The sequence below is a fragment of the Muscardinus avellanarius genome (assembly GCF_963383645.1).
Source record: "Muscardinus avellanarius genome assembly, chromosome: 2".
In the NCBI taxonomy this organism is placed as follows: domain Eukaryota; kingdom Metazoa; phylum Chordata; class Mammalia; order Rodentia; family Gliridae; genus Muscardinus; species Muscardinus avellanarius.
In genome coordinates, this window is record NC_137787.1 from 17,556,917 (window position 1) to 17,845,274 (window position 288,358).

Here is a 288,358-nt window from a genome sequence, read left to right on the forward strand (position 1 = left end):
TTTTACAAATGTTTTATGAATGTCTATTCAGAGGAGGCTCTGGGGTGATCTCTGCAGTGGAGTAAAAGATGGAGTCTGGTATGCCACAGAATCCTACCATCTAGTAGAGGTAATAGATGGAGAAAACCAGAAGTCATTTAGGGGAAGGTCTACCGTGCACTAATGGCAGTGTTACCTGAAAAGGAGAGGGGTACATTTGGAAGAGAGTAGAATGTGTCCTTTTAAGAGAGTAGAATATATCCTTATTAGGGAAACCGGTAAAGGAAGAATCCATTGAAGAACTGATTGTACTAAATGACTTTTAAAAAGTAATCTTTCAATAAAGTTGCAAGAGAGAAGAAAAGTTCCTAAGTCAAAGTACAAACAACTGAAAAATAAGTTTTCTGAACATAGCTGGTTTGTGAAAGTACAGAGGCTGAGTTAAACAAAATCATGAGTAATGAAATTTACCTGAAAAGACAATTTGGAGATGGTATTCCTCAAAGTGTAATCTGGGAATATTAGACCACTTTTGAAGTTTAAAAAAAAAAAGTAGACAGATCTCTGGAACTCACTCTAGGTCTCCATTCAGAACCTCTCAAGCTCATTATGCCAGGTGACATTGGAGGACCAGTGGGTATCAATGATAAAAGATAAAAATATCACTTTAGGGAGGAAAGATTCTGGAGTCTAGGAAGGAGACAGAGCTTAGTGAAACAGAGAAGGCTAAGTTGGCTTCAGAAGGCAAGAGACAATAAGGGTTTGGAACTTATATAGAGACCAGAGAAATACAAAGGATCATCCAATTTGGAGAAATGCTTTAGAACTGAGCTCTAACATTGCCTTTCTGAATACACACAAGGTGTTTATATGGAATGTGCAGGGTCTGTTTATCCAAAAATGGTCTATAAAATTGTATACCCTTGACTATGTTGCTATTTTTCATAAAAGTTTCTCAATTGAAAAACCATTGTTGTCTAGGAAAAAGTGTCAGTGACAGAGGTTTGATTAGATAGATGGGGTATGAGGGGATCTGGGATTGGTAAAAAACAATAAATACTTCATTAGTTTTCTGTCTAACTTCTTGGGAGGACAATGATACTAATCTCAAGAAAGGACAATGAGAAGAGGAACTTTACTGGAAAATGTAAAAACTTATCTTTTATACAGAACAAACTTAAGATATTTGCACATCATCATTATAAAGATGTCCCTCAGGCTCACAGAGAGGTCATAGGATAAAATGGCAAATAATAATATTTCATTCAGTACTAAATATTTATTGGGTGCTAAATATTTTATCAAGTGCTTAGTAAGCCCTTTCAATACATTTCTACTTAATCCTCACAACAACCAATTAGCAATTATTATTCCAAATTTATAGAAGAAAACCAAGCTTCAGAATATCAAGTGGCCTTTTTAAGGTCACATGCCTGGTTTATAGCAGCAGTAGAATTCACCCCTCAAAAAGTCTTTCTGACTGATCCCAAAGATTCCATTCTGCCGTGGTTGCCACCTTGGGGACCACCATTGAGAAGTTGATGATCAGGTGCATTTGAGTAAGAGAATAATCGTGTTTGCATGGAGAAAAAATGAAGTGATTAGAGGGCAGGTTTTATCCACACCCTGAAGGACAATTTTCTACTCATTTAAATCAGGAAAGATTCATCTGGTAGAGCAAGTGATGCTAGTGTGACTCAGAATCATCTCAGGTATCCAACTTCTCTTGGGATTCATCTCTGTGCCAAACCTGATGCTCTTTCCTGACACCATTTACTCTGCTCATCTTCTGTTTGGGAAGCTCATTAATTTGATCTGAAGAACAACAGTTAAAACTCACAGCACAGAGCAATAGACATTCAAGTTCACATACCATCAACAGTAAGCGCGTAGTAAATAGAAGCATGTATATATGGAAATGTTGCCTTTTATGTTTATTTCTGCATTTTTTCCACTGGTTTCCATTCCATTAGAGACCTCAGTAGTGTGAGCTCCATTTTTCTATTTTTTTCTCACCCCTTTTGATAGATTGCTTCCTTGGTTTACAGTGAGAATAACTGAGATAAAGCATAGAAAGATTTCATATATTAATTTACTTTATAGCTAACCAGATTGTCTGGGAGCAGCATAAAGGGAATGAGCTTTGGGTAGAAATATGGAAAGCTGAGAGTTGTATTTAAAATGGAAGAGGAAATCACCTTGATTCTCAAGACGGTGATTAGAAGAAGGTTTCATTAGTGGTCAGGAATGATAGTGATATAAAGAGGTAGAGCTGGTAGGAAGACTGCATCGGCATAGGCAGAGTGGACAGAAGCCCATACATGAAGAATACAAAGCAACAAAGAAGGAAGCTCTGAGTTTTTCCTCTCTATCGATTTTTATTTCTCAAAAGAATTATACACTGACATTGCTTTAGTAGAATAAAAAATGGACTAAATCAAGCACTCCATCAAATCAATATCTTTTCATATTTGAAAGAACATATTCTCAGAAATGTCATTTAGTCTCTTACCAGCTTTAAGAAAATGAGATCTGGTTTGTTTTCTCCATGGAAAAGCAACAGGTGCTCCTGCCTAAAGCTAGGAATAACATCCTTCTCTGGGTGATAGCCGACCCACCCAAAGGCCCGGAGTCACCGTCAATGATGCCCTCTCCTCCACTCCTCAGGCTGTCACCAAGCCTTTGAAAGGGCTCTCAGATCTGTTCCTGCTTCCTTCTTCCTCAGCAGTAAGCATGAACACAAGTCCTCATTGCCTCATACCTAGATTCCTCTTATGCCCCAGTCTATACCCTGCTGGAACAATTTTGCATGTCAATGCTTCTATTGCCATGAATTTTCCTTCCAGTAATCTACAATGACTCTACTCCATGCAGTACCAAGCCTATATTCCTCTGTTGCATTTTCAAAAGCCTTCATTCTCTTCCCATTATGCTTCTGAAAACATATTTTGACCCTCCTAGACATAAAATCTATGTTTTACTAGAGAATCCTACCTTCTGTGCCACCAATTTCCTGTCCCCCATCCTACAAGGTCATGCCGACTTTTTATTTACATTGCTCTCCAGATCTGAAGTTCTATCTCCTTTATCCTGACATATTTAAATTATTTCTAAGGCTTAAAAACACAATTAGGCCAGGAATAGTGGCAAACTCCTGTAATTCCAGTACTTAGGAGGCTGGGACAGGAGAATCACCAGTTTGAATCCAGGCTCACACCCTCCCACCCCCACTTTCCCTTTTCCCCCTCCCAGCAATGAGTATCCAGGTTGACCATGCTACATTTATACTTTTATGCATATTCCAATGTAGCTCCTCCATTAATCAACCTCAGCCTTCTTCCTCTCCTACCCTTCCATTCTAGCTTTGCTGAGGTTTTCCCTCCTTTATCTAGAGTCCCTCTGTTATCCCCAATACTCCCTAGTTTGGGCAGATTAGAGAGAACATATGTCCCTTCTCAAGAAAATCTTCAAATTTCAAACAAAAAAAAAATTTTAAGGGATGGGGCATAGCTCAGAGGTAGAATGCTTCTGAGTTCAATGCACAGTACCACAAAACACAAAATATAAAATATAAAATAAAAGAGAAACAGAAAAAGAGCTGAAGGCCTAGCTCAGAGGTGGGACATCCCTAGGTTCAACACACACCCCTCCCACCAATCTAGTTCAAGTGTCACCTTCTCGAGGAAGCATTCTCTAAGCATGCCAGCCTTCACTCTTCTTCTTCCTTTATAAATTAAAACAGCACACTTTGGGTCTATATCCAAAGACCCCTCTCTCTTGGTCAGAAACTCTGCTGCTTCTCTGGATAATTTAGACTTGCCATTCAAACAAATCTTAACCCCCTTAAGGCAATAAAATTGCATATCACTCTTTGAATATAGCCATCCTAGGAAATGACATGTAAGTAGAAACCCAATAAATTATTTTTGCTTAACTCATAATCCACAGATTTATATTTGGGACTAATGCAATTGATTATCCTCAGTCTGCCTAGTCTACCCTGCTAGAAGACTTTCTGAAGCTTTGCATTGAACCAGAAAGAAAGCTTTCCAGGAAAGAAACACTTATGGGTAAGATTTCTGTTCGGTATTCTGGTGCACTCTTAGGACACATCCAAGAAGGCACGCCTTCTTACAGAAATTGCCTTCCCTCCAAATCAACACTGGAGGGAAAGGACAATAAGGTTGAGCTCTCCTGTAACACAAAACAAGGAGGATGCTCGTTGGCCATCCCTTTTGTCTAAAGTTACTTCCCAGGTGTATTCTAAATACCCCTGACCCAGAGCAGCAGTGCATGGAGTAAACACTTGTTCTATGACCAAAAGGGTTGAGCATCTTTTTTCGGTCTTTTGGCAAAGATCAAGTGAAGAAACTGTTATCAGTTTTGATAAATCCTCTCTCTGAGAACAAGATATTAAATGGATTTGGGGGCTAGGAGATGGACTAGGAGCTTGCTACAGCTACTTCATGCATTGTCCTGACATTGCAGTACCTCCAGAAACGGTACACACCTTCCTTTAATGCTAGTCCCCAAAGGCAGATCTCTGTCGTTTCTGCTCTGTTCTTTTCTCCTTAGGGCTTTTTCTCTTTTTCCTTCCCACTTTTGGGGTTTTGTATGCCAATCACGTAACAGCCTCCAGGCCACATTTTTTTCCCCTAAGATGGGTTCTGGCTACTGGTATGCCCATCTGACGTTCAGGCTGGTTGCCCTTTTTTCTTTAAAAGCTTGTAAGGCAGTCCATGCAGTTGCAGGTTCAACACCAGCCTCAGCAACTTATTGAGATCCTATTTCAAAATAAAACACAAAATGGGGCTGGGGGCATAGCACAGAGATTGAATGTCCCTGGGTTCAATCCTCAGTACCACACCAAAAAAAAAAAAAAAAAGAGAGAGAGAGAGAGAAAAAAAAAAAAGAAAAAAAAGAAGTAAAATGATTGAGGAAGAAAAGTTTTCATAAAATCACTAAACTGCTGAGCCATATGATGCCCAAAGAGCTAGAGGCTCAGAAAGGCTGCGGCCTGTGGATGACAATCCTGGCCACCTCAAAGCAGAGCCCCTTTGATATGAGACTTTCACACACTAATTGTGTCTCCATAGCTCTCAAAATGGTGATCCTAGAAGCGAGATTAATATTTGGCTGCAATTGAGAAGTTAAACCTCTTCTTAGCTTTTTCATTTTCTTTTGGAGACTCTTTTTCATTTAAATAAACAAATTAGGCATCCTGAAATTCAAAGGCCTATACAATGAAACAGTCTCTTGTTCATGATGGATTAGTCTGATGTTTAAAAAGAAGGTGAAAAAAAAAAAGTAAAACAAACAGCCACCACTTGTTACATGAGAAATAGATCACAGGTGACGTTGGATTCTATTTCATCTGTGGGAAGTTAAGAAGAAATACATTCACGGAAGAATATGCTTCGCTCTGGGTTTAACTGGTGGGAGGCTTTGAGGCTGTTTCTATATTATTCTTTTGAGAACATGTATACACCCCCCCTGAAATTTTAGCTGCTTAGAATATTTTTCATCTCAAGACTGAAATCGAACTCTGATTCTCAAGAAGAAACCCCACCACAATCTTCATCAGCCTGTTCTCTAAGCCTTTATCCCTGAAAACACAGAGGCAGGACACTGGTTAGCAAAAGGCATTAAGACTCAAGTAACTGTTCCTGTGAGTCCTGGAAATCAGTTGGCCATTAATCCATCATATAGCAAGAATATTCAGGTCTGAGCAGGACAGAGTCTATGGATTACATATGCCCAGGCAATTTTTCTGAAATGTAAAATCTAAAGATTTGTAAGCTTTAGCTCAGGGTGCAGTAGGACTTATGAAATAGGTATACCATGACTTCCAAAGTACAGATATTTATTTTCCCAAATATTTTGATATCATCTAGAGTAGAATATAGCAGTTTTAGTGTTCAGCTGCTGTGATGGTTTTTGAATTAGAATGTCCCCCTAGCCCTCTTAGAAACAAGGTAGCCATGTTGGAAGCAGGACTTGGTTGCTAAGAAGAGGTTTCTGGGGATGTGGCCTTGTGGAGTATGCATTCCTTCTTCCTCCTCCTGCTTGCTCGCTCTTTCTGCTCCCGGCTTCTGAGATGTGAGGAGCAGAGCCTTTGTGCTCTCCCTCTCCCCACCCCCACCACAGGCTGTGAGCTCCGCAAACCCAGCCTAACATGGACTGAGCCTGTAAATCTTTAAAAAACTGTGAGCAAATAAATCTTTCTTTCTCTAGGTTGTGTGGTCAGCCATTTTGGATTATGACAAAGAGAATGTCGACCGAGGCAATGACCCTAAAAGTTAGTGTGCCCCTCTCCATTCAAACTCCTATAGTGATTAGAAGGATGAGCTAAAGAACTAGAGCCATTCCCAAGCAGCCCATCAACTGCCAGAGCCAGCCTTCTGAAGAAAATTTCTAATCGCCTTGGCTCTGCGTGTCACCCCCATCACTCCACTTCTATTGAGTTCAAATTGCATCAAAAGGCATTCAGAACTGGTATGGTTGTGCACAACTGTGATTGCAGCACTTGGGAGGCTGAAACAGAAGGATCACAGGATTGAGGTCAGCCTCGGCAACCTAGCAAAAACCTCAGAAACTTACTGAGACTCTCTTTCAAATTTTAAAAAATAAGGTTGGGGAGTATGTGTGGCTCAGAAGTAAAGTGCCCCTGGGTTTAATTCCCAGTACCACAATTTTTTAAAAAAATGACATCCAGGGACCACAATGATCTAATCTTAAAACAACTTCCCTTATCTTTTAACCTCTAACCCTTAGGATTGAGCCGCATTTCACTACAGCCTGGTCTAGCATCTTGGCCCAGATTTTTATGATCCATGTCTTGACTGACTCTTTTCTTGAGAGTTTTAGATTCTCATTCTGTTGCTATCTTCATAGGTATCAAACCTTTGCTTGGTGTAAAGTGGAAATAACACACATTTTACTCAATATGCTTCAACGAAGGTGATAAAGATGAAAAGCGTTAGTAATGCCGGGTCTAGAAGATGTTCTATGCTGGAAACATTTTTGTCTAGATTTGGACTCAATTTCTGACAAATTGGTCAGGTCTATTTAAGAAAAACTGTCCAGTTGGAGGGATACAGATAAATTTATATGGGAATGTTAGTTTGTCTTGCTAGCAAGATATTTTAGTCTTGGGTTGGGTATTCTTTTGTAACTGAACACTACTCTGTGCATTACGGGACATTTATTTATTTATTTATTTATTTATTTATTTATTTATTTATTGGTGGTACTGGGGTTCCTGGAAACCCTTCTACCTCTGGATTACACTCCCAGATCTATTTTATATTTTTATTTGGAAACAGGGTCTCTTAAACAAGCATGGCTTGGCTTCGAACCTGCGTGATCCTCCTGTCTCCGCCTCCCAAGTGCGGGGCTTACAAGCGTGCGCCACCATGCCTGGCTTCATTATAGGACATTTAGCAGCATCCCAGCCTCTACCCACGAGCATCACCTGAAAGTTGGGACAACCCAAAATGCTTCCAAATATGGCCAAATGTCATTTCCTTTACCCAGAGAAAGAAGCAAGGTCACCCTGTAAAGAAACACTTATGAGGAAAAGGGATGCCAAAGGAGGAGGTCTGTTAGGAAGAGGAAGAGGTTCAGGGGAAGGAGGAGGGTGGGGGAGGTATTGCGAATTGAAACTGATCAAATTGTGTCTTTTTAATGTATGTACAAATAGGCCACAATGAAACCCACCATCCTACAAAATAAATATGCATAAATTAAAAAAAGCTGTACGTTGTTTCAGAGACAGTTTATATCCACATCAGTGTCTTGATATACCATGCATGATTTCCTAAAAGAACACAGTCCCTGCCTCAGGGACATTATGAGATAAGGGACAGATGGTATATTCACAGCTCCCTGTAAAACATGTACAACGCAAATGAATGTGCTAAAGAAGGAGGAACTCAAGGCTCTGGAAGCTCTGAAGCAGCCATCCAGGCGTGGAGGATAGAAGTTGAATTCATTGCAAAGCAAAGCAAGAAACCTCTATCAGTCTCTGTCTAGAGATCAGAAAGGCAGCCCTGGGCACCCGCTGGCTCTCCACTAAAGACAAGCTTCAATATGGTTGCTGCTAAGGGAAGGCTTTGGGGAGAATGAAGAAGTTACATTTCTGCAGAAGAGTTGAACAAAAACAGAGCAGAAAAGAAATGCTCACAAGGATCCAGACTTTACAGGATCCTGTTTTCTTTTTTTCTGTTTTTTGTGTTTTTGTTTGTTTGGTTGGTTGGTTGGATGGTTGCTTAGTTTTTGTGGTGTTGAGGATGGAACCTAGAATCGTTATATCTCTAAGCTACACCCCAGCCTTTTTATGTTTCTGTTTTTTATCTTTGAAATAGGATCTTGTTAATTTTCTGAGAATCTTGCTAAATTGAAAAGGCTGACCTCAAATTTGTGATCCTACCATCTCAGCCTCCCTCCTGAGTACTGGGATTACAGGTGTGCACCACCACACCTAACTTGATTTCTTAACCCTGTTCAAAACCAATTTTTCTGCCCACTCTTATGATCTCTTTTGTAATCCTTTGCTTTGTACTATTTCTCCTTTCTAAGAAATAAGTTTCTATATGCTTGCACGTCAGATGTTTGGAATATTGACACTGCCCCCCACACTCCGTCCACCAAAGCTGGCTGAATCACAGCAAATCCAAATCCCCAGAGAACCCAGGTGGGCCACTGTGGTAGCCTTCCTAATTTTATTTTACTTTATTTGTTTGTGGTACTAGGGATTGAACCCAGAGGCATTCTACCTCCTCGCTACACCCCCAGACCAGTTTATTTTTCTTATTTGGAAACGGCCTTGCTAGGTTGCTGAGAACCTTAGTAAATTGCTGAGGTTTACTACAAACCTGCAATCCTCCTGTCTCAGTCTCCCAAGTATTGGGATTACAGACATGCCCCTTCCTGTCTTATTCCAGGCATGTAAACAATCAGCACTGGACATGCACAGAGGACAATTGGAAACTCACTCCTTGTCTCTAAGAAACAATTTTCAGCGTTGGGGGTCCATGGTACACAAAAGAGTGCTTAATAACCCATCTGGTTGTCAGGGAAGGAATTCAAACACTGGGAGCTGGGAAGAGCATGATATACTGACTGTGCCCAGTCTGGGGCTTTTGAGGTCATTGCTACATGATACCAGCCTTTTATCCCACCCTGCTCAGAGATTGCTGAGAAAGCCAAGCAGGATATAGATGGCGTGATGCAAAACACAATCACTGTAAATATCTCCGTGTGTGTCTTGCTGACAGTGGGAAGTCCAGCTCTGGAAGAAACACTGTCAGCAGTAGCATCTATTTATGTGAAGGATTAAGCTAGAAAACGCTTATTCTTATTGATATTTTTGGTAGTTCTTCCAGAGTTTTGAAATCATTTTCAATATGCTTTTTTTTTTCTGGCTTGGACTTTCTTACTTATAGCTGATTTTAGTTAATGCACCCATAAGGATTCAAATGACCACCAGACACCTCATCCATAAAGAAAATAGGATTTGGGCGGTTAGAAATATTGAGGGAAAAAAGCTCCACAAGGGATGTTAAGAAACCTGGGCTTGAATCTCAGATGTACCCCTCTCGTCGGTTGATCCTGAACAAGTCAGAAATCTTGCTTCTAACCCTCAAGGATTATTCTGATGGTCCTTGTTTTGTTTTGTTTTTTTTAGGATTTTTGTTAGGATATGGTATATAGACATATGTGCAATATTTAGACAGCTTAAAAGAAGAAATAAAAAAAAGAAAGGGAAGGAAGGAAGGAAGGAAGAGAAAGAGACCATAGGGAAGATGGCAGAGTATTCAATATTCTATTTTAATAGCCACTCCAAGTCATATACAGCCATTATGTTTTTGGGAGGTGTTTTTATTCTCGCTGCAAATATTATTCACACTATACTGTGAGAAGGAGAAGACAGAATTTGTGACTTCTGTTTTTGGAGAAAGGGGACACTGAGGATTGAGCCCAGGGGCTTCAGCCTCTGAGCTAGACTCCCAGGCCTATTTTATTTTATTTTTTTATTTGAAAACAGGGTCTTACTAAGTTGCTGACAGTCTCATTATGTTGCTGAGAATGGTCTCAAACCTATGATCTTCCTGTCTCAATCTCTCAAGTCCTGGGGTTACAAATGTGCACCACCCCATCTTCCTGGTACTTCCTTTTGACGTACAGAGAGCTTGGTTAAAAATGTGTCAACCTCCATCTAGGTGTATAGTTGGGCTGATGGATGAAGGGTTACGTGAGACCACCTGGGAGGAGGCGTGCTGTGAGGAAGGACTGATGATTCATGCACTTTCTCTAAAGGGTAAGCAATAGCTACGGAGTTAGGTTCATAACTTCATTGAATTTAACTGAAAGGGTCAGTTGTGAGTCACAGGCTTGTTAAGATGAACCAAAAAAAAAAAAAAAAAAAGGAGCAAGACAGACCTGTTTAAGCCCTAGCTGTTTTTGAGAATAATGACCTGAAAAAAAATTATTTAAATTTTGAGTAAGAAAGTTGGTTAATGATATCTTATTTGCTTATATTAAACTGGAGGCGAGGAACAACTGTGATAAATTGGCTTGTAGCATCCTAACAACTGATTGCTTGTGTGATTGATTGAGTGTTGTGGGGTTTTCATATTTCCTTTTGATAAGTGACAGAGGACATTTTTTTTTCATCTTAGCTTCCCATCAAAAGGATTTCCTACCATCGCGCCAACAGGACCCAGATGTAATTTCACTGATGAGCAAGACATCTCTGCCAACTGAGTGTCTATTGATTAGCATCCGATTTTGTTTGTCAGCAAAAACAAAAACTTATTCTTTAATGGCAGGTTTGCTACATAACCAGCGGTGTCAGTGGAGGAGGAAGGGTATGGACAGAGGGTCTCTTTCAAAAGCTGATAAAAATATTTTTATGTTGGTTAGGACCATTTCTACTCTCAACCACATAAATAGCATTTGTTTCTGTTTGGTTGTTCTTTTTTTGTTTTGTTTTGTTTTGTTTTTGGTACAAGGGATTGAATCCAAGAACCTCTAAGTTCCACCCTCAAGCCTTTTATTTTTTATTTTGAAGCACAGTCTTGCTAGGACGCTGAGGGTCTCACTAAATAGCTGAAGCTGACTGATTCTCTTGTCTCAGACTCCCAAGTGCTGGGATTATAATTATGCATCACCATGCCCAGAAACATTCATAATCTTAAAGCAGAAAATGTCTTACCCTGGAGACAAAGAGAATAGCTGTCCTATCCTGACTATTATTGTTCTCTGGAGTTGGGAAATGTCAAAGCTTGGGATGAGGACATGCTGTCCCTACTATGGAAGCAGTACACGTAGCTCCATGGCTCCATCCCTCCCTGCGGGGCTTAGAAGAGTCATTCACAAGCCAGCCATTTTTACCAGGAGGGAGAAATGATCATGCTTAATGACTGATCACAGCTGTTTGTGAAAGTAGGCCCTACCCCAAAACAGCATGAAAGAGTTTCTGAGTAGATTTGGAATTTTATAAATAGCCATGCACACTGACAGGCTATAGTCACACAACACACTAGCACCTATTGTTTTGCTTTTGCTCTTCTTTTTTCCAGTTAGCAAGAACTTTTTATATATTATTTCATTTTCATTTGATCATGTCTACAATCCTATGAGATAAGGGTTATCGAGATTCTCAATTAGCCTAGGCATGGTGGCACAAGTCTGTAATCCCAGTACTTGAGAAGCTGAGACAGGAGGATTGTAGGATTGAGACCAGCCCTAGAAATTTAACAAGACTCCCAGCAACCTAGAAAGACCCTGTTTCAAAACAAAAAAAAAAGGGGGTTGGGGGTATAGCTTGGAAGTAGAATGCCCGAGTTCAATCCCAATCCCAATAAATAAATAAATAAATAAATAAATAAATAAATAAATCTCAAAGACTTAACCAGTATTATATAACGTGTAAGATATAAATCTAAAGACATACTCATGCCTGTGGCTCCAAGTCCAGTCTTTGCTCTAATGAAGACTTCTGTTGCTAATCACATAAGATTTTCAATAATTTATGAATGCAAATAATTTATCTCTTAGGAGTCATAAGAAAAGAGCACAATAAATCAATGTTAATATTAACCCTAACCCTTATACCTATCAGAAAAAAAAATGATTTGGAAATGAAGTGTCCCCATGAAAACCTCATGTGCTGGCAATGCGAAAATTATCAGAGGTGAAATAATTGAGTCAGGCCTCTAAATTCATCTGTGGGGAAATCCACTTGGATCAACCATTTGAATGGATTTACTGGGTGGTAAACATAGGCTGGCAACGTGTGGCCACAAGAGGTGGGTCACTGGGGCCGAGGCCTTGGGGACTCTCTCTGTCCCTGGTTCCTTCTTCTCTCTCTCTCTGCTTCTGCCTGTTCTGAACAGCTTTCCACCACCACGCCCCGCCACCATCATATTTCTGGCTTGGTGCCAGGCACCTGTGAACTGAACTTCTAGAACAGTTGGCCATATAGCTCTTTTCCTCATTTTAATTGTTCTTGTCTAGTATTTGGGTCACAGTGATGACAAAATTAACTCATTCAGAGGATATATCTGCCATGCTTTTGGAATGAAACCCTGATCTCCTGTTGGTAAGGAGTCTTTACTCTAATGAAGACTTTTGTTGCTAATCACATAAGATTTTCAATAATTTATGAATGCAAATAATTTATCTCTTAGGAGTCATAAGAAAAGAGCACAATAAATCAATGTCAATATTAACCCTAGCCCTTATACCTATCAGAAAAACAATTTGATATTCTTTAGTAACTTGATATTCTCCTTTCACGTTAACCTATGTGTGCTTATGTCATGTGCGAGGAGCAAAAGGCTACACAACATGATTAATTAGTAAAAAGAATTTTTCCAGGAACAACTTATATAAAATGAATTTTTTAAAGTGATTGACCAAAGACCTGTCAAGAGTTCTCACCTAATTCCCTATGTATCAAGAGTGTTTCTGGTCAATTGTGACCCTCAAGACATTAAGAGGTGAGAATTACCTCAAAGTCCTGAAAGAAACTAAGGAATAAAAAGAGCTAAATAAGGAGACTAGCATAAAAAGTACAAGACCAACTGTTCTGGGTAAGCTCAAGATTTTCTGAAAGAGCGCACTAACTCTCCATTGGTTACAAGAATTAAGTTATCTGAAAATGGACAAGCCAGCAACTTTAAGGAAATGATGAGTAGCTAAATGGTATTAATAAAGCAAGATTATGAACCATAGTTCCAAATAGAAAATATTTTGGTAATTGAATTTTTTCTCAAATGGAACTTTAGTTCCATGTGGAAGAATGCAGGAAATTTTCATCTTTGCTCTGTGTATGCCCTGTTCCTATTTCTATGTCTTTCCTAGAATTCTGTTTACTATCCATTAAGCCATCCTCCCCTTAACAAGCTCAGACTTCTCCAAGACACACTCATTCCCTGTAGATCTTGCAAGGCCTTTTAATGAGCTAATGAGCTATTCCACCCCTTGGTATCGTTCCCAAAGAATTAAAGTCAGAATACTATTGTGGTACATGCAGACCCATATTTACAGTGACACAATTCACAATAGCCAATTATGGGATCAACCTAGGTGTCCACCAACATACGAATGGATAAAGAAAATGTTTTCTGTGCATACATGGAGTTTTTCTCAACCATAAGGAAGGACAAAATTATATCATTTGCAGGAAAATGGATGGAACTAGAGAATATTCTGCTAAGTGAAACCAGCCAATTTCAGAAAGTCAGACAGTATGTCCCCACCCTGACATGTGGGAGATAGAAAACAGGAAACAAAAGAAACTTCAGATAAATGAAGAATGAAGAGAGGGAGGGAGGGAGAGAGAGAGAGAGAGAGAGAGAGAGAGAGAGAGAGAGAGGAATAGTGAAAGGGGTTTGGAAAGGGAGGCAAGGAGAGGAAGAGGGAGACTTGAGGAAGGAAGCCGTCCAAATAATGCCCTGTCTATGAAGGCATCACCACCATCTCACTACCCTGTCCTGGAGGGGCCGAGCAGGTGCCATGCAAAGAGGAATCAGCTCAGTGGTGGGCACAGGTATGAATGAATCACCTTGAATCTCACTAGGATACGTTATTTTAAAACAAAATAAAAGCTATTTCCAAAAATTATATTTAATTATAACACATATTTAAATGATGATTAGATTATTTGCTTTCTACTTTTTTATCAAGTATATTTTTTCTCTTTTTAAAGCAACTTCAAATCATTTTTGAAGGAGGCAGAGTATAACCAAGTTAAATAAATGGATATATGTATTCTTTTCAGAAAAAAAGAATCTTAGGGATGTGAAGCTCAAAATATGTAGATTTTGTACAATTATAAAAAGAGTAGGAGGACTTCCGGGAAGATGGCGACTGAGAAAAGCGGGGCTTAAAATCCCCGCTAACAACTAATCTCCATTACCACAAAATCAGCGCCTTTCATAGCCAGAAAACACCATCACCAGAGAAAAAAAAAATCACCAGGCTCCAGAGAGAAAGCAGACTGAGAACAGAGCTAAGAGCCACAGAGGAGATACACCAGCCTCACACCCGAGGCCGCGGCAGCAGCACCATACTGCCGGCGGTAGCGGTGACTTCACTGGACGGCTACAGCAAGCCGAGGTGAGCCGCTGCAGAACAGCCAGGCGGGATTTCTCGCCACAGGTAAAATCTAAAGCTCCCAGTGGCTGAGCTCAGCACACGCTGCAGGGATTCAGAGTGGAAATCAAAACCAAGAAGAAATACGTCAGCCTCAAGGCCAAGGGTGTAGCAGCGGCACCATATTGCCACCAGCGGCAGCAGCAGAGAATTCACCTAATCCAGTACAGCTACATCTGCGTACTCAAGAACAGTGAGTCAAACTGCGGGCCACAGAGGAGAAATCCCAGTACTGTACTCCCTGGGACTTGACCCAGTGGGGGAGGGGTGGTGGCAGAGATATCACACCATAGGAGAACTTGCAACCTGGCACCCCCCGCAGTCTAAAGCAGCCTCTATTGACTCTCTGGGTCAGAGACTCTGTGATACAACCCAGTAAAGGAGTAGTGGGGTCTGAGATACTACAGACTCGAGATCCAGAACACCTTAAGGGAAGTCATAGTGACCCAAGGGAAGAACCCAGAGAAGGCACAAACTTCCGAAATCATGGGAAAGAGGAATAACACTGGAGCAATGAATGCCCACAACCCCACAACATCAAAACCCGATAAAACAGAAAATCAGAGATTTCTAGAAGATCAAATCAGGAAAATAACTGTAGAAATAATAGAGGTGCTTCGAAAAGAACTCAGAGAGAGCCAAAAAGAGATAAAGGATGCAATTAATGAAGTAAAGGCCTCAATTCAAAGCACAAACAACCGATTAGACCACATGGAGAACAGAATCTCACTCTTAGAAGATGATCATTCCAAAAATGAACGCATAGTTTCTAATCTAGGAAAAAATATCCAACAGTAGGAATCTGACATTGAAGAAATATGGGCCCATTTTAAGAGAGCTAACCTAGGAATAATTGGAATAGAGGAGGGAAAAGAAAGTGAAACCAAAGGGATCAACAATCTCTTCAAGGAAGTAATAGCAGAAAATTTTCCAAACATAGAGCAAGAGGTTGATACACAGGTCCAGGAAACTTATAGAACTTTCTTTAGATAGGATCGGAGAAGAGGATCCCCACACCACATAATTGTCAAAATGACCAATGTGGAAGCCAAGCAGAGAATCTTAAAGGCAACAAAAACAAAGGGCCAAGTGACATTCAGAGGCAAACCAATTAGAATCACTCCAGACTTCCCAAACTAAGTCATGAGAGCCAGAAGGGCTTGGAGTAACATATTCCAAACTCTGAAAGAAAACAACTTCTAGCCAAAAATTTCCTACCCAGCAAAACTTTCTATCAAATTAGATGGAGAAATAAGAAGCTTCCATGACAAACAGAAACTGAAGGAATTTATGTCTTCAAAACCAGCACTAGAGAAAATACTCAAAGAGATTAACTACAAAGAAGAAATAGGTAACGCACACCAGAACCAGAGAAACAAGATTTTCCATCCAACAGACAACTAAGATTGGTTATCTGTGGAGATTCATTATTTATGTTAGTCTTTTACCTATCCCTATCTCTAAATTGTATTGTTTGCCTTTATTGTTGTTAATTTTTAGGATTTCTAGTTGGAATATTAATATACCTTCAGATATAGCATTTGGAAATATTTTATCCCATTCTATTAGTAACTTTTAACTCTGTTTACATTGTCTTTGGATATACAATTTTTTTTTTATTTTTTAGGGAGTTTGTATACTCTTCTGTTGCCTGTGCCATTGAAATCATATCCAAGAAATCACTGCCAATTTCAATGTTGTGAGGTTTTATGACCCAGATTTTCTCCTAAAAGTTTATAGTCTTAAGATTTATATTTAGGTCTTTTATCTATTTTGAGTTAATATTTGTATATGGGATTAGGTAAGGGTCCAACTTTATTCTTTTCCATGTAATTATTATGTTTCAACAATATTTAGTTAAAAGATTATTATTTCCACCACCAAATGTTCGTGGAAACCTTGTCAAAAATAACTTGACAATATAGGGAAGAATTTAGCTCTAGGCTTTTATTTAACTCCAATGGTTTATATATCTGCCTTTAGAATAGTACTACACTCTTTCAATTATTGTAGCTTTATATGGTTTGAAATCAGAAAATATATATCTTCTAGCTTTGTTCTTTTTCAAGATCGTATTGGGTATCTAGAGTCCATTTTCCATATTAGGATATATTTTTTTTCTGAAAAATAAATATATAAATATATGATAGTTTCACCTAAAAAAATAGAAAAAAAATATTCTCTGGTAAGAAAGAAAGTAAAAATAAATATTGAAATGTTATCTTTAAGTCATCAAAAGCTTGGTATCAGACAAATGAAACTGTTATGTGAGATTATCATTTTTAATTTTGGATAAATTGCTATAATACTAGATGTCAACCACTAAGCCAAGCATGGGAGGGAGAGATGGGGAGAGAATGGGGTGGGGATCGGGTGGGGGCTGACTGGGCGATGTGTGCATGTATGTCTACAAAAGTTTGTATCCCACTATGATGTATGAATACAGTGCACCAATTAAAAAAAAAAAAAGATTGCAGAAGGAAGCAAACCCAGTGACCATGTCCACAGTGTTCTAGCCCCTGGGCAAAAATTTACTCCATTTCAAAAGCAAATCATTATTCAGTTACACGTTCAAAAATGTTATTGGGGAAAAAAGCAGAAAGATGGAAATGGAGTAGGGAAGGAAGTAGGTTTATATTTTTTTGCTGCTTTGTATTAATTATGCCCAGTAAAAATGTTTTAAGTAAAATCTTACATTTTCCTTCTGTTACTTTGACATTTTAATACAAATTAATACAAATTTAAAAATATGACATTTTTAATACATGGAGGGTTAGAAAAATTAAATCTAATACAGGACACAGTCAAATCATAATAATAAACATGCTGTCTCTGATTCCTTTACAACCATGATATAAGATGGAAGTTCTACATTTTAAAAACCACTTTCCAGGCTGGGTGTGATGGCACACGCTTGTAATCCCAGCATTTGGGAGGCTGGGACAGGAGGATCGCGGTTTACGGCCAGCCTCAGCTACTTAGTGAGGCCCTTTGCAACTCAGTGAGACCCTGTTTCAAATATAAAGACTTAGAAATAAGGCTGGGGTGTAGCTTGGAGATAGAATGCCCCTGGGTTCCATCCCCAGGACAGACAAAATAAATAAATAAAAATAAAAACACTTCCCATACTATTGACTTTTGCTACTGAGGAAGAAGTGACCTCCACTTCCAATTTCAGGAGAGTTATCTAAGCATGATAGCATTTCTTTCCAAAGTTTGAGTGAGTTGCAAGGAGGTGCCGCTTCAACAGGGAGGAGTGACATTTCTCAGAAGTGACCTGTGTTGGAGAGGAGGCTCTTACCTTCAAAGAACTGCTGCAGGGCCTCATTCTCGCCCACCACATTCATGGTGCTGCCAGCCCAGTAACAGTTAATAGTTCCTCGTCCGCGAGGCTGATCAGACCTCAGGAAGTAAGTGCTGTCCTGTGATTCGCAGCCTACGAGTGCTTTTCAAAAATCTTCACTCTCATTTTGCTGGAGAGCAGCATGCCTTCCATCATCCCCTTGTACCCAAAAAGATGGCTATAGCCTCAAAAAACCAGAAGGATATGCAACCGTATAGAGAAAGAAAATAAAAGTCATGAAGAGGGAAGTGGAAAACTCATCTATCCAATGCAGGGAATTGCTTCTAGTTTGCCGTTTGTCTTGTTTAAGGACCTTTGTCCTTAGTGACACATGTAACTACATAAATGGGCAATAAATGCATGGTCTTATCTCTTAAAAAAAAAAAGAGTAGGAGAGCCGGGCGTGGTGGTGCACGCTTGTAATCCCCCCCAGCTTGAGAGGCTGAGACAGGAGGATCGCACAGGTTCGAAGCCAGCCTCAGCTACTTAGTGAGGCTCTCAGCAACTTAGTGAGACCCTGTTTCCAAATAAAATATAAAATGGGTCTGGGAGTATAGCCCGGAGGTAGAAAGCCTCTGGGTTCCACCACCAGTATAACCCCCTCAAAAAAGGTAGATTTTATACAATTATAAAAAGAGTAGGAGAATAAAGATGCATAAGTGAAATAAGTTTTTGATTGTTATTAGTAACTATATTGATGGTGCTAATATATTATTCAGTCTATGTGTGCAGTAGGGAAGAAAGTACATGAGCACTTTGGAATGCTAATTCTAATCATCCTCAGTGTCTTAGAGAACCAGGATATTTGGTACAGAAAAATTGAGACACAGATATCACAGAGAAGAGAGTGAGCCACTTGTCCTGAATTTGAATTACACAGAAATATAAGTATAAACACCTGAGGAAATTTGTCATATATATAAATATATATATATATATATATATATATATATATATATATATACACACACAATATGATTCCAATTTAAAAATACAACAGGATTTTTACAGGAATAGACAAGCTGATTCCAAAAAGAAAATGAATAGTAAAGCAAAATAACTACAATAGGCAAACAATTTAGAAAAAGGAGAAAGTAGAGAACTTTTCCTGTGTGATCTGAAGACTCCCTAGACAACGAGAGTATTCAAACCTGTGTGTAATGACAAAAGGGTACACAAATGAACCAGCAGGATAGAAGGGAAGGTCCACAAATAGACACACACGTCTATGACTTCATTGCTTCTTTTTTGAAGGTAAAAAGATAATTAAACTGGAAAAGGGATACTCTTTTCAGCAAATGCTGCTGAACGACTGGATATCCATATACAAATCTATCCATATCTCACACCTTGAACAAAAAAAATTAATTCCAAAAGGATCCTAGACAGCCCAAACCCTGAAACTCAGAGCTCTAGAAAAAAAGCATGGGAGAAAAATCCTTGCCCTGAAATAGCTACACATCTTCAGAAACAAGTGAGACAGGTGGATTTCAGCCTATTGTGCTTTCCCGGGAATCTTCTGGATGTCTTATCTAGAGGTAGAAGATGATATTTTGGGAGGACCATCTGAGTACTGGAACCACGTGGTCCCAAATGGTTCCAAATTCTCTTCTGCCTTTGTGATCCAGCTGCAGGTGTAAGGCAGGTATTGATCTGGGCCCAGTGGACAGCGTCATGTTATCTTCTCACTTTCCCTGTAATTGCAGATGGCCCTACTGGCCTGCATGATTATTTGGAGCCAGCCTAGTTTTTATCCTGTGAATGAAATGAGAGTGCCTTTCTTGCCCAATGACAAGAGAAATTTGCGATGGTCCCCATGACCATCTCCCTCTCCCGCTGACCATTTGTTTCGCAGTTCTCTCTCCATGGTGTTCTGCAACCGCCGCTCTTTTTTCTTCGCTGTGTACATGTCTCTTTTTTATCTTGGGAGACAGGGCAATTTCTTTGAAATAAGGCCTCCTTTTCTGTTGCAAGTGACCTTGAGACATTCCGCGATCGTTCCCCAGCTGTATTAGTGACTCCAAATTCAATTTCGAGGTTCTTAAAAGCTTTCCTTTGTCCACCTTGTGTCCAGTTGCCTTTGTCTAAGTGTCCTACAAAGCAATTGCTTTGGGATCCTTGTATCCATTTTAGCATGTGTCGCTTATCCAAAGAGAATTGCAGCAAGCGTGGCTTCAATGCCCGGGGCCTGGCAGTGATCCAGGGCGTCATAGTTGGGGCCTCTGTCGTGTCTTAGATGCTGTGAATAGCCAGTAATGAGAAAAGAGGGAAATGTCATGGTAGGGCCTTGGGGTCCAGATCATGCAAATCATTTAACAATATATAGTAGAGACTCAATTACTCACAGCATATAGGACTGAGGGTGCTTTTCTAACAGTAAACCTGAATAATAAGCAATTATAGGCATATTTTAAAATGCAGATGCATGCTTCTGATTGATGGGTGGGACAGTGTTCATGGCGAAGCCATTGAAACATGCTATTTATGGTTGTCATCAATTATATCGGTGTTTGTCAGAGAACAGCCTTCTGAAACTTAGCTTCCTCATTTGTAAAATTTATGTCTAAGGCATCTTTCAGATCAGACCCTCTAAGCCATCTGCCTGGTGAGTATTCAGAAATATTTTTTATTCAGCTGTCCATGATTTCTTGTCTTTTAATCTCATAAATCCTGTTTAAGAAACGGGAAATAGTTTTCCTCTCTAGTGCCCAGGATAATTGAGTGGTCATGGCTGCCTGGGTTGCAAAAGATTCTGAGGCCGTGCTAGGATCACCTATGCACCAACTGGGGAATCGACATCCAGTGTGTCCCAGGGGTGCCGTCGCAGCCTGTGGATTCATCCTGTAGCATGCTCATTTCCAATGTCTGGCCTACATAGCTCTGTTTCTCCCCATGTCTCGCTCTTGGTAGAATTAACACTGTCTAAATAACATGCACCCTCCAGGTGAAAATGCAAAGAAGGGTACAGCCTTCTGTCTCTGTTTGAAAAATTAATAGATCACAATTATAGGAAAAATGGACAGTGAGTAATAGTAGAGTTAGGGTTTGAAAAAAATCAGAGCCTCAAAAAATAAGACACAGTCTATACTGCAAAGTACATGGGTTGGTGCCGTAAGTGGCAGCTCTCAGAATCTCTTCTTGGACATTCATGGCAGAGCAATAAACTCTTCTTCTAACTGCTTGTGTTGTCTTACTATACTGAGAAGGATCACACACGCTTAGTTCCACTATATCCTGGACACAATGAAGGACATTAATAAATGCCATTTTGGATACTGCACGATGTCAGTATTCAAAAGAGATTCATTTATATCACAAGTGAAAGTGTTTTCTCCAATAGCAATTAACAATCTCTTGTATTTGAGCAGGAGATGTCAGCAACTTCATTCATTACTTGAAAATATTTTACTTAATATTGACCAAATATGAACCAGGATTTCTAAGAAGGTATCACTATCATTGACGAGGCAAAATTTTTTTGCTATCTTTTTATACTAACCGTACCATGCTTTCTCTAGTTTTTTTTTTCTTCTCGGTACTTCAAATTTCAAGCAACACGCTCTAAGTTATTAATATATAACTTAATATTATTAATTATTATGTATAACTTAGAGCTTGTTGCTTGAAATTTGAAATATTTATTCTACTAATTACAATGAAGCCCTTTGAATTCAAAAGAGTAAATAAGAAATCAGATGCTTTCCCTAATATGTGAGAGTTAGGGAGAAATGGTCATAGGAGGAACTCTAGATGAAAAAGGAAATCCTATAGAGGAGCAAACAAGGCAACCTAAAGGAGGAGAAAGGAGGGGGGAAGAGGAAAATCTCTAAAACACACAATGTAGTTAAACATATCAAAGTCAACCACTAAGCCGAGCAAGGGAAGGAGGGACGGGGAGGGAATAGGGTGGGAATTGGGTAGGGGTTAAATCAGTGATGTGTACATGTCTGTACACACAAGTTTTTTACCCCAATATGATGTATGAATATAATGCACCAATAAAAATTTTAAAAAAGAGTAACATCCTATATTTACTGTTTTTCATGGTTTTGCCTTACCATTTTGGGTAGCTCAAACCATACATGTATGTGCTTGTGTGCACATGTGTGCGATTCTAGATGTTGGGTGGAGTGATTATAGACATTGCCTAGAAACACTGGTTGAGTGTTTCAAGAACTTTTTTTTTTTTTTTTTTTTTTTGGTGGTACTGGGGTTCCTGGAAGCCCTTCTACCTCCGGGCTACACTCCCAGACCTATTTTTTACATTTTTCATTTTTGGAAACAGGGTCTCCTAAGCCAGCGCGCGCGGCTAGCTTCGAACCTGCGCGATCCTCCTGTCTCTGCTTCCCAAGCGCGGGGATTACAAGCGTGCGCCACCACGCCCGGCCTTCAAGAACTCTTGAAGAACTTGTGTCTTGCCTAAATACTGTTTTTTTTTTTTTTAAGAAAACAGACTCAGAGAGACAATCTCTTTTTTAAGCCTTATAAAAGAAAAGGTAAATTACATAAAGGATCATCTTATGGACAAAAGTAGACCAGCATCTAGAACCAATATATCCTAACTCCTGTAGAGTTTATGTTTCCTCCTCCTTTCTAATTCTGCATCCTTTTTTGTAATTTTTTTAAATTTTTTTTATTTTTTTATTTATTTATTTTATTTTTTTGGTGGTACTGGGGTTCCTGGAAGCCCTTCTACCTCCGGGCTACACTCCCAGACCTATTTTTTATATTTTTGAAACAGGGTCTCTTACGCCAGCGCGGCTGGCTTCGAACCTGTGTGATCCTCCTGTCTCCGCCTCCCAAGCGCGGGGATTACAAGCGTGCACCACTACGCCCAGCTTAATTCTGCATCCTTTTAAAACTAGGAGCTCTATTCCCATTTTTCCTGGAGATGTTTCTATACACCAAAAAGGAGGAGGACTCACAGGGCATCTATCATGAAAATGCCTGGGTCCTAGAAAATGTGAGAGCTACTATTACAAGGAGACATCGTTTTCTTTCCTAATTCCACCAAAGTCAATTTAAAAAAAAAAAAATCAGTTCCGAATCTCACCATCATTTTGCACCCCAGATATCTGACACCTTTGTGGAAAAGATCTCATAAAAAAGGTTTCCCTGTAAGGCTTTTACATGTAGGCAGCCACCATCTTGCCATGAAATTTAGATATAGTGAAAATGAAATGTTACTTCTACGGAAAATTGCCATTTGACATGATATCCTAAATATAACAATTGTATCAGTGAATGGCTTTTTATACTTGGTATATAAAATTCAGAAGTACTGGGTAAGGGCATTAGTGAGTTATTTTTATTTAAACTCTGTATTTTTCCCTAGAGATTTTGCCTTCTGTCAAGATTAAGCTGTTCAGGCCATAATATTTGTTGTGAAATAAATGCCTTTGATCTCACGGATGCCATGGAGACAGGGTGGGAGAGCCCCATTATTCAGAGAGAAAACAAATTTCATGGGCTGCAGGCATATGTTCTGAATGTCAAGGCTGGGTACAGTAATCTGTCTCAGAGCAAAAACCAAAGGTCCTGTGCAGAAATATCTGTTTCCCAAGAGGCAGTTCCTTAAGGAAGAAATGGCAAATTCATGTCCATGTGGTCAAACTGGTTGTCTGGATTCGGGACCCTCCCTGGGGAACAATTGAACATCCACCGCACCCCAAAGTGGCTTTTTAGACATGTCTCTGTGAGTCCAATAGACTCGAGTTCTTTAATACCCAATCTAGAACTTCTTTACCTCTTTCTCCTCAAGCCTGGAGCATAATAAGTATACTCAACAGAAGCATTCAGGGTGAAGCAATTTACAGCCAATAGAATTAAAATTGTAGCAAGTGTCTCTAACTATGGCGACTTTACTCTCACCCATAAGGGGGCATTTGGCAATGTCTAGAGACATGTTTCATGGTCATCACTTGGGGACATGTGTTGTTAATATCTGAGGATGCTGCTAAATATCCTACAAGATGCAAGACATCCCCTACTACAAACAGCTATCTGGTCCTGTGTGTCAATGGTGCTGAGGATGAGAGAGGTTGGCCTAACCTACGAGAGGGAGATGGTCCTTCACCATGGGTTTTGTTTATGCTGGACCCCACTGCATCTGCTTAAACACATGTCCACCTTCTGTTGCTCCACACAGAGGAGGGTGTTACTCTTAACATTGGTGACACCCAGCCCTTTACTCATCGCTTTCTTCTGAGGCTCTGTAGGCCACGAGCTTATGCTCCGTTATTGCCCACCACACGTGTTACCATTCAGGCTTCGGGGAGGCCCGAGGAGGCCGTGTTCAGTCTGAGCCTGACTAGCTCAGTACTGGAGAACCCATCACTTCTCCACACCTAAGACATGGTATAAACCTCTGTCTTGATTCAGAGTTTGGGTGAGGAAAATAAACACTATTTATGAACATAAGCCCCCAGATAGGTAAATTACATAAAGGATCGTCTTATGGACAGAAGTAGACTTGTATCTAGAACCAATATATCCTAACTCCTGTAGAGTTTATGTCCCTCCTCCTTTCTAATTCTGCTTCCTTTTAAAACTAGGAGTTATATTCCCATTTTTCCTGGTGATGTTTCTGTACACCAAAAAGGAGGATACCATGACTGACATTAAGACCCATGAATTAGTTTTGTTGGAAACATCTTGGAATATCTTAACCCCATGGAGTTGTGGACTTCTTCTCAGTGGAGCAGGCCATCCTTGGGTAGATGCAATCATACACCGTGTGTGTGTGTGTGTGCGTGTGTGTGTGTGTGTGTGTGTGTGTGTGTGATTAAAGATTGAACCCAAGGACATTCTATCTTCAATCTACATATCCCCCCTCAGTCCTATTTAGTTATTTTTTTGTTTGTTGTTTTTCATTTGGTGATAGTGGGGTTCCTGGCAACCCTTCTACCTCTGGGTTACACTCTCAGACCTATTTTTATGTTTTTTTTTTTTTTTTTAATTTGGAAACACGGTCTCTTAAGCCAGCGAGGCTGGCTTGGAACCTGCGCGATCCTCCTGTCTCCGCCTTCCAAGTGCAAGCACTACAAAGCGTGCGCCACCACGCCCGACTAGTTTTTGTTTTGAAATGGGGTTTTGCTAAGTTGCTAAGAGTCTTGCTGAGTTGCTGAGGCTGGTCTCAAGCCCGTGGTTCTCCTATCTTAGCCTCCCAAGTACTGGGATTAGAGGTGTGCACCACCTCTAATCTGGATTGCCTGGCTACAATCTTGATAACATGCAAATGGCTCTGGAAGGGGAAAAGGAAGAACTAAGGAAAGAAACAACCCAAATCATGTTGCTCACTTGTATGAAGGCATCCCTCTCAACCTCGCTATTATGTACAGGGAGACATAGATAGTAGGATTGTACCTAGACAGAAACACGCCAAGACTTGTGTACACATTCATTTTTATGACTTTGAATGTCACTGTGATGTATGCTTACAATGCATCAATAAAAATGCTTTTAAAAACTTGAAGAAAAGAAAATGGCTCTAAATTATTCAAAATTATGGGGCTTTAGGGTATGTTTGAAACTATCTTCCATACAACACTGAGATAAAGGTGGACATACAGATGGGAATTACTTTGGGAATATAGGTTCTTTTGTTTTGTTTTGTTTTGTTTTTTGGTACTGGAGATTGAACCCAGAGTCATTCTACCTCTGAGCTACATGCCCAGACCTTTTATTTTATTTTATTTTATTTATTTTGAAACAAGGTCTCACTAAGTTTCAGAGAGGCTTGCTAAATTGCTGAGGCTGGCTTTAAGCCTGTGACCCTCCTGTCTCAGCCTAGGAATGAAGGTTTCTGATTAACTATTGAATCAGGCTTGCTAATGTGGAGATTGTGGCAGATGATGGGTTGCAGATGTGATCTTCTCAGGCTGAACAGATATGAGGGTGACAGAGAGCGTCCCTCTCTTGGGTAAGGTACACAGACAGACCTCCCCACTGAACGGAGAAAGATCATCCTGCCTTTCCATTAGATACTCCAGGTCTGAAGGAAGATCATTTCAAATGACCACTCTTCCATCACGATAAGCCTTAGGGGGGAAAAAAAATCTTCCTAAAATGTATTTACCAAAATGGACAGAGAAGAATGACTGTAGATTTTTATTCTTCGATATTCTGTTGGAAGCCTTTTTGCCCTGGACACATTAGTTTTATTTTTTAGTGTTTTTCCTATAACATTGTTTATATTCGATTCCTAATTAACTTACAAAATATGAGTAAGAATTGGCATTTCTACATAACACTTAAGTTTAGCAAACAGAATATTGATGATTTCTGTTTGCTTATGTTATGATCTTTTAGTGGATGTAGCAGACATCGGTTTTACTCTCTTTGCGGGGTGGAGCGAACTGATACTAAATGTCAAGTTAAAAAAAACTTATTTCAAAAAATGTCTTCTTCCATTCATTACTGTTAGGTTCTTTTACAGCTGCTTTATGGTTTCTTTGGTTGTTAAGATTAATCTGCTCTCATCAACATTCCAAACCTTCAGACACTTAATTCTTCAGTATCTACTTTGTATCACAAATTTTTCTGTCCGTTGCATAACATTCTTTAAATCCAACAGTAACCTCATGAAATGAGTAGTATATCCTAGATTTTACAGAAAAGAAAACATATCAGAAATATCTTGCTTACTTATAATTAGATAACTGCAAAGACCACGTCTAGATTTGATCTAGGCTGTGCTCCTTTGTGATTTCTTGTGCCTCTGGTACATCACATCGCTGTAAATCTTATGGCACCGTGTTCCCTGGTCTTAAAAGCAAGGAAACACTTGGTGATAACTTCCCACAATATAACAGTCAGGAGGAGGTGGGAGAACTTAAGTAGATAATCACAACTCTTCTAACACTGTTAAAATTTGGATTTGAAATGACTTTCAAAGGTTCATGTGTTGAAGGCTTGGTCCCCAGCAGGTGGCGCCATCGCGAAGTGTGGAAACTCCAAGAGATGGGGCCAAGTTGGAAGAGGTGTTTCCCTGGGGTGCACCTTTGAAGGGTGTGTTTTGTCCCTGAGCCCTTCCTATTTCACTCTCTTTTTACTTCCTGGCTGCCATAAAGTGAACAGTTTTGCTCCACCAGACCCTTCCATCATAATATTCTGCCTCACCAAACGCCCAAAGCAATTGGGCCAACAATCATGGATTGAAAGCTCTGCAACCACAACCATGAGCCAAAACACTTTTTCCCTTTACGTTGATGTTCTCAAGCATTTTGTCACAGCAATAGAAAGCTGGCTGACATAGATTCTTTTGGTAATAGTATTTTGTATCTTGACTATGGAGGTGGATATGCAAGTGTATACGTGGATAAAATTATATAGAACTAAACAGTCACCCATACACATGTATACACAACTGAACATGAGAAAATGGGAAAATTTGAGTGTGATCAGGAGATTGGTGATCAGGAGATTGTGTTAACATCAATATTCTGGTTGTGACAATGTCCCATAGTTGATAAGATGTTACCATTGGAGGAAATGGGGTAGAGGTATACCATGGCTTCAATGATGGTCTCTGCTCCAATATTTATATTGAAACCTAGTCTCCAGTGCTACAGTATTAAGAGTTGTGTTCTTACTGGTATGATGAAATCATTAAGGCTGAACCTTCATGAATGGGATTAATACTCTAATAAAAGAGTTTAAGAACAAGTGTGTGCAGCCTCACTGAGAATCTCACTAAGTTGCTAAGGCTGGCCTCAAACTATGTGTGTGTGTGTGTGTGTGTGTGTGTGTGTGTGTGTGTGTATGTGTGTGTGGTACTGGGGTAGAACTCTGGGGCTTTTCTACCTCTGGGCTATACTCTCAGATCTATTTTATACTTTATACTTTATCTGGAAACAGGGTTTCACTAAGTTTCTGAGAGCCTCACTAAGTAGCTGAGGCTGGCTTGGAACCTGTGTGATCCTCCTGTCTCAGCCTCCCAAGAGCTAGGATTACAAGTGTGTGCTACCACATCCGGCTGGCCTCAAACTTTTGATTCTCCTATCTCAGTTTGTACTGGGATTATAGTCATTTGTTACCCTATCTGGTTTTATAAATTTCATTACAAAAATAGTATTAGCCACTGGTTGTAATTTTTCACTCTTTCCTAAGCAATTTTCTATATTATTACAAACCTTTGATATGCATTATCTTTTACTCCATACTATGCTAATAAATGACATTTCCAAACTTAACTTGAGGAATATTGCTTCCAGTTCTGAACTGTTATAAATAATACTTTGACAAATAACCTTGTGCATAAAGCTTTTTGTGTATTAAAGATAATTTTAGGGTCAATTCCCAGAAGCACAATGACTGGGTCAAAGAATATGAATAATTTTATGGCTGATATATGCATATTACCCAATTGCTTAAGAAGCACTGTTGTTCATCTATAAAATTAATTTTCCTTTAAATTAAACTTAATGTTTAAGTACCCTTTATTGTTTTTCTAGTGCATAAATACTACATAGTCATTACTTAAAAGTTAGACAATGAAGTTATGTAATAAAAATAAATTAAAATCACAAGCAATTTCAGTGTTCAGAGATAACCACACAAAATCTCACTGCATAGACTTCTAGATTTTTTTATGCCTATAAGCAATGGAATTATATGATGTATTCATATATATATTGAGTTCTGTAATGTATCACAAAAGAAATACTATAGAGTCTTGTCAATAACAATTTATTTGGGGATCCAGAGGGACATGGAATGACAAGAAAAACTATTGTATCTGCTGGATAATCCCCGCAGAACCAAGGACTTCTGCGATGGAAATTTTATAAGGCCAAATGGAGAAGACTGAAGCCATCTCTTCAGACAAATAACCTAAGTGTGTCTTAGCCATAAGGTCTTAGCCATATTCTTCCTTAAAGAGCAATGAGACTGGGCTCATGTGCTGCCTTCCATATGGAATATTTTTACACAACTTTTGGGTTGAGTTAATCACAAGCCACCTCTAAGGTTGTTGTTCTCTTTTATACCCAGTCTGTATAGAAAATACACACACAAAGAAACATATATATGCATATATATTATATATATAACTATATATCATGCCTTGAACAGAAGCCTTCAGTATTCTATGAAGAGTATAGTATGGCTGGCTTCATTTCTACTAGTTTATTTATTTATTTATTTATTTATTTATTTATTTATTTATTTATTTTTGGTGATACTGAGGGTGAAACCCAGAGGCTTTCTACCTCCGGGCTATACTCCCAGACCTTTTTTGTACTTTATTTGGAAACAGGGTCTCACGAAGTTGCTGAGAGCCTCACTAAGTAGCTGAGGCTGGCTTGGAACCTGTGTGATCCTTCTGTCTCAGCCTCCCAGGCGCGGGGATTACAAGCATGCGCCGCCATGCCCTGCTAGGCAGCTTATAAAGCAAAGATACAATTTAGGTCATTTCAGGATCATTAAAGCATAGAATCAAAGGAACATGTGTGTTCAAAATGTCATTCACATTTGGTACGCTATGGACCATTCAGTTTAAAAGATTTTTGCAATCCACTTTATTCACTAAATACTGAATCTCCAGTTTTAACTGTTAGCACTTCACCATGTAAAGGTGGCAAAAATGATTTAGCCCATCTTCTGTAGCTGGATACCAGGTTGCTTCCGACCTGGGGATATAGTTTTTCAAATGATGAACATAATCTTTGGGGGCAAATTCATTTTGTTGCCCTTGTTTCCAATCCATGTTTGCCCATATCTTTTATTTTAGCCCCTTTAAGTAATTTTATTTTAGGTATATACCTTAATGTATAATATTTTAAGGAGAAAATTTTGACCTATTTGCATTAATTTTAAATTTTAATAACCAAAATTGTGTTGTCAATTTCTCCCCCCCCCCCTCTTTCTGGGGCTTGAACTCAGAGCCTCATGCTAGGCAAGCACTCTACCACTGAACTACATGCCCAACTCACACTGCCAGTTTTCTAGCTTTCCTTTTTGTTGTGGGGTGTGTGTGTGTGTGTGTGTGTGTGTGTGTGTGTGTGCGCGCGCACTTCTTGGTTATTTTTTTCTTTTAATCTCATTTATGTTGCTTGAGTTTTATATGGAAGTAATACAGCTCTGATTTGGAAGTAATACATTCCATTTTTCTGCTAGTTGCTTTTTGTGTGTGATACCGGGGATTGAAACCAGGGGCATTCTACCTTCAAGCTGCACCTCATTCCCAACTTGGAAAGAGAGCCTCACTAAATTGCTGAGAATCTTACTATATTGCTGAGGCCAGCCTCAAAACTGCAATCTTTCTGTCTCAGCCTCCTAAATACCACACACAGCACTAGTTACCTTAAAAGTAAGAAAAAGTTTACCTTTTTCTAAAAAAAAAAGAATCTCCTAATTCTCTTTATAGAAGCTAGACATTTTAGAAGAAGCTCAATCTTTTATCTTCTGAAACTACCTAATATAATTTACAGGAATAAGCTGCTTAAGTATGGTTTATAATGAGTAGACACATGTTATTTCTTCTTGCTTAAGAAAAATCTAAAATTTAAAGAATTTTAACATTTTCATTAAATTCTATAAATATTTTCCAAATATTATTTACATACTAATTATGATTTCTGATTTCATTTCTCTTTAGCATTTTAGGTTTTTATTCTTTAGTGCATTGTTTTAATTGACTCTTTAGCTATATGATTTACCCATTAATGTTGTGAGCATATGAAATATATGCCAGAATATGGGTGTAGTGTAGGAATAGATAAACTAGCCAGATATGCGAGAAGAACCAAGGCAGAAGAAGGTGTAACCAACACACCCCGGTGTAACCAACATGCCTACAGATTAGCCAATGAATGATGATGAACCCACACCCACAGGTCATGGTGTCCAGTGGAAGATGCAGTGGCGCCAATTTAGAGTATATCTGGCCTGGCAAATGGCCATACAAGCAGCTCTGACCCACCGTCTGTGAGGCTGAATGTTGGCTTGGCCAGGGCACTCCCTGGTAGCTGTCAGACTGTTCCTCTAGATGACAATCAGGCTCAACCCCGTCTGATTCCCCGGACCTTGAGCATCTGCACCTCGACCACTGACCACCGCTGACCCTGAACCTAGGTTACCTGCGAGACCCGTCTTACCTCCGGTAACCAAATGCTATCTGGCTAGTGGCTTAATTCGAGAAGATGTGAGTGTTATGAGCATTGCGTGGATTAATAAACCGAGCATTCGTGAAAGACATTAAGTGTAAGCCATCATTCTTGTCGCTGTGTCCATAAGACTCATAACAATATACTTTAATTAGGAAAGATATGAATGCTCTGTGTGCCTACTTGTCTCAGGATGGAATAAATTTCCTGATGTGACCTCCTATGGCCTCGACTGGTTTTCTGCACTAGCCAATCTGCTATTCACTGCTGCCACTTATGAAGATTCAGTAATCATATTTTTATCAAAATACAGCCCTCTTTATTCTTTACTTCACTTTATTCCTCTTAGATTACTCACTATATTATCAATTATATTAGTTATATAGGCATTTAATAATTTCTAATTTTATTTTTTCTTATAAATTGATTCCATATAGAGTATTGATCTCATTCCTCAGATTGGTCTTATTTCAACATTCAGAGTCTTCTCTGATGATTTGGGTTTTTTTCTATAAGAAAGAAAGAGATAAAATAAAGATAGGAATTGAGAGAACAAGAGAGAGAGAGAAGAGAGAGAGAAAGAGAGAGAGAGAGAGAGAAGAGAGAGAGAGAGAGAGAGAGAGAGAGAGAGAGAGAGAGAGAGAGAGAGAGATAAAGAATATATAGGCCCATATGGTTGTAAAGATATACCCAAATCTAGGAGTTTAGGTTTTTTTTTTTTTTCATGAATTCCATAAGGACCCATTTTATAGTCAGTCAGAAAAGGAGTTTGTGTCTGTCCTATGTGCTGTAGTTAGATTTTACATTCTTATTTATTTGTTCCCATGTGCAAATTATTTCCTCAAATCCAAGTTCAAGTCACACATAGGGATTACACAATACCATGGTCAGAGGCATGCCTAATAAGACCTGTGAAAAATGGTTTTTGAATAATTTTGTTTCATCCACCTGGGGCACTCTTCTATTTGCCCCCACACTCTCGTATGTCTGCTTTCTTTATACATAACTCTTATATCTTTATATATTCAGCCCTGTCAACTTTTAAATGAAGAAACAATGAATTTCTTGCCTTGCTATGAAGACCCCTTGTACCTCAAAGCTGAACAATATTTGCCTGAACTTTTCTTTGAGGTTCTAATTGTACATGTCTGTTTAGTCCTTCTGCATGTGACTGTCATAAGTATCATGAGATAAGAGTCCTCTGTGAGTTTCTCTCAGGTGACTAGTCACTTATTCCAATGCTGTATTGAATAGTCCATCATTTACCCATTGGACTCTTATGCTGCCCTGAATGAACATGCTTGACTTCTGTACTGTAGATCTCAATGATAGCTAATACTATCTAGATTGCAATGAGATACTTTGCTAATCCTTGGCCGCTAGCAAACTCTTTAGACTATAGTTGCTTTTAAGGGCGTTGGTAAATTTTCTCTTAAAATATACCTAGACTTTAAGAGAAATTTTTATACAAAGATTCATGTTTACACATAGAATATATCATTATCCATTTAATTTTAAAAGTCATTGTTTATTGTTGATCTGAATTATAATGACCAATTATTGTTGATCTTGGCTGAAATAATTTTTTAGGATACTGGTGAGAATTCCTTGGTGATATACTTTTTGAATTTCTACATATCTAAACATGATCTATTTTTCCCCAACAGGCGAAAGACTATCTTGACTGGTTATGGAAATGTTGCGATTTACAAAGTGTGTGCCCATTATTCGAATGTATTTTTTTGCTTCCATGTTTAAAAAAAAAAAAGAAATCTGATACTTCTCTGATTTTTATAACCATTTCCTTGTTGTTTCTACATTGTTTTTCTGTTTGCAAATTACTCCCCTGAACCAAATATGTCTGACTGCCTCTTCCTATAAATAAAGTTTTATTGAGACACAGATGGCCACTCATTGACGTTTAATCTATGAAGGCTATTACATGCTACAAGGCAGGGTTGAGTAGCTGCAACAGGAACTCTCAGGTTAGCAAAAAATTAAAATAGTTCTTCTGTGTCTTTACTGGATGTTGGCTCGTGTCTGTCCTCACTGAAGCCACAAGAACAATACTTCAGGTAGAGCATTTTAAACTTGATGAAGCAGCAGCAGGAAACACATTTTGGAGCTTGACAACCTTAGAATGGTTCCTCTAATGGCACACCGTGGATGTATCCTCCCACAAATATGGGAGACCAACTTCACAAACACTGCTCTAAAATGAGGATCATATTAAACACCTGATACCAAGATACCCCTGCCACTGACTACAATTCGAACCAACCTGCTGGTGCCAAAGTCATTCTCTCTGAGGCAGGTAGGAGCCAGGGATGGAGAAGAAGATGATCTTTTTTGAATGGTTTTGTAAGTTCCCTAACAAATCCAGCTGTCATATTATTGAAGTTGCTTGTTGCCTGAGAGAACATTTCCTTTCAGGGAGGGCAATCTTGCTATTGGAAGAGGTTTAATTTATAAGCAGTCTAATTTAATTTCCTCTGTTTGGACAGACTGTAATTTGGTGCTGGAGAGAAACCCTTGGAACAGCTTTGTTGTCTTAGCTGACAATTATGAGACTTTAAGTTGTTCCTGTTCACGCGTACATACATGGTAGGTTTCTCTCTCTCCTCTCTCCTTTTTTTAGGTGCTATTTCAAATCAATGCTTGGGTGGTGGCAATTCAGGCAGACAAGGTAGCTCATCTAATTCTACTAACACCAAATTACATTCAGTACAAGAAAGCAGAACCTTTTACATCATAGAATCAAAAAAGTACAACTTCTTTTAAAGGTCCTAATGGGAAAAGGTAACACATTAGGCAGTACCGAGGCACACTTGCGGAGCAATTCATCTCACCAGAAGGAGCGATTGTCCTCAAATGCCAGTGGGTTGAACTCCTATCACCCAGAACCAGACACAGAAAAGATCTGGGCTTTTTAGGATTCTGTCTTTCATCTAAATTTGCTTTCTGTACCATCTACAAGAACTTAAGTTGAAAAAAAAATCACTGAGCAAGCAACACGAGTTTAAGACCATTCTGCAGCTCACTGTTTTCATATGTATCTAGAAATAGTCCTACAGTCATAGCAGGGGAAGAAATTAGACCCATCTGTTTGGGAGACTTGACAAAGCTTCTTTCCCAACACATCACTGAAGCCTTTGCAGAGAGCTCTAAAAAATTAGGTTTCTTAGGGTCAGTTCCGCTCAGACCTTCATTTATTTTATTTAACAAAGACTGACACCATGCTTACCAGATGCTAATGACTGTTCTAAGCACTTTCTAAAGATTAAAATATAGAATTCTCAGACAGGTTATGTAATTCTCACACATACCTATAATCCTAGTACTCAGGATGCTGAGATAGGAGGATTGCAGGTTAGAAAGCAGCCTCAGCAACTTAGTGAGACTTTTAACAACCTAGTGAGACCTCATTCAAAGTAAAAAAAATAAATAAAAAAGATGGGGATGTAACTCAGAAGTGGAATGCCTCTGGGTTCAATGTCCGGTGTCACTTACTCCCCCCCAAAAATTAATTCTCACAACATCCCTATGTGGGCACATATTACTATTAAAGTCTATTTTATAGAGAAAACTGAGGTACAGAAAGGCTAAGTGATTTGCCCAAACCACAAGAACAGAAAAACTCAGGGCTGGAAATTGTGTTTGGCAAACCTGTGGTTTGTACTCAGGCAGCCTGGATCCGAGCCCAAGCTTAAGCACTAAGCTGTTGTACCTTCATGGAGTCTCCACCAGCAACCTTTCGCACCAGAGGGACATGCTTGTCCCATGGCTCCCAAGAAGTATCCTTGGCTTCTCATGAGGTACCAGCAGGAGCTCCCCTACCACCACACTCCTACACCACTGACCATTCCTCCTGATTTCTACTGGAGATTCTTGCATTGTCGAATAACATTTCAGGTGTGTCTTACCAATCTATTTACTCCCTAATTTTTTTCTTTTTTATACTTTTATCGAAGTGTGATAGTGTCGCATCATAATATAAATCATAGTGATAGTGACATACATGCACACAGCACTTGTGGGCTTTCTCAGGCTCCCTCTCCATTCCCATCCCTTCCTCATGCAGGGTATTGAGATTGACATTGGGAATCTCACATATATACATAATGTCGATGGAAATGATACCTTCATTGGTCCTCCCCTCCTTCTTCCCTTCCCCTAAACCACTTTCCTGGCTCCACTGGAGTTTCTCCTTCATTATCTGAAGTCCCTCTGGTGTCCTGATTACTCTATAACTTCCACATATGAGAGAAATCATAGGATCCTTCACTTTCTCTGTCACTATCTTACTTAACATAATAATCATCAGGCTCATCCATTTTCTTGCAAATGACATAATTTTGATACTGAGTAGAATTCCATTGTGTGTACTTCCCATAATTTTCTAATTCATTTACCTGTTGATGGACACCAGGGTTGAATAAAATGTACAAAAATATATATCTTTATTACTCATATATACGGATATATATTGTTATACATATCCATGAATATGGGCAATCTATGAAGTGATATGGGTCTTTCTATAATTTAAAATTATAAAATTTAAAAATTATAAAATTTCTAAAATTAGATTTTCTAATTTTCTTTGCAAAGGCCTTCTTTTTCTTTGTATTTTTTTTATTTTTTCTTATTCATAATATTTTTTTTTGCAGTACTAGAGATTGAATCCCCAGGGGCATTCTACCTCTGAGCTATACTATACCTCCAGCCCTACTTTTTATTCTTTTTTTGATATGGTATCTCACTAAGTTGTGGATGGCCTCACTAGGTACATCTCACTAGAATGGCCTCACTGAGGCTGGCCATGAACCTTCAATCCTCCTGTCTCAGCCTTCCAAGTGCTGGGATTACAAGCATGTGTCACCATTCCAAGCTTTTTTCTTTGTGTTTTACTTTTAGGCACCTTATAGTTTTTACTGCTATTGTGAGTGTTATTTTAAATATCACATTTTTAATTATTTATGCTCATTACATAGTTTTTTTAACAATTTTTATTGAACATAAATAGTATACATTTAAACTATATTTGGTGCCCTCTCCCCCCACCCCCGTTTTTCCTTCCCCCCCTCCCACCAATGGTTGTCCAGGTTAACCATGTCTTATTCATAATTTTACACATGTTCAGATGTAGACCCTCATTAATCAAGATCAGCCTTCCTCCTCTCCTATCTTTCCATTCAAACTTTGCTGGTATTTCCCCTCCATTATCTGGAGTCCCACTGGTATCCTTTGTGTTTCCTAGTTTGGGCATATTAGAGGAAACATATTTTTCTTAAATGTATAACATAACGACTTCCAGTCCATCCGTGTTGTCATACATGGCAGGCTGCCATTCCTTTTTCGTATCTGAGTGGTATTTCATGGAACATATGTACCACATGCTCTGTATCTGTTTAACAGTTCATGAACACTTAGATTTTCTTTATTTCTTGATTGTTGCGACTAGCGCTGCAGTAAACACAGGAGTGAAGCTATCTCATCAACTTACTGGTTTTATTTTATTCGGATATGTGCCCCGTAGTGAGACTGCTATATTCTATGGTAGTTCTATTTTTAAATTTTCAAGAAACCTCTCTGCTGTTTTTCATAATGGCTATGCTAATTTACATTCTCAAGAACAGTAAGCAAGCTACATCCCACAACACTGTGCTTATAAGCACTGGTTAGCATTTGTCTTTTTGAAAACAGTCATCTTTAGCAGAGTAAAGTAACATCTTATTTTGATTTTAAATCAGGTTTTCCTAATGAGCAGTGATGCTGAACATTTTTTTCATATACTTATTGACCATTTCAATGTCTTCTCTTGAAAATATCTTTTTTTTTATTATTCTGAAAAATTCTCACGTCTTATTTCTCTACAATCTCTTCTTTTTGGACCCATAATTAGAGATAGACTAGAAAAGTATATTCTTCAGCCTGAAATCTTGGTGGATGTCATTTTTCCATTTTTCTTTTTGAGCCACTTGAATACACTTTAAAGACTACCAGTGTTCTCTAAAATTAATTTCACTTGGAATGAATTGATAAGATAAAGACAGATGGCAGGATAATAAAATGAGCAAAGGTTATATGCAAAAAAGCACAGAAGAAATATAAATGGACAAATGAATATAAAAATGCTCATTTCCATGAATAAAATAAAAACAAACATTTATATCGTACTTATTACATGTCAGCCTTACTATATACAACCTAAGTACTTTTTATCTTATCTTACTAAATCTTCAGAAATCCTCATTTTACAAGAAAGGGAACTTGCATAAGAGCAAATATCAAGTAGTCCAGCTGGAATTTAATTGCTGGCCTTGACCTGTTTTGTCCAGTATGGTAGCCATGAGATAAAAGTAGCTATTTAAACTTTAATTAAATAAAATTTAAGAATTTGTTTTTCTGGTCAAGCTAGTCACATGTCAATAGTGATGCACAACTTGTGCTTTATCACATTGGAAAGCAACAGATATAGACTGCTTCCACCAGACAGAAAGTTATGAGGGGCAACACCACCCTAAGACCTCTGCTCTCATCCCCAAAGCCATGCCCTCACAAGTATGCTCTTCTTTAGCAGGGAGTGGTGGTGCAAACCTATATAATTTCAGACCACAGGATTGCAGGTTTGAAGCCAGCCTCAGCAACTTAAAGAGGACCTCAGAAATTTAGTGAGCCCCTGAGTCAAAATTTTAAAACTAAAATAAAAAATATTGATAGAGGTGAAACTCAGAGATAGAATGCCCCGGGGTTCAATCCCCAGTACCACACTATAAAAAAAAAAAAAAGGTGTTGCTTTTTGATGAAACCTTTCTTTTCCTTGTCCATTTTAAACTTCGCTCAAAATTTGAGGACCTAAGAAAAATCCTGTTGGCTTAGATAGGCAAACAGTTAAGACTGAAAATGAAATATATAAACACAAAATAAAAAATAAAAATGAAAAGTCTGGCATTTTGAGTTATGATAGAAATGTGGGCAAATAGAAATATTTACAAGCTGCTCAGAAATGTAAATGAGTACATCTACTTTGAGTAAAAATTTGGCAAAATCTGGTAAATTAAAGATGCACATACCCTACAACCCAGTAATTCTACTTCAGGATATAAACTACTTAGAAAAATTCTCACACAGGTAAGATGGGTAAATTTTCACAGAAGAATTGTTTCCAAGAGTGAGAATTGGAAACTACATAAATACTCTAATTTACTTTAATGTACAGAACACGTAAATTATACACATTCAGAAATTTAAGCACTAAAATAAATAAAGTATAAAATAAGCAATTATACAAATTGTCCAGTGAAGTTACAAGATGTATCCGTTTGTATAGCTTAAGTTGTGTGTGTGATGCCCTCCTTGTGTGTCCTTTATATTTTTATATAAATAGATGAAATCATGAACAGTATCTAGTATTGCTTTGTGTGAGAGTGCTTAATAATTTCATCTATTTGTATAAATAATATAAAGGACACACAAGGAGGGCATACAATATCACAGGGAGAGAAAAATAATTGTGGAGTGTGGGTAAAGAGAACTTTAGCTTCTCCCAGTTTGTAATTACTTCTTAAAAATACTGCAGATGGGCTGAGGATCTAAATCAGTGGCAGAGCACTTGAATAGCATGCATGTCCAATCCTCGGCACCATAAATAACAATAGTAATAATAATAATAATAATAATAATAATAATAATAATAATAAAAGATTCAGGGAAGATGGCAGAGTAGAGAGTGCCAGAAATCCCTTTTCACACCAAATAATAAATACACTGGAGAAGGTTTAGATTGTAATTTGTTCATTTTTGGCCAACTTCAGCCAAAGACAAAGAAATAATCCTAAAAGCAAATACATAAGTTACTATTAATATAACTTGGATATTCCACATTTTCTCTTTTTTTTTTTTTCTTCTTTTTGGTACTGGGGATAGAACCAGGGGCATTCTACCTCCGAGCTACATTCTCAGCCCTACTTTTTTAGTCTCTTTATTTTGAAACAGGGTCTCACTGAGTTGCCAGGGCCTCACTAAGTAGCTGAGGCTGGCCGGGAACTGCGATCCTCTGGTCTCAGCCTCCCAAATGCTGGGATTACAAGCGTGTGCCACCATGTCCGACTCTCCACATTTTCTTTTCTATTGAGATGAATACATTAAAATTCTTTATGTTGTTGGACACATAATGTATAAAAATATAGTTTTGTGACATTGATAACTAAAAGAGATGGATTTGGAGCTATAAAGGACCAGAGCTTTTGAATATTATATTATTTGAAAATATATAATACATATATGTGAAGTGAAACTTGACCCAAGTGAAGGGAGAAATGCATGGCACTATAACTTTTTTGGAGAATTTTTATCCCATTCTCAATAGTAGATAAAAAAAACCCACAAAGAATAAGTAATAAAATAGGTGACCTGAACAACTCAAGAATCAAACTAGAACTAGCAGGTGTATACAACACTCTACCCAATAGCTACAGCATGCACACTCTCCTCAAGCACACTCAACATTTTCCAAAGTAGACCATATTATGTTAGGTCACATATTAAGTCCCAGTAGACTTAAAAATATAGACATCATCATACAAAATATCTACTATGACAATAAGATGAAGTTAGAAATCAATAACAGATGTAAAACTTGAAAGGTTCACAAGCTTGTAGAAATTGTATTTAATACTGTGTGTGTGTGTGTGTGTGTGTGTGTGTGTGTGTGTGTGTGTGATACTGGGGATTGAATTCAGGGGTATTCTACTTCTGAGTTACACCTTCAGCCTTATTTTATTTTATGTTTTTATTTTTGAAACAGGGTCTGGCTAGGTTGATGAGAGTCTCACTGGGGCTGTCTTTGAACCTGTGATTCTCCTGTTTCAGCTTCCCAAGTACTGGAATTACAAGCCTGTGTTGCATGAATCACTTGGTGTATTTTCCTCTACATCCCACCCCACCTTTGTCTTGCCTCCCCAGTACATGTAGGGAGATTGGTAATAATACCTTTATATATGGACATAGTTTATTTGAACTACTTTGTTCCTCAGTTCTCTTTTCTCCCCTTCTTTCTTCCCTTCCCCAATTCCTTTGCAGTATTCTCCTGGTCTCTCTCCTCATTTTTCTGAAGACCTTTTTGTTTTCTATTTTCTTTCTGTCAGTCATATGCAAAATAGAAAACCTATTACCTTTGGCTTTCTGAAACTGGTCGACTGACTTTGCATAATATTACCTAGTTTCATCTATTTTTCTGCAAATGACATAATTCAGTTATTTATGGCAGAGTGAAATTCAGAGTGAATTCAGAGTGAAATACATATACCGCATTTTCTTTATACATTTATCTGTGGATGGGCAACTAAGTTGGATTAATAATTTATCTATTGTGAATTAAAGTTCAATAAACATGGGTATCCATGAATCAATATGGGATCCTAACTTTAATTCTTTAGAAAAGATGCCAAGAAATGGTATGGCTGGGTCCCATGGTGGTTTTACTTCTAGTCTTTTGAATAACCTCCATATTGATCTCCATAGTGATTTTACTATTGTACAATCCACCAAAAATGTATAATGATTCCTATTTCCCCACATTCTTGCCAACACTTAGCATTATATTTATGTTCTTGATGGTTTCCATTCTAACTGGCATTAGATGAACTCTTAGTGTAGTTTTGATTCTTATTTCCCTAATTGCTAATGATTTTGAATATTTTTCATTTATTTGTAGGTCATTTGTATTTCTTTTTTTGAGACCCGTCTGTTCAGTTCAATTTCCCTAACTTTTAATTGAATTATTTCTTTTAATGTTTATTATTTTAATATAGATATGAGTCCTCTATCGGAAGAGTAACTGGCAAATATTTTCTCACTCTGCAAACTCTCCTTTAAGTCTCCTGATTGTTTCCTTTGTCATATGAAAGCTTATTCAATTTGAAGCTATCCTGTTTTTTGTTTTTTTTTTTATTCTTGGTTTTACTTCCTGCTTTTGGGGTCATATTTAAAAAGTATCTACCAGTGTCACTGTTGGTGCTATGTTTTCTTCTAGCAATCACAAAATTTTTGGTCTAATTTCTAGGTCTTTAATAAATATTGAATTGACTTTGTGCAGGATGAGAGATAGGGATTCAATTTCTTCCTTCTACATCTAGATGTCCACTTTTCTCAGCACTGTGTTTTGAAGAGGATGTCTTTTCTACAGCATATTTTTGGCACATTTGAAGAAATCAACTGGCTCTAAGTGTAAGGATTTGCCTCTGTATTTTCTATTGAACTCCATGGCTCTTTTATGTCAATAGCATGCTCTTTTTGTTACCATAACACTGTATTATAATTTGAAATCACTACTGTGATACCGTTAGTTTGGTTCTTTCTGCTCAGAATTTCTCTGGCTATTCTTTTATTCTTTGATGTGAATTTTAAGATTCTGGCTTTGTAAAGAACATTAGTGTTTTTATAAGGATTGCATTGGATCTGTAGATCACTTTTGGTAGCATTTTGAAAATATTTACTCTAACCTACCCAAGAAAATGGACAAACTTGTGAAAAAAAGGCAACATATTCTTAGATAACCAGTGGACTGGAAGACTTAATATCATTAAGAAATCAATACTACCCAGATAGTTTACAGATTCAATGTTATCCCCCCTTGATATATCAATGATATTTTATACATAGATAAAAAACTTTACTAAAAATTCTTTTAGATTCTCTTTTTAAAAACAATCCAAAAAAAGAAGAACAAAGTTTTATGACTTACACTTTCTGATTTCAAAAGTTAGTACAAAGCCACATTAGTTAAAACACTGTGCTGCTGGCATGAAAATAAACATATAGGACAGTGATTAGAATACAATGTAGAGCCCAAATAAATCCTCACATTTATGGGCAAATGATTTTTAACAATGGAGTCATTCAATAGGGAAAGGACAATTTTTTCAACAAATGGTGGTGGGAAATATGGATACCCACATGCAAAATAATGAAGTAAGGCTTTTACTTAACACCATATTAAAAAAAAAAAACTCTAAGTGGATTAAGAACTTAAATTTAAGACCTAAAATTATAAAACACTCAGAAAAATATTGAGCAGAACTCCACAACATTAGATTTTTCAGTAACTTCACAGATGTGACAGCAAAGTTGCAGGCAGCAGAAGAAAATATGGACAATCTGGATTTTATGAACATTTAAGTGAAACCACTGAATAAAAAGATGTTATCAATAGAGCAAAAAGGAAACCCACAAAATGGGAGGACATATTTGAAAATCATATATTTGATCAAAATCAGAATCTAGAATACAGAGAAAAATCCTGAAACTGAAAATTACTAGCAAAAATAATCTGATTTAAAAATAAGGCAAAGCTCTTGATCAAACATTTAACCCAAAACACACACCAATGATCAGCATGCATGTGAAAAGATGCATGATGTCAGAAACCGTCAGGAATGTGAGTCAAAACTCAAGCCCACTAGATAAGGGTATTATTAAAATGAAACAGAAGAGATAACAAGTGTGGCAAGAACATAGACACTGAGCCCTTTGCACGCGGCTGGTGTGGCTATAAATGGGTACAAATTCTGTGGGAAATGGCGTGATAGCCTCGCAAACAATCAGATATAGCATTAGCAAAGGATCCAGCGCTTCCATTCCTTCATATCCACTCAAAAGAACTGAAATCGAGGTCTTGAGAGAGTTGCATGGCCGCGTTCAGAGCAGCATTTTCAGAATAGACCGTAGAAGCAATCCAGTTTACTTTGTAGATGAACAGATAGGCAAAATGTGGTCTATGCATCCAGTGAAATATTTTGCAGCCATAAAAGAGAAATATTTAATTCTCTTGCGGGCATGGTGGCTTTATACCTACCTCTGCAATTTAGAAAGGCTCCACTACAAGACCCTGTTTCAAAAGGAAAAATACAAAGAGCTGGTGAGGTAGCTCTGAGATAGACTGCCCATGGGTTCAATTCCCAGTAAAACACACACACACACACACACACACACACACACACACACACACTAATGTGGCATCATTTAGAAGGTGAAAACTGAAATGTGGTCACTCTCCTTTGAGAATACCCAAATAATGGCTAGGGTGTGGTGGCGCACGCTTATAATCCCCATCCGTGGGAGGCTGAGACAGGAGGATTGCACAGGTTCGAAGCCAGCCTCGGCTACTTAGTAAGAATCTCAGCAATTTAGTGAGCCCCTGTTTCCAAATAAAATATAAAAAAAGGAAAATACCCAAATAAGAATGGATGCAGGCTTTTCTAAAATTCTGTGGTGTCCAGCACAAATTATGTTATCTGAACCTCACTTTTTTCTACTACCCATTGTATAGAGTAATGAAACGGACTCTATAAAACCTGCACAATTTGATTACAAAGAGGCCATTTCTCCAGGAAAAGACCCGAGCCTGGGGACCTGGAGAGGCTTCGTGGGGGTACAAGAACACCTCACTTTCTGTGCTTAAGAAGACCCTATCACATCTGGGAAGCCCAGATGTTTCTCACTTTCAACCTGAAAGAACATGGTCTGCGTAGCGTATTTGTTCTCTTATTTTCTAGCTGGCATTTATACCCACATGACTCATTATTTTATTTTTTGATTGACATTACAAATTGTACGTATTTATGAGATAAAATGTGAAGTTTTTGATTCAAGTATGCATTGGGTAGTGATCAACTCAGGGCAATTCACTTACCCATTACCCATTTTCTGGTGATACCTACACTCTAACTCCTTTCTTCTGTGTTAAGATATGGAATGAATTTTTATTGATTATATGCACCCCCCTGTGCTAGAGAACACCAGAAGTTATTCCTCCTGACAGACAACAGTGTGCCTGCTGATGAACCTGGCCCCCTTGCTTCTCGTGGTCTTCTCCCCAGCCTCTGGTAACCACTGTTCTGCTCTCGGTTCCTATGAGATCAACTCTTTTCTATTTCACTGCTAAGTGAGATCATGCAGTGTTTGTCTTTCTGTGCTTGACTTAATTCACGTGCATAATATGCTTCAGTTCCATCCGTATCGTCATAATTGACAGGAATTTGTGTTGTTATATGACTAAAGTTTCATTGTATATATAAAGCATGTTTTCTTTATCCTTTCAATGAATCATCTCATTATTTTTAATGCAAATAAAATTCATTGGCAGTTAGTATCATACAATAGAAGTGTCTAAGAATTCTGGATAGTGGGGTATTAGTTACATTGTTTTTAGATTATTTTGTAATTTAAAATTTTTGCTTCCTCAAAAGAAATGTGAGACAAGTGTAAGACAAATGGGACTCATGAGCCTCAAGGGAGATCAAATAACCCATCCAAAGTCATAAAGCAATTTAGTAGTGAGAGAAATTGGTTCTGCCCCATCTTCATTCCAGCCAGACTAGGAGAAACACCCAAAATGAACAGTATGGATTCCCCCTGCCTTGAGAGCCGGAGATAAAGGAAATAAAATTCCCTGTGGGACTGGAAAGTGATGGGCTCTTTAGGGAGCAGTGCTCACAGTAGGCTGGGCACAGGAACTGCCCATTTAACACTGGTCGACTCTCACTGAACAGGGCCAAATCCCACTGAGCTGAATTGAATTGTTGGTGACGAAGAGAGATGATGCTGGATGTCATGGAAGAAACCGAACCCTTCTCCAGGCCTGATGGAAGCCAGACATCACATAGCTGCAATCTTCCAGCTGTCATGAGTATAACAGTCCTCTTTCTGATCAATGCAGAACAATGGAACTCATAAAAATAAATGATAAAAGCAGAACTAAGATCCTTCGTCACTTGAAACTATATCCCCCCACCCCTCCCATAATAAATTCTTTAAATCTAGGAGCAAATATGTGTCCAAGCCATTGTTATTCTGAGTTCTTTCATTCTGTTCAAAATAAATTGAGAAACATTTTCCTTCTTACACAACACACACACACACACACACACACACCCCTTAGCTAAGTCTTGAATGAGCACCCATAAATCCTCACTTTCATCAGAATCTCCCAGTATTTTCCGGTTTGCCCTTCACTCCCTATGTACATATTTCCTGTAACATGTCACTTTCCCAGGTGACAACCTGCCCTAAAGAGGCCAGTTTCCCACAGCAATATGTCAGAAAAGATATGCTTCCTTCAGTTGCATGCAGCTAAAGTTGGAGTTTTAAACAGTGGGCTTTCCAGTCTATTACATGCTTGCAAACCTTTGTCTTGCTGTCACTTGAGGGGGAAAAAAAAGTATACAAATCAATTGGGCTAGGATTTTCCCCCCTTTGAATTAACTAGAGAAATCTCTCTCTTCTATGTTCCTTTTACTTACAACAACTCGTGGTCTGTTCTAATTTGTCTTAATGCTACTAGACAACTGTATTTTATGGACCTTCAACTTACAGTAGACGCAATGCTTTGGGCTCAAATCAATCACTGCCCTATAAATGAGAACAAACTATGGAACTCATGCTAAAATAGCAAAGCAAATTGTCCCTCCTCTTAATAATGCAGCTGAGCGCGCAGAGCACATAATAGCCCTTAAATTAAGAAATTAGTTACATTTCCTTGATAGTTTGAATTCTTATTAGCACAACTGGTATACTAACTTAGCAGCCTTCTAATTCATAAAATATCATCTAACATAAGATGTCTCTTTTCCCACTAATTTTTCCGTTTTAAAAAAATATTATGATTATTACTTTATTAAATGGCATATGCTATTTATGTAAAAGGAAGTGAAAAGAAAAAGTCTCTGCTATGAGATGGAAAATTGGTAATTATGCTCTGCTAAGCACGTCACGGACACCCAGCTGGCACAATTAAAGAAATAGCTGATCAGTTCCAGTTATTGATTCTGCTAACATGTTTGTTCACGGTTGCTTCTTGTCTAATTAGTTTTTTCTGCTTTCTTAGTCTAAAAGCATACCTTTCAAGATGGGGATATTTTCAGACTTGGTGAACAAGGATGTCTTTGGTTGAGAGAAAGAGAGAGAGAGAGAGAGAGAGAGAGAGAGAGAGAGAGAGAGAGAGAGAGAGAGATTGTGTTTTTTAATGCATTCATTTGCCTATTCATTTACCTATTTAGGAGATGGCCTTTCTTGAAAGCAAGACTTTTCTCTGAGTTCCTTACTGAATTTCCAATCTAGATTTCCCATGCTTCTCTTTCTAAATGGAGACCTCAGTAGCACTGGGACAACCACATTTGAAGTTGCTGTCACCAGAAAATGTCATGGCACCAGGACGATCCCCACAGACTGAGGCAAGCTTTGAAATGCCTAAAAGTGCCCACCACCAGTCTCACTCGGGGCTTGTGAAAAGAAGGCATTCTCTCTTCTGCTGAAAAGAAAAACCTGACTCCGTGTAATTTCCATCTCCAAAATGCTGGGCGTACAAGAAGGGGAAAATAGTTTTGCTACTAACAAAATCAGGTTGAGAATGAAGCATTCATTTCCAGAAAAGAAAGCTCATGGTCACAGCTCTCGCTCTGTTTGAAAAGCAAATGCATCTGGTAAGAAGCCTTTGCCTTTGTAAAAGTGCGCAGAATACAGCTTTAAAACGCAGCAACAGATGCTTGTGCGCAATGGCTGCAGAGAGCCAGTGGCCCAGCATAGCAGTTTACCAATAAAGCTCACCCTGGCTCTGTGGCTGGGCTCAATAGCAATGGCGGCTGTCACAAAGCTCAGGGATGCTGGGACGATGTCAACATTTTAATCACTCCTGTGCAGGCACAGAGTAAATGTTGCTCTTTTTTTTAATACTGCTATTTTTTTTTTCAGTGCAAGATTTAGAAGCAAGGGCATTTGTTTACCTAAGCATTAAAATGACACAGAAAGAAGCTTTGAGCATCCCAAAAGGAATTTCCACTCTCAGTAAAAAAGGATGATATGGATCCACTTTTATCTGGTGTTTTTACTGTTAATTGCTGATTTAGTCGGTCCTGTTGCTATAAACCTTTCAAACCATGGAGGATGAGCCAATTTTCCTTCTTCGACAAAAGAGCATCTTGCAGATTATAATATTCCATTAACTTTACAGTTTTATTCTAGCACCATATCGAGGCATTGGGACACTTTGATTCAAACGATAGAAAATTAATTTTCGCTTTTTTTATTAGACTGGCAATGGAAAACTACTGATGGCATAGCTGCCGTGGCATAAAAATGACACAGAAATTATGAATTTTATTTCCTTCAGGCAAAAGAAAGTGGACAATTAAAAGCTTTAACACTGCCCGTAGCCATTCTAAAAGTCCACAAGAGACTGCAATTTGAAACAAGAAAAAAAATGTAAAAAGTTTTAACCTTTAAAAATTATTTTTTGCTGGCAAACTCATTAAATTTGGATGTAAAAATATAGAGAATAGAAATGAAAATGAATAAATTGGCTCAACAGAAAAGAGTTGCAAGTAAAAGAATCTGTGACAAAGGCAGATGGTAATATAAGACTGTGAATGACTCAAGGGCCAAATCTAGCCCACTACCTACTTTTTTAAATAAAGTTTTATTGGAACACAGCTACATTCATCTGTTTACATACTATCTATGGCTGCTTTTGCACTACAATAGCAGACCTGACCTTTTTCTCTTCTGCTGGGGATTGAACCCAGAGGCATTCCACCTCCAAGGTACAATCCTAGATTTTTTTTTTAACAAGTTCTCACTAAGTTGCTAAAGCTGTCCTTAAACCTGCCATCCTCTTGTCTCAGCCTCCCAAGTACTGAAATTACAGATGTGTACCACCACACCTGGCTCCCAAATCTTTACCACCGGGCTCTTTGTAGAAATCTTTGCCAATCCCTGGTTAAAGCATAAAATATTTAGATATGTTGTCTCTTAATACTACTACTTATAATAAACACAGAATAAAAGATAGGAGCTTTCTTGCTCTTTTCTTTTTACAGGACAAACGCTTATACAAATGTTTCCAAATGTTTAAGAAAATAATATAGATGTAAGGTTCCAGGTCATTACCAAAAGGGAATCTCAAAGATAATAAAAACATAAAAAATTGAAACTCAGGAGCATCCTTGAAGAAATAAATGTACTGGTTTATCCATTTGCTCAGATATTCAGAAAACACTGTAATGAATAGGAGATGCTGTCCCCACATTTTCTCTTCGGCTTACTACCAATCGGTAGTAATTGGTAGTACATTAGTGTCTCCTTCAGTATTTGCTAAAACTTACTCATTTCTCTGCTGGTGACTTCCACAGCTCTTGTCTCCCTGGTTGACCTTGTCTCCAAGATTGACCTTGCTCCCAGCCTGACAGGGCCTTTCATTAGCAGGTACCGGGGATCGATAGTTTCAGTGAACTGTAAAGTCTTTAAGGACAGAGGTGTTTTTTATATTCACCTCTATATCACCAATACTGGATATCACAGCAGGTCTAAAACACAGGCCCCTGGAATTTTTAAATATCCAAGCATGTTCACTTCTCAAAATGCCCCAGCGGCCGCCCTGTTGACTCAAGTAAAGGCTGAAGCCCTTACTGAGACCATACTGTTCCAACAAGGATGGGCTCCTAGTTTCCTCTTAACCTTCATTCCTTGATCTCTCCTTTATCCTCTCCACCGGGGGCACCTGGCCTCCTCATTTGCTGCTACTTGGAGGGAGACCTTTGGGTTCTTATTTCTTCTATCAGTTACATGCCTGGCTTCCCAACTTCAGTTTCTGCAAGTCTCTGCTCAAATGTCAATTTCAGTGTGATTCTTCCTCATACCCTCATCCTCTTGTTAGGTCGCTAGCTAGAAATAAGCAGGAGATAAAAAATGGGACAAGGAGGAGCCCTCCTGAGAAGAGATGGGAGTGCCCGCCCAGCTATATCAGACCAGGGTCCCTTCTCTCTCTCTCTGACTCTGCTCCTGGACTAGCCAGCTTTGTAACTCTCCTGTTGAACCTACCCAGTAAGCGCTTTTATTCCTACCCTATCTGGGTCCCACAATAATATCTTTCTTTTTGGGAGACAAGAGCCGAGGGAAAGTCCAAGCCCCATAACACTCTTATGTTCTTGGTCATTGCATTTGTCACCTTCTAAGATAATATATAGCACAGCTACTTAACTTTCTTGTCTGTATCTCTACACTAGAAGATAAGCGCCACACAAGCAGGGGACGTATTTGTGTCTTTGTGTCTTCTCAGGATGGAGACCAGTGCACTCCATGAGTATTTCCTGAGTGGATTGTTTTCAGAACATGGAAACAAGATACAGACTCAGTGTCACCTTCTTCTTTGGCCTCTTGATGCTCCATTGTGAATATGTACAAACAAAGCTAATTAATACAAGCGAGTTTCTTCTCTCGCCCTTATTGTATGTTCTAGTCCATGGGCTTCATCACGTTTTCCCAGATAAAGAGAAAGCCTTGTCCCATCCCAAACTCCATATGCGGTCATACCCTTGTTTCAATGGACGCCTTAAGTCCACACAGTGCTACTGCCCAGCTGCCTGGAAAGCCACAGGAGCTATGCCACGGGTGATCCGCCTGGCCCAACCCACCACCTACCAGATGGCACCGATCTTCCCGACAGCAAATCTAATATATGTAGAGTCAGAACAGGCCACGGTGCTCTGTGCCTACAGAGGAGAGGACCTCGACAGAGTGATCCTCATTATATGGCCATATGACAGTTCTCTCCCCTGACATATGGGCTGGGAATTGGGACGGCTGTCACCCCTCTTAGCTCCTAAATTGCTAAAGGGCAAAAGAGTGTTTCTTCAGACCAGGTAAAACCTCACAGTAGCTGGCATTACATTTTCTCCCATCGAGTGCTCAGAGCAGAGACACTGATAGACCATAGAAATGAAGAAGCAAAAGAGAAATGAGGCCACAGTGTAGTTATTTGTCTAGAATTATGTCACTGCCCATATAGGTAACAGCCCTAGCAGGAATATGGCCCCTGTGTGCAGGAGGAGCTGTCTTAACAACCTGTACAGAAGAACCAGAGAGACGCAGATGTGATGGATGTACATACATACAGAAAAACTCAGACTGCTTTCATATCCAAATGACTTCATGGTCTTTTCTTGTAACATGCAGTATTCACAAATATTCACATAAAAATGTATTCATTCATTTCTGTAACTTTTTTTTACTTTTATATCAAATGAGTTTGTACATTTCCAGAATCAAATATAAGATGTAGAATTTCCAGAAGGAACTTCGAATCTCTTAGCTTCTAAATAAATTAAAATGCAATTAAGCTAATTTAGTTCTTATTTGTGATTTATTTTTCAACTGGAAACAAAAAATGGCCACATTATTGTGATTCTCGATAGGAAACACACACACACACACACACCACAAAAGTAGAAACACTTAAAAGATCCTGTGAGCTGAGCGTGCTGATGCTTGACTGTAATCCCAGTACTTGGGAGGCTGAGACTAGAGGATCACAGGTTCAAGGCCAGTCTCAGCAACTTAGCAAGAACCTATTTCAAATTTACAAATAAAATAAAATAAAATAAAAAAGACTGGGGGGTAGGTCAAAGGTAGAATGCCCCTGGGTTCAATCTTCAATATCAAAAATAAAAATATAAGATTCTGTGAGCTTACTGTGAGGAATAAAGAGACAAAATCACCCAGTTGGACATCTGTGGTTAACCCTAGTTCCAAGTCTCCAAGTACTGCAAACCCCACAGTTTTCTTTCCTTCCTCGGTTCTTAGATCCTCTCCACTGCTCCCAAATACCCTTCTTTATCAACTTGTCAGTGATGAGGGATGAGACAGAAGGACAAACTGAGGGGACGGGCAGAGCGTGTACTGTTTCCACATGCCAGCCAGAATCCATCCAGCCTCCCTCTCCATCACCACAGCTCCCCTCATTCCAGTCCCTCCTATTTCCCCTGAACCTGTGTCAGTCTCGATGTACCCTCATGTCATACTCCTCTCAGAGTCCCCACCCTGGTCTCTATACTCCCAGCATCCTGACCCAAGACCCGGAACTCCTCTGTCTGCCCACAGGGAACCCACCAGTCCCTTCACATCTACAACTGACACAGTAGTTGAATATCTGAAGAAACTCAGCTGGCATCCCCGTGCCTGCTCCTAAGATCGTGTGTGTGCCTGCTATTCACCTTGGTATAGGGAAAGTGCTTCTCCAAAGAAACATTGTGATGCTTAGTCAGTAAAATTTTCAGTACCATGCCCAGAAAAAGCCTCAGTTTGAGGGATGGGGTTGGAGGAAGAAACAATAATCCCCCCAAACACTACCTTCAGTGTCAAGTTTACTAGGGAAGGAAGGAACCTTGCAACTGTTGCAAACTTTCAAAGTGGTCAATGATAATGATAAATAACCTGGTTGAAAACTGCTAGCCTGAATTTCTCACAAAACTTCCTTCTCCTTTCATGAAGGTTCATTTCTGTCTGTCGAAGACACTTCCACCCGATAGTCAACTAACTGGTCTTCAATACCAATTATAGGTGGAATGTGTTGTCTCACAATTCATACATCCCAGTCCTAGCCCCAGGCTACCCAGAATGGGACTGGCCACATTTGGAGATAGGTCCTTTAAAGAGGAAGTTAAGTTGGAACAAGGTCACTAGGCATAATGGCTTGAAAATAGAATGTCCCCCTCACACTCAAAGACACAGGGCTGCAATGTTGGAAGCAGGGCTCTGTTGTAATCTCAGCAGTGCATGATTCATTGGGTGTTGGCCTAGACTGGCAGTGTGTGGATGGAGAAGGTGGGTCTCTGGGGTTGTAGCCTTGGGGATGATGTATGGCTCCTCTTTCCTTCGCTCTCTCTCTCTCTCTTGATTCCAGCCTCCATGATGTGAAATTGAAGTCCTGTGCACGCTTGCTCTCTCCCCCCTTTTCACCACCATGCCCTTGTATCCACAGTCCCCAGCCTCACATGGACTGAACTCCCAAATCTCCAAGGAAAACTGAGAGTAAATAGATCTCCCTTCCTCTAAGTTACATGGTCAGTCTTCTAGGTTATAAAAGTGAGGATACTAGCTAAGACACTAAGGGTAGCCCCTAATCTGATATGTTTGGTGTCCTTACAGGCAAAGGGATTAGGATACAGACCACACAGAGAGAAGAACGTGTGGAGACATAGAGAGAACATGACATTATGAAGTCAAAGAGAGAGGCTTCAGAAGAAACCAACCCTGCTGACACACCTTGATCTCAGGCTCTGAGCTCCAAAATTTTAAGTACAATTTTTGGTTGTTTAAGCCATCCAGTCTGTTGTTTGTTATAGAAGCTCTAGCAAACTAATATAGCACCCCCAAAGCGTTGTCATTAATGTCTAATGCCAATGAGCACAATTGGTAATCCAAATATCTAATGTTGTTCCAATCTGGAAAACCTAATGCAAGCTCTTATGCAGCAATTTTTTTTTCAGCATGAGAGAAAAAAAAATGACTCTGTGTGTGCATGGTACTAGAGATTGAATGAGAGTGCTTTCTACCACTGATCAACACCCCTGACCCTTTTTATTTCTTATTTTGAAACAGGATTATGCCACTTTGCTGAAGGTATTGCTAAGTTGCTGAAGCTTGTCTTAAACCTGTGATCCTCCTGTCTTAGCCTCTTAGGTACTGAGATTATAGACATGCACCACCATTTCTGACCAAGGAAAAAAATAAAATGCTATCCTTTTTGAAAACTGGTACCTACAAGGGGTATCAAATACTTTCCAGATCCTAGTCTTATAATCTGAAAGAAATCCTCTATAGATACTAGCCTGAGAAAGCTTTGTTCTCTAAGCTTAGGGTTTAGAGGGCTGGCAGGAGAAATGGTGGCAAAGACTGCAATCCATCAGCAATGTTTCTTCTCCTTTTCTTCCACCATAACAGAAGATTTACCCCAGCAGAATTGGGTACCAAATCAAAACCGTATATCTTAATCCCTTACTTAATCCATGAGGCTCTGCATCTAACCAATGGGATGCAAGCAGAAATGTCCAAATTTTAACCATTTCCACAAAGAACAAAAAGCATGCTCCTCTCCATTCTACTCTTGCTTTTGTGTCTGAATACAGAAATAGTGATGAGTCCAACTATTATTATTATTATTAATAATTATTATTATTATTATTATTAGTGATGAGTTCAAGGGCCTTCACGATCTCATATACTGCAAGGAAGGGGCCTCAGACCAACACCGCTGAGCTCCTCCACATCCTTGACTATTTAGAAAGAGAAAATATAAATTTCTCTATTACTTAAGCCTGTAGACTAGACCATATCTTAACTAATATGCACGTGCTATGAGAGAAGAAAATAAAGATGTAGGAAACAGAAAAAGAGTGAAAAGCTTTCCGTGTGCATGATTTACCAGGGCATCGCTTCATCACTTAAAATCAACAGTTCTCTACAAATCAATACAAGAAGATGAAGAATCAAAGAGAAAACTGGATGAAATGCTGGAAAATGTTCTTCACAGGAGAATATATCCATATGGAAACTAAGCTTTCAAGATTTTCAATCTTGTTAGTTGACCACAATATAATTCAATACAAACCCCAAACCAGCAGAGTAGTTAAAATTAAAACCATTGATCGTTAGCCTGGCATGGTGGCACACACCTGTAATCCTAGTACTTGGGAAGCTGAGACAAGAGTATTACAGGTCAGAGACCAGCCTCAGCAGTATAGCAAGACCCTCCACAACCTAGCCACCCCTTGTTTTAAAACTAAACATAAAAAGGGTTGAGGGGAGGCAACCAGGATTTTCTGATGCTGTTTGCTGGTACAAAACTTAATGATACTATATCATGTTTAAAAGTTCTTTAGATCTGGGAGCAGTTGTGCCTACAGACCCAATCCTTGGGAGGCTGAGGCAGGAAGATTACAGATTCAGTATTGTGAGACTGTTTCAAAATAAAATAGAGGACTGGGGGTGTAGTTTCAATCCCCAGTATCACAATAGATAAATATTCTTTGGCAGTGTCTCCTGCAAGAGTTGACCATATCAGAATCTTATGTTACACCAGTTGCAACAACAACAACAAAAATGCTTGTGTGTGTTTCCCAAGAGACATAGTCTAAAATGATCATAACAAGGTTATTCATACTAGCTCTAAACTGAAAACATTCAGAAGTCCATCCATAGCAGAGCAGATGAATAAGTAGATGAATAGATTTGGGAATATCCATACAACAGAAACAATACTAAAAAAAAAAAAAATCACTGCTCTATAAAACAACATGAGTACTATTATGTAATTCAGAGCAACAAAAGTCAGACACAAAAAAAGGAAAGATGCTCCCTGAGCATCGCACCAGGCAGCATATCCAGCCTCACTGAATCCTGGATTCTAGTAAGACCCAGCCAATTCTTTATCGTGCTTTGTCCTTTCCTGATACCAACATACTCATGATTACACTTGCATGAGGACATTCAAGATCTTCAAATCTAGTATAGCCAGATAAAACAGAAGGGCTGGCACATTATCGTAAGGGAGGGGAACTTTATAAGTAGCAAATTCCTAAAAGGCAAGTCAGTGAGTCTTATATTACAGAAAAGAGAAAGAAGTTTTCCAGTTACTGGGTGTGCAGCTGGAACCTGACACTCCAAGGAAGAGCTGTAGTAGTTGACTGGTAGATGACCTAGGCAGAAAGTGTTGGTGATAGGAACAAAGGAACACAAGCAGAAAGAAGCCCTGCTTGGGAAACAAGGTATTGGAGCTGGATGGCTGCGAGTTCCCATTTGGGATCTGGGGATATCTCTCTCTCTCTCTCTCTCTCTCTCTCTCTCTCTCTCTCTCTCTCTCTCTCTCTCTCTCCATCTCTATCTCTCTCCTTTCTCTCTCTCTGTAACCTTGGGCAAATCACTTTACCACTTTACCATTCAAAGTCCCTAACTGCCAAATGGGAGAAGAATGTTTCCATCTTGCAGCAATTTTATTAAAATTAAATGAGACAACAGAGGATTTAGAATGTGCATGGTATGGTTCTCAGTAAATCTGAGCTCCAATCACTTCTGTAATTACTACTAGTTTTTTTATTATCATCATTATCATATGCACAACTTAGCAAGAATATTGCCATTAAGCTATACAATTTATCATAATTCTAACTTCCATGATATATAAAATGTTTGTATGTTTAATACAACTGAGATTTCATGTTTAAAAAGATTAATTAGGCCGGGCGTGGTGGCCCACGCTTGTAATCCTCGCGCTTGGGAGGCAGAGACAGGAGGATCGCGCAGGTTCAAAGCCAGCCGTACGTGCTGGCTTAGGAGACCCTGTTTCCAAATAAAAATGTAAAAATAGGTCTGGGAGTGTAGCCCGGAGGTAGAAGGGCTTCCAGGAACCCCAGTACCACCAAAAAAAAAAAAAAGATTAATTGACTGTAATCCCAGTACTTGGAAGGCTAAGAGAGGAGGATCATAGGTTTGAGACTAGGCACAAAATTTAGTGAGACCCTATTTCGAAATAAAATGAAATAGGGCTGAGGGTGTATCTCAGAGGTATAACACCCCTAGGTTCAATTCTCAGGTTCACACAAAGAAGAAGAAGGAGGAGGAGGAGAAAGAGAAGGAGAAGAGAACAAGGAAGAAGAGGGAACAAGAAGGAGGAGGAGGAAGAGGTGGCGGTGGTTTAATAACTAAGGTATCAGTTTTAATACTTTGACTAAGTTATATGCTGGTTTCTTGATATTCACATAAAGCAAGTGCCCTTTTAAAGGACTCCTGTCCTACTATGCAAATATAAAACAAAACAAAATGAATGCCATTTGGTCTTTGTTACCAGGCCACAGAGTTCTTCAAATGCCCTTCTGTCTGTGAGACTCTGCACGATATAAGCCAATTGAAAAGGAAAACAAGGACAATTATCCAAATAATTCAAAAGGCAAAAAAAAAAAAACTGGCTAGAAATGAATTAAAAGGAAAACTTATTAAGTGATGTTTTCTATAATGGGGCTAAACATGGTGCCGCTCACCTTAATTTCTTACAGTTGTGCCACCTTTTTCTCCCTTCTAATTTTGGCTTTACTTTCTGTTATGAAATGATATTTGGTGTTTGCATAAATAGGTCTCTAAAATATGGAAATCTCATGTATAGACAGGGCTTTATAGAGAAATACCTGTGATGATTCTCACGGGCTAAGATCATTAGAAACAAAACACCCTCTGGCTGGCTACAAACTGTAATTCCTAATTGCCCCCACCCAAAGAAAGGTGCATGCTTTTTATTGCAGTCTGGATTTATAGACTGTTTCGGATTCTCACATTTCTATAGTCATTTGCATAGTACAGAAAACATATTACATAACAAGTCAGTCAAACTAAATTATAGGCAGCTCTTTTCAATCAGACCACTGCAGCTCAGCGCTGCTCAGTTCAGCTCCCTGCCTCCCACTGCTCAGATGTTGCCATGGTGACCAATTTTTGTCATGTACATTCTCAGGTCCCGTGCGGCCCCCTTATTCATAGCACTTTGCCATCACTACAGCGACCGATAGCTGTTATCTTATTAGTCAATCTCCCCTTAGTAATAGAGATCACCTTTAAGCTACCTGGGTGGATTCCTGAAACCTGAATCTGAATGATAGGTTACATAAGTAAGAAAATAACTCAGTACCTAAAATGAGAATGGTGACATGTATAAATAAGACTACTTAAGCCATCCTCAAGCAGGTGCTCTGTACATTTACTCCCTCACGATTTTAGCAGCACTACTACCCAGGTCAATGGAAGAAGGATTTTTGTAACACAAATGGAATCACAAGATGGCAAACCCGATGAGCTGAGTTAGATCCGACCATGCTGCAACCCACTGATCACTACGCTTTGCACTGTTATGACAGCTAAAAAGCACAAATTATCAGTATATTGGAAGAAGAAGCTGAGAGTTATAAAGACAGTCTAATTTATCCATATGCCTAAAAAGTCAATGTCATATGGATAAACTAAATGTCACCTTTTTTTCCTTTTTAAATATTGTAGGCTGCATGTCTTTCGAATTAAAACACAACCTTAAAAAATCACAAGAAACTAGATCAAAGACATAAATAGAACAAAATATGCACAAGAGATCTCATCCAAGATCAAAGATGTGAACGTAATTGCCATGAACAAGAAGTGCAGAGCTCACCAGAACAGAATGTCTCCAGCGCACAGAGAATTCTCCTGCAAGGAAAAAATAAAGAAAGAGAAAAAGAAGAAAAGAAGGGGGAAAAAAAAAAGTCTGGGAAATCAAGCCCTCCACAAAGCAAGCAAAATGTCTTTATTTTCCCTTTTGCAGTAGGCAAAATTTCTATGCCGTTCCATTGAAATGACCAAATATGAGGCCTTGCTCGGCCGCTCTAAGAAGAGAAATACGGCAGAATGTTCCCATCTTGTGTCCTGAGTGTCTTTTATGTCCTTTCTTTTTCTTGCCAGAATCTACCTTCAAAACTTTAACCTATCAAAATGTTTCTCTGTAAATGAATGTGGTTACAGAGAGTTTCAAGAGTGTGAAATATTGAGGTGGCATTTGAGAGAGTAGCTCTGCTTGTTAAAATGAAATAATTAGCATAATGCATATGGAAAAAAAGAAAAAAAAGTAGGGGGGGGTTCCCTTTTATTAAATATTTATCACCGGGTCCCTGAGTGGATGCCACTCAGTGAAGCAGACATTAAAGATAGGACATTGATTGAAGTGAATAAAGTTGTACTTTACCCTAAATAACAATTGTTGGTTTCTTAGGGGTAAAAAGTGTTCTTGGGATTCTCAGGCACTGCTTTTTTACAAGTGCCTTACTTAGTGCATATACGGAAAAAAAAAAATCGTTTTTTTTTTAAATGTGGCTCAGTCTCTGACCTCAGAGAATGTTCAGCCCATTTGAGTCTATGAATCCCTCTCTCCTGCCACTTCTCAGGAGCAGGATGCAAAAGACAGGGAGAGGACATGCCAAACAGAGGAAAACACCTGCGAACAGATGGCCCCGGAATCCGAGCTCATACCTGCAGAAACGGGAGAAAAAGCAAAGTAATAATCCATGGTTCTGTTTAGCCTTTTAGGGGAACACAAGTTTATGGTCCATGAGAAAATTTGATCAGATGTTGACACTGAAGGAAAATTTTCTGAACTTGAGGTTTTAAAGCAAAAACACTTGGGAAATCTAAAGGATGCATTTCCTAATTCTAGTTGGTCTTAAACATGCAGCCTAAAAAATATTTGCTTTTTGACCCTGACAATATAGATATTTTAATTGAAAATGCTATTTAAAAACAGCACATATTTGGAACAATCTATTTCCAGGGAACTCGTTTCTCTAACACATGTACCTGCATTTATCCTGAGACTCTCACCTCTATTGTATTAGTGTAGGGAAGAACCTTTTCATTTCATCTTAGATCCTTGGTGTTAGCTGACTTTTATTTTGACCAAAGGTCTTCACATGTTTAATAAACTAATTTCCTGGGCTCACTTCACCTGAAAGCAAAATGCAAGTTTCACCTCCATGAATCAAGAGCACTATTCAAGGACACTAGATTCCTAACCACAGCAATTTCCATCGCAGTGTGATCGCAGAAGAAAACAACTGCTACGGCTAGTAGAATATGCAAGGGACAATACTGGGAGGGAAGGCGAGAGGCTATAAATAAACCTAGGATGCTATAAATAAACCCTGAGGGACACGGGGCTTGTGCCTCCTTAGAGCTCAGCATTGTGAGACCGATAAATTTGCCCAGAGAAAAGGACGTCATCTCCCAGCGCAATCTCCCTGTGCTATCTGCCTAAAGAATAAACATAGATTGCTGAAAAAGTGATTCCACCTTCTGCAGCTTCTGAAAAAAGGGAAAGAAAAAAAAAATCAGGATAAGAAGAAAAAATGGGCACTATCCCAGAGCCAAGCAAGAACAGTTATAATAGCATTGATCGTAAACACTTCTGAGACCATTTTCTTGAAAAGCCAGTAAAAATAGGTCTGGTTAAAAAAAAAGAATCACATTTTTTTTTTTAGTGATCCTCACAGAATAGTGCATCCCAACCCGGGGTGATGCTCTGCCCCCTAGGTAGCAGACACGTCATAAGTAAGTGTCTGGAGGATATAGGCTTGTTTAGACTGGGTAGGGAGAGTGCTGCTGGCGTCTAGCAGCAGGATGCTGTTCCAATGCACAGGATAAGCCCCCCCCCCAGAAAAAACTCCTCAACACTAAGTGTCAATATTGCCAGAGCTCAGAAACTTTAGAGATTTTGGAGGATTTCTTCAATTATCCTTCCCCTGGGCCTTTAATTTCATGGAAGCTTTTTTTTTTTTTTTTTTCAGTACTGGGGATGAAACCCAAGGACATTCTACCATTGAGCTACACACCTAGCCCTATTTTTATTATTCTTTATTTTGAAACAGGGTCTTATTGAGTCGCAAAGGGACTCACTAAGTATATGAGGCTGGTCGCGAACCACGATCCTCCCGTCTCAGCGTTTCAAATGCTGGGATTACAAGTGTGCGCCATCACACCTGGCTCTCATGGAAGCATATTTACCAAAAGATATTTATATTTTATTTACAGATAATCGAGTATGAAGAAGGGGGAGTAAGGAGGAAACCTGACAAAATCTCACCAGCTGCTATTTGCATGTATGTCACTACCACTATGAACCACATTATGATGTGAGACGCTAATTCACCAGTGAAAGTATAAAAGAGGATAATCAAATCACAACTGCTTAGAAAACGGCCATGTATCTATAGCAATGATGCTTCCAATTCAGGTCTTACAAACCTCAAAGTTTTACAAATACTCAGCTTGATTCGGGGGTCCAGAATTTACTGACTGGGTTTCAGGTCAAGCCTTTAGTGGGATGAAGGAATTCATGCTGTTGGTTTGCTTTTGCACCCTATCATAAATAAGGGTCTCATGCCCAGCAATGGCTTGCCAGCTCTATTGTCCATACACCTACAGTTTCATTTATAGGGGAGCTTTTTGAAAACCATGCATACTACAGGTAGCGCTTTTTACTTTGAAAATTATTTAATTTTTAAAAATTATAGCCTTTACCAAAAAAGAAGTAATTTTCAACCATTTTGTATTCCATATTCTGTTGTAACACAAAGACTGGGGATCTTATCAGAAATTTCAAATATCATTTTTAAATAAGATACTTGCTGTAGTAAGATGATAATTGTCGCGCGCAGTGACGACTCTTACACGATCTTCCTCAAGCAGTTTTATTACCCCAGGTTCTTGTACAGTTACCATTCCTCTTTAATGCTCTCTCAACGCCCTCTCAGGTAAAAACAACATCAGTCTTCTATCCTCTCCCTCATCACTCCACCAACCCTCCTCCGTGGCACTCTACGTCTCTGCTGCAGCACACACCGGTCACAGTGGTGGCTTTGTGAACATGTCCGTCGCAGCTCGGAGCCCAGAGCAGTCCGCCAAGAAACTGCTCTTCCTGTCCACCAACCCTCTTAGCTCCTTCTCCTTCCTCCCGCTAGGGCATGCGCGCTTTTTAACCTTCTCCTGGGCGGGCAGGTGGTAGCACGAGGCGTTACGTCACTAATTATCCGCAAGGCGCCTGATAGGGCTCACTGCGCAGGCTCAGGGCACCGCCAGCCTCGTGAGCCTCGTGACTTGGCTGCAAGCCCAGGCGCCATCTTGAGTCCACGCTGGCAACAAGCCTGGGTGCCACCTCGGTCCTGCCGAGTGGGCCCCAACAGATAATAATAATAATAATAATTAATAATAATATTCTCTTCTCTTGTCTTCTTCATTCATAGAATCCTGCTAGTTCAAGTTTGAATTCTTCATGATTTAGAATTGATAAAGAAGGAGGCCATGGAGTTCAGTTGTGCAATATAATGTGACATCATTTTAGAATATATTAACCTCTTTTTTTTGTGTGGGTCTTGGGGATGGAAGCCAGGGGCATTCGACCTCCAAGCTTCATCCCCTGCCCTATTTTTTTTTTTAATTCTTTATTTTGAAACAGGGTCTCACTAAGTTGCGGAGGGCCTCACTAAGTAGCTGAGGCTGTCTGCAAACTGCAGTCCTCCGGTCTTAGCCTCCCAAATGCTGGGATTACAAGCATGCACAACCACGCCCAGCTTATTACCCTCTTTTAAATGTTGTTTTTCTTTTTTCTTTTTCTATTTTCTGTGTGTATGTGGTGCTGGGAATGGAACCCAGAGGTTTTCTACCTTCGGGCTACACTCCCAGACCTATTTTCTATTTTATTTGGAGACAGGGTCTCACTAAGTTGCTGAGAGCCTCACTAAGTAGCTGAAGCTGGCTTTGAACCTCCTTTCTCAGCCTCCCAAGTAAGTCAGTGAAAGAAGTGCACTAGATACTGCCGTGTCCACAGAAACCAGCCTTGAACCACACACACACTTGGACAAAATCCACTATGCAATACATTAGAAAGTCATTTAGTAACATGCAATGTACTAACTGCAAGCTATTTATCTCTAAGAATTCTGATCAAATCAGATGAGGCATGACTTTCTTTCAAAACTCATCTGTCCTTGAGCTGCCTTAAAACTTTAGGCTATTATTTTTCAGTAAATTTCTATATTCCAAGGGTGTCATGCAGTCATTCAAAAATACATATTGTGTGTCCACTGCCTAATATATATATATATATATATATATATATATATATATATATATTCTGCTTTGCTTCCTTCTGAAAAATATGGGAGTATGATCTAAAAAGAATAAAACATCTAGGACTCTTTAAGTGAGAGTTCCCAAATTCCCTAGACATATGAATTATCTGAATTGTTCAATAAAGAAAAGATTCTATATAGCCCAGCTAATGCTTTTATGAAAGGGGCCTAGAAATCTATCTTTAGAAATAGCATATAGGAATTCACAGGGCTTGGTAATTTGGTAATTATCTCCTGTTCCAAACATTTTGACTATTAACTGATTTGTTATCCAGCCTTCAAACGTTCAGTGCATGCAGACTATGTACAAAGATGTCTGACACATATCGAGCTTGTTTTGTTTTGTTGGTGGTACTAAGGCTTGAACCCAGGGGCATTCTACCTCTGAGCTAGAGCCTCAGCCCTATTTTATTTGAAACAGGGTCTTAGTACATTACCTCACACTGGCTTCAAACCTGTAATCCCCCTGTCTCAGCCTCCCAAATGTCATCCTAAGTTTTTAACACCTCTTGGATATTACAGCTTTCCCCGGTCACACTTAGTATTAATTCCAATAGTCCCTTCACCAAAGTCAAACTTCAACAACAATTGGCTCCATTCAGTCCGTGGACCAGCACCTGTGTTTAGGTGTCCACAGCCCCCTTGGGCTTCTCCCTCCGGTGCTGGTCCAGATCTGTGCCCCTTCCCACCAGCTTTCCCATTTGATTGTTTCCTTATCTCTCCCGCTAACTCAGCGTTCCTCCTGAGACTGGCTGTTTCCAAGAGTTTTTTCACCTTTTATCTGTGCACACAAGTAGTTCTTCCTGGGAATTCTAACAGTGCACTGATAACCATCCAGGTATGTGCCTCGATCCTACCTTCTAAGCCCTATTTATCTGTTACCTGGAGTCTGAGATTGATTTTTTAAAATGAATGCAAGCATTCCAAGAATTTGTGTGGTCTTCAGCTCTCTATGGCTAGTGTCGCCTCAGTCCACGGATATTTACACATTCCCTCGGAATGTTGCACTTGAGTAATCCAAACACATTGCACATACCATCCAGCCTACATGGAACCTGGGAGCATCTGAATGGCACACTGGGGTTTTTGTTGTTGTTGTTTTGTTTTATTTTTTCTATAATTGAGAAGAAAGTTCTCAGGCTCATTCACTGACTTATCTGTAAGTATCTCTCATGTTCTATTTTGACATAGTTCTTGGAACAATTGTTAAGAAAGGAACAGGAAAAGCTGTGTCTAACCAATCTGCTCCTTCCCTCATTACTCACTATAGCAGCTTTTTCTGAACAACAACAACACGAAAACCATTTGCTTCATAAATCAGACCTGTAAAATCTGTCACTGAGCTAAAGTCAGGGAGAAGAAGAAGCTGTAACTTTGGCCTACTATCAATTCATGCTTGCTTAACCTGTGTACCTTATGTGAATTATTATATTGTCAGGCTGCATCTTGCATTTGAGAGATTACTTCATGTTTTGTCAGGAATTCAGGTATCTATTCAAATGACTTCATTCACCAAGAGAATATGTTTTTTCTTTACAAATAATTCTATTTTCATAAAAAATAATTTTTAATTCTAGATTTGTAGGAGAACACGATCACTTTTATTTTATCTCCTGATTCAATTCTTTCAGATTTTCATGAACTGTATCAGTGTCAACTAGGGAAATCCCTCCATGGCCAGCGCAGCTTCCATTGCGCTGTTGAAAGAGGTTAAACTGCCCAAAGGCATAATTTCAAGTCTTAATTGAATGCCAGCAATTCAACCATGAGCGGCATCCCAGAAGAATGGCGGGTCCTCTGCAGGCTTCACACAATGGGAACGCGTGGGTAGATGCCATCTGCAGCTCAGGGGTGGAGGAACAAAAAGACATTTGAGGAAGAGGGACTTTCTTACAGATATGATATAATGGGAAAGATCTGAAAGTCATCCATCATGAAGGTGACACGCATCGCAGCCATAGCAGCCAGAAGCCACGAGATGTCAGTACCGCCCGTGGCGGGTCAGGCCTTCGGGCAGCGGCGCTTTTGTGCATTCGGCCACCTCCCCTTTGTTGCCCACTCTGCTGCGCTGCGGGAGGGGCCCCGGAATGCCTGTGCCCACCCCGCCCCCCCAACATGTGCTCAAGCAGCTTCATTATCGCTCGCCCCGACAGGCACTCCGGACACATCACCGGTGACACGGAGTGACAGTCAGAGCTGAACGAGGATGCCAACGCCACCAGATGTTGCTGGATCTCATAAATTGGGTTGGTGCAACCACACTGTTCCGAGAGGTCAGAACAACAGAACAACGGGGGCCAGAGAGGGCACCTGGCTGCCGCAAGCTCTGGGGTGGACAGCTGCTCTGGGACCCCGAGGATAGGCCAAGGCTTTCGTCCACTCCTCTGGTTTTCCTCCTAGGCCTTTCTTTTAAGTAATTATTTCCAAACGTGGAAGACAGATTGGGTTAAGATGAGCAAGAAAAGAAAAAGTTTTGTATAGGTAGATATAGATATATCGATGTGTATATATATTTATCACAGTGTAATATCAACCTGTTATGTATCAGTGTTATTCACTTGACTTCAAAGTACCTCATGGCATGGGTACATACATATACCTATTTAACATTAGGATGAGTTATAATAAAATTGGCATTATATCTCTATACTTAACCTCTGTGTGCTACTTGTTTCTTATCCCATCTTTTATTGTAATTACAAGACGTCGTGGGCGGAGGTTTCTTTTTGGCCCTCGCAGGAATAATAAAATAGGTACCGGTGGCTTGGTGACTGGCTTGTTTGTTGGTTTGTTTATGCTAACAGAATTTTACTTGTTCCTTTGTCTTTTTGGATATTTCTAAAGGTGATAAGAAAACTGAAGACAAAGAGTGAGAACACCAAGGTCAGAAATTGTTGGCTTGGACCATATTGAAAAAAAATCTAAAGTTAACTAGTGAGATTTTATCACTTGAATTGAGGGTGCAATAGCCTGAAATTCCTGTGCTTGTTCAGAATGAATTTCCAGGTTAACATCCTAAAATATCATGCCAGCAATGCATGTCCCGGGCTTGTTTAGAACCACAGTATAAATAGCCCACCCACAGGCACATCTAAGTACTTTGGTTACTGACTCATGGGAATCCAGAAAATCTACACATAAAGGATATTTCTCCAGAGCAATGACTTGATTGAGTATAAAATTATCAGAACTCTTGCTTCTGAATTAATTGTAATGTTTCGAAATAACCCTATAAGATTACCTGAGAAAAATCCATGTTATTTAAGCATAACATACTATGTTGTGTCTATTGCAATACCCTTTGTATTGTCCACATTGATTTACTTTTTTCTGGATCTCAATTTATTTATTTATTTATTTATTGTTTGTTTGTTTGCTTATTTATTTATTTATTTATTTATTTATTTATTTATGTGGTACTGGGGATCGGACCCAGGAGCATATTCTGCCTCTGAGCGACATCCCCAGCTGTAATTTTTTATTCTCTCTTTTTAAAACAGGGTCACACTAAGTTGCAAGGGGCCTAGATCTCAGTTATCTTTGTTTCTTCTAGAATTTTGTAAATCTTAAGCACACCCATAAAAATGTTAATTTATATTGTGAGTTATTGTGCCCATTTTTTAATATATTGCCCCAAATTCTATGTGTTACTACAATTTTAATATTATATATCCTCAAAAATTGTATGAGGCATTGGTACAATACATATATTGTGTATTTATTACATTTACTAATGGCAGAGATGAATGGCATGGAGGAAATGACAAGCTCTTGTTCTGTTTAATGGAAATTTTATATTTAGTTTTTATTTACAAATCGTGAACCAAAATGTAGGTGGGGGAAGATAATAAAACAAATTTAAGTATATGAGTAATTTTTTTGTGTGTGGTACTAGGGATGGACCCCAGGGACATTTCTACCTCCAAATGACACCCCTAGCCTTATTATTTATTCTTTATTTTGAAACAAGGTCTCACTGAGTTGCAAAGGGCTCACTAAGTAGCTGAGGCTGTCTGAGAACAGCAATCCTCGGGTCTTAGCCTCCAGAATTCTGGGATTACAAGCGTGCACCACCACGCCCGGTTTATATGAGTAATTATTAAAAAGCAAAGTTGCTGTGAAGACACAGTAAAACTGTAACCTGATTCTGAAACTTTAAGTCATACAAAAATATGAACCCAGGGACAATAATGTATTCAATGTATATTTCCTACAAACAGAATTGACATGTTAGAATTAAACTGTAGTTTAAATATTTAGAAGAATTTCTGGTAAGCGATTATATTAAAATAATTCAGTGTGGGTTTTAAACATCTATTCTAGGCCAGGTGTTGTGGCACAGGCCTGTAATCATGGTATTTGGGAGGCTGAGACAGAAGAACCACAGGTTCACAGACAGTGTCAGCATCATAGTGAGACTTTCAGCAACCTAGCAAGACTTTGTTTCATAAACAAAAACAAACAAACAAACAACAACATATATATACATACATATATATATATATATATATATATATATATATATATATAGAGAGAGAGAGAGAGAGAGAGAGAGAGAGAGAGCTGGGGCTGTAGCTTAGAGATAGAAAGCCTTTGGAACAATCAATTACTTCTTAAAAAGAAACCATTAAAAATAATTAAATAAGTATCCATTCCTTCTAAATCAGGCAGTTAAGAGACTGACTTTCTAACTTTAATAAAAAACATTAAATATAAAAATATCTGTTTCTTATAAATCAGGCACTTAGAGAGAGAGTGTTTCTAAGGTTAGTGAGTGAAGTTTCATTTTAACTCACCATGAAAATATATGTGGCAATGTAACTTACACATGAGGCGTATAAACAGTGAGGACGCAGCAGACAGCATGAGAGGTGTAGGCAGCTCCACCTCATCCAAATGGCCTCCTCCGACAGCCTGCTCCTGTGGCATCAACGACTCTTCCGCTTATTACATTATGTGATTTGCTCATTCCTTTGCTCTTCCTCACCCACTCAGAGAGCTTACCTCTGGAAGGACAGGGGCATTGCTGCTTTGTATACTACAGCATTCCTGACCCCTTAACACAGTGCCTGACACGCTATATACATATAAGCAATATACATATATATATATATATATATATGAGTGGATATTTAAATGTATATGGAATGCACCTGTTCTTTTGCAGAAAGAACACCAAGATGTCTTTGCCTATATGTAATTATAACCTTACAATGTCAATTGTAATAAAGAATATTTCACTTAAATTAAATACTTTACATGGAGTATTTTAGTATGTCTGGCACAAATAATCTTTTTTTTTCAGTGAATCATTTTCAGTAAGTACTTTTCTATAAAGTAACTCAAAGGGGAATGTGAAAGAAGGTTATAGATAAAGCATAATAAAAGCTCCTGATTAAAATTTCTGAAATCCTCAAGGAATTATTCCATGAGTCAGGAAATAAAAACCCATAAAATCAGTTAAAGGAAACCCAGTTCAGCACGTTGTATTCAGTACTTCAATTTTCTGAATTTTATATAAAGTTTGTTTGTTTGCCAAAAAGGATGTATTATTTATGCCTCCATTAAATTTGCTGATGGTGAACAACTCTTGTGATGAATGGGGAGATTTTCTTGATCACAGACAGTAGCACACACACCACTTTAAAAGTTTCAGTGAATGTCTGTAATTTTAGTATAACATAATAAATTAACGATAATCGGGAATTTTTATCTACAGTAAGCATTTCTGATTCTAGGCCATTTTAAACACATAGATGGATGGAAATGTTGACGGAAACAGAAAGTAGATTCCATAATGAGAGAGGGTGGCTGTTGAAAAGTCTTTTCTCTAGGGAATGTGAGATTATACTTTGGACAAGCTAAAAATAATGGATGATTTCATGGACTTACAATCTACTTTTCTTCCCAATTGTCTAAGATATCCTCCTTCAGCTGCACTTATGCATGACTACTACAGTTCTCTTGGCTTCTGTATCCAAACTGACTCAGGCAATTGGCAAGAGACCAGTTTTATACAGTCTCACACCCACGGACACTGTGTTTTCTAAAGTGCGCACAATCTCATTCTAGAATTCTCTTTCTGTGGGATGACCAAGGAAGCCTATTTTCTAGCTCTTTTTTTAAAACAAAACTGCATTCTTTGTGGCAAAAATTAATATGCGTATCAATGAGCCAATCATCAAGAAGTATGAAATGCACACAGGAAAAAAAAAAAAAAAAAACAACCTTCCCATATGGGGTTTGGGGATTGTTTTCCCAATTTTGCCAAGAAGCAGATTTATGTTCTCTGTTCTGTTCTTGCTCTTGGGAGTGTCTAGGGAAAGATGATTATAGAGTCAGGCTCATTCCTGGAGTTCTGCCTGCTTGTCCTAAAGGTTCAAAATGGGACCTTGAATTTGTTCCAGGGCCTCTCGGTTGTCTCTCCATGCATCCTGTCTGTCCACCTTTCCTAAAACTTGCTCTATTATTTCATATCTGAAAAAGGCAAATTCTTCCCAACTGACCTTGCCATTTGTGTAGGTGCCCAAATTTTCCTCAAATTGTCAGCGTTGGAGTACTCCAAAATACAAGCCAGCCCTCATCTCCCCATTACCATCCACTTGCTCTAACTTTCAGAAAGCTCTCTTCAACATCTTTGCCCCCACCCCGCACTGCTGACACCCAGGCATGAAGACCTTACTGTCACCTCCTTTCCAGGATCACTGAGTCCGGCTCATCCTCCTAGCCAGCAATTTCTACCAAACCAGCCTCTTGGCCTCTCCTAAAACCGTAGGCCTCCTCCTCCTCCTCACAGGGCTCCCTTCCTTGGTGTTATCACCCGGTTTTCCCTTTTGCTCCTGGAAATATCACCCATTTCCTTCCTCTTTTGCCTTTGTATTTATTTCAAAACTCTGTGCCTTCCTTTGTTTTTTTTTTTTTTAAGTTCTAAACCCTCACACTTCAGATGTCTTATCTATTATTTCTCCTTTTTTGCAATCTTCAAATTTCCACATTCCTAGTCTCTTCCTCTGTCTGTCTGTCTGTCTGTCTGTCTGTCTGTCTGTCTGTCTCTCTCTCTCTCTCTCTCTCTCTCTCTCTCTCTCTCTCTCTCCCACACCCATGCCCAGGGACATTTGGCACCATCTGGAGGCATCATCCCACCGGGAAGTGGCGCTGCTGGCAGCCAATGGTCAGAGGCTAAGGAGACCGCTGAGCCAGTGTCCGTCCATGCACAGAATGATCTGGTCCAAAATGTCAGTAGCATCCAGTCTGAATCGCAGCCTTGATTCAATGGCCACTAACAAGTCCCTGTCTCTGTGCCCTCTCTAGTCCCCTCAGCAGATGTTCCTAGACGTGTTCCAGAGTTCTATTTCTCTCATTTCTCCCATCCCGTTCAGCAACCTGGAGTTCCACTTGGGTTTTTGCTTTGGAAATTTCTGCCCACCGATTATTTACATCATACCTTCTACCACCATTATTACATGCATCCACTTGAAAAGATATGTATTGTTCAACTGATCCTAATAGATCAAAATTCTTTTTCTTCCCATACTTATACTTGCAATACATTAAATTTCCTCACGTCAAAAAATTTCAACAGATTTAGGTGTGGTTGTACACACCTGTAATCCTAGTACTTGAGAGGCTGAGATGGAAGGATCACAGGTTTAAAGCCAACCTCAGCAAGGTAGTAAGACCCTGTTTCAAAATAAAAAATAAAAAAGGCTGGGGATATAGCTCAGAAGTAGGATGCTACTGAGTTCAACCCCCAATATCAAAATAAATAAATAAATAAATAAGGAAGGAAAGAGAGAAAGAAAAATTCAATGACACCTTTTTAGAATCCCCATATTGTATTTTAGGATCCTTAACAGGCCCTTTCCAACACCTTCCTTTTACACCCTACCTGTACCTTCTAACTGAGCCAAGAGGGCCCACCCATCATTCCATTATTTGCTCTAAAGTTGATTGCTTATTAAATAATTTCACTATATTTGTAGTAGTTCTACTAAATAGCAAAATAATTGATTATTTAACCATGAACAAAGATTGCTCCATCTTTTTGAAGGCTCTACTCTTGATGTCTTAAAATACACATCTGAAGATACTGGAGCCAGGCTTGCGGGGCTCAGCTCCCAACCTTGCCACTTCCCATTCTGGGCAAGTATTTTGTTTTCCCATCCAGAAAATGGGGTGATAGTGTTTACCTCCAGTGGTTGCTGGACACCTTAGAATGATTTTCAATAAATAATAAACATGAGATATTTATCCCATTATTTCAAAGAAGAGTGCTACATCATTTTATTTATAAAATCACATTTGTGTATGGGGGGTATTGGGGATTGGACTCAGGGGCCTTCTACCTCCTGTTGCTGAGGCTGTCCTCAAACCCGTGACTGGACTCAAGGGCCTTCTACCCCTGTTGCGAGGCTGCCCTCAAACCTGTGATCTTTCTGTCTCAGCCTCTCAAGTACTGAAATTACAGCCCTGTGCCACTACACCCAGATATAACCTCACATTTGAAAGCCATCTAGTGATGTATAACATAAGTAATACCAATACCATTGTGTCTATTAGTATAGTAACTATAACAATGGGTCTATAACATAAGACATTCTTCAATGCATGTCTAACTGTTTTGTGTTAACATTTTTTTTCAGAGGTGGCTACTGGGGGTTGAACCCAGGAGCATGTTACTTCTGAGCTAAATCCCCAGCCATACAACCAGTCATGCTAGGTGGTTGAGAGTCTTGCTAAGTTCTGAGCCTGACCTCCAACCTACGATCATTCTGTCTCAGCCTCCCAAGTACTGGGATTCCAGGCATGAGATACCACACTAGTCTGAATATTTCTGAGTACATTAGTCACATTTTTCTCTATATGTATTATATTTTTTTTCCTACAAGATTCTGGAAAACGAAACATTCCTATAAGATCCAAGGCCCCAGTACACTCCCTATTCCCACATCACGTTGCCAGGGTTATCAAGTTTCTGAAGTTCAGTATTCAACTTGTTCACTATTAATTACAATGTGGCTCTGATCTACTTGGGGAAATCTGCAAAAAGCAATTAAGAGCAAACCAGAACCGAGAATAAAGGACAGGCTTGCTTTCTCCTTTTTATCTTTTCCCATAGTCCCCGTGTTTTTCACTTGTAGCTCCCCATGGATGGGTTGAGAGGTAGAGCGATTCATAAGTAATTTGTTTTGAAATGGGGGATGAAGAGAAGGGAGGGTATTTCTCCCAGACTCTACCTTTCCTACAGAGTTGCTGTTGCCTTCCTGCTCTCTCCCCCTCTTCCCTGGCTGGTCTGGCTCCCCTGGAGTGATGCTAAGAGCTGGGAAAGCCAGACAGACAGAACAATGTGAATAGGTGACTACAGGACTTTATCATCTGTTGGAGAGGCTAGAGATAACCATTTCAGCTGTAGCTCAAATTCTTCTCTTTTGTGATCTCCTCGGGGCAGTATCACTCTCTCCAACCACCACCCTCTTCAGTGGAGCTGGTAGAACAAGTGGGGATCTGGCTGTAATTACTGCTTAATTCATTTGCATGTGGATGTTCTCATTATAATCTCATTAGGAAGGGGAGGGAGTCTGGTTGCCCGAGCAACCAGGAGTGGGGCAGGTGCAGTTCAGCCTCAACTGGAGTCTCTGCTCTGTTTGGTCAAACTCCACCTGTATTCCTGGCTCTTATCACTCCTCTGGCTGCCAGAATGAAAACATTCCACAGTGTCACCCTCGTTATTTTGGCTGTGTCTCTGGAATTTCTTGGTAACCTGAATGGTTCAGCCTGATTTTACTAATAACCTCTTTTGTTTTAACTAGCCCTGTTTGGGGACTTTAGCTTCTAATCGGTGCCATCCAATATGGTAACCACTTCCCACATGTGGTTATTTAGCACTCAAAATGGGATTCATCTGGGTTGAGATGAACTGGAAATGCAGTGCTCACAAGGGGGCTTCAAAGACTTCCCATGAAACAAAGAGTGTGAAATAGCCCGTTAGGATATTTGAAGTCTATGTTGAAAATTATAATATTTTAGATATATGGGGTTAAAGTACATTATCAATCTCACCTAGTTTATTTTACTGCTTAAAAATGGCTACTAAAACTTTTTAAATTAGATATGGCTTATGTTTACGTTCCATATTATATTTTTACAGCAGTTTTGGCTTAGATAGTGGCTGCCTCTTCTAGATCTTTCCTCTGATCAGCCCTGCCTTTTTAATCCTTATAGTCATTTTCAGTGGCTGTTACCCTGAAACAGAACTTCTGCATCTAATTCTTTATATGATTATCTAGCAATGTTCTTGTTTTGGCATCATTTGGTAATTACTTGTTTGGTTAAAGAATTGGAGTTTCCCACCAACACCAGAATTCCTTCATACGGAAGTGCTGATAGATGATTAACCAGCTCCTTCTCCAGGATCACTACTTAACAGAACAGCAGGTATAGAAATGCTTGAATTCCAAGAAGGGTTTTCCTTATATCAACAAAAAATCTGCTTCCTTACAATGGCCGATGTCAGCAGTAAGGACGCTGCTCTCCTCGCCGCAGTGCTCTGTTGGCTGGAGGAGCGCTGTCATGCTCTGCTAAGCTAAGCTTCTTTTGTTAAACATCCCCTACCTCCGCAACAGTTTGTCCCAAGACACGGCCTCGAGCGTAACCGTCCTGTGGCCTGCCCCCAGGTTTCTGTCATTTGTCAATGTCCCTGTAAAAATGTGGATCCCATTTGGACACCCACTCCAAACGCCATGCACACACTGTGCAGAACACAGGGAGGCCTTTCTTTCTCTTCCTCTGGACACCGGAGTGTGCTTGATTTAGCTTAAAACTCCATTTGTTTATGTCATCTCCTCTACGTTTTTATTGACACATGTTGAGCTTTTCATTCATAAACATATCTTTTGCATACGTTGATATAAAGTCATAGCTTTTTTTATCATCAACTAATACAACTGATATTTGTAAAGTCTAAACCCAGGACATTTATTGCTGTAAATTTTAGATTTGGGCTATATCTCTTGTTCCAGCATACCAAGATCATTTTACATTCTTGCTGTGCAAATGAGCTGCTTCCAGTTAAAAGGAACCTGCTTTGGATATGCTCTCAATCGCTGATAAATGCGTTAAACCGGACAACCATCTTGTCCCTTACAATATGAGAGAGCTGGTCAGCTGCCTTTCAAGAATCAAGGTCCACTATGATGCTATGGGATCTAACTATTCTACCCAAGATAATAGCAGTCAACAACTCTTTCCTGAATGTCTCTTATGTGCAAGACATTTCCTCTGTACCATGCCATGACTTAATTTGGTGAAACAATTCTCATACCTAATAACTACCTCTTCCTTCTCCACATGCTCCCATGTCTCTGCTGGTATGATTAGGACATTCGGCCACAGATCTTCACTAATTTTCCTGGTTGACGATTTCTGAAATCTAGCCTTTTCATTTGTTAAATAGATGCCATTGTCACTTGCAATTTTTTTCATGCACATTTTATTCTCAGAGTGTGTTAAAGACTATCTTCCGTGATTCCACAATTACACCTGTGAAGTTGATTAATTTTCCTGGAAAGAGTTGTGCTGTACCTATTCGCAGTTATTTAAAATGGTCCTCTGGTTTGTATTTACCTCTCATCCTAGAGAAACCTGCTCACTCGTGTGCCTTGGTATCTACCCCAGAACCTGGTTGTTGACTGCTCTAATGTTCAGTCTTTTTTCCTTTCAATGTTCAATCTGTTCCCTTCCCAATTCAAAAGTCCACCACTTCATCTTAGTGAAAAAGAAAAAAAAAATAAAGTTGCAGAGTTCTTCTGCTTGTTTTGTTATTAATATTTTGTTACTAACATTCCTTTTCTGTTATTTATATTAAAGTGTATTTCCCAAACATGATAAAAAAAAACCTGTTCCTCATTCATTTTTCTGAAGGCAATAAGAACACCTAGTTTTGTTTTGTTTTATTTACAGTACTGGGGATAGAACCCAGGGGCATTCTAGCTCCAAGCTACACCCCTATCCCTATGTTTTATTCTTTATTTTGAAACAGGGTCTCACTGAGTTGCAAAGGGCCTTACTAAGTAACTGAGGCTGGCTGCCGACCCATATCCTCCTGTCTCAGCCTCCCAAATGCTGAGATTACAATCATGTGCCACCATGCTAGGGTACAAGTACACCTAATTCTATTTGCATACATTTCACCAAAAAATGAACTAGATTCTAAAAGTTTCTTTCAGTCTCTACACTGAGGTAGAAGATTAGATTATTGGGAGCTTTTTTTCTACTCAGTTTTTCCACCTCTATTAAGTGCTTATAAAAATGTAACTGTGTGCAGTGGCCCATGCATGCAATCCCAGTACCTGGGAGGCTAAGACAAGAGAGTTGCCGACTGGAGGTCAGCCTCAGCAACCTATCAAAGCCTTCAGTAACTTATTGAGACCCTGTTTCAGAATAGAAAATAAAACAAGGCTGGGATATAGATCGGAGATAGAATGTTTCTGGGTTCCATTCCTAATAATAATAATAATAATAATAATAATAATAATATCAACAATATAAAAATGTAATTGTAAAAAATAAAAATTTATACAAGTTATTATCAGATTTGCTACATAAGCAATCCACTAAATTTTTGGTTTAAAAATTATCCACTCATGACACACACGTTTTTTGCAGCTTCTGCAGAAGCATATAGTATTTTAACATTTAGACATTTTGCCAAATGGACTAATATACGGCTGTGAAGATAATTATGCATTTGACCCTACCCAACATATTTATCCTTACCTACAGTCCTTATAAGTGTAGGAACAGTTCTACTTACAGGAACGACCATAGTGTCACAAAATTGAGGACAATAGTTGCGTGCAGTGGTCTCTGGTCACACAGTGAACTCTCTTGTATAATCACAATGCTACAGAGTCTGGGGGGAAGGAGGATTCTAAATAGGTGCTTCGAGGAAGAGGGTGATAAATTGCTGCTACCTATGTTGCCAAAAGGTAAGTGATTATATATAATTGGATGGATCTTGAAAGGTACTGCAAGCTATGAGTTTAGTGTTCTGCATTTATGAATGTTACATCCACACTTAGATCGTATCTACTCGTGTAATGAGCAGGCAAACTGTGAAAGAGTAAATTGACTAATTCAGTCAAAATTATCATATCAATCATTTGGATATTTCAGAGGAAAGTTTTAAGTGCTTGAATTATCAAAATAATCACTTCGTTTCCCCCATTCCCCTTCCTCTGTGCATATGAAGAGATAATCTGGTGACTGTTTCATTCTTTTTAGAAAAAGACAGTCATTTAAAATTGGGAACCACCCAATAGAATCTCTGAAAACCTTTCACAGTTTCGCATCTGGCTTCTTTTGATAAATATTATCTTCTCATTTTTATAGTAATTTCTCCCAAACAAAGCGCATCTTTTTGCAAAGTTATTTGTGAGTCTAATGCAAATTAAAGACTGAAGCATAATATTGTAGACGTTTCCTTACAACGTTGCAAAAACAGGCTTGAATGGAATTGGCTCACACTGGCTCGCTTAACTCAGTTAAAATTGGTAAACATGAAAGAAGCTAGATACTGATGGCAATTTCGCTGGTGTCTCGGATTTACAATAACCTCAAATTATTTTGCTTGATTTGTTTTTCCACCAATAATTTAGTTTAATTTATCACTATACAAAATCTGAATAGGTTATCAAAGATTTGAAATCTATAATTCTTTTAGGAAACCTGTGATTCTGAGATTGTTCTTATTTTTTTTTTTACTCAATAAGATTTTGTCACAACCTCCAAGTGAATTTTCTAATCAAAAGATAGCAAAAGATTGACTAATTAAAATGCGTCCATCTGTTAGTTTGCTAGTTGTCTTGCCCTTTGCAGCATGCAGACCTAAGTGGGTTGTTTTATTTATAAAGACCCTCTAAACTGTGAGAGCTACGAATTCATAAGCTTGCATTCATAGACACAATCAGGGTTGCCATTATAGCAGAAGTTCAATAGACAGAGCATTTTCTGTATTTCTTTAATAGATTTGAGTTTTAAAACAAGTAATTTTGAAAAACCAATCGTTTTATGCGAAAGACAAAATAGGACTCAACTCTTCCTCTCATAAGAAGTTTTACGGAAAATAAGGGATGTATCTACCAATACATAGAGACCTGTTTAATATTCACCTTGTTTATGAATGGTGGATAATTACTTTGAAGTGATTGAATGCGAACCTTTATTTCCCCCCAAGGAAAAATTGTGGAAACTATTAGGATAGGATGATATTATTTTAGAGTTGAAAGGGACCATCAAGAGGATCTAAATTGAAAGCTGAAATGTATGGATATGCAACTGCTTGTCTAACAGCAAACAATTGAGAATTCGAGGTTCTTGCTTTAAAATATGATGATCTCTCACAGTTGAATGTGTCTTTTGGTATGCTGCTGAAATTTGTATGAGTTCTATGCTTTGCTTTGTTATAGTATAAACAGAATACTTTCCCAGAATACTTTCTCTTAATTAAGATTGTCGTCGTATCCCTGACTTGGGGAGAGCAAATATGTATTTCTTTGTAAATGTCAGATAAAGGAAAAAATTTGTATGGCTCATACTTTTTGATAGCTGAACAAAGAAGTCTGTGTGCAACACAGGCACATATTCTACAAAAGATAAAGCTTAACATTTAAAATGTTTAAGTGAGCTGGGCGTGGTGGCACACGCTTGTAATCCCAGCATTTGGGAGGCTGAGATCAGAGGATCGCGGTTCCTGGACAGCCTCAGCTACTTAGTGAGGCCCCCTTGAAATTCAGTGAGATCCGGTTTCAAAATAAAGAATAAAACATAGGGCAGGGGGTATAGCTAGGAGGTAGAATTCCCCTGGGTTCCATCCCCAGACCTGCAAAAAAAAAAATAAATAATAATAATAATAATAACAACAATAACAACAACAACAAAATAAAATAAAATGTTTAAGTGTAAAGCCAGACATTGAAAGCAAATGGCTGACTATCATTACTTACGGCCTCATCAACTGAACAACAAATCACCATACGGTGATATTAAGAACAAGTAATTATTTGTGTCACCTGCGTATTTATAGCTGTACCTAGAGGATCTCACTTGACATCTGTAACAATCCTGTGGTTGGCACTGTTATTCGCCCCATTTTGCTGATGAAAAAAAATGAAGCTCTCACTTGGGGATCCAATGAACTCCTAGAATGAAGAAAATATAAGAAAGTTATCCTGTGTGAGATGAGGAGCAAGGACCACAGAGCTGAGAGGAGGCTGAATCCGGAGGTCCCTTAGGTCCCTTCAAGGTCTCTCCTCTGCTGGGGACTTAAAGCACTCACACGAGTGCGGGTGTCAATCCAGCTACAAATTGCACATCATGGGCAATCAAGGTTATCTCAAAATGGTCAGAAACATCCACATTAAGCTGGGTGGGGTGGCGCATGTCTGTAATCCCAGTATTTGGGAGACTGAGACAGGAGGATCACAGGCTTGAGAACAGCCTTAGCAACACAGCAAGACTCACAGCCACCTATGAGACCCTGTTACAAAACAAACAAACGAATGAATGAGTGGATGAAAGGGCTGGGGTGTAGTTTAGAGGTAGGCCATTCCTGGGTTCAATTGCCATTATCCACCAACCAACAATCACAAACACCAACATTCAATTTGTGTATCGGTCTCTTATGCCATTTTCATAAGAAAATGGATTTTTACACAATACTTAATTCTGACAGCATTTTTATTTTTTGTGTGCTCTTTGATTGGTGCATTACAGTCTCCTCACATCGTAATGTCATTCACAATGATCCTGACGGACACGCACAGCGCACTCGGTGAGCTTCCCCCAGTCTCCCTCTCCGCTTTCCCCGTCCCATGCAGGATGCTGAGATTGCCATTGGTTTTCCCACACAGGTCACACTGTCAATGAAGTGATTCATTGATCCTCCCTCTCCCGCCCCCTCCCCCTAGGCTACCTGCCTGGACCAACTCCACTGGAGTTTCCCCTCCATTATCTGAAGTCCTCTGGCATCCCCATTACTCCCCAGCTTCTGCATTATTAAAAGACCAGCCCTAGAAAAAGTGCAAACTAGTGTAAAAATGTAAAGGCCCTAGTTTGTCCAAACCTCGCACCTTCCAAACAGTGACACTTCCCAGCTTTTTCGTGTAGCTACTTCCAGCTAAACTCTTAGTGTTTACTTTTGGTTTTATTCCTTTCCTCTCTTTGTTGGGGGCAACACCTAGAAGAAAAGGCAAAATGCCTGTGGCTTCTGATGATGCTCTTCAAGTTCCTGAAATCAAAAGTCCACTGCAGAGATAATGGGGGATGTAAGGAGGACTCTGTTTACAGAAGTGGGCACATTTGTCCAATATGGCACGACATAAGGCCGTTCGTTTGGTGAGACAGCAAGCAAGTAATTGTGGGAAAACCTACATTTACTCCCCAAATGGCTATAGTGAAAAATCCCATTAGGAAAGTCAATACAAGTCCTATGCGAGCACAGATTAGAAGTAAGCCTTCCAAAATTTGGGAAATTTTCACCATCAGTTCAATCAGTTTTAACGCTTGGATTAGTGACAACCTGATTGTTTATGAAGACATACCTAGAGAAATACCCCTCCACACACAGTACTATTTCCTTCTGAAAAAATTTATGACTAGTACCTCCCAGAGGAAATATATTCATTGTACATGGAAAAAAAGAAAAAACTATTTCCCATTTTAAAGAAAGAAGAAAGAACAAATTCAGTATAATATGAACTTAAATAATATGTACTTTCAATGGAGAAAATCAATACTTATTTTGAAGTTTAAAGAGGCAATAATATACAGACTGGCCTTTAAGGATTATTATTATTATTTTTTTTAGCCAGGGAGGGTGCCACGTGTTTATAATCCTAGTATTTGGGAAGTTGAGACAAGAGGATTGCAGGTTTAAGGACAGTGTCGGCAATAGCAAAGACTTTCAGGAACCTAGTATGTCCCTTTTTCAAACTAAAAATAAAATAGGGGTGGGGGTATAGTTTAGAGATAGAATACCCCTGGGCTCAATCCCCAGTATTGCACACATTAAAAAATAAGAATTACTTTTTCTTTAACAATAACCATCCTTCTCTTTCCACTATATAAGTTGCTCTTATTCTGAGATAGAAGGCAAGAGGTAATCCTTGGAATGTATATTCTTTGAAAGTAATGAACCTCAATGTCTTTCAAAAAATTATTTCAGGGATTGTGTGAATTCGTGCCTGTGTATGCACAAATCTGTGTGACATTTGTACAGATAATCTCCAGGCACACTTCATTTTGAAACACACCAAACCAACCCAAATTGAATTCTAAAGACCAATATTATTCTTGGCATTATCTTGCTAAGAAGACAATTTCCTAAAATCCCACTTCTATCCATAACCAAGTGTAATTTATTAGGAGTTTCCAGAGCTTTAAAATATTAATTCTGAGTACTGCTTCATCTGTTCTCACCAATTTCATCATTCTGAAAACTAATCAACTGTCAAAAAATTGAACACTAAGTGGTATCAGATTTAAATTATGCATGTATGTTTTATCAGAACATGAAGAGCAAAACATTTGGAATTATAAATAGGTAAATTATCTCTAAAGAAGAATCTGTGTATGTTGAGAAAGATCAGTAATAAGAATTTAATTTTAAAATTTTAAGCTGGGGGTGGTGGCTCACGCTTGTAATCCCAGCATTCTGGAGGCTGAAACAGGAGGATCATGGTTCGTGGACAGCCTCAGCTATTAAGCGAGGCCCTTTGCAATTCAGTGAGACCCTGTTTCAAAATAAATAATAAAAAAAAATAGGGCTGGGGGTGTAGCTCAGAGGAGTGCCCCTGGGTTCCATCTCCAGTACCATAAATTTTTTTTAAAGCATTACTATTTTTGCAACTCTTCTACTATGTGTGTGTACACATAATTTCCCAGAATTCTTTACATTTCTTAGACTTTTTCTCTTTTTATTCTAAGTAAAATAAAAAAAGAAGCATTGTTTTTGCAGATCAACATTGTTCAAGGAGAAAAAAAAATCACAAAATTATGTTCTTGGAAATTATTAGCTTTACTCTCAACAAGTTTAAGGTTCTGGTGAATCAAACATTTGCCAAACATTCTCCATGGATTTGCCAAGCATCTGTGTTAGCATCCCAAATAAGCTCGTGGGCTATAAAATTATTTGCTCAGGTTTCTTGGTTGTTCTCCTGTTTCTGAACATTGCTGTGTGCCTTTTGCTGGGCTAGAGGACAGATCCAGTTATAAGAGACAGGGGCCCCCGGACAGGAAGCCACACCATTAGATATGGAAAGATAGATTATATAATCTAATTTACATATTCACAATGTCTACTTTTGTGCCTCCTTATCTCCAATAAAATAAGCATAGGAACAAAACAAAAACAAAAGGAGGCTAGCTAATGCAAAATGTAACTCCTAATACAGTATCCTGTTAAAATGTTTTAACTGTTAAGGTTAAGTTGCCTTAACTTGAAATAGAGACAAATGTACTTCACATCCAGCAACAGGGTGAAAATTAATCCATCTATTTTGAGAAAACATCAGGATTCCTGGTGATCACAGTGTTCATGTGGAATGCTTCCTTTAAAGGTCCTGCTCAGGAAAACGAAGTCGCGTTTAAAAACCTCAATCACCAGACTGTAGCTGGCACCAAATAAAAACAAAGCAGTTAAGAAAAGGCCTGTGCGCCAAGGCAGGCTCTTCGTTCTTGAGATCACCATCTATTCTGTACTAATGACCTATCTGATTTTTTTTTTTTCAGAGACGTAATCCACTGTACAATAGAGATGTCTCAGGAGTGTGGCCTCATGGTACAGGATGTGATCTACTTCCAATAGGAAGACATTAAATCATACAGGGTGAAAGCCATACAAAATCATAAGCAGAACGTTCCAATTAGCCAAAACAACTGTTCCCGAGTAAATTTAGGAAGAGAGATTTTTACTTACAGATCAGCTAAGAATCAGTGAATCCAAGAAAGGGGAGACTACCTACATCTGGTGGGAGACGGGCTAGGACTGGGCTTGGGCACCAAGCCCTGTTAAAGGACAGAACCACAGAACCTTGCTTTTCTCTGTTGCCCCAGGAGCTTTGGAATGCGGGGCTTCCCAGGGGGAGATTTCACAAGACACTGCTGCTGGGCCGCAGATGTGGGGGTCTGGTGAGTGTGTTTGTATTTTCGCCAGTGTTTGAGAAGCAGTTTCTGAAGGGGCTCTGCGCGAAAGCCCTTCTTGCAGCAGCCCCCCACCCGGCCTTGGAAGAATCCCTTGTATTCCCTCGCCCACTCCTCTCCATCTTAGGATAGTGCCGGCTTCGGCACACAAAGCCTTCATGCAAGGCTGTCACTTGAGTGACAGCAAAAAGGTTTCCGGGAGATGGACAGCTGTGTGTAGGTGGACACGGCACAAAGGGAGGACCCAGCCGATTCAACCAGGAGACAGCGAGGGGAGGGCGCTGGAAATCACACATCTTTCCAGACCTGGAGCTAAACTGTTAACCATGTAATAAAGCTCCTACTTTATGGGTAGGAGCTTTCCAGCTCACTAATCTTATTTTGGATCTAAATCAGGGTTTAAAAACAAGTACCCATGTCTATATATAGCTAGGTACCTATAACACATGTGTTCTTGATGTAAAATGAAACCAGAGATATATTGCTAGAGAAAGTTGTAAGTGGGAGACCCAAAGTGCCCTGAAATTTTCTCCTGCCCCCCCCCCCACAGCTCACCGTCCTTTCTATTGTCCCGGTGATTCCTACATTACAGATTTAGCTCACCGAAAGACTTAATCACTGCGCAGCCTGGTCGCCGCTGAGAAATTACCCAAGTCTTGTCAGTTGCGGCGATAGTGGAAACTGTAAAGATTTGAGATGAGCACACTATGAGACACAGAGAGGAAATGGGGCCGGCTTCTCCGAGCAAGCTGACCATTTAACCAGGACTTGATGAATTTCCAGCTAACGTTCAATTACCTTTGTTCGGCGTCTAATGTAACATAAACAGGCGGTGGACGGTTCAGCGGTGGGACTTGACTCCTGGAGTTAATGTACCTTGGAAACTTCTCACAGTCACCTGCGCCTGCCTTAGTTCAAATTCGTTTTAATTCAAAACTGCAAGAGATAAAAAGTGATAGAAACTTAAATAGTGGGTATTATCTCACATCTTAATCCTGAATGTCCAAGTAAAATGTTCACCTCAGGAAGTAAATCCTGTAGTATTAATAATGTATAAAGACTCTGTTTAGGAGACTTATACCAAACAGGGACAATGCAACCTCCAACAGACTTAATAATGATTAAGGGTGTTCCTTACAAGATACTTTTATACAGAGCTAGGATTTCAACCATACACGGCATGGAGATGTCTTTTTCTGCATGCTGGTGCCTAATTTATTTATTTATTTTTTTATTCTTATTTTTATTGCGAGTCTGGGGATGGAACCCAGGGGCATTCTACCTCCAAGTTACACCCTTTGCCCTATTTTTTATTCTTTATTTGAAACAGGGACTCACTGAGTTGTGGAGGGCCTCGTTAAGTAGCTGAGGCTGTCCAGGAACAGCAATCCTCCTGTCTCAGCCTCCTGAATGCTGGGACTACAAGCGTGCGCCACCACGCCCAGCTAGTGCCTAATTAAAAAAAAAATAGGTGTATTTATTTTAATTTTGACTGCAGAAGGGGCCCATAGAAGTCATTGTGCCTAATATTAAACTCCTTATTCCTTGCCCAGCCGAAGGAGAACCTACATGTGGAGGTGAACTGAAGATAAACAAGTGGGTTGAGTTGCTATACTTTAAATGTCGGGAGTCAAATGATCCGTTACTAACTGAATTTCTTTTTACCTCCCTACTTCAAATAACTCATTGTTTGCCCGAATTAAGCCAGTTTATTTGTGTAGACACAGCCAAGGTCCAAGAAAATGATTCCACAGATCACAACGTATAAGAGGGCTGGTCAGCATACTTTAATATTGTGGGACAGATGTATGTCTACAGAATCACAATTTCAGATGTCTAAGAATTTGTCATCGTCTCTAAATACTATGGGTCCAGAAAATTCCCAGATAATGCCAGTGCTAAGCAAACAATGCTCATAAAATTCTCTCTTGTATTTGTTTTCATAGATACTGGTTTTTATTCAATTGAGTTTAATAAACTTTCATTATTTTACAGGGGAGAAAGAGTAGTATATAATTTAGAAAAAAAATATGGTATGTTTCTAGGAGTTTTCATCAAATCTCTTTACTCTTATTGAATACATGGCCAAAAGACATAACCTTTTGGAAGGAAAAGGCTTTTCTTATTTACTAACTGGCATAAGTAGTTAGGTTGAAGAAATAGAATAAATTAAAAACTACCATTTCCTCTAGAAGTTCCCATATAAAATTTTATCATCTAGCCGGGCATGGTGGCGCACGCTTGTAATCCCCGCACTTGGGAGGCGGAGACAGGAGGATCGCGCAGGTTCGAAGCCAGCCGTGCTGGCTTAAGAGAACCGTTTCCAAATAAAAATATAAAAAAAAAATAGGTCTGGGAGTATAGCCTGGAGGTAGAAGGGTTTCCTGGAACCCCAGTACCACCAAAAAAAAAAAAAATTATCATCTAAATAAGCATTTAAGAGATTTATATTAAACATAAAGAAATATATTATCTGTCACGTAAGACATCTTTAAAATATTAAGAGATCTTTTGAAACTACAAAATAAATGTTTGGGACATAAGAGCTCTATTAATGCTTTTGACTGATGGGGGAAGGGAAATTTGGGTTTCCAAATTTATTTTCTCATTATATAGTAAATCGTAAACTATGCTCGTGATCATGTTACTTTCTTACAAAGCTTTCCTGAAATTACACAATATTTTTCAGATAGGAAAATGTGTGGGGGCCTGTTGTAGTCCTTCCATAAATTGGGTTCCAACCAGATAATTATTTCTCTCTTGAAAGTGGCTTAAAATTGACCCAGTTCTCTGTTATTCACATATATATTATCATTAGTTTTTCACCATAAAACAACTATAATTCCAAGAGCCCTTTTAATAACCATAAATCAACATCGATATTAAATATTAAAGTATTAATAGCTGAAATATTTAACAGCTGTGACTTGTAGTTTTACGTTCGCGTTGTGAGTTAGAATGAGTGAACCCCATGTCATAAGTGGTGTATTAAAAGGTTCCAGGGGGCGTTTTACAGTTTTACACTTCTTTTGTGGCATGGCTTTCTATGCCTAAAAAAATAAAAAGACTTCTGATGCTTAACTCATGTTCACAATGCAGCTCAAAACAGTCTCCTTCAGAAAGGCTCTTTGTCTCTGTAATAAAATGTGGTCCCTAGGGATCTAGATTTGATGCAAGGTTAAGATGGATGTCTTGGCATCTGCCATCACTCTTTCCACCTTCTTCTTGGGCCCCAGATGATCCCTGGGCCCCAGAGACTTCTGATGATTTCTATTTGTCTCCCACATCCCCATGTGGTGGGGGTCACACGTGGTCAAAGTTGAGAAAAAGACCTTTGTCATCTGAACATCAATGTATTTGGAGCCAGGTGTGGAGGGGGATACCTACACGCCCAGTACTTGGGAGACTGACATAGAAGGATTTCACGTTTAAGGCCAGTTTTCAGCAACTTAGCAAGATCCTGTTTAAAAAAAAAATAGAAATGACTGGGGGTGTCTTTCAAAGGTAGAATGCCCCTGGGTGCAATTCTCAGTGCCATAAAAGAAAAAAGGGGGGGGGGGGTTGTGTTTTTTTTTTTTTTTGGTACATAGATGGCACTTGAAAAATGTCTGTTAGAAGGGGTTAAAAGTGAGGGTTATCCCCTCAAGGACTCCAACCTTCCTGCCAGCACTTCTCCATTTCAGTGGCTCAAGAGGCCCTTGCTGTGTTTGGCTCAGGCAACTCCTTGATCCATCAAGACCTGAGCTCCATTGTATCTTTCCTATTCAAGTGTAAAGGGATGATAATAGTCCAGCTTCCCATTTGCATAGGAAACAGCATCAAAGCCTGGATGACACCAAAGGATGGAATCTCTAATTAGGTTCCCTGGGGGCTTCAGGAAGGCCAGCAAATATTGCTTCAGGTTGCTATATTTAAGAAGGTAGTGGGTGGTGGAGATGTTTTCGGACAGAGCTGGAGGTTCCACGAGATGGGGCCTTTGTCACTTAACTATCATCCTTATCACCTGGCTGTGAAACTTTTGGTGATTCCCATCGTGTCCCACTTCATTGTTTTGCAACTATTATATTTGAAGACAAATGGAATTTCTAGATTCAAATTCAATTGAAACATCCAGGAATATAAGCATTGGTTGTACGCTGTCAAAAATCAACAACAAAAGTATTTCCTTTCCCTGCCTACTCTGGGAGTTGATAAGATACTCTCTTCTCCTGAAGCATAGAAGAGGAAACTACTTGGTTTCCTTGCAAAAGGAACATTTAAGCCAAGTAAATGACTTCCCACTTAATGATATTGGTAATTACTAACAAACTACTATTTGAGAGTAATAACTGCTTCCCCCATGTCAAATACTGTACTGTGCTCCAGCCAATTCATTCCATATTTACAAGGATCATAGGACTGCCTGCAACTTACAGATGAAAAAGCCATATTTCAGATTGGTTAAGTAACCTGCTCAAAGATACAGAGCTAAAGTATATTAAGCTGGGGATGTCGGAAGTGAAAAGATAGAGACTCCTGGGAACACTGTGGATACATTTCACTAATGTGAATACTGACCCCCAGGGGGGGCAGGCTAAGCCAGCTAAGAAATCAGCCCTGCTGTCTAGGAAAAGGTGGTGTACAATGGTGTTCTCCTTCCTACCTTCAGCCGTCCACTGAATTCTCTTTGCCCCCAGACTATCACAGCTTATCTGTCTATAGGTCAAGAGCTTTTTTCTCATTACTTTGGTGAAACTGTCCCTCCACTGAGAAGCAAAAACTTGGGAATTCTTGGGGCCATTTAAAAAAATGTCTTTCAGCCCGTACATGGGAGGCTGAGACAGAAAGATGCAAGGTCCATGGCCAGCCTCAGCTAAGGAGTGAGCCCCTTCACAACTCAGTGAGACCTTATTTCAAAATAAAGAGTTAAAAAATACAGCTGGGGGTGTAGCGTGGAAGTAGAATCCCCAGTACTGCAAAACAAACAAATGTCTTTCACAGATTACAAATGCCTTTAAAATTCAACCTGAATTCAACTTTGCATTTACAATGTATTTTGTAGCTTAAGTCTTTGTGGTCTGGCACTGGTGCAAATGTGAAAGTTTTCAAATTATTTAACTCCTCATGAAGCTTATTAGCAGACACATGTCAACATATATCTGCTAATATGGGATTCAGAATACTCCTGAATTCTTACAGCAGTGCAGAGTTTGTTAGACTAAAAAGGATCCATTTCATTCTAAAAGTGGGTGATTTTAGGTTGTTTTTGCAAGTGTGGGATTCTATGCTTATGGCTCCACAATTGGTAGTAAGCCCTCTGAAATATTTCACCACTCCAGGATGTTTTCTGATGGGGGAGGGCGATGCATTGGTGATGGACCAGAGCCACTACCCTTTCTAAACGTTTTGCCCTAATTTTAGAAGGAATCGTGTTTGCTAAATTAGAGCTCTTCCTGTGGGTAGGCAGGGTGGGCACAATTCTCCTGTAGCAGGGTCAGTGGACAGCAGCTAGCTTCTGATATACTGCTCAAAATGCTTTACAGGGGAAGAAGGTACAGTGTAGCCTCCCCTCCCCAGCGAGCATCTCCCACTTCTCCGTTCTCCTGATTATTGGGCTACTTCGAGGCTGAAATTAAAAATAAGCGGGAGACTCAATGAATGTAGGCTAGCAAATGATGTCTTGCTTCAGGCAGCTGTGGTTAGCAAAAAGACTGTTTAATATTCAGCATGCATATGCGGGGGTGGGGGGTTGGGGTTGGTACCATATTTTAGAAATTTGTCTGTTTTTAACCATCGATCTGGACAATCAGTTTTCCATTACAATCATTGATACATGTGACACTCGAGCTCCTGCAGAGAAGCAACCAGCATCTATTGTTTAAAAATGTTTGAAAAGGAATTCGGGTTGCTCTTTTCTCTTTTGAATCTGTATGCCAAATGACAGGGGCCAATACTCATCTTTTTCCCGTAAAACTCAGAAAGGCACATAAAAGAACCTAGAAACGCATTCCTTCAAGGAACTTGGTGCGGTTATTTTAAATAATTTATACACGCATATCCCGTGTGCATAGTCCCCCAACTCTTCATACATGTTTTAAATCGGTAGCTACAATAAAACGAGATCCACGTCCCCAGACCAAGACATTTCAGTAGGTCTGAAGGAGCCAGACTCCAGAAGCCTCGCAAGCTGACCCTGTAGGTCACCGACTTACACGCAGAGACTGCCCAGCAAAAGTTGCCCATGTTGTGAGCCCGGGTCTGAGTTGCAGCTCGGAGCCTTGGGAAAAACACAGCCTGCGGACACCTGGGCTAGCGACGCGCGGGCTGCCCTCTGCTCCACGCCCGCGGCACCGCTTGGGCTTCCTCTGAGATTCCTGGTTTAGGGAGCTCAGCTACTCATGCAACCCCCTCGGAGGTCGACTGTTAAGTTTCTCCTTGAAACGCTTTCCGGAGTCTAGCTTTAGTAATCTAGGTACCGGGAGGCGCGACAGGACCCCCAAGATTTCTGGATTGCCACGCGCTACCGCGCCGCAGCGGCGGCCTTCGCGCACCAGACTGGGTCAGGTTGATAAAAAGGGCTCACCCGCCCGTCCCACCTCTGCGCTCCGCGGCATGTTGCGGTCTTTTGTCCGCTCAGCCTTCCTCCCGGGCCACGCACGTCCGCGTCTGGCCGGCAGGTGGCGCGCTTGGTTCACGGAGAGCCTCTGCCCGGGCTGGAAAGGCGCCGGCACCGCGCGGCGGTCCTCCTCCCGCAAGGATGCTGGCGCTGCCCCGGAGGGTTGCAGAAGGGGTTGGCTTGGGAGAAGGAAGAGAGGCTCGTGGCTAGAAATTGGGTCCCTTCAAACCTCCGGGGAGAATGCTTTGAGTTGCATCTGGGGCTGATTCCCGGGCAGCTGGCTGAGCTGAGGTCGCCGGTTGAAACTCAGGAGGCTGCGCCAGTGACCCAAACCTGGGGGCGGGGGGGGGGGCACAAACCCCGACCCACCGGGGCCAGCGCGCCCCGGGAGTTCGCCAGTGGTGCCAGCGACGCCGGAGCTCGGGTGAGAGCGGGTTTCGTGGGCCGGCCGGGCCGCTCACCAAGGTGTCCTATAGCAGAGAGGACAGTCCCTGCGGGCGCGGAGGAGCGGTCGGGGCGCGGAGCCGAGTCTCGGTTTGCACTCTCATACAGCTGTGGGTTCCCGCACTCTCATCTAACACCCCTTGCTTCTGCGCCCCGCGTCTGCTAGGCTGGGTTCCAGGGAGCCCCTCTTGAAAGCACACAGTGGAAACCCTGTAGTTGTGGCCGTCTTGGGGTGTCGCGGCCGCAGGAGTCCTATCCCAGGCCCCAGGCGAGAGAGTCGGTGAGAACCCGGCCGGGGGGAGGGCGTCCCCGACGCTAGAAAGCTATTCCTTTAGTCTCGCAGACAGTACCTGAGCCCTGCTGCGTGCTGCTGGACTTAGGGACGACGTTGTCCTGGCTTCCTAGGGGAGCCAGAGGGGATACGAGTAATCAAGCTACGAGCCCCCAGCCCCCTAAGCATTTCAAACGTATCAGCGCCATAAGTACACGAAACCAGGCGAGGAAGCCGAGGGTGGCGGTGGCGGGGAGCAGGGCCAGCAAGCAGCCCCAGGTGGTGTTCCCGGGGCGCCGAGCCGACGACCTCCGCAAAGGGGGCGGCAGCTCAGGGGCAGGCCCATTTGGTACTTAATGTCAGTAAGAGCCCTGTTCTCCATCCCAAACCGCCCGTTGAGGGAAGAGAAGGATGCCAACATGTCCACGGGTCCCCCACTGTCAACTCAGCGGCTCGAGGCTCCCTCCCCGTCCAGGGGCGTCGGTGGACCGGACAGGGTCGCTCCGCGGGGGTGGGGACGCGGCGGAGCTCTGGGCTGCAGCCCGGGTGGACCGTGCGCCCCGCCGGGCCTGGGGGCGGGCTGGGCACCCTGGGGGCGGGGCCTGCCAGGCCAGTCTGCACCGTCATTGGCCGAGGGCCCGTGACTGGCGGGTGGGCGTCACGGGCCGGGCCCGCCCTCTTGGCAATGTCTTCAGCCTGCTGCACTCCTAACTTAAGCATTTATTCCACTGGGATAGAAGCGGCAGGAGCAGCGTTGGCACCGGCGAACCATGGCTGGGATTTTCTATTTCGTCCTCTTTTCGTTTCTCTTTGGGATTTGCGACGCTGTCACCGGTTCGAGGGTGTACCCCGCGAACGAAGGTAAGAGCGGGGCGGCTTTTCTGGGGTCGCGGACAGAGAGGGGACGGTTTGCTCGTGAAAAGTCTTCGCGAGCCCGGGGCCGACTGGTGCGCTGGGAGCCTGCAGTGAGCGCCTCGTCCCGCGCTGGGGAAGGGTCCCGGGGCCGGGGGCTCCGCGCAGGGCAGCGGCGAGCCGCCAGGTAGGCTGCTCCGGGCGCAGACCCGCGCCGGCGGCCGGCCTGCCCAAGTTTGTAGCGAAAGGCCAAAGTTTATCAGCATCCCGGGCCAAGGCCCGCTTAAAGCGCCCAGGGGGGTGCACGGGAGCCCCCGCAGGGCTTGGAAAACAGCAAAACAACAACAAAGTCCTTCCCATCGCCATCCCGAGGCGAGGGGGAAACGCAAGCCCGGAGCGCAGGGAGGGCTTAGTGCTCCCAGGATCCTGCGAAAGCCTTCGGAATTGCGGTTTCTGCAAAGTTTCCGGAGCCCTGCGCTCCCCGGGACTCGCTGCCGGCCTCCGCAGCGCGCCGGGCGCCGGTGACCTGATTGCTAGCGCGCGGCCTCGGACCCCTCGCTCTCCGCGGGCCCGCGCCTCGGGGGAGCGATGGGCGGCCTGGGGCGGAGGGCGGGGAGGGGGCCGCTCCACGCAGTACCCTGGGAGCCGGGGGAAGCCGATGGCGAGCCGAACAGCCTGGAGTTTTCGCTCTTTGGTCCTGAGCTAGTTTAGAGGGAACGTGCGCCACCGACGGGACCCGACTGGGTGCTCTCTTGTGTGTGCGTCTATTCGGACATGCTGGGAGGTGTGTGTGTGTGTGTGTGTGTGTGTGTGTGTGTGTGTGTGTGTGTGTGGTTTGGGGATGCAACCATTTAGTTTCCGATGGGTCCAGAAAGGCGAGTTGTGTGCGTTTTGTGTGTGTGTGTGTGTGTGTGTGTGTGTGCGCGTGTGCAAATGCGTGGGTTGCGCGCGTGCCCCGAGTGTGTGTGCGTGTGTCCCAGTGCCTGTTCACGCTCCAACCTGCGTGCATCTAGCCTTGTATCTGTCTCATCGACCCGTCCGCCTCCCCACATTCAGTGATCCGTCCCTGCATCTCTTGGTCTCCCCGGACATCAGTCCTCACATCCCAGAGCAATCTATCACTTTCCCTATTCCGAAGGAGGGAGCCAGAAACCAACTTAGCCTGGCTGGGCAGCCGGTACCCAGAGCTTTCCAGACCCAGGCTCGGAGGGAGTCGCGCATTCACCTGCCTGCAGCCCTGCTGGAGGGAAGGGACGCTCTTGGGCCTCTCAACCCCCCCCCCGCCCCCTTGCGATGCGCCTTTGGGTGCGGGGTCTCCCCGCCGCCGCCCTGCGCGGAATCATGGACCATGCTTTTTCCTGGTTACTTCACACACTTGTTAGGAGGTCGCCTGAGACCTTTCTCTTGCCCCAATCCCAGAGACTGTTTTCATTCTCTTTACCTTTTTTTTTTTTTTTTTTGAAGAAAAACTTGGGAGCTCTAGACATAAAGGCCCCAATGTGGAATCGGAGGGTGATGGTGAATGAAGGGGGGGTCTCCAACCTCCCCCTCCCCCGCTTTCCCTTAAAAATTAATTCACTTTGTTGCTTTTTATTCGCATCACGTTCTTGTCTCCCTTTCCCCCTCCCTTGCTACGCCCTCCCTTTTTTTGTAAATTGGGTCTTATTGTTCTCTTTGTGTCCCTAATCCACCTTACATAAACCCAAATGGATGTAGCGGGCTTTCTCTAGGGACCAAGAAGAGAGAGAGAGGAGGGGGGCGCCAACCGGGCGGGTGCGACATTTTAAAATAATTAACACACCCCAGCATTGGGGGCTCCTCAGAACTATCAGGGAAAAGGGCCCGATTCTTAACTCCCTTAACTTGGGGGTGAAATGGGAGGGGAAGTGGGCAGAATTTGAGAGCCTGGGGGGTTGAGAGTTGGGGTGCGCGCGTGATCAAGGATGGAGGCCTCCCGTTCCCACCCCTCCCCCACTGGAGAGCCTGCCTCCTTGATCGAATTAATAACCCAGTGGTTTCTTTGAGATGGACCTTCGACCCCCAGGCCCGCAGATCGCGATGGGAGGGAGAATTGGGAGAGGTCTGGAATTCATTGCCTGTCTTTCTGGGTCCTCCATACCTCCTCTAGCCCATTCCGGCCTCAGCTGGGCACCGCAACTGCGCAGGCACACTCTCCCATCCCCCTGAGCTGGGAGGCATGCTCCTAGGTGTGTGGTACAGGCAGACCACATCCATAGGCAGCACTGCACACCTAGAATTCAAACCAGAGGCCTCCTCCACTGGAGGATGAATGAGTCTCCGGTTGTCCTCCCAAAGACCTGGGGAAGTGAAAACTAGGGTTCCTTTTTATTCCAATCCTATAGGAGGGCAGGCCCCCTTGGGGCAACTTTGATATTTAAAAAGCAGCGAATACCACTTCCAGAGCCTATTTATTTGGGGGTGGGGGTGTTAGAGGAGAAAGTATTTTTTTTCCATGACCCTTGGAATCCTCTCCTGTAGAATTCACTTGTGACTCTTCACCATCGTGATGAGTTAGGCCCACCGTCATCTGAAACTTACAAAAACAAATACTTCTTGTAGATACCAGACAGAGACGGATGCACATTTTGCCCCTTAGGTTACTGCCCTGCACTGATATATTTGTTTTCTTGAATCAGACTTGAGATTCTCTATTCATCCTTTTTAGAAAATGAATCGGCCGAGACTGGGGATGGAATTTTAAATGCGAAGCAAGTTAAATAAATAAGAACCTGTAGATTTAAAGGAGGGAGAAGATCAAGTGAGGGATGATTATTTACATAAGTGAGACCAAGTTTAGGTTCTGATCAGAGTTGGACAGCATTCCCTGCACACATATGGAACCGCTCACGCAAATGGTTTTTGTATTATTGGCTTTTTGCAATTGGAAATTAATCTATTTTCCTTTGTTTTTTTTTTGTTTTGTTTTGTTTTGTTTTGTTTTGTTTTTTTTTTGCAGTTACTTTATTGGATTCCAGATCGGTTCAGGGAGAACTTGGGTGGATAGCAAGCCCTCTGGAAGGAGGGGTAAGTTCTGAATTGCTCTCTGCTGCAAAGGGTAAAAAAAAGGGGTGATTAGCAACTTTCTGAGAGTCCTAATGGCTTGATTCTTGGTGATTGTGGCGAGGGGTCAGATTTCCTCCGTGGCCTATGAAGTGAATTACGCTTTGTTGGAGAAATCCTATACTCCCTTTGAATGACTCTGTCATGGAAAAACTGGAAACCAAAAGGGCAGAAAGGGGTTTCAAAATTAGGATATCAGTGGAGGCATCGACTTAGGTGCCTATTTAAAACTAAAATACCCACAATAAATACGATCTGGGACCAAATTAGAATTCATGCCTTATTACAGCGATGGCCATGAAGGCCGGACAGGGTTAATTCTAGAGCAATTGTTTCCAGATTAGGAAAATGAATAAATAGGTATATACTAGAGAGAAAATACTTCCAATTGTACCAATGTAAGTGGCAGGGGGGCTCCTTACTTTTCTGTCAGGATCTTACATCAGCTGAAGTCCTGCTTTGCAGCGTGAGAGAAAACTTTGTGAACCTGAGCCCCAAGCATACCACAGTGCAGAATAACCCCAAAGTTGTGCATTGTTAGTGTAAGGTGTGAAAGTTTAAATGTTCGGAATCTCAGTGCTTGGGATGAGGGGAAGCTAGGTGGTAAAGTATGAGAAAAGTAACATTTTTTCTTGAATTTGCTGCTCTCACCATGACTACCCTGGTGGGCAGATTAAGAGAATATTCCTCATCAGTGTGGGCCAATGGTCACACTCCCCCCCACCACACCCCTTTCTTTTAACGGCAGGTCAGAATGAATCAGCTTTGGATATGAATCAGTATTACATATAACTCTGACTTCTGCCACTTTGAAATGTCTCATATTCTTTAAAATTTAAGTAGATCATCCTACCTTCACATGCTTGATAGTCACGGGATTAGAATCAGTGGGAGGGAATGGGGTGGGAATTGGGGAAGGGCTAATTGGGTAATGTGTGACTGTATGCCCCTACCATCTTGTACTCCATTAAGATGTATGACTACAATGCACAATAAAAATTTTTTAAAAAGAGAGAGGAAAAAAAAAAAGAAACAGTGGGAATGGGAGATTAGCAGAAAATTTTCAGGTAAAAATTCTAGCACCTAACCTGGTGTCCCATACCCAACAACTAAATAAGCAATAAAAGACTGAATTAAAGAAAGATTCCTAGAAAGTAGTCATAGAAGTGGAGAATCAAAGCAGGCCCTCCTTGCGGTGCATCTGAAATCAATCCGAGATTGTCTTGTCTTCCTGTCTTTCTGTCTGAACTTGACTGCCTGCCTGCCTGCTTGCCTTTGGTTTAGGCTTTGCAGAAAAATTCTAATCTCCACCTAAAACCATTTTTTAAAGGGAATGGAGAGTGATTGGCAGGCTTCTGGCAGTGTAGACAAGCTGTATCCACTGCTGATTGCAGGCAATTGCCCTCTTGCTTTGAATGTGAAGAAAGGTACAACTTTATCTCTGTGAGAGTCAGCCTCATTGTTAATCCTATACCCTGGAAAGGTCACTGATTCAGGCCCGGCTTTCTCAGGCTGCACCAGGAGCCTTGCTCCGTAGGTTGGAATGTATTAGGAGCTGCTAGGAAAATTGAGTGTGAAAGGAACCCTTACTTGTGTTAATAAATTTAATGAGTCTTACTTTTTTTTTATGGCTGCTCTTAAGTTTGAAGAGGAAATACATTTATGATTTTTAACCTAATGGCTCACTAAATATGCATGTGATTTATATAAAAATAAGATGTGACACATTTGAGTCATGACACATCTATAGTCTATCTAGTTTCTGGAAAGTGTTTATTACAATTTAATATGCTGCAGACTTCTCTCTCTTCTTTCCTCTCTTTTTCTCTTCCTTTATCTCTCACATCCTTCCTTCCTTTCTTCCTTTTCTTCTTTTCCCCTCTGTAGAACTGCTGAAGCAGTATCTGGTCACTTTTTTGTGGACAGAAAACTTCTTTTCATTGTCTTAAAGTTTATTTTTAAAATACTATGCATATCCTATACAAAACACAAAATACTGTGCAATACTATACAACTCAGTACTTTTTGTGCAGTAAAGTAGGCAGTTTTTTTTCCTTTTCATTAATTTTAGGTGTGCAACATTTTAAGTATTATTAGAAGTTAGTAGTGAATTTTGTTTATGTACAGCAGGATTAGTCATTCCAGAAGACAGAACTGCCATTGAGAGATTGTATGTGTCAATTTATAACATTTATTTAATCTCTAGATTTTATCACTGAAGTTTTTTCTCAGGCTTAAAGAGATGAACTGGGTGTCTACAGTCTTTAAAGAGTTCTTTTTAGTTGAGGGTAGAAGACACTTGAGTTTTTTGTTATTCTAAAATCTCTTTTTATGGCTAGACTATTTCTCATCCTTGCTGGAAACTTAGAACAATTGTCAGATAATGACATCTACTTGTTGTTACTGGTATTACTATTATTATTATTATTATTATTATTATTATTATTATTATTATTATTATTAATAGAGAAACCCAACTCTGCAGAACAGGAGAATAAAGGAAGGTGATAGCTTCCTGTGGCAACACTAGCAAAAACCTAATTTCTTAGCAGTTCACCTGAAGGACTGGATGGAGCCACTGCTGCTGGTGTTTAAATGTAAAACTAAGGGAAGGTGCTTCATTGTTCTGGTAAACTGATCAGCCTGTTTAGACAGTTAAGCTCAGGCTGGAAAGTCCATGCTGGACCTGAATTATCCTGTCACATTCCCTGGAAGTTACCGCTCTCTGCTCCCATTTGCACAGAGAAATGCCTTCCCGTTTTCCTTTTGTTCTGAGATGAGAAACGTGCTGAGTGAGTGTTTTTTTTTTTTTTTTGAAGGTGGGGATCTATTTTTGGATTTACATGAATTTCCCCAAATAAGTAAATTACTGGTGATTTATTGCTTACTGGATAAAAAGAAATTTCAATCACCACAGGGCACTTACCCTCCCTGTTCCTACTTTTATAATGGTAGCAGATGAAAGGAATACAGAATTTTATGCATTATGGCCTTTTGCACAGTTACATTGCCATCCATTAATAGCTTCCCTATGCATGGATGGAAAACCTGTTAAAAGGTACATTACGACGATCCCATGGACTTCACTGGATTGAATGGAGCTTTAAGTGGAGATAGTGTAGAATACATGTTTTTTTTTTTTAAAGCTATCTTTATTTCTTCTAATTATATTCATGTGTTAGATACTTAAGCTGATTTATGCCAGATCTATATCAAGGCATTACTGTAGATGTTAATAAAAAATTGGAGGTTGTCTACTAATGTAGTAGCTGTGGGATGGGAGCCCGGACTCTCTTGTTGCTTTTAAGATAATTTTTTAAAGTTGTGGTATGAGTAAAATTAGTCAGAGGGAATTCCTCTGAGTTCAGATCATCCCACCATTAGAAACTTTGTGTTAAGAAGCAGATGGCCAAGAAAACACTTCTGTCCTCCTCTAAGATTCTTGGGCTTTCAGTGGTAAATACCACTCATCATTGTAACTGTCCACTGAAAGCTGAGCATGGGAGTACATTCCTGTAATCTTGGTACATGGGAGGCTGACACAGGAGAATTGCAGGTTCGAGGCCAGCTTCAGCAACCTAGAAAACCTTATTTAAAAAAAAAAAGACTAAAAAAGGGCTGTGAATGTAGCTCAGAGGTAGAATGCCTCTAGCTTCAATCCCCAGTACCACAAAACAAAACAAAACTAATAGACTCTAAATAGGTAGAAAGGAAGCATGTATTTTTTTTTATTATTTATGTGTCTCGTTCAAAAATATGAACTCGAACACACTTTCTAATTGAATGCATGGTCTTGAAAAGTCTTCTGTGATTGTAGTAGCATATTTAAGAAACCCAACTGTAAATTTTACTTGTCTTCCCAGGATTACCGAAACCTGAATGATGGAGTTTTCTTTTCCTTTGAAAGAGTAGTGAGGGTGCCAAAAACAATCAATTGACATTTTTTAGGTATTTGAGAGCAAAGTTCTGACAGGAGCAGCACTAATTAGCTGATAATTGTCTTCCTTTTGGCAAGCTCTGCTCTTCCTGTCCTCAATTTATCCGTCTCTGTTTAGTGGCTGAAACAATATACATACTAGTTCTTTTTTCTATTTTAATTTGTGAGCCAATTTGAAGTGTTACTATTTGAAATTGTAGCTGTTGTCATAGGTAAATATGAGACAGAGCACCACAAAGAACTCACAAGCAATAAACTACCATGGCCTCTGGATTTTAGGCAGAAGAGTGAAACAATTAAAAAAGAAAAAAAAAAAAGAAAATACCTCCTCATTGTGTGACCTCCTATGACATGCTTTATTCCTGAGGATTGGTGCTCAATAGTTTTATCCATTATTATTATTATTATTATTATTATTATTAATTACTACTACTACTACTACTACTACTACTACTACTACTATTGATACTGAAGGCTGAACCCCGAGACATTTTATTTCTGAGCTACACCCCTAGACCTTTTTTGGTTTGGTTGTGATAGAGGATCTCAGTAGGTTTCTGGATGTCCCCCTAAGTTGCTGAGGCTGGCCTCAAGCCTGAGATCTTCACCTCATCCTCCCTAGTATCGGGATTACGGGCGAGTGCCACCATGCCCGCCTTTCCTTCATTATTGAAAGAAAAATAGTCAATGTCCTGTGAGAGTAAGATAGAAATTGATCATGCTCCTCTGATACAGGCTGGTAACTGACACGTGCCCGTTGGCTCTTTACAGTGGGAAGAAGTCAGCATTATGGATGAAAAGAACACGCCGATCCGCACCTACCAGGTGTGCAATGTGATGGAAGCCAGCCAGAATAACTGGCTGCGAACTGATTGGATCACCCGAGAAGGGGCGCAGAGGGTGTACATTGAGATTAAGTTCACCCTGAGGGACTGCAACAGTCTCCCGGGCGTCATGGGGACCTGCAAGGAGACCTTCAATCTGTACTACTACGAATCCGACAACGACAAGGAGCGTTTCATCAGGGAGAGCCAATTTGCTAAGATCGACACCATCGCGGCCGATGAGAGCTTCACCCAAGTGGACATCGGCGACAGGATCATGAAGCTGAACACCGAGATCCGGGATGTAGGGCCCTTGAGCAAAAAGGGATTTTACCTGGCTTTTCAGGATGTGGGCGCCTGCATCGCCCTGGTGTCCGTGCGCGTGTTCTATAAGAAGTGCCCACTCACGGTGCGCAATCTGGCGCAGTTTCCAGACACCATCACGGGGGCCGATACCTCTTCCCTGGTGGAAGTTCGAGGCTCCTGTGTCAACAACTCAGAAGAGAAGGATGTGCCAAAAATGTACTGTGGGGCAGATGGGGAATGGCTGGTACCCATTGGCAACTGCCTGTGTAACGCTGGGCATGAGGAGCAGAGCGGAGAGTGCCAAGGTAAGAGAAGCCATCTTGCACTTTTCATTAGGGCTTAGTGTGTGCAATTAAATCAGAGATGAGACTGAATGGAGTAACGCCAGTAATTAGCAGCCCCGATGGGTCGTGGTGGCACAGAGGGGTCTAATGAGCAAGTGCCACAGCTCCAGGTGGCAAGGCTAAGGCGTCGCTCTAATACTGACAAAAGTTGGCTGCTGCTGTCATCAGCAGAAGGACCAGTACATTTGCTCACAGGCCCTTAGATCTGTATCCGCTGGGTGGGCGCATCCTCTGACGTGTAAATGACCAGGCCGAAGGAAGGGCCTTGATGGATCCTTGCTTAAAGAGGGTGGACCCGTGAGTGAGCCCCAGCGGTCCTGTCTGTAGACTTGGTAAAACACAGTGATGTTGGCAAATTTCTCTCATCGTAAGTGAATGTGAATGCATGGTTTACATGTGAAGCTAGGACTGCACTGTTCCAGTTCCCCGCCGTCGATGAGAGTCAAGTTATGGGAAGAAAGTCCATTTTTTTTCCTGCCTTTTGGACCAGTGGAGAAGGGGCCCAACTTAGCGGAGTCTCAGTGTTTGGAGTATGATGTGTCCACCCATGGATAGGGTTCTCTAAATGAAGTTAATCTTGACAAAAGACTTCTTGATTTCTCTCAGGAGAGTGTAATAGGGTTAGTAAGGGTCTTCTTATTTGATCTGTGTCAGAGGCATAGTGAATTGCAATCTATTTTTGGTTATTGAGTTCTTGAAAATATAATGTATTTTGTATTGTGCCAATGACTAATCATCATATTACCAAGGTGATTTTTTTTCTCACCTAAAGTTCAGTGCATGCCCCTTCTTCTTGCCCTGTCTCCCCTTTCCATAAGAATATTGGGAATTGTGTAAAGGCATTTATTTTATAGTAGTTTTGTGTCTGAAGAAGGATTGAAAGTAATCCATATTTACCCGGATTGCTCGCGCTATATGTGGATTAAGGAGAAGAAAAAAAACAGGTATCGCAAGTGTTTGTCGTTCTTGATATTTATTTTTAGTGGTTTGTCAGTGGTGCCTGTTTTGTGCCCTGTTATGGTTACTGCTAAACAGTTACAGTGTTGCTGTGGTTCCTGTAGAGGACAGCCCACTTATCTCTTCTTCTGGTGACAGTTGAGCTGTAGAGCTGTAGACTGCCTGGCCACATGGTCCATCTGATTTTGGTGATTAAAGAGCCCGAAATAACTGACTGCCAAACAATTTGTCTGGCATCTCAACCATCTTAATGACAAGGTGGGATTAACTATAGGGTGCTGCACTTGAGTGACTGGGAGTCGGCAGTCAGAACCTAAAGAAAACTGCGTTTTTGATGATTTTTGTGTCATAACGTTAGGCGTTTCTCCTTTCACAGGCTGTGCTTTTTCAAGGTGCCATTTCGGATTTGCTATGGTTGTTTCTCTGAATAACTAACAGTGAATGTCCTTTAATAAAAAAAGGACGAATATAATAGAAAAAAGTGGCTATCTCTTAAAAGGGAAAACAAAGCTTGCAAACTTAGAAATTTGCAAGCTGAAATTGAACCTTTTCTATAAGGATTGATTTCTTGCTTTGTTTGTTTGTTTGTTTGCTTGCTTTTGGTTTGGCAAACACACTCACTGTTCTCAAATGAAACCCTGAGTCTATTCCTGGTATTATAAGAGAAGAAATGTGAGTGCATTTTTATTGGCCACTAAACTGCAATGATCAGAGCAGAAACAGTGACGTGAACAGAGCCGTAATACCCCATCACATATTAAGTCCATTATTCTGCCTTTTCAATTTTTTTTAACATAGGACTTGAACATCTTCACACGTCAAGATTCTTATGTGTGTGTTTGTGTGTGTGTGTGTGTGTGTGTGTGTGTGTGCGCGCGCGCGCGCGCGTTTTTTTTTTAAGAAATACTGTCTTCCATTTCCTACTGAAATGTGTACCCTTCAGCATTAGCTCATCTCCCTGGATCTAACGCCATTGATTTTCAATTGCCGTACAGCGCAGTAAGTCATAGGCATGCTACAGCGTGCAACTCTTTGACATCTTTACAACTCAAATTAGGAGGAAAAGAGAAAAAGATGGAGGGGGAAGTGGATGTAAAGACAATTGAACATGTTAGTGGTTTGCTTTATGGAAATGATCTTGGAATTCCTGTCAATCATGTGACCCGTGGAAGGGGCGGGGCTTCCTTTTCTGTGCAAACTGTTTCTTTGACAAGGCCAGCTCTTCAATGGAAGGAGAAGGCTGGTGGAGCCACTGTTGAGCACCTTCAGGGTTTGTGTACATGTGGCCCAGGGGGTTAATATTTTTCTCTCAAAACACTTCTTGCACAAAACCTTGCTCTTGGCTTGTTTGTCTTCATTTCTACCAAGTGAATATCTCTAATGAACTTAGGGGAAAAGGAAAACTTTGAACGACAGGAATTCTTAAATCACTTGAGTGAGACTTTTCAAAGGTCACTCAACACTGAAAAGAGTCCAGGAATAATAAGAGTGACCCTTGACATCATTACTGGTATCAGAGAAGACAAAGCAGAAAGACTGTAAAGACAAGAGGATGCGTTTCCATTTGGTCAGGTAGCATGTGATTTGGGTACATTTCTTAGGTGCTCTGCACCCTGGGCTTTTCATCTGTAAAACAGAATAACAGTTACACTTCACTCCCGAACTTGCTGTGAGCAGTTGGTGATTAAAGTTTGGTAAAAGTCACCTTATAGATCATAAAACGCAAAATAGGTGGTGTAAGTGCAGACATTTCTGATATCACCTGCTCTTCTCAAGGTCATAGCTGTTGACTTTAAGGGTGTTAAGTGGAAATATTAAAGGGAAATCTGAGCTGGGCCTGGTGATGCACACTTGTATCCCAGTACTTGGGAGGCTGAGACAGGAAGGTCGCAGGTTCACGGCCAGCCTCAGCTACTAAGTGAGGTGTAATGCAACTTAGTGAGATCTTGTTTTAAAAATAAAGACTAAAAGCCGAGCATGGTGGTGCACGATTGTAATCCCCGTGCTTAGGAGGCCGAGAGAGGAGGATCGCACAGGTTCGAAGCCAGCAAGTGAGGCTCTCAGCGACTTAGTGAGACCCTGTTTCCAAATAAAATAGAAAATAGGTCTGGGAGTATAGCCCAGAGATAGAAAGCCCCTGGGTTCTACCTCCAGTACCACCAAAAAAGAAAAAAAAAAAAAGAAAAAAAAAGAAAAAGAAATAAAAAGAAAAAATTAAAATAAATAAAAAGAAAAAATTTAAAAAATGAAGGCTAAATTTAGGCCTGGGGATATAGCTTGGATGTAGAATGCCCTTGGGTCCAGTACCAAGAAAAAACAATATACTCTCAGCCATTTTTCAAAGTCAAGGTTCTAGATAGGAAGCATCCCCGTGCCTTTTGCCCTAGAGAAAATAACATCCACTTTCACACCTCATATTGAAAAACATATCCTAAGAATCTCTTTCTTTCTTCCTCTCTCTGTCTCTGGACTCTCCCTTCTTCCCCTCTTCCATAGGAAGGAGAACTTTCCTTTGAAAGAGCGACAATGATCTGGGGGTGGGACAAGAAAAGTAGTGTAAAGGCAGCTTAAGGAGGACTATAAAGGAGTACTGGGCAAGTCTTCACAACTCTGGCAGCAGGATCCTCTCCATTGTCTTTTCAATGCCTCTACTGTGGCAGGACAAATAGAAGAGCAGGTGAAAGGTCATCTGCTTCCTCATCCATCTTCCTTAGGGTCTGGGAGGTCAGAGTGAAGATTGATTAAGATCTTAAATGTTTGACAAAGGATGCTTGGGTAAAAATGGCCAGGGCAGGCAGGGCCTGGGGTGCGCTGTTGTTTGCATCTAACCCTGGTCATCCACCAGAGTCCTCCAGTGTCTTTGGGGACAGAGCGACACTTCTCTTGCCGTTCTTCGACCCAGCAGTACACGCTAATGTGGAGAAGGCCTGAAGAGCTGCCTCCAATGTATCAAGACTGCAGGGAGCTGCCTGGCCTGGCCCCCGAGCAGCTGCAAGTTCATTGTGCCCCTGAATAGAATTTTCTGAAATGATTTGGTTTGGTCTCAGTAGGACAACAATAAGTATTAGCCACTTGTCTGTCCTCTCCAGGAGACTGTGACTGGAGCTTGCGCTTGCCTGGTGATTGGGTGCCAGTCGGTCCAGTCACCGGGCCTGTCACCAGGCCCGTCACACTGTCAAAGCAAAGGAAATCCAACTTACAGACCTCACCCTGCAGCCCGCCCCCAGCGAGAAAGTTTGAGGGGTGTGGAGGCAATTGTGTGCATTACTTCATAAATACTAAACAGAAGAAACCGAGAAGATGCTTTACTAACTTAGTTTTCCCTTAATTAAAAGATAAGAAGCCGGGTGTGGTGATGCACACTTATAATTCCAGTATTTGGGAGGCTGAGGCAGGAGGACCTGGAGCCCTGGATGGTCTTAGCTTAGCGAGGCACTCCCCAACATAGTGAGACCCTGTTTCAAAATTAAAAAATAAATAAAAAATAGGCCTGGGAATGTAGCTCAGAGGCAGAATGCATTTGTGTTCAATCCTCAGTACCCCCCCACAAAATATGTAAATAAATAAATAAACAAATAGGCTGAATAATTAATGGGCAGGGTGGCACATACCTGTAATTCCAGTCATTAGGAGGCTAAGACTAGAGGATCACAGATTCAAGGCCAGCCTTAGCAACTTAGTAAGGTCCTCAGCAACTTAATGATACTCTGTTTCAAAATTAGAAGTAAAATAGATCTGGGGGTATAATTCAGTGGTAACATGTCCCTGGCCTCAGTCTCCAGTACCACACACACAAATGCTACAAGATGAAAGAATAGGTCCACATTTATTCTTTAGAAATATTAATAACCAATGTTTTTAGAGGAAATATGTAAAAATAATACTACTAAAAAGAAAACATTCTTGTAGAACCATTTTTTTAAGGCCAAAGAATCACACCTGTGACAAATGCACTTAAGCGTGACTCAAGACTTGTTAGCATGTATAACTTTTACCATACAGAGGTTATATATAGCTCAGTTGTAGATTGCTTGCTTAGCAGTGCACAAATTCTGGGTTCAAGTCCCCAGCACCAAAAAATATGAAGATAACCACCATAAATTGAGGAGTTATCGAAAATCTTTGCTATATATTGTTACATATATAAAGGTACTCATAACAGCCAAAGGTGTCTTATTAAATGCTCTCTGAAGAAAGAACAAGGTAGAAATGACTTGTTGGCTCTAAAGTATTTTAAAATTTATGCTCTGAAAATAGGGAGAGCTGTGTCCAAAAAAATAAATAAATAAATCATTGCTTTGTTTTTCTAACATGCTATAGAAAGACTGTAAGAGAAAGGAGCGGAAAGGAAGCACTTAAAACGGAGTTCAGAGAGATGCTGTTTATTCTCCTTTCCACTATGAAATGTTTCTTCTACCTTTGAATCCTGTCTTTAAGCATCAATTGCTTGCATCACGGGGCTGCTTTTATCTCTGGCTTTGAAGCCTGACTGTGATCACTAAGAAATGTAATTCTTTATCTAGGAGAGAAGAGCACGGTTTAATTATTGTTCTTTTCCCATTATACTTTTTCCCCCTTTTTTGTGTGACCAGGTTTCTTTTGTGTGGCTCGTGCAACGGTTCATATTTGGGGTTCACCAAAGCATCGCAGAGAAATGATCTCAGTTAGGGATTTTTGAAATAGGGTATTTAAGATTTTGCTGACTTAGTTCAGTCTAACTGAGCTTTCTTGTACCTTTCAAAATTGAATTAAGACATAATTATTCCGTTAATGCTTGCACCTTTAGGAAAAAGCCTGATTAAATGGTCTTTGGGTGACCACTGCGCAGAGCAGAGGTGGCCATGATAGAAGTTTGACTTTCATATAATTGAACTTCACCACTTAATTTTTTTGCATTTAATCAACAAATTTAATGTTACCAAAGCATTGCATGCTTGTCAGAAAAATTTCCAGTACAGAATTGTATAAAGGAAAAAGTGAAGTCTTACCCTCCTACCCACAAGCAAGCACACACACACAACCTGAACACACTCAGTTTTCAACCTCCAACTCCAACTTTTTATGAGTTACCATTCTTCACAATGTATTGATAGCCCATATATACATATATATGTATGTATATATAAGTATTTAAAAAACAATAGGTTGATGCATTTCCTTATCACCTTGTCTTTATGATATTTTACTATCATGAGCATCATTCCACATTAGAACATATAACTTTTCTTTATGTGTGTGTGTACATGTGTATGTGTACACATGTGTGCGTGCACACTCAACCACTAAGGTGTATCCCTAAGCCTTTTTTATTTTCAGATAGGATCTTTCACACAGGTATGCTCTACCACTGAGCTATATCCATAAACATTTTTTATTTTTTTAATTAATTTTTTTTTATTTTGGTGCTACTGGGGATGAAACTCTTCCCAGACCTATTTTTTATATTTTATTTGAAAACAGGGTCTCTTAAGCCAGAGAGGCTGGCTTTGAATCTGCACGGTCCTCCTGTCTCCGCCTCCCAAGCGTGGGGATACAAGCGTGTGCCACCATGCCCGGCTAAACCTTTTTTATTTTTTATTTTCAGGTATGGTCTTTCTAATTTGCTGAGGTTGGCCTCAAAATTATGATCTTCCAATTACTGGGATTTCAGACATTTGCCACTGTACCCAGAAACTTCTCTTTATTTTTTTATTTTACTTTTGTGTATATGTAGTAATCGGATTCTACCTCTGAGCTCCACTCTCAGCCCAATTTTTTATTCTTGATTTTGAAACAGTGTCTCACTAAGTTGTGGAGGACCTCACAAACCTTTGCTAGTTTTTTCGATCCCCCTGTCTCAGCCTCTCAAGTACTGGGTGCTACTATACCTGGTCTTTTTTATTTTTTTACTTTTAAACAAGGATCTACTAAGTTGCTGAGGGTCTAAGTTGCTAATGCTGGACTCCAGCCTATGTTCCTCCCACGTACTGGCACTGCCGGTGTGTGCCAACACGCTGGCTAGCTTTTGTTTATTCTTCATTGATGATTAGTAGTCTCTAGCAAAAATATATATATTACATTCATCTTTCCCTTACTGGTAGATATTTAGGTTTTCTCGGTGTTTTCTGGTAATTTTTATTCTGGGGGGGAGGATCCTGGGGATTGAACCTGGGGCCTCCTGCATACGAGGCAAGTTATCTGCCACTGAGCTACATTCACAGTGGTCCTAGTAATATTTTTAAACAAGCACTTTACTTGGTAACTTCTACTTGCACGTTTTGTTAAGAAATGAAATAATTAAACTTGCCTTGTTAGTTTTCGGGCTTTATCTTGAACAAGTGAGTTTAGTAAACCTTCCCTAGGAGATTGTGAATGAATGAGCCTGGTTAGGTGTCTCCAAACTAGAAACACCATGATGACTGTGGAACATATGGAGCCTTATGAAATGCTCACTGAATTAATGAACAAATAAATAAATGCATAATGAATTCTGGCCTGTTTCATATTAAACATTTATTTGGCGAAGTTACGCTTTATGAAGTTGACATGACATATCAAAATCTTTCCATGTGACTAATGTATTAATAAGGTCCTAGTTTATGATTCCTCCTTCAATTGGATTTTTATTTTAATCATGTTGATGAATCATCCTTCTGCCTGAACATTCCCCAGCGGCTCACGCGTTTAAGACAGAGTTAGTACAGATGGTTAAGAACTGCTTTGGAAGTTTGAGATACGGATTTAGTTTCTACTTGAGCCACTTGACCAGACGTGTGATTGTGGATGCTAACTTGCTTCCCTAACCTTACGTTCACATTGGCGAGTTGCTGATGTTTGATCACGTGCTGTTATGCCTCATGTACTCTCAGAAGCATGTATGTATTAAGGGCTTAGCACAGTGCTAGGTCTTGAGCCACTCAATATGTGAAAATTGCTACTCCAATTGTTTTGTTGTTAGGTAGAAATAAGGCAATAGGAGGAGCTATTTGATGAGTCTCTGTGCAACAGTGGAAGCAGTTCAGTGAGGTTCCCGAGTAGAGGTGTGACTTATACAGGGTAGAGACTGGCCAGCCTTGTTCACATGGGCCAAACCTTCCATTCCCAGGTCACTCTCCTAGTGCCTTGGTTCTGAACCAAGGTCCATCTGGGTCCTTCTGAAAGATCCGTTTGTGTGGCCCTGCAAGGTCAAAACTTTTATAATAACAGTAAGATGCTATTTTTTTTTGAGGTTGTCTGAAGTGTGATTATCTCATTCAATTGAATAGAGAAGCAAATGTAATTATCTAGGTGTCCTCTACTAAGCCAGATGGTGTTCTCATTCTTTTGTTTTGAAATACATAGTTATCTTTTCATTCAAGTTGGCTGTGCCGGGCACGGCGGTGCACGCTTGTAACCCCAGCATTTGGGAGGCTGAGACAGGAGGATCTTGGTTTGGGGACAGCCTTGGCTACTTAGTGAGGTCCTTTTGCAACTCCATGAGACCCTGTTTTTAAATAAAGAATAAAAAATAGGGCTGGGAGTGTAGCTTGGAGATAAAATGCCCCTGGGTTCCATCCCCAGTAGTCCCTCCCCCGAATGAGCTGTTTGTATTAACATGAAATGGGTTTATTGCTATTTTCCAATAAATGAAAAATACTTGTAAATATTCTTGTTTGGTTTTCTAATGGTAAATATCAATAGCTATAACATATAAATTGAACATGTTTGGCATCCTTATTTCTTTTTGGTGAGGGATGCTGGGAGTTGAACCCAGAATCACTCTACCTCTGAACTATACCCCTATCCCTATTTTAATTTTTATTTATTGTAATTAATTTTTTGCAGTACTGGAGATAGAATCCAGGGGTATTCTACCTCCAAGCTATACCCCAGTCCACCCCAGTCCGTCCGTCCGTCCTTCCTTCCTTCCTTTCTTTCTTGATTCTTATTTTAAAACAGGGTCTTGCTAAGTTGCTGAGGCTGACCTTGAACCTGTCATCATCCTGTCTCAGCCTTCTAAGTACTAGGATTACAAGTGTATCCTTGCTTGGTGGTACAGGCTTGTAATCTCAGTTTTTGGGAGGCTGAGACAGGAGGATTGTGGTTCACGAAAAAACTTAGGTACTTAGTGAGGCCCTTTGCAACTCTGAGACTGTTTCAAAATAAAGAAGGAAAAATAGGGCTGGGGGTGAAGCTTGGAGGTAGAACGCCTCTGGGTTCCATCCTCAGACCCAGAAAAATAAAAATAAAAAATGAATAAATGAAAATAAATTTAAAAAAAGCTAAGTGTATGCTATCTCATCTGGGTTCCTCAGTAATTTTTGAAGAGTAGAAAGGGTTCCAATACCACAAAGTTTGAGAACCACTGTGGGAGTCCATCAGTCTTTGCTCCATGGCAGAAACCACAGAACGCACTTCAGCCTTTCTGCAGGCAGAAGTTCAGTGCTTTAGAGACTAAAATGAAATAAGAAAGCCCTGAAAAAATTTTTCATAATCCATGAGATGTGGTAGCTTAGAAGGGTGGCATCTTATTTATTCAGCCCTGTGGCTATTTCTATAAAATTAGGCAGCAATTTATAGCTTTTAGCTTTTCAAAAAACTGGTTATCTGTGTCCAATAACATGGCTCAGTGCTCTCTTTAGTTTTTTATTGTGCCTGTGAGAAGAAATGATTAAAGAAGGCCTCAGCTGTCCCCTGGACCAGAGAGACTGTGTCTTTTTCACCTAGAGCATCAAACCTTTCTCCTTGCATCCTGTTACAGCTGGTACCTCTGAGCTGCTTCAGGGGCAGAGAGCAGGTGAGGTCACTTGGTTCCATGATCCAGAAGGTAATTAGTAGTCCCGTGACTAAATGGACATTCTATGAATATTCAGGGTGTATTTCCACCTTCCTGGGAAACAAACCTGTTGAGGCAGGCGGCTTACAAGTGCATTTGGAGACAGGCGCTTTCCCTGGGTGAATGCAGGTCTTCAGCTGTCTGCCCGCCATTGCCTTTCAGGCAGCAGATTCCTTATTTGCATATTTTGTATGGCCCACATGCAAAACAGCACACCCATTTCCCCCTTGCACAAAGGCTAGGAGGGCTTCCTTTGCAAACTCCAGCCAAAATCGCCTTCTGTTTATGCAGAACCCGATGATTTAGACTCCATGGAAATTAATTCGGTTTTGATTTGAATGCTTCCAGAGATTGGGGGTGGGAGGCCAGGGCCCACTATTTGCACAGGGCCCTTTTGGTGCACACCTCCCCCAGCACAGACTGAGCTGTCACTCCCGCCGCCCTTTGCTCCGTGCAGAGCAGCCCAGGCCCCCACTGCTCATTTCAGTTTGACCTTTGGTGAAGGCACCAGGCCTTGGTTCTGAAGTCCTGGGCTCTTTGGTTTAGTGGCAGCTTCAGCTGGAATCTTGCTGTTCTTTCTGAGGTGGGAGGAGGTGGCACTATTCAGATTATGCTAGGAATGTTCTCCAGTGTCCCAACAAAAGGCTGAAAAAGTTTGTGCAGGAAAAGTAAAGTTCTTTGCAGAAGAATTGTCAGGTCTCAGGAAGTTAAGAAAATAGGTTTTAGGTTGGAATCCCATCAGTTCTTCAATAAACAGAACCGCCGGCTCTTTCAGCTGAGGTTCTGCCGCTGTGAGTGAATATCTTCATCTATCTCGAATGGAAACAGAAATCTCTAATTTTCACTTATATGGCCCCAGATAAAGGCGTATTCTCTGGACTGCACGTGTTTTCGCTTTGGGTTGAGCCTTGTCTTTTGAATTCCCGTCTTCCCTCCTTAAACTGGCCCCAGGTTTCTAAAGGCACTTACCCTTCATCCTTCCTAAAATGGGAACCTGCCTATTTTACCTAACACACTTTCACACTCTGCATGGGCATAGCCCTCTCTTTAGAAAGGCCACCATCGTATAAGCTAAAAGAAGCGGCTTTTTCATGAAACGTTTTTGAAGTTCAATTAGTCTTCAGTGCAAACTAATTTCACAGGGTAGAAAAACGGGCACAGCCAGATGTTGCCATAATTAAGCAGAGGCAGGGTCAGTTAAAACAACATCTAAATGTAGAAGAGCTTTGGCTTAGCTGCACATGGTCTGACAAAGTTTGATGATGCCGTCCAAAGTCCATTTGGGATGGATTATTAGGCTTAAGGAGCCCCAGAATGCTGCGTACATGATACGTTCTCCAGTGTCATTAGTAGATGAGAAAATTCAGCGGCCGATCCCGCTCTTGTCTCTAAGGTGGGATTGAAACCGACCCACACTTCTCAAAGGTGATCTGACTTAACGTCTTCTTAATAAGTTACAGATCTCAAATTGCTCGAAATCCTTAAAACACCATTTGAAGTAAGTCGATTGATAACGATCATTTCCCTGACATGTACAGATATTTCCACAGCAGTACAAAGCTGTGGTACAGTTTCTTAATTACCCAGATAATCCTGTTTGCTTGTATTTTTAAACTATGAAGTGCTGGGTAATTATTCAATTCTTAATAGAAGGCAAATGGCAGTGTAAACAATAATTAGTATGTTAGACAGACTAATGCGCTTCAAAGCAAATTGGATTTTTTTTTTCATACTGTTCAGCATGAAGTCCCATAAAACTAACAATTTAGAAGCAAGGCGAAAAGGGTTCCATTTTGTTCATATTTTATGGCCTTATCTCTTCATGGCCTGTTTTGGTGAATGGCAGTTTGTCCCAATGGAGCAGGCTGCGCCCAAGCCAAATGTTTCTGTCACAGTTGCTTTCCTGCTGTTTGACATTTGGCTGTGTTCTCCCAGGACTCCAGCTTGGGCCTTTGTGTGACTCCAATCCCCGAGGTCAGAGGTTAACAGAATACTGATTTCCTTGCATAATACCATGGCAGGTAAATATGGGCCAACCTCGGGATCAGTTAAGACCCCGCCGGTTAGGAATGCTTTTCTCTTGGGCCTTTGTCCTCTAGACCCTGATTTAAGACATCAAGTTTCCCACTCTTGCTTTCCCCAGTGGACTCTTCATTATAGATGCTGCTTTCTCTTTTGTGTGACTTCTTCCCTTAATAACCATTCACAAGGAACACTGTCTCCCCAGAAACACAGGGCTTGAAAACTAGGAGCCAATCGATGCTTTCATTGAATTCATTTTTACAAACTTAATATGGAAATACTTTTCAATCATTACACACCTAGGTCCTGTAGACTTACCTGAACTGTATGTCACTAATTAAAACAACAACAAAAAAGAAACCTGCTAACAAAGGTACTTTATAACTAAAAACTTTAAAAAATACAGCAATTCCCAACATCACCAGGTTTTTTTTTTTCCCCTTTCAGTTTAGCCTTTATTGTGTTACCAGTTAGAGGTACAGTGAAATAAACAGCTTTATTTTCCACTTTCCTCATTTGTAGAGATGCCCAAGCATTCATTAATATCAGTGTTATTAATCGTTTTAATTATAGCTCCCTTAATTTTTCTCCTAAAGATTAACGTGACTAAGCAGGTTCTACCCTAATTGGTTAGGATGCACACAGGTTTGAGATGTTGAGAATATGCTTCACACTTGCAAATTTCTTATTACTAATCCATAATTTTAGGCTTTCACTTTGTGTTATTAACCATCCGACTTCTATTTGGCCGACCTCTCCCACATTGTACCCGTGAACTTGAGACTTGGATTCATTTGTTTTCTGCTGTAAGTGTTTGAAAAAGACATCTTCACTTTGAAAAACAGTTCCCTTTTGAAGTGTCCAGCCTGGCAGTGACTGAAGCAGTTCTGGGTAAATTAGCATGTTAAAAGAATGGATCAATACTTTTCTGGCTCCTCCACCCTTCCTGCTTTCTTCCAGTGGAGAAGAGTTTTCAAGAATCCTAGGAGGCTCTTGACAGATGTGCCAAGAGGCCTGTGGGTCGCAGAGTAGGGGACATTGACAGCTTGATCTAGCGCCCGCTGGCCCTTTGAAAATGGATGCAAGAGAGAATTGACAGCTTCAGGAAAGCTCTTGCAGTTCATGTAATTATGGAGAGGATTAGAAGAAAAGTGTTGGGAGAGATAAAAGATCAATGCAAGGGCACTAGTTGACTGAACTCACCTTTAGCTGTGAGAGCACTCCGTTTTCTCATGTTTAGCCTATGCTTAGAGAAGAATATTTCATAGATTTGTTTTGCAGAAGGGTCGTGTAAACCTATGTATAAGGGGAAAAAGAGAGAGAGATAAGCAGCCTCTGATTTTGGAGAGTGGACTTGTAAGTAATTAACAGTATAATGCTTCCAGTCCTTAAGATGCCAAGGTGCTAATTAGCTAATGAGAGAAAAATGAGATTTCTTACTCCGGGTTCTTTAGCAAGGTGCTAAGCATAGAAAGTGCAGCCGAAAATAGTATTTGAATATTCAGGTTTCCTTCTAAATCACTTCTTGGAACCGCTTCTCTGTTTATATCCTCGAATTTAAAATTAAGACTGATACAGGGCTACAGTAAAATTATAGAAGCATGTATTTTTTTGCCAGGCATGGTGGCGCACGCTTGTAATCCCCGCGCTTGGGAGGCAGAGACAGGAGGATCGCGCAGGTTCGAAGCCAGCCACGCGCGCTGGCTTAGGAGACCCTGTTTCCAAATAAAAATATAAAATAGGTCTGGGAGGTTGAAGGGCTTCCAAGAACCGCAGTACCACCAAAAAAAAAAAAAAAGCATGTATCTTTTTTAAGCAAAGGAACTCATATCTTGATAGGACAATGAGAATATTATCTTTGCATGAATGAAAAGAAAAGCAATTTTCAAAGATTTGAAATAAACCATGGTGGAGAAGTTGTCCTTCAGGGGGCAAAGTTGGCTACTGTACTGAGCTCAAATAAACTCAACTAACTAAATTAATTCTTCGAGCCTTTGCAAAGGATTCTAAGATCCCATGTCACAAAATGTTGTAGCTGTAAGTATTTCAGGTGCTCTTAAGTGTTTACTGGATATAGCAAGAATCCTGCGCTCTGGTTTTAGCAGTTGGGCTAAAACTTTGTAAAGAGTATTAAAAAATCTTTGCTTTCCTTATCCAAAAGAAACAGAAGTATTTTACTGAAGAAAAGTTGTATCTTTCCTTATAAAAATCACAAAAACTACTCTTTGCAACTTAAAAAAAAAAAAAAAACACCAGATTTGCTGAAGGGAACTCCTCAAGAGGATTGTTGACTTTTACTGAAGATATTGATTAAAAAACAAAAACCCATTGAGTTTTTCCAATATTTTCCATTATATCTTATAGTTGGTTATCAGTGATCTACAGGAAAGCTATTGATTCTTGTATGTTTATCTTACATCCAATCTCTTCATTGAGCTCTTTGGTGAATACTAATATGTTTTCAGTTAATTCTCTAGGGCTTTCTGGAAAGCAATAGTTTTTATTACAAGCAATTATATAGTGGGGATTATTTATTGCCTTGTCCTTTAAAGTTAGACCTCTTATATCTGATTTTTATCATAAAATATTGGTCAGAATTTTCCAACAAATTTTCAGATGTACATTGTGAGCATCCTTATTTATGAATTATTTTAGTGGGTATATAGTTTAATGGTAATATTAGCTCTGTTTTCTTAATGTCAAATATTAACTCTTAAAAACTTCTCAGAAAGAATTAATATTAAATATATTAATTTTTGTTAAATTATTCAAAGTACTTTTAGTTATGTGACTTTTGCAGTTAGTTGTATGTATTAAAACTAATACATTAGTTTTTTTCTGATAATAAGCCATGTACCATCTTTGCATTTATGGAAAAACATTATTGAAGGTTGCAGTGAATTTTAAATAATTGTCTTTTGAATTTCATTTGTTCATTTGAAATGGTGATTAGGCACCAAAGCCTTGGGATAAAAACTAAATTTTAATCTCAGCTTTATGTATTATGGGCTAGTTACTTATGTTTAGTATTTTGCTTTCCGTCTCTGTAAAATAGGAATGCCCTCCATCATGGGTATGCTAGTGTTAACAGGTGATGCATACAAGCCTTACCTGGGAATGATGTGCATGCTCAGTAAATGTAGACACTTTATTTATGTTATTTTGGATCTTTAATAATTATCCACATGATTAGCCTACATATTCTCTCTCTCTCTCTCTCTCCCCATATTTATGCCTTTTCTCTTTCTCAGCTATAAATTATGACACTATAGTCAATTCATAAAATTAAAAGTTTTCTAGTTTTAAAATCAGCATTATGGAAGTTGTTGTGCCATGTGTAAACTATTTCTCTTTTGTACCAGGGTTGGAACCCAGGAATATTCTACCTCCAAGGTATACCCCTAGCCCTACTTTATTTTTATTTTGAAACATAGTTTCACTAAATTGCTGAGACTGGCCTCCAACCTGTGATACTACTGGCTCAGACTCCCAAATACTGGGATTATAGGCATGTACCATCACACCCAGCTGAGAACTATCTTTTCTCTGCAAGATTCTACTATTAATGTTGGCTCTAGAGTGTGCAATTAGTCTTTGGACACTCCTGCATATTTGCTGCACTTCAGTAACAGGTGTAACAGCCACCACCACAAACAAGCTCTGGGACCTAATTCAGTTGCACTGCAAATCTCAGGAATGGATTTTCCAGCCCCAAACAGTAGACATGTTCTCTGACTTTGATGTGGACTAGTCTCAGCCTCTGTCACTTTCATGGTAAAGAGCAGAGATGGTCAAAGTACTTTCTCATTCCTTGAGTAGATCTTACACATAGGAGTTAAATAAGATGGTATTGTTAAAGACAGAGTTCGTTCAGGCATGCTTGAGCTAAGTATGCACCAGGAGCCGGCCACTAGTGAGAATCTAGTTGAGAAATATTATTTAGTATTCCATTAGGGAAAGCTGCTTTTCATTGCTAAGTGAATGTGAACATGGTCATTCTGAGCTGTGGTGCTTTGGCGCTCTCTCTTTCTCTCTCTTTTGGTGGAACTGACGATAGTATTCAGGGACATTCTATCTCCGAGCTACATGCCCAGCCCTGTTTTGTAGTCTTTTATTTTTTTGAAACAGGGTCTCACGGAGTTGCAAAGGGCCTGGCTAAATAGCTGAGGCTGTCCACAAACTGTGATCCTCTGGTCTCTGCCACTCTAATGCTGGAATTTCAAGCATGTACCACCACACTGGGCTCTGCCCTATATTTACTGAGAGAGAGAGGGAGAGAGAAAGAGAGAGGGAGAGAGAGAGAGGGAGAGGGGAGAGAGAGAGAGAGAGAGAGAGAGAGAGAGAGAGAGAGAGAGAGAGAGAAGATATGGAGAGAGAGGAGATATGGAGAGAGAGGAGAGATATGGAGAGAGGAGATATGGAGAGAGAGAAAGTTGGAATGATTGTAGACACATCTACAATCATTTTATTTTTTATTTTTTTGCAGTACTGGGGATTGAATCTAGGGGCATTCTACCTCCGAGCTATGCCCCAAGTCCTATTTTTTACTCTTTATTTTTGAAACAGGACCTCATTAAGTAGCTGAGACTGGCTATGAACCTGCGATCCTCCTGTTTCAGCTTCTCAAGTACTGGAATTACAAGTGTGTGCCACCAGCCTGGCTGAGAGTGACAACTTTGACATAATAATTTATAAATATTTATTATTAGTTTTGAAGATTGACAAGCTTCCTTTTTCATCTAACCGCATAGACAAAGAGATACCTATTGTGTGGGCCACACTAGACAGAAAGAGCAGAGGACAGACCCGGACTTGGTACATGGAAGAACTGTCAACATTTGAGCCAGATGAGTGGAGTGCCAACCTTTTGGGACAGTGCTCTTGTTTTTCTTGTTTTTGTTGACACTGCCATTTGGGGCAGGACCGTTCATCATTGAATAATTCTAAGAGTCATGTCCTGAGAGCATATGTGTCATAAGGGCATTTAATAAATATTCCTAGTGTTCCCTGGTCATGAGAGGCCAACACTTCCCCTCACATCTCCCAGTACTCCAGGACACAAACTTTGCTCAAGAATAAACTTCTAGATTCACCAAACTGCAAGATTCCATACAACCCTAAGATTCTAAGATGGAGGAGGCCCGGGTGCTGTGTTAAGTATTCACCATTTTCGAGAGTAGGACATTGAGGCCTCGGATCTTATGGCACAGAAAAGTGGAGACGTTTTTCCACCAATTTGAGCAAACAACCTCTCTCTAGGAGAGTTTTATTTTCCCCCAATCTAAATGTATATCATTCTGCATTTCCCCAATAATCATGAATTGAAGAAGATGGAAAATGTCTTTTGGAAGAAATTATTATTATCTGGAAGGAGAGCCATCAACCAAGTGCTCCACCAGTGTTAATTGATTTAGTACTGAGGCAGCCTCATGAGGCGGGTCCTTTTTTATACCCTTTTTACGGATGAGAAAACTGAGGCACAGAAAGATGCCTGAGGCCATGTAGACTAGTTGAGACGATTGAATCCAGATAGACTGGCTCAGCCTCCACACTCACCAACTTCCCATGGGCAATAGCTGTTAGAATGAAGCCTCTCCCCAAGTTAACTAGCCAGATAGCATCTGCCTTGCATGATTACAAGGCAAGAAGACTTAAAAATACCTGAATGGACCTGGCAACTCCTGTAATCACAGCTACTTGGGAGGCTGAAGCAGGAGGCCTGCAGCTTTGAGGCCATCCTTGGAAACTTAGTGAGACCCTGTCTCAAAACTTTAAAAAAAGGGCTAAGGATAAAACCTCGGTAGTAGAGCACCCCTGGGGTTAGTTTCCCATATTAAAAACAAAATGCCCAAGTGATAGATAACAGTGCCCTGTATTTACTCCCAAGATTTATCAAATACTCACCTGCCAGTGGATGGCCTCTGTAATTATTTTAAATGGTTTTGCAAAGAGCAAAATGTGTCTTTGCAAGGCAGGAGACCTTGCCAAAAAGTATATTACAGAGAAAAGTATACTTACTGTGGCTCTGTATCACAGCAAGAGGGATAACACATTTCCCTTGATCTCCACTATGTAATTGGGAGTTAATAATAGGAATCCAACTTTCCACAGACAGACACCATCGCATCTTACCAGGGGGATGGCTCACCAAAAGGCAACTTTTTTTTTTTTTTTTTTTTGGTGGTACTGGGGTTCCTGGAAGCCCTTCTACCTCCGGTATACACTCCCACGGGCTACACTCCTAGACCTATTTTTTAACCTTTTTATGTGGAAACAGGGTCTCTTAAGCCAGCGAGGCTGGTTCCGAACCAGCGCGATCCTCCTGTCTCCGCCTCCCAAGCGCGGGGATTACAAGCGTGCGCCACCACGCCTGGCTCAAAAAGCAACTTTTTGATTTCCCAAATGCACACGCAATAAATCTAGCGATATTTAGAAAGAAAATCCATCTAAAAATGTGGGAAATTTTTAATTCACTGTGAATTTGAACTTACTTGTTTAGAATGTTTTATTGGCAATTTATATAGGAATAAAAAGGGGCCATGGAATCATTAGAAAACAGTGTACAATGTAATGAAGAGGAAGGAGGATAAAGGTGGGTGATGAATGGCAAATAGAGGAGTGGGTCCCGTCCCTTGGCAGCCACGCATCCTTTCTACTGTTTTCTGGGGTGTGACCACCCGCAGATTCTGTGGAAATGGCTCCTCAGTGGTTATGCCAGCCCCCAAATTCTTAGAGTCCAGTTTTGTTTCTTGCAGCATAACCCATGAAGGAGGCCACGCAGCATCATTTAGACATGCAAGCTACTTTTCTCTACACAAGGTTTCATTTACAGATCACGATGTGTTTGCCCGGGCTGAGTGGCTCCATCCAGGGGTTTCCTTTACTGTCCTGAGCCAGTGTGAGCACCGGGCCTCTTGTCCTTTCTGAGCCCGGTGCCAGCTGTGGTCCTTTGCTCTCTGTGGCTGGTGGGGGCAGAGCAAACGCCTCTTCCATACTGTGCCTTAAAGCAGTGGAGTAGCTCTTGTTAGCCCTGGGAATTATTCAAGCTGGAAGGACCTTGAGAATCCTTTCACTTTACAGATGAGGAAAGAGGGGTTCATAAGAAACTAATAAGGACCGGTGCCTGAAGTCGGGATTTGTTTTTCTTGTTTTGAGTTTCAGAGTTCATTTTATTCATCTGTGGCTGTGTGGCTTGGTGCTGTAATCTGAACACTCGTTTCCCCCAATTTCGTCCTAACTCCTAAGGAGACAAAATTAGAAGGTAAAACTTTTTGGGCTGTGACCCAGAGCTCGCAAGCCTTCTCTGTCAAGAGGATACAGCGGCTGAGCGTGGCAGCGTGCACCTGGAATCCCAGAACTTGGAAGGCTGAGACAGGATTGCAGGTTCAACACCAGCCTCAGCAGCTTAGTGAGATCCTGTTTCAAAATAAAAAGTAAAATAGAGATAAGGGATATAGCTCAAAAGTAAAATACCCCTGGGTTCAATGCCAGTACCACAAAAACCAAAACAAAACCCCCCAAAACAAAACAAAAAATTGCACAGCGAGAAGTTATTGTCTATGAACCAGAAAGTGGGCCCTCACCACGTACAGAATCTACTTGATATTGAACATTCCAGAATGTATATTACTGTAAAAAATAAGTGTTTTTTGCATATGTACAAGTACAGCAGTCTAAATAGACTAAGGTATATTACAGCTTCTGCGCTGGTGACCAGAACTCTTTCAGGTGTGTGGATGTTGTAGAAATCATTTCATCTTTCTAAATCCTTTTATTTCTTATCTGTGAAATGAAAATGATACTATCTACTTTTAAGCTTACAGTGTAAGACATAGAACTCACCAAGTGTGATGGCTTACACCTGTAATCCCGGTACTGGGGAGGCTGATGCAGGAGAATCTCAGAGTTAGAGCCAAGTAGCACAAAAATAAATGAGCAAGAACTGGTTCAAAAAGAAAAAAGAAAATAAAAGCCAGGCATGGTCTGCACACTTGTAATCTCAGTACTTGAGAGGTTGAAATAGGAGCATCACAGTTTCGTGGCCAACCTTAGCTACTTAGTGAGGCCCTCTACAACTCAGTGAGAACCTGTTTCAAAATAAAGAATCAAAAATAGGGCTGGGGTATAGCTCAGAGGTAGAATGCCCCTGGGTTCAATTCCCAGTACTGAATAAAAAATAAAAAATAAAAAATAAAAATAAAGCTGATGATATAACTCAGAAGTGGAATGATCTTGGGTTCAATCTCCAGTACTACGTGCATGTAAGAAAAGACATGTAATTCATGTACATGTTATATTCACTTATACATTTATTAAATATTTGGTTGAAGAAAATATTTGAGTATTTTATTAATCTCTCAATTGGTGATTTATTTTGACTTTCTAATATTTCCCTAGGCTCTATCCCATATTTCATGGAACTACGATTTTGTCGTATGCATAGCTGGAAAAGATAGAATGCAAAAGTACTTATTGGTGTCTAACTATGGTCTTAAATCATGTTCAAGGGACTGTATGAATCATAAGTTTACTAGATTTAGAGGGCAGTTACCAAAATTCACGTTATTTGTAGAAAGATGTGGACTGTAGGCAAATAGAAAGATGGGCAAAGTCGTCTATAATCACCATGTGATGAGAGCTGTGCTTGCCATTTTGATTTCTGTACTTTCAAACTTTTTTTTTTTTTGATATGCATGTACCCACCAGCGCACACACACCCACACCAAAGTGTCTTTCAAAAAGTGATTATGCTGCATGATCATAGAATTTTTCAGCTGGATGTGGTGGTGCACACCCATGAACCCAGTACTTGGAAGGCTGAGGCAGGACAGCAGGTTCAAGGCCAGCCTCAGCAATTTAGCAAGACTGTTTCAAAGTAAAATAAAATGGAGCTGGCGTATATCTTAGAGGTAGAACACCCCTGCGTTCAGCCTCCTGTACCAGAAAAAGAAAATCTTCCCAGATCAATAAATGTGGCTTCGCAACATCATTTTTTCATGGCTGTGAGCGTCTCCTGCTCAAGTGGATCACATTTTATTCAGCTACTTACTGTCTATTTTTGGACACCGAGGTTATTTTCCTTTGGCACTTTTAATCACATTGCCCTAAATGTCCTCAGCAGGACCTTAAAATCTAGACTTAATTATTTAAAAATAATAATTTGAAATATCGGGTTAAAATGTGCGTTTTCAAAGGCTTTTATCCACACTGAGAAAGGCTCAGTTTTGCAATACAGGCTTACAAACATAATGAGAAATTGCGTCCATACAAGGTCAATATATGTTAATTTCCATGCAACGCTCATTAATGACAAGAACTCCAAAGTGAAGGTAGTTTTACTCATTAGCACTTGCTTGTGAGAAAATTTCTTCTAAGGATTTACTTTCTCAAGGTTTTTTTCTCCTGCCATCAAAGCCTTTCTTTTCATTCTAAAAAAAAAAAAAATCAATTAATTTTTAAGGTTGTTTTAAACAAATGTACGATTCCTCGTCTACCTGTGACAGCTGTCGACAGCTACCTTTTAGTATAAAGGATTACATATATTTTAAGTCACCTCATGTAAGTCATTACCTCTAAATCGACTGTAAGTTTCCCCTCCCACTGCTTCAGGACCATCTTCGCTCCTGAAACCCAGGAAAGGCTGTCTTTCAAAAAGAGCAGTATTCAAGCCCGTTTGATCAGGCTGATCACTTTCATATCATCACTCAGGCAAAGAGTTTTCCACAATGCCTTGAGGGTTTCACCAGCTGGAAAGGAGAATGACTTCATGGGCTAAGTATGGACTTCAAAATATCTACACAGACAGGGACCGGGAGATCAGCTCTCTACAGAGTTGGCTAATTCCCCTTATGGGCTAGATGCATTGAGTGCTGTGTAATCAATTGTTTAGTGACCTTAAAATTCATCTTGTTACACTCTCGGCCTTCTCCACCTTGAACCGGGGCCACCCCAGTGTCTGTAGGAGGGTTCCATGCGCCTTCCGCCTCGGCCCCGCTTACACACGTAGAATCTGAATTACCCAGGGAAGCTCCTTGGCTTCTCCTTTTTACAAGTTAACCTTCCGGCAGGTCATGTTTCCAATTGTGTGGAACCTTACTCCGTTCGGGGTGGCACCTGCCCTTTGCTTTTTTTCTGTCAGTGTAGAGCAGGGCACATGGTTATTAGCAACCTCAGAATCATGGGCTCCCTGGACAAGGAACTCATCAGAGTTCTCTTTTGTTTTGCTTGGAAGGGATACTGGCATCTACCTGCTTTGGAGTGACACTTTCTCATGCATGATTGGCCCAGGAACTCCAACTACTTCCCTCTCTTTCTTTCTGGCTCCATATTCCGCTTCCCCACTGGGTCCAGCACCTCCAGCTCTGGGTGCAACCTGACATCCTCCATAAGTGAGCCCTTTGTCCTTCCTGTCCCTGCTTCTCAATCTCACAGAATCCTGAATTGACTTGCTGATCAGATTTCTGGTAGAGTACTCTTGTGTGTGTATGTATGGTACTGGAGATTGAACCCAGGGTAGTTCTATTTTTGTTTTGAAACAGGATCTCACTAGATCTCTGAGAATCTCACTATGTTGCTGAGTCTGGCCTTGAACCTTTGACACTCCTGTCTCAGCCTCCCAAGTATCGGGATTACAAGCATGCCGTACCAGGTTGGTTGGGCACCTTCTCGTGCCTCCCAAGATACTTCTGTTCTCTGCCCTGAGAGTTTGATGTTTCAAATCAAGACTTTGTGCTCCTCAGCATTTTATACTCTAATTTGGCTTTATGCTGGTTCTTTACGATCCCACCCCCAGGATTCCAGGTACTTCCTATCTTGCTGTATCATTAATGTTTCTCAGAGCCTGGACTGACAGTCCGTAAAAGGTAAGCAGTGAGCACCATGCCATGAACGTCCTGCAGCAAATTAAAAGGGTCATTAGTAAGAGAAACTTCAGTAAGCAGAGACAGACCAGAATAACTGCTCTTGTTCCTTATAATTTTGGAGCATTGTAGTCCAACATTAATTGCCCTACCTACTTCATAGACCCCGCAAGACCCTCTTGGCTACTTCCTGGGGCTCGTGCGGAGGGCAGGACTTGGCAGGAAAGTTTTGCTATGCACTCATAAAATGCAAATTCAAATGGTTCAAAGGCCACATCAATAGAAAAAGGGAAAAACTAAGTTGATAAAACCCAGCATGCTTGATCACTTAAGTTATATTGACCAAATTATTGAAATTGCTTATGGATCGATCCTGTTTACTTCTGCCAGATGGGGATGATTGAGAAAAACGCTTTGATTCACCGGCTACAGTACATTGGTGGTTGCATGTATATTTGTTGGATTTTGCTCATGGAAACCTAAGTGATCGAGGAGTAGCAGCTGGATGTTTTTGTTTCGAATAGAGAGAATTTGTTGAACTCAAGAAGAAAAACTGTGTTGTCAAACTGCACAAATGCTAATAGGTGAAGTGGTATCGAGGTGTAATGAGGCATCTCCCTTCTCTGTGCACCTGTCACTGCACAGGGAGATGCAAGTCTTCCTAGACCGGGGTGTCCATCAGGCAATCACCCCTATTCTGAAACTCCCACTGGCTTTTAAACAGAGCTTTGCAGGGGGAAGTCTCCAAGCTCTTTCTCCAATATTCCTTTGAGGCTCTTTGAGTCCAGGTGCTCCGCCGCCCTTTTTTGAGGTTTACTCTGCTGGAATGCCTTCCTGCCTATTACGGCATCCCATGTTCCGTGACACAGGGCCCAAGCAGCACTCTCTTTTTCTCATATAACTCTTGTATTTGGGTTTCATTTCTTCCTGTCACTTAAACTTGCTAATCACATTCTAGCTTATATTTCAGGGCATAGAGCACTATTTGGTGAGTCAGTGCTCACCGACGCTCCCCGCCTGCCTCGCCAGCTCTTTGATTTCAGGCAAATCAGTTTCTCTGTGCAGCCGTTGACTCATATGTAAAATGCAGACAGTAATAGTACGTATGCCATCCAGTTGTTGTGGAGACGAGATAAGGAAATATGTGAAACACACATAAACCATGCCTGAGACACGGTAGTCATTCAATAAATATTAGCTCTTACTACTGCCGGGTTGCTGTGCCCCTGGATCAGGGCCCCGTGCTTGCTCAGAGAAGCTTAGACAGCCTCATAGACCTTACTTTTCCTTTTTCTGATTGGATACTTTTGCTCAGTGAACAACTCCTGTGACTGGATAGGGCTGCTCTATGCCAGCATCTCTAAGGCCAAGTCTGTATTTTCTTTATTTTTGCAACTAGTAGAGGGCCTAAAATAATGTGGTCCACAGAGGCCTAGCACTCCACACAAGCTCACTGAAAGGAAGGCATCAGCAAATGTATAAAGCAGGATGTAAAATGTCAGCGTGGCTTTGCTCATTTGTAGTATGCCCTCAGAATGAATCTTGTGTTTTTGGTAGGAAACCAACATTTGCTACCTTCTTGTTATAATACTGGGCATGTCATAAATCTAAAGATCAATTGAGACTGAATTTTCTGCCTGTTTATTTACTAGATCAAAGAGTGACTTCAACATTCAGCACTTATTTTATTTGCCAGAACAAACTTATGGGTTTAGTCAAGTGCCAAGAAAAGAAGTTAATCATCTGAATTATGTGGATTCTGGCAAATCATTTATTCTTTGTTTTTTTGGAAGGGGGACTTTGAGTTTTTATCTCCCTTCGGCAAATCCAACTGATTAGAACAGTAAAGAGTAAAACTCTTGTAATTAATCTAATAGCTCTAGGCTGCTAATCATTCCAGAGAAGTGACACTGCCCAGAACATACCGGTTACCTTTATTGCGTGTCATTGATATATAATTCAATTGATTTTTCACACTTTTTACATTCCAACATGAAATACAACTTTTGTCATGTCACGAGATTGGAATTTTTTGACAATACATTAACATGCCAAAAATAATATTACACACAAGAATAATGTTGAAATAAATTACAGGTGGAGCTGTATCCCTAAGGAGATTTCCATTCGTGTCTTAGGACTGAAGACTTATAACCCTGCACACACATCTATTTTATCCCATTATGTTTCAGGCTCTTAGTTCAGTTCAATAAATTACTGGTTTTGGGCTTGCTCTACACCGAGCGCCATGTCAGTTTTGCTGGACAGTAGAGCTACACAAAGGCCTCTCGGAAACTATAAAGTACACAGTGATTTTTTTAAAGCAAATACAGAGATTCTCATATAAATGAATCTTTGAAAGAGAGAGTTTACAGATTACACACTAATGCTACCTACCATTACTTTTCTAGAACTTTTCCTGGAATTGTTTTCTTCAAAATTTCCAGGGCTTTCTTTTTAAATATGTATAGTCATAGACCTTTTTTTTAGACTTTGGAGTGGATTTAATTCTTGGAAACCTATTCCTAGATTAGGTCGTTGATAAATTGGAAGGTAATCATGCTGTGTTGTGCTGTTTTTTAGACTAAAACAATGAGTGATGGCACAGTAACAAATTCTTTTTCTGAGTGACTTTTAACTTACTTTAAGCACGATTTCAAAACAAGTGTTTGGAGCTCTGCGCGTGCAGGTGGAGGAAGGATGTGGACGATTCCAGCATGCTTGGGTTGAGTCATCAGGAGCATTGTAATGAAGTCCAGGTGCTGCACCCTCAGAGCCTGGCGCACAGTTGTTCTCCAAATGAATGAACGGACAACCCAAGGCAGACACAAGTAGACCTTCATAACAGTTCAGCTACATACTCAGAGGCTTGCAGTGCATGGTGGTTTCTTCCTGCTTTCTCTCTTGGATTAATTTAAGTCATTGATGTTGAAGCTGTTGTGTCCTTAACTGATGAGATTTTGGCTTTCTTCTAAGTACTCTATCTTGACTACGTCAACACAACTTGGTGAAATAGTGACTCATTATTCTCTCTTCAGAAATGAGGGATGTAAGGTCCAGAGAAGCTAAGCACCTTGCCCAAGGTCACATAGCTGAGGAATGAGGTGCCTAGATTTAAGCTGAGGAGGCTGGCTGCTGACCAAGCCCACTTCCTTAACCACAGTCCCATGCTTCCTTTAATGCATCTTTGTTCTGTTGTGCTTCATGTTCTTGAATTATATTTCCAACCATCCTAATCTGAGGATGTGATAGTGCCCTTTCAGGGAGTTGACCAAGCTACATTTGAAATAGGGCTTTTCTTTTTTGTTTTTGGTACTGAGAACTGAACTTAGGATGATTCTACATCTGAGTTATATCCTCCCAACCCTATTTTACTTTTTTATTTTGTAAAAGGGTCTCTCTAAGTTGCTGAGACTGATTGTGAACCTGCAATCCTCTTGTCTCAGCCTCCCAAAAACTAGGATAATAGGTGTTTACCACCATGGCCTGGCTGATAAAGTTTTTTTTTTTTTAATTTGAAAATTAATGGTAGTTTTGGAGAAATGTCTTTCAGAATGTCAGGGGTCTAGTGGAGAGCATCCTAAGTCATCTAAAGGCTGGCCTTGGGAAAGGGTAAGCATTAAGGTTATGTAGAGCCATTTCTCAATTATCTAATGGTGCAAAAATTCCTCAGCTTTTTCACTTCAGTTTTCTCCTCTTCTAGAAAGTGGTTATCTAGAATGAGTTATATGTTGAGTTCCTTATAGCTCTACTGTGTCAAAATGTCTGATAAGATGATAGGTACTGCTTCCCACAGATTAGCAACAACTGTCAGTGTTGACTGGAGTTATCTCGAAAGGCTCCAAAGAAAAGAGAAACTTGATAATCTGTAGATAAAGATAGCAACTGGAATGGGAATCCCTGGAGAGAAGGGTAGGAGTCAGCCTCCCTCTCTCTATGCTTGAGAAACCTGATTAGGTGAAGGGCTGGATTTGAAAGAGCTGGGGACTCCCATCCAGGTACTTACCAGGCTTGACCCTGCTTAGCTTTCGAGATCAGATGAGACTGGGCAATTTCAGTGTGATCCTCAGAAGAATGGGAAGGAACCTACCATATGATCCAACAATACCACTTCCAGGTATGTACCCAAAAGAATAAAAACCAAACTACTAAGCTCATGCATGAGTATCTACGCTCATAGCCGCACAATTCACCATTGCCCAGCTATGGAACCAGCCAAGATGTCCATCAACAGATGAATGGATTGCAAAACTATAGAATATATACACAATGGAATTTTACTCAGCCATAAAAAAAAACACAAAATTACATCATTTACAGGGAAATGGATGGAACTGGAGAACATTATGCTACGTGAGATTAGTCAGTCACAAATAGTGAAACAGACGCTCTCCCTAACATGTAGAAGCTGGGGAGGGGGGGGAAGGATCATAGAAGAAACTCTAGATGAAGAAGGAGAAACCATAGATGTGCAAATAAGGTAAACTAACAGAAGGGAAGAAGGAAATTCCCTAATGTACATGATGTACATTCACAAACATATCAAAGTCAATCACTAAGCCACGCATGAGAAGGAGGGAGGAGGAGGGAATGGTGTGGGAAGGGCTAAATGAGTGATGTGTGCATGTGTGCCTCTACCGTCTTGCACTCTATTAAGATGTATGACTACAGTGCACCAATAAAAATTAAAAAAAAAGTGCTGGGGGCTTTGGTATCTTCCTCCTGGCTCATTTATCAGACATAGCTGGATTATCTGCTATCTTCCAGCCATTGAGCATCATTGATCATTGGAGATTCTTTCTGTACCGGAGTTGGCATGGTAGATTACTACCCCACCAAAGGGAAGGCGCCATTGATAGGAGGATTTGTAATGTTTACCAAAATCTTTGTTCTACTACTTTGGGCATGTAAAAGAAAGATAAGGAAAGCCTTAGAGTAAAGTTGACTTGAAGGTTATATTTAAAGGATGGTTGGCTTTATTTGAAGAATGGGGGAAAATAACAAATCAGTTGTTTGAAGAGAGAGAGAGAGAAGGAAATAAAAAGTGCCTTTGATTTTGCTGAGCGATGCTCACCTTGTGGATAGGTGGTCGAGGGCAATGAATGAGAAGATGATATTTGTTTGCATTTAGAATTTGGAACTTTTGTAGAAAATCAGACCTAAAAACAGGCTGTTGTTTTTTGTAGGTGTAAGTATGGCATAAAATAAGCAGGCTGGAAAGTGAGTGTTTTCTGGGCCTTACTGTTTGATGATGAGACTCAGTCGTTTTAAAAAGAATTGTGCATTAGAAGATTCTCAAGGGCTCGTTATGAATGTGCTTGCTTGGTTTGTTTGTGGTCTGTGTGCCTGTGCTCTACCACTGAGTGACACCCCCCACCCACCACAGATGTACATTTTTTAAGGTTATCTACCAAGGGTTTGGAGATTGAGCTCTGAATTAACAAGCTCTTGGGTGGTTCTGATTAATTTAGCCTGGGAGGGATAGCATTTGGAAACCATTGGGAACTCTCTTATCTCCTACACCACTTAAGCTGACTCTGGGTGGCAGAACTGAAAGTGATTTGCAGATCCTTTAGCTGAGATCCAGGGCAGATAACAGTGTCCCTATTTCCTTTAACTTGATGGGAATAGCAAGGTCCATGGATCTAACAGCAATGGAGAATGTAACTCAGTGTAGAGTAGTGTAACAGAACATAGCTCAGTGTAGGGTGCTTGCCTAGCAGGCATAAGGCCCTCTATTTGATCCCCAGCACCAAAGGGGAGAATTAAGGTGAAGTAAAGAGTAGTTTTACCTACTGGAGACCTGTGAGTTATTTACCTTTTCTCTGTGGAAACCATTTCTTGGTAGACAAAGGCATTGGAAGTACACTACACCAAAATGAATGGCTGTTCAGTTTGACTATTGGTATAATCGTAGGTTATCAGCTTACTGAGGGGCCCTAGTAGAACAAAGAGGAACCAATCCGAATATTTTTGAGGAAGGCAGATGGGTATGATGGTATGTGTCTATAACCCAAGTACTTGGGAAGCTGAGACAGGAGGATGGCAGGTTCGAGGACAGCCTCAGCAATGTAGTGAGACTCTCAGAAACCTAGTGAGACCCTGTTTGAATTCAATACAAAAGGTAAAAATACGGCTGGGGTTGTAGCTCTGAGGTAGAATGCCAGGGAGTTCAATACCACAAAAAAAGAAAAAGAAAAAAGAAAGGAAAGTAAAGAGAAAAACTTGCACACTCACCAGGGAAAATTAGAGCCTGAAGGTTTGTTCTAGTCTTTTATTTATTTATTTTTCTTAATGTTGCACTCTAGTCTCACATTATAATATGGATCCTGTTGGCAATGGCATATATTTATGCTGTACTCGGTGCCCCCCTTGCTCCTTTTCTCTCCCTCCCAATAGTGAGTGTCCAGGTTAACAATGTTATATTCACATGTATACACGTAGCTGCTTGTAGCTTTTCCATTAATCAACCTCAGCCTTCTTCCTCCCCTACCCTTCCTTCCTGGCTTCGATGAGGTTTCTCTTCCATTATCTGGAGTCCCTCTGGCATCCCCGATACTCCCTAGTTTGAGCATATTAGAGAAAACATGTTCTAGTCCTTCTAAAAGGTAGGGAAATTCACACAACTGCCGCCCCAGCAGGCTGGGTCGGTGCAGAAGACCAATTAGCTGTGCCTGCAAGATGCAGTCTTTCATGGGAAGATCCTTCTTAGGGTCTAGTGTTAGAGCTTGGAACATTTGCAGAGAAAAGTCTTAGAATTTTCTGGAGCTGGCACAGCATTCCAGTTAAAAGGAAAACTAATTTAGAGCAGAAACAGATGTGGATCAGCCAAGACGACCAACGTAGGTCAGCAGCAGAACAGTTTTCCACAACCATGTGAGTAATCAGAGTGCCAGTGATTTCTAATTACAGGTATGCTTGTACACACATTCATTCTTTAGTAAATGGGATACCGCTTATTTTTCTTGCAGGCCATTCCCAAATCATCTGTTTTGTTGCTCTCACAAAGACTTAAAGAAATCCTGATAGCCTGCAAGAGAAGGAGCAGGATTGATTTTTTGCAATTGAATCTCTGCTTACTTAGATTAGACAGACCAAATAAGAATTACTAGTAGACAATGTTGCCTAACCAGGGGTGTTCTTAACTGTGTGTTTTATTTACTTGGGGATGGAACACACAGAGTACCGCAGAGATGTGGGAAGAGGTAGTTTCACGGGGACTTCTGGCCCAAACTTTTCTGGCGTGGCCCTGCTTGCTGGGTCTCAGAAGATACCCCCAATTGACAAAGCCTGCCTGTCAATATTATCTTGAAATAATACAGCTCATGGAAATTTTTCTGCTATTTGATAAAGAAGAGATAGTCCCTGCAACCTTTCCAATCCAAATCCCACCTTTACACATTTTTTTTCTTTTTCTTTTCATAGAGTAATCACAGAACTAAAATTCAGGTTGCATTGGAAGTCAGACCGATTTCCTTGGAAGAGGTGTGGCTTCAGGTCCTGCCATTATTAGACATTTTTTGAAACTCAGTAAGCTGGAGCTGATTGAGGGCATTATGCTCTGTGTCTAAACGCTGTGTTGACTTTAGGAGTCACAGGTAGGCGTAGGCCAGGGTTTCAACATTTTTCTCTCCGGGACACACCTTTGAACTTCTGCTTTGAACACAGTAACTTCCTCCTCGTTCCCAGCCATCCCTGCCTTGGTCAAGTTGACATCTGCATCCTTTATCGATGCACATGGGGGCTGGGAGGGCTGGTGATTACAACCACTGCTTCTGTGTCCTCCTTCCTGTGCTTCCAAAGGACCACAAGCATAAGCAGAGAAACCCAGGCAAAAGAAGACAGACCGCACTTAGGATGGGCTGTAACCCTGTTGATCAGCAACAGGAACAGATTGTAAGTGCTTGGGGAGGTGAAGCTGCTGAACAGTAAGACAGATACTGATTTATTACAAGGCAAGCGCTTTGTTAAGTGGAACATTCCCACAGTGGTTAGGCAATTTTTGTCATTGTGGTTCTCGATTTGCCATTCTTTTTTAATCCCCACCCTATCCCATAGCTCCGAAAACCACCCAGAAAAACTACTCATTAGACACAAAGATACTCAGAGAGCCAAGGCAAGCCAGTTTCAGAGTAGCACACTCCCTCCCAAGGAGCCCACATCTGGGATACACTCCACCTGGTAAGAAAATCTGCCGCCCAATCAGGTGGCTGCAGAAATGAGAAGGATCCAGTCCAGATGAGGATTCGTGCACTAGGCACCCCAAAGAGGCCAGCCCGTGCACCAAGTGTTAGAGGTCACTTTGCACCAGGTGTGGTGGCCCATGCCTGTAGTCCCAGTACTCTAGAGGCTGGGACAGGCGGATGACAAGTTTGTGGCCAGGTTCGGCTATTTAGTGAGACTCTCAGCAACTTAGTGAGACCCTGTTTCAAAATAAAGAATAAAAATAGGACTGGAGAGTGTAGCTGAGAGCTAGAATGGCCTTGGTCAATCCCTAGTAACCCCTTCCACACACACACACATACTTTGCACTGAGCATCTGGGAACTGGATGCCCTGAGCCCCTCCATAGGTCAAGCTTAAGGCCCCAGCACTACACAAGGTGCCCAGGGGACAGAGGGCAGCCCTTGGCCTTGCCGTGGCTGCAGATGTATAATAGACAACTTCAACAAGTGGCCTTGACTTCCGTGCTTGTCTTCTGGGAGCTCATTGAGTGGATGTAAGATGTTGGTTTCCTGAGCAGCAGCTAGAGATGAATAATCTGCTGTTCTGATGACTAGGGTGTTGGTGAATTTGTGTGCCTGCTTAGCAGGTTAAAGCAGCCAGCAATCAGAACCAGATTGTCAATTCTCAGCTGAACAGTTTTCTTATCTTTAATAGGGTAAATTTGAAAGATCTTTATATTTTTTATTTTATTTTTCTATGGTGCTGGGAGTCGAACCCAGGGTCATTCTAACTCCAAGCTACATCCTCAGCCTAATTTTTTACTCTTTATTTTGAAACAGGGTCTCACTAAGTTGCGGAGGGTCTCACTAAGTAGCTGAGGCTGGCCACAAACCCGGATCCCCTGTCTCAGCCTCCCAAGTATTAGGATTACAAGCGTGCGCCTCCACGCCTGGCTAGAAAGATCTTTGTGACCTGCTTTACAAACAAAGTTTGGGTTGACTCTGTGCCTCCCCCCCTTTGTGTTTGTGTTTTGTTTTATTTTTAGTTTCTGCGGATTGAACCCAGGGGCATTCTACTTCTGAGCCATTCCGCCAGCCTTTATTTTATTTTTAATTTTCAAATAGGATCTCATTAAATTGTAGAGGGTCTTCCTAAATTTCTGAGGCAGGCTTCTGAAATGCCATCCTTCCATCTCAGCCTCCCAAGTACAGAGATTACAGACATTTACCATCCCACCTGGCCGTGTGGTGCTCATTTTTGAAACAGCCCGGCTATTCCCTTGAAGAGGGAAAGGGGTTAATGATGCAGCGAGAGGTCCTTACCCCTGACACCATCTCATCAGAACATTCAGCACAAAGTATCTCCTGGATCACTCATTTGCTTAGCAAGCATTTTTTCTTCCAATGCTCTGTTTCTCTGGGAGAAAAATCAAGCCAAGGCTTTTGTACAAAAATGCAATCCTGTTTGGGTTTGAATATCTGTAATATAAAAGTTAAAAATAAGATCAACCTCTAGATGAAGTGTTTTATCTATATCTGGATACATAGAAATTATTTAGACCAAATATAGGTATGATACAGATGGGTGGGTATAACTGTTACTCTATTTATATTGGCTTTGTTCTTTAACAATAAAAAGCAAAATTAGAAACCCTTTCGTGTACATCAATAGAGGAAAAAGGTCCAGAATCAGCCCGGAGTTGGAAGGAAAGCCTGCCTGTTTGTATAGGATGTAGATTTGCATATTTCCCTTTGTATCATGGTTCAACCCTGAATTAGAATTTATTTTTGTTTTTCTGCTTCCACTTGCAATTACTACGACATTTCTGCCCGAGGACTACCAGGAATGTTTGTTAAAAAAATTATACAATGAAAAATTTCTTTGAAAGAGGATTTTTGAGATCCAGGCATGCTGACTCAAAGAGTACACTTGGCTTCTGCAAGCAGAAACAGGTCTAATGTGCTGGAGAATGCAAGAAATGATCAGGACTTCAGAGGCAAGCGTGTGCTTAGTTCATTAATCTATATTAGAGCAGTAAACCCGCATGTATTCAATATTTTGTGGCCCAAGTTGAGAGTTCTCAGCCCATGGTTGGGAGAAAGTTTAACATTACTTTTCTGTTTTTGCGACTTCAATATTGAGCACAGATTAGGTCTTTCTAGACTAAATTCTTGCTTGCCTTTGTTTTCTTGAGTAGTTAGAACACATTTGCTTGCCGCCATCGAAGTGGTATCCTGACTTTATTTTTGACCTAGTTATACGGGGCTGTTCCTGTAACTCTCAATATTAGCCGCTATGTAAGTAAATTCTCCAACTTTTGGGATGTCAACTCTGTCTTCAGCTACCCAGCTGATATTTGAAGGATTTTCAGGGTGCTTAGAGGAAGAGGGAGTGGTGCTTTAAAGAATCAAACTTACATTCCATATACACTTACAGTTTTTAATGCATCAGCTAAAATAGTTAAAACTCTCTTGCGTGGTGGCGCACGCTTGTCATCCCAGCATTCGGGAGGCTGAGACCGGAGGATCGCGGTTAGTGGCCAGCCTCAGCTACTCAGTGAGGCCCTCTGCAACTTAGTGAGACCCTGTTTCAAAATAAATAATAAAAAATAGGGCAGAGGGTGTAGCTCGGAGGTTGAATGCCCCTGGGTTCCATCCCCAGAGCCCCGAAAAAATAAATAAATAAAAATAACAAATTTAAGACTAACTAAATAAATAGGAATGAATTTAACAATAGCAACCAGAAAGAATCCCATTTGCCTGCATTACAATGGAGTGGAGCAATGTGGGCAGAGCCTTGGATGAGCTGCTGTTTGGGGTTATTTATTTATTTATTTATTTTGTCATACTGGGGATGGAATCCCAAGGGTCTTCTACCTCCGGGTTACACGGCCAGAACCATTTTAGATCTTTACTTGGAAACAGGGTTGAGACTACGGTGCAGAGAGGCTTCCTAAGTAGCTAAGGCTGGCTTCGAACCCATGCAATCCTCCTGTCTCAGCCTCCCAAGTAGTGGGATTACAAGCATGAGCCACCATGCTTTTTGCATTAAACACACACACACACACACACACACACACACACACACACACACACAGATACACACTGACTTTCTTCAGGCCACAATGCCCTGCTGTAATTCTCCCCTCTGTTGGCTGGTCCTGAATGCACCCTATGGCTCTAGAGAACAGAATTCCCTCTGTCCTTCATTCCCAGATCTCCCGTAAGGACCCTTCTGCCCTCAGATGCCAGAGCTCCTAGCCCGGCTCTTTTGAGAGAGCTGCCCAGGGTTCCCTGGGGCAGAGCCACCTCCTGCCTGCCCGCGCAGGTATTCTCCTGCTCTAAGACCTGCAGCCCTCTGGAGAATCTGCAGCGGGTTTATTCCCTTCTAGACTCTGCTTCCGACTGAGCTTGAATGTTTCATGCCAGAGAAAGTGAACAGCCTTGTCAGCTATAATTCAGAACAGGACTTGGGGGAACCGAACAGCTCGGTCATGGCCTCTTGGCCTGCTCAGAGGTGTGTGGGCCTCAGTCTCTTGGCCTTACTGTTTACACAGATCCTCAGTAACAAAAACAGCTGATGGCAACTTGCTGAGACAGATATAATAAGAAAAGAAATTGCATTGTAAAAGATTCGAGCTTTGTCCCCAATTTTTTTTTTAAGAGAGAGAAAATGAGGAGGGGAGAGAGAACCTTGTTCTAATAACCACGTGTAGAACAGGGTTTCTTTTTTCCAGCCTAATGAGGTCTGAGCCCCACAAGTGTCATGATTTATCACCTGCCCCTACTGGCCTGTTTGCTTTTGCCGTTTATTATTTTGATATTCAGTTAACATAACACTTGAAATAAGTCCGCTTTCTGCCTCGGGTTTCCTCCCTTTTCAAGAGTGGTTGTGCGGTAGGTCAGACTTTCTCCTGGGAAAGTAGCATGCACACAAAAACACCTTTTCAGCGACCAGGTTCTGTCCTCGAGTCGAGGGGAATGTAGGGGAAACGGCTGTTTGGGTTGTGTCTAAAAGCCTCACAGTGTCACACTTCACTGTCTGGTGTTTCAACGCCACGGGCTCATGGGCAGAGGGTGGCTTTAAAGTTGCTAAAAGTTAAAGAGGTCATGCCCTCCTGCACCATCTCAAATTTTGCTTTTAAGTCTAGGCTTAACGTACGGTGTCCTGTCCAATAATTTGGAGTTTCAGGTTTAATACCTCTAAGCGTTCAGTCAACTAATTCCCTCAGGCTGCACGATAACCGGCTCCTTTGCTTTGAGCCAGCAGAGCTGGGAACTTGGCTCATAGGACTGGTGTTCTCTGAGGGGCCCAGGAGACGTGTTTCGGGGCTGGAAGCCCTGGCAGCACTTTGGGGAGGGAGGTTGGCTGCATCCCAGAAGCTGCAGCCCCCTGGGTAGAGAGGAAGCAGGATGTGGTCAGCTGGGGTTCCCTGCTGTGCTGCGCTTTGCTCACACCTGCACCCCACCCTCTTCACGGTCCTCCTCTGGACCCAGCAAGATCAGACCCCACAGCCAGGCCCTTTCCTTCCTCTCTAAAGGAATGTGGCATTCTTTAGTGCTTTTATTGCCTAGCATGTTTAAAATCATTTTTCCTTTGATGTCAGAGTAATAGATGGCTAATTATAGATAATTTAGGAAGCATAGAATATTGCTTTGAAGGAAGTCACCCACAACCCTATTTATTACGTAGGGAGAACCTCTGTTACTATATCGTATGTGTTCTTGGGGTCATTTTGTTCTTTCTTTTGGCACATGCATAGATTAAAAAAAAAATGACCCATCCTTTTGGTTTATTTGGGACCAACAATGTTAATTTGGTTCTTTATCTGATGAACTGGAGAATATTTGGTGACCATACAGAAGGCATAGGACCCAGCGGTGGGGACCAAAAAAAAAAAAAAAAAAAGGGTCTAGAGATGAGGGAGGGGCGGGAATGGGGAGATGGGAGCAGCACTGGGCTGGGTGTAGAATCACCTCCCTGAAACACAGTTTCTTTTATTGGGGGAGCGGTTTCTTTTTTATTTATTTTGGTGCTTTTATTTGTGCATTATAGTCTCACATCATAATGTAAACCATGGTCCCAGTAACAAACAGGCCCACACTTTTGGTGTCCCCCTTCCCCATTTTCCTCCCTCCCAATAAGGAGTACGCAGAATGATGTTGGTATTAATTCACATGTTCATTAATAGAGACACAGTTTCTTAATCTGGGAAGCTGGAAACCTCCTACTTTACCAGGCTGTGTTGATGATGCAGTTTGTCAGCTGAAGTACAGTTTCTTTTTTTTTTTAATTTTTTATTGGTGCATTATATTCATACATCCTATTGGGGTAAAAAACTTGTGTGAACATACATGTACACATCACTGATTTAACCCCTACCCAATTTCCACCCCATTCCCTCCCCATCCCTCTTTCCCTTGCTTGGTTTAGTGGTTGACTTCGATATGTTTAAGTACATTGTGTGTTTTAGAGAATTTCCTTCTTCTCCCCTCCCATCCCCTCATTTAGGTTGTCTTGTTTGCTCCTCTATAGGATTTCCTTTTTCATCTAGAGACCCATTTCTCCTTAGCTTTCACAGTTTCAAAAACCGCTTTGCAAATGAGTACCACAAAATCAGACCATAATTAAAAAAAAAAAAAAGGCGCTTGAACTGGCCTCAGTGGTTCTCAGGGAAATGGGGTAAAGTGAGCCAGAGGAGGCTAGGAGACGCACACGCCGCGGGCGAGCAGAGAAAACCTTTAATTGGCTGTTTGACTTTTTTTTTACTGATGTATCTGATGGCTCATGTATACTTTCCGTTAAGGTGGTTTTCCAGCCTGGAAATCGGATTGTTTGTGCAGGAGATTTATAGTGGGGAGGCAGCTTAGCAAGGCAGGTATTTGCTCTTATGAGCCGGTCTCTCTCTCGTCTTTTGTCTGTGTGTTCTTAAACTCAGTGAGTGCCTTCTCCTGTAAAGCTAATATGTTTGGTCTCTCACCTAAGAGACTCTTATCAGAATTTTACTGTGGATTACAGGTCTCCCTATCAGGAATCTCACTGCATTTACACCGGGGAGAACTGGACAGGCAAGGCTCTGTGTTTTAAACAACAGATAAGGTTTGTCTGCTCTGTGTGTAGAGAAGGGAGGGAGGGGAAATGGGCAGCAGTTGGGTAGGGAGTGGGTCCTGGAAAGATGTATAAATACTTTTAATGTGTGAAAGAATTTCTTTGTCTCTGTTCATGAACCTCAGAAATTGGGGAAATGGTAAAGGGGAAGGGGCTCACAGGGCAGCACCAGGGGCTTTGGACTTAGATTGCCTCAGTCTAAACGCTGCCCCACCCGTTACTTAGTTCTGTGACCCATAAGTGATTGCTTCTTTGGGGGCACCTTGATTTCCTCTTCTGTAGACTGGGAATAGCTGTAATATTTACCGCCCAGGCCATTGTGAGATAAATATAAAAGCCACTGGCGTCTTCAGTTACAATCCATGCCGATCTTGTGTTGAGTCCTTATGGAGGATTTGAGAAGATGGCCTTAAGAAAAAATGGTCCCCAGGCACAGTAGTTGCACAATTATAATGCTAGCACTTGAGAGGTTCTGAGATGAAGGATCACAGGTTCAAGGCTAGTCTCAGCAATTTGGTGAGACCCCCAGCAACCTATTGAGACCTTGTTTAAAAATAAAATGAGGCTGGGAGTGTAGTTTGCAGGTAGAATGCACCTGAATTCAACCCCCGGTACCAAAATATAAATAAAAATAAAAAAGACGTGTACATCTCATTTTCCCAGAGTGTACATCTCTGAATACATGTGAGCCTGTCTTGCTGGGGATGGGGACTTCAATACCCAGCTGTAATGGCTGAGTGGGAATGGGGGTGGGATCAGGCTATGACACTTTTGTCCTATGGGGCCAAATTATTGTCCTACGTTTGGAGATTATAAAGGTCTGTCCAGAGTTATTTTGAAGAGTACATCTGCTCGTTTCAATTACTTCTTCCCCGGGTCCTAATTTTATATTACTCTTTTCTATACCTTCTCTCTCTCTTTCTTTTTTTTTTTTGATGAGAAATTGGACAGATGGGCACATGCTTGGACATGCATTACAGGCATGTGTAAGGCTAATGAAGATCTTCAGAGTGGGATAGACTTCTTACTAAAAGTCCTCTTAGCCAATTTCTAGAATATTCTACCTTATTCTTTTCTTTTGTTCCAAAGACAGGCTAGTACACTCAAAATTGAATAGCCATCATTTTAAACGTGTGTGTGTGTGTGTGTGTGTGTGTGTGTGTGTGTGTGCATTTCTTGATCTCAAGCCCTATCATATTCTGAACACAAAGAAAAATGTTAGAGGCTTTTAAGGTATGTAACAGCTTTGCTGCGGTTCAAATCCCAAGTCTGCCTTGGTTTGCTAAGTGTGATCAGATGACTAAGTCCACATGCCTCAATTTCTTAAATTTTTTTATTTTTTCTTATGCATTTACTTATTTATGTATTTTATTTTATTTTTGCGTGTGTGTTACTGGGGCATTCCACCTCTGATTTACATCACCAGACCTATGTTTATATTTTAATTTTTACACTGGGTCTCGCTAAGTTGCTGAGGCTGGTCATGAACCTGAGGCTTGTAGGGAACCTGTGAGCCTCTTGTCTCAGCCTCCCATGTACTGGGATTAGAGACATGCATCCTCATGCCTGGTAGTTTCCTTTAAACTGGAGATAATGTTTTTTCTTATCCATAAGTTTGCCTTTAGTAATTTAATAATATTACTTATGTAAAATATTGTGCCATAATCATTTAATAAAAATTATAATTATTTTGAGAATGTGAGTAACTTCAGCTTGACTTCACTTTGGCCATTGAACCACTTGGGATCATTGCTGGACCTTTCTTTTCCTATCTAGATGAGAAAACAGGGAAAACAGCATCTAATTCAGAGTTTTAAAGTTGGTCACACTGGATCTTCCACCATGCCCACACAACCCCTAAAAGTATTTCATAGGTACATTTGATGTCTGTGTCTTCCCTTAGTCTTCTTTCTTGGCAGCACATTTTCAAAGACTCACTGCCAAAAAGCAGCGCTTGTAGATGGAGGGTGTAGGCTCCTGTAGGGGTATAATTTGAGAGCGGCTACACAAGTCCTCTGCGGTCAATTTCTCATTCTCCTTCACGCGATGCCAACCCCTTTTCGCTAAAAAGCCACAGAGGAGAGTTATATTTCACATGTCATTCAGGTCTGTGTAACCGCAGAGGCTGTGTCTAAGCGCTGGGCAGTTCTGCTTCGGTCCTCAGAGGAGACAGGGGGCAGTGTGGCCATGGATGTGCCCGCTGCTGGAACTCATGGGCCCAAGCCAGGGACACGTCCTGTTCTCACCTCCCTTATCTAATTGCACTGAATGTAATTTAGGGATCATACGATAACTCGTTTTTCTCCACAGCTCTAATATCCAGAACCATGAGTCAGAAAATTAACCTTTGAACTGAATGCAGACGTTGCATGCCGAGCCTAGCACCAGCTTTCATTCCCCTGAACGGGAAGTTTCGTGCACGCTGATAGAAGTCCGCTGTGTGGTCAACATGACCTTCAGCAGCTCTGCCCCGAGGGAGGCCACTGTGGATGCCACTGGCTCTACAGATTGGTCCAGTTTACATCATCAATTTTTATCACATTCTTTGATGAAAAAGAAAATTCTGTCATGGCCATGTAATTTGGTGAGCATTGAAAATAGTATAATCTTTCAGGAGGCTATAAAATTATACACTTATAGATTTGCAAAAGCTTCCTCTTTTTATTTTCTTCCTGGCACACATCTTAGGGTAACGAGACAATAACGAGGATGCTTGTGAGAGCGCAAAGGTCTTCAAATAGGCGCATTGCTTGGGAAATTCGGCTTTAAATCCCTGAATTGGGCAAGGCACGCTCTAAATGTGAGCGTGCACATTTTAATTCATGGCCAGTAGCCATCAAATGTGATCAAATCAAGGTTTCGGACACAAATAAACATCAGTGGAATAGCAGGTGACCCAGATTGTGCTCGGGAATCCAGAGTGACTCTTGAGATATGGAAAGTATGGAGGAGCCCAAGTACCAATTTCTTATATGTGGTATCTCACAGGCTGAAGTGATCCACGAAGATATCATTAAGCTTTATGTAGATGGCTTAGCATTTGGCAAATTCTGAAAGGTCACTAAGTACAATATACTTCCTTGTCTTTTCTGGTTTGCTTCTTCATTTGACACAGGCTTCGTTAGGGAAATACAACTGTGCTTCCCAGGCAGCTTTCATCCTTAGGTAAAATTGGCTATAAGTTTAACTTGGTTTGTTAAAATGACTTTTATATCAAGATGTATGTAGACGATTGCCAGCATTCGCTTTCTTTCTTTCTTTCTTTCTTTCTTTCTTTCTTTCTTTTCTTGGTAGCACTAGAAATTAAACCTAGGATGCTCCACCACTCAGCCACATCCCTGGCCCATTTTATGTTTAATTTTGAGACCAAGTTTCATTAAGTTGCCTAGGTGAACCTCAAACTTGCGATCCTCCTGCCTCAGCCTCCTAGGCAGCTGAGAGCACAGGTGTGGCCATTGTGTCCAACTGTTGCCTGCATTCTGATTCTCATTTTCAGCAAAAGACCTGAAGACATAAACAAACCTGGGAGGAATTATAAGTACATATCACTTACCACTTGTTCGTTGATTGTATATAGGAGATTACACCTTATCAGGTACCACCTCCTTCTTTTATCCAAAAGACTGGCATGGAAGGATGTCAGGCAGAATACGGTGTGGTCCTGGCTCATCTCTGAGGAGCTGGTCTCTGGCAGGCAAGGAGCTGGCACAAAGAAGTAGACAGAAGCCTATGCTCAGGACCTGTTCTCTCTGCAGCTGACTTCTGCTTCACCACTTCCTAAATATTGCGCTGCCCCCTCTAAAGCAAGCATTATTTGGCCGCCTCAGATTTCTGCTTTCAGATAAATTGAATATATGTTCCTTTTTGCCACTCCTCTAGGCCATTTCTCACCACCTGGCACATTCTGTGTGTGTGTGTAGGTGTTTTGTTTCTTTCCTACCACCCCCCTCTATCAGTGTAACAAAAAGGGATTTCGATTTATCGTGAGCACGCAGAACATTGCCTGACACATACTAGGTGCTCTCCAAAGTATTTGCTGAATAAATCAGCTAGCCGGGGAATGATAGACCTTTCTTCTTAGTATTAGAGGGAAGGTCAAATGGAGTAATGAACATGCAGATAGAAAGCTCCAGAAACTACTGGCTATACTTATTATTCCTCCATTGGCCTCTGAAATGTAGTATTTGCAAGGTTCTTTTTAGCCTTTTTCAGAATCCACAGTTTATCTGGTTCTGTGACTTTGTGCCTTTCGCACACACTTCACATCTGTCCGTGGTCTTCCTGACGTCCACACCTGGATTCTCAGTTGTGTCTGAACCTTTCCAGCCAACCACCTGCTGAGCCTCCAAATGGCCTCATTCCTTTCCTTCCCAAATGGACGACTCCTCCTCCTCCTCCTCCTCCTCCTCCTCCTCCTCCTCCTCCTTCTCCTCTTCCAGTCCCTATTTTGGTTATTGTATCTCTACAGTCTCTGGTAGAGATAACTCTTTAAAATAGATTTATTTCCATTTCAGTATCCTAGAAACGCCAAAACCAGTGTTCATGCCACTGCTCTGTGTATCCGACAGCATCTAGACAGAAGGGATGTCCCATTGCTTCCATCTTGGTCTCCCTTTCCCGATACAAGGGCAGATTTTGAGTAAAGTTGGCTACTAGATGTTAGGCTAAGCAACAGCTGGTTCACTGACGTTCACACAGGATATTACAGAGTCTGAGGGTGGAGACGGGGAGGCATGAGTGCAAGAAGTCCCTGGGTTGACACTATATGGATCAAACCTTGCTGGACATGAAATAATAAGAATACCATCATTTCCATTGTATTTTCAAATAGCATTTGAAATGGTTTTTACAAGAAAAACAATGTAAGCGGGCGGGGGGCATAATGAAACAAGATCCATAGGAAATTTGAAGTGGATTCAGATGATATGAAGGTTAATAAAATGCAAATATATTTTAAGGAGTTACTGAATATGTAGTAGCCTTTTGTCATGGTATGCTTTTTCAAAGAATGTATGCTAAAAGTAGAACTGTCAGGGGAGTTTCTTCAAAATGGTATAATGTCATATTATGAAACATGGATTTCAAGAATGATTGATGCCTTTCTTTCATTTGTTGAGTCCCCAACTTACAGGGAAAAAAATCAGAGATACTGTGTGAATTTTTAAAAATAAGATTTAAGGGGAAAAATCGGAACGGAAAGTCTCAAGACATTTGTGAAAAGTTTAAAAGTCTCAGTTTCTATGTAGCTCTATTAGATCTGAGATAAGATAGTAAGAACCCTCCTTCTCTGGGTGTTTGTGTGCTGAGGGTGATAAATCTTATCCTCTAGGTCTAACAGTTGGTTGCTGGATAACAAAGGAAATAAATATACATTAAAGTAAACATACGGACAGAAAGACTGCACACAACAATCAATTTGAGTTCTAATTCCTGAATGCAGTAATGCTTGATGGGAAAGTCCTAACTGATTTAAGGCTTTAAAGGGGGCTGAGATTTCATTATTCTTAGATTAGCAGTATGTAGAGAACAATCCAAATGGGGACAGGCAGGGAGCACTCTGGTTTGACTGAAGTGTGAGGTATTTGAAGGACACACTGGGGGTGGCTAAGGGCACTCACGGTTTTCTCTATTCTTCTATTTGAAGTTTATGGTATACACAATGGGAGTCTGCAAAGGTTTCAAATACAGGAATGACGCAATGGATATGAGCATCTTATTTTCTTTATTATACAAGACAGGTCTTAAAGATTAACCTTACATGGCCAGTAAAGGATAAAGTGGGAGAGGCAGCCAAAGAGGGAAGAGGAGAAACTGAGAGCCCTTGGTTGGGAGAGGTGGAAAGGGCAGTCTTGTTGGATGGAGACTGCTTTTCTTTATTTGGGTTGAGATTAGAAGACACAGGTCTTTTAGTGTTCCTTTTTCCTACACTTTGAGAGGGGTTGCAGGATTGATATTAATTGCATGCAGGACCATCTTCTAGGTAGGAAGTCTTTACAACTAGAGAAGAGAGAAGTCCTGTCAGACTGGCTTGAGGAGCTGAAGGAAAGGACGCAGAGTCTCTCCGTCCCCTCCTCTCTCAATTCCTCTGATTCTTGCTTTGGAATCACCATCTGTTTTCTGTTCTGTGGTGTATTGAGATTCACAGCTCCGGCGTAGCGGACTGCAGGTCCACATACCCCCTTGCAGAAAGGCCGCTGCTTCATTTAGTACACAATGAGGAAACGTTCTTCCTCTGTGGCCATCAAACTGTGGTGTTCTCAGATTTCCTACAGATCACGCTTTGTTTTCTCCTGCTCTCTTGGGTCATTTGTTTAAATATTTCTTTAAAATATGTTTGCAAGCACCTCGCTATTACACTTTTTGAGTTAGAACTTGAGCCTGCTTTTTCAGTAAAAGAGTCTTTGCCAAGTGAATTGTATGTGGGAGGGTGTGACTAAGTTCAGGAGGGCCTTATCTCTCATCCTATCTGCCTCAGCTTCTGAGGCTGCCTTTGATATGACTTATTTCTTTCCCTACCAACACCACCCCCACCAAACTTTACTGCTATCTTTTCTCTGAAAATTATTCATATCTAAATATTTTAACGTTTCAAAACCACCCTGCTCCCTGGATTCATTTTCTAGTTCGTGACTCCCCTGGGTGACGAGCACCCAACTAAGAGAACACAGAACCGCCGCCTCCCCTCTCCTCCTTCTCTGCAGCATTATCAGCAGACCCCCGCGCCTGCCCGCTCTGGGATTGTCCTGTTTCCCTTTTGGCAGCTCTCAGCAGACCTGGCTGTCCTATTGCCGGGCTGCTGGAAAGGAAACCCAAGCCACAATGGACCAGGAACAGGAAAGCAGACCTGAGATAATCTTTGTCCTGCTGGGTTCACAGCAAGGGCTGGTGGAGCCTGTCCCCTTCGGTGTTCTGGGCTTCTAGGTTGATCATCAACATGTAGATGCTAAAGGCTAGTGTGCTGTCACTTATTAATTCATTAATTCATTCATTCAATCCAGCTAGCATATGAGTAGTGAGGAGCTGCCTTCACAAGATACCATACTAAATGCTGGAGCATCTGACAACAGGATAGACGCATTGAGCAAGGCGCATGTTCTACAAAGTGAGATGGAGAGTAAACCTCTGAAAGACAGCTCTGTACAGAACCACAGTTGTACAGAAGGAAGGGTGAAGACTGGGTCTGTAATGTGTCCCCCTTCCTGGGTGCTACAGGCATCTGGGGCAGGTTCTCATGTCTTTTTAACTGGAGATTGGAATGTTGAACTTGAGTTGGGGGTCGCAAAGGAGGCAAACACCAGCCAAGTTATTAAAGTCCTCTTTAATCAACTGGCACCTTTGGGCGAAGTCTGCCAACCATGGAGGAAGGGACTGATGACCAAGCAGCAGAGTCACCTGCAGAGAGGAAGTAAGGGTATTTATCTTGGGGCGGAGCTAGCAGCGTGGGAATGCCTGTCCTCTCGCGACATCTGGAGTCGGCCCCGGGATGTCCAAGTCTCAACATCTCCACTCTAGCTTCCGGTTCCGCCTCCTCTCCCTGCTGCAGGGGTCCTGTGGAGGAAGGGAGGGAGGGACCCGACCTATCAGAGATGAAAGGCCAGCTGTCTTGCACTGGAGGAGAAGGACTGAGCCGTGTGACAGCAGAAGCAGTCAGGAAAGGTATAAATGGAACCAGCTCTGACTCATTCAATTCAGCCCCTCAGTTTTCCTAGAAACCAGCTAACAACCAGCTGCCTCCAGGTGAGGCCAAACTCAAATCAGGAGGAAACAGGAAAGGAAAGACCTGTGAACAGCCACACAGCACTAGCCACGTTAGCACGCCACCCTGAGCCCTTAGGAAGCCCTCAGTTGCTTCTGTCGCTGTTGACAGGTTCCCTGCCGCCGCACCTTTATTTCCCGTTTGAAGCAGGCTCAGGAATCCAGCCCCCAGCACATTTCCTGGAGTCGGTGATGTGGTCCTGCAGCCGCTCTCAAGATGTGGCCCATGAGCGAGCGCTCAGGGTCGGGGCCTGGTTACCAGCCTCCTGAAGGCTGTTATCCCAGCACTCAAGGGAGGAGTTCTCCAGCTATAATTAAATGTGGAAGTGATGGCCCCGTCTGCGCAGGTAGACCCAGACATGACTCATTTGGAAGCAGAGCCAAGGGAGGAAAACAGAACTTGATTCTCTGTCACTTGTTTGGAATCTCAAGTCTACATAGAGGAGCATCGTGTGACTGAGGTACTGCAGAGTTGGTCCCTTATGTCATTTATGAGGAACCTGACTCCCGGCTCCACCTCTTCATCCTGACCCAGGTGACCATCCTGCCCCCATGGCCTACCTCAGTGGCCTCCTAAGGGAGCCCCAGCTTCTTGTAGGACTTGCTATGGCTCATGTCTGTAGTCAAGCGTACCTTAGGAAAATCTCTAGCCAATCCATTGCCCTATTGAGGAGAAAACCTGACCTCTTTGAGGAGCTGAGCTCCTGTGATGTGGGCCAGGATGGCCTCTTCCAACTCAGTCAGCATCCGTGTGTGTGTGTGTGTGTGTGTGTGTGTGTGTGTGTGACAACTGGGTTGTTACCTTCTAAGTCCTACCCTCAATTTCCTTTGCATCACCAGCTTATCTTCCTGTTAAATTCTACCCCTGCCCTAGACTGTGTGCTCTGTGAAAGCACAGCCCTTGGTGGGTGTCCCTGCGGATCATACACATGCAGGTGGTCACCAATACCTATGGTAGGAATTAAGATCCTAGATGCCGTTGAGGTCCTCAGACATTTCTTTCCTTTCCTCTATATTCTGACCTGGGTTTTAGTACATGGCAAAGAAATCCAGAAATATTTAGGAAACTCTGGTAAAACAGGTAATAGAAAGTTCAATAGAGTTTGAAAGGATGAATTTATTAGAGAAAAAATGTGTATATAAACCCATAACTCAGTCCCCTGCTTATAAACACAAGCCTGGGAATTAGTTGAGCTCAGATCTTAATTTCTGCAGATGCATCCATACTCACCCTGGTAGGGAAAAATGCAGAGATGGACCTATCTAAATAGTGTTCAGACCAACTTGTTAATGATCCAGTGCTCATTAAAACATCTTAGATTATTTTATATTATTATTAATTATTACTATTATTATTATTATTATTATTTTATTTTGGAAGTAATGGGGTTCCTGGAAACCCTTCTACTTCCGGGATACACTCCCAAACCTACTTTTTATATTTTTTATTTGGAAACAGGGTCTCCTAAGCCAGCGCGCAGCTGGCTTCGAACCTGCGTGATCCTCCTGTCTCTGCCTCCCAAGCGCAGGGAATACAAGCATGCGCCACCACGCCCGGCTCTTAGATTATTTTAGACTCCCTGAGTCTGAGTTGGACTTGATGGTACACACCTGTAATCGCAGTTCTTACCTCTAACCCAGACTGAAATAGGAGGAGCGCAGGTTTGAGGCTAGCCTCAGCAACTTAGTGAAACCCTCAGCAACTTAGTAAGACCCTGTTTCAAAATTACAAAAAAGGGGGGAAGGGGCTGGTAGTGCACCTCAAAGTAGAGTGCCTCTAAGTCCAATCTCTAATCCAAAAAAATAAATAAATAAAATCGAGTGTGTCAGATCATGGGAACAATTGAGTTGGAATTTTAGAAGTTCAGAAAGAAATATTTAAAGTTATATACTTAGCCTGGTGCCCTCGGAGGACACTGAGCTGGAGCCCTTTAGTTGGTAAATGCTGGGGCTGGAGTCCAAGCTTCTCACAGAGCCTGGGCCTCCCCAGTCTGTATTTCCAGTATGTGCTTCCTCCATTTTTACAGATGCATGGAATGTATATGTTTTTGACACCACCTCAACATAGCCTTGAGGAGAACAGCTTCATTTCGTTCATGGAGGTGATAATCCATCTATCAAAAATTTTAATACTATCTTTTTGTCTGGCAGAAGGATTTATGAGTTCAACACCCCCCCCCTTCCTGTGCAAATCTGAGCCTCTTTAGGAATGATCCTGCCTCTGGGCAAGGAAAAAATATTTCCTTTTTGTAATAAATAAAAAGCAGATTGTTTTATGGTCTCTGTTTTCTGGACTCAAAAGTGATCACCATTTACTAGTTGGTTGGAAGGGCTTTTTAAAGGCTCCTCCACTAGCAGCAGAGCTATGTCACTATTTTTCTTAAATTTAGGTAGGCTACCTCTTATAAGAGAATCCTAGAAAAAAGTTTCTACTTCCAGTTGCTGTTTGTAATTATTTTTGAAGGTTCGTCTAAGAATCTGTTTGGGATGAGTAAAGATTTTAGTCCTATATTTTTTTTTTATTGCTGTTGTACTGGAGATTGAACCCAGGGGCTTTCTGCCTCCCAACCCCAGCCCTATTCTATTTTAAAATAGTGTCTCACTAAGTTGCTGAGGTTGGCTGCAAACCTGTGATCCTTCAGTCGCAGCCTCCCAAGTTATGGGATTACAGGTCTGCACCATGATACCTGACTCGATTTTTCTGTATTTGAGATGAACTGGGTTGTTAGGATGTGAAGTTATTTTGTGATTTTGTGTTTGATGATATTCTGGATTCGTTCTCCTCCTCTCTTTGAATAGGTCAGTTCTGGTTTCTGTTGCATTCATATTTTACAAAGGGCAGTTTGTCCTCCTCTTTCTTTCTTCATGATCCAACGCTCTGGGAACATGGCGGCAAATGGCCTTATTTTTGTTACTCTTGGTATCTATTTTCACCCCGATTGCTCATGTTTAATATTTGAGATGAGAGAGCCCTGAACAAATGAGCAGACTGTGACTTGATACCGCCCTTGCATTCCTGTTTGTGACTTATAATTTATACCTGGAAGAGATTTACCGACTTAACTGATAATCCTTCCCAACAAAAGATAAACACACCTTTAAGTCATCAGTGTAAGTCAGATGCACTTGAAAGGGACAGAGAATTCACCTGCGAGCACTTTTGGCATCTTGCCCTTTCCCATGAATTCAAACTGATGACAGGGAAGGCTGGGGCTGCCAAAGCGCTTCCGGCAGAACCTCCCTGAGCCCCCAGGGTGGGACCTGCCCAACTGCCAGACCGCGGGGAGCACCCAGGGACCATCCTTTGTGTGCTAGGAGAGAGGATCAAATGGAAGCAAGAAAACCGTCCTAGCGCTTTGGAGTTCAGGCCCAGGGATGTGCAGCCCCTCTCCCTGCTCTTGGTGTGCACGCGGTCCTGGAGAAAGCTCTCGGGTAGGCCCTTCCGAGTTGCTGGGTCATGGTAGCCAGTGGGAGTAGATGAGCAGTCTGCCCTCTTGCTACATATTTCTGCCAGCAACTTAAACTGATTTCTGGGGACAACCATCCATCAGGCTGATGAGTTCAGAAGGCGTTAAATGAATTTCCAAGCCCCCCCACCCCCTCGTGTGTAGGAGTGCCGCTGAGTCAATGGGACAGGGTGGGCTGGTGCTAGCATTTTTAAAATAATAGCAAAAGCATCAATGCTGTCCCAGGTGTTTGGGCTGCTGGTCTTTGCTGTGATCCCCGGGCCTGTGTCTGTCCCGAAAACAGACAGTACGAATTCCTCATAAATTTCACTTGGTCTAGACTAGGTCTCTTCAGGGAGCCCTAGAGAATTTTCATTTTGTTTTCCTCAGACATAAGCAATGTTGAAATAGTCCAACACATATAATATTAAACGTTGGCAGGTAGTTATATAAAGTCTTTAATCCACTGCATGCAATACCAAAAACAGATGTTTAGCCTGATTGTATCTGTTAAACATAAATCATTTTTTAAAAAATTAGACTCAGCAGGGCATGGTGGTGCACACCTGTAATCCTGGTACTTGGGAGGCTGCAACAGGATGATTACAGGTTGGAGGCCAGCCTCTGCAACTTAATGAGACCTTGTTTCAAACTTTAAAAAATAAATAAATAAAAAGGGGTGGGGTGAAGTTCAGAGGTAGAATGTACCTAGTACCTAGGTTTACTTCACAGTATAAAAAAATAAGTGTGTGTATGTGGGTTTTTTTTTTTTTTTTGGTGGTGGTACTGGGGTTCCTGGAAGCCCTTCTACCTCCAGGCTACACTCCCAGACCTATTTTTACATTTTTATTTGGAAACAGGGTCTCCTAAGCCAGCACGTGCGGCTGGCTTCGAACCTGTGTGATCCTCCTGTCTCTGTCTCCCAAGCGTGGGGATTACAAGCGTGCGCCACCACGCCCGGCCTGTGTATGTGGTTTTTTTGTGTGTGTATGTGTGTGTGTGGACTCAAAATTTAAGAGTTCCCTTTGAAGAAATTTTCAGTACAGTAATTGTTGAGAATTAAACGGTGTTAGGACCCATGGTCAAAAGCCTCAGCAGAGAACTGGAAAACACCCCTCATAACTGTGACATTTGGGGAGTTGAGTCCTTTTAAAGCTTCTCTTTCTTCTGAGATCCTCAGGCCCATCAACATAACAAAAAGGACAGGGCCGCTAAGCAGTGATTACTGAAGTCATCGCAGCTGCACAAATCACAACCAGTGACAGCCCAGGCTATAATGTATTTTGGGTGACAATGACCCCCATGCTGCTGGGGTTAATCAAACAATTATTTAACACGTGTTTCTCTTGATCTGGCTTTGGCTTCAAATCATATTTCATCCTTCCCTTGCTACCTTTCTTTTTAAATAAACAGAGGAAGTGATCAAAAATAGAGGATAATGAGGAAACCCCTCCGCTTCCCATGGGGCTAGGATGTCCCTAAAAAAGAAGGTTCTAGTCCAAATAGCTTTTTTTTTTTTTTTTTTTTTTTGCGGGTCTGGGGATGGAACCCAGGGGCATTTGACCTCCGATCTACACCCTCTGCCCTATTTTTTATTATTTATTTTGAAACCGGGTCTCACTGAGTTGCAGAGGGCCTCACTAAGTAGCTGAGGCTGTCTGCGAACCGCGATCCTCCAGGTCTCAGCCTCCCGAATGCTGGGATTACAAGCGTGCGCCACCACGCCCGGCTCCAAATAACTTTGGTAAATACCTTTGGTGCCCACTGACTTATATGGTTAGCAATCTGTAACTACTTTTTAGTTTCTGGTTGGGACTGGCTTCCTGGCTCTACTCTTCTTTGTGGGTGAAACTCAGGAGTCACCTACTATTTCCAATGGTTTTGCAACCCAGCTTCTTCTACAGCAGGCAGCCTGGGTTAGATAAACAGAAAGGGTCCCCTTAAAGTCTAGAGGCACCTCTGCCAGATAGCACCCCATTCGATGTGAGAATGAGCGGCCTCTGCTCCTCCCCCAAGGCGGCGGTGGTTCATGGTCTCAGCCTCTCGGCTCTCAGTACGTGCTCAATAAACAGTCGCTCTAGTGATTACTCTTGCCATTATTATGTCTAAAGTCTTAATAAATGTTTGTGGAAACATGAATGGCCCAGTGAATGCACAATCCAGAGTACCTAGTAATGGATGAACATTTTCCATAATGATGCTAATCCACAGAGATGCATGGATTAAATTCAGATGCAGGAGTGAGAGGAGCAAAAGAAAAGAACAGCTGCTTCCTCCATTCAGTGCTCAGACCTGGTGTTTGTCATCTGTGGATCCATCCATAATGAACCACTAGTCTTTATGCACCCCAACTATCAAAGGGGAAGAAAGACAACAGGGACACATCAAAAAGCCCGGTGCTCTGTGAAATGTCACTGAGAATCCAGCTCCCAGTCCGTGGCTCCTGATTTGCATGCCAGCCCTGTGATTGATGTGCTGTTGGTGTGAGGATTGGTAGTTTACATCGTGTATTTGAATATTTCAGATGTGTTTCCAGATATTTTTAGTAATTTTATATTTGAGTCCAAGGCAGAGATTAGGTTTTTAAAAACATGGTTAAACATTTTTCTGCCTTCAGCTCATTATGACGTATTTGGGTGTCTTGATTTTTTTTTTTTTTTACACATGGTCATTTGTGATTTTCAACTTGCATTCATTTCCTTGAGCAATGCAAAGTTCCGTATATTAGGCCAACAGGTGTCCCCATATTTCTCATGAACGAAAAATGATTATAGAGCTATTCAGTTAAGTTATGCGCAATCTACTCAAATTTGCTTTTTCAATAGGATCAATAAATTGAGACAGATCAAGCAAACATTTATTAATCTTGAAGATTATCAAAGAGGCTGGGTATAGTGGCTCAGGTTTGTAAAAATAGTATTTGGGAGGCTGAGACAGGAGGGTTTCAGGTTCAAGGACAGCCTCAGCAACTTAGCGAGTCCCTCAGCAATGTAAGGAGACCCTATTTCAATCAATCAATAAATAAATCAGGCTGGGGGTGTAGGTAAGAAGTAGGATTCCTTTGGGTTCAATCCTCAGTACCAAAAAATTTAATAATAATAAGATTACTGAGGAAAGTCATAATCAATACTATAAAAAATTTTAGGGGAAAATTACATTAAAAAAGGAGAAATGTTCATAAAATCTGTAGCATTCGAGGAATTATACTGCTTGACTTGTTTTTTAAGATACAGTTGAGATGCACGAGACACATTCTTTTTATAGCAATTTTTCAATGTCCTAAGTGGGAGAATTGAAACAGGATTGGAGGAATAAGAAATCTTTATTTAATAAAATACATGCTTTAAAAAAAAACTTATGATGACAGGTTGCTCTTTCTGCCATCTATTATAAAATTGTCACCTCTTATCAAATTGAAATAATTTATCCATTTGTTTCTAACAATGCACTATTGTGATTTATTACAAATTCATGAGAACTTCTTTCTTAGAGAAAACTGCAGTAATCAAGTAAAAGTTCAGAGTAGTACTTTTGTCAATCCAGAGAACAACCTCTAGGACAGAATGCATTATGCCTTTCAAAGATACACAACCAGCCAGGCATGGTGGTACACGCTTATAATCCTGAGACTGGAGGATTGCAGTTCTTGGACAGCCTCAGCTACTTAGCGAGGTCCTCTGCAACTTAGAGAGACCCTGTTTCAAAATAGAGAATAAAATATAGGGTTGAGGGTGTAGCTTGGAGGTAGAATGCCTCTGGGTTTAATCCCCAGTACTAGGGGGGGGAAAAAAAAAAAGATACACAGTCACTTCCTTACCTCCTTCAGTGGGTGGGGCCATGGAAGAGACCAGTCAAGGAAGAGACCAATCATTCTCTTTCATGCAAATATGGAGTATCATTGCCTTTGTTTGGAGACCCAATGAGAGGCCAGAGTTACCAGCCAAAGACTGCTTTTACAAAGGTAGAATGGAGTCTGTGGTTTTCATCCCCAAGACCTCTACCCTGGATGGACCAGGGCTGGTTTTAATCTCAGTCTCTGACAATGGAATTAGGTCTTGTAAATGTTCTGAGAATTTCTTTCTCTTCAGTGTTTAGTTGAACTTCCACTGTTCAAGTTCCCTCTTTTCAAATTGATCTAAGGAAAACCACTCTTCACATAATAAGATAGTCAAGATGGAGACATAAGTTATCTTCCCTTTGCACTCTTTTTTGTTTGTGTGCGATAATTTTTTTGTGTGTAATTAACTTAAATTCGGCAAGCGCTATGTGACTTAGATTCTAGAGGATTTACTGCACCTTATGTGGAAACCATCTACATCTGACATTTTAGAATTACCCACCTATTTATGGGATTATACTGCATTTGTTCGTGAAAGAGCAAGGCAATTTTCAGCATTTCAGCTTGGGTTTTTTTCTGTCATTTTTCCCCTTGTCTGTTTTCCTGACAGCTAGCTCCAAGGTAAGAGAGGAGGCGAGGAAGGGGAGAAATAGGAGTGTGGCTTGCTGGAGGGGAAGGTGTGCATCATTAGCTCAGGGCAGGACGAAGAAACCGTCGAAACCCAGTGCAATAGTGGGTTTCATTTTTTCTTAATTATTTACACTTTTTTATTTTTTTTAGTAAAAAGACATTTTTACCCGATACTTATCTTGCTTTTGCCTGTGGCCAGTAAAGAAGTTGCAGATGTTATGAGCTGGAATTCAAGCCTAGGTTTTCTACCTTTGGTTAAAAAAAGTAATGAAACAGTAATGAAATAGTTATCCTAGAGTGTTTTTAGGAATTATAATCAGTCTTATTTAAAGAAAAATATTCCAAAAATGTTTGAATTATGTGGATTATCCTTATGCAGCCAGTTACAGTAGTAGAAACCAGTACCAATAGAAACAACCCTTTTAGTGAGAAGCACAGAGCAAGAGCAAGGTCTGTGCTTCCTTTCTCTGTGGACTATCTCAATCGTCACATCAGCCCTACAGGTAAAAATATTGAAGCAGTTAGTTGACCCAACTTTGTACTGTGTGTGTGTGTGTGTGTGTGTGTGTGTGTGTGTGTGTGTGTATGAATGTATGTATGTATTGTGTGTGTACGTGTTTCACTGGGGATGGAACCCGGGGGCATTCTACCTCTGAGATATACACCCAGATATATTTTGTTTTTTATTTGGAAACAGTGTCTCCTTAAGTTTCTGAGAATCTCACTAAATTACTGAGGCTGTTCTTGAACCTATGATCTTCCTGTCTCAGACTCCCAAGTACTAGGATTAAAAGCATCTGCCACCAAGCCCAGCTCCAAGTTCACACTTCTAACAAATAGCTGAGCCAAGAACCAAAGTTAGATATCAGGACTCCAGGTCTAAAACCTGGGCTTTCCCATTATGTCTCTGCTGCCCTTGGTAAAAAATACTGTGCAGTTTAAAACAAGATTGGATAGTAAGGAGGATAGCCTGGTAGAAAATAACTTTTCTTTTACCTTTGTCATTTTTCACTTACATTCCTTCTATTGTTGATTATAAAACGTCTCTGCCCTAAATATCTTAACTTTTCTAAATGGATGTCTGGTATAGTCCTTTATAAATTTGATTAAAGTAACCAAATGTAATATTTCAGTTCATCTTAATTTTTATATCTCCATCATTTCTCTGAAAGCAATTTTAAAATAAAGTCCGAAAGATATTAAAGACTGGCACCAAGTTAAAGCCTTTAAAACAACTCAATAAACCTTTTACAGATTACCCAAATGTTTAGTACAGAGGATGGACCAGTAGAGCCTTTCTAGGAACGGCATGAACTTGAATTGTTAGTTTCATAACTGACTTTTAGCAAATTGTTTATCCAGAGTTACACGCATCCATGCGTGTGCACACGCACACACACACTCACCACACACCACACACACACACATCTAATCTATTTAGTGAGTTTTTTAAGCTATTAGTTTTTTTTTTTTTAATTGGTTCACTGCAGTCATACATCTTAAGAAAATTATTAGGTTTTGGCACACTAAATTTACTCTCAAGAAACAGAAGTGTACAAAATCAAATAAATAAAGACTTCCTGTGCCACCTAGTAGTCATGAAACAGTATAAGAAGACAACTTATTTGAGAGAGTACTAGTTTGGTAATTTTTATTAAATTTTGATATTATTTACTTTGTAATGGTTGATTGAGACCTGGTCTTGCCATGCTTCCTAGGCGGGTCTCGAGCTCCTGAACTCAAGCAATGCCCATCTCAGCCTCCCAGGTGCTGGGACTGCTGACGTGTGCCCCTGCGCTATGGGGGGAGGAGGGGGCCTTTGAAGTGATTAATGCAATGATTAGCGTAACTCTATGTGAACTTCGTCTCTTTCTGTCCTTTGCAGCAATCTCTTTTTATAAGACTCCAGAATCTGCTCAATAACATTATGGGAACGAGGGGAATGCTTACCTTTTCTTAAGGAATCATTTCAGTTCGATAAGGAAGTCAAATGTTCTTCATATTTCAAAAATACCACTTTTCTGACATACCCCTTCTTTTTTTTTTTTTTTTTGGTGGTACTGGGGTTCCTGGAAGCCCTTCTACCTCCGGGTTACACTCCCAGACCTATTTTTACATTTTATATTTGGAAACAGGGTCTCCTAAGCCAGCGCGCGCGGCTGGCTTCGAACCTGCGCGATCCTCCTGTCTCTGCCTCCCAAGCGCGGGGATTACAAGCGTGCGCCACCACGCCCGGCGACATACCCCTTCTTAATGCCAAAACTGGTCATTCTTCTCCTGATAATAATTCCACTCTGTAGCATTTAGATACTGGAAAAAAGAAACGAAGCGGTTGGAGCTTATTTAAGATGAAGTATGCTTTGATATATTCACTCAGAAACGAATCCTTTGAACACAGGACAGTGTTTCTCAAAATGTGATCTTTGGACCAGCCTTAAGTACCACCAGAAAATCATAACCTTGGTTTTGAGGCCCAGTAACTTCATTCCTAAGTCCTTCAAGTCATTCTGCTGTCAGCTAGTTCCTGAGAAGATTAGAAGCTGCTCGACTTATGAAGTTAGAAGTCACTGAGATTTGGCACTCTAGCTCATTTGGGGTTCAGTTTATCTTCAATCTAAATAAAGGAATATTTCTTGGGAAGATGACTGGGGATTGAACCTAGGGGTGTTCTACCTCTGAGCTATACTCCCAACCCTATTTTATTTTATTTGTAATTGGAAACAGGGCCTTGCTAAGTTGCTGACGTGACCTCTAACCTGTGATCCTCCTGTTGCAGCCTCTCCGAAGCGTGCTCATTTAATTAGCTAATATCTCAAACTAGCGTTTAGGTGACAGTCCACGTGCATCATCAATGCCAAGCATTGGATTGCTTTGCAGTTGCACCGTGATCTGAGTGGCCCAGAAACCAAAAAACCAGTTTCATTATTTTATCACATAGATGCAAATAGTTCTTTTAGGATTCCCCCCCAAAATGTTAAGCCCTAAAGCAACATAAATTTAAAATTAATTGACATGCATAATTATAGAATTTTTAAGTCCTTAAAAGAAACTCACCTAAAAATAGGATAGCAAATTTGGGGAATTCACCCACATCAGTCTACATCATTTAATCAAGAAAAAGAAAGTCAACTTAAAAGTGGTTTTATTTCTAATAGTATTGAGTCAAATCGGTTTTTCCAATAAAAGAGTTGATGGAAACTTTTTACTATTTTCCAGCACTGGGAAGAAAGTATTCTTTATTAAACTTTGTCATTCGAAACCCAGGGAGGCACTGCAGGAAACAGAGGTCAAGGAGCCATGGATTCAACACTTAGCCTGGCATGCTCCTGAAACGAAACCCCGGCAAGCCACTTACCCCGGCAAGCCACTTAGAAATGAGCGTGTGCTCTAGACCAGCGATGGGCAAAGTGTGGTTCCTGAGCTCAGCTTTTATATGACGGAGCACTAATAATGGTTTTCATTGATTTGGTAATGGGAAGGTTTCCCTCGAACCTCAACAAAGTCATCGTTATGTCTCCAATAAAGAATTCCATCCTCATTCATACATCTGTAATATAAAAATAATTATCACTACTATCATATTTTGAATTTCATCACTGAAAACGCTGTGGGTATGTGTATTCTGTTTTGTTATACAAGTGCCCTCAGACTATCCTTGTCCTTTCTGTCCACTTGCAAAGCCTAAATTATTTTTGGCTTTTTACAGAGACATTTGCTAACTTCTAGACAAGGTGGTCTTTAGGGTTCTGTCAACAATCCGATTTTCAATTATTCTCAATGCTCGCAGTGAAACCAGTTATGGAAGGCAAATGATTTGGAAAGTAAAGATTTGTCAGAGTTTGGTTACATTTTCTTCTTACACTGTTGGTAAAATAGAATCAGATGAGTCTGGATAGAGCCTCATTTTTCTGGAACAATCTTCAGCCTGTATGTTTGAAAAGTAAGAGAAGCAATCTTTAGTATTTTCTTGGTCCGATATATCTAATATATTTAAGATTTGATATTTAATATATTTCTAATATATTTAGTATGCTTGGTATTTGATATTAGGTATCCAATATTAGATTATATATATAATAATTATATATATATATAATTTTTTTTTTTGGTGGTACTGGGGATGGGACCCTTCTACCTCCGGGCTACACTCCCAGACCTATTTTATATATTTTTATTAGGAAACAGGGTCTCTTAAGCCAGTGTGGCTGGCTTTGAACTTGCACGACCCTCCTGTCTCCGCCTCCCAAGCGCAGGGATTACAAGTGTGCGCCACCACGGCTAGAGATAATAATATATTTTGATGTTATATATCAAATACCTAAGCATACTAGATGTTATCTTCCCGGTTAACAAAAGACAGAGTTTCCCATTGAAACTGTTTAGAGTATATGCATCATATCACACCCACATGAGAAGATTGGAAAGGCCTTCAGGCTTCTCACAGCCAAAGATTTCTTGGGGACCAGTCTGGATAAATGGCTCAAATTCTTTCTAGAGAATTGCTGTTGGAATTTCAGTTTTGACCTTCAGGAGACTCCCTGTTAAAATGCAAATTTGTAACCTGGGAAGATAATTTTTAACCTCCTGTCCTAAGTGCTTTGCTGGTGTGAACCATCTCCCACCATGGCACAGGCAGAAGGCCACGGGAGAAGCCTACTCACAGAACCCTATCGCCAGAAGCCAGGCATCATCATTGGAAAGAGACAGGAGAAAGGTGTTTCTTGAGGAAGCATTTTGGACTTGTTCATGAAGTCATCGGCACTCAAAAATACTTGTCGCCGGGTGTGGTGGTGCAGGCTTGTAATCCCAGCATTTGGGAGGTGGAGACTGGAGGACCGTGGTTTGAGGACAGTCTCAGCTACTTAGAGAGGCCCTTTGCAACTCAGCAAGATCCTTTTTCAAAAATAAAAAGACTGGCCGGGTGTGGTGGCGCACGCTTGTAATCCCCGCGCTTGGGAGGCAGAGACAGGAGGATCGCGCAGGTTCGAAGCTAGCTGCGCGCGCCGGCTTAGGAGACCCTGTTTCCAAATAAAAATGTAAAAATAGGTCTGGGAGTGTAGCCCGGAGATAGAAGGGCTTCCAGGAACCCCAGTACCATCAAAAAAAAAAAAAAATAAAATAAAAATAAAAAAATAAAAAGACTGAAAAATAGTGCTGGAGGCGTAGCTCGGAGGTACCGCAAAAATAAACAAATATATAAATACAGGGTAGCAGTTCTCGGGCAGGGAGAATGATGGGAAATGATAACACGTGCCGATGCTCATTATGCCAAGTGCATCTTTCACTGGGGTTTTGTTGAGAATGAAAGAGACAGTGAAAATTTTAAGATGTGAGTAAGCGGTGAATAAATGCACGACGTACTTACACATTTATGCACCAACCCCCGGAAGCGCTGAAATGCGCGGAACCATCAATTTAGTGGGTCATTTCGAATGTAGCAGCGAAATGGCTGTGTGTGAAAAGCCACTGCTGTAGTTTGAGAGTGCCTTTCTAAGAATCCTGAAATATTAATAACATGGTCTTAATGTAGTTGAAGACAAAAGACTGTGTTAAAGGGAGCAAGGGCTGCCGAGAATAGCACAATGACGATTTTGTCGTTTTTCTGCTTGTGCTTGAAAAAGAAAAAAAGAAAAAAAAAGAGTAAAAATAACGTGTTAAAAGAACAGCAGCTTTCAATTGCCCAAATTGGTATAGAGCTCTGTGTTTCCCAAATGAATTCACATGTATTTATTCTTGGTAACATATTAATACCAGCTTCAAAGAAAAACAGAAAAAAATATATATATATGAACCTGCAAATATATTTCACCCCCCCACACACTTGAATTTGCACAATAAATACACTGAATTTCCTGACTTTAGCAAGTTAGGAGAAACAGCTTCCAATAGGATTTTTGTGAACTGAGTTTAATTTTTTAACTAGAAATAGTCTCGTAAGAATAGAAGTTGGGGCAAGAGCGACAGCGGTCCCCCCTTACACCTGTCACCATGTGACGTCAATCAGTCACTGGCTTTTTTCGGTCACCACTGGTGTTCCATTCTCACTATTCGATTTTAGATTTTGATTTGTAATGAAATCAAAGCACCCAGGAAGTCAGTGGGATGCATTGCAGAGTTGCCTTGGAAAGAAATAACAATCTGTGCCTTCTTGGCAGTCCTAATATGAGTTGCTTCGAGTTACTTTTTTTGTTGACCATGACTGATGGAGTGACAGGTGGCACCCAGGAATTTTGTGTCCCCATTCAGGGGCTCTCTCTGTTTGATGTGGAAAGCCAGGATTGATCCTCAATGTTCCTTCCTGCCAAAGCCTGGGTGTTGGAAAATAATGGAAACCCCAGGGCCAGCTTAAGCAGAACCCAAAAGCACCTTGCAAGTTGAACCTTATCTAATTATGCGATGTGTATAAACTCGAGGCACATAAATCTCAGTCACGGCAGCAACTTGTTTTTCTAAGACGCTTCGGTCCAGTGCAAGGCAAAAGCAAATCGGGGAGAGACTGATCTCTGCGCCCTTTTATTGTTGGTGTTCCACACATCGTAAAGTTTTGGCTCGTTAAAGGAAATTCCATAAACAACTTCAGTTAATAAGAGTGAAGTAACTTGTGTGCTTTTGTGAGCTCCTGCTAAACTCCCTTTCCGCTTGCCATTATGGGAGTATGATGGGGAAAATACCAGCAGGATATGCAGGCGGGCTTTCAAGCGGAGCTGTAGGGATGCTTCATGGTTGACTGTAGCTGACGGATGTGGCCCTGCCTCTACAGAGAATCAAGTTGTCCCTTGGATTTTGTTTGATCTCCTTTCTCTAAGATCGGCTCGATTGCTTAGCATGACTGGCCTCTTTAGTGGTCAGGCTGGTGGAAAATGTCCAATGAGTCCTTCTCTCAGCTGGCGCTCTAGATAGCATAAATATATCCCAAGGACAGGATAAATGAAGAGAACCGAGAGGAAATCATACTGAGATGATCATGGAGAAGTCACTTTTTTATATACCTCTGGCATTGTGGAATAACTATTCTTAATGGCCTTTCCTCTGTAAGTTTAATACTGATGTGTTGGTCAATTTTTACTCCAGGTTGGGACAAACTTGAGAGGTGATCATTAAGAGTCTGGTGAGGGGAAAGTAGGAAGAGAGGCCCTATTAATTATTTTTTATTATGAGGGTTTACAGCATTATTGAATTTTTCCACATTAATAAAAGTACCTCTTGGTGTCAATGTGATGTTTATAAAAATGAAGTCATGGAAAGTATATCAGGTGCATAAAAGAGTATATGACCCGTGTTCCCTGCACCAGCCTCCTGGGGAAAGGGTGCTGAGGAAAAATGGAGGGAGGGAGAAATGGGAGGCTTTTATTAACATAAAAACCAATACAAAATATTTGCTGATCTAAAAAGAAATAGTATATAAAGTCCCAGAGTCTCCAGTTAGTAGTTTTTATTACTACTGTGCCCTGAGATTGTGACCCATGCCTTTCAAACTCTTTTCTTTTCTATGTGGCTGCTTTTGTTGGTTTTTCAATTTAGTTATTTCTGTAGATGTAATTAGGAAATAATCACAGACCAATTTTTTTGTTAGCACTTGGACACACTTCCAACTGGTTGGTTAAAGACCACATTCTCAGATTCCAGAATGTGTGACTCAGAGTAGAAGCTTTGGGGGCAGAACACTTAGGGTCAAAGCTGGTTGCTGACACTTACCAGATGTATGATCTTGTACCAATAATTACCTGGTCACAGCTGGGGTTTCTAAGGTAAAAATATTAATAGTGCTTGTGGAAAGTGAGTGCTCTAAGAATTAAACAAGATGATGCATACAGAGGGTACCTGAATGTTTCAGTCAGCACTTTCACAGCTGTGACTCAAAATACCTGACAGCCACAACTTAGACAAAGAATCATTTGCTCACAGTTCTGGAGATTACAGAGGCTTCAGTTCATGTTATATCTGTGGAGCTCAAGGTATGTCAGTGGAAAGGACAGAGACAAAAGAGAGAAAGAATAAGTCAAAGTACTTTGCTTTCACTTCATGGAGGCTGAAAGCAGAGAGAGTAGGAAAGAGGTTCATGGATATATATGTAGTCCCCAAAGCCACAACCCCCAATGACACACCTCCTCCAGTCACACCCTACCTGCCTACCTTACCACCCAGTAAATTCATTAATTCATTGTATGCTGTGATGATATTAGAATCATCATATCTTAAACATTTTATCTCTGCACATTTTTGCCTTAACATATGAGCTCTTCCCAGGGACATTTTATATTCAAATCCTACCACTGGCATAAAGACAGTTGTTCAGTAAGCTTTGACTGTACTTCAACTTGATACCACAAGATTTAAGAAAATCTCTTAATAGGGGGATGCTTGGAACCTTCCCAGAAATGTAAATGGTCCTGAGGAGTGGCCATAACCGATTGGTGCTTCGAGTTGCTTTACTCGTATTTCGATCCAGTTGATCGCCAATCATTAACACAGACACCTCCTTCTGAGTCAAAGTGATGGCTTCACATGTTGCTCTGCTGTATTCACAGTGGCTAATATGCATCTTTTTTTCTCCTTCCCCACAGCTTGTAAAATCGGCTATTACAAGGCTCTGTCTACGGATGCCAACTGTGCCAAGTGTCCGCCCCACAGCTACTCTGTCTGGGAAGGAGCTACGTCGTGCACCTGTGACCGGGGCTTTTTCCGCGCTGACAACGATGCTGCCTCTATGCCCTGCACCCGTAAGTTGTTTTCCTGTCTCCTATTTTTGTGATGCCAACGGCTTGGATTATCGCCTAGCAGGGCACTGCCAGGTCTTCTCCCAGGATAACCACGCAGGGGGCAAATTAGATCAAGCACGCATCCTTTCTCTATCATAGCAGGGGGAATGATTGTGAAAAGAAAGGGTCTTTTTCACGGTCTTCGGTTGTCTTCAACTGCGCAGCTGCCAGCAGACTACTTTGTGGAACTGAGATTGAGTGTTCAGGGGCTGTCTGACAGTGTAATTAGAGCTGAGACTAGAATTTATAAATGGCTTTACCATTGCATCGAGGACCCGGGAAAGCTTGACAGCTGGGGGAGAAACAGGTAGGGAGGAGTTTGGGGAATGTGGTTTCAGTCTGTAGAGAGACAGCTCAGTGCGGACTGAGGTCATTGCTCAAGTGGCCATTACACCTCTTCAGTCTTTCCCAGAGTTTTGTATCCATAACACTTAGGCCCAAGTCCTAAGAAGTGCTTGTTTGATGATGAGCACTTAATAAATGTTGTACTAATAAATGCATGGGGCTGGCAAGCTTGGTATGAAAGGAGACTAGAGAGATCCCTTCTCACACTTTTATTTGGACAGTTTCCCTAGGTGTTGACATTCCTGTCAGGCCCAGTCTGGGCTTCAAAGACCCTGCTTGGCTGTGACCTTGACCAGGACAGGATGATGGGTCCAGGCATTTCATTTGATGAAGTCTCTCTGTGGACATAGCCTAGGGCTTCAGGGTACGCATCTTCCATAGGCTTTGGTTGGTTTCCCAGCCCACTGTTCAGTAGCTGAATTCAGCAACTGTTTTACCTCTGAGCTCTGTTTTATCCCCTGTATGGTATCCCTTCCCAAAATGCTTGGGGGCAGAAGTGCTTTATTTAGGTTTAGGATATTTTTGGATTTTAGAGTATCTCCCTACAAGTAACGCGCTATCTTGGTGATGGACCCATGTCTAAACCTGAAACCCACTCATGTTTTATATACATCTTAAACACACAGCCTGAAGGTAAAACTTATTCAATGTTTTTAGAGCATCGGCACTTTGACTGCAACCCATCCTGTGAGGTTAGATGCAGAATTTTCCCTGCATGGTGTGCACTCAGAAAGAATCGGAGTTTAGAAGATTTTTTGATTCGGGGTTTGGGGAAGCACAGCCTCGACCTCCATATCGCTCTTGGTATCCAATGAGCTACTTCATCTATTTTGACATTTCCTGTCATTATAACTATTATTATTTTGTTCCTTGACTTCTATAAATTCCACCTTGGCTGGCCCTGGACCAGTGTCACTGGAAATAGAAGTTCTGTCTGGTTTTTGAGCTGCGGGGGCTGCTGCAAAGCTATTATTTAGCCCCATCAAGAACCACCTTTGAAAGGAGTGGGGAGAGAGACTTCAGGCCCATCCTCGTTTTGTGCTTAAGTTACCATAGCCTCTGGAGTTTCTTTAATAAGAGACACCAGTAATAATAATGATGACAATTTAAAAATTATATCCAGGTAACATATTAGGCACTTTCAATGAACCTTATCACCTGGATCACGCTATAGCAAACCCATTTAGTAGGTGTTATCTTCATTCTACAGAAAAGGTAACTGCGGCCCAGACACCACTACCACCCCCAACCTCCCTCCTGGTACAGAGCTGCATAACCTAAAAACTCACATTGTTTCTAGTTTCTCAGAGGTTCCCTTGCCTGGATTACCCGGGTGAAACATAAATTTCCAAAGTTAAGGTGTACAGAGGGTCCTCCCTAGACTTGTAACCATAAACAAAGATTTGTCCACCTCCTTCATTTTCCTAGTTCTTCTGCAGGCTCAACACTTTCTCTGGATGACTACTTTTTTTTTTTTTTAACTTGCCAAAATCCTCTCTGTTCCCACTCTAACAATCTAAGTACTTCTGCGCTAGGTTTCATTTTGTGTGATTCACTTAATAATCAACTCCCTACCTCTATCCACACGCACTACCCACAACTCTCCAGTGGTGGGAAATTAGGGCTCACTAGCGAGCCCAAGACAAACTATTTGGGGCTGTCATTTGCTTGCACCGTGCAGCCCACCTTTCTTCCTTTCTTGTCTTGTCTTTTTTTTCTTTTCTCTCTTATTTTTCTTGGTGGAGGGGGTGGTAATAGGATTGAACTCAGGAGTGTTCTACCTCTGAGCTACACCTCCAGCCCTTTTTATATTTTATTTTTGAAACAGAGTCAAACTAAGTTGCTTTGCCTAGCCTTAAACCTGCCATCCTTGTATTTTGGCCTCCCAAGTACTAGGGTTTCAGGTGTGCGCCACCATGCCTGGCTAGCCCCCCACCCCCTACTTTCCATACAGAGGAAACCTCTTCCAGGACGAGGTGTGATCCTGTTACGGATGGCGCCCTCTTTGATGGCACGGCCTGGCTTTCTTCTGAGTAGTTTTTAGTCTGGTGATTCTGTCCTGTTGTCCAGCAGTCAAAAGACTTTGTGCCAATCATTTATTTAACCACTGTGCCTTCCTACTTGGGAGTTTAGGGTCCACCCAAACATTGCCATCTGTCTGTGATACTGGACTGTTACATATATGTGTGATAACGAGACAGCAGTTGAGCCCTGGAAATTTTACATTTTTGTTGGAATAAACTCTGTGTGAGCTTTATATCCTGATGATACAAATGAAAGAATATATTGATTTTAACATATAGATGGACTGACAATTTTAAGCATTTAGAGTATTTTTTCATTTTTTCTGAGATTATCATCATCATCATAATCTCATCATCATTATTATTTTTTTTTGCAGTACTGGGGATGGAACCCAGAGGCATTCTACCTCTGAACTACATCCCCAGCCCCTATTTTTTTTTAATCCTTTATTTTGAATCCGGGTCTCCCTGAGTTGCAAAGGAGCTCACTAAGTAGCTGAGGCTGGCTTTGGACTGTGATCCTCAGCCTCCCGAACGCTAGGATTACAAGCATGCGCCACCACACTGGGCCTGAGATTATTTTTTCACAATGTTGAGTAAAATGGTGGCTTTTGGAGCCACAGATAAAAGGTCCATGAAAATCCCAAGGTGATAGGTGATCCTTTCTCTCCTGCTGTTGAACTCCTCTTCACTGCTTCAAGGTCCTCTGCATCGCCCTTATGCATCCCACCAACTCAGCACCAGCTTCTCTATGATGGGGAGGTATGAAGGGCAACTATGGTACTGATGATCACACCACAGTCTTGCAAGGCAGACGGCCCTGGCTCTGATCACAAACCAGCACAATTAGTGGTGACCCAGAGAAGGTGTTAAGTCTCTCCAAATTCTTATCTGTAAAATGGATTCTCACTGTCTACTATGCCTGGAATTGCTTTGAGGAGTAAATAAGAAAACAGTTGCAAAGGTCTGGCACATGGTAAGGACCTAGTAAATGTTTGTTTTCTTCCTCCTTCATCCCCAGTTGGTCCATTCCTTCCTCATACCATCTTCACAGCAGGTCGCCAGTTTGTCTTTTTAGTGATTTTCACCCTTGGCTACACAAAGAAATTGTTTGAAGGCCACATGGCACCCCAAGATCACTGGGCAGGAGGTGGGACTCAAAAACCAGTATTTTGAGAAGTTAGCCTGTTAATTCCATTGCATACTCAAGGCTGAGATCACTTCTGTGTGGAGCTGAAATTTTTAAGTTATTATTAACTTTTAACTTACAGTATTAATTGCCTAAGTCTTGTAAAACCTCCTTTGAGAAAGGGATGGTGGGGGAGGCGACATACTTTACAAATAAATATAAGTAATAGTAACTTAGGCAAGCAGAAGTAGAATCTAGTTCTTCGCCTCTGGCTCTTCTTCTAGGTTTCTCCCTTCCCGCTGATTGGAGGAGACTGCCTTTGCTAATACAGAAGCCACTGGGCACATGTGGCTATTTAAATGTAGAGTCCGGATCATGAACTGTAAAATTCAATTGCTTCTTCATGTGTACCACATTTCCAGGGCTCAGTAGCCACATGGGGCTACCAGAGGCAGCAAAGGGTTGCAGAGCTGCAGGAAGTTTCTGGCACTGCACAAAGTTCTATTGGGCAGAGCCAGAGAAGACATTTCAATAGGGAAGACAGTGGGAGTTTCTCAAAGAACCTCTTGTTCAGATAACCCAAAGGATAAGCTTGACAGGATTCTCTTGACAAGATGTGGGGCTAGAAAGGAACGTAAACATCAGGGATCCTTTCAAACTGACTCCAGCCTCTAATCAGTTCTTACCAGTTGGTTAAGCCAGGTGACAAACCCAATTCCCTTGTGCTGACAGCCATGATAATCAGGCACCTTCTTTGTTCATTATGCTGTCTTTAACCCAGCATTCTCATGCAGCCCCGCATTTAGTGATCGCTCACTGTGACGGCACACTAATGAAGAAATAAAACACACTCTCCCAGACTCATTCTTCTAGCCAAAGAGACTCTGCTCCACTGGCTTGTAAAATCAGGTTTTTGTTCACTTGGAGACCGATTAGACCAGGTGAATGCAAGTAGCATCAGCTAATTTAGAGGGAGACTCCTAGAAGTTTACACCATCCACACTGCTGGAAGACTCAGGGGAACTTAATAATAGATAAATATTTTGGAGGAAGAACTTTGAATGGGGCCTCTGGTTAGGTTGATGTAAATGGCTGCAAATGAGATGTAGTGAGATACTTCCATTGGGAAGTTTTCAGAATATGATACCTCTTTAGAATATGGAGTTTAGAACTTCTTCAACGGAAGGTGGGCACAGAAGTCACTTAGGGATTAGTAAGCAGCAAAGAGGTCAGGCCCGAGAGTCTCCACTTCTAGAAATTTCCAGGTGATGCTGAAGTGTCTGGTGTGTAAATCAGTTGTCCTTGGTAGCAAGGACGTAGGCTTCCCACCAGATGGAGGGCACTAGATAGGAGATACTCTCTGTCCTACCTTCAACTCTCAGGTCTGTTCATTTCAGTGGTGACTCTAGAAAGATAACGATTTCAAAATTCCCAACATTCTCCCTTAATAGAAATTGAATTCTTAACTTGTCTCCTATGTGATGAACTCCAACCTAGCGTGGAGTCACATGACTAAATGCACTCACCATGAATTTTTTTTTCTTATGTGTCTGTTATTTTTTCCCCAGAGTTCCCCCTAAGTTATTGCCATAGAGTACAAATGGGAATGTTGACCTCTCACACCTCTGTAATTCAAGAAAGGCAATAGGGGTTTCTGGCAACATTGCCAATAGGACAGACACCATTACTTCTACTTGGAAAATGATGACATGTACACTGAAGGAGGGATTTTAATTTCATGAATGATTTATTTTGTTTTATGCTATTTTTGTATGTATGGGGGATTGAACCCGGGGCGGTCTACCTCTACACCACACCCCCAGCCCTATTTTACTGTTTATTTTAAAATAGGGTTTCACTAAGTTGCTGAGATTGGCCTTGAACCTGGGATTCTCCTGTCTGAGCCTCCCAAGTACTGAGATTACAGGCATGGGCCACCATGCCCAGCTTCAGGAATCATTTTTTGGCAGGGATTTTGATGTGACTTGCTAATGGAATTAGTGCCCTTTAACTACAAGTGCTGGGCCCTTCCCTCCTCCAGATCTCTTTCCCCTTTTTCTTTAGTGTGAAATGTGGTCTGACAGCAGTGGGAGGGGTGCACTACATAGCCCAGAAGGAAGATTTTTGATTGCCTTAGTCCTTCAGTTGCTTGTCTAATAATTGTCATGAGAAAGGTCTTCATTTCCCCTGCTGAGAGGCAAAGTCAATATTATATTAAGGTAACTTTCCAATTTTCTACTGTATTTCAAAAAGTGCTTAAAAGGGCCTTAGGAGCCGGGCATGATGGCACTGTCTTATAATCTCGGTACTTGGGATCCAAAAAGATTGTAGATTCGTGGCCAGTCTCAGCAAACTGTAAGGCCCTCTGCAATTTATCAAGACCCTGTTTCAAAAAAATAGGGCCCAAACAAAACAAAACAAAAGTCTTAGGAAGGTAGTAAGTGGTAGTAAGTGGCTTCACTGGTCTTTCTCAAAAAGTAGCTAATTTGTTATTTTTCCGCCTCTGCTTACAACTCTGACTGGGGTGTTTTTTCATATTTTTCTAATGGAAACATGTGCTTGTGCTTTGGGTCTTTATTTAACTTGTGGGATGAAAGGTATCAGAGCCTCACGATTGGGCATACTCTGTAAATGAGAGTTTATGATGTTAGATTGCCAACTTGAAGGGCCTTCACAAATCTGTCTCCAAGTAAATGGCCTCGAATAATTCCGTCAGCTGTGCCAAACAAACAAAGAGTGATTGATTGATGCTTAGACGTGGCCTAAAATATTCCAAAATTGCAGCTTTTAAAGACAATTTATACTGGAAGAGCCGAGAGCTAATGAGGGCAAATTTCCCCGAGATTTAGGACGAGGGGTCCTGATTTGAGAAAGCTTTCTGCAGTTTTAGCTTATCAAAAAATCGAAATCGCCCAGCTCCAAACAACAAACGTGGCTTGCTTTGTCTTTACATTTGCCTTTTCTAATTGAATTCAGTGTGCTACCGTATTTCCTCCAGAAAGTGTATTGTTTTAAAATTACCATTTCGGTTCTATTACTCCAAGCCCTCGCTTCTAATGCTTCCTGACAGTTATCAACATAATGAACAATAATGAATTGATGAGCAATCTTCAGTGGAAACCCAATGTCATCCCACTGGTGCTGTGTGACTGTGTTGTTAAAATCTGAATGCAAATTAAAATAGCATCGTCCTTAGTTGTTTCCAAGGTCAGGAGAAGAGAGGCTGACTCTTTCTGTCTCTTTCTTTCTTTTCTCTCTCTCTCTCTTTCTTCCTTTTCCTCCTCTAATTTAGATAATCTCACATCCATTTTCAAAAAAGCTCTTGAAGGTGCCCCTGATGTTCAGTTCAGTTCTCTACCCCAAAGATTTACATGCTTAACAGTCTGGCTAAGGGATTTGGAGAGGGATGTCTAGAGTGAGGCTTTGATGTATAAACCATCGGATAAAAAGCAGCCTTCAGTTTCAAGTAAACTACATTTTTCCCCCCCTGCCCAAAAGCATATTTCTTTTTTGCTTTAGAGCTGCAAGTAGCTAATCACAAAATGATGGGAAGGGGCTGCGTTCTATGAAACTAGTCAGTGAGGTTACAGTTAGCTCTGGTGAAAGACTAGTTAATTCAGGAGTGAGAACAAAGGCTCAGATTTCCCCAAGTGTTGTTAATGTGTTTCGGAAGATCCATTGCTTAATCTCTAAGCATTTTATCATCGATGACATCAATCATTCCTGCGAGCATTTTGGTATGAAAAATTGCGAATCCAAGATTTCCAAGGGGATTTCTTATTTCATGTCGTACATCAAGTTTGCAGTGTAACAGGGTAGTTTCGTACTGCATTCTCTTTGTCATCGATGAAAACTCAGATGGAGACACCGACTCCCCATTGCCGGATTACGAGCTTGGTTTTTGGTTTAGAACATACGTTCCCACTGCCTCTTGTCAGTTGATAAGCCAGCTAATGTGTCCGTCCCTGGACCATACAAACCGATCAAAGCAATCAAAGGCATTTTGACAATTCAGATGCAGCCTTCCACCCACTCCATTTCTAAGCTGTTTCTTTAAAGCTCAGTAGTGTAAAGTCTGACATTAGTCCTTCTTTCTCTGTTTTGGATCGCCTCTGACTTTTTTTAATTTTTATTTGTTTAAATTTGGGGGTTCTGGGAATTGAACCCAGGATCATTCTATCTCCAAGCCATACCCCTCAGCCCTTTTTTATTTAGTCATTTGAAAACAGGGTCTCTTTAAGTTGCTGAAGGCCTTGCTCAGTTGAGGCTGGCTGGAGCCTGCAATCTCCTGTCTCAGCCTCCCAAGTATAAACTGAGATTACAGCCATGTGCCAGCATGCCTGGCTGGAAATTAAATATTTTAACTACTGATAGGAAAAGCACCTCTAGAGAACAAAGTGCAGGATTCTTTTTTGATGACAGTTAAGAAGAGAGAAGAAAATTCACCAGGTGTGCTGAGTGGGAGGCAGGAGGTGGGCTTTGGGCTGATCGCTCGTCACTTGACTGTTTGCGAAAATTAAAAGCATCCTGATATTCCTTGAACCATCCAGTATCATCGCATTGAATTCTTTTACAAAACAACGCCACTTTAGTCTCTTTTTTCTTCTCCAAGGTACTTTGCATTTTATAAGGATGAACACTATGGAGTGAATTCAATTAGAAAATGCATAGGTTTGAGCGGCCCCGACGTATGCGCGAGTGAAGCCTTGAATCATCTGCCAGTGCCGTTTAGCCAGGTTATTACGATTTTTCTACCACCATGAATAATTAAGGGTGGCCTGTCATCAGCCAAGCCCTGTCACTTCTGGAGAGCATTTGTGACACTATTCAAGGAAGCCAGACATTGGTTATTCACAGCATGCGTCTTTGAAAAAGGGTCAATTATGCATTTTTCCTGAGATCCCCTGGGGTGACAACAGGGGTACCTTCTTTGGTATCCGCCTTTTGATTTTCCTCTTAGAGTTGACTCTTGCCCCACCTACTACTAGAGCCCAGCAGAAGATAATCTGAGAAAAGAGTCTTTTTATAGAGATGTAATTGCTCCTCTTCCTCCCCGCCTATGATCATCGGCCAATGAAAAAGAAAAGAACCTTTAACAAACTCTTGCTTCATCTTTTTTTTTCTTTTTTTTTCTTTTTTTTTTTTCTTTTTTAACTCTTTAGGGGGAGACTGAACCCAGGGCCTTGTACCTACTAGGCAAGCCCTTTACCACTGGGCTCCATTCCAGTCATTTTGTTTGTTTGTTTGTTTGTTTATGCGGTGCTGGCGATGGAACCCAGGGGGGCATTCTACCTCCAAGCTATACCCCCAGCCCTATTTTTTATTCTTTATTTTGAAACAGGGTCTCACTGAGTTGCCCAGGTTGGCCTCAAACTTGTGATCCTCCTGCTTCAGCCTTCTGAGTAGCTGGAATTACAAGCTTGCACCACCACTCCCAGCTGACAGCAACTCATAACTACCCTCTTGGCTAGAAATTAGATACCTGAGAGGACATAATCCAAAAGGCAATGCTAGCCAGCCAACTTCATAAAGAGCGGGGAAACAAGGAGAAATTTAACTCTGAAATGGATTGAGAAAATTGGAAGCTTTCTACTTCTGTCCAAAAAAAGGATTCATAGTTCAGTTTCCTTGTTTTCTTTTTTCCCCTTCTTTTCTTCTTGTTTTCTTTAAATAACTTTTACCTCTATGAAGCGGAGGGGCGTCTTTCAGCCAAGGTGTCTGAGTCTCTGATGGAAGCTTTGTACGTACTGGCTATATTAATTTGGATGAATGGCTTAACTTTTCTTATCTTAGTGTTTGGTCATCAGACTGCTAGGGAAGCAAGTATTTATTCTGTTTAATTTTTGTTATAGGGATTAAAGATAAGGCATGAAAAAGTGCTATGTAAAAAATGTAAATTAATGAGCAAGCTAGCTAATTCCCAAAGGCGATGCCTAGTCATACTTTTCTTGCCCTTAAATATTGTAACTTCCTCATGTATAACTGAGAATTTATAAAGTAATTGAACTTCAAATGAGTCATCTTAATGTGAAGAAACCCCTAAATAACCCAGGAAAGAAAGGATAAAAAAGTATATGCCTGTAATCCCAGGGTTTACGGGACAGGAGGATCACAGCAGGTTCAAGTCCAGCCTCAGCAGCTTAGTGAGACCTTCAGCAGCTTAGTGAGAACCTGTTTGGAAATAAAAATTTAACTAGTGCTAGAGGTAGAGTTGCCTCTAGGTTCAACCCCCAGTACCAAAATAAGTAAATTGCTAACTAAATAAGGAAGGACGCACGACTTTTAGAAAAAAAATGGGAAAAATAGAAATAACAGAAAAATAGACGGTATCAAAATCTCAGCCAGGTCGGGCGTGGTGGCGCACGCTTGTAATCCCCGCACTTGGGGGGCGGAGACCGGAGGATCACGCTGGTTTGAAGCCAGCCTCGCTGGCTTAAGAGACCCTGTTTCCAAATAAAAATATAAAATAGGTCTGGGAGTGTAGCCCGGAGGTAAAAGGGTTTCCAGGAACCCCAGTACCACAAAAAAAAAAAAAAAAAAAAAAAAAAAAACAATCTCAGCCAGACAGTAACCTCTCGAGGAAGCTTTGAATTTCCCATGACAGCACAAGGGATTGAGACGTCCCAAGGGTTCCTTGTGTTAATAACGGGCCGCTCTGCTTCGGCTCTATTCATTGTTAAAACACATGAGCTGCCGTGATCAAAGGTTATGAACTGTTCACATATCTCAGAAGAGGTGTCCCCGAGCAGCAGCCTTTATGTAAACTAACCCTGGCAGCAAGGGCTGGGATAAAGCAATTAGCGGTAGCAGCATATACAACTGTCAAGGGGGAAGCAGGGGCTTTATTTCAGAGCCACAACTTATATACCCAACTGTTTACCCTGCCTTACAACCTGTCTTTCTGCTGGAGAGAGATTAACAACAAAAGCTTATCTGAAGGGTTGAAGGGCTTTGCAGCTAAGACACTGGAGTATTACTGACAGCCCAAAAGTTGACCATGGTTAATGAAGCCTTCTGAAACGGAACTTGAGGCCCGCGTTGCCCCTTGCTCCTGTCCTGGTCGCCTTGGCATTTTAATGGGATGACAGTCATGCTTAAAGAGATCGATCTTTTTAAGAGTTACGTTCCTGTCCGTGCTCTGGGGGGATGTTCCCTGCTATATCCAGAATTAATTTCATGGCTCAGGCATTGAATTTTTAAATGGTGATTAAAAATCGGTTAAGTATTAAAAATCTGCAAGAGCTCAGGAAGCTGCTCGGTGCTGAACCCTGCTGCTTGGGGTTTGCTGTCTATCTCCTCGTCTTGGTTGCAGGCTGCAACTTTTGCTTTCAACATTTTGGTATATAGTTGCTATTTCTTTCTTTTCTTTCTTCTTTCTTTCTTCCTCCCTTTCTTTCTTTTTTTTCTGCTTTTGTTACATAGGCAAGTGCTACAGCAGTGGGGTTTCTGAGAATGAGTTGATTGGGCTAAAATCATCCTCATTCATTTCTTCATTCAGCAGACGCTTATTTAGCATCTCTTAACCAGTCATAGTTCTAAGGGCCGAGAGCATCCTCATAATCCCCCAAAATGCAATGATGCCTATTTTTCTGGAGCTTCTGTTGCGATGGGAACATAAACAAAAGACAAGCAAGAATGTACGATTGTCACATGGACATCAAAAGGTGATGCGGCTGGGCTCACTGGGGCAGAAAAAAGAGACATTCAGTTTATATGAAGCAGTCAGGAATGGAGAGGTGACACCCAGAAACATACAGTCACTAATCAAAGAGTTGAGGTTGAGAATTCCAGACCGAGCTACCAAGTCCAAGATATCTGAGTTGCAGGTTTAAAGCTTTTCTAACAATGTGAATTTTAAACTTGAATTATTGCAAATAATCCAGGACCCCTGGGTCCTGGGATCTGTTAGCACTTCAGGCTTAAATGTTACATTTCACCCTATGTCCATATATAGAGAGACACTCGTATGTACATATATGCATATATACATACGTTAAAATATTTCCCGCTAAACCTACTTCTAAATGCAATTAGCAGGTATTCATCCTTTGCTAAAGTTTCAGTTGGTTGATGTAAGAATGAATTGCCTTCTCCGTTGCACAGGCGTGGGGTGGAATATGTCAGATGCAGTTATATTGGCTTGGGTTTTCCATGGACTAGGTGATATTACTCTTGTAGTTTACACTGGAATCATTGATGACTTAGGTTCAGTGTTAACTGGTGACTTTTAAATGACCTCATGAAGGCTCATACAGATGTCATATATGGGCACATAAATATTGTGGTGTCTTAAAGAGACTACTTTAACTCTTTATGTAAGCCAGCAAGTATGTTCTCTAAACTACTCAGCAATTAAACGTAGTCTATAGCAGGTGAGCGAAGAATTAAGATGTGTGAAATTACTGGAATTTTCTTTTCTATTTCTTTTTCTTTCTTTTATTCTCTCAAATCCATACCCCAGCTCTGTTTTTTTTTTTTGAAATGAATCTTGCCAACTTGCTGAAGCTGGCCTCATACCTACAATCCTCCTGTCTCTGCCTCCCACTTGGATTTTTTTTTTAAGCTTGGGAGATCATCATTTAAATTTCACATTCACTGAATTTCTTTAGATAGAGTGGGGTTCATTTTCAGAAGTTTATCTTTTCCTGGAAGAGAGCACATGTTCGGTTAGGATTAAGATCCCTTTTGTGATGTAACATATAATATCTTATGATATGATATGATATGATATGATAGTCCTTTGCACCTGCTATAATTTAGCTAGAGTTTCTTTGGGGCTTCATACTGTCAAACTTCTGTCAACAGAATGGAGGTTGACATTCCACTAGAAAATAATAATTACCCATTGTAACACCTTTCACCAGTACCTGCTGTGAGATGCAGAAAGTATTTTACACCAGTAGGAAAAAAAAAAGAGTATTCATTTAACTTATTTCCAGTGGTAAGAAGTACAGTGCCCATCTCTGCCAGAACAACAAGAAACTCTAGTAACAGGCCATCATATTTCACATATTTTTGTTCTTACTTAGTCAGTGAAGGTCAGTATAATCTGGGATTTAGAATTCAAGGTAGTTACCTGGGCTATACAAATATATTAATTAAGAATTTTTGTACCAAACTTCTTATATGCATTCAGGGTGTGCTTAGCATGCCTAGAAAAACTATGAGGATACCAGAGAGCATCTTCCTAAGAAGGAAGTACCTTGATATCAGCAAAGTCTCTGTTTTGGTGTTTGGCAAACTTGAGTAGCTGTTACCCAGGCCAGGTGGACCACAAGGACTAAAATATATTCTCTGGCCAGATGGTATAAGGTCTTTACAGAAAGATTATTCTGGCCCCTGCTGCATTCCTAAATTAAAGGTTATTACAATTGAATTTTGTTTCTGGTACTGTAGCTACTGTCTATGTCACTAAATAATATTTAAATATGAAGGGCATTCTAAACATGAAAACTTTTAAAACAGTTTAACATGACATCCCCATTCATGGGGGATGGAGAGAGAGAGAGAATCCAAAATGTAATGAAAGAACACTTTTCCCCTTTAAAATACCCTTCAGCATTTGATTAATTTGTGTTTAAAAATGCCTTAATTTGGGTGATAAGTGAAATTAAAGGGAAAATGACAGTTATTTAAAGGGCAATGAGGAAAATGCTAGCCTTTCTTTGGAAATGTTAGAATTAATTTTTTGCAGAGGGTACATTTTCCCTAACTTCATGCTTAAATAAATCATCACCAGAAATCGAAGTGGAGAAAGAGAAATCGTAATAGCCAATCCCAAATTGACAAAGCTGTGGTCACAGCATTTTATTTTATTATTTTATTTATTTATTTATTTATTTATTTATTTATTTATTTTGTGGTACTGGGGTCCCTGGAAGCCCTTCAACCTCCGGGCTACACTCCCAGACCTATTTTATATTTTTATTTGGAAACAGGGTCTCCTAAGCCAGCGTGTGCAGCTGGCTTCGAACCCGCGTGCTCCTCCTGTCTCTGCCTCCCAAGTGTGGGGATTACAAGCGTGCGCCACCACGCCCGGCTGTCACAGCATTTTAAATACTCAGTTGTCGAGGCTGTTTGGACTGTCAATAAAAATAGGAGAGCCGGGCGTGGTGGCGCACGCTTGTAATCCCAGTATTCAGGAGGCTGAAACCTGGAAAATCGCGGTTCACGGACAGCCTCAGCTACTTAGTGAGGCTCTTTGCAACTCAGTGAGACCCGGTTTCAAAATAAAGAATAAAAAATAGGGCAGGGGGTGTAGCTCGGAAGTCGAATGCCCCTGGGTTCCATCCCCAGACCCGCAAAAAAAAAAAAAGGAAAAATAAATAAATAAATAAAATAGGAGAGAGAGGGTGCGTCCCTTAAACGCTTAAATCCAATGCACACATAATCCACAGTAAGTTTTCTTTAGTCTCTCCCTTCTTCTCTAGGTTCTGTCCCCCTCCTTTCAACTCTCCAGAAAACTATTAGAAAAGTATGAAAGTGACTCTGAATGCTCTTTTTGGTCTACTCTAGAGCAGGTAACAGGCATTAGAAACTCAATAAATGTTTGTTGGATAACTGGATGACTCCACAGTCTCTCCCAATGGATGTAACCACTAATCTTTGATGCTTAGCCTTCTAGACATTTTCCAAAGTAATTTTAAAATATAGAAAGGAGGAATGGGAATTAAACCAGATGCACTGAGACAGTTCTGTGCAGGCTTAATGCTGACGAGCCTTATGTGAAAAGCTAACTAGGACAGCTTCAGCACAGAGAAATCTGCATCAGTGCCTGTGCTTCATAGCACTACAGATGGGTGGGGATATGGAGCATTAAAGGGCTTTGCTCCTTTCCTACCCATTCATTCACTTACTCTTGGACTCATCAAACATTTATTGAGTTTTCTTTGAACTCAACATGGGAAATGATGGGAGTAGACACGGGGAAATGATGAAAACGTCAATTCTCTTGAGGAATGCTAGATGGGTGATGGGAACAGATGTGGGATGGGTATCTGATTCACAAGAAACCATTAGATATGGCAAGCAAAATAGGACATAGATATAAAGAAAGGAAATATGGGGTGATACTTTCATCAGGATTTGCTTCCTATCTAACCTTCAGGCGGGTAGAGGATAGTTTTGAAAAGCATAAAACTCCTACTGCTCACGATGTGACCCTCAAACTACCTGATGCCAGCATGTTCTTCATAAATATGATCTATATGTGGAGACCAGAAAATTAAAACAAGTAGCACAGTTATCTCTCTTTGTCGTAAGCTTCACATTATCCATGTGGGATTGGTTTCATGACTCATACAGGTACCAACATACAAGGATGCTCAAAAGAGACTGTGAGACTGTTTGCTCTTCTTTTTTAGCCATTACTGCAAGTTAACTGTTTTAAGGTACTACTTTTAAGACTAACTGTAGAACCAGATGGCTTTTGTCTGTATCCAAGCCCATGTTTTATTTTCTCATTGTCTTGAGTAGAAAACATTTTCTTTTCTGGGGAAGAGATGGCCCCTCACTATAAATAAGAAACAGACTTATTACATATTTATCATCTTTTAATTGGCCCAAGTTAAAAACAGAGAAACCACAGTCGCCCAAATGCAACACTACCACTGTTATGGTTTTAATTTGTAAAGCATGAGCCCTTCCTTTGCTAAGCCTTTGCAGGCCAACATTATTGTCACAGAGGGTGGACATTTCTCTATTTCGTTTTCTCCTCTACCATAACAATTTTGTCACAGCCCGGTTCTTCGGCTGCTTACTGTGTTCTCATACAACCATCACTTTCTATTACGGCAAAACACGCTGTGCAATTTCCAAACCCTTCCTGAAGGCAGTGCTGAGTTCCAACTTTCCTGATCCCTTTCTGCCTTTCCCCGAGGCCTTCTTTAAGAGTCCTGCTAGAGGAAGAAATCCGTTCCAGGCCGGCCTTTTTGCATCAGTCCCTCATTTTGAAATCCTGTAGCATTTCTGTGCTTTGTTTCCCACGTGGCCGTGCTGTATCTCCGGGCCCTGTGACCATTTAGTTTTCTGCCCCATTTCTTCTCTGTTTGGACACCGCCATGCCCCGTCCTCCATACTAATGACTGACTTTTTGCTTCTGCGGCACTTGATCCATTGTGTCACATTTTCCCATGTGAAAGTGGATCAGGAACCTTGGCAAGGAGGTTAATGGATTTCAGAGTCACTCTCATTCAACCCTGGAAGTCACAGCAAAATAAGAACCGCCGCTGGCCCATTTTATAAACCAAACCATGGCTAGCTTCTGCTGAAGACTGTAGCGCCTTTCATTATGGCGCGACTTGAACAGGGGTGAAGATACACATGCTTCTTTTTTTTTGCTTTTTGTGCTGGGAATCAAACTCAGGACCATTCTATCTCCAAGCCACACCCCCAGCCACATATATATATATATATATATATATATATATATATATATATATATATTTTTTTTTTTTTTTTTGTGGTGGTGGTACTAAGGGTGGATCCCAGGGGGCTTTTTTTCTACCTCCAGGTTATATACTTCCATAACTATTTTTATACTTTATTTTAAAACAGGTTCTCACTAAATTGCTGAGAGCCTAAGTAGCTAAAGCTGGCTTTGAACCTGCGCCATCCTCCTGTCTCAGCCTCCCAAGCGCAAGAATCATAAGCGTGCGCCACCACGCCCGGCTCCCAGCCCTATTTTTTTAATTTTTATTTTGAACTAAGTTGCAGGGTCTCACTTAAGTAGCTGAGGCTGGCCGAGAACCTATGATCCTTCTGCCTCAGCCTCACAAGTACTGGGATTACAAGCGTGTGCCAACATGCCTGGCTCCAGCCCTTTTGGGGAAAAATTAAATAGTCTTATTTTAGGGATTTCTCTTAAAATTCAAAAGCTGATCTCACTAAGAGAAGTTGTTGGCAATTAGTCCTGACAGAGATTGGGATAGCCTGCTACTTTGTTAAAATGCAGCCTTTGATTAAGCTGTATAAAGAGAAGAGTGTGGAGAATGGCGGCACACATCTGTAATCCCCGTACTTGGAAGGCTGAGACAGGAGGAGGATTGAAGGTTGGAGGCCAGTCTCAACAACATCCCACACCTATTTTATATTTTATTTGGAAACAGGGTCTCTTAAGCCAGCTGAGCTGGCTTCAAACCTGCGCGATCCTCCTGTCTCCGCCTCCCAAGCGCGGGGATTACAAGCGTGCGCCACCACGCCCAGCTTTGAAACCCAGTTTTAAAATAAAAAATAAAATAGGGCTGGGGTGTACCTCAGAGGTGGAATGCCTCTGTGTTCAATCCCCATACCAAAAAATAAAATGAGAGAGAGAGAGAAGTGAATTTTCCATAGGACATATGAAGTGTCAACCACCAAAATCCATTGGCCCCTCATCACCACGAACTGAGGAATAAGCACTGTTAAACATTGACTGTGACTCCGTATTGTAGGTGACCTCCCACAGTCCTCACAGAGAACCGCTCTCACTGTGGTGACCAGCGTCAGGTTCACACAGGACCCCAGGTCACTTCCTCTTCTGAGGAGCCTGTGGAATTTCCCTCAAGGCAGATGTTCAAATTCATTAGTGATCATATAGAAACAGTGACCAAGAAATCTCAAAATTTCATTCAAACTTATTTTGGCCTTTACTTCCAAAACCAAAATGGGAAAGAGCTTCCCAACTGTCACATTGAATAAACATTTTTTTTTTTTTTTTTTTTTTTTTGCTGGACTGTGACAGGTGTCTTCTAAGCCTTTGCAGCTGAGTTAGATAAAGAAAATTTCCTATTTTCTCTTCCAGCTTCATTCTTTTCCTTGACAACCATTTAGACCACATTTTTTTTGGCATTTATAGGTCTACAATATTTATTTATTTATTTATTTACTTTATTACTTTTGTGGTGCTGGGGATTAAACCCAGAAGATTCTGTCTCCAAGCTTCTCACCCAGCCCTAATTTTTTATTTTGAAACAAGGTCTCTCTAAATTGTGGAGGCTGGCTTCAAACCTGAGATCCCCCTGTCTCAGCCTCCCAAGCACTGGGATTACAGGTGTGTACCACCATGCCTGGCATGTTATTCTTATTTTTAAATCAATCATGATGCTGTGAGCAATTGGTGGTTCTGTTTCATAGTGACCACCACCGTCATGCATATTTTGGGAGTGCGTTAACATCAGTGGGAACCAGCATGCTGCTCGGATCCACTCCAGGGCCCTGAGGAGGTGTCTCAACAGTCCTCGTATCTCTCAACAGCAATATCTTCAAAATCTTTGCAATCGTGTTTAACCAGTTCCTGCTAATTACCCATCAGCAGCCGAACCCTCAGCTGCCATGTTGAACTGCAGAGATATATCTACACAGTTCTATTAATTTAATTTGCCATTCATGGTGGGCTGTATTTGGGGATCATGATTGATCTTCAAAAGGGGTTTAGAACTATTAATTTACCAAAGTACCACAACAGCCCTGAGAACTGGAATCACATGATATACCCCCCCCCCTTTTTTTTGAAGATAAGATAGAGACTCTAGATAAACTATGCTACTTTTCTGCCAATTGCAAGGAAAAGGCTGGGCTCGGAGCCCGTTTGCCGTAGAGTTGCTTCACATTGCTAAGTGGCAGTTGACACTGTTTGTTTGCACGGGGACAAGAATGACACCGACGTGCACAGCCTTGCCTCATATTGTTCTTTTAAAAGATCTGTTCCCTGGCTTTATTTGCCTTTGGCTTTCTTTGCCAAATGGGCCTATCTTACTTCTCAGAGCTGTAGAGAATAAGGCAAACTCCGAGAGATCCCAAAAGGGAATTTCAGTTCGTGGCGTGATGCTATGTTATTCTCTTCTTCAGGCCCGCCATCTGCTCCCCTCAACCTGATTTCAAATGTCAACGAGACGTCGGTGAACTTGGAGTGGAGCAGCCCTCAGAACACCGGGGGTCGTCAGGACATTTCCTACAATGTGGTCTGCAAGAAGTGTGGAGCTGGGGACCCCAGCAAGTGCCGACCCTGCGGTAGTGGGGTGCACTATACCCCGCAGCAGAATGGCCTGAAGACCACCAAGGTCTCTATCACCGACCTCCTCGCACACACCAATTACACCTTTGAAATCTGGGCAGTGAATGGAGTGTCCAAGTACAACCCTAGCCCGGACCAGTCAGTGTCTGTCACGGTGACAACCAACCAAGCAGGTAGGAATCTGGTCTTTTTTTCTTTTTAACTGTATAATCTGAATGTATGTGGAGAAAGGCCTTCTGATGGTACCCATGAATGAGATTGAAGTTCAACAATTGAAGTGGAACCGATTTGAAACGTAGAAGTTTAGGGAGATGTTTATTCTTTCAGCAAACACTATTTTGGGGAAATACCACTTGATAGTATGTCCCGTACCCATGGTAGAGATCAAATGAAGACGAAGATAGTGTCTGATGGGAAGAGAATGAGCCGCTAGTGAGCTGAGTCGCTCCTTCTGGACTTCATATCTGCCACTTCGACCACAAAGTCCATGAATGGACGTCAGAGCTCTTACAGATTATGTATAATCATAAAATTGACCCTCACCAAGACAGAACGCTACATTAGTCTCTGCCATACCTTCCAACAGAAGCACTAGATATTATAGCTTAGATCTTGTTCCTTTATGCAGAATGTTTGCAATACCCAACATGGGCCTATATGAGAAGCCCCACGTAAATCTTTGTGTGTGGTTAACAAAGTTTGAGGACACACGCTAGTTTGTTGACCACTGTCATATCCGGGTCCAGAACTGACACGGGGTAAGAGAGCAGCCAGTCCACCCCGTCGCCTGCGTCACTTTTGTCTAATGCAGGTAACTAGAAAACCTTTTCCATTCTTGAAGGGTCTTTATTGAGTTAATCACAGAACTGTCAGGAAATTTCGAATGCCAAATGTTTTCAGAGTCTAGATTTCTAGGCTTTAGCTCTTGATCTTTTGTCTATATTCCTTTCCAGGAAAATTGCCCACACCAACAGGCTTGGCAAATTACCGGCTTCCTGTTATTTCTGAAAAGTGAAAGAGGAGGAGGAAAAAAAAAAAAACAACAACAACAACTATAGTTTATCTTTTTTGTGAGGCTTTTAAGGACAATAAACATAGATGGAAAAGAATGATAAATTGCCCATAATTCTATTGTTTGTACTGCACTTTTCTCTTAAGTGAATATTTCAGTAAGTGCACTCCCTAGTTAAGCAGAATATCTAATATACTAATTGATTCTATAGTGAAAAGTATTCCAGATCCCTAATTCAAAGTCATTATTTTTTTTTTTCATTTTCCCTTGGATTCTCCAGCACAAACAAAAAGTGAATGCATGGTGCTGGGCATAGTGACCTGCAATCCCAGGACATAGGAGGCTGGGCCAGGAGGATCGCAGGCTTGAGGCCAGCCACAACAACTTAGCTAGACCCGATTTCAAGATTAAAAAAAAAAAAAAGGTTGGGGGTATAGTACAGAAATAAAATGCCTCTGGATTCAATCTTAGGTACCAAAACAGACAAATGGACAAATAAAAATGTAAAAGATTTGAAAGATTTGGGAAAGATTGTTCTGAATGGGATCTAGAATGGCCAGTCTTAACCGTAATGCATCTTTAACTATACAAATGTGAACAGTTTTAATTCTGAACTTTCAGATTTGTGAACACCGCTAGTGGTCATTAGTTTTATTTTTTTTTTTCAAAAACTAGAAGTTAGTTGTGTGTGGCGGCATCACAAGCAGTCTACAATTGCCAATCTGGAATGAATTCTCTTCTGGAAAAATGCAAAGAAAATAGCGCCCACAGATCCCAGAGACATGCACTGGTGCCCCGTTGTCTCAGAGCTCGAAGGAGCCCACACCATGCAGGACTATTTCTGCTCCCCAAAAAGAATCAGGCTTCTGGCCCGGTCAATGGTCTCATGTTCATATCCCTTATTATCTCTTTCTGGGTCTCCTCAAGTGCATCACCATATTGTGTTCTTAACTGAATTAAAACTGGGAGTGGAACTCTTGAGTCTTCAGCTATGGAAGGGGATGTCTGAAATCATTCTCTTTGGCAAAAAAAAAAAGCTCCTGTGATATGTTTTGAGGATGGGCTTGGGTCTCCAAGATTTTAGGAGGAGGCATCCATGAGTCTTAGTATATGTAAGAGTTCAAGCCAAGAAATTATGTCACCTTCTATCAGGCCAAAAGGTCCAAATAGTAGAAAAAAGGCATGCTAACAGTCCTCCCACAGAACAGCACCGCAAAAACAGTACGAGAGAGGAGAAAAGTCAAAAGTTTTATTTAAAATATAGGTAAAATTCTTGTAGACCTAGAAGGAAAGGTGACAGGTAATTCCTCTAACGCAATGTGACGATTTTTTCTTAGCCACGGCGAGCAGTCCTGCTGGGAGGTTTGCCGAATTAAGACAAAATTCTATCTCCTTATTTTAATTTTCGTGAAGTGTAATGCTGGGAAGCTGTTCAAAATTAAAAATAAATCTTTCAATAAGGAGACCTCCTATGTGGCTAGCCAGAAAGCTTTTTGCTTAGTGGAGAATTATATATGTGCACAGCGCTGCCTCATTAACCGACCGTAATTTGAAGTTCACTAATTCAAAATCATCAGGCTAGTTTATCTTTGATTAACAAACCCTTTCTTCATCCTAGTTCAAATTAATAATGTAGGCCAAAATTGTGGGTGAACGTAGCAACCATAAACTCTATCAGAGCTCCCCTAAGCATATTTGCATACACAGAATTATATCCTAATTGCAGTTCTTCCTATCATTGTATTAAATTAAATTCCTTAAGGACCTCTATAGGCAGTGATGTCTCACTCTATAAGAAAAACACAGAATGAATGAGTGTTTGCATTTAGCACCTGGAGGCCACAGAGTTCAGTGGGTTTTCCACCTTTGCTCTGTTTTCTCAGGGTTTTTTTTTCTCTCATCTATAACATGTTAAATAAAAAGCAAAACAAAACACACATACAGAACCTTCTAGAATTATGCATCCCATGTTCATTGACACGGAGAATTTATGGTTGAGGCACCACTCCATAAAGGTAAAGCAACTCATCCAAGGTATCCTTAGAGCTAGATCCAGAAACCTCTGGAAAACAGGAAGTTGCTTCCCTTTAGAATTATCAAAGTAATTAATAGGATTCATGTATTCAGTGTGGCATTCTTCCCACTTGTGGTACCAAACTATGTGAGTATCTGCACCTGGGGACTGAGACTTCCCTGGGCTTTGATCATTTAATGGCAGCCCCTGGTGTGAAGGGGCTGTGTTTTCTCCTGGATATGGAAACCATTCTCACCCAAACCTCACCTTTGGCCTCTGAAAGGTCTATTGACACCCTTTTCTTCCCCTTCCTGGGTTCAAACCAGTTAACACTGAAGACAAAGGAAACCAGGGTGTCCGTCAGCTTTGTTGCTGAGAATCTAATTGAGGGATTTGAGCTTTCATATCTGTGGCCAGAAGGGCTAACTGTAGAGACACTTACGCTTCCCCAGCTGGCTGGCTGCAGGACAAAGCCCACTCTGGAGAGGCTGGGGTGGGGTGCTGTGTGCGGATCTCCAGGGATGAGAGCCGGCCCTGAGCTGAGGACATAGTACGTCTTGAAGCAGGGGTGAAAAGGGGGTGCAGGGGGCGTGTTCCTCCAGCTGAAGTCACACCAGGCAGAGCCTGAGATAGGAGCAAGGCCTCCCAGAGTCACTATCCTCCATTACAGGCAAAAGAAACCAAATGTGATTTCGCGTCCCCCATCGTCCATTGCAGGGCAGGTGCGCTCTGCCTCTGGGAATGGCCTGATTGATGAAACCTGGATAAGCGATTCCTGGGTGATTTGTTTCCTGGATGGCTTCCCTTCAGCTTTCTTTGACTTAAATGAACCATCTCAGAGAAATGGATACAGGATGTGTTCCTAGGGGGAGAGATGCTGTGTAACGGAAACAAGGCTTTCTCACCAAGCAACAGAACTGTGAATCCTCTTCCTAAAAACACTGTGATGGCAGTTGGCATTAATATCTCCAAGAAGTCATTTTTTCTGTATAAACCCCAACCACCCTGGACTTGGTACTTCAGTATGAGGCAGGATCACAACTCCAGGTGGGCTTCTTAAATCATGATTAACCTGACCCTTGTGACTGGTGTTTTCTCCCATCCCCAAATTGCACCCCCAGGCAGTGATGTCTGTTTTTTTATATATATATTTATTCACCTCTGACATTGTTCCAGATACTGCACAGAAGGAAGGATAACTTCATCTTTCTCTAGTGTAGCTATAGTTTGGAGGATTTCAGGCATTTGATAAATTACCTAATTCTTCAAACCTAACTAGCTAATATCTAAGATCTTTTCTACTGCTAAAATTCCATGAATCCAAGTAACCTTGCGCTGTGAGCATGGCATTCAACTCTAACCTCTGGGGCATAATGTTGAGGAATGGATATTCAGAACCAGATATGAAGGTGCATACCTGAAATCCCAGTATTTGGGAGGCTGAGACTTGAGAGTCTAAGGTTCCAGGCCAACCTCAGCAACCTAGCAAGACCCTGAACAGCTTAGTGAAATCTTGTTTCAAAATAGTTATAAAAATGCTGGTGATTATAAAAAATTATATTATAAAATTATATATTATAAAAATTATAAATTGTAAAAAGGCAGAACACACTGGGTCTACTCAGAAAAGAAGGAAGGGAGGGAGGGAGGAAGGGAAGGAAAGATGGAAGGAAGGAAGGAAGGAAAGGAAGGAAGAGAAAAAGAAATGGACATTAAGGACAATTCCAAAAGTGGGAAAAAAATTCCAGAAATGCTTCTGTAGAATTGTCAGAATGCGCCCGAAGTCCACCTGCCCTCATCCTGCCAAGGTGTTTACTCTGGATGACAAAGCATTGAGAAAGCTGGACCTCTGGGACAGTTTCTCTTCTTGGGGGGGGGGGGTCTGTCCCCTACCTCTGACATTTGGCAGTGTCCAAGACATTTTGTGCTGCTACATCCAGCGAGTAGAGGCCAGGGGTGCTACTAAACACTCTCTGATAAGCCTTCTGCAATACAGAATGATCTGGTCCAAACATTCATGGAGCCAACATTAAGAAACTGTTCTGGCGGTATGTTTGACAAGCAGACGTCCTGACTTCACAGTGAGCGTGCCTTCTGAGGGCCCCGGCCCCGCTGATGTGCTCTGGGCTGGCTGTGGCTCAGCGCCTGGGGCGGCTCTGGGCTTACCTGGTTTCACTGATCTACACTGAGAGCCCAGTGCCCCCGTCATGATGCCGCTTTCAGGAACAGGAGGCTAGAAAGAGGCCTTGGAGGTCTCTTCTGAGTCCTTTCCCAGTCCTTTTGCCATCAGATGACCTGGCACTGCTTGTTAGACCAGCACTGTTCTCTTGGTTTGGACAATTAAGAGAACTGCAAGGAAAAACCACGGCAACAATGAAGCAGCATCTCGCTTTGTCTTGATGCTACCTTACAGCACGTAGCAGTCGATATTCAATAACTACTTGTTGATTAACACATATATTTACAGTAAAAACAAACCAGTTAGCTTCCTTTGTCAAGTACTGGTAAATTTAATAAAACCAAAATAATGTGTAAAGAAAAGAAAATAGCTAAGTACAAGAGGCACAGTGTCTTTTATTACTCAACTGGTAAGCCCCCATTCTCTTTCTCTGCCATCTTTTAATTAGACGTATTATGTTATTTGAGTGGGATAATGGAGAACAGTGGGAATTCTCATCCCCACTGGGTATAATTGCTACCTGTCTAGTAGATAGTAAGAGGAATGTGTCAAGAAAATGGTAGGAGGAAGGGAAAAAAAATCTTAGAGCAGTTGAGTTAGGTAATGTGCTGTGGACTTGGTGGAGCCAGGTTCTGTGGGGTCTGAAGCTTAGACAATGTTTGTGTGCTCAAAAGGCCATACAAAATAATAAATAGTCCATTAGGGACCAAGTTTTGGGAAGGACCCATGAAAATGTCTATCGCTTCAGTATATAAAGTTCTGCCCCTAAGTAAGTCAGAATGCATGTAATCATCAGCTCAGGGGGATATTGCATATTGTACCTAAAAACACAAAACAAGGGGAAGATACAAAAGATAAGAAGCATCTTTAGCCTGATAAAAGGCCTTGAGAGAGGAGTCATAGCAGGGTGTGATTCTGGGCCAGTTAGGTGTGGGGGACAGGACTGAAGTGGGGGCTCAAAGGAGTCAATGCAAAAGAGCTGGTGACTTGAAAAATCATGTTGGGATATGAAACCCAAATGATAGGATCAGAATGAAGGCTTTTCTGTAAGCTTGAGAAGAAAGGAGAAAAAAATAGTAATTTGTTGATATTTACAAGGTACAAAAATTTGCTCTTTTTAGTGTCTTAGAACAGAGGACTTTAAACTACAGCCCCAGGAACAAATCAGACCCTTTGTTATTGCAAAACTCATTTAGAATGGTTTTTATATTTCTAAAGGGTTAAAAGTAACCAAAATGTGGGCAATATTTTGTGACATTTGGAAATTATATAACCTGTACATAAAGTTTTATTAGAACAAAGCCCTACTCATTTGTTTATATACTAAGATGGCTTTCCCAGGACAGAGGCATAGTCAATAGCTGCGACTTTGTGAATGGCCCCACAGAATGAACATAAATAACTCTCTTGCTCTTCCCACAAAATGTTAGCTGGCTTCTGCTGTGGAGTACTGAATCAAGTGAGGGAACCAATCAGAAAAGAGTTTGAGAAGATGTTGAAATGCCCTGGTCCTTTGTGGGAAACTGCTTTAGGCAAGGAATGTGGTGGATTAACACTTTTGTTAATCTCATGTATAAAATCATTTTTGTATTTGGCAAGACATATTATTATTATTTTTGGGTGGTATTGGGGTTCCTGGAAACCCTTCTACCTCCGGCTTACACTTCCAGATCTACTATATATATATATATATATATATATATATATATATATATATATATGTTTTTTTTTTTGTTTTGTTTTGTTTTTGGGAAACAGGGTCTCTTAAGCCAGCATGACTGGCTTCGAACCTGCCTGATCCTCCTGTCTCTGCCTCCCAAACCCAGGGATTACAAGCGTGCCCCACCATGCCCAGCAAGACATCTTATTTTTAAGTGTTTTATGTTAAAAAAAAAAGAAATAACCTAAAATAATTAAAATTTCAGACATGTCTTTGCTTCCTTGGACCACAAATCGTTTCCCATTGACACTCAGGTTTAGATGAACCCTGTGAAAACATGCCTTCCTATTTCGATAGGATGCTGTTCTAACACTTTGGGTTTTAGATGCTGGCAGCAATTTCCTTCTTAAGTGATCATGTGCTCTGCTTGTTTATATTATCCTCTCCTCGAGATGATTTCCCATTTACCTTTGATCTCAAATAAATCATCTTATTTTTCCTTACCCTGAAGAAATGTAAAGGGAAAACAAATGATGGAATTGGCAAAATCTATAAATTGAAGAGCTTTTTCTGAAGACACATTTAAAAATCCTTCAAAGAGATTGTGAAGCAATCCCACTGACGGATTTGCTGAAATATCACTTATGCATCCTTAGTTGTTGTATGCAATCGTTACAAACTCCAAAGAGCTGGCCGGCTGGAAGATTTTCCTGTACCTGGGTAATTATAGGCCCAACCAAGCACACAATGAACTTCAGAGGAGTCAGGCTGTGGTTTTCTCATTAGTAACTCTGATTCAGCTAAGGGCTTCTGGTTTTGTTCATAATGCCTATGAAATGTGTATTTAAAAAGCACGCAGTGCGTTTTTAAAAGTGGCAACAGTCTCTTGGCTTTAACTTTTTTTTGCTGCAAAGATTTTTTTTTCTCTAAAATATTATTGCGACTGTTATAATTAACAAGCATACTCATTAATTATGATCATAATTTTTAAATGAAGCAACCCAGCAGATATACAAAGATGCAGCCTTTTTGTGTGTGGCACCAGGCTTCCTGAATTTGTATGCGAGGCGGGTGCCACGAGTCCTGGGCCAGGAGAAAAAAAAACTAAAAGTCTTCCAAAAGAACCTACTAAATTATCCAACTTCAAGGTTGACTGAGCAGCATAGACAAATGGTATGTCTAAAGTGCCTAGAGGTAATTATTGTATATAAGTAAAAGTTAGGTTGCATTTTTTATAAATAGGTAAATATTTCACTCTGAGAGAATGAAGGTTTTATTTATACACCGAGGACAGAGAGCGCTATTTTTCTTGACTTTTCGCTTTGCTCCTACATAAATATACACACGTGTTCATTTGTGTGAAGGGAAATCTATTCACCAGCATGCACTTGGCAGTCTAATTCTGATCTCTGTGCTGCACAACTTGTACACTCTGGAGAAACCATCAAGACATTGGAAAAATAAGTGCTTGGCTGAGCGGAGAAATGAACGGTGCAGGGCTACTAACGGCTCTAGGTGGGCTCCTAAATTATCCAGGTGTCCTTCCAAATGATGAAATTAATTGCTTTCTCCTCAGAGCCTCCAAGAGAGACTCTAGAGTCCAGGCTGTAACTATAATACTTGAAAAGATCCAGAGAGACTTCATCAAAGCCAACATTAACCCCAACTCTATGTTTTTAAGGTTTGGGGGTATTTTTTTCCTTTCTGTAAACATCACGAAACCCCAAAAGCCATGCTGCAGGACTAATTAAGAGATCTTAAATCTACAAGGACCAATTGAAACGCCTGTCCATGTCACTCAACCCACAGAACCTTTCCTTGAATTGTGGGGTGGGTATTCAGTAAGAGCAACTTTATATGGTCTTCAGGTAAAGACTAGAGAGGAATATTTTCAGGTCTACACTTTAAGCAAGCCTTAGCTCTACCCATCAGTATTAAAAACATCTCTTTTAGTCAATGACCTTTCTTCTGGTGTCTGTCTCCAACCCCTTCAACAGAGGAGTGTGCTTTCTTATTCTTTGCTTGAGTTAGAAGAATGAAATAATTCTCCAAGATGGGAAAAAAGAGACATCAGACATCAGTGTGGTCTCTTCCCCTCTGATCACCTGGGTTTCATTGGCAAGAGTTACTAATACTTTGCTCTTTCACATGAGAGGCTGGGCTGAGAGAGAACTATGGAAATCTAGCTGAACAGTCTACACAACGGCCCCCAAGTAGACACAGCTGAAAACGGCTTGGTGTGAATTCTTACTTCCTCTATTCTGATCCATTGGTAAGCCTGAACTGAGGAAACTATCTTGTGGTTCTGCTGTGACCATCTTTTGTATTTGGTTATAAAAAAAAGTATGGCCTTCCTACTCCTTCCTCCCTCGCTCCCTTCCTTTCCTTCCTTTCTTCCTTTCTTCTTTCTTATTTTACCCAGGGGCATTTACCTCTGAGCTACAACCCAGCCCTATTTTCTTTTCTATTTTTATTTTGAAACAAAGTCTTAGAAAGTTGCTGAGGATCACACTAAATTTTCGAGACTGACCTTTAGTCTGAATCCTTCTGTCTCATCTTCCCCAAGTACTGAGATTAGAGGCATGAACCACATGAGGACATTTCTAAAATGTAATCTCTCCATAATATCTTACTGGTAAAATTATTGAGACTTGAATTATTTGTTCTACTTTGCTATCACCATATCGGGGTGGGGGAAGGGAAAGAGGAAGTGTGGTCCCCTCCTTTTTGCATCAAGTCTTAACAAACGAAACTCTCTACATACTAAGTACTCAGGCATTTTGTCCTCATTTTCAAAAAAAAAAAATCTTTTTTGATGAAAGCTGAGGGATGCATGGTTATTTTAAAATTTATATCTAGGAACCTTCAGTCTGTGGCACATATGTACAAACAAAATCCAGATACGCAGTTCCAACTTCATACTTGGGTGCTAAACAGGCTCACAGTGTGTAGCAATCTTGAGTAGGATCCACCCCTTAGAACAAACATTGAAAGGGGGCAGCTCACAATGGCTCCCCGGAGAGCTTGTGTTTGTCTAGATAACATATTGCAAGCTGTAAGTCTGCCTCCTGAATCCACCCTCATTTTTTTGGCACTACGAATGTGTATTTTGGGCATAATAAGTGTGAAGGTGGAGAGGAGCACAGCTTTGTCCATACTTCTTTACACATACCAAAACAAGCCAGGGCTTTTGAATTCTCAACTTGCAGAAATCTCACTTAAGCATTCTTTATATTTAGCAAGATAAATAAGGACTTGTTTTTTTTCATCTGACATTTACTGACGGAATCCTTGCTTGTGTTGAAGCCCACCGCATGGAATCCCGATCACGGAGGGTTCCCAGGAGAGTGTGGCTGCAGGAAACTTCCTAGGCCCACGTTCTTGGAGACTTGGCAATTTGTGAAGCTTACATCATCTCGTTCTCCCTGTTTAAAACAGAGGTTATTTTATCACTCCAGAATGTGTTAGGGGAACTTGTTGCTTTGTTTTACAGTGAAAGCCAAGAGAACTACAACGGCAGGATCCTGCCCTGGAAAGGTTAGTAGGGATTTCTTGAAAGCAGGAATAATGGGCAGAAAAATTTTAAAGCCGAAATTGCCTTTAGGGACTTCTTCAATACATAAAAGTCAACTAAGTCAAGTATGGTTCTAAAAGACTAAGGATCCCTTTAAAGAATCTTCATAGAATATAAAAACTGTGTCGTTTGGTGAAGGCCTTAAATCTCACTTAACTTTCAAAGGTTTACCTTAATTGTACCTGTCTCTAACACGATGACTTTTTCTCTTTACCTCTTCCTTCTCTATTAAGAATACACATAGAATAACTTCCGCATGACTTTTCCTGGCCTGCTGTAACTCCCCTTTCTCAGAGACCACGCTGTGGGATATTTCTAGGTGAAATATTGTTCTAGCGAGGTTCCTCTAGCATTTAGGGAATGACTCCTGGGTGGAGCCAGAGCCACTGAATTTCACACTTCAGCGAATTGCATTTAAGAAGAGACTCCTGTGAGATTTTGTGAACTCCCTAGTATATATTTCTTTTAAAAATCCTAAAACAGTTATAGTTTTCCTAATCCGTTCTTTGTTTTTCTTTATGACTACAAAAGTCATCCTGAATTTTCAAGCACAGATCTAGTTGAAGACATCTGTTGGCCTTCATATCATTAAAAAATTTAATAGCTTAATTGTTTCTGCCTTAGTCTTATAATGTCTGTAGGAGTTTAAATTAGGTGGCACATATAATTCAGTGTCTGGCTGATACCCCAAAATTAAAATAAAAAAATAATTCCATAGCTGCCGATTCCAAAGCTTCAAATTCCATCTCATAAATTATTCTCTTGCTCCCAACTTGTATCATAGTTTTTAAGAGAACTGTCAAAAAGATAAAGTTTCAAGGATGAGGGCTGCAAGAATATCGTTTCATGACCACCTCTTCTTCTTCTTCTCCTCCTCCTCCTCTTCCTCCTCCTCCTTCTCCTCTTCCTCCTCCTCCTCCTCCTGCTCCTCCTCCTCCTCCTCCTCCTCCTCCTCCTCCTTCTTCTTCTTTTTTGAGAGCATAGCATGTGGGGACCATTTGTATATGAAACATTTTCTAAAGGTAATGGCTGTAATTTAAGCCAAAGGTCTCTTTTTTCTGCATCGCCAGTAGCTTCTTTGTGCTGGTCTACAGCGTGGCAGGCCAGAAACTGGACAGGAAAGACAGCCACACATAAAATGAAGCGTCCTATTGCTCATGGATAAAGTGCCTTGGATATTTTTGATTTCTTGTGTTCTCAGGCTTCAGTACATGGAACCAAATTGGAAATAAAACAAAGAGTCTCCAACTTCATCCCAGTGCCTATTTTACTATTCATCTCTCTTTCTTTATCTTTCTGCCACTTGTAACATTATATTTTATCACCTGTGGCCATCATATCCATTGTTCTATAAGCCAAGGGACATTTGGGCTTGGGAAACTTCCAAGTGGCCTAGAACACATCGATCTGCAATGAAAATTTTATATTTCCTGTGATGATCTGGCCCTGTCAGTAATAATCTACAGCCTCTAGCTTCATGTTGTAATTTATTCTTTGTCTAATAATTTTCATCTGTTTTACCTCTCTTCTGCCTCTGTGTTTCAAATTCACTTAGAGAGAGAAAGATAAGTTGCTAAAAAAATATTTCAGAGCTAAAAAGTACAATGGCTGGTAAAAATTCTAAGCAGCTTATAGCCCCACTTTATGGTCACCATGACTTTTTGTGAATGGTCATGTGATCTTTTTAAATGACCATTAGAAAAAATAGGTACCTTGTTCCAACTTTATATTAGATGGGGAATTGGATGGCTTAAAAATGACTAATGGTACTTTGGACCTCTCTGTCTTTGGGTCATCTCCCTGAAAGTGGACTACATTGTAAGTGGTCCAAAGCTGGGCCATTTGGCATCCATAGAGCGACTATGGTAATGGAATTGGTCTCAGTCCAGGTCTTAGTCGACAGGTGTTCACATCATAACTGACACTAATTGACTTTCTAGTCTTTCAACTTGGAAGACAGTAGACTATCACTGAGACAGTGATGGGGAAGGAGTTTGTCATCGTACAGTCAGGCTCCCTTGAGAGCCAAGGAACTCAGCTTCTAAACTGGCACCAACCCCGCACCTTAAAGATATTGTATTGTCTCCCATGGATTCCATTCGGTTGAGAAATTAAAAAAAAAAAAGAGTCAAATTTCAAAAGATTTCCTCCAGTCATCCAGAATGGCTTAATACTATTATTTGAGGTTACACACATCTCATGTATTAGCGATTTCCTCTTTGTTTTGAATTATAGTGACTAGATACCTCCCAATAAAAACTGCCACTGTATTTGGAGGTTGATTACCAAGTCACTTTATAACAAAAGCTGCAAATGATGCTCTGTGATGGAGACCATAATAATGCTCTTGTCACGCCCTTCACAGACACTAACGAAAAAAGCCAACACTGAGGCCCTTTCATCAACTTATTTTCAAAGCATAAAATTAAGGGATGTTCAGTCAACACGTTATTCTGTCATTACAGGTACCTGAAACCAGAATAAGATATCATTCATTCATTCTCATTCCAGGCCATGACCTGAGGGTGTTGGCCTGAATTAAGAGAAGATTATTAGTACTATTAAAATTTTCTGGATCACAGGTTTAAGGCTAGCCTCAGCAATTTACTGAGGGTCTCGGCATCTTAATGAAACCCTGTTTCCAAGTAAAAAATAAAATAGGGTTGGGGGGTAGCTCAGAGCTAAAAACGCCCCTGGGTTCAATCTCCAGCACCACCAAATATGTTACTGATATTTTGTGCCCTGAAGTCTCCTCGGTCCATCTATTGACATATTTTTTTGATTCCCCAGATTATTTGGATGCTCCTCAGAAAGTGGCAAAGCTACAACTCTTCTGAATTAGTTATTACACTTAAAAAAAATCAAGTTGACCACAGCCACATGGATCAATTTATTGAAAATGACAGAGTCTTTTAGCAGGATGATCAATGTCTTACCTCTTCCTGAGAGGCTTCTCAGAGATAGGAAATCATGGAACATTTGATATAAAGTAACGAACAGGCTTTTACTGGTCAGTTTCTGGAGCACGCGTTCACACATTTCTGCCTGTATATGTAGAAACCTTAGCGTGCAAAGCAAAGGCAAGAGCAGAGATTTACCGGGAGCATTCATCATCCAGCCTTTTAGCGTCTCTGTGATTAATACATGTTTAATTGGGGACGGACCTAGATGCTTTGGATGTCAGAAAGCTAAATGGTACAGCATTGTCTCAGTGGTGCCTAACACAGCAGGACGATTAGCAGCTGTCTGCGGAACAAAGAGAACCCGGAGCACCCAGCACAGCTTTTCATTTTCCACACTTGGAATGCCTGAAGCTCCCTGGAGGAGTTGACAGCAAAGGAACAGAAACCCTGATTCTCAGTGGTTGATCCCTTCCCTTTCTCTTGGCTGTATTTCTGAACAGTAGAAGGGAACTTTTTTTTTTTTTTACATATTCCAAATTAATTTCAAAGGGCATCTGGGGTCATCGAGGGCTTGCTTTCTGCTAGTATTAGGCAGGCCTCCCCATTCTGTCTAAACACAGCATCCATTAAACAATCTCAACCAAAAGTTGCGATACTGTATATTTTCTCAACATAGTTAGGCCTAGCAAGAAGACTGAGCTTACGATAATAATTCCAAGAAGGGCGGGGAGCGAATCCATATATATATATAGTTTTGTTGTGACAACTTTATGGTTTTCTTATTTTAAAATAATTGTCAAGCCGGGCGTGGTGGCGCACGCTTGTATTCCCAGCATTCAGGAGGATGGGACAGGAGGATCACGGTTCGCGGAAAGCCTCAGCTACATAGTGAGGCCCTCTGCAACTCAGTGAGACCCTGTTTCAAAATAAAGAATACAAAATAGGGCAGGGGCTGTAGCTCAGAGGTCAAATGCCTCTGGGTTCCATCCCTAGACCACCCACACACACAAAAAAATAATTGTCTTGCTCAGACAAATTCTTATAAATTACCCCCCAGTGGAAAGACTTATTTTCCTGTTTGCCTCAAACTGGCGTTCTGACTCAACGGGAAATGCAGTGGCTGAACCCTGCCGTGTTTCCGTTGCCAGGTGTTGGGCTATCCTTTCTGGAACCTGCCAACAAGTTTCTTGGTAAGGAAGTAGAGAGTCAAACAAGCAGCTCCCAGATGGAACAGAGGACCTACTTGGGCTGCAACAGAGATATATGGGCGCCTTTGAGGGAATTCCTTGTTAATTCTGGGGGTCCTGGACCTTGGTTTTTGAATTAAGCTGTCACTAACTTGCAATTCTAGAATGAATCCTAAAACTCTACAGATATCACTGCTAATTCAAGACATCAGCTATTTGAGAAGTAAAAGGAATTTGGAAATGCATTTTCTTTACTACAGGGAGAAAGGATTACTCTGTGGCTCAGTTACAAAACTCTGATTTGCAAAACCTTAGATCTTTCCTGACAATTAGATTTTTGCCCAGGGAGTTTACTAAGGATTATGGATGGGCCATACTAGCAATAATTGCAATGCTCATATTTAATACCCTCAACTAACATCAATATTTGTTGTAAAATATATACATATGCAGACATAATAGACAAGATTCCAATTTATAGTCAACGGATTATCTCGAATTAAACAGCTATATGTCCATCACCCAGATTGAAAGATGGAACAATAGAATAGTGCCAACCTTCCGGAAGCTTCCTTTGCTTCTCCTAACTCCAGATACTAGTATTTGTCTTGTAATTGATTATTTTTATTTGTCTTATTCCCATCTTGGCTTATCAGGTTAGTTCTAATAGGAGATGAATGATCACCAGAAGCTTTAAAGTTGGTCTGTGAGCAGGAAGCTTTTCTAAATTACCTTGGGTTTTTGACAACCACCAGTGTGCATGTATAACCTTGTTGCTAACACACAGCTGATGTCAGGGAGATTTGTTCCACTGCTGTGGCCGCTGCTGCTGTGGACAATCGAGTCCCATAAACTTGTCCCTGATTTTCTACCAGTGAAGGAAAAGGGAAGAGACAAGTTGCTTTCTGCTGAGAAAATGGGCTCTACGACCAGACTTTTAAATTTTCCAATTATAAGCCAAAACATCAGCCAAGTTATCCAAACTCTTTGTATCTTATTTCCTTTATATATGAAAGGGGGTAATAATAGTACCTTTCTGATAGGGTTTTGTGAGGTTTCTATGAATTTTGTGAGGTTTCTATGAATTAATTCATGCAAGAAATTTAGAATAATGCTTGCACATTGTAATTACCCGAGAAAGGCTAGTTGAGCATGTGAGTTATTACAGACATGTGCCGCAGAAGGAGGATTACCTCCTTTTGAGTCAGGCAGACTTGGGCTTGGAATCTCATTTTATAGCTTTAGTCAAATTATTTAATTTCATTATGCCGGAGTTTCCAAATTTGAAATGTAAGGGTGATAATTATAACTACTTCAAAGTGCGGTGAGGATTGAAAACCGTCCTGTCATGTGTATGCAAGTCCCTTTCAGAGGAGACTGGTAACATCTTTTTTTCCCCCTCATTTTTTAAATTCTCTGCTCAGTTCTGATTCACACGGCCTATGTTTTCAACTGCTTAAGCTCTTAATTGTACCAAGAAGACTAAGTATTTTTCTGAAAAGAAAAAACTCAACCATGCCATTTGGAGAACCCCACTGTCTTTTTTTTTTCCCTTTCACATGAACATAAGCTCAGCTGGAATCTCTGGCCCAGTATTTTGTGATTCTGCAGAATTCGTTCACTGCTGAGAGACCTGTGGCCATGATAGTGTCCCTGTGAAGCTGCAGGGCCTCTGTTACTGCCCTGCCTGACCTCAGGGTGGCACGCTCCAATATTTTTGCAAATGGGTAAGTATCTGCTCAAGGTGCGTAGCCAATAACTAGAGGGAACCTGGAGGCTGTTCTGGCAGCTTCAAACCACAGATCAATCCTCTACAGACCACAACACACTACACTCCATTTAAGTTCCCTATTGTACAAAGATGCCTTTTTTGTTAAATGGCTCTGCTTTGTTTGAATGGGTACCTGCCGTAACCCCAGATGTCAATCAGCGGGTGACCACAATGGAAGGTTATTTCTTATTCAAGTCACAGCCCGTTGGTGGTGGCACAGGGCTTCCAGGATGGGCCCAAGTTGGCCTCAACCTCCAGTCAGCAGATTCAGGCCAGGGAGAATAGAGTCACGAGGGAGCTATTTATGGGTCAAGTCGTTAAGAAAAGTAATCACTTCCACCCACATTCCACTGCCCCAAATCCAGTCATATGAACCACCCTAGATACAAAGGAGTCTAGGAATGTAGTCTTGGCTGGGCAGCTCCATCTCAGAAACAGCTCCGCAGGAGAAGGGAGCACACGTTCTTTGGCCCTTAGCCAGAGGGGCCAATCCCGACACCGTCCGCTTACGCAAACGCCTTCCATGAAAGCTGAGAAGAGCATCACATCCCACTGTGCAGTTTTAGCGATCGCTCTCTGTAGCGAGTATGTTGGAAATGATCCGCTGCTCATTTCTGGAAAACAGAGAATGGCATGCCATCCTGTTTAAAAGTCTCCATAAACTTTTGGGTTCGGAGTAAGCTAAATTAAAGACTCCGAGTTAAAAAGACTCTGCGAAGTCTTCCTCTTCTTTTTTTTAATACGCTTTTATTGGTACATTGTAATCTCGCATCATAATGAGCTTCAGAGTGATAGGAGTTTAAATGTACACGGCCAGTGTTTTCTGGAATCATTCAGTGAAAGCATTACCTGCGCCCCAGAATCAGATTTTTAAATCCTTGGGTGCACGGGCCAACTGTGCTGGGCAGTGTTTTACTATGAGCTGCTTTGTTTGGTAGTGTTTGTTTAAGATAAGCTTACCTTGGAAATCACTGTGAGAAAGAAATGCAATCCTTTTATATCTTTTAAATGTCCGCTAGGTTAATGAGTACTTCCTTATTTATATATAAGTGAACTTCATTTAATTCAGACTCTTCTAAAGGGTTTGATTAATAATTTGGTTCTCTTTGAGGGGAGTTAAATAGAAAGAAATTCTGTATCGATTCTGAAGGAATCAGGCTTCTCCTGTACATTTTGCTTGTTTGTGCAAAACAATTTCACTTCTTGACTTTGAGTCATGTGCTCGTGTGGATTAAGGACCTAACAACTAAGGTGTGGGGTGAGCTACTGAGTTCTGATACAGGTGATGGGTTCAGTGAGGCTGAGTTGGGATTGAGGGTTTTCATGATTTAACCTCGGAGCCAAGAGGGGTTAAACCAGCTGATTGAATGTGCTGCAAACACGATGTGAAAGCACTTTATAAACTGTGAAGTGCCCTAAAATACTGTAAGGACGATAGTAAAACAACATCGGACCGCTCGGTGATGCTTGGCGCCACAGACATTACAGAGCTCAGGAGGAAAATTCCTTCTCTCCCTTCGGAAAAAGCAATTAATATTAGCACCAGAGTTCTTAGCATCTCCGAGACGCAAAACCCTTAATCACAAGGATATCATTAGTGCTCTGAAGCATTTAATTTTGATGCTTGACAGCATTTTAAAATGCACAAACCTTTGATAAAGAGCAAATCAGAGCTGTGGTGTTGAACTGGGAAAGAAAGAGGGAACAAAAACCACCTTAAGCTGCAAGTAATTAAATTTAAATATGCTATTTGTATTGAGCAGAGATACATAGAAACTGTGGGCTTAGCTTTCCTATCAGGGAAAGACCCCTGGAGGAGGCACCATCTATTTAAGCCCAGGTTCTGGGGAGGGGTAAGGGAAGCCTGCTACCTTCTGGGCAGTATCTTCCTTCCTGAGGCTGTCCATTGGGGCCACTGACATGCAGGGATCCAGGCTTCTTCGGGGGGTGGTTTTCTTCTTCTTTGCCCACAAACGTTTCCTTGCATCTGTTTATTTTCTGCCTCATCCCATCGCCCCCTTAATTTCAGCCAGTAGTGAAATGCAGTCTGTCTATTTTAGCTGCCTGCCCCCCCCCCCACACCCACACATGGTTTTTAATTCCTTTCTAGTGGTGCTGGACTTAAGAAAACAGTTCTGTTGTCCAGGACCCAAGTGCCTCCCCTCCCCCACACACCCCTTTCTTGTCTCCAAGTCTCTTTTTCTCTTCTCCATCCCCTTTGGATGTCACAAGTACCAAACTGCTGCAGTAAAATGACTTGTAGGTGTTTAATGGCAAGTCATTGAGGAAGTGAATAAAAGAAAATTGGAGCATTCGCGTCAGTGGGGAGCAAGGAGAACTGCTGAGCTTTGAACCAAGGAAAGTTGCATTTGCCATTTTCTTAAAGGGAGCCACCTCTGTTTGACATCAAAGCATCTCCTGTAATTCTTTCTTGGGAAATGCACCACTGTTAGAGTCATGAGAGCAGCCAGCTCATCTATGCTGTTTCTGTTTATCCCAAACACACACAGAGATAAAACCCACATGCGCCTTCTGAACGTGTTGTGGTCTGATCTCAAGCCAAACGGAACCATGGGTGCACAACAAATGGGGATTCTATTTAGACAGCAGTCTTAGTTTCTCAGGGATATGTGGAAGTTAGAATACAAGATAATTTGGGGGCGAAATTTATCTTAGTTTTCTATTTAGCTCAAATCATTCAACTTCCCAGATTTGGTGATTTTTTTTCCTTTAAAATAATATTTTGCTACAATTTTACTTGTTTCCATGGATCTGTAGAGAAAGAGTCTGTTCCAAATGTGTGATTGTATCACACAGAGCTTTCTGTTCTCCTTACATGTCAATGTGTCTTTGACTAGATATCTGAACCTCACTTCATATCCTTCCATGACAGCCTCCCTTCCTTCCTTTCCCCTCCCTTCCTTCCTTCCTTCTTCTCTCTTTCTTTCATACTGAGGCTTGTATCCAGGGACACTCTACCTCCAAGCTTCACCCCCAGCCCTTTTTGTTTCTGAAACAAGGTTTCTCAAGGTTGCCGGAAGTCCAGCTAGTTGCTGAGACTGGTCTCACATGTGTGCTCTCCCTCTCTCAGTCCCTTATGGTGTTTTTACAACTTACTGTGTGTCTTTTCTTATTTCACCTCTGGTCTCTGGGCACTGCCATTCTTTAGTCAATAAAAGAATCTTCTGGCAGTGGCTGACTTTGTTTATACTACTGGGTTTTGAGAGGAGAGCTAGTTTTTTATGATAAAACTAGGGGGATGCTTAGGACCCTTTCTGGATTTAGGATTATGACTTAGGAAACTCAGCACCACTTTGCCTGTATAATTAGGGAGTCAGGGGAACTATTTGCATATGCCCTACAGATACAGAGGAGAAGCTCTGAGCAGATTGTCAACACCTTCATCAGCCTAAAGAGCAGTCCTTCAAAATGTTGTCTGTAACAGGTGCAGGGGAGCCTCGTTTCAATGTTAACTTACATTTGAATGACATTTTACAGCCTGTGTATTTGAAAAATGTTCTAAAGTGTCACGTATACCTTAGAAACAGAGACCCCATTTATAATTAGAATTGTCATTTGCTTCCCCTCCGATCATCAGTGTCTCACTTAACCAAAATAACAAAATCCAGCCCACAAAAGGTCATCAGAAACAGGTGCAGGTAGAAAGTTGTTTTAAGGATGGCTCCTGACTACAAAGACTTTTTCAGATCAATTTAACATTTATTCACTTTTGTTCATATTTATCGACCCCCTGCTGTCTGCTGTGTGCTAAACATCCTGAATACTGAGGAGACAGAGATGAACAGGGTAAAACCTGCCCTTACATGCATGAATCCTGGGGGCTTATAAACTTGTACATGGAAGGCAGATATTTAACAAACGGGGAAACTGAAATGAGAAAGTTTGAGTAACTTTCCCAAGAATTAAAGGAGATTTTGGAAAATATCCGGGTCTGACATTTACTTATTAGCCATCTTGGAAAAGTTACTCAAACTTTTTTCATCTCAGTTTCCATCAATTTAGTAAAGTGACAAACACTCAAAGTATGTGGATCAAACAGTTTTTGATCTTTTCCCCAGGTCTCACATCCTGGAGTAACCTTTCACCCACACAGACCCACGCCCTGAAAAGTCCAATCGTATTTGCAGCAGGCTCAGTCATACGTTCCCCTTTCTGCCTCCTCTCTGGACCCATGAAGCTCAGTCAGACCCCACTGACCTTGCTCCAGATCCTTCCGTAATGTTTTTACAACACCCTACACAACCCTCCTTATTCCACCACTGGTCCCCACAAGCTGCCATGCTTCAGTCAAGTTTAACTTTTTAAACCTAAATGCCTACTTAGCTCTACTTTATTTTGTGTTTTAAGAAAGAGCTTAAATAATATTAGTGTTGAATGACTGAACAAATATGGCAGCCTGATTTGTAAGGAAAAGGGGAAGTGGGGGACATATTTTGAATTTAAAACCAACTGAAATTGCCTTGAGAGTCAGATGATGCCATGGTCTTGGAACTGGCATCTCAGAACAGGACAATATCGACATCCCTTGATCACTGGAAATTCTACTGCAGAGGTTTGAAAAATTAGACATCGGTGAATTCAGTCATGACCCCCTGTAGGAGTGCTTCCCTCTGTGACTTGTACATCCATCATCTTGCTCTAACCATACTATTGTCAGCTAGCGTGACCAGTCCTTCTTGCTGTGTGTAACACCTACATTCTAGCCGTTAAACAATGCTTGCTTTTGTCCAGGGGCACAAAACTTTCCTTAAAACAACCATCTCTTTTATGAAGGAAGCCCGTGGGCAGATAGGAATGCTTCTCAATCTGTGTTGCATCTCTTGTTTACGTGAAGATGTGCTCAGCAGCCTACAACTTCCTCCTGACCTCACCTCTGACTTCAGCAGGTGTACAGAAAGAGTCTAATGACAAAGCGCTTTCCTCTCAGTCCTCTCCATCACCATGAGAAAACTTGAACAAAAAGAAACTTAGCAGGAATGGTCTCCTCTTAAATTCCCAAAAGATGAGTCCTTGAGTTGACATTAGACAGCTTCTTTTGTGCAAGACTATTACAAAAATGTCTTCATTTACTTTTGTTCAGTTAAGAAGAGACTAAAGTATAACATGGTACTTGATTTGATAACAAGGACTGTATTTATTCAGCTTCGCATATCCACTCCCCATTTTTGCCTTGTTCTGTTGGTGCTAATCGTGTGCTCAGTGGGTGAGGCGATACTGATAGAAAACCTTGTCTCACAGCATTTGGGTATGTAAACCAGAGAACTAAGAAGCAACTGTGAACCTTCTTTGCCTCCTTGATCTCTTTATGTTGACCAAAAATGTCTACTATACTTGGAAGCCCCCTTTGGAACTAAAGCATTGATTTATCAACTTATCATATATGGGCGAGTGTTCAGTGTGTTATTTTAATATTTGATTATCATGTCCTCTAATTCTGTTATCAAAGGGCAGTGTCCTGGGAGACAGGGATTCAGGATTCCAATATTTTTCCATGGCATAAGGTTAAACAGTGTTTACTGAAGTGTGGAAAAACACACTAGTCCTGGTGTCAGAGGTGATTTGAGGGAAGAATCAGTGGAGATGTTACACAATATTGAATCATCCTGTGTGAAAGTTAGTTCCTTCTCAGTTCTCACTCAGTAACTCTAGTACTTCGTGGTCAGAATCTCAAGTCAGTGACTGGATATCCTTAATGGTTTCTAACACTGGCTAATCTCTCTTTTAACAAAGCTTGGAGAAACAGGAGTGCCCGACAAACACAGCCAGCATTTTGCCATCTACATCTTACCTTCATTTTTATGGTCACCTGTCATTAATTGGTCATGACGATAGGGTTTAATTTATGCCAGAAAATGGGATATTTCTTTCCAATGACAACAGAGTTTTAAAATGGTATATCTAATTAAGAAAAATAATACTTAAGTCATAGTACAAATTGCAGAAGGATGTGGAAGCCAAGAGGTGGCAAGAGAGGCCTGATGCTTGGGTACCACCGGGGTAGGAAGGACTGGGAAATTCCATTGCCTAATACCTCCTGTAGGGAAATGAGCCAAGGGCAGGCACACGAGGCAGGATGATGGCTTCCAGATGCAGAGTCGGAGGCTCTTTGGGAACCAGGGTAGAAGTGAGGGAAGGACCTTTACATGGCTTATGATGTGGAGGACATCCACGTTGCCTCCTTTGCAAAGGGGCAGTGTGGCAAACTCAGCTCGTCTCAACCTGGTGTTCTGACTAGAGCAAGTACGAAGCTCTCCAACATCACTTGTCCATGGATTGCTTTTGTCACTGTGCCCTGGCAACATACTCATCTGAAGAACACCTGTTCAATAAAAAACTCAGGTGTGACAGCCTCACAGCATACTACTCTTTGCAAATCAGAGCCATTTGTTCTACTTTTCCCTGGTTGCATTTCTGTAGATGCTGAAGATAAATTATAGCTTAGCAGTTTCTTAACTGCCCCATCCTACCATTCTCTTTCTCTTGCCTCTCCCCTGTATTTCTCTTTAATATCTCTCTCTCTCTCTCTCTCTCTCTCTCTCTCTCTCTCTCTCTCTCTCCATTCTTCTGACACCTGAGTAGAGGTGTACTTTTTTCACTTATTTTCATATTTCTGCACATTGATTTTCCAAGTAAGGCTGCATTAGAAATATTCTATTAGTGAACATGATAATGTTATATTGCTGATTTCCTTCTTGAGATTTTTGAGTACCTTGGGTAAGCTCATATTCCCTTTGAATGGTCTCAGGGACGTTGTTGCTGAAACTTCTAAAACAGAAATTGGATTCATTTCCCACCTGCAGCAGTTCAGCACTAACCCAACCAGAGAGGAGCCGTCTTAGTTCATCAGTACACTGTGAAGCCAGGCAGGCGATCCTTTCCTGAGGAACCTTTCGATTATCAGAATCTAACCCAGGCTATTTCTGAGAGAACGTTCATTTTATAATTTCATGATTTTCCTCCCTCCTATTTTCTTTTGTGCCGCTCTGCTCTACTTTCCTATTTCCTTTCCCAATCTGGAACATCGGTGTTTAAAGAGCCCCTTTTTATGGAGTGCATGCTAAAAGTGCTCTGTTAGGCAATATATTTATTACCTGGAGTGAAATGCCTTTTCATAGGCAGGCAGCCTTCTTACCCCTTTGCTACTTCTATGTTTAAGAAAGGTGCTCCTTGTGATTTTACAGGACAATGGCTCTGTGTCAACCAGGAAAGAAAGAAAGAAAGAAAGAAAGAAAGAAAGAAAGAAAGAAAGAAAGAAAGAAAGAAAGAAAGAAAAGAAAGAGAAAGGAAGAAAGAGAGAGAGAAAGGAAGGAAGAAGGAAGAAAGCGAAAGAAAGATAAAGTGTGTGTGTGTGTGTGTGTGTGTGCGCGCGCGCGCGCACACATGCATGCCTGCCTGCCTGTGTGTGTTGGGGGAAGGGAGCCTTGATGCACCTAAAAAGCACATTTCCGTCTCTCATTTTCCTCAGATGTTCAGTGGCTTCCATATGTCGGCTGCAGGCAGCGTTGTTCATCCAGTTGGCTATCCCTAACCTTGGAGTTGCCTTTGATGGGGAACATATGTGTCCACTCTAGCTTTCACTTAGGTCTATGCCTGAGATCTAATCTGAAATCACTTCTGGGATTGAGAAAAGAATAAACAAAGATTAGAAGGGGTGTGTGTGCATGCATATGCATGTGCCCATGCTGAGACATCCCTAGATAAGAGGCTAGGCTGGCATATAAACACCTCCAGGAGATGTCCCCACTGGAAGGTTTGGCTAGAAGACCCCCTTTTATGAGTGTGCTGTGTGGAGATGGTTGCCCTGCCACCAGATACCCATCATATATGTCAAGTGGGTTTGAAGGTTTCCCCATCCAATTTTCAGTGAACATTTATTTTACTTTTTCTTATTTTTCTCCTTTGAGGAAGGGTCAGAGGTCCTGTATTATTGGGAAAGGGCAGAAGGATTGACCCAGTGTTAATCTGTTGTCTCTTCATAGCCATCATTTTCTAGCATTCGTTTGCATATATTCCCATAATTTGGAAACAAAAAGGGATGCATATTCAATTTTAGAAGATCCCTTAATCTCTGGTTCTACAGGACAGTTTTGCTAGATGAGATTAAGGATGTCATGAATGCTCACTCCTGTCCCTGAAGAGTGCACATTTGCACCAGCCATCCTCAGTCACAGCAAAGCCTGACAACAGCTGGCTGGAAAGATGACTGCCACAGAGGAGAAGCAGCATCAGGCAGCCTGGTTTTACACATCTCATTTATGGCCCTCCATCCCGCTCCCGATACCGCACCAGCCGAGGATGGCTTAAGCAATATTTCAACTCTTGTGAAATAGTCGCAGAATGCCATCTATGTCCAGAGAGACCATCATTGCTTTCTTTGTGTGCTTCATGATTTGCATGGTGTGTTTAAACTGAAAACTCCTACTGTAATTAGGCAGTACTGTTATTTATACTGGAAAGTATGTGAATTGTCTGCCTTCCGGCATGCCCTGCATAGGCATGGGAGAGTTGCTCATTCATTCTCTGCTTGTAGAATATCAAATATCAGTAAGATGACATTTAAAATAGTTGGAAATGAGATGTAAATCAGCTTGCTGAGCTTAAAGGGAGGACTTCCAAAGGCTCTCGTGGTTTGCAAAAAGGTCAAAGCCTAGACAGCATCCTCAGTTCCCATGGCTGTGGATGAGGAGTGGCTCCAGGTGTTGCACAAGTGGCATCAGAGACCCATGTACTCACCAGGGCTTGACATCAGAGATGATCTCATGAAAATAAGCCATAAAAATGAATTTTGGAGAGAATGATAACAAGTGGAATGCTTTCCTCCTGGAGAAGAGTGCAATCTTACATGCTTTACTTAAAGAAGGCAAAATTGCTGACTGATACCTTTACAACTAGATTTTTCTCTAAACTTAAGTGTCTTCTGTGCTTTGTTTTTCCCAATAGCACCATCATCCATTGCTTTGGTCCAGGCTAAAGAAGTTACAAGGTACAGTGTGGCTTTGGCTTGGTTGGAACCAGATCGACCCAATGGAGTCATTTTGGAGTATGAAGTCAAGTACTATGAGAAGGTATTACTCAGATGAGTTTTCCTTCCTTCCTTCCTCCCTTCCTTCCTTCTTTCTTTCCTTCCTTCCTTCTTGAGAGTTGGCTACTTTGAAATAGTGAAATATCAGTGAATACCCAAATCAAAAGCATCTTTCTTCCCAATTGAATCTGATAATGGCATTTATTATTTAGTTACTTTGAAAAATAGAAAAAATATATTGTGTTCTAATATAACCATATTTTTTCTCTGTAGTAATGAAAATCAAGACAGCTAAGAAATCCTAATCCATAAACCTTCTATCAGGGAGAGTGACTCATAATAGTTGAAATAATGATCTGCTTAAGTAGATGGCTGCTATTCAGAATGAAGGTGTGGGTTTTGATGACTTTTAATAGAAAATCAGGGAAGGAAAATTACATTCTTCAGCCTCTTGAAGTTATAGAAAGGCTTTATTTTTACAAATAACTTGTCTCTCACAGGACAGAATTCTGAAGAGAGTTGTTTGCATTCAAGGCTGTCTAGAAAATGAACAATTGTCCTCTCTTTTCAAAGATAATCACTTATTGGCTTCCTTATTAAAATCCAAAAAGGACCTGGATTTTTAAAATGAAATTAGATTACAATATTTTTGTCATTTTCTAGACAGAAAAAAAAAAAAGTCAAGGGAACTTCTAACAGTTATTTCTGTTGGGTGTGGAGTTAAAAGAGCCACCAACTATCACATAATGTTCCTTTTAAAAAAGATTATAAGAAAGATCTGGATATAGTTAGTGTCAATGACAATCAGACCTAAACACTGCAATTATTTCAACATCTAAAAAGAAACAGTAGTATTTATTAGACTGATGCAGTGGTGCACACCTGTGATCCCAGTTACCCCGGCGGCAAAGGCAGGAGGATTGCAAATTCGAGGCCAGCCCGGTCAACTAAGTGAAGATTTTTTTTTTTTTTTTTCAGTATGGAGAATGAAACCCAGGGTCATTCTTCCTTTGAGCTATACCCCTAGCCCTATTTTATTCTTTTGTTTTGAAATAAGCTCTCATTAAGTTGCAGAGGACCCTACTAATTTGCTAAGTCTGGCTGCAAACCCGAGATCCTCCTCTCTCAGCCTCTCAAGTGCTAGGATTACAAATGTGCACCGCCAAGCCTGGCTTCAAAATAAAAGGTTAAACTAAGGGCTGTGGATGTAGCTCAGTGGTAGTTAGTGTACTTCCCTAGCATGTGGGAAGGTCTAGGTCCCATCTCTAATGCCACACAGAAAAAAAGAAAAAGCAAATGTACGTATAACATGGGAGAGAATACAGGGTTTAGAGAGTTTATCAAGCTCCATTTATTTTCAATTTCTGAGGAGATTTTCTTGGCTCCTTCATTACTGGGGCCTAGAGTGAGCAGACGATTTATTTTTTCACCGTTACCAAGTTTATTTTCCTGAATCGTAGGATCAGAATGAACGGAGCTACCGCATAGTTCGGACGGCTGCCAGGAACACAGACATCAAAGGCCTGAACCCTTTGACGTCCTATGTTTTCCACGTGCGAGCCAGAACGGCAGCCGGCTATGGGGACTTCAGTGAGCCCCTGGAGGTCACCACCAATACAGGTACGGGACCGCCCAGACTCCACTCAGCCCAGGCTTCCTTTCACCCTAGTGAACCCCGCAAAGGTGAAGGAGCTGTTCATAAGCTTTGGCCAGACAAGCATTTGGCCACAGCGAACGGTTCATGAAATAAGATAACCAACGTCTGCGACTTAAGAAACCTCATGCTATTGCGGGAAGAGCGTTTTCCCTAGTGCTCTCAGATCCCTATTCATCTGAATGAAAAGTCTTGCCAATTCTTCTCTTGTTTGGAGCCTTTTATAAACCATGAAAAATGGGATTACAAAATTGACTAATTGAGGGTTATATATCTGCTCTATATTAAGATAAGGAGATTTTTTTTTTCCTTAAGAAGATTAAAGAAGAAGCCAAAAATACTACCCCCCTTTTCCAGGAGTCTATTTCAATCAAGTCAAATTAGGAGTGTGTGTGTGTGTGTGTGTATGTGTGTATTTGTGTCTTTAAGCCTGCTTGGAAAAACATATCAAACCTTTCTAACACTATCAGTTTAATCCACTGGTCGGTTGAATCAAACATTTACAGAGAAGCATGTCTAAACACAAGGTGTTGCGTAAGATCACTCCACCTCCTTGATTAGCAAACCAAAATTGGAACTACTTAATAAGGAGATGGTAGAGCAGATGGTATCTGTTATAGAAAGTAATTGTATTAAGTTATTAAATAAAATAAGAATGTAAAAAAGCAAACGAGAGAAGCGAATTAAGTCTAAAGGGAGTCGACATTCGTGATATCTTCCAGGAAAGCTACAAGAAGAGACTTTGATCTGAGTAGTAATGGGCAAGTTTTTAAGAGCTGCAACGAAAGGAAGGGCACTCAAAACTCTTTTTTACTTTCTGAAATTTCCAAATGTTTTCCTCACCAAGGAATACATGTGATCATTATGTAAGCGTTAGGATGGAGATAAAAAAGGAAAAGAAGAAAGGCAACAAATTATGTTTACCATATGAATTAATAAGAGTCTCTGGTTTAAGTTCATTGCACATTGATAAAAAGATCTTGGTCTCATTAAGGTATCTTAGGAAACGCTGTTGTATGAACACTTCATGAAGGGCAGCAGAGTCCTTGAAAGTCCCACAGGGCTTCTGAATGCTGAACACAGGGACCTAGCCAGAAGCCCCGCCTCTTGGGAACTTCCCCCAGGTAACCCTGTGTGACTTCTTCCAGTGCCTTCCAGGATCATTGGAGATGGAGCCAACTCCACGGTCCTGCTGGTGTCCGTGTCTGGCAGTGTGGTGCTGGTGGTCATTCTCATAGCAGCCTTTGTCATCAGCAGGAGGTAAGCTCCAGCCACTCCCTCCCCCACCTTCCTGGTCTTATGGGGAACTTTTGTTCTCCTCCACACCAAACTGAGGCCTTCTACTAGCATCATAAACACTGCATTTGCATGCCAAGCTCCCTCCTCCCGCTTTGATCTTCCTACACCCTCCTGGAGCTGAGGGATGCAGGAACATGGTGGCAGCCCACCCAGCGGGGTCTCTGAAAAACCCCAGGAATTGCAGGAAAACAAACTGAACAGCAAGCCAATGAGTGACTGCTAGATACTTCAAACCATAAGGTGTTAAAATCCACCCCCCCTGTTAAGCCTGGACTTAGAACCAAAGGCAAGAAGAGCTGTATAAGATGTGGGTCCCAAAGTTGAGCCCTGTCGTCTTTTGCCGGCTGCATTAATCAACCTCTTTGAGTTTTCACTTCTCTTTTATAAGATAGAAATGATCATTATCTGCTTCAAAGGGCTATTGACAAGAGGATTAGAATAAGCACCATAGATAACTGTAGCACACAGTAGGTGCTTGCTCCCCCATGATATTGGTTAACGCCAGTTTTAACCAAAGGGGGGAAAAATGAGTTCTACTCTCTCTTATCTTCCTTGGGGAAAGGCCATCAACCTTCCCAGAGACTGTCCATCAGTCAATGCCATTCATTGTCCTTGAAATTAATCTAAAACAGCTGATGATCCTAAGAACACTTAGAGTCCAAATGGTGCTTGAAAAACAATCTAAACAGGAGAAAGAAATAGCAAGGGCTTGATTATTCTTTTGATCCAACCTTGCTTATCCTGTTATCCACACTGTGGTCACCCTGCGCAGAGGCTCCAGAAGGAATCACAGCGCTCATCACCAGTATGTGCTCCATGGGCCAGGCCTTCCTTGTCCCTTCTGAGTGGGAAACCGCCTCTTCTCTGGCCCTTACCCTCCTCTGTCATCAACAGTTCCACAAGGTGGGGCTTTTGCCCTCAGAATTGACCCTCTTAAATACGAAGCTTTTCATATTACAGAAGAGGAGAATGATAGAAGGAAGATGTCCTGCCCTTGCAGGGCCATTGCATCGCTGTGGCCATGTGGAGGGCTTTGGCTGGTCCCAGTGGCCGAGCTTTGCCGTGTGTGTGCATTGTTCCTGCCGCCTCTTGATGATCTCACCAATGTCACAAGAGCGCCTCTGGCACTTTGCACTGCCTGGGCAAGTCACTGCGCTTCTCCTTCCTTCAGATGTACATTATAATTAGGGTGATGACCACAGGTTTAGTTTGCCTGGGTGGCCCCAGTTGTCACATGCAATTCTTAATATGCTCCCACCCTCGCTCTCCAAAATGTCACCGCATAGAGAGATCAATTTGTTCGCTCTAATAATAACACCGTATAGAACCACTTCACATTCTCGGCAGACATCTATATTTGTCGCTGAGTTCCTTCCTTTTGGTGCCACGTCTTTAAGTGGGTGTGTGGTTAGAGCAGTGAGTTCCATCTTTAAGAAGCTCCGTCGTGCATGTCAGAGCCTTTTCTTTGTCTACTGCCATTTGATTTTGTGTATACACCTGTGCGGCACGTATACCACCTGGGAAACTGTATGCATCCATACATGGCCATCTGATGGGCGGGAGTAGAAAAAAAGTGGCCTTTGCCCTTATTACATATTTCTGCATTTGAAAATATCCGTGTACTTTAACAATCTCGGTTAGAAAGTAAAGACATTTAAAAGCATGAAAATAAAAAAAAGAACGGATTAATTAGCTCCGAAAAAACAAAGTCGTCTGAAATCCAGCAATCCAGCATGGCGCGATGCTCAGGACCACATGGGAGAGCACTTCTCCCCTCTTAATCCTGTGTCCTGACCATCTCCCTGCTGTTGACTGGAAACATTGTGTAGTTGTGGTGCAGGTTCCCTTCAGATTCACTTCTTTTTTTTTCTTCTTCTTCATTTTTCATCTTAAGTGGCTCTAAGCACGGCATTCAAACTGGAATAACTAGAAATAAGTCACTTTGTTGCAAATTTCTTCCGGATATTCTGCTTAAAATATTGGCCTTGACAAAAGAAAGAAAAAAAAAACACAGGAAAATGTAATGCAGCGAGACAAGATTATTAAAAGCTGAGGCTACAGAAAGATGCAGCCTCCGTCTTGGTGACTTAATTCCCTTTCTGCTTTTATTGATCACTTTATTATATAAGGCAGGATTGATAGCAGGATGCATCGGATTTCTAATTATGGGACCCCCACCCCTTAGAGAATCGAGCCTGTCGAGTTACCCAGAGATGATTTCTGTCCTTTCTCCCCCATTAAAAAAAAAAATGTCACTTCCCAAGGCTGATAAACACTGCTTGGTGATTGGTCCTCAATGGATCACTTTTTAGAAAATGAAATGTCAACCCCTTGCCCTCATATTGATTCTTCTTTAGTGCTGGCCATAAAGCTGTCATGGGAAGGGCTGCCTGGAGCCAGGTAGCTGACAGGCTTGAGGCAGAGGATGCACTCTCAGCCGATTCTTCTCCCCACACAGGCTGTCTGATCTCTTATCTTGAACTACAAATGCTTAAATGGGACAAGAACAGGTGAACAGGGAGGAGACAGGGACTTCGGACAAAAGCCAGGCCCAGGCTTTGAGTGAAAGTACAAATGAAAGGTAGCAATGGTACCCCCGAAACAATCTTAACAGACCCAGGCTTCAGCCAGCAATGTAGGCGAGCAACAGTTTAAACACCTGAGCCTGCAAAATCAGCCCTGTCCTTTAACAGGGGGTTTGGCTTCTTGCTTCGTAGAGACATAGGATGTTGGTGGCAGAAAGGATGCTGGAAACAAATCCTGTATCCCTTGAGCTGAGTCCAATCCTACCGATGGCGTGTGAGATGCTTTGAGAAGTAGATGGACAAGGATTCACCTATTGAGAAAAGTCTGGGTTCTTCTCATGACTTCAAGGAGAAAATCCATTTGTTGCTTGCTTGTCGTTACAAGGAAATAGGCTTGGCTCACAGTTGGTCTCTGGCTGGATTTTTAAACAGCAATTGTTTTACCTACTTTATTATATTCAACTTACAGTGAGAAGTAGGATTTTAGGGCAAACCAGAATAATTTCTGATTTTGTTATTCAGAAGATCCGGTTTGTTGATTTTATTTTGGCCAACTTGAATGTGTGAGCACTTAGAGATCTCCACGAAAGACTCAAGCTGCTAAATGTATAAACTTTATTATGTATTTTAAGCTGGGCATTCTACAAAGTACATGGATTTGGGTGTCATGTCTGTTCCTTGCCACCCACACTATGCTAAGCATAGTAACTTACATTTCCTAAGCATCACTGATCTCTGTCTCTGCATTCCCCCCTTGGTTCCTCTGAGGTGCAACATTGTGCTGCTGCCACTAGAAACTTTTTCTTAGCCCCAGGTGTGTTCTTTCAGCAACCTGGCACCGTTTCCCTATGTACATCTTTGCATATCTGTGCTCTCCACCGCATATCCACTTTTTTTTCTGCCTTTTAGCTGGGCGTGGTGCTGCAGGCCTGTAATCCCAGTATTTGGAAGGCTGAGATAGGAGGATTGCAGGTTAGAAGCCAGCCTCAGCAACTTAGTAAAACCCTGTTTCAAAACTTAAAAAAATAAATAAATAAATAAGGCTACCTAGCGAAACATTTTGCAACTCAGTGAGACCCTGTTTCAAGAAAAATAAAAAGACTAAAAAACAGGGCTGGGGGTGTAGTTCGGAGGTACAGTGTCCCTTGATTCCAACCCCGTACCGCAAAAAAAAAAAAAAAAACAACAACAACAAAACAACAAAAACCTTTAAAAAAATTAAAATGGGGCTGGGAGATAGAATGCTCCTGAGTTCAATCCTCAGTACTGCAAAATAGTCAAGCAAACATACAAACTGGTACTAATTCAGATTGTTTTAGCGGCCTAATGTGCTTTCCCCAATAATATTTTTTGTTCACACACAAGAAATAGTTTTTTAAAAGAACTAGAATATAAGAAGAGTCTCTGTTTTTGTTGTTTTTTTTTTTTTTAAGGACAATTTTGCAGTGTGGAGGGATATGAACTGATAAAATATATCCTGCTTTTTTGGTGACCTTTAGTGATAGCAAATAATGCTGGGTTTCTACGTAAGTTAGGGTTATAAAATTTCCTTTTTACACAAATTAAAGTAAAAGAAACAAACTGATTTTTAAGAAATGAAGCAGCTGTGGCAAAATTTATATGCTTAGCCGGTACTGGAAACTTATAATCTATAAATTAGCATACAAGTCTTATACACAACATAAAGTGAGTTTGAATTTACATTTGTCTTCTTTTTGGAGGCTGAGTTCCCACTGGGTGTGGTAGCACACATCCGTAATTCTGTACATAGGAGGCTGAGACAGAAGGCTTGAAAGTTTGAGGCCAACCTCGGCAACTTATTGAGACTCTTTCGAAATTAAAATGGGCTTGAGGTGTAACTCAGAGGTAGGAATTCCCTGGGTTCAATCTCCATTACCCCCCCAAAAAAAGACTTTCCCCTTTAGAGTGAGTAATCCATGTAATACTAAAATGGTTTTTATTCAGCCTATCTTCCCTTGTGCACTAATATTCTCCTCTGGAAAAGTATGATCTCATAAGAAGGAATATACTTAATTGTTGGCCTGAATCGACTCTGATAAAAATCATGTAAATCCACACAATTTGGGGCAGATGGCAGCTTGGGAACATTTCTAACCAAGTCGCTTGCAATCTGACGGTTCAATTCCAACTCTTCCGAAATGTTGCTGATAAAGAACATTCCGACATCATTGAGTGCAAGAACAATGGCAGCCTAAGGAAGGGGAAGAAGGATGGATGGCTTCTGGGACTCTTCCTGGGTAATGCTGCTGAGCGCCAGGAAGGGGGTCCCTCCCGGAGCCGGGCGCCTTATTACTGCTTTGCCTTCTGTCCTTTCATCTGCCCTTTAGCTGAAGAAATGACTTACCTTTTACTAATGAGTTTTGGACCGGTGCACCACATCAATCACGTCTGCCCACTTCATCAGCGAAGTTATTTTGATAAAGGCAGGGTTGACACAGGGCCCCTGCCTCGCTCCCCTCCTCTGCTTTCCTGGGTTTACAGAGTCTTCAAGGTGCCCTTAGCCACACATTGGCCAGAGGGCTCACGCTGTTCCTCAACAATGCCGGTTAATATGCTTATCACAGCATCCCTTTGACTGCAGGGAGGGCTCAGCTCCCTCTTTCAAAGTTTCACCTGCAAAGCAGGCCCTTTTCTGCAGCTCCTGAGGCTGAAGGGTTCCCTGTTTCCTTCTGGAGCATTCACTAACAAGCCACTCCACTCCTTTCCCCTTTTAATTGGCTGGTCGGCATCTCCATATTTAGAAAGTCTTCCACAAAGCTTTCCTTCTACCATTCAGGTGATCTGCAGAGACTGGCAATTCAGAGCTAGCTCTTTCTTAGGGTGTGCAGTTCCTCCAGCCTGGCTGACCCAACAGTGCGCTTCAATGGGCTTTCTTTCTTGGGAAAATAATGAGCCACATTGTCCTAAGCTGAGCCAAGGAGGAAGGGTCATCGGGTGACAAAGGTAGGGCAGAAGGCAGCATTTTTGTTTTCAAGGTATTATTAGAGAGCTCATAGGCTGCAATTAGCCTGTGAACAGTATTCCTTGTGTTTCTTTTTCAGTATTCCTTGTTGTGCTGGTTAGGGTCCTCTCCTCCCAGTGACACTCCAAGTAAAGAAGTGTCTTTAAAAGTACACCTTCACCGCTCATTTAATTCCTCTTTCTGTGTTTGTGAGGCTGAGCAAGGGATGGGCGGGCCAGCTTATAATGAACGACCCCTGCCATTTTCTACTTCCTCCGGCTTTGTGCATATGCCACGAATGTGCCTGATGTAGAACAGAAAGCCACACTTCTGGGCAGCTTGAGGCCTCTAGTTTCTGTGTAGACACCAGGTTTTTGACCAACCCACTGACCATTTAAAGTGACATCCCAGAGTGGGGGTGGAGCTCGTGTTAGAGAGATTAACTAAAATGCCTGTGAGGGGCCTGTGACCCTTTGGTCTCCAACCCCAAAATAGAGAGGGGTCTGTCTACCAAGCCTCTCTTGTTCTATACATTTTATTTTATTTTTTCTTTAAAGGAAATTCAAATCAGTACCGAAGATCTGGAGTGATTTAAAAGATACATTTGTAATTTTAGATAAAGTCTTTAGGAGTTCTGATAAGACATAATCCCCTTAGCTGGCCTGCCCCTATTACACCCTGGGGATCCAGTCCGATGTTTTCCTGACATAAAATGTTGTTTTAATAGTCTCTGACCTAGCGCTCTTGTGTTTACTTTAAAAGAGGGAGAAGGGAACAGATCAGAGGGACTCTGACTTTCCTAGAAAGCTTGTTTAGCTTCGGGGTATTTAAATCTGTTTATTTTCTTTGATGAAGCCATTGACATTAAGAGCAACTGAATCCAGTTTGAGTGGCTTTACTGACTTAAATGTACTAGTACTCCTAATGACGTCTCATCACTTACCCCTGTGTCTGCATCTCCACTAGGAGAGGTGCTGTGCCTCCCTAGACTTGGTCACAGCACCCACCAAGCCCTGGACTTGCCAAGAGGGGGTGTGGGCGATCCACCCCCTTCTCCAGCTCTGTGTCCTCATCTATGCAGTGGAACCCAGTGTGTGTCTTTCTGCCTGATTCCTTTCATAAGGTTGTTATAAAGATACAATTAAACAATACACCTTCTGAAGGCCCTTTGAAACGTTAAATGCAAAGGAAAACGCAGGCTATTATTTGGGACGGAAATATGCACTTTGGAGTTAACTGTAGTCACAGGGTCTCTGTTTTGCTAAGCTGGTTCCTGCTTTGCAAACAGTTAGAGGAGGAGATAATATATGTGATGAGTGCACTTTGAAAAGTTAAATGCAGTGTAAAAGTGCAAGGTATTATTATTTGCAAGGGAATTAGGCACACGGAGGAACATCTGTAGGCTCGGGGGTCTGATTGCGGAGCCGGTGGTTCCTGCATTGCTGACAACTGGGAGAGGGGCGTGGGAGGAAGGCTGCGCGCTGGTGCCTGGTTGGGCTACCGCTTCCCTAAGCTCTCTGCTCTTTTCTCATTGGCGTGAGCACCCTGCCTTTCTATCTGTCCGGGTTCAGGAGTTGAGGGTGTCAGATTCTGATGAGTCCACACTCCCAAGATACTGTGGCCTGGGGGGCCTCAGTTTCCCCACCTGAGAGGCTCAACTTAGCTTCCCTTCGAATCTCTAAGCACCAGATGATTATGAATTCCAGTGTGCATTTTACATTTTGACGATCATAAATGTACACATACACATTTTATTCACTAATTTGGCTTGTTTCCCAAACTTTAGAGAGCTGTACTATCAACTGAATTGATTTTCTAACTCTTCTGTGTGACATATATTTCCCTGATCCAAATATATAATCATATAGATGTGTGTGCATATATATGTATAATCATATATATATAAATAAAATGTGTGATACACACATGTATATGTAAAATTTATTCGCAAATGTTTACTAAATTTCCCAGTTCACATAAATGATGCACAGCAGTCTGATTCAGGATTTAAGTGTGCCAAAGATTTTGATTTCCCAATGCTTTGTAACAAAACCAGATCCCAGATCTTACTCCAGTAAGTCATAGGAGCAGACTGTCAGCTTTGAGACCATACATCATTTTCAAGGAAGAGAATTAGGCAAAACAAATAAAAACTTCCCATTTTCACTCTTGCTTGTTTTCTACAAAATATTAAGGGATGTATTTTACTACAGAGCAAATGTTTACTTTTCTAAATTTTCATTAATAATTGAGGAATTTGTGTGCAGCAGCTGAAACCAATGGCCACATTGTTTTAAGAATATACCAAGATAATGAGATTATGTGGTAGTAGTCATCGTGGTTATAAGGATAGGACTTATTATTACCTGTTGAGCATTATTCATATTCGATTTATGGAAAATCATTTATGGTAATTTAATTAAGAATATATGCATATGCATACATGTATGCATGCGTACGCATATAAGTGGGAAAATAGCCAATAGATGACCTTTTCTTTATATTTATAAGATATTTTATTTAGTGCATTGTAATCGTACATCATTTTGGGGTTCAGAGTGACAGAAAAAAACACGCACACAGCTCTTGGTGCCCTCCCCACCACGTCCCTCTCCTCTTTCTCCCTCTCCTGGCTAATGACTTGGAAATTGGTCTTGGTTAGACCTAAATAAGATAAATTTTCTCTGAAGTTTTGAAATTTATAATTATGAAATATTTAGTTTCTTTTCACAATTGTGGATAAGAGTAGAAATGTGACTGCTTGAACTTAAAGCTACAACCACTGTCTAGGTGATGATATTTCTCCTGTCAGTCCGGGTCTTGTAAGCGTTGGTTTTCCCATCTGTGAAATGTCATTGCATATCTGCCTGATTTAACAATGTGGTAGCAAACCTGTCTTATGGCTTTGACTATAGCTTTTGCATTAGAGGGAAATAATTTTCCTTTTTTAAAATTTTTTTTAAATAGGCGGAGTAAATACAGCAAAGCAAAACAAGAAGCAGATGAAGAGAAACACTTGAATCAAGGTACAAAAACACTGGATCAAAAATAATTGTATTTTTAGAGCATGTATTATGTGTTCTAGTTTAAAAAATGTCTAAATAATATTTATTGGGCCACTAAAATTTATATAACCCCTTATAATTTACTTCAAAGATATGAAATTTCAAAATTAATTCAAGATGAAATTAAAGTAAAAATTAAAACAGGGTCAAGATGAGAAAGTCCCCTTAGAATATTCTTTCTAATTGCCTTATTCTCTACCCTAACAATGTATCAGGCTGACTGGTTCATTTTGTAGCTGGGTGGAAAAATCAAAATGGCTAAATTCTCTCATATAAGCTAAAAATCAGGGGAGCAAATGGTAAAAGAATAAGAATTGAACAATAATTGCCTTTTCTCAAAGAATGGCTGTGTATGATGTAAAATTAGTAACTCTCAATAAGTATTAAGTGGATCCTAGGTGTTCTTATGTTCCAAATGGGGTCAATTTTTTTTCAAATAAATGACTGCAGAAGGATTTATGCAGTGTAAAAGACCCTTAAGGGAACAGTGGTTGCACTTTTTTTTTTTTTTTTTTTTTTTTTTTTTTTTTGCAAGAGGACTTTCTGGTGGATGACAACCTATGACAACCTAGGGCAGCCAATTGACAAACTATTGATTCTCTGAAGGGTAGCTCATGTGAATGAGAAAGTACGTTCTAAATTTAGTTTCAACTCATTTCCATGTAAATGTCCACTGCTGGCTCATAATAATAGGAATGAAAATGATAAGAATGATTTCAAGGAAGATGTCAGGGCTAGAGCATGCCATGTGATAAAAAGAATTGCGTGTCTGGTAACTTTCTCTTGGTCCACCTTGATTTTTTTTCCTACAACCATATTTTTCAATTTTCACATGATACATATGCTGAGAGATAAAAATAATATTTAAAAAAAGCAAGAAAATGCCAATTTAAGTATATTACATATTTATAATGGTATACACAGACACAAAGAAATAGATGGACAAGCATTGAAAATAAAAGAGAATGGGCCAATGGGTGTCTGATATACTCTCAGGCCCCAAGACCCCGAGGCTTCCAGTGTGGACAGGTGCAAGTAACAGTAGAAAGCGCTTGTAACTTCTACTGTCCGGCTGCCCCAAAGCTCCCTCTGTGCTCAGTATGTAGTGTGAAGTATGGCCAAACTGTACTTTCTGGCATCCACACTGGTCACAATTAGGCTGCAACAGCTACACCTCCAGCTGAGTCTTCCAGGTCGAACTTCAGTATCTTTGTTTATAGTACCTTCTTTCCAGCGGAGGTCTGACACACAGCCTACAGATTCCCAACCAACTCACTGATGCCGTCTATCCCTCCTGCCTGTATTATCCTAGGTCTAATCTAAGTTAATTATCAGCCACATATTTAGTTGGTCTAGTATTGGGCAAAATGCGACACTATGTAGACGGTATTGTGGATCTAAACATGTTTCTATTCTCTTGGCAAAGGGAGAATAGCTGAAAGTAGTTTTAGGACTTAGTATAGAGACAGAGGAGCCATGGACACTGGATGGACAGAGTGTTCCGCTAACACATTCCAAATTTCCTCGTAGAAATTCTTTTCCTCTGTGGCCTGAACTGTTTGTAAACTCTTGTCCTTGAAGTGTGAAGATATTCCAGGAAGTCAGTAGAACTGTAGCCTCTCAAACAGCTAAGATTCTTTGCTTACCTCTGATACAAATCAGAGCAAGAATTTAAACTTTTAAGTATGTCGAATGCCATATGAGTAATTCAGTTTTTTCTGCGTTAAGGATATTTATACCCAGACTACTTATGTTTACTACTGATTCCTGAGATGTGTTCAATCACTGTATCCCATGCTCACTCCATAGGTGTGAGGACTTATGTGGATCCCTTTACCTATGAAGATCCCAACCAGGCAGTTCGAGAATTTGCCAAAGAAATAGATGCATCCTGCATTAAGATTGAAAAAGTCATAGGAGTCGGTAAGTGCCTGAATATCTGTCTAAAGTGCTTATTTTCTTGGTGGATGTTAAATAGATAGATATATGCAGATTACATAAATGAATATCTGTATGTAAGTGCATTTTAGGTACATTTATTTATGTAAATATTTGTGTACATGAAATGCCCTTATTTAAAGTATAAAATGCGTTGAGAAAAACTGGTGCAAATACTGATTTGATTCCCAGGATAATATTAATAAGCATGTGAGAGCTGAAGACAGAGTGAGTACATTCGAAATATTCACGCTACTTCCTACTAACCGTAAACTGCAAGTTTTTCCATGAAGTCTTTATTTTCTCTGATGAATGGAGCTAATTATAGCACCTAGTTTTAGACTTTGGGGGAGTATTAAATGAGATAATCTATATAAGGCATAGCACAGTCCTTGCCATCTTGCCATGTAATAATCACTCAAGAAATGTTAGCTATTATTACTTCATCTTAAATATGTTTCTGGTCCATCATAACTTTTTATATTCTCTCTCTCTCTCCCTCCCTCCCTCCCCCCTTCTCCCTCCCTTCCCCTCCCTCCCTCCCCCCTCTCTCCCTCCCTCCTTCCCTCCTCCTCTTTTCTTCTCTCTCTCTCTCTCTCTCCCCCTCCCTTCCTCCCTCCCCCTCTCTCCCTCCCCCTCTCTCCCTCCCTCCTCCTCTCTTCCTCTCTCTCTCTCTCTCTCTCTCTCTCTCTCTCTCTCTCCCCCTCCCTTCCTCCCTCCCCCTCTCTCCCTCCCCCTCTCTCCCTCCCTCCTCCTCTCTTCCTCTCTCTCTCTCTCTCTCTCTCTCTCTCCCCCTCCCTCCCTCCCTCTCTCTCTCTGTCTCTTTCTCCACCAAAGGTGAATTTGGTGAAGTCTGCAGTGGGCGTCTCAAAGTGCCTGGCAAGAGAGAAATCTGTGTGGCCATTAAGACTCTGAAAGCTGGTTATACCGACAAGCAGAGGAGAGATTTCCTGAGTGAGGCCAGCATCATGGGACAGTTTGACCACCCAAACATAATCCACTTGGAAGGCGTCGTCACCAAATGTACGTCCGCAGGTTGTCTCTTCCACAAAGCCAATTAGAAGTCACTGGGAAATTAAACACACATTTTCCTTCCTGGGAAATGACAGATGGAGCAGACCCACTGATTGCTAATAGGAGGAAATCAGCGTAGGACAAGTCATTAATCTTGTAGTCAGCTCTAAATGGGTCTATGATTTCGGCTGATACCCTATCTCCAAGGCAGCTTGTGTGAGATTTTAGGGAAATTAATATTGCAGATTTTTTTTTGGTATGCCACGCCATCTTTCAAATCTTTGCTAGACCAAACTGATTATCACAGGGTAGGCACAAGCAGATGGTAAGCAAAATAAATTTTAAGTACTTTTCATATAAAACACAACAGAACGTGGCCACACCTTACTCTGGAAGCCTCAGGTCCAGATGCAGGGAGCGATTCTTGGGAATCTTTATTATGTCAGGGGATTCGCTTGTCTGCTCTGCCTGATTTATGGCTGTTGCTGTACGCCACCTATTTGCAGTAACACCTGGTTGAACCTTCCTTTTTTAGTCCATTAGCATTTGCTGAGCCTATGAACCACGCTTCAGTTAAAATTCGCCACAGCTCAACAGACGCATTTTGCAAAGCAAACCCTGGGTACAGCTGTAAGGCTGGAGAAGGCCCAACTAGAAAGGGCCACATGGACAGCATGGCTGAAGCAGTTACTGCTTAAGGTGGCTTGGTTCCAGGAGCAATAGTACCCACTGCAGCTGGTACACAGCGAGGATCTTGTAGGCCCTGGCTGTGTCTTCAGCAAGGCCAAGGCCTATCAATCAACAAGGGCAGGGTGCTGAGAACGCGGCAGTCTCAGTAGGTGAAGTACAGAAGGGGTGCAGAGTGGATTAAAGAGTAAAACTGAAATATGTCTGGCACAGAGTGGTAGGTAGTAGAATTCAAGGCACACAATCTTTAGGAAGAGGAAATGAGGAGGCTGCTAAGATGTGAAAAGAGGCACTAGTTAGAGATTCTCAAGTTTAAGCATACATAAGAATCTTCTGGAAAGTACGTTAATACAGTTTCCTGGACCTCGTCCCAAGAAGTGAGATTCAACACCCAGGGTTGGCCCCAGGAGTTTGGCAGGTCCAGGGACCCCACTGTAGAAACCATCCGTCTAAGGACAAAAGAATTGCAGACCAGCTCTCCTGCTGGTAGACAGGTAACCTTGACCAGTTGCTCAGTCTTCCTATTTCCAAATCTGTAAAATGGAGATGAAAATAGAAGTTGCCTTACAGGCTTACTTGGGAATGAAATAAAATATTTAGAGTAGTTACCATGGTGGCAGATCAGATTAAAACACACACACACACACACACACACACACACACACCTTTTAAGTGTTAACTGGGGTTATTATGTCTTAAAAAATCCATCCTCATCTTTAGAATCCTTCAAAAAAAAAAAAAAAAAACGGAAACTTGGTGCTAAGGATATGTAATTTTCTACCTAAGGTGAAGGCTATAATTAGCATAGAATAGCTCTATTTGCTGCTTAAGATTAGTTTTACAGACAGGATATTTTTCTGTTGCCTGTGGCCTTCAGGGCTGCTGAGAGCCCCTCACTACTTTAATTAAAAGATAACATTCCTGTTTACTTCTGCAGGTCCATTTTCTCAAAAAGAGGCTCTGTTCAGCCCAGGGTGTTTTTCCTGCCGCAGACAGTGATTTTCATAGCACCTCTGCAGAAAAGAGAAGAAACAGGGAATCTTTGTATTAAAGTCCCACCGCGCCTCTAAAACCCGCAGCTATTACAGCTGTAACTGTTATAAACGACTGGATGCATTTGCATAATGCAGTTGTCACTGAATTAAAGTGATTTAAAATTTCCACCAGAGAAGCTGTCCTGGTTCCCTTCTCCGCGGCCCCTTGCATCCCTGCCTGTTGCGGAGAAAGAGCCACCTGCATCCATGAGCCCAGCCTGGGTCCGTTTTATAAGCCCTTCTGCTCATGGAGACATTTCATCTGTGTTTCTCGAGGAGCTCATAAAGATTCTGACAAATGCATACTTTTAATAAACAGGAAAAAGGAATGTAGAAAAATCACGAAGGTGGTGCCAAGACTCGGACAAGGGAGGTGCGAGGGTGAAAGGGTGGAATGGAAGAGTGTGAAATTATTCCGAGCAGTTACTTGAGTAACTTTCTAAATTGACAGGAGAGCCATAACTTTCTCCCAGTACTCCCTCTCTTCTGGATCTTCTACTCTCTCCTCCAGAGTTCCAGGGGGTCTGGTGAAATGGAAGGAGGTGTAAATGCATGGCAGAGAAAGTCACCCTTTCCTCATTAGTTAACGGAGTATCTTTTGATCCAGGCAGGTTAATTAAAACTCACTTAGATACATTTGTTCTGTCAAAAGACCTTGGTCCCAGCTGGAGAGGGTAAATGTGTCTGAGAACTGAGAGCTTCCTATTTATATTGATGGAGGGTGGGGATTTGTACCAGGATCAATCTCTCCAGCCAAGGAGAAAACTGGATGAATTTTTAAATACATCCTTTGGTGTGCACCAGGATGCCTACTTTCTCTTGCCAACTTTCTTGTCTCAAAAATATAGTCTCTATGGTATTGTATTGTCATACAAAATGTGTGATTCTGGAAGATTTCTTAAACATGGCACCACCAAAAGACAAATTTGACTTAATTAATTAATTGATTAATTACGTAAAACTTATGCTCCAGCTGGGCATGGCAATGCACACTTGTAATCCTAGTTCTTGGGAAGGTGAGACGAAAGGATCACAGGTTCATGGCTAGCCTCAGCAACTTAGTAAGGCCCTCTATAGCTTAATGAGACCCAGTTGGAAAAAAAAAAAAAATAGGCTGAAGGTATAGCTCAGAGTTAGAATGCCCCTGGGTTCAATCCCCAGTACAGAAAAAAAAAAAAAAATTCTGCTTCTCAAATTTTTGCCTCTGACATGAGGACATTTCCTCTTTGCCCATTCTAGAAACTGCTAGTTGACAGCAACTCTGGGTAGAAAATATAATTCTTTAGAATATTCTTTGGTACTTTTCATCAGAGAAATAGGCCCAGCCCATTCTCCCTAGTCTAATGTCAACAAGTACTGAAAGCGTATGAATATTTTTGATGTACCAGACTGACATTTTATCTTTATCCAAAGGACTCTTTTGTGGACTCTTTACTCTTTTACTTTTCTCTTAGTGAAAAATAAAAGATTTTCAGCCTCCATCTCCCAACAATGCACCTTAGAAAGAAATCATTTCAGACCTTGGTTCCTTTGCCAGTGATTAGGAAACTAAAGAATGGTTCCTATTTCTTGAAGTCCTCAGAGAGAGAACTATAATGACATGGAAGTATTCTCCCTCCTCTCTCCCCAGACCTCAGACTCATTTTGATTTCTTTGCTAAAATAGGAGGAGGTGAGAAAGAATATTCTACTATTGAATTTAAATTCCTATTTCAGGTGAAATAATTGACTGAATCTTTTCTCTGATGGTTTTGGACTTTCTTTTTCTTTTTCTTTTTTTTTTTTTTTTTAAGGCAGACAGCTTAAGGAAGCAAATAGAACAAATTTATTTATAGATAAGGAAAGGGAAGAAAAAGGACACAGAACCTGACTGGAGGGAGACAAGAGGACAGAAGATTCCATTCTGCATGCTGGGGGCTTAAGATGTGATTGAATAATGAAGCATCCTACACAATTACTGTCCTCTGAAACTTGGATCCCCCTAAACAAAGGAAAAAAGCTTCTCTGTCCATTGACTCCTGTAGCATCTCAAGAGTGGCTCAACTGGGGACTTAGTCAATTAATTATCCTAAGGACTTTTTTTTCACATTTAAACGTGCCTTTCTGTTTATGACTTTCCACTTTTGCTTGAGAGAGCAGCCATTCCTTCCTGTGCTCCCTGGATACCAGAGACCACTTTTGTTAGAGACCTTGTCAACAAGTCACCCAAAGGGTTAACCTTCCAGATGGAATTCACACCTACTCGTCCTTTAATATTTTATTCTGAGCTCCCCACAGCTGAGGCATAAGCTTGACTTGTTTTAATTAAATTAGATCGCGCAAGACAGGTGTCTTGGCAGTAAAATCGTGAACAGCCCATTTTTATCTCATTAACTGCCGCACTCATCAAGGGTTTTTGTTTTTCTTTCTGAAAACTCTAGGTAAACCAGTAATGATCATAACGGAGTACATGGAGAATGGTTCTCTGGATGCCTTCCTCAGGGTATGTGTCTTCTTTCTATTAAGCCCAAGGACATTGGTGTCTAGGAAAGTCTGACACATTCCTTGTGTCCATTTCATTCAGTGGTACTCACAGGCTTTTTTCCAAGGGGAGGGAAAAACAGAGAATGATGATTTTTAAGACTATTAAATAATCCATGGACAATGAAGGGAGTAGTTGATTTATTCTTGGAGTAGAGAGCAGTCCCAGCCATAGATTCATTACAGCTGGATCATGTCCATCCATCACAGGAAGCAAACCTTCCTCCCAGTACGGTACACTCTACTCGTGAATTAGTGACTTTGGTCAGAAAGGCCCGGAAATAATATTGAGTTTCATCAAATACTGGATACAGATATTTTAAAAAAACGCTCACTGAGAATTAATTTGGCCGAATGCTAATGGAAATGTCCCCTGTCTTTTTCGATCAGAAGAATGATGGCCGGTTCACGGTCATTCAGTTGGTGGGCATGCTTCGCGGCATCGGGTCTGGGATGAAGTACTTATCTGATATGAGTTACGTGCATCGTGACCTGGCCGCACGGAACATCCTTGTAAACAGCAACTTGGTCTGCAAAGTGTCTGATTTTGGCATGTCCAGAGTGCTTGAGGATGACCCAGAAGCCGCATATACCACTCGGGTAAGGACAACTGGCCACTGGGCCTTGGCTCTGATGAAACTGGTCCTCCTTTTCTTACTGGATAGTTAAGCCCTTTTATGATTTTTATGAGTTTCTTCGTCCTTCAGCTCCTCTTTGTATCCTGGCACCTATTTTTAAACCATGTTTTTTAAAAAAAGGAATTTTGAAGCACAATCTAAATGCATGGCCATTTTTCAAAGCCATAAAGTATCAAGCAAAATGGACTATCTTTCCCTTGAAATTTTGGGGGGCAAAGTTCTAGTGAACAATAAGTATATTTTTAAAAATGATCTAAATGAGAAGAACGTATCAAGGATTTACACAATGTAGGATCATTTTATTAAGAAATTTAGGATTTTATTAAGAAAATCAGGAAGTAGCATTTCTCGTATATTGCTTACACTTACGCTTGCTTTCTTGTGTTCTCTCTTTCTTTTCCTTGCTTCTTTCTTGTCTATTTGAGATTTCTCTTTGGCCCTTTTCCTACACTTGAAAAAAATAATCGTTCTTCTAAACAAGACAAAGCAATGTTTCCAGTGGGTAGGCTGCACTTTCTGAGAATGTATATACAGGATTTAACATTTACACTATGTAAGATAGTATAGTATCTAATGGCCTTCATTTTACCATTGGTAGATAAGCAGGGATTAGGGCACAGTTAAAAGAATATCTGGTATACCGGCTAATGGCTCTGCTATCTTGACAATCTGAATATAAAACACTAATGGAATAAACACATAATCATAAGCAGTTATTGGCTAAGGCTGACGCTGTTAAACACCAGCGTGAAACAGAAAGTTACTAGCCATTTTGCTCCTTTACAATTTACCGATTTTTGTCTGCAATCTCAAGCCCTGGATTTCGGCTTATTTGTTTGGTTGGTGGGTTAGTTATTTTTAGGCAATATTCAATTTCTTTGACTCTAGTTTTGATTGTGTGTGGGTGTGAGTATTGTACTTGGGACTGAATCCAAGAATATTCTGCCTCTATTAAGCTCTACCTTCAACTCTTTAAAAATATTCTTTAGAGACAGGGTCTCACTAAGTTGCTTATGCTGGCCTTAAACTTGCGATTCTCTTAGTCCAGCCTGCTGAGTAGATGGAATTAGAGGCATTGGTCACTCACTACACCTGGCCTAGTTTTGATTCTTACATATATCTACTTTTAAATATCAAGTCCATTTATTTAGGAAAGAGTATTTCTTTGTGAACGCTGAAGATGGTTTATATTTTCCCAGTAGTCGAAGACAGAGACGTTTAAAAGAGAATTCTAGAATGATACATTTACGTAGATAAAACCTTAGCCAAATATTTAAGGAAGCACCAGTGTCCTGCAAGAAAGGAGTATGAATGGAATACAACTGGGTTTTCAGAGTAAACTTCAGTAAATTAAAGAAATTCCCAGGGAATTTTATCGTCCTGTTTAGTAGCCCTAAGAAAACTTTTAAAGGACAGTTGCTTAAACAGCTCAATATCTGAATTTGAGTTGAATTAATTTCCCCAGATAGAACTCTAGAAAATTTGAAATCCTATTAAAAACTTTTTTGTGCATAAGAATAAAGAGGTTTTTTTTTAAAGGAAGCACTTTAAATTAAACCTGGGTAGTATTTTGTTAATTTATCATTTTTAAAATGCTTTTTTAAAAAAACTAAATAATAACCCTTACTTCACTAAAGTCAATAATAAAGTGAGTATCTGGTTATATTTGGCTTCCTCTAAGGGTTTATTTGCATTTATCTTCTAGATATATTAAATATGCTTCATGGTATATAAGAATAGGCACTGTGATAGAAAGACATTTTCATATTTTTCTTTATTCATTATTTCTAAAGCACATTGTCTTTGTGCTGCAGTGTGACAGAATGCAACAAGAAGTCAAAACAAATGTCAGCTTTATGTCCTTTGACGTACTGTGGACAGCATGTGTATTTTATAAACTGAGATCCCCTCACTTCTGTAATAATTACCGTAAACAGGGCTCGGGTAATAGGTAGATATTTTGTTTGTTTCGTGTGTGTGTGTGTGTGTGTGTGTGTGTGTGTGTGTGTGTGTGTGTACTACTAGGGATTGAATCCAGAGGCATTCTACCTCTGACCTACACCCCTAGCCCTATTTTATTTTATTTTTTAATTTTAAAACAGAAACAGGATCTTATTAAGTTGCTGAGGCTGGTCTTTAATTTGTTATCTTCCTGCCACAGCCTTCCACGTACCAGGATTCTAGGCGTGCACCATTGCGACCAGCAATAGATAGAGTTTTAGAAATGAATTAGGTAGATTACCCATTCACTTCCCTGTAACTAAAGAAAACACACGAAGAGAACCATTTCAACCTGGAAGACTTTAGTTAAAAGAAACTCGTCCCTTCTTATTGTTTTGAGAGTTGTCTCAGGAATGCGGTTGCCTGGCTTGACAAGTGGTAACTACATTCAAAAACGAAAACGGCACATCAGCGATGTACTTACGGAATAACTTACGGCTCAAATGTTCACAGGGTGGCAAGATTCCTATCCGGTGGACCGCGCCAGAAGCCATTGCCTATCGTAAATTCACATCAGCGAGTGATGTATGGAGCTATGGAATCGTTATGTGGGAAGTGATGTCGTATGGAGAGAGACCCTATTGGGACATGTCCAATCAAGACGTGAGTCTCTCTGCTGTGAAATATATGTCTCTGCATTGAGAGTCAGGAAGTTCTGCATTACTGTGTGATGGAGTGAGCGTTAGGTTTGAGATGATACGTTAAGCTCAAAGTTCTTATTGCGAGTATATCTTGTAATCTAGTTTCACATTACAGCCAGCAATGGATTTCTACTTCAGTGAGCAAAGTATAGAACACGGGAGATAGACAGACAGACAGACAGACAGACAATATGGGATAGTATTTATACTAGGTGGACTTCCAAAACAATACTGAAACAAAATTAAACTTCGAATTTGAAGAAAATGCAAAGATTATGAAAAAAATTTTATGTGTAATAAAATTGACAGAAAGGTTTATTGAAAGAAAACGAGTGAATATTTTAAAGCTGGCATAGTTGTAATTAGAGTTTGCCCCTGGAGGACTCTAAAATAAAGCTCCGCTAAATGACCCTTTGTAAATTATGCACATCCCTTTAAATGTACCATCTGGACTAGTTCGTAAGGGAGTATCCACAGTGCCTGCAATTTCAGAAAAGCATTCAATAATGACACTAATAAGATTCCAGAGTAATAGAATTTAATTACAAACATCTCCAGTGAGAAACGAAAAAAAAAAAAAAAAGAAAAAACAAGAAAAAGCCCTAGATCAGGGGTCTTCCTGGAACGAATTTTAGCTCATTTTGGATGAGTTTTAGTTCATTGTGAAAGGATGGGAAATTGGTGAAAATAAAATGGCCACCTATTCTTTTTGAACTGTACTCATTTTTCTGTGTATGAGATAGAACCTTCTCTGTGGGTGTTTACCAATGCATGGTAGTTTATCAATTAAATTCGTATTGTAGAAAGTCTTCTTTTCACAACTTCTCTCTGATAGGGAATGTTGCTTGACCATCTGCCTTGTCCTTCTCAGACTACAGGAAGTTGCAAAGCCTTGACAATTAAACAAAGAACCAGGTGCACTTAAATAGAATGCAGGTTGCCTTATGAGTAAAAAAATGTTCAGAGTCACAGAAAACTAATGTATTCCATACCTAGTGGGGCAAAAGGGGTTCTCCACTGTGACTAACCAGATTAAAGGGAATGGTAGTATTGACATTGTCCTAGCTGTGATTTATGAGAAATTATTTATGGTACATAGAAAGAGAAACAACAGCTCTCCTAAGTGAGTGGTAATTACAGAGGTGAATAGCTCCCAATCCCCTGTTTGATAAGATTATACTGTGTAGACACCTACAAGTCATTTCTTATAGCTACATTTGGATTCACTTTAGAGATCCCCAATGGGACAAAGACAAATCACTTAAATGATAAAGTAGCATATTTATTTACTTATCTATTTATTTGATGTTCATGCATTCCTTTATTTCAGTTGAGAGTTTTGGCTAAATGTTCGGAATAGGAGCTCATGTAAATATGTTTCCTGCCTTAAATATTTTCACACCTGTAATTTTTACAGTTTCTATATTTTGGGTTGTTTTTATGCATTTCTTTTTTTTTACATTGTCCATGGAAAAGCATTTTAATCCATGTCTTGTTCACAAATTACCCATTATTCACACATATTTGTCTTTAATGCTAGATTGTAGGACAAGAATCAATAGGATTCTTGAAGTGGAGAACAACTTCCTAAGAATTTATTTGCTAAATGGTAAATGGAGTGAAAGTTATTATTGAAAATATGTCAAACTTTGCAACTATTTTGTTTGTTTGAGTCCTTTGGCCCCTGTAAGATTCATTAATAAACTGAGAAAATGTGCTTCAAAACACACCATCTTCCAAACTGGCAGTGGATAGCAAGCTTATGGAGGAGTATTAATCAGTCTGAGAGGTTGCAGCAAATTGAGTTACCCTGGCACCAGCCCAGTCTAGCTTGCTTTCCCATCAACTCCATGTAAAATGTTTTCATCAAGTCTAGAGTCGATATCATGTACCTGGGATGATAAAAGAAAGCCAGGGGATCAAAGTGACCTCAGGTGTTTGCCAGAAATAAACATAAAATGTTAAGTCCGAAAACATTGAGAAGAAGTAGGTAGTGCTAACACAGCGAGAATACATGGGAAGAAAAGGATGGTTGGGGTCAGTAATCAGAAGATGACTGTTAAGTGGAAGCAATGTGCTGGTTAAAAAGTCAGCAAATTAGTACCTAGAAACTGGATCCAACTGAACTGGCTTTTCTGTAGAAGGCCGATTTCTGAGCCGTCACTAGACCTATCACAGGTTAAACACAGCGTGGGCAGCACACCGTGGCAGCCACCATTGGTCTCTCTAGAAGCCATCATTTGGGTGGAGGGAGAGAGAGAGAGAGACTAAATTCAAGCCAAACTTTTTCAAACCTCAAATAAAAGTGGTTCCAGAATCTCAGAGAATACTCATAAACAAAGCTTGTAAGTAGCCAAGAATCAATGAAGTAATTTCCTTCCTTAAATGTGGCATGAGTCATAGTCTATTACATTACTGGGATTCACATCCCAAAGGGGAGGGCACTTAGAGAAAAGCCAACAAGAAAACACTGCAGTGTCTGTGGAGACAATTAGAAAAATGAGAATCAGCAGAGAGACTGGTGAAGGATGTGTTTACGTCTTATTAGTCAAGGAGACCACTTTAGATGGTCTTGGGCAATAAGACAATTATCACCTACTGCTATAACTTCCTTCACACGAGCCTGGCACGGTGGTACAGGCTTGTAATCCCGGTCCTTGGGAGGCTGAGACAGGAAGATTGCAGCCTCAGCAACTTGTGAGGCCCTCCACAACTGGTGAGATCTGATTTCAAGATAAAGATTAAAAATGGGCCGGGAGGTAGAATGCCCTGAGTTCCATCCCTAGTAATACACACACACACACACACACACACACACACACACACACACAAATAAATAACTAAATAACTTCCTTCATAAGATGTGTAAGGGTTCCCCTTAAAATGTAAATGCCTACTGGGGAATGTACATGTATGTCACCGTCAACATGATTTACATCATGATGTGAGACTATAATACACCAACAAAAGCATATAAAAATGTAAGCACCCTACACAAACTCATCTTTTTTCTAACATTTCAGGAAATCTACCAACTAGCATCTTTAACAGAATCAGATAATAGCCAAGTAATCCAAGAAAGGGATAGAGTTATCTTAGGGTGTAGTCTTCCAAAAGAAAAAATGGCTGGGTTTGTGGAGGTGGACCACTGGGGTCAACCCATTGGCTATCTGAGCAAGAAGACACAGGCTTAAAATGATGCCAAGGATATTGCATTTTGGAGTTGCTTCCTGGCCACTGGATGAGACCTTCTTGCTCATGTGTAGGTGAACTGAAACTGAGTAGCAGAGGTGAGAGGGGATAGAAGCAGGACTGAGATCTCTGAGGGCCATGTCCAAGTCTCGGACAGTGTTGCTGATTTCATGGGATTCTATTCACGTCAGTACTCACTTTGAAATATGGATGTATCTTCACGTTAGAGTTTCAGGTTGGCATTGCTCACCATTCAACTACACTTACAAGTTTCCATCTCCTGATGCTGGTGATACTCAGGTCTGGTTTTGGCTTCTGTGAAGGAGTTGGAAATGTGCCCATTAAAAAACTTAGTGGTAGCTTAATGCGCTAGAAACATTGCCAGTCATGAGGGTGAAGCTCCAACAACAGCCTGCCCGGCCACTTTGTCCCATCCTGTTGTCTTCTGCAGGTGATTAAAGCCATCGAGGAAGGCTACCGGCTCCCTCCGCCAATGGACTGTCCCATTGCACTCCACCAGCTGATGCTGGACTGCTGGCAGAAGGAGCGAAGCGACAGGCCAAAATTTGGGCAGATCGTCAACATGCTGGACAAACTCATCCGCAATCCCAACAGCTTGAAGAGGACGGGTCCAGAGAGCTCCAGGTTTGCCATGCTTAGATTAAATGCACTAGAAGTGGTGGTGGTGACCCATTTTTAATTCCTCCTTGTTCTTCAGAGGCAGCTCCAGAGCACCCCACAACCTGGGTGGCTTCTTTCTCAGTTAATGTAGTATGTAAGATAGTGGTATCATCATTTTTTAAAAATATGCTCTTTCATTAGTATTGTAGTCTCACATCATATTATAATTCAGAGTATTAGGGACATAAATGCTCACTGCACTTAGTTTGGCTCCCTCTTTCCTCCTTCTTCCTTTTTGCTCTCTCCCCTTTCCCACACAGGATATTGAGATTAGCATTGGTATTTCACATATGTATATAACATCGGAGCCTGACACCTATCAGGCCTCAAATAGTGGTAAGCATTAAAACACGACAAACAAAAATAAAATCATAACTAAATAACTTATTTATGAAGCTGACCCTGAAAGTTTAGGAAGAAGGATGAACTAAATTCTTGGGTTAGTAGAGTGTGTGTGTGTGTGTGTGTGTGTGTGTGTGTGTGTGTGTGTGATGGTACTGAATATTAATCCCAGGGGAATTCTATCTCTAGGTGGTCCCAGCCTTATTTTATTTATTTATTTTTTTTTTATTTTGAAACTGGTTCTCACTAAGTTGCTGAGAGCCTTGCTAAATTGCTGAGATAGGCCTCAAACCTGTGATATTCCTGTCTCAGTCTTCCAAGTCCTGGGATTACAGGTGAGCACCACCAAGCTCGGCAGTAGGTCCTATGTATTTTGAAAAGAAAAAAGAACATTGAAATAGCAAGAAATAAAGATTAGAGAACAGCTCTTTAAGCACCACAAATCCAAGTTGACTTATCAAGTGTTCATTGGAGCAGGAAATTCATTAAGGTTTTTTTTTGTTGTTGTTTTATTACCCCTTTTTGAGTCTTTCAGAGTAGAAGAACATAAAAACAGCGATGTAAATGCCTGTTTGAAAAGAGGTTTAGAAACTAAAATAATTGGGCCACCTGTGAAACAACTAGTTATTTTATTGGGAAGAACAAGAAGAAGAGCATCATATCAAAGGACACAGAAATTCACTAGGAAATTTTTTGCTACTTAGAGACCTGGCTTTCTTGCTATCAGATTCAGGCTGCCTAGAATCAGTCTCCTCCAAAAGGGCAGAGGCCAGCATTACCAGTTAATTCATTTAAAAAGCCAAGAGAAATAAGACCAGGTGACTTTCTCCTACCTGAACCTATTCATCTCCAAATCTGAGGGTTTTTTTTTTTTTCATCAGGACCCTGAGTTAAAAACAGAAGGGCAATTCCCCCAGGATGTCCAAGCACTCCCGGTCTGTGCAGGTGCACTGGTGTTCTCTACTCTTTCTCATTACAACTCAAGAACAGAGAATTTGGAAGAGATAGCAGGAAAAAACTCTATTTTATGCTAAGCCTCTAAATTTCTATCATTGGCCACTAGACCAAAAGCATAATGGTCAGGCTCCTGTTTAAATTAACTTTGAAAAGAGCTGAATTCACATCCTACCTCTGCTCTGTGATATATGATCAGGAAAAAAAAAATCTCCTACTATTTCTGGGCTGCTTTTTGTTCTTCTGTTCTCCGAGAGGGTATAGTGAATGACTGTAAAGGCCTCTTTTCCAATTCCGGCCAGCTTCTTCATTTCTGAGGTAAATTTCCACATTTTAGATCTTCAAGAACAGAACCATGTCTTCTGTCTGAGGGCCCCAAGGCCAGTTCTTTGGTCTTTGGTGTTTCTATTGGTATTTCAGTGAATAACAAGTTATTCAGCCACGGATACCACATAATGTCTGCTTTGCTCCAAAGTACAGAATAAATGGAGTCATCAGACACACTTTTCTGAATTCTAAATTCTTCTCACTGATGGCATTTAATAACTTGGATGCTTATTACCAGTGCTGATAGTAAAATGTAATACAACGCCATATGTGATTCCGCGCAAAATTAGGAAAATGTCATGGCATTCCACAAAGAGTCCAGACTACTAGAACAAGCTTGAGAATGACCCTGAGAGTTGATTGATACTGAGTGAAGATATTTTCATCCTAAGGTCATTTTAACCTTGTCAGACACTTGGAGCCTTCATCTTGACCTGTCCACATGTTTAAAGTTAGAAGTACAAACTATGGGCCTTTGTTTAATAACAGCTATTAAGGCTAGACGCTCAACATGCTGATCAATATCTTAAATTCTCTATGGTAGTATTAGCTATTAACTAAAAATTGGGAGAAGTATGAAATCTTAGCTAAGTATGTTGGTGCATGCCTGCAATCCCAGTTACTTGAGTGGCTATGACAGGAGGATTGCAGGTTCAAGACCAGCCATAGCAATTTATCAAGACCCTCAGCAACTTAGGGAGACTGTGTTTCAAAATATAAGGAGCACTGGGTGTGGTGGCACATTCCTGTAATCCCTGTACTGGGGAGGCTGAGACAGAAGGATTGCAGGTTTGAGGACAACCTTAACAACTTAATGAGACCTCAGCAACATAGTGAGACCCAGGTTCAAATCAAAAAGTAAAAGTAGGGCTGGGGGTATAGCTCAGGTAGAATGCCCTTAGGTTCAATCCCCAGCATCACAAATACATAAATAATAAAAATAATAATTTAATTTAAAAGGTCTGGGGGTATAGCTCGGTGATAGAATGCCCCTGGGTTCAGTCTCTAGTACTATATATATATATATATAGTCTTGATAATTCTTGCTATAAATATCTACAGAATTTTACTTAGAAAATTAGACTTAATGGAAATCATGGACATAAAATGTTGGTAATGAAAACTATTATTTGGGCACAAAACTGATAATAAAAAAGTCATTGTTAAGGTATGTATGCACAAAGGAATAATACAATTCAAAATAATTTGGGTAAAATGAAAAAATTTGTCTATTTTATTTATTTTTTTTTGTAGAACTAGCAGGAGTTGAACACATTATATCTCTGAGCTATACCCCCAGTTCTTTTTAGTTTATTTTGAGACCGGGTCTTGCTAAGTTGTAGAGGCCGGCCTAGAACTTGCGATCCCCTGCCTCAGCCTCCTCAGTAGCTGAGGGTACAGGCATGCCCCACAGTGCTCGGCTTAAAAATGAAAAAAATACAATTAGATAAATTCTGCTGTGTAGTAAATTAGTTAACACATTAAGTGTTGATGTTGCTACTTTTATAAGAAAATAATTTTTTAATTCAATAATAGTATAATTTTCATTTAAACGTTTATATTTAAAACACAGTCTCAGGATGAAAATCAGGTCAAAATGTTGGGATCAAGTACTTTCTGCAATTTTTAGGGAAAAGAGAATCTCAAGAAAAAAATAACTTCACAAATAGCAGTACTGCTAAATAAGTAATTAGGATAAATGTGATATAAAACACCTCTATGAAGACCTATGTTATGATAATTGATAAGTACTTTCATAATGAAGATGATAATAATTTTGAAATATTTTTCCATCAGTAGGTAGTTTGTTATATATCAGTGTCATGAAGAATGGCAGAATTCCTGCTCATAGTTGGTCTTGATCTAATATAAAACACCTGGTTTGAGAAATGAGTAAACTAATATATAAGTTAATAAGAAGTGCTTTGAATTTGTTGAAATCATTATTTAGGAGCCCCAGCAAAGGAATACGAGAAGCACATTCCTCCATCCAAACAGTGATCAAAGTGGCCATTCTTTCTGCCAGTCCTGGCACACGTGCTAGTCAGGCCTGGGTTGATTAAAGAGCAGATTAACTCCCTGCTGGCCCGAGTTTGTCTGAATGCTCTGAGGCTGCTTGCAGTCCTGGCTGCAAGCTTGTGGGACTTGAACCCTCACTCTTTTCTCTGCATCCATCAAAACTGGCAGGTTGCGAGTTCAGTTTTCCTTACTTACACTTCACTAAGGTTTCCATAGTTGCCGAACTAAACTCTGTTACATTCAGTCCTAACTGGGACTGGACTCAGTTTGCAAGGTCTGAACAGGTTGTGACCCCAAGAGCTTCCCCAATCTTTAAGCTAGGCGTGTTAATGCTACCAGAGGTCCACAAATCACAAGTGCAGGAAATAGAATGAAGAACACAGAAGAGCGATGGCTACAGCCAGGCATGGTGGCCCACACCTGTAATTCTAATATTTGGGAGGCTGAGACAGGGGGATTACAGGTTCAAGACCAACATCAGCAACTTAGCAAGACCCTGTTTTTTGTTTTTGTTTTTGTTTTTTGTGTGTGTGTGTTTGTGTTTAATAGGATGGCAGTATAACTCAGAGGTAGAATGTCTCTGGGTTTAATCCCCAGCAACACACACACACACACACACACACACACACACACACACAATGGTTACATCATTTCACAGCTTTGTAAAAGGAAGGGCAAAGAATCACATGGTTATACTTGACAACGGTTCTATTTAAAACCTCTCTTAGCTTTTCAGTCCCCCTGGCTTAATTTAGGCCACCCAACTTCAGAACCTTCCAGCAGCACCAGTAGCTCCTTTCTGTTCATACTTTCTCCTTCCATTCCAGACCTAACACTGCCTTGCTGGACCCCAGCTCTCCTGAGTTCTCCGCTGTAGTATCAGTGGGCGATTGGCTCCAGGCCATTAAAATGGACCGGTATAAGGATAACTTCACAGCTGCTGGTTACACCACGCTAGAGGCTGTGGTGCACATGAACCAGGAGTAAGTACCCAGCGATGTAACGCAAAGGGTAAATCTAGATTTAATAGTATTTCTCTCTCTCTCTCTCTTTTTTTTTTTTTTGGCTTTGAGCTCCATAATCATCCTTCTCATTTAAAAACAAAACAAAAGCAAACCGGAATGCCTCTCATTTTGATCGAGTATAATTTTACACAGTCTCTACCTCGCACCTACATCGTTGCTTTGACTTGCTTAATTAGACATTTTAATACACCTGCCTTGCTGTGCTGTATTAACTGTGGTTGATTTAAATGTGTGTCTACCTGAAGACCGGGAAAGGAGATTCTCATCCCCCATCACTCTTTCTCTCCCTCTCTTCGCCCTCGGTACAGAGATCTGGCGAGAATTGGCATCACGGCTCTCACGCACCAGAATAAGATTCTCAGCAGCGTCCAGGCGATGCGAACCCAGATGCAGCAGATACACGGCAGAATGGTTCCTGTCTGAGCCAGTACTGAATAAACTCAAAACTCTTGAAATTAGTTTACCTCATCCATGCACTTTAATTGAAGAACTGCACTTTTTTTACTTCGTCTTCGCCCTCTGAAATGAAAGAAAAAAAAAATTAAAAAAAAAAAAAGAAAATGAAAATAAACCTGATCTGCAGCAGCCTTGTTTGGTGTACGGATTGCAGAAACCGTGGGGCTTACAGAAAAGACAGCCGGCCGGTCACTGGGATTAAACCTGGAACCAATTGTCTCTCAGAAGTCCATCACCAGTCTGTAAAATACATGTACCTATATAAATAGAACTCTGCCTCTGAGTTTTGATGCTGTGTGTGCTGCCAGACGCTGAGCTTCTCCGAGACATCCTGGATCTTCTCTCCACTGGGAATTACAACCATTGTGGCATCAAGTGCCCTCACATTGCTTCACCGGAATGCAGACTGTGCCCAGGAACAGCTTTGAAGGACTCAGGTGTAGCTTTCAGGGTTTGGTTCATACCATGAAAAAAAAAAAAAAAAAATCCAGAGGGGACACGATGAGGCTTGTCTGTGTTGCCTCTGGGACGCCCAGGTCACCTGGTGGATTCCTATGACTTGGGGGCCTGGAAAGGAATGGAAAGGGGATTAAAAAATAATATGAAAACCCAAGCCCCATGATCCCTCATGGAACAAATGAAGTCGGCTTCGTGGGCCTGAGGCTGTGCCATATAAGGTCTTGACTTGGGGACCCTACAAACTTATCATAACTACCTTATGAATAGTGGGCTGTGACAATCTTGGACAGGGAATTTTCACTTCCCTCCTTTAAAGAAGGAATCCCAAACCTGCAAGGTAAGTCAAAAGAACCAGCAATGTTTCCTGCTCCCATAAAATCCTTTTAGAGGGAAGAGGGGCAGGAAAACATGTTCTCATGTAAAATACTGAGCAAGAAATATTCTTTCGCATCTCTTAGACAGTGTTGGGTCCTGTAGGGTCTTTGTCCTTTCTTGAGAGAGGATGCCAAGGCCTGTGTGACTCTCCTGGTGTTTTCCCAGGAGTAAGCGACATGTGAGTTACATGCGGTGAGGTGGGGATGGGGAAGTGTGTCCGAGAGCCTCGCTGGCTGTGCGTCCCTCAGAAAGCGCCCTCCTGTTCCCTGGTGTCACTCTCTCATACCACACATATTAGAGAGCATCTTGGTTGCCAGGTGATGAGCAGAGGAGCCCTTCCCTCTGACTGTTGGACCAGGGGCCTCATCCTTTGGAGAGTTTGCTTCCGTGGGGGAAGTACTGGGAAGCCTTTTCCATTAGTCCCATTATCTCACTTACTTCAGTGACCCCTTTACCAGGCAGGGTTTACCTTGACTTTGGCCTTGACTTCCTCATTACCAGAAAGTGACCTACTAAAAATTGCACCTTTCTTCCCAAAGTCTTCTAACAATTGCCCTGCTTCCCTTTCATGTCCCAGAGTTTTCTTCTTGCAACTGATGAATTAAATGGCTTTTCTCATTCCTAGAAGCAAAGAACCTAACTTTAGACTGAGAAAACTTTATTCCATTTTTATCACTTTTAAACAAGAGCTTAGCTAATTTTAATGACTCCTCTCCTCTTCCCTCTTCTCTCCTCCTTTTCTCTCTCTCTCTCTCTCTCTCTCTCTCTCTCTCTCTCTCTCTCTCTCTCTCTCTGATTTATCCTGAAAGCTATTTCTTATAGAGCAAGGAATGTTCAGTTTGGTGCTGTCAAATCATGACAGTTTAGTAAAAACCTTTTTTGCAACATTAGTTGTAAAAAGCTTTTCTGTTCAGAGGGAATGTAAAATTTGTTTTTAAAACTACCCCAACAAATTTTATTTTATCACCATTTTTGCTGAAGTCTGAGAGTTCTGGAGATTTCTATTAGAATTTGACAAATGTAGGTTAGGATCTCCTTTTTTTGCTTGCTTGCTTTTAAAAATTTTTTTGTATTTTTTGTCTCTGAGCAAAGCTGTGAAGTATTTTGTTTTATTATCTACAGTCAGCAGCATTATGAAATTATGCTTTAAGTAAAAACAGGATGTTACCCTTGAAAATATTGAATAATTAGAAGTTCTGCTTTCTTAAAGTCAGCAACTTAGGACTTGAAGTATTTTTTCTAACCAGTGAACATACAAAGCAGAACTTTTCCAAATAGCACTGATTTCAAAGCACTGATTCTAGTATATCTAATGAGTTAATATTATATATTATGCTGGGGTCTTTCTATTAGAGCTCAGCAGGCATCTCTGTAACTGAAAATCCAGGTGAGGAATGAAAAATTGGCAGAATATAAAGCCTCGTGTCATTCAGAGGTCACCTTCTGAATTTTAATTTTAGTGTGCGCATGTGCAAGAGTCAAGGTTAATGGAATGGCCAAAACAGTGTCTAAAACAATATCCAGTAGCCGTAACACATTTACTGTCTCCACTGCCTGAAGTTCTGGAAGATCTGTGTGGGAACAACAGGAATGTCGCCGTGTTTCCCAGGGCGTGGGGCCAGACCCTGGCATCTGTACAACCGAAATGTTGACACTGGGAAAACTCATTCCCCTTTCCTATAACTCAGATCCTCCACCTGTAAATTAGAGAGGTAATGATACCTTGGTAATAACACCTTTCCTGACACACAGTGTTGTATGTGTCCCCAAAACGCTTTCATGGGTACACAGGGAGCTCCGCAGAGGAGTGGCACGCTTCCCCTGCGTCGGCCGGGGTTGCTGCTTGGTCGTCCACTCCTGGTCCCCGGTGTTTTACTATGCATGCCAGAGTGGGGTGAAACACAGTTCAGTGGTGGGGGGCCATGCAGACCACGCTCCTTTATATGGATTTATGAGTGTTCAGGGGTAAATGTATATCTATGCAGAAGGTAGTGGTCCTATCACATTTCTCTTGAAAAGATTAGCACACGTTATTTAGCCCTGAGGTTTATGAAATTGTTATTTTATAATTGGGGAAACGGTGAAATGCATAAGTAAGCCTCTGCTCCGATAAAGGAACCGGGTGCTAAAGATGTTTTGGTGCCGTCTCGACTGGCGGGAGGGAAGGGGCGGTGCTTTTGTTTATTTACCCACAATGAATTCTCTCTTAACAACTCATGACCCCTCATACGCCACATGCTTTGTCTGGTCTCTGTGCAAGAAATTCCCCGTGATAAAGGAGTAGCCTGAATTCAAAGAAGAAAGGCTCCCTTTTCTCAGCCCAATTCTGCCATCAACTAGATAAAAGCCTTCACGTTCCCACACTTCTAACTTCGGACATCCTGTTATTCTCACAGAAATACCAAGTCTCCAAAAAGGCCACTGACCACTGCAAATGTGTTTACCTAATAGATAGTTCTAGCCAGCCATTAAATGAAGAAAGGAGTTGGCTGACTGGGTGGGAAATGTGATGCACTTACCAAGTTCCACAGAAGAAAGAGTGAAAAAAATATATGCCTAATCTGATTTCTTTTTGGTAATTGTCAAAATGAACATCCTTAACAGCTATACTCCCAGACCTATTTTCTATTTTATTTGGAAACAGGGTCTCACTAAGTTGCTGAGAGCCTCACTAAGTACCTGAGGCTGGTTTCGAACCTACGTGAGCCTCCTGTCTCAGCCTCCCAAGTGCTGGGATTACAAGCGTGCGCCACCACGCCCAGCGGGACATCGTTTTTATTAACACATATCACTGGTATAGATTAATGAGATCCCATGTGACATTTTCATACGTATTCACAGTGTGTGCTCTAACCAAACCCTGCCTCCCTTTCCCATCCTTCCTTCCACCCAAACAAATGACTTCATGAAGCTATTGGTAGCAGCCTAAGCACATTTATAATTTTCAGTTGCTAAAAAATAATTCCTGTAGGAACAATTTATGAGAAGACTTTATTTCTCTCTCCAAATAGACTCCAGTGTATTCTATAGGTTTAAATGTGGTCATTTATCCGCAAGAAATTAAATTTTATATTTTCCTTCCTATACAAGAAACACCCACAAAATGCAAAAGTCTATCTAATAAAATAAGTGAGAGAATCTGCAAAAGGGCAGCTTGGTCTTATTTCCTGTTCCATGCTTGAGGTCACCAACTGCTAAACATTGTCCCTGAACTGGAAGATAAAGTCTAAGAAGCAACCTCTGTGGGAAATGAGAGAAGGTGATTTGCTTATTGATTTGTATTGGTTGTTTGACAAATGAGAGGACAATGAAGAGTTGTAAGGATGCCAGGGCATTGTGCCAGTCTTGTTTGATTTAGACTGATGTCTAAAACTCCAGGCTGTAGTTGGCAAGGTCTTGGAGCACCAAAGCAGGCTAGAACCCTAAAGAGCTTCATCACTACCGTCCCAGGTTTTTCACTGTTTCCCTAGCTCCAGCCTCTCACTTCTCCCTGTTTACCCAAAGAATATATAGATCTTGCACTATGTAAAAGACTCCCGTTCATCAGAAGTTTACTTTTTTTTAAGCCCGGTATGGTGATACATACCTGTAATCCCAGTACTTGGAAGGCTAAGACAGAAGGATCGTGGGTAGAGGCCAGCCTCAGCAACTTGTTTCAAAATAAAAAAGGATTGGGATGTAGCTTGGAGGTAGAATGTCCTCAGGTTCAATCCTAGTACCCCCCCAAAAAAGAAAGAAAGATAAAAGTATAACTACTTTTAAGAAAAAATTTCAATGATTTTACTTCTCGGTTTACAATTTTCATTCCTTATTGATTACTATTGGTAGATGGTGAACTAAATAATTCAGGATTTTTATTTCAAAGAGAATGTTGGACTTATTTCAAGCATGGCTAATGACTCAGGCATTGTGGGTTCTAATCCCAGATTTGTGAGGTCAGAGTGTGTGACCTTGGGTAGATTGGGTCTTGCTACTCAGTTTCTTCATTCATGTAATAGGGTTACAAATAATATCTCTCGGAGCTGTCATTAAGATGCTGATAAATATTATTTTGTTATCATTATTTTTCATAAGAGAAAAGTAAGAATCCATGTTCTCCCTCTTGAATACTGTACTGAGCCATCATGATGTTGATGAGGCTGTATTCTTAGGATACTGGTTGAGGACTGACTGGTGATACTGGTGGATGTTTTGTCTAAAGCCTTATTCTTTTCCCCACAGGGAGTAGATTCTGCTATCTTGGCCTCACAGTCCTTCCTATTGATTACAAAGCCCTTGGAAGAAAATAGAACACCCCCGCCTTGGTTTTTCCAGATGTGTTTCTTCCGCTCCTGTTGCGCCAGTTCTGGGGCAAAGATACAGAAGACACAGCGTCAGTTCCTGCAAAGGATCAGCGTGCGATTTTCCAATCCTCTTTCCCAGTGAACCACACAGCGTTAAGGTTCAGCATCTGTCCCCCGGTGGCACTGAGAAACATCCTGTCCTGTGGCACCAGCTCTGCAGAGCCTTTGCTTCCAAACTCCTCGTGGTTTTATTTATATGTATTTCCATATTTCATTCCTATATGTCACTGCTGCGTTGATGTGGCGGCAGGTGACCGAAGGCTGACAGGTTCTTAAGGACGCCAGGTCAGGCGCCACTACGCAGAACGCAGAACAAAGCCAGTTCTCGTGAGCTGCCTGCAATATGCATTGCTGAAGTCACGTTTTACCCAGGGTGTTCCATTGCAGTGATATAAATATATTTTTTTTCCTAGACTAAATATGAGCTGACTATCTCTTTTGATGTGTATACATAGGTGTGAGTGTGTGTGTGTGTATGTGTGTGTGTGAGCGCGTACACGTGCGCGTGCGTGTATAACCTCATGCTTAGAACTGCCTGTGAATGTTGTGGAATGCTACACCTGGAAAGTTCTGGATTTCCACCAGTTCCAAGATGCCCGTCCCCTTGGAAAGACAACCTGGAAATATTAAATATCCTGTATCTATAAGTATATTTTGTAGCTGCCACACTAACCTTAAGAAGTAATTCTCCAGCTCTGGACAGAAGCATTTTCACCTTACAATGGTGAAATAATTTTAGAATATAAATCCATTCAGGTGACGGCCCATAATCAAAATCGCAAATTCTGATCGAACTCATCTGATTCACCAGTTCCTTGATGGAGAGAGAGGAGGGGATGGAATCCGTCTGAAAATCCCCAATGGAGTACAAGTAGCCTTCGTTTCCCTGCATAAATGGACTGTTGAATGCGAACAAATATATGCAATTCATATACTTTTGGAGATGAACGTAGTTATGTGTGTCAGCTTTGAGATGATGTGTCCAGATTAATACTTTGTCTCCCTATGTCACAGAAAAATACATGCCAGTGACTCTTGAGGTTAATGTAGTTGGGATGAAATGGCCTCAATCAATTTCAGGTTCCCAAATTCTGTGGAAAGTTCTCCAATAATTAATATGCAGCTAACTCCTTTGGCCCTCCAAAGAGCATCAGTCTTCTGGAATCTGAGTTCTGGTGTGTGAAGATTCAGTATTGATAGGATATATAAATATGTACCAAACTCCAGCCAACATACTGCCATTTTAGATAATTCGAGTGGCTGCCTTGCTTATTACTAAGCTGTGGCTGCAGAAACTGTGGCCGTTTATATAAGCTATAACATCAAATCAGGGAAAAATGGGGGAAAAATTTCTGAACCGTATATTGTTGAATAAGTAGAGAAAATCATCAATAAATATTTATTGCATTCTGACAGGGTGTGTGGCATTGTATTCTCATAACTATGCCAGAGTGACAAAGTTAATTCCCCCCTTTTTGGGGACCTTAATATATTTTTAAGGGATGTGCCTATGCATTGATGCCTGAAAAATATGTATAAAGAAATGAGGTTGAATCTCTGAGCAGGTCATCTTTCCCAGAGGTAAGGGTAGGGGGCCAACTTCTGGGCCTGGGTCTGGCGCTTTGAACAAGTACTGGCCCAAGTTAGCTCTGATGCTAAGTCACGCTCAGATCTTCAAGAAAGCAGCACGGAGCTGCTCCCCCGCACCAAACCAAGTAGCTTTGCCATGTGTCTGCGGGCTCCAAGTTATTTTTAGCAATCCTATAAATGATATGTTCTGGTGTGTTTAAAACAGTTACTTTAAAGAAAGGTTGTACTCACTACACTGCTGGTGTGTGTGTTCTGAGACCTCATATTCAATCTGTGAAGGATATGTGTATTAACCCATACACTCGTATAGCCTCAGTATTTATCTGAAGACACATAAATTCTGACCAGTAAAGAAAGTTCTAGAAGCAATATTTTCACTTACTTAACATTGTCCAAACAACATCCAAGCATTGATACACACTGAGAGTGCATTTATTTTTTGTATCACTCCAATATGTTGGAATATGCAAGGACTGTGGTTAAAATTAGAATGTATAAGGCATATTATAATTTTAGTTCATACTGAAAAAGAACAGAACATTGCTTGGTTCATCCATGTTCCAAAATTGAGCGATCTTTTGAGTTAGACATAGATTTTTCTATTTTGTTTTGATTTGCCAAGGTATTTTTCTTCCCTCCATGAACTTTAGGTACACATAACTTATGTCATTTATTTATGGTCTTTTATACCTAGTTTGTAAAATTGTAAAATAGCAAACTAAATGCAAAGAGTTTGCATTTGAAAATAATAAAGTAGTTGCCGTATACAAAGTTGGACTCTAGTGTGTCTTTTCAATAACTTGTGCCATGTGTATAGTATTTATAAATGAATTATTGATTGTTGTTTGATTAAAACACAAAATCTTAAATTTCTATTACCCACACTTATTTAGAAGATTAAAAACACGGAAAGCTGGGCATGGTACACACCTGTAATCCCAATACTTGGGAGCCTGAAACAGGAAGATCACAGACTTAAGACCGACCTCAGCAACTTAGCAAGACCCTGTTTCAAAAGAAGAAAAATGGAAAAGGGCTGAGAGTATAACTCAGAGAATGTGTCTGTGTTCAAACTAAGTACCACAAAAAACAGACTTCTTTTTATTATTATTTTAATTGTATCTGTGTATGGAGAACAGTGTATACAGTATTGACTTGTAATCTTTGCCCTTGAGAAAGATGCATTAGGAAATCTAACTTTGAGGTTCTATATCCTAATTAAGACCAGGGAATTTGGTTGTAATTTAGGCTCTGCTACTTCTCAATTATGGTATTTCTTTGCTCCATTCTTTGTTGATATCTGAAAAATAATAGTTTTTTCTCTTACATCTCTGCTACTGACCCAGGAGGCTAGCTGCCAATATTTACAAGGGGCTTTTAATATGGGATCCATATTAAATTCTTGAGAGTTTATCTGAGCTCCAAGGGGTCTAAGATGACCCCAAGACTGTGCAAATACTAATAATTATGTTCATATTTGCATTTTGATGGAGAAATTTGGTAACTTTCATCAAATTCTAAATTGGTATAGGATACAAAAATGATAAAAACTATAGTCTTATGGAATGCTTTTCTCGTGATGCTATTTCATTAAATGATTAATTAGCAAAGTTTCTGATTAAAAATCAGCCTCAAGACTTGTCATAGTATATTATTTTAAGCCCTTAAGAAGAGCTGGCTTTGAAGCAGAGGCATGCCCTTTAGTGTTAACAGCTATATTTTCAAATATGGATAGCAAGACTAAAGGGATTTCCAAATCTGTGTTGAATTTGGTTATTTTGTGTTTATTTCCTACTTTAGCACCTCTCTAAGTAGCTGTGCTATTAGTTGTCGGCAGTGGGCAGTATAGTTGGGATCAGAAAGGAACTAGACTCGGAATTTTCTCTTTTTTTGTTTAGCAAAACAAAAAGTCCATAAGTCTCTAGAAAGAGCTGCTGGAATATTAGAATTGCCACATGTGATCTTGACAATAGTTCTGAGATTGATTTTAGTGTAGTGTCAAATGGGATTTTTGTATTTGGGGAAATCAATGCAAGCTTCTGTCTATAATAAATGAGCCCATCTTCTCTGCGGGTTAACAGACCGATCATTTATTTCCAGCTCAAATCAGAACTTGATGAAGAACTAGAGGACCTTGCTGTCACCCTTTTTCCAAGCACTGACGAGTGGATCTAAGTTTCTTCCCTCTTGTGATGCTGCCATGTTTAATATGTGACCAAAGGTCAAGGTCAACACACAGAGGGACAGAATGTGGACAGTTTTGTTGTTAGGCTCAGAGGGGGATTTTATTTCTACCTGTCATCTCATCAGGCAGATTCCAGTTACAAGGGCTGAATGCACATGGTAGGATCCTGGAAAGGTGATCTTGTATGAACAAAAACAGCATCTGAAACTGGGGAGTCTGTCCAGTCTCCATCACAAATTCAAAGTAGAATCATCTACCTTCAGGAGATCATGGAGTGCATCCTGAAGAAGCGCATCACATCTATAACCTTTGACCTCAGCCTTCGCCTTCAAATGTGCCCTGTGGTGGTCACTCCCCAGAGGTGCCAAGGCGCCCAGCCATGCCCAGGAGCACCATATGCATTTCTATCCTTGAATATCCAGATGCTTTAGACATCACATTTTCTTCTCTGCATTCACAGCCTCTCATTTATCCACAAAAGTTTCTGACTTTCAGGATGTCAATTGCTTTAGCTACTCAGTCTCCCTAGGACAAGGAGAGAGGATGGTGAACTCAGAGTAAATCCTAATCTCAAGCAAGACATTTGAAGAGGAATTTTCATTTGGAAAATATACAATCAGAATATGCAAAGACCACGCTTCCTTAGCCCTTGGGCCTCTGTCAGATAGGCAAAACCTTGACGGTTTGTTCTGAGGCTGCCTCAAAAATCAGAGCTGGAGCCCAAGCTTAGACTTGTCATTTTTTAACATTTATGAATATTAACTGTATACTTGACATAATACTAAGCTCTGTTTAAGTTTGCACAACAGCCTATGGTAAATGCACAATAGGAACAGTTTTATCCCTGTTGTAAAGATGATCATTCTTTTTCTTTTTTCTTTTTTCTTTCTTTCTTTCTTTTTGTTTTTTTTGCAGTATGTATGGAACCCAGGAGTATTCTACTTCTGAGCTACATCCTTAGCCCTATTTTTGTTCGTCCTTCCTTTCATTCATTTCTCTTTCTCTTCTTTCTCTTTCTTTCTTCTTCTTTCTTTCTTTCTTTCTTTCTTTCTTTCTTTCTTTCTTTCTTTCTTTCTTCTTATTGGTGGTACTGGGGATAAACCCAGGGGCCTTCTATCTCCAGGCTACACTCCCAGTCTTATTTTGTATTTTATTTGGAAACAGGGTCTCACTAAGTTGCCGAGAGCCTCACTAAGTAGCTGAGGCTGGCTTTGAACCTGTGCACTCTTCCTGTCTCAACCTCTCAAGCGCGGGGATTACAAGTGTGTGCCACCACGCCTGGCTATTCTTTATTTTGAAACAACTGAGTTGCAAAGGGCCTCGCTAAGTAGCTGAGGCTGTCTGCGAACCAGGATCTACCTGTTTAAGCCTCCCAAATGCTGGGATTATAAGCGTGCATCATGCAAATATGAGACTATTAAGGCAGAGACAAAGTCACTTGGTCAAGGTCATGCTGCTGATAAGGACTGGAATCTGGGATGTAAACACTTGCAGGTGGATTCCAAGAACTCACCCCCAGGCTCCACGCCACACTGACTTGCTATATACCATGTGCCTTCGTAGCTACACCAGATCTGATTAAACAATTTGTCAGCAGTGTATGCCCAGTCTGGTGCCAGCGCCCCACACCCCTGCCAACAGTATCTACACCATCACATTTTCCCCTAAGCGCTGCTTGCCTATTCTGTTCCCAGGTAGCTGAGTTTTGTTTGTTTAGTCATTTGGTTTTGGTTTTTGATACTTGGAGATTAAACCCAAGTCCTAGCACCTGCTGAGCAAATGCTCTACCATTGAACTGTATCTCCAGCCCTTTTAATTTTTTTTTTTATTTTGAGACAGAGTCTTGCTAAGTTGCCCACACTGGCCTTGGATTTGAGATCCTCCCGCCTCAGCCTCCAGAGTAGCTGGGATTTCAGGGGTGTACCCATGAGCCCGGTCAGATGGCTTCTTTCTGACTGATTTGTCATGTTGGTTACTTTTGGTCAGCTCTAAAGGAACAAACTTTAATTAAGAAAATGTTCATCTAACACACTGTGTTTTGTAAGAATTAATCTCTACATTCTACTTTTCACTAAACGCAAAGTGTAATCTATTACAGTTAAGATGCCGCCATCTGATACATAGTCAGGGAAGAGGTAGTGATTTTCTCTAATTATCATTTTCATGTTCCAAGCATAAAAGCCAGGGGCAGCACTTCTCAAATGCCATCCTTCTCTTTGATGATGGCCTGTGACAAAGAGAGGCTAGTTATTAACCAAAGAGAAACAAAATATGGATCCCAGAACAGAAAGAAAATTAGCGGAGGTCAAGGCTGAGAGTGACATAATAAAAGACTTCATGTGAACCCTGCCTTAGCTATTTTCAAAATCTATCTTGAGGACATCACTTTACCTTCCTGAAACTCAGTCTACTTTTCTTTAAAATGGGGGAGCAAATATTCCCTGGATTGTCGGGATCTTTAGAGAAATCAGAGTAACCCATTCTATGGGACTCTATAGTAATCAGAGGAGCTGTAAATGAGTGTTTATGTGGTCCAGTCAGATCATGTGAGTGATTCTTTCCAAAGGTAGCTAGTAGAGAGTAGGTAATTATTTATAGAAAGCATTAGACTGATAAGATGTTGATGAAAATTATTCAATAAGTGGTAAGTTGTGATAGGAAGTTTTCTATACCAAATAAGACTGGGTAATAGTGATGCATTATGCAAGCCCCTTTTGAAGATTCATAAAGCACATAGGTATACAAAAGGCTGTCAGATGTCCATTTTGCCTCGTTTAACAGCATTTTGCAACAATATATATAGAAAAATGAAACACTTTGAACATTTCTGTGGAATGAAACAACTCTGAGAAGCATTTTGGAAGTCTGTTCTTTGAGGTTTCAGGTGAAAAGAACTGAAAAAGAGGAAACGAGATGCATACGACATCCCTCAGATTTTAGCTGGAGTGTCAACGTAAAGGCTGCAGCACACCGAACTTCCATCCACTGGGCCATCCACCACTCCCCAAGGCATCTCCTAGGACTCCTTGGGGTTTGCAGCTGGATTGAGATTTGCCTCATTGCTTTGATGGTCCAGCAGCTGGAGTTCTGGTGGGGAAAGGAGCCTGAGAGAGGCGGAGCCAGGGTTTGAGAGGCTGTGCTACTGCACGACGCAACTGTGGAAGTCCTGATTCCAGAGCCCACGTTGGAGGATGTAAATCATGGACTGCACAGTGTGTGCCAAAGTCATGACCGGGCTAAGCTGTCTGAATTGTTGCACTCATAGTAAAGAACCAAATGGATTGTGACAAAGAAAAAATTCACCACAGAGTTAAATCAACAATGTAATTAAGACTTGTAGCTGCATCGTGGGCTTTGGCCCCAGTTACGTTGCCCCTTTCTCTTCAGAGGAAGTGCCCTGAGCCACCGACTGCTTCCAGTGAGCGGGTAATATACCACCGACATATCTTATTTCTGGCAATCACCCTGGACATAATTCTTTGTTTACAGCACTGCTGTAGAAAACTTGATGAATACTTACAAGAAAATAGAATTAGGACCTGAGAACCCAGTTAAAATCAACTTAGGAGAACACAGACATTGCTTTGTGTTGGGCTGGAAAAGATAGCCATGAGAGAAAGTGGCTTTAACTTACACGCAGAGAAACTATATATTATACACATACTATGTAAGAGGCAATTATGGCCTGCTAATCTGCAGTGTATCACTACCTAGCAATCAGATTGACATATTCTAATGAGACCCATGTTGTTTGTAATCAGAGTGGCATTGCTTATTCATATCTCCATCCCATACGATGCACTTTTAAAGGGTTCAGATTGCAACAGATGCTGTAAGAAATAGCATTTCATTTTATTCCATTACCAGCATTTTTTCCTCTTCCAATTAGCATAATTTAAAATCAGCCGGAGGCAAATGTGAGGGACTGAAAAGTTGCAAGTTAGTTCAAGGAATCCTTGATAGAGAAAGGCAAGAAGACACTGGTGTGCACCAATCTTTCATATGGGCAGGTGAACATTGCAATTACCAGAATTCTTCTTCTTTAAATTGCTCAGAATTTATTTCTGTGACTTATTGAAATATTAGAGTCTCTCAGGGGGCTAATTGCCCTGGTTGTTCTTCTTGCTTTCACATTATCTTGTGAATGGCATAATAGAATCACTACCTCATTTACCATTCAGTTAAGACTTAATTGAGTTCATCTTTTTTTTCCCCCTCCCCTCAAAATGGTGAAGAACTTATAGAATCAAAACAAATTCTCATTTGTAACATGAGAAGAGACTCTCACATTGCCTCTTTGCAAGCTCGGTCCCGACTGTTTATAAAATATCTGAAGTCAAAACCTGAACTAACATAATAAACATTATTTTTCCTGGTGCAAACTGCCACGATGGGAGAAACACTGCTTGCTTTAAAATAAAGACTGGCATCTGATATCGGGAGGCTAATTGCTCAATGATTTGCACCCCTGGGATCTCTGACTCTACCTCACAATAAGGCATAAACTCCCCAGGCTATTTCTTGGACATGTGTGGGTAGCTCATTCAGCGAGCACTCCTTGGATATCTTTCCAGGGGCTCCTAAGAGACTTTAATTGAGGACCCTTGGTCTCTCTTTTTACATCATTTGAGTGGAACGGACTCATCTCCAACTCTAAAGTGGCCCCAATAGGCTGGAACTCCCACAAACCCTTGACACAGTTACTGGTTCTGAAATGGTTCAGAGTGAAACTTGAGTCTTCTTGTCACTGGTGTTGGAAACACCACCCTCTCAGGAGTAACAACAACAACAATGCTATGTTCCCTCTGGCAGCCATTCTGTGATGGGGAGAGAAGCCACCCTCAGGATGAAGGTGACACAAAAATAATGAGAACCCCAAAGAAGCAAAGATCTGCCTCGGGAGAGTTGATGGCTCTACCTTCAGAAACTCCGGGAGTCTGGCAATGTCGTCTTGGAAACTTGAAATTGCCATTGTGGGAGAATTTATACCATGAAAGTCTGCAAATGCTACAAGTTAGAGATGCTTTTTTTTTTTTCCTTTTTCTTCCTTATGTTCTTCCTCTTCCTTCTTTCTCTCCCTATAGAGCTGGTTGCTAAACATTCCCTAGCGTACTGCACCATGACGCCCTGGTGGAGCCACATGTGAATTTGGCCTACTTTTTCACTTTTCAAATCAGAAACTATTAAGTCAGTTTGACCCACATTTTCTGTTTCTCTTAGCCAAAAGCATATCTACAAAGGCTTACAAAAATTCTCCATTATAAAGAGCTAACAACGGCAATGTCATTACCAAGGACAGAACTTTGTATGTACATGTACTAATGCACTTTAACCCAAACTATTTACTTCTATAAGGACATTTATTTATTTATTAGAACTGGGGATCGAACCCGGGAGCATTCTACCTCTGAGCTACACCGCTGGTCCTATTTTAATGTTTATTTTGAAACAGGGTCTTGCTAAATTGATGAAGCTGGCCTGGAAGCTTGGATCATCCTGTCTCAGCCTCCTAAGTAACTTGGATTATAAGTATGTTCTACTGTGCCCGGATAAGAAGGTACTTTTATAATTTCAAACTCAGAGATAAGGACACTCCATCTTAGGATGCTTATCCAAGCTTCCAAGAGACTTACTTGCAGTTTTTCAAATGCACAAAGCCTGCCTCTTTAGGCCTTGGCACCTGACCTGTTTTTGTGTTCAACTGGGTGGTCTCCACTCATCCTTCAGGGTCCTGAGGCGGTGCCTCATGGAGGTTCTCGACATTCTTAGTCTGAGCCAGGAGACCACTCACTTACCTACATGCTTACCCTGTTTAAAATTATTCTTAGCAATGTAAAGTCCTTATTGATTTTCTCAATATTTTTTCATCAGAATCTAAAATCAATAAAGTAGGGATCTTGTCTTTTTCTCATCTCTGTCTTCATGCCTGAGACTATGGCCTTCAAATGGTGCTAGATACTCAAACAACACTGGCTAAATGGCAGGAAGGAAGGAAGGAAGGAAGGAAGGAAGGAAGGATGGATGGAAGGAGTTCTTGAGATTTGTTTTCACTGCATTGAAACTCAAGAAAAGAAACAATAATACTTTGACATTACTCTTAGAACATATTCTTATATTAAATATCACAAAGCTATTAAAAACTCTTTTTTCAGCTCTTCAGCATCATTCTCTTCTCCATCCTGGCCTTTCTAGGTCTTAGGCAGATGGGAGAATATGTTCAAGCATATTAGATAAATCGTTGCCTTTCGTGTCAAATAGTTTGGTCATGAATCCTAGTTCCAAAATGAACTGGCTTTGTCATCGTAGGTGAATTGCTCTACTTCCTCATGTAAAGTAGAGATGACTTCTATCACCTAAATTTATTATATAAGAATGGTGGGTAAGTGACAGGGTACATGGTAATAGACATTTGAGAAATGGTAACTCTTTATCTTCATTCTCTGTAATCTTAGTTACCTTGTACTTTTCTTTTTCTAATTACTATTGCCTGATCTTCATTCATTCACTTAGTTTGAATAAGTGATCACTACTGCATCCTATTAATTCTAATAATAATAATACTTAAGAATGGCTACAAATTATAGTACATGCTATGTGAGACTGGAGATCAACTAAATGTTTTGAGCTGAATGTCATGGATTCATAAGAGGTTCCTGATTGTTAGAATCAGATTATGATTTATGTTTAATTTCTTCCATTTTTTATTAGATCCTGTGCATGTACACATTTGTACATGGATATTTGTGGGCACATATATGCGTGTGTGTGTATGCACATGTATGTGCATGTGTATTGAGAGAAACTGCTCTTTTGCTCTAGATAAACAGAACATAAGATCAGATTATAGCAAATCAATGTGTATATTGTCATTTTTTTAAATTAAATTCTAGAAGAAACACTTTAGGGGGAAAATAGTATGGGTCTAGTCTCAGTGGCTTGGACTGAGCTACTCTAGGATTATATGTGGTATTAGGCCTAAGTAAGGCAGACTTTGGAACGTAGCCCTTTGACGCATATAAATGTCTTGTTTGAACCATACCTGATGGTTGATGGTTTTTCCCTGAATAGAAGGTTAATCACTTTCAATCACCCTAGAAAGAGGAGAGCCCAGTTCTGGCCATACTCTGACCACTGAGTTGCTGGAAAGAGCTTTTTTTTTTTTTTTTTTCCTATGAACAAAAAAAGTGAGGAAGAAATCCTGCTGCTGTATCTAGGCATGGGGGCATCCAGAGTATTACTAATAGTGAGGGTTAGTGGCCTTGTACAGGGAAGCAGGCTGGGAAACAGGCAGCTGGACCTACTAAGAAAAACTGGGCACATGAGACAGTAGCAATTGTGACTATCTGAACCCCCAAACCTCAGTTAAGTGTGGCGTAAGCCACAACCTCTCTAATCCTGCCTCAGTTGTGATCTGGGAAATCAAGCTGAGCGGTAGGCTCACGGGAAGAACAGGGAGAAGGCAGTGAGGGCCTGTCCTGGAAATCCCTTTCCAGAAGGGCAGCTCTCCTGAGGACAGTCTAGAGCATGAAAGGGAAGGGTAGATTTGCTCTGGACCAAGTAGGATGCTGGGAAACTCAGAAAATTCTGAAGAATCTATCTGCAATAGGATGGAGGGCGTTGGGACCAGGAAGAGAGAATGCAACACTATTTTGTAGCTACAAGCAGATGAGTTTGGTAACTTACAGGTTACAGAAAGCTTTTTTTAAAAAAATCCTATTTAGTTCTCAACAACCAGGCTGCAAAAATGGTTATATCTATTTTTGCCACTAGAGAAGATGAGAATTAACTAGACTAAGCACCGGCCTGAGTTTTAACTGCTTGTAAAACAAACAGGTTGAGGTTTGTGTTATATTCGTCTTCCACCCAAGACTTTCTGAAGTATGGTGATGGCTCTTGAGGGAGTGAATCCAGAACTGTGGTCTGATGCTCAATTTCCAGCAGCATTTCTGCAAGCTTCACCTGTGATGTATTGATGTCTTTCTTTCAGTAGCTCCTTCCTACAAGTCGTCCATCATCATTCTTACCCGTCCAAATGCCTTGCTGGAGGGGTGGGATGCAGGGGAAATTTGTGTTTTCATGAGAACCCGCAACATTTCTCATCTTAAGGAAGATTTTTAATTCTCAGGTCGATGTCCTGAAATTGATTTTCCCTGAGCTATAGACCAGAGTGATAGAAAACCTACTTAGTGTAATAGGCACTCGACTTGATGTCATTGAGAAGAGTTTTGTTCAGTATAGAAGACACTGACTCTGGCTTGAATTATGCCCCAGACCTTTGTTGCACATGACTCTTTATTCTAAAAGTGGGACTTATTTTAAAACTGGGACTTAGTTGCAAATGAGGCCATTTATAACTTAGTGAGACCCTGTTTCAAAATAAAGAATAAAAAATAGGCCTGGGTGGGTACCTGTGAGGTAGAATGCCCCTGGGTTCAATTCCTAGACTGCAAAAAGTGTATATATAAAAAATTCACATATAATTTTGCGTAGAGACTGGGGGGGAGGATGGTGGGGAAGGGACAAGCAGCCCCCCATGCCTCTTCTAGAGAGTTAAGGTCAACATGAAAGCTCAATGCATGCTACACATGGACAATTTCCTTTTTAGCATTCTTTGCCTTCTCTGTTTTTCCCTTTGTTCCTTTATCTCTTTCTTTTATCTTTCTACTTTGTCTCGCAAGAGTTAAAGGAAAGAAATTTGTGTTTTCTTGTGTTCTTGAATGTTTTACCTAGGATTGACAACAGAAGGGAGTATTGAGTTAGTAGATAACTGTCATTAAGAAATTAGACTTCCGGTACTTTGGGAATGGAGGCAAACAGAAAGAAAGCATTTCTAGTGCATTAAATGAACTCAAAACGATTCTTTTATTCATTTCTCTATTCAAAAATGAACAAAATGTTCTTTGGTGCTTTGGTCGGTAAAGAGAATGATATTCAAAATGCATGGTCTTTTACTGGTCTGCAGACGATGTAATCTAATAATCCTCTCTCCCATTTAAAGACTTGTATGAGCTTATACATTTCTAGACATTTTAAATGATTCGCCCAGTGACCCTTCAAGCCCTTCTGATCCCAGCATTGTTGTTCCTCTTGCTTGATGGGTGTTTCAGGGAACTGAAGCTGAGCAAGATCTTGGATGCTAGCAGACACTCTACTGGTGTGTGGAATTCTTTCTTGTAAGTCAGTTCCACTGTCCACAAAGTTCTCCTTAAATTGCCAAGCCCTGGCTCGGAGGATTTTGTCCCTCTAATGATGCCGAGTAACTTTCAGACAGCTCCTGAAGTTTCTTGAGGATCTATTGCTATTCTTGACAGAGTTCTGTAGTTGATTACTTTGAAGCCCACTTATCTTCCGTAGCTGATTGAAGATGTTGCTGATGTGCTTTTTTTTTTAATTAGTTTGTGAAGTAGGTGGAGTTGGAGCCGAGTCAATTCCATCCTGCTAAAATCCAATCAATGCTAGTTGATGGAATGACTTTAGTTTATTTAGCTGATTGACCCTGGACCTCTTCAGAAGTTGTTTCTCTTATTTTCAATTTTGATGATTAAAAATGATTTAATTACGGAAGTCACTTCTATACTGCTTGATATTTTTGCATGGAATCTGACTCCAATTTCCCTCCTTATGTAACACATAGAATCTGCAGTATGGCTGTGCTGAATTCAATAATATTGCTGTTCCAAACTATAAGTGAGGCAACACATTTTTTTTTCTTTTGACTTTTAATTTCCTTTGCTATGCAGACAAGTATTTACAGAAAGAAAAGATTGCTCAAACCTTTGCGAAAATATTTATAGTGTGCTAACTTTTGTTGCAATTTACTTCAGTGTTTTTACGATGCAGTATTTTGCTAATCCTTTCACTGGCTAAACTTTTCTTATTGAAGTAATGAATAGAAAAATGGTGGTTCCCATTTGTGTGAAGAAGAATTATTGTGACTGCTTGCCTGGGCATCAAGCTGAAATGCTTACAAAACCATTTCACATCCCAAACAACAACCAACCAAATTTTGTTTCCAGTCAAAATAATAGAAACAAATGGTTCCAAAGCAGAAAAGCTGCTTGGAAACATTTTCATCAGAATTGAGCACTATGGCTATTAAAATTTATCCAAATTAAACATTGATTTCTGAAACAAATGCCTTCTTTGTAAAATATTTGCCAGCAAAGATACCACGAAGCCTGAAGGGCAAGTTCACTTATGTGAAAGAACTAAGATTCATGAGAGCCTAATTAAATAGGGAAAATGTCAGTAAACTTCTCAATGAAAGAAAACGTTGAGTGTACAGTTTTAAGTTGGTAATGAAAATTTGTTCTTAAGTCTTATTTCAAGCACATTTTTTCTTTTTCTTTTTTTTTTCTTTTTTCTTTTGGTGCTGGGAATTGAACCTAGGGTGGCCCTAGGCATGTTAACCTTTTTCTATACCATTAAACTATAGAACCATCCCCTTCAAATGTCATTTTTAAGATTTCTACAATTACTTAAATCATATGGTGGTTCATGCTTATAATTCTAGTACTTGGAAGGCTGAGACAAGAGAATCACAGGTTCAAGACTAACTTCAGCCTCTTAGCAAGACTTTGTTTCTTTAAAAAAAAAAAAGGGCTAGGAATGTAGTTAAGAGGTAGAACACCCTAGGGTTCAATTCTTAGTACCACACATGGAAGGAAAGACAAAGAGAGAGAGAGAGAGAGAGAGAGAGAGAGAGAGAGAGAGAGAGAGAGATTCAATAATTAATTCATAAGGAGTATGGATACTATTAGTCACATGTATCAAGCCATCTTAGATAATCCAAACTGGATTTAGGTGCTTGTTTTCTTTTGATTACATTGCGACATAAACACTGCATATAAACCACCTTAAAATGAAGCATATATGGAATAATCATTCATTTCTCTCTCATACACCTAGGGGTTTACTGGGCTATCATTGATAGATGCAAACCCATTGATAGATGCATCTGGCTTAGCTCTGCAGGGGGAGTCTAGATGTGCAATTCACGTCTCCTACCCTTCTTGGAGCAGACACAACAAGAAGCTTGTTCTTCTCATGGCAAAAGTAGGAGAGTAATGAACCAAAAAGAACCATGCCTGGTATATTTCAAACTCCTACATATGTCACATAAACTAATACTTATTGGGGCAACAAGTCAAGCTCAAGATCTAGGGTAGGGAAGGTGCATTTTACCACTAAGAGGTCAAAGCAAGTCACACAGCTAAGACCAACATCAATGGTGGAAACGTATTATCTTGTCATGGGCAAGGAAGAAGGAGCAATTATTCTTGAACAGTTATAATCTAACAAAAAGATAAAGTTACAAAATAAAATAGAGGCATTTATAAAATATTTTGTGAGTACTGCACACCATAGCTCAGCTTTGGCATGCCCAGGGTCTAAAGTAGGTGCCCACAGGGAACTGGTGAGCAAGGGGAGACGGCTTTCTCCTCTAGAGAACTCCTGTCTACAGTCAGCAGCCAGGAGCCCTGGAAAGATGATGGATCAGTTCCGGGGCATGGACGTGTTTCTGAGCATGGCAAGATGCTACCACACCAGATGTTACTACCCATGGGAACCTAAGAAATACCTGGAGGAGACAGGGAGGGGTTGCTTCACTATTGCACACCAAAGACTGGTACAGATTAACTCGTTTCCATAGGCTTTGTGCATTGTTTCATAAATAAATTGGGATGTTGGGTACATTTTATAGGTAATCCTAAAATAAAGCTCTGAATGAATCTTCTATGTACGCTGTGATGATGACCGGATGTGTTTGGTCTGCAACTATAAGCTTTTCTATAGGATGGCCTAGGACACCTATCATTAGACATGGAGAAGAGTGGATAGGTGACTCCAACAGTAGTTTCAGTCAATGAACAAGTGAATAAATAACATAACAATTTCAGACTAGAGATAGTCTGAGAGTATACAGTGTGGTTTTCCCAATTTATCCTACAATACCATAACACTTCTATTTGTGGAAATAGCTCATGATCATACCTGCTCCTCCATCTGAGATCCTTTCCCTACCAAGACATATATAAGTACATTTTCTAATTACAATGTCTATAAGCATGAGCAAAGGATTCACATAAACTGTTAACCTCTTATTTATTTATTTTTGTAATACTAAGGAGCGAACCCAAAGGTATTCTGACTCTGAGCTAAACCCCAGCCCAATTTAATTTTTATTTGGAAAGAGATCTCACTAAGTTGTGGAGGGTCTAAGTTGCTGAGGCTGGTCATGAACCTGGGATTCTCCTATCTCAGCCTCCCAAGTACTGAAATTACAGGCATGCTCCACTAAACCCAGCTAGAACTTCTAACTTCTTACCAAATACTACATTTCCCTGCATTCCCTGCAGATGGTTATGAGTAAATAGAATGTTATGTCACGCCTAAGACTAGCCCATAAAAATGTCCTGTGTTTTATTTTCTGTACTTTTTTCTCTTCCAGGACTTGATGCAAACATGGAAACCATGGTAGGTCTTTGAGATATCATTTGAATTAGCCTCTGTTGATTAAGGTATTATATGAGCAAGAGATAAAATTGTTATGTGTTTGAGTGACTATAACAAACTGCCTCATGTGCATATCCGTGTCTTCTATAAAATACAACAGTGGTTCTAAAATATATACACAAACCTCTGACATTCTTCCCTTCAGAAGGTGGTGCCTCGTTTTCCTTCTTTTGGGTATGCACTAGATTTAGTGACTTACTTTCTAACAAATAGAATAAAGTAGAATATTTACTGATAGAGATCACTCTGCTAAATTCTTCACTGGCAATTTTATCATTGTACCAAAACATCATCTAATGTACTATCTTCACAAAATAGGATGACTATGACATTATTGGAATATATAATTATGTAGGACTAGCATAACATATACAGCCCATCATTGAAAAAAAAATAGTCTTATTTAGTGCATGACCAGATGGCGAAAGTGGTAGCGTTTGGCTCATGAGACTAGATTATGGAAGGCACGAGGTCCTGCTTGCTTATTCTTGGACCATTTGCTTTGAGGGAAGTGAAGTGACATTCTGTGAAGATGCTCAGGTACAGAGAGGTCCACATGGTGAGGACCCTGCCAACACCCATGCTACTGAGCTAACTTGGAAGCAACGTCCCCAGTTCCAGTCACACCTCCAGATTATCATAGCCCTTGCTGACATCTTCATCATGACAGTGTGAGAGACTAGCAGCCAGAAATATCTAGCCTTTCTCCAATTCCTGGGCTACAGAACCTGTAGGACCAGTGGAATCTAGTTCAGTAAAGAGGGATAGGAGAGCATTAAGGAGACTACTTGATAGGTATATCAAAGTTTATAAGTTAGAAGTCCAAATGATGACCAAAGACTTGTTAGGGGGGTTAGGGTATGTGAGTTAGAAAGATGGAGCTGATGGTCAGAGAGCACAGTGCTTGAAACCAAGATAATGGAGGTAATATAGTTACAGGTAATTATGAGATGAAGGTTGTTAAGATCATGAGAGTCGATAGCCAAGGTGAACTGAAGGAAAGCTTATTGGAAGTGACAGGCTGAGTGATGGGTGAATTATTTGTTAGATGTTGAAGTTCCCAAAAGTAATGACAGAGACAGAATTACTTTGGACAAGAAAGTGCCCCAACATTACCGATGACTATGGAGGCTTAATTGAACACTTGTTAGATAAACACAAGGAGGGGACAGGAATTTTGTCACTATTTGATAGAGGTGGCCCAGGGAAGCCTGTGGCTTGTGGAAGGAGGCTTGGGAAATAGTGTAGAGTAGCCAAGTAGAGCCAGGAAGGAGCTACCTCTCCAGACCCAGGGGTATCTGGGAGGAGCAGTGAGAGCTGTTGGGGAAGTCGTGTTATCACACAGCGGCCAGATTTCTGCAAGGGTGAGAAGGAGGAAGACCTACTTGGAGAAAATGTTCAGGTGCAAGACATTGAGTGTGTGCAACATGGTGCACACATCTGTAATCCCAGTACTCAGTAGTCCATAGCAAGACGATTACAGGTTTGAAACCAGCCTGAGAAATTTAGCAAGACCCTGTCTCAAAATATAAAAAAATAAAGAGCTGGGTGTGGTGGTGCACACTTCTAATCCCAGTATTTGGAGGCCAAGACTGGAGGTTCCAGGTTCTCAGCCAGCCTCAGCTTCTTAGTGAGGCCCTTTGCAACTCAGTGAGACCCTGTTTCAAAATAAAGAATAAAAGCCAGGCGTGGTGGTGCAGGCTAGTAATCCCTGCACTTGGGAGGCTGAGACAGGAGGATCATGCAGGTTCGAAGCCAGCCTCAGCTGGCTTAAGTGACCCTGTTTCCAAATAAAAAAATATAAAATAGACCTGGGAGTGTAGCCTGAAGGTAGAAGGTCCCTAGGTTCCATCCCCAGTATCACACACACACACACACACACACACACACACACACACACACAGAATAAAAAAGTAGGACTGGGGATATAGCTCAGAGGTAGAGTATCCTTGGGTTTCATCCTCAAAACTGCAAAACAAACAAACAAACAAACAGCAAAAATAAAGTTTTTCAGTTTCAGTAGAGCACTTGCCTTGCATGCATGAGGCCTTTGGTTCGATTCCCCATGCTGCAAAAATAAATGATTTGGCTGATAGCAGACTGCATTCCAGATGGAAGAGTGGAAAGGTTTGAAAGGCAAGGAGTAGTGGGAGACTGGGTCAGATTAGGAAATCAGAGGGCTTCAAAAGGATAAAAACCCAAGGGAAAAATGGAAACCTGGAAATCTTAAAACTCTCTGGAGGAGCCTGAAAAACGCACAAATATTAAAGCATGACCAGATAAGCTGTCATGGCCCTTGAGATGCAGGCATGTAATAAATTCTGCCTTTTCTAGAGATTGCTCTAAGTCAGATGGAAAGGATGCGGTGGCGGATGCTGTGGCTGCAGCAAAGACCCTCATACCAGGAGCAAATGGCAGTTCCTGGTTCCTGAATCCCTCTGGTGGCATTAGTATTGGGGGAGACAGTCTGGAGCCCGCACCCAGACAACAGGGACACCCAGGATTGGTGTCTCCAAAGAACTCTGGAAGTCTAAAAGTCTTGCTTGTGAAGCACTGACTGCCTGTTTTATTGATAGAGACATTCAAGTAACAAATATCCTCAGGGTTCAAAATGGTGAATTCCACAAACTATTGCTTCCTCCATCACTGCTTTATAAGGAAGAAAATTTTGAGTCAAGACTCAGCATTTTCATCTTAAATGCTCTTTTTCCCTCTTTTCTCACCTCAAACCACTTTCCAAAGGCTGAAGTCATTTTCCTGAAGGTCTTCAATTACGAGTAAGTAGGAGTGAGTAGATTCGAGTTTGTGACGGCTTCTGGAAGCCAAGCAGCACTTCTTCACCTTTTCAGACAAGGCGGTGACAGGGCCGTGGGGACCAGAGACAGGAATGGGAACTCTGAGGCCGGCTGGCCTCACTCCCACTCGAGCGCTCCGCGGGCCTGGCCAGGCACTTGATGGTGCCAGGCGTGTTTTCTAGTCTGTAAGATCACTCCAGCGTGCCTGGAGGAATAAATAATTAACGGTTGCAAAGCATGAAAACCCAAGTGCTATGGAAACAGAAAGCAATAATAAAGGGACTCTCCTCTTGCTCAACTCCAGTACTTGGCGGAATAGCATGTCAAAGAAAAAAAAGTTAAAGCTGACTGGTTTGGCGAAGCTAAGAAGCTACATTGCCCCATCCCAGCACAATCCCTCCTTGGCATTCCTGCTGGGTCCTCACGCCTTCCCATCCGCCTTTCCCTTTCCTCATCCAGCCAAGAGGAATACAGATCAGCTTAGACACCATCACGTTGGGGGGGTTTCATCACCTGCTTTCCTCCTTTTCTTCATTCTCTTTAACATGATTGTGTACCTGCTCGGCTGGCGCTCAGGGCTTCACCTGGCAGAATGAAGGTGGAGGGGTCCCAGCTTGAAGGGACACGGGCATGAGTGGCCAGGTGCCTGGTAGCGGGGAATGAGGAAGAACCGGCAGGACAGGCTTCTCGGGAATCTTTCCACAAGAGCCTGAAAAGCCTTGGAGATGGAGGAAGGTGGTGAACAGGGCGAGTTTGACCTGGAAGTAAGGGTTTTGTCCTTGTCTCCAGGTTCATTGTCTGTGGTCTGGAGTGTGATACGTAAGCCATGAGGTCTGAGAACCAGGAACTCTGATGTCTGAGAGCAGGGGTCGGATGTGCCAGCTCAAGAGGAGACTCATCTTTCTCTACCTTGGTGACCTATCAGAGTCCTCCAGGGATTGAATGATGCCCGTTGCCATTGACGAAGATGTTCTCTCTTCAGGCTCCTGATTCAAATGCCAATATCCTCTGGAAATATTCAGATACACCCCGAAGCAATTTTTTACCAGCCATCTGGGTACCTCCAAGCCAGTGAAGTTGACACATCAAATTAACCATTGCAGCTGACTATGGTGGCATGTGCCTGTAATCCTAGTACTTGTGAAGCTGAGACAGGATGATTTTAGGCTCTAGGCCAGCCTCAGCAACTTAGTGACACCTTGCTTCCAAATAAAAATAAAATAGGTCTAGCTGGGCATGTTGGCGCAGTCTTGTAATCCCAGCGCTTGGGAGGCTGAGACAGGAGGATCACAGGGGTTTGAAGCCAGCCTCAGCTACTTAGTGAGGCTTTCAACAACTTAGTGTGATCCTGTTTCCAAATAAAGTAGAAAAAAGGTCTGGGAGTATAGCCCATAGGTAGAAAAGGCCCTGGGTTCCACCCCCAGTACCATAATAAATAAATAAACAAATAAACAAATAAACAAATAAACAAACAAATAAATAAATAAATAAATAAATAAATGTAAAATAGGTCTGGGGTGTATCCTGGAAGTAGGAGGCCTCTGGGTTCCACCCCCAGCGTCACAAAAATAGTAAATAAACAAATAAATAAATAAGTAAATAATAAATTTATTTCAGACACCAAAAGCACAAGAGATTCCCACAGAGGGCCAGAGTTGAAGGAGCTCGGACTTCATCTCTGTGTCTTTATAATCCAAGTGCCACCCTTATTTTGATCCACTGTTTACATGCAGGAATGAGTCAGATTCGGGGGACTGGATATGTTAACACAAACAATACCCCGAATGATCTGGGCTGACTCCAAACCGGTCCTTACTCCTCACAGGGAAGTCTGCAGCTGAGCCTGTGTGTTTGTAGGTGGAATGCCTGGCCGAGCATCCTCCGAAGTAATTCTAATATAGAATGCCAGGGTCTTAATGGATGAATAACAGAGCCTGATGATTTGAAGCCTATATTATCACTATTATTTTCATTGTTGTTGTTATCATTGAAAGCACAACAAGAACTACAGTATTGTTGAGAGATTAGATCAAATAAAGATGTTTTCAGGGAGGCGTTTATCATTGTTGGAACTGCTGGTGCCCCGTGATAGTAGAACGCAGACTGATCTTAAGTTGGTCTCATTATTTTCTAATTCTCTTCAAGCTCTTATTCTTTCTTGCTTTGCTCCAAAGAGACCCACACCCATTTGCACACCACTGACACTCAGCTACTCTTTGGGAAACTTGAGAACAAAACAAAAAGAAGATTCTTCCCACTTGTTCGCAGAGTATTGCTCCATTTGGACACCAAGAGCATTCTGTCCAGCCTGGTGAACGGAGTGGTATCCAAAGAGAAAGCCAGGTGTGTGGCCCACAGATCTCAGCAGGCGCCCAGTGCCTGCCAGGTAGCGCAGCATTTTGAGGATTCCCAGAAGTGCCGTGCAGGGAGAGGGCACCTTTGCAGAGGTAGAAACCTGGGACTCAGGGCAGGGTGAGAGCCGGCACCCTAAGAAGCACCCAGTGGTGGGTAAGATTCAAAGGTTTATCTTCAGAAAGCACAGTCTAAGCGGAGCAAAAGTCAAATAAGCAAACATCATAATAGAATAAAATAGATTTTGATATAACACAAATATAATCAGACCGACAAACACAAGACTAGACCAGTGTGTCTGGGATAGCTAGGAAAGGATTTCTGAGACAAATGGTGTTTAAATTGACACTTAAAAGAGGAGAAAGACATCCTGGCATGGTGGTGTATGCCTGTAATACCGTTACTCAGGATGCCTAGGCAAAGGATTTCAGATTTGAGACCTGCCTTTAGCAACTCAGTGACACTCTATTTCAAAATAAAAAAATAAAACAGGACTAGAGATACAGCTCAGAGTTAGAATGCCACTGGATTCAATTTCAGTACCGACAAAAAAAATAAAATAAAATAAAGAAGGAGCTCTAAGACTCTGAGTTTGTACTATTGTGGCTTTCGGGTCTAAATCTTATATACATGTTTGGGGCTGTGGATGCTTCCAAAAAGATCTTTTTAAATTAAACAACAAAACAATACTCTCAGGTTGTGTGTGTGTGTGTGTGTGTGTGTGTGTGTGTGTGTGTTGTGCTGGAAATTGAATCCAGGGGCAGTCTACCTCCAAGCTATGGCCCTAGCCCTATTTTACTTTTTATTTTAATTTTTATTTAGTCTCACTAAGTTCCTGAGTGTCACGCTAAGTTGTTGAGGCTGGTCTCAAACCTGTAATCCTCTTGTCTCAGCCTCCCAAGTTCTGGAATTATAGGCATGTATCACTGCATCCAGCTTTATTTTTTTCTTTTTCTTTTTGGTGGTACAGGAGTTTGAACCCAGGGGCATTTTACCACTGAGTTTATTTTTTAGTTTGAAACAGGGTCTTGCTAAATTGCTGAGGCTGACTTCAAACCTGTGACCTGTGATCCTTCTGTAGCAGCCTCCCATGTACTGGGATTACAGGCATGTTCCACCGCATCTAGCTACAATTTTTTTGAGTTTTCACAATGCATTAGTGTAAGCACTTGGTGAATTATAGTCTTTATGTAATTTTATCCTCAATGCAGTCCTGTGGTGTAACTACTGTTATGATTCATTCTCATTCGTAAAGGGGGAAACTGAGGCTTTGAGAGGCCCGGAAACTTGTCCAAGGTCATGTGCTATGAAGTGGCAGAGGTGGGATTTGAATACAGTCTGACTCCAGAGCTTAGCATTTCAGCATTGAATTGTCTCCTGAATATGAACACTGGGACACATCTGGAACTCTCTGTTCACGTGGAAACCACCATTCTTCCTTTTCCCAGGCTGCAGGCCAGGCTGGCTTTGCTCTGCGACCACAGCTCCTGCAGGTGTTCAGCTGAGCTGTGGTTGACAGACACCGACCTGCAGCAAGTCCACGCCACAGGGAAAGATTCTGGGCTCACGTTCAAACTCCATCTCTCCTGCTTCCTGGCAACATGATCTTTGGTAAGTCATTTTTCCTTTCTGAGCTTGGTTTTCTCATCCACGACATGGGGTTATAATTACCTAAGTCTCAGATCTTTTTAAGGATTAAATGCCAATACGGACAACAGTAACTGGCACACAGTAGGTACTTCTTCACATTACTGTGATATATGTCAGTTCACTAAGCAGGGAATACTAGAACTTTTTTTCTGATCAACAGAAAAGAATTTGGCTGGCATTCGATTTAGCTCTTCCACGGTGACATATTTTCAATCATGAGTAAAAGACCCCAGGATTGCTATTTATCTTAAACAACAAACACCTGTCATTGCTCAAATTAGAAACACTTGTAGAACCATGCTTCAAAATATTTATAAATTCACAAATGTGTTTTAATTGCTGCTAAGTAAAAGGAATTCAGCTGTAGTTTTTCACTTTATGAAAAATATGCCTTCATTGCTTTCTTGCTATCTTAATTATAGCTGTTGAATATTGAATTTGTGCAGCCAACTATACAGTATTTGCGCTAAGGGGAAGTTTGAGGGTTGGAAGGAGAGAGGAAGGTGTTGGAGAAAGAAGGCTTCTTGTGAAAGACGCTCTTCGCAATTCAGATGAAAATTAGGCCAAGATAGTGCATCTCTGAGTGCCTATCCACAGTAGAGAATTCTTTTCTCTAACTTGTGACCTGTTTTATTTTTCATTTGATCACGTAATTCTAAAGGTTACTCTTATGACTTTTATTTCTTCCTAGAGTTCATGAAAAACTAATACAAGTTTTGCCTAAAAAAGTAATATAATGATAATTCAAATTTGGCAGGTTTTGGTGTTAGTTTAATTATAACCCTCACCAATTTTCTAAGCGCTTTTTTTTTTTGTATTGGAGATTGAATCCAGAGGTGCTCTGCACATGCCCCCCCTTTGTACTTTTTATTTTATTCTATATTTTATTCTATTTTGAGGCAGAGTCTTACTGAGCTGTCCAGTCTTAATCATGATCTTCCTGCCTTAGCCTTTTAAGTAGCTAGAATTATAGGTGTGTACCACCTTCCCTGGCTTCCCAATCAATTTTTAAAGATTAAGATTTTTAAGTGTTATCTCCCTCTAATTTGTGTAATTTCTTTGTGGGAGAGTCATAAACCAAAAATACTCAGGCCCAACATAATCTACATTTATGTTCTGGTCACTGTTTAAAAATTTGTATATTTTTTAAAATGGGAAGATTTCTTTTGCATGTTTTATGATAAAAGTTTTATAACAGAAGCCGTGTGTGATGGCACACACTTGTAATCCCAGCATTCGGGAGGCTGAGACAAGAGGATCATGGCTTGTGGAAAGCCTCAACTACTTAGTGAGGCCCTGTTTCAAAATAAGAATAAACAATAGGGCTGGGGGTATAGCTCAGAGGTAGAATGCCCCTGGGTTCCATTTCCAGTACTACAAAAAAAAAAGTTTTTATAATAATCATTTTAAGAGCTATGTGGTGACATCTCCTTGCAGTTTTATTTCCTTGATGAGGAGTGATGCTGAGCTACTTTTCATATACCTATTGGTCATTAGGATGTCTTCTGAGAAATGTCTATTCAGGTTCTTTGCCCATTTTTTTATTTTTAGTATTATATATATATATATATATATATATATATATATATATATATATATATGGTGCATTGTAGTCAAACATCACAATGGAATACAAGACTTGTGAGGATATAAAGGCACACATCATCCAATTAGCCTTTATCCAATCCCCATCCCATTCCCTCCCCCTCTCTCATCCCATACTTGAATCATGATTAACTTTGATACATTTGTTTAGGTACATCATGAGTTTTAAAGAGATTCCATCCTCCCTCATCCCATCCCCTCTGATTGGTCACCTTAACTGCTCCTCTATAGGGCCCTTTCTTCAACTAGATGTCCTCCTATTGCCTATTTCTTCCTCGTTTTTGATTATTAGGGAAAGCATCTGGTTTTTTATTGCAAGTTCCGTTCCCACTCTTGATGGCCCTGGCACTGGCCTGGCCACTCGGCAGACTCTGATGCCTGCCTAGCTGGCCCCGTTTAAATTTTATTTTAATGGTCTCAGAATTGAACCCAGGGGCATTCTACCTCTGAGCGACATCTCTAGCCCTATTTTATTATTTTGAAACAGGATCTTGCTAAGTTGCTGAGAGTCTTGTCAGGTTGCCGAGATGGTATTGAGATTACAGGCATATGCTACTACGCCTGGCTGCTCTGTCCATTTTTAAATTAGGTTATTTGTTTTTAGTATCCAAATGTTTGAGTTCTATCTACATTTTGAATATTAGATTGTTATAGTTTTAGTGCATATGTCCCTCAAAAATTTATATGCTAGAATTTAAACACCAAGGCGATAAGGTGATAGTATTAAGGGGAGGGGCTTTTAGAAGGAATTAATGTCTTTATTCAAGGACTCTAAGGGGCAAGATAGGGCTTTTTGCCTTTCTGTCCCTTCTACCACATGCAGACACAACATGTGTCCTCTCCAGAGGACACAGCAATGTGACCCCATCTTGGAAGTAAAGAATAACCCTGACCAAATATGAAATCTGCCCACACTTTTATCTTGGACCTTCTAGCCTCCCAGAACTGTGAGCAAAACTTTTGTTTATAAATTACCTGGCCTATGGTATTTTGTTATCATAGTACTAATGGAGTAAGACATGGTCTTTTATCAAATGAACAGCTCAGGAATATTTCCTCTTGTTCTATGTTTTACTCATCACTCTATTGATTGTTCTTTTTTTTTTTTTTGTAGATGTTTTCTAGGACTGTGAGAAAAGAAACCCTTGGTATACTGTTGGTGAGAATGTAGATTCGTACAGCCATTATGAAAAACAGCATGGGGATTCTTCAATAAATTAAAAATAGAACTGTCCTAAGGATCCAGAAATCTCACTTCTGGGGATACATCCAGAGAAAATGAAATTAGTATCTCAAAAAGATAGCCATATTACTGTGTGCACTGCAGAATTATTTGTACCAATGAAAATATGCAAACAACCTAGGTGTTCATTAGGGGATGGATAAAGAAAAAAGGTATATATTTATACATATATATTCATAGTAGATCATAACACATTTTATAAGCATATGTACACACACACACACACACACATGAAACAGAATGTTATCCAACTTCAAATAATGGAAGAAAATTCTGCAATTTGTGGCAAAATAGATGATGTTATGCTAAGTGAAACTAGCCAGGTACAGACAGAAAAATACCACACCATCCTCACTCATGAAGTCTAAAAAGCTAAACTCAGAAAATTAAAGATAGAATGTGGTGGCCAGGACCGTAGGGAAGAGGAAATGGGGACACGTTAGTCAAATGCAACAAAGGTTTGTTTCTGTGGGGTGATAAGTTCTGGAGAGCTACTCACAGCATGATAGAAACAGTTAATAATATGGTACAATCGACTCGAAATTTGCAAAGAGAACTGACCTTGAGTGTTTTCACCAAAACCAAACAAACACACAAATAAAAGTGGTATTTATGGGAGGTGATGGATATGTTAAGCAGCTTGATGATAGAAATTATTTCAGAATACATGCTTATATCAAAACATCACATTATATACTTTAAATAGATAAAAATTGTCAAAAATTGGAAAATTTTGTTTATAATATGGATGTTTGCTTTCAAAAAAACTGGAATGTCCCATAATCCTAGTACATGGGAGGTTGAGACGGGAGAATTGCAAGTTCACAGCCAGCCTTAGCAACTTAGCGAGCCCCTCCACAACGTAGTAAGACCTTGTTTCCAAATAAAATTAAATAAATAAAACGGGGCTAGGAGTACAGCTCAGAGGCAGAATGTCCCTGGGCTCAATTCCCAGAACCACAAGAAACAGAGCAAAGGAATTGAAACGCACTGCGCCCCGAAGGGTCTCATGGTGTATTCGCTGGGTCTCAGGGCCGCACCTCACAGGGACTTGTGGGACGGGCCCCTCAACACCCACTGAGTCAGCAACGCTGGCAAGGTCTGCACAGCCTTTGCCCTCAGGTACTTGGAGTCTGAGCCTCTGCTCTAGGGTCGCAGTTCCCCAGAATCCCTTGCAAACAGATGTCTTTCTACCTTTCATGCTTGTCCAGACCTGCTGTGGATAAGATGTGTGTGCACACGTACCCTGAACTCTTGAGACACAATCACCTAGCCAGTCCTGGGGCCACCAGCTTCCTGCTGCAAATGCTCAGGTTCCACTCAGAAGAAGAAGCTTGCATACGATTTCATGCGCTGTCATTCTGCCTTGAGATTACCAAATTTATTTTATTCATTTCATATTTGATACTGAGGATTAAACCCAGGGGCATTCTACCTCCAAGCTACACTCACAGACCTTTTCATATTTTGTTCTGAAGCAGGGTTTTGCTAAGTTGCTGAGGGCCTCACTAAAATTGCTGAGGCTGGCCTTGAACCTGGGATCCTTCTTTCTCAGCTTCCTGAGTACTAGGATTACAGGCATGTGCCACTGTCCTTGGCCTTTATGTTATATTGACTGAAAATAAAGTTGTTTAAAGTATAGATCTGATTGACTTGATAGAAGTATAGGTATCAAAAAGCCAGGCAAACATTGTGATCAATCAAGCTATATTAGTATTTATTAATAACAAAGTATTGAATTTATTAACATTTATTACATTGTATAACATGACATCAATTTGTTTTGCAATTCATTGTTTATATTGTTACATATGTATTGCTATCACCTTTATATTTTAGGGCTGTGATATTTTTAAAAGTAAAAGCTGTATATTTTACTATCTTTTTTTTTTTGGTGGTACTGGGGGTGGAACACAGAGGCTTTCTACCTCTGGGGCTAAACTCCCAGACCTATAAAAATATTTTATATTTTATTTGGAAACGGTCTCACTAAGTCAATGAGAGCCTCGCTAAGCAGCTGAGGCAGGCTTTGAAGCGGTGCCATCCTCCTGTCTCGGCCTCCCAAGCGCGGGGATTTATAAGTGTGTGCCACCACTCCCAGCTCTATTTTACTATCTTAAAAAGCACATTTTCTCTGCCTTTTGAGCGAAGGCCCTGCATTTTCATTCTATATAGCTCCCCCAAATTATGACGCGGATCTTGCCTGTGACGTTTGAGAGATGGGGACCCTCTCAGGCACAAATACAAGCACAAGCAGCAGCAGCAGCAAACACTCTCAGAAGATCCATTGTCAAAACTCATCTCCGGGACATTCTGTCAGACAAAGTAAGTGTTTTCAATGTCCTGAAGGATAAAACGGTCATTCAGCATTTAATTGATAATGATAGTATTATCTAGAAAAATGATTTTATAGGAGAGTATTCTGACCTTGGGAAATTTGTAGGAATAGAGTGCTAGGGTATATTTTAAATGGTTGAACAATAGAGTGGGCGGGGCATAAGATCAAGAAAACACCGCCAAGTGTTAAAATTCGGTAGATCCAACGAGGAGGTGTGCAGCTGTTGGTTGTGTTATTTCTATTTCTCAAAGGTCTGAAGTTTTTAGCATAAAAAACCTGGAAAATATAAACACTATGACTCACCGGGCTCTGAGGAGTTGGTAACAAATTATTTACTTATTTACTTAATTATTTCTGTACTAGAGTTTGAATGTCCAGGGGCATTCTACCTCTGAGCTACACCTTCAGCCCTATTTTAATTTTATTTACGTTGCTGAGGATAGCCTCACACTTGAGATCCTCTAGTCTTAGCCTCCTAAGTCCTGGGGTTACAGGCATGTGGCATGGCGTCCTCTAGTAATGATGTATATTTAAACATGAGCTACAGGATATGTTCAATTTGTTATAATGCACTCATTCATTTACGGTTTGAGTACTCCTATATATACCTGCTATTTGTCAATTAGACTGTTTTTAAATAGTGTTTACAATTGGGCAGGAGCACTTTAATGTGACTTAGTGTCGTGCTACAGAGAAGCCGTGGTGCCTAGTGCTTTGGGAGTGTGAGAATTTTGCACAGCAGCTCCAGCCTTTCTTTTGTTCAAATAAAATTCTAAACTGCACATCAGAACTGAAACCAAACTTCAGTATGGAAGAGAAGCAGAAATACGATAAGATTGGAAACTTAATTAGAGATGACATTTGCAAGGGTGCGTCCTGACGTTAGGTGGCTTGAAGCGTATCTAATTCCGAAGGTCCTTCTTTAAAAAAATTATATAATTATTAGGCCTGGCATAATTTAATAGGAGTCTAGGGGGAAGGAATTTGGAAAATAGAGTATCTTTTTCTTCCTAAGAAATCTGCTGCTGGTGCATATATTTTATTACTTTAGGGTGGGACAAAAGAAAAGATTTTGATTTGACTTCTACTTTAGCCCATGCTATATTTACTATGTTTTTTTTTTTTTTTTTTTTTTGCTTTTCCTGGGCACCTCCTGGAAATGACAGTTTTTATTTTTATTTTACTTTATTTTTTGTGTCCAACAGAATAAAGCTCCTCTGTTTGCCTCTAAACAATAGCTGGCAGGATTCCTGACTTGCTCCTATCTAAAATAACATACCACAATACACGCCTCACCATTATCGCCAGACTCAGGCCCAGAGAAGGTGCGTGCCAAGGACCACGTATCAGCTCACAAGTGACCACGCCAAGTGTCATTTAGTCTTCCCAGTGGCCTTCGGGGATGGGAATTTTGATCCCTACTTTGTGGCTAAAATTATTTTTCCTAGTTTGATGCCGGAGCCAGGTATTCAGGTGTTCTGCAGCCCTCGCCATCACACTCGCTGCAGCAGCCAGCTGAAGCTCTCTCTGCTAGTGGAAGGGACCTCCAGACGACTTTCTGAAATCCAGGGCATTGGACTCTGCACTGCAGGCCTCCAATAAAAGAGACAAAAGACACAAAAGCTGGATTTTACAGGAAAGAATGTGTAAATCAAGAAGGCAAGAAAAGCAACTTCTCAGGGATATCTTTGTGAGTGCTCACTTCCAAAAGTTTGGCCCTTCCCACTTAGCTCCTGTTAACTCTCCAGATCCCCAGAGGGGGAACAAGAAAATGCTATATTTTATAAGTAGAAAAATCCATCTGGTTGAAGGATGTGTTTTTTTTTTTTACTTTAATTTTCATATATCACTAGATTAATGTAATTTCCTACTTACTTTCTTATTTTGCTTATTTTCCTCTTGTACTAGCCATCTAAGTTTACTGAAATAGTGTAGAATTTAAATCTCTCTTTTTTGGAAACAATTCCTTTTGCTCCATTTTAGAGTAGTTTTATGAAATTCTGTGCTGCAGTAGTAATTGACTTCTTTCTCTGTTTCTCTCTTTTTCTCTCTTCTCTCCTTTCTCCCCCCTTCCTCCTCCTCCTCCTCCTCCTCCTCCTCCTCCTCCTCCTCCTCCTCCTCCTCCTCCTCCTCCTTCTTCTTCTTCTTCTTCTTCTTCTTCTTCTTCTTCTCTCTCTCTCTCTCTCTCTCTCTCTCTCTCTCTCTCTCTCTCGGAGCTGGGATGGAACTCACAGGTATTCTACCTCCAAGCTAAACCCCCAGCCCTATTTGTATTCTTTATTTTGAGACAAGGTCTCACTAAGTAGCTGAGGCTGGCCCTGAACCTGCGATTCTCCTCTCTCAGCCTCCCAAGTACTGGGATTACAAGCTTGTGCCATCATGTCCAGCTTCTCTTTTCCTTTAAGGCATTTAAAAACATAAATAAATAAACCTTCAGCTTTCACTTATAAATGAACTTATGCAGGGTCAGATGTCTTTCTGCAAAAAAAAAAAAAAAGAAAGAAAGAAATCCAATGGAAAATTACACACACTTCTCGCTCTGTATAAACCCCAAATCAGTATCAAGCAGCCTGCCTTGATTCAGTATCACTCTCTAGGAGTGTGACTGGCAAAACTTAAACGAAAATTTCAAGATTTGCTCAAAAAGGACAATCACAGGCGGATAAAAAGCAGCTAATCTTTTGAAGGCGGGCGGCGGGCAAGCAAGCGGCCGGGAGCATCTGTGAGCACTTGTTCGGATCAGGCCGTCCTTGGTTCTCCTTAGGCTTTTCTTTCCGGTACAAAGGGCCTCTGCTTTCACTCAGTGACAGTGTACATGGGCCGGTTTTCTGCAGTACACAAAACAGATCTGTTTTTCTTATAGGTCTGGCCAACGAGTCTTGTCTTTCATTTTGAAGACAAGTTTATTGATATTGAGACAAGCCAAGTCCCCACTTCCACTTGTGTTTGAATTCCTGGGCTGCAGCTGAGGTTCTTGAGAAGAATGTATGGAATCACCCAGAGCTTAGCTCAGACCTGGTATAGGGGAGTTCAAACTTCTTTCTCATAATTCAAGATATAAAGGAAATAGCAATTCCTTCAACTGCCCCCAAGGTATACTCCAACCCCCATTTTATTTATTTATTTTTGTATGTGTGTGGTACTAGGGATTGAACGCAGGGGCATTCTACCTCTGAGCTACACACCCAGCCCCATTTTTTAATTCCATTTTTTGAAACTGGATCTCACTAAATTGCAGAGGGCCTCACTAAGTAGCTGAGGCTGGCTGAGAACCTGGATCCTCCTGTCTCGGCCTCCCAAGTACTAGGATTACAAACATGCACCACCATGCTCAGCTAAATGTTTTTTGTTGTTGTTTTTGAAACTAGATCTCCCTAGGTTGCTGAGGCTGGTCTTGAATCTGGAACCCTCCTTGGAGAGGGTATGTGTATATACCTCTTCCTGCTTGAGAGAGCTGATTTTGATTTCCCCTCAGCTTTCCAAAGCCTAAAGGGAGATGAGGAGGCAAGAAAAAATAGACTCAATATTAGCAGTCATTCATTTCAGCTGATAGTTAAAAAAAAAAACACCTCTCTAAATACGGTACTAGCTTCCTTTAGAACAATCATTACAATGCGGCGGTGGTTAATAACATGCACTGGTAAAATTCACACTAAAATTTATAGAAACCATAGACTGTATCTGAGTCTATCACTTCTTTATCCCTCATTAGCCAAAAATATTTGTTCGATGTGCCAACACAAAGAACACTGATTTACAATTTGGCTGAAACTTGCCCTAAGGACCAACTCGACAGTCACAGTGGACAGAGGTGGAGGTTGACATGTGCAGAGTGCATAAAACAGACGTCAGGAGGAGAGGGGCCCAACACTGACACGTAAATAGCGGCTCATTAACCTGCTGTGGGGGAGAGAAGCCTGCCGGCTACCTTGGACGTGGTGCCACAGAAGAAGAGGGGAAGGAAAAGGATGGGCCTCACAACCCCAAAGGACGAAGCCTAGGGTTTCATTTAGGAAATAATTTTTATGGCTGAGAAACTCTACTTGGAAACTATGCAGTGAGCCCAGCATCTGGGGGCACGGGTGAAAGAATAGAACCATGAAACTGTCTTGATGCGTTTGCTAAACATGGGAGTGTTGACTAGCGACAACAGAAAGAGCTTAGACTACTGCTGGTGGGAGGAGCATAGAGGATAACCTGGCAGAGTCACCGCTCTCTCACCTCAACCTTTATGGAACTAGAAACTGTGACACAGCTGGGCGTGGTGGTGCACACCTGGAATCCAGGTACTTGGAAGGCTGAGACAGGAGGATCCCAGGTTCAAAGCTAGTCTGTGCAACTTAGTGAGCTCCTCAGTAACTAAGGGACACCCTACTTCAAAATGAAAAACAAAAAGGGTTGGAGTGTAGCTCAGGAGATAGAATGCTCCTGGGTTCAATCCCCAGTGCTCCCCAACCCCTTTAAAATAGAAACTGCGATGCAAGAAATGTTCTGCCTAAGGTCGTGCGTGCATTAGGTGAGCAGCAGACTCGGAATCCTTCTTTCTCTAGTTCTTTTAGAATCCAACCTGGATGCATTAAAACTCGGCACAAATGAAAATGGTAAGTCTATACACACAGCCTCAGAAAAGATTAGAAATATTTGCAAAAGCGTAGTTGCTCTAGTTTCTTCCCAGGCTATGTATCATAATCTTTTTAAAAGAAACTATAGGCAGAAATAAGATGCTATGAGACCAGTAGGATACAGAAAAAGGGAGTTGGTGTAATTATTGAGAACTGTTCTGAGATTTTATACTCAGATTCTAACAATGAAAGGATAATGAGGAATAATGTGATTTTCTTAGCAGGAGATTTTTTTCCCCAAAAAAACTTGTAGCCATAACACAGAAGATGGTAGAACTGATCCTGTAGAAGGTTTAAAAATGTGGCCAATTAAAAACACACTCCTTAGTAAGTAGGAAAAGTAGGTATCATTAACGATGTGAATTGGTCAAGTCAATCTGGTACTGGTTATGTTATCTTGTGTGTAAGCAGAACCTGAGATATCCGCTTCCGATGGAGAGACGAACTGCGGATGTGTATAACATATTCCTTATTGTGGTATCTCACTCATTTATCTTACATTATTTCATTTTTAAAAAGGGAAGCCTGCAATCCTACCTCCAAAACGACAAGCTTAGTTTTATATTCTTTTTCTCTTCTATTCGGTGCTTGGGATTGAACCCAGGGCCTCACAGGCATGCTAGGCAAACACTCTGGCCCTGACCTACCACCCTCCATGCATATTCTGGCACTTAGAGAAGTCCACAGTAAGCCCGGCGTGGTGCCACATGATTTGAATCCCAGAACATAAAAGGCTGAGATGGTATTGCAGGTTTGAGTCTAGCCTCAGCCACTTAGTAAGGCCCTCAGCGATTCAGTGAGACCTTGTTTTTAAATAAAAAATAAAATAGGGTTGGGATATTAGTTCAGTGGTAGAGCACGCCTGGGCTCAATCTCTACTAACATAAAAAAATAAATAAATAAATAAATAAAGACTATGCTAATGTATTTCTTACAAGATACTAAAACACTGGCTTTGGTTTATTGATTTTTATGAGAATAGGCAAAAATCATTCAGAAAAGGAAGGATAATTAAATTATTGATTGATGGAGCCACTGGATGGGTAAAGATAGTATTGCTAAGTAATACTTGAAAAGTAGTGTCATTGCTGGGCGTGGTGGCGCACACCTGTAGTCCCCACGCTTGGGAGGCTGAGACAGGAGGATCGTACAGGTTCGTAGCCAGCCTCAGCTACTTAGTGAGGCTCTCGGCAAGTTAGTGAGACCCTGTTTCCAAATAAAGTATAAAATAGGTCTGGGAGTATAGCCCGGAGGTAGAAAGTTCCTGGGTTCCACCCCTAGTACCACCAAAAAAATAAAAAATAAATAAAAATAAATAAAGTAGTGGCGTTAACATTACCTTGCTTTTGGTGATTTTTTTTTTTTTTTTTGGTGGTACTGGGGATGGAATCCAGGGTCCTTCTACCTCTGAGCTACACTCCCTGACCTATTTTTATATTTTTTATTTGCAAACAGGGTCTCACTAAGTTGCCGAGAGCCTCCCTAAGTAGCTGAGGCTGGTTTCGAACCTACGTGAGCCTCCTGTCTCAGCCTCCCAAGTACTGGGATTACAAGCGTGCGCCACCACAGCTAGAGTCATGATTTTAAAATAAAACTATTAGCCAAGTATACATAATTAAGCGGGGCTTAACAAAGACAAGATTGTTTGACGTTTACCACCAATTGTTCTTCTCTGTGTTTAATGTGTAGCTAGTTAGGGACGGAACATAAGGGTGAGAGGAATCTTGAACTTGACAGGCAATCAGAAGCCTTTCTGTTGGAAAACACCCCTGTGCACTTGGAGTAGATGTAGGTTTGATTATGCATCAGCACACACACCGCCCACCTGGGTTTATGTGTCCACAAGCCACGACTTGTGCATCACAGGGCTCGTGACAAGTGGCTCCCCAAGCCTGGACTTTCACAGCCAGCTTAAGTTTCTACATCTGATAGTGGTTTTCTCTTTCAAAAATCTTTTTTCTTCTAACTGTGCCTTTAAAAAAAAAATAAAAAAACTGAATGAGAACTGGTCTCTCTGACTCTCTTTTGATTAGGTGCAGAGTTGGTAACTCCGTGGAAAGGACCATAACTCATTTCTATAAAGAATATTTTTGTTAAAATCTAGATAATAACTTTTCTAAGGAATATTAGTTCTTTCAGAAAGTATATTTAAAATGCATTGTTCTGTTAATTTTTGTTATATCCCATGATATTTCAAAGCTTCATGTTTCAAAAACTTGTAAATAATTTGTGAAAAAAGACAATGTGTATTTTAAATATATATTTTAATAAAAATTTTGTAAATAAAAAAAAACTAGTTTTTATAGCAAGGAAGGAAATGGAAAATAAGGGTTACATCAGATATGATGATAGAGGCAGATTTCATTTAAAAAGCACTGCACACACTAAGAAACCACTGGGTATGAGGCCCTGTGCTCAATTCAGGAATTACAAGTCAAGACATTTTTCTGGACTTTTGTTTACAAATTATTGAGACCCGCATCCTCGGAATATCTAAATTGTAGCAGCTCCGGTTCTTCAAATTGCCCTTGGGACCTTGGGGGCCTGCTGGGATGTATTATGGCACCGTCATCTGCACCCTCAGTAGTGAACAGGGGTCAAGAAGCTTCCCTCACTCACTCCGGGCTGGACTTGAATCTTTATCATGGAAAATCAACAAGGTAAGACAAACGTTTGCCCTGGAAATATTATTGAGAAAACTCGTTTAAGCCATTGTTCTCCACTAGTTAAATGTTTACTGGGTAGATGGCCTGTGCGTGAAATTCTTGGTTCAAACCTTCTGAAGGAGAGGATAAATTGGTAAATTTGGAACCCTTACTATCTCAGCACAGAAGCAGCGATGTGCTAGTTGAGGTGGGATTCTGGAGGCTATAATAGAAGGCACGGGAAAGGATTGACTGGACAAGAGAGGCAGAGTGGAGGCTACATTAAGATTTTAGGGCAAGATTAGCTCAAGAGCCTGCTAAGTAGTTCCTTTCTTTTTTTTTTTTAACCCTTTCCTATTTATTCTACATAATGAGGTCAGATTGTCCCACTTAAAATTATACTTTTGAAAACTTTCAATGAATAAGATGCAAGCAATTTTTCCCCCACAGCAAGCATGCACGTTTTTATGACAGCAGTGCTCGGTTCTCATTGCTGGGCTTCTGCAAAGCTCGGCCATTTCTCTTTACTCCTGTGGCCACTCGCAGGCCACCTCCAGGCCCTCCGGAATAGAATGAGTCACTGCTGACTGAATCCAGAGCAAGAATTATTATTTTCTGTCTGTTTCCTCAGCAGTAGCTCTCTCTTTACTCATCTCCCCTCTAGCTCCTGCAACTTGGCCATTTCCAGAATGAATCCTTGAGCTAAAATCTCCAGTTATTCCTTCTTGTATGACCATGGTTAAGTAGCCCACAGAAGGTTTAGCTTGGGACTTAGATATGCAAATGAAAGCCTGGCTTTCGACTTTAGCTACTGCGTAACTCCTTTATGGTGTAGATTGTCAACATTTATTGAGATGGTGCTGTATTTATTGTAACTCTTCTTAAGATGACAAGCCTGCATATGTTCTACAACTTGCAGGTGTATCGCCTCGTTGAAGGGACCCAGTTCTACTCCCTAAAGAATCCACACGCACCTGAATCAACATGGCAGAGCCCTGGCAAATAAAGATGTTGCTTCAAACTGGGTGACTCAGTTTCCCCCAACATGACCTGACCTAATGTACCTGCTTTTTCTGGCATAGGGATCTTATCTTCAGTTAGCTTGGAACCACCAAGAACCAGAGACAAAGAAAGATGTTGAGGGGGTGAGAGTAATCTTCCTGCCAGCATAGATTCTTTAGCCCTTAGAATGGAGTAAGAAGTTAGGAAATGTAATTTGTAGCAAAAGTATAAACTGGAGGCCCAGAAGAGCAACATTATTAGGACGACGTTATTATTTCAAAGAAGAGGACAAGATGCCATCACACATTAATTAGAATGGCTTAAAAATAATGACAATACCAGATGCTAGTGAGGATTTGCAGCAATCAAGACTTTCATAGGTTCCTGTTAGAAACGTAAAATAGTATGGTTACTCTGGAAGACTGTTTTATGGTTTCTTCTAAAGTTAAATATACAGTACTTGCCATAGGACTTGGAATCCTATTCTTAGGTATCCAAGGGAAGTGATGTTTGTACAGAAATCTGCAAATGAATGTTCATAGCAGTACTATTTACTGTTACCAAAATGGGGAAAAAGCAAAAGTCCTTCAAGGGTGAATACATAAACCATGGTATGTCGTCGGGAGAATGGAACACTACTCAGAAATCAAAGGAAGAACTGTTGAAACATGGGAGCAGCTGAGCTGGATTTCAAAAGTATTACACTGAGTGAAAGGTGAAAGAAGGCAGTTTTTAATTTTTTTTATTTTTTGTCGTGCTGGGGATTGAATTCAGGGGCAGCTATCTCTGAGGGACACCCCCAGCCCTGATTTTTTTATTCTTTATTTTTGAAACAGGGTCATTTGAAACAGAGAGCCTCATTAAGTAGCTGAGGCTGGCCATGAACCCAGATCATCCCGTCTCAGCCTCCCAAGGGCTGGGATTACAAGGGCACACTAACACTTCTGGCTGAAAGAAGGCATTTTAAAAGAAAAGTACTATCCAGGCATGGTGGCCCATGCCTGTAAACCCAGTACTTTAGTGGCTGAGACAAGAGGATCAAGTCTCTCAGCAACCTAGAGAGACCTGTCTCAAAACAAAAAAATTAAAAAGAAAAAGGGCTGGGGGTGTAGTTCAGAGGTAGGAGCTCCCTGGCCTCAGTCCCAAGTAGCACCACCATCACCATAAAAAATGATGAAGCCGGGTGTGGTGGCGCACGCTTGTAATCCTAGTACTTGAGAGGCTGAGAGAGGAGGATGGCAGGTTCATGGCCAGCCTCAGCTACTTAGGCCTTCTGCAAGTTACTGAGACCCTGTTTCAAAATAGAGAATAAAAAACAGGGCTGGGGATAAAAAACAGAATGCCCCTAGGTTCAGTCTTCAGTACTGTTAAAAAAAATACTATATTTAAATGAAAAGCAAAAGACAGAACTATAGTAACAGAGAAAAGATGACAGGTTGCCATGGGGTGAAGTCAGAGGAGGAGCAAAAGGAACTGCGGAGGCACAGCAGGGGGATAGTGGGCTGGATCTGCTTTCCCTGGTCACTATTATTATAGTTACATTAATCTAAGCATGTGCTAAAATAAATAGCACAGCACATCAAAAACATAACTGTACAACTCAGTGAGACCCTGTTTCAAAATAAAGAATAAAAAATAAGGCTGGGGGTGTAGCTCACAGGTTGAATGCCCCTGGGTTCTATCCCCAGTACTGCACAAAAAGAAAAAAATAATTGTAGTATATGTCAAGTTAAAAATTAAATTTAAAAGAGCAGAAAGAAGCATGGGCAAAAAAGGATATCTAACACGGATTACCATATCCTTAAAACCTAAGTACCATTTTTACAAAACAAAACACTCCCTTCCTCTCAAAAAATTAAAACAGTACAAACAGTGGCAATGGGATTTTTTTTTCTAGCTACACAAGGAAGTTGCAAAAACCATTTAATAACTACAAGGAAAACTCCTTGGAAATTATCATTTTATTTTTTAAGGTTTAGTGAGATCAGTTTTATGGTATGCAAAATGGAGAAGCAAATGAGGGATTTGTGTTTTTTGATAGGAACTATAAAAAAAGTGTTTCCCCTTCCATATTTATTGCTTGAAAAGAGGTTGTATATATCGTGAGGCAAGTTGAAAGTTTAAGTCAACATATTATCTTTACACGTGACATTTTCTAATGAAAAACCACTGACTTTAACAGACAAGTTTTCTCTCCAAATTTGATAGCTTTGAGACAGAGGCTATGGCAAAGTAAGACAAGTTCCATCTTTTTCTTAGTTTGTTTTGTTTATTTCTCTTTTTGGCTTTAGCTCTTTATACCTATCATATCCTGAAATTTATGGGTTTAATCAGTAATCAAGAGACAGGGGCTTGTTGCTTACATGCAGATCTGTGACTTAATGTAGCCGCGCACTTCAAATACTCATCAATCCATATACTGAAGCAATTTTTAAATTATTTCTGTACAGCATCATTCTTTTCATTTTGTGTATGTGTGTAGCTTTATAATTAGACTACACATTTACTGGCTCTTTATTTAAATGCCTAATATAAGAAATTATCACAGTATTTTCTCATTTGTGATTTTTTTAAACATGGGAGATATTTGTTTACTAAAATAATTTAGTTTTTGATGTGTTGAGTAATCTGATGCTTTTATGCAGAGAGAGACATCTTACAGTTCTAATGGTTATATATTTATTTCCTGAAATCTGTTGCATTTTCTCCTGAAGCACCTGTAATAGCAAAGACAGCTACCAAACAAAAGCAAATCAAGGATATTTTGTGGCGGTATATAAAGGCCTATGAATGGAATAAATAAACTTCAACCTGTGGGCCAGGTGTGTGTTTTTGTAAGTAAAGTTTTATTGGAACATAGGCACACCCATTTCTTTATGGATTATTTTGCTTCCATGGTACCCTGGCAGAGTTAACTAGTTTTGGCAGAGACTGTATAGCCTACAAACCCAAATATATTCACTATCTGGCTCCTTGCAAAGAAAGTGTGCCAGCCCCTAGCCAGAACATTTATCTCAGCCAGTGCTTCGTTTCTGTTATGACAGACTTTATCTCAAACATTTTAAAAGCTTAAGTTATATTTAAATGGAATCTCAGCTCATTCCTGTTGCAAACACCTTGAGGAGGATGCTAAATGGAATTTGAAATTAAGTATTGAACACAATCCATTGAGATTCTTCTCCCTTAGAACCTGTATGTGAAAAGAATAGGGCCGGGTCTCCACAATTGAATCCACATGTAATATTCACGGAGCTGGTAAACATCAAAGCTCCCTGCTCTGCCCCTTGCTAAAGGGATAGTAAAAGTGTAACCAGCAGAATGGGCATTTGAGTAATGAGAGAGTCTGCTAGGTAACACGGAACCTGGACAGTGTATGGACATTTTTCCTCCTAAATCCCTTGTATCCTAAAAACAATCAACTCTTTCACTACTGAATCATGAGCCAGGGATATTAACAAAAAGGATTTTGAGTGTTCAAAGGTAGTCACTCTAAAGATTACATCTTCTGCATTTCCATTGCTGAGTGGATTTGTCTAATAACTAACAGGAAAAACAACACAAGTGAAGCCTGTCTGCCAACTCTCTGGGAATTGAATGAGTCACTTTGACTTTAATATCCAATATTCATGGATGGGCTTTAAAATCTCTGACTGATGTCAGAAAATAGTCTGTTGAGACCTCCTATTCCCATTCCTGAGGTCTCCTAGGATGGTTTATGGTGTTAACAGAAGAATTCTGAGAATTGTTGCCCATGAAGCTGCCACATCCGGTATTGAATTCCAGAAGTGTGGTTTCTCAGTGGTGCTGTGAACGGTCGTCACTGAGGAAGCACTTACCTGAGGCCGTCTTGCTGCGGCTGACCTTTGGAGACTCACCACTGGTGTTTATAGGAGAGTGGCTGCTGATGGATCCTTTTCTATCCCTTGAGGCACATATTGCCAGCGTGACCTAAGGCTGGGACTGTGGACCAACTGCACTCTGCCTTCTCTTCCTATGGTCCTTAGGTCTTGATGTAGCCAGCTCAAGTACGGACTACTGTTTTGTGGTACGGTCACCGTAGGGCAACTTTGGTTTTTCCTATAATCTGGCTTCAGTCAGTTTCTTCCAAAAAAAATCAAGGATGCATACTTGAATGTCTCATGGGAGCAGAATACAATCTTGTTTCTCTTCAGAGGAGATTCCTCTGCACCTGTGAAATTAGAAGCAATTAGACACTTGGTAGGAGAGAGCAGAGCCATTCCAAGTATAAGCCTTAACTACCAATGGATCCTCCCAAGGGAGGAGCTGCCAAGTTTGAACCTCATATCCTCTCCATGGAAGCACAGTTGGAGTAAAGATGGTGTTGCTGAACTCCAGGTAGCAAAGGCAGAAGAACCCTGTTGTAGGAGTTCACGTTTGAACTGTGCATATATCAAAGCTGAGGGCTACTTTAGAAATTCAATGTTTTGTTATGTATCTATCATAAAACCACCTGAGTATTCTCAAAATACCAGTTTCTGACACGTTCCTCAACACTTGGGTGGACCAGGGAATCTTTAATTGAGAATGTATAAGGAACCCTAAACAAAAAGGTCATGTGATTGAATTATCTATATTCAATTAGCAATTTTTGCTAAACACATAGGTATGTTTACTACAAAACTGCATATAGTTAATCCTACAGCAGGGACCTAATTCTTTTCAATTTTTCAGGTAGCTTTATAGTTATATCCCTAGGGGCTTTTGCCAGACCCTAAATTGACCATCTTGGAATAATCCTAATTAATAATATTCACACAAAGAGGAGTATATTAAATTGAAGTCTAAGCTGGCGATGGTGGCACACTCTTGTAATCCCAGCATTTGGGAGGCTGAGACAGGAGGGTCACAGTTTGTGGACAGCCTCAGCTACTGCTTAGTTAATGAGGCCCTTTGCAACTCAGTGAGATCCTGTTTCAAAAAATAAAGAATAAAAAATAGGGCTGGGGGTGTAGCTTGGGGGTAAAATGTCCCTTGGTTCCATCCCCAGTATAAAAAAAAAAATTGAAGTCTAATTTCAGATATACTAGCAAGCACCTAAGTGTCTTTAATAATACCCCAGAGTATCTTCTTCCGATTTCATCAAATTGTTGGCGCCCTATAGAGACTGTCAGAGGCTCAGCCATACACAGAAAAACTGCTAGGATAGAAAATGAAATGGAAGTGGTAATTTTCTGATAAACCATTCTTTAAACATAGTGGAGATCTGGGTTGAGCTGGAAGCTAGAGGACTGGCTCGCTAGTAACCGCAGCCATCACACCATCTGCTTTCTCTTTCTCCTGAAATTTTTGGGGTGAGATATCTCTTAAATCCAGAGACACTGAGATTAAAGAGGGAAATGTGAGATGATTTCCTGGCCAAAGTAAAGGCACAGCGTGAAGAGGATCCACTGCCCATGAACTCTGAATCAGGCTCCTGGGATATCCATCTTCTCCCTTGTGGTATCTGCACCCATACATGAACACAGAAGTTGAAAAAATCTTTACATATTTGTTAATCATCTAAAAAGTCAGAAAAAAACCCATTAAACTCACCTTCTCGTTTTCAGCTTTCATTGGGTTATTATTTTACAAGACAGAACGTAGATTACTCTTGCATTGAAAATCATCAATTTTAGATTCACAAATAAAAGGATATGCAAATTTATAATATGTATTCACTGTGCTAATAACTTACCAACAAATTAATTTAAGGCAGTTCATCTACCTGCTTATTCTGTTTTACTGTTTCCCTCTTAATTATTTTGTCCTTTTTCCTCCTCACTTCAAAACTCTCATTCTTTCTCTTGCCCCATCCCCACATCCCTGATCCCACAGCCTACCTTCTCTCTCTCTTGATTTTTTTTTGTCACTCTTGTGCAGTTCTGTGCTTGAAACTAGGTCATGAGGCTGTCAAGATGTCAGCTTCAAATTTAGTTCTCAATTCTCTGTCTTTAAACCACTTTATACTTTGGGGATGATTTGCTCTTCTTTGTGGTTAGATGGAACAATTTGAATACTTTTTATATTGCACATAAGTCTCTTTCTCTTTCTTTCTCGTTCTCTCTCTCTCTCTACATCTATCCATCTATCATCTATCTATCTATCCATGAATGAGCAGGGCATATATTCTGCATAAATGGCTTTCTCTAAGCCATTATATATTGGTATTCACACATTACAGCACTTAAGTTGGCTTAAAAATCTTTAGGTCTTAACAAATTAAAAAGAAATAAGGAAACAGCACCTTACAAAAAGAACACTAAGTTAATTTTTGTCACCACATTTAGAAAACAGTTCCAGTAACCAAACACAGCCTACTTCTTACAAATGTAATTATGGTTGTGCTTCATTGAGGGAAAAGGTTTTTAAATATTAAAAATAAAACGAGCCACAGAAAACTCAAATATCCTTTCCTAGGAACAAATAGTGAAATCTGGTATTCATTAAAATACTTGAATGCTAATGGAAGAGAAAAATGTAAGCCCTGTGTGTCTATTTCTCTGGACCAAGACAGTGTGGTTTCTCAGTTTTCTCAAGTCCTGGCCAGCTTAGGATCTGGTGAGACTCTTTGGAGACAGGAAATGGGAGGCTGACGGAGAGAGGAAAGGAGAGCAATGGGTTGCACTGCCTTCCCTTGTATGTCTTCTTGACCGTCCCACGGAGAGATGCTTTCGACACAGGAGCTACTCCTTGCGATTCCCTTCCACTGCACAACCTCAGAGTCATTAATATGGGAAGAATGTCTCAAAACCAAGCAAACAAGACAAGGCAGAGGTTTGAGATGACCTGATGTTTAGAACTATGGGCAATGAAGAAAAGAAAGTCAAGAGCATCCTAACTGTAGTGACCTCATCTCTACCAGTGGTCCCCACACACCTGACCTCATGCACCTCTTCCCTGAGAAGTGCTTGATGGTCCAACATCTGTGTGGAGACATCATTCCAGTTGGCTGTAATGAGTAATATTCCACCAATAAGAGATATTTGGATTGAAAATTTCCCTCCTTTTCACTAACAAATTTTATTAGTGCAAATAGTTTTATTTCAGATACAACTCCAGCAAAGTCAATCAATTGTGAGCTATGACTTGGTCAGGAAAAAAATCCAATTCATGTTGTTTTCCCCATAATTCCTTGATAAAATCAAATATGTAAAGGAAATAAGACTTCCGGTTGCTGGTGGAGAGGGGATGTCGGTAGAACCCTGGAAGGAGGGTGAGGAAGGCGTATGTGTGTAAGAGAACTTGAAGCTGAGGCAGTTTGCTGGTTCAGCTCTCTAGAGGTGCGGGGAGCAGAGCAGACAGGCAGGTGGGAAACTGTCACAGTCAATACTGAGTTGTATCAAATGTTTGCCCCTGGCCACGAAAGGGAGGAAAGCTCCCAGCTGATGCCTCCAGGAAAGCGCTGGAGCAGTTGTATGAACGGCTGTCAGCAGCCAAAATTTGGACTTGCCAATTAGATGGGAGGCAGTGATAACTTTATTAGGTGGTCATTGGAACATGCCAATGTCACCAGCCCTCTATCTTTTCAAACTGATGTATCCACGGGACAGATTCCTGCACATAGATTGTGCTAAATAAATGTTAGCCAGTAGTAGTAGTAGTAGTAGTAGTAGTAGTAGTAGTAGTAGTAGTACACATTTTAGAAATCATAAACAACCACTTATTAATGTATATAAAATAAGAAAGATGTGAAGAGAATATACAAGCTTGAGAGTTAAATGGGAGATGATATATGTAAATAAAATGCTGACCCTATTGTCACAGAAACAAAAATACGGTTGTTACTATAAAACAGTTTATCTAAAAGGAAGGCATCCTAGAATGAGATTTTATATATATATTTTTTAATCAAATATATAGTGGAGATAGCCCAATGTCAGTAAATAGAGACACATTGGTTTTAAGGATTAAGAATCATTTCATATGCATCAAATGGAAAACTCAATCTTTTTGTCATTTTATTTTGTAATTTTATTTTATTTTGGGCTTTTATTGGTGGATTATAATTTCACACCATCATGTAAATCATGTTGACAGTGACATACATGCACACAGCACTTGGTGCCCCCCACCTCCTCATTTTCCTCTTTCCAATACAGAGTACCCAAATTGACATTGGCATCTTTACGTGTACACACATAGCCAGAGATGGCATTTCCGTTAATGAACCTCAGTCTTCTCCTCCCCTACCCTTAGATCTCCTCCTTGGCTTCACTGTGGTTTCTCCTCCATTGTCTGGAGTTCCTCTGGTATCCCAATTCCTCCCTATCCTGAACATATTAGAGAAAGCATGAGACCCTTCCCTTTCTGTGACTGGCTAGTCTTCCTTAACCTTATATTCTCCAGGTCCTTCCATTTTGTTGAAAATGACGTAATTGTGTTCTTCTTTATTGCTGAGTAGAATTCTATTGTGTGCATTTCCCATAATTTTATAATCCATTCATCTGTTAAGTCACATCTTTAATAAAGCACATCTGTTGAGTCACATCTTTAATAAACCTAAGAATATTGATATATTCTTAGGTTGTCTTTAGTTTTTTAAAAATTACTATTATAAACAATTCTATAGGCCGAGTGTGGTAACACACACTTGTAAACCCAGTATTTGGGAGGCTGGAAACAGGAGGATTACAGGTTTGGGCCTGCTTCATTGATTTAGTGAAGCCCTCTGCACTGAGATCCTGTTTCATAAATTAAGAATAAAAAATAGAGCTGGGGGTGTAGCTCTGAAGTAGAACGTCTCAAGTTCAATCGTCAAGACTTTTAAAAAAAAGCTATAATAATCTGGGTTTCTACATTTTTGTTCTAAAACCTTGAGCAAGGAATTTCTAAATTCTGTACCAAAGGCAAAAATCAGGAAATAAAATATCTATGTCTGAGAACAAAGGAATCATACCTCAAAAATAAAAGGATGATAAGCCCAATCTTACAAAGACTCTTAAAAGACAAATGACACACAGAACTATTTGCAACATGGAAGGAAATGTTTTCATATCCTCAAAATACAAAAAGCACTCACTCATAAATCAACTTTAAAAAGACAACTGTAAAAGAAACATGGGAAGGAGTTGACATAGGCGAATAGTAAACAATCAAGTGGCTAATGGTGAGATGCGTATTTTTCTTTTTTCTTTTTCTTTTTGTGGTTCTGGAGATTGAAGCCAGGATGTTGTAACTCTGGGCTCCACCTCCAGACTTTCCTATATATTTTTTTTTTATCTTGAAATAGGATCTCTCTAGGTTGCGGAGAGGAGAGTCTTGCTAAATTGCTGAGGTGGTCTTGAACCTGTGATCCTCCTGTCTCAGCTTTCCAAGTACTGAAATTGGAGGAGTGCATCACCATGCCCAGCTTTCTTTTTGCCAAAGATCAAGTTGTCGTTGTTATTATTTTGTAGTACTTCCTAGAGCTAGTGAGGAAATGGGGAAAGGAGGATTGCTCACAAGTGTTGCCTTCTTTGCTTTCTGCTGGTTTTCTATATGATCAAATCTACCCCCATCTTTTTTTTTTTTTTTTTTTTTTGGTGGCACTGGGGTTCCTGGAAGCCTTTCTACCTCCGGGCTACACTCCCAGACCTATTTTTTACATTTTCATTTTGGAAACAGGGTCTCCTAAACCAGCGCGCGCGGCTGGCTTCGAACCTGCGCGATCCTCCTGTCTCTGCCTCCCAAGCGCGAGGATTACAAGCGTGAGCCACCACGCCCGGCTACCCCCATCTTTTTCTCTTTTTCTTTTCTTTTTTTTTTTTTTTGCGGTACTGGGGATGGAACCCAGGAGCATACTACCTCCAAGCTTCACCCTCAGTCCTATCTTTTATTCTTTATTTTGAGACAGGGTCTCACTGAGTTGCAAAGGGCCTCACTAAATAGCCAAGGCTGTCGTGAACCGTGATCCTCCTGTGTCAGCCTCCCAAATGCTGGGATTACAGTGTGCATCACCACTCCCAGCTCCCTCATCTCCCTCATCTTTAAATAACATGCACACTGCACAGAGTTCAATTTTGTACAACCAAGCCACATCGCTTTTTAGTGGGAAGTGTCCTGCAGATTCATATGCATTTGAGTTTTTCCACTTCACTTTCTGACAACTACCTGGAAATTTACTTATCCAAACCACTTTTCATTTTCTCTCCCAGTTTTTGTTTATTCCAGAGTCTATACCATTGAGCTGAGATATCACTGATGCCTCCCTCTGTTTTGCTCCAGACTGCCTATCACGGAGTGCCACCAGTGCCACCAGTGCCACCTCCAAATATGTCCTTGGTCAAAATCACCCAGCCCGCGTCACCGTGCGCTCATTCCTGAATTACAGTGAATATCCTATTTGTTTTCTTCAACTCCTTGTTTTCTTACCCACTGATTTTCTATCCAAGACAAAACTGCACTTTTTAAATGTAAATAGATCAGCCTGGCACGGGTGACTCAGGCCTGTAATCCCAGTGCTTGGGAGGCTGAGACAGGAGAATCGCAGGTTCCAGGACAGTCTCAGTAACTTAGCAAGATTCTCAGCCACTTAGCAAGACCCTGTTTCAAAACAAAAAACAAGAAAGGGCTGTGAGTGTAGCTTGGAGATAGAATGCTCCTGGGTTTAATCCCCAGTATCAAATATAATAATAATAATAATAATAATAATAATAATAATAATAATAATTATTATTAGATCATGTTTCCTGCTTTTTCAGTGTTTAAAAACCTTCAGTGGCTTTTTGTTACTCTTTATTAAATGTAAACATATGGTAGCCAGAGGAGCACACAGCAGACACACAGTAAGCATGCAAGGAATGAATTATTTTCCAGGTTCTCCATGGCATTCCACCACCTAATGCTGGCCCCTCTCTGGGGCTAGTCCTCTGCCCTTCCTCCCTCCTCTTTTATTTTCCTTTAGGTCCTCTAGGTACCTCCTTGCCTGGGCCAGGATATTTGGTCCCTGCACTTCCCCTTTCCTTGGAGAGCCCTTCTCCTACATTTGGAAGGTCCAGGGCACCATAGATGGGCACTAGCTACCTTCTCTGTGAGGCCACGTAGATTCACCTTGTGATTATTTCCCCAACTACTTTGCATGGCTTTTCTCCACATTACTTATTGGAGTTTGCATTTTCACAGCAAAGTGCAAGATAATGTGATCGCAAGACCTCTAGAGCATCACCAATAAGAGCATTTGCCTCCTCATTGCATTCCTCGTGGTTCTTATAATAGTTTAAACTGTAAATCATAAGAGAAGGTAGAGGGACAAAATCATACCAGCCAATAATTTACATACACGTTTGGGAAACTTCCTCCATAGCAGGCATTGTGCTCTGGGAAAAAAAAAAAATGAAGCGTATAAATAAGGGGCAACTCGTGCTTGTTGTGAGAGGGGGAGGGGCCCCTGGTGAGCTGCATTAGTATAATATTTGCAGGCATAGATTTTTCTCATTGACTCTTCACAGTGATGCCATCTCACTGTAGATGTGACAAAACTGGGGTCAATGGGGTTAGTTAAGTATTAGAGTCTGAACTCAAGCCTAAGTCCACCTGACCTAGCCACCCCCTTCTGGCCCCATTCAGGGGTGTCTGCGGTGCACACCATCTGTAGGGGAGCCTCCATCTTTGTGGGTCTGACCTTGACCTCAGATGCTGCCCAGCTGGAGTAGGACTTACTTTTTTCAGCCTGGGGAGTGGGATGAGGGAGTAGCATAAACATCTGTCAAAGAAAGAAGGGCTAAATTAAGATCACTCCCATTCATTCTCCTGGCTCCTTCCAGGCTTGGAGTGACCCTCTGTTCTCATTTGTTTGTTTCCTCTAATTGTATGGTCAGGACTGTGAACACCAAGTATCCCTGTGCAGACCATGAATCAGTCATCCCTTCCGATACGAAGCAGTATGGCTGGTGACTGGTCTGCAGGCTCCGACTCCCTGCTTTCCCCTGTTCACATTTTAATTTGCTCTCTCTGCACAAGGGCTCTAACACAGAAGCTCTCCCAGATGGCAGCTGACTCTTGCCAGCTCCTAAATCACCTGTGCTCCTGACTTCACTTGAGCAAGGTCACAGCCTAGATGTGGTCACAGGGACCGGTGAAGCACCAGCACCAGGACTTCAGTATCTGTGGGCCTGCCCTGGTCAGCGCTCTGCCCACACGCTCGTGCAGAGGAGGCTCCTTGTAGTTTATCGGTGGCCCCTTCCATCCTGATCGCCTTTCATCTGGGTTCTTCCACAGTTGACCAACCTCAAGGATGCTTCAGAAACTTCAGGGAGAGCAAACCCACTCCCCCGCTCTGGGGCCCAAGGAGGCTGCATTGTATCTGCAGTGGCGTTGATTTATGCCTGTCAATCTCTTACAGGGAGGACACATGCCCTTGTGTTCTTATCTCTGCTTCTTCAGTTCCCTGTTCGAACCCCTCTCAGTTTTTGAAATGATAATGAGCTGTGGATTTTCTTCCCTGGTTTGTCCTTTTTAACAGGGTGAATATCTCATCTCTTGATTCATCATTGTAGGAAGATGCTTGCCATATGTGGTAACCATACAACTTCTTCTTGCTGGCCTTTTGCTCCAGCAGCAGAAGAATTAGCAGAGAGATGCTGGGCTGCCTGGATTTAGATTTTGTCGCATGTAATCAGCCATGTGACACCTGGGAGGGGCTGTCAGTGTATTGCAACTAAGGAGGAATTTCATTCTCCCTCAAACAAGGACATAAAAGCTCCCTAGGGGGCAGCCCCTTGGTGACCACTTAATGACATTTTCCTGGGAAAAACCTTTGGGGGGGGGAGTTTCTAGCTCTGGTGGGATGGAGCTGGTGCTGGAGGGGCTGGTGGTGGGATGGGATGTGGTTGCCACCCTCCTCCGTCACCCAAGGCAAGGCTGGACTGACTGCATTATTTAAAATAAGCAAAATCTAGAAAAAGTGATTGTTCTTGATTTTCAAGTTTTTTTTTTTTTTTCCTTCAAAGGAGGATAGCTGAAAGTGGTTTCATTAAAAAAAAAGAGGTGGAGGAGTGACGACTAGACAATTATCTTGCGATCTGTTCTAGACGAACTGCATTTCTATTTACTGTT

General features: G+C 40.9%; 1 protein-coding gene across 1 annotated transcript; it reads left to right on the top strand.

Annotated features, from left to right (window-relative positions):
* Positions 1-88,893: 88,893 nt before the first annotated feature.
* Positions 88,894-233,786, top strand: EPHA4 (EPH receptor A4; the record flags this gene model as incomplete). Its single annotated transcript, XM_080689172.1, has 17 exons — positions 88,894-88,984; positions 91,953-92,020; positions 96,765-97,428; positions 158,606-158,761; positions 177,125-177,463; positions 202,552-202,676; positions 204,094-204,253; positions 205,436-205,547; positions 214,041-214,099; positions 215,948-216,061; positions 216,914-217,099; positions 221,231-221,292; positions 221,721-221,930; positions 224,423-224,572; positions 228,254-228,447; positions 232,953-233,108; positions 233,459-233,786. 17 exons carry the CDS (start codon positions 88,894-88,896, stop codon positions 233,571-233,573), a joined length of 2,961 nt encoding a protein of 986 aa, XP_080545298.1. The 3' UTR covers positions 233,574-233,786.
* Positions 233,787-288,358: the final 54,572 nt, after the last annotated feature.